The sequence below is a fragment of the Vulpes lagopus genome, chromosome 2 (assembly GCF_018345385.1).
Source record: "Vulpes lagopus strain Blue_001 chromosome 2, ASM1834538v1, whole genome shotgun sequence".
Lineage (NCBI taxonomy): Eukaryota > Metazoa > Chordata > Mammalia > Carnivora > Canidae > Vulpes > Vulpes lagopus.
The window spans coordinates 159,008,957-159,278,017 of NC_054825.1; the positions used below are offsets into that span (position 1 = coordinate 159,008,957).

General features: G+C 54.1%; 22 protein-coding genes and 1 pseudogene across 40 annotated transcripts; 5 read left to right on the forward strand and 18 right to left on the reverse strand.

Annotated features, from left to right (window-relative positions):
• Nucleotides 1-2,327: 2,327 nt before the first annotated feature.
• On the reverse strand, nucleotides 2,328-15,084 carry RDH13 (retinol dehydrogenase 13). Its single transcript, XM_041729293.1, has 7 exons — nucleotides 14,820-15,084; nucleotides 12,420-12,538; nucleotides 10,533-10,688; nucleotides 7,994-8,098; nucleotides 6,913-7,125; nucleotides 5,990-6,091; nucleotides 2,328-4,309 (listed from the first exon to the last, which is right to left on the reverse strand). The coding sequence occupies exons 1-7, from the start codon at nucleotides 14,882-14,884 to the stop codon at nucleotides 4,065-4,067; spliced, it is 1,005 nt and encodes a 334-aa protein (XP_041585227.1). The 5' UTR covers nucleotides 14,885-15,084; the 3' UTR covers nucleotides 2,328-4,064.
• Nucleotides 15,085-25,368: 10,284 nt separating this feature from the next.
• On the forward strand, nucleotides 25,369-36,257 carry EPS8L1 (EPS8 like 1). 2 transcript variants are annotated; one of them, XM_041745052.1, is made up of 20 exons: nucleotides 25,462-25,705; nucleotides 26,277-26,331; nucleotides 27,756-27,796; nucleotides 28,063-28,121; nucleotides 28,705-28,866; nucleotides 29,173-29,322; nucleotides 29,838-29,920; nucleotides 30,332-30,587; nucleotides 30,917-31,043; nucleotides 31,232-31,320; nucleotides 31,421-31,495; nucleotides 31,600-31,748; nucleotides 32,276-32,417; nucleotides 32,532-32,560; nucleotides 34,416-34,536; nucleotides 34,626-34,757; nucleotides 34,937-35,042; nucleotides 35,215-35,389; nucleotides 35,725-35,857; nucleotides 35,931-36,257. In XM_041745052.1, the coding sequence occupies exons 2-20, from the start codon at nucleotides 26,315-26,317 to the stop codon at nucleotides 36,015-36,017; spliced, it is 2,133 nt and encodes a 710-aa protein (XP_041600986.1). In that variant the 5' UTR covers nucleotides 25,462-25,705; nucleotides 26,277-26,314; the 3' UTR covers nucleotides 36,018-36,257. The 2 variants fall into 2 exon arrangements, with proteins under 2 accessions (XP_041600987.1, XP_041600986.1); XM_041745053.1 differs by lacking the exons at nucleotides 35,725-35,857; nucleotides 35,931-36,257 and having other exon boundaries at nucleotides 25,369-25,705; nucleotides 35,129-35,219.
• A 1,877-nt stretch (nucleotides 36,258-38,134) lies between these two features.
• PPP1R12C (protein phosphatase 1 regulatory subunit 12C) lies at nucleotides 38,135-58,939 on the reverse strand. Of its 2 annotated transcripts, none has more exons than XM_041745050.1 (22): nucleotides 58,534-58,939; nucleotides 54,223-54,353; nucleotides 54,016-54,134; nucleotides 48,297-48,456; nucleotides 44,423-44,567; nucleotides 44,248-44,322; nucleotides 42,891-42,964; nucleotides 42,687-42,814; nucleotides 42,164-42,222; nucleotides 41,753-41,911; nucleotides 41,609-41,676; nucleotides 40,922-41,056; nucleotides 40,607-40,697; nucleotides 40,325-40,408; nucleotides 40,178-40,238; nucleotides 39,939-40,024; nucleotides 39,786-39,826; nucleotides 39,622-39,703; nucleotides 39,354-39,458; nucleotides 39,075-39,125; nucleotides 38,849-38,899; nucleotides 38,135-38,769 (listed from the first exon to the last, which is right to left on the reverse strand). In XM_041745050.1, exons 1-22 carry the CDS (start codon nucleotides 58,852-58,854, stop codon nucleotides 38,683-38,685), a joined length of 2,313 nt encoding a protein of 770 aa, XP_041600984.1. In that variant the 5' UTR covers nucleotides 58,855-58,939; the 3' UTR covers nucleotides 38,135-38,682. The 2 variants fall into 2 exon arrangements, with proteins under 2 accessions (XP_041600984.1, XP_041600985.1); XM_041745051.1 differs by having other exon boundaries at nucleotides 39,939-40,021; nucleotides 58,534-58,938.
• A 4,320-nt stretch (nucleotides 58,940-63,259) lies between these two features.
• TNNT1 (troponin T1, slow skeletal type) lies at nucleotides 63,260-74,699 on the reverse strand. Of its 3 annotated transcripts, none has more exons than XM_041744697.1 (14): nucleotides 74,679-74,699; nucleotides 72,944-72,985; nucleotides 72,826-72,839; nucleotides 72,622-72,648; nucleotides 72,326-72,358; nucleotides 71,596-71,617; nucleotides 69,286-69,346; nucleotides 68,873-68,989; nucleotides 68,561-68,638; nucleotides 67,292-67,405; nucleotides 66,915-67,024; nucleotides 64,311-64,401; nucleotides 64,160-64,200; nucleotides 63,260-63,388 (listed from the first exon to the last, which is right to left on the reverse strand). In XM_041744697.1, exons 2-14 carry the CDS (start codon nucleotides 72,973-72,975, stop codon nucleotides 63,343-63,345), a joined length of 786 nt encoding a protein of 261 aa, XP_041600631.1. In that variant the 5' UTR covers nucleotides 72,976-72,985; nucleotides 74,679-74,699; the 3' UTR covers nucleotides 63,260-63,342. The 3 variants fall into 3 exon arrangements, with proteins under 3 accessions (XP_041600631.1, XP_041600630.1, XP_041600633.1); XM_041744696.1 differs by lacking the exon at nucleotides 74,679-74,699 and adding an exon at nucleotides 74,280-74,326; XM_041744699.1 differs by lacking the exons at nucleotides 72,326-72,358; nucleotides 74,679-74,699 and adding an exon at nucleotides 74,280-74,310.
• A 965-nt stretch (nucleotides 74,700-75,664) lies between these two features.
• On the reverse strand, nucleotides 75,665-78,846 carry TNNI3 (troponin I3, cardiac type). The gene is made up of 8 exons (XM_041744700.1): nucleotides 78,700-78,846; nucleotides 78,440-78,452; nucleotides 78,214-78,300; nucleotides 77,813-77,854; nucleotides 77,378-77,509; nucleotides 76,913-77,002; nucleotides 76,240-76,416; nucleotides 75,665-75,811 (listed from the first exon to the last, which is right to left on the reverse strand). The coding sequence occupies exons 1-8, from the start codon at nucleotides 78,708-78,710 to the stop codon at nucleotides 75,728-75,730; spliced, it is 636 nt and encodes a 211-aa protein (XP_041600634.1). The 5' UTR covers nucleotides 78,711-78,846; the 3' UTR covers nucleotides 75,665-75,727.
• A 149-nt stretch (nucleotides 78,847-78,995) lies between these two features.
• Nucleotides 78,996-85,159, reverse strand: DNAAF3 (dynein axonemal assembly factor 3). The gene is made up of 12 exons (XM_041744695.1): nucleotides 85,109-85,159; nucleotides 84,908-84,996; nucleotides 84,500-84,642; nucleotides 84,047-84,140; nucleotides 82,370-82,527; nucleotides 81,906-82,088; nucleotides 81,670-81,795; nucleotides 81,453-81,575; nucleotides 81,129-81,285; nucleotides 80,404-80,518; nucleotides 80,168-80,242; nucleotides 78,996-80,077 (listed from the first exon to the last, which is right to left on the reverse strand). The coding sequence occupies exons 2-12, from the start codon at nucleotides 84,990-84,992 to the stop codon at nucleotides 79,711-79,713; spliced, it is 1,626 nt and encodes a 541-aa protein (XP_041600629.1). The 5' UTR covers nucleotides 84,993-84,996; nucleotides 85,109-85,159; the 3' UTR covers nucleotides 78,996-79,710.
• Nucleotides 85,160-86,277: 1,118 nt separating this feature from the next.
• On the reverse strand, nucleotides 86,278-86,714 carry LOC121485236 (annotated as a pseudogene).
• A 686-nt stretch (nucleotides 86,715-87,400) lies between these two features.
• On the reverse strand, nucleotides 87,401-87,978 carry LOC121485103 (39S ribosomal protein L42, mitochondrial-like). The gene has a single exon (XM_041745133.1). The coding sequence runs from the start codon at nucleotides 87,863-87,865 to the stop codon at nucleotides 87,437-87,439; it is 429 nt and encodes a 142-aa protein (XP_041601067.1). The 5' UTR covers nucleotides 87,866-87,978; the 3' UTR covers nucleotides 87,401-87,436.
• Nucleotides 87,979-90,621: 2,643 nt separating this feature from the next.
• Nucleotides 90,622-97,496, reverse strand: SYT5 (synaptotagmin 5). The gene is made up of 9 exons (XM_041737766.1): nucleotides 97,316-97,496; nucleotides 96,087-96,210; nucleotides 95,364-95,536; nucleotides 93,696-93,815; nucleotides 93,415-93,582; nucleotides 92,698-92,865; nucleotides 92,316-92,433; nucleotides 91,920-92,053; nucleotides 90,622-91,202 (listed from the first exon to the last, which is right to left on the reverse strand). The coding sequence occupies exons 2-9, from the start codon at nucleotides 96,163-96,165 to the stop codon at nucleotides 91,002-91,004; spliced, it is 1,161 nt and encodes a 386-aa protein (XP_041593700.1). The 5' UTR covers nucleotides 96,166-96,210; nucleotides 97,316-97,496; the 3' UTR covers nucleotides 90,622-91,001.
• Nucleotides 97,497-98,077: 581 nt separating this feature from the next.
• On the reverse strand, nucleotides 98,078-114,103 carry PTPRH (protein tyrosine phosphatase receptor type H). The gene is made up of 18 exons (XM_041737725.1): nucleotides 114,018-114,103; nucleotides 113,469-113,502; nucleotides 112,995-113,249; nucleotides 112,230-112,484; nucleotides 111,657-111,911; nucleotides 110,436-110,705; nucleotides 109,456-109,755; nucleotides 108,841-109,101; nucleotides 106,516-106,594; nucleotides 106,354-106,401; nucleotides 102,141-102,231; nucleotides 101,643-101,733; nucleotides 101,357-101,433; nucleotides 101,129-101,263; nucleotides 100,711-100,833; nucleotides 100,351-100,511; nucleotides 98,757-98,892; nucleotides 98,078-98,663 (listed from the first exon to the last, which is right to left on the reverse strand). The coding sequence occupies exons 1-18, from the start codon at nucleotides 114,066-114,068 to the stop codon at nucleotides 98,553-98,555; spliced, it is 2,733 nt and encodes a 910-aa protein (XP_041593659.1). The 5' UTR covers nucleotides 114,069-114,103; the 3' UTR covers nucleotides 98,078-98,552.
• A 12,582-nt stretch (nucleotides 114,104-126,685) lies between these two features.
• On the reverse strand, nucleotides 126,686-128,767 carry TMEM86B (transmembrane protein 86B). Of its 2 annotated transcripts, none has more exons than XM_041744672.1 (3): nucleotides 128,397-128,767; nucleotides 127,886-128,132; nucleotides 126,686-127,350 (listed from the first exon to the last, which is right to left on the reverse strand). In XM_041744672.1, the coding sequence occupies exons 1-3, from the start codon at nucleotides 128,445-128,447 to the stop codon at nucleotides 126,968-126,970; spliced, it is 681 nt and encodes a 226-aa protein (XP_041600606.1). In that variant the 5' UTR covers nucleotides 128,448-128,767; the 3' UTR covers nucleotides 126,686-126,967. The 2 variants fall into 2 exon arrangements, with proteins under 2 accessions (XP_041600606.1, XP_041600608.1); XM_041744674.1 differs by having other exon boundaries at nucleotides 127,886-128,129; nucleotides 128,397-128,752.
• A 935-nt stretch (nucleotides 128,768-129,702) lies between these two features.
• On the reverse strand, nucleotides 129,703-150,107 carry PPP6R1 (protein phosphatase 6 regulatory subunit 1). 6 transcript variants are annotated; one of them, XM_041744670.1, is made up of 24 exons: nucleotides 149,971-150,107; nucleotides 141,713-141,945; nucleotides 141,194-141,380; nucleotides 140,952-141,089; nucleotides 140,804-140,869; nucleotides 139,414-139,526; nucleotides 139,196-139,309; nucleotides 138,434-138,560; nucleotides 138,196-138,348; nucleotides 137,922-138,056; nucleotides 137,492-137,556; nucleotides 137,287-137,402; nucleotides 137,105-137,190; nucleotides 136,909-136,998; nucleotides 136,740-136,837; nucleotides 134,219-134,276; nucleotides 133,957-134,129; nucleotides 131,947-132,107; nucleotides 131,676-131,856; nucleotides 131,510-131,580; nucleotides 131,294-131,375; nucleotides 130,861-130,971; nucleotides 130,708-130,779; nucleotides 129,703-130,608 (listed from the first exon to the last, which is right to left on the reverse strand). In XM_041744670.1, the coding sequence occupies exons 2-24, from the start codon at nucleotides 141,937-141,939 to the stop codon at nucleotides 130,605-130,607; spliced, it is 2,628 nt and encodes an 875-aa protein (XP_041600604.1). In that variant the 5' UTR covers nucleotides 141,940-141,945; nucleotides 149,971-150,107; the 3' UTR covers nucleotides 129,703-130,604. The 6 variants fall into 6 exon arrangements, with proteins under 6 accessions (XP_041600604.1, XP_041600603.1, XP_041600601.1 ...); XM_041744669.1 differs by having other exon boundaries at nucleotides 138,434-138,563; XM_041744667.1 differs by having other exon boundaries at nucleotides 131,947-132,077; nucleotides 138,434-138,596.
• A 4,049-nt stretch (nucleotides 150,108-154,156) lies between these two features.
• Nucleotides 154,157-167,177, reverse strand: HSPBP1 (HSPA (Hsp70) binding protein 1). 4 transcript variants are annotated; one of them, XM_041729270.1, is made up of 8 exons: nucleotides 167,082-167,177; nucleotides 166,294-166,588; nucleotides 163,807-164,011; nucleotides 161,571-161,795; nucleotides 158,330-158,485; nucleotides 158,121-158,217; nucleotides 157,487-157,598; nucleotides 154,157-154,457 (listed from the first exon to the last, which is right to left on the reverse strand). In XM_041729270.1, exons 2-8 carry the CDS (start codon nucleotides 166,495-166,497, stop codon nucleotides 154,383-154,385), a joined length of 1,074 nt encoding a protein of 357 aa, XP_041585204.1. In that variant the 5' UTR covers nucleotides 166,498-166,588; nucleotides 167,082-167,177; the 3' UTR covers nucleotides 154,157-154,382. The 4 variants fall into 4 exon arrangements, with proteins under 4 accessions (XP_041585204.1, XP_041585210.1, XP_041585186.1 ...); XM_041729276.1 differs by having other exon boundaries at nucleotides 166,294-166,591; nucleotides 167,082-167,099; XM_041729252.1 differs by lacking the exon at nucleotides 167,082-167,177 and adding an exon at nucleotides 166,934-167,071.
• A 4,170-nt stretch (nucleotides 167,178-171,347) lies between these two features.
• On the forward strand, nucleotides 171,348-189,121 carry BRSK1 (BR serine/threonine kinase 1). 2 transcript variants are annotated; one of them, XM_041745653.1, is made up of 19 exons: nucleotides 171,348-171,688; nucleotides 173,429-173,523; nucleotides 173,618-173,703; nucleotides 175,477-175,617; nucleotides 178,515-178,631; nucleotides 178,712-178,745; nucleotides 178,829-178,897; nucleotides 181,672-181,818; nucleotides 182,162-182,193; nucleotides 182,456-182,626; nucleotides 183,171-183,268; nucleotides 183,479-183,638; nucleotides 183,814-183,874; nucleotides 184,317-184,686; nucleotides 185,125-185,173; nucleotides 185,278-185,401; nucleotides 186,341-186,539; nucleotides 187,662-187,751; nucleotides 188,527-189,121. In XM_041745653.1, the coding sequence occupies exons 1-19, from the start codon at nucleotides 171,553-171,555 to the stop codon at nucleotides 188,682-188,684; spliced, it is 2,337 nt and encodes a 778-aa protein (XP_041601587.1). In that variant the 5' UTR covers nucleotides 171,348-171,552; the 3' UTR covers nucleotides 188,685-189,121. The 2 variants fall into 2 exon arrangements, with proteins under 2 accessions (XP_041601587.1, XP_041601588.1); XM_041745654.1 differs by lacking the exons at nucleotides 171,348-171,688; nucleotides 173,429-173,523 and having other exon boundaries at nucleotides 173,618-173,707.
• TMEM150B (transmembrane protein 150B) lies at nucleotides 187,241-196,071 on the reverse strand. Of its 2 annotated transcripts, XR_005986262.1 has the most exons (8): nucleotides 195,709-196,071; nucleotides 194,878-194,953; nucleotides 194,583-194,642; nucleotides 194,412-194,479; nucleotides 194,018-194,145; nucleotides 192,344-192,527; nucleotides 189,076-189,505; nucleotides 187,241-187,799 (listed from the first exon to the last, which is right to left on the reverse strand). XR_005986262.1 is itself a non-coding variant. In XM_041745655.1 (7 exons), exons 2-7 carry the CDS (start codon nucleotides 194,943-194,945, stop codon nucleotides 189,309-189,311), a joined length of 705 nt encoding a protein of 234 aa, XP_041601589.1. In that variant the 5' UTR covers nucleotides 194,946-194,953; nucleotides 195,279-195,663; the 3' UTR covers nucleotides 189,263-189,308. The 2 variants fall into 2 exon arrangements, 1 of the variants encoding a protein (XP_041601589.1); XM_041745655.1 differs by lacking the exons at nucleotides 187,241-187,799; nucleotides 195,709-196,071 and adding an exon at nucleotides 195,279-195,663 and having other exon boundaries at nucleotides 189,263-189,505.
• Nucleotides 196,072-213,427: 17,356 nt separating this feature from the next.
• KMT5C (lysine methyltransferase 5C) lies at nucleotides 213,428-220,863 on the forward strand. 3 transcript variants are annotated; one of them, XM_041746657.1, is made up of 9 exons: nucleotides 213,428-213,553; nucleotides 215,148-215,388; nucleotides 215,510-215,675; nucleotides 216,096-216,205; nucleotides 216,979-217,142; nucleotides 217,252-217,271; nucleotides 219,057-219,193; nucleotides 219,346-219,530; nucleotides 219,736-220,863. In XM_041746657.1, exons 2-9 carry the CDS (start codon nucleotides 215,279-215,281, stop codon nucleotides 220,137-220,139), a joined length of 1,296 nt encoding a protein of 431 aa, XP_041602591.1. In that variant the 5' UTR covers nucleotides 213,428-213,553; nucleotides 215,148-215,278; the 3' UTR covers nucleotides 220,140-220,863. The 3 variants fall into 3 exon arrangements, with proteins under 3 accessions (XP_041602591.1, XP_041602589.1, XP_041602590.1); XM_041746655.1 differs by having other exon boundaries at nucleotides 213,429-213,553; nucleotides 219,668-220,863; XM_041746656.1 differs by lacking the exon at nucleotides 213,428-213,553 and adding an exon at nucleotides 213,571-214,355 and having other exon boundaries at nucleotides 219,668-220,863.
• A 5,225-nt stretch (nucleotides 220,864-226,088) lies between these two features.
• On the reverse strand, nucleotides 226,089-227,736 carry LOC121485052 (cytochrome c oxidase subunit 6B2). Of its 2 annotated transcripts, XM_041745066.1 has the most exons (4): nucleotides 227,417-227,736; nucleotides 227,173-227,302; nucleotides 226,376-226,476; nucleotides 226,089-226,267 (listed from the first exon to the last, which is right to left on the reverse strand). In XM_041745066.1, the coding sequence occupies exons 2-4, from the start codon at nucleotides 227,282-227,284 to the stop codon at nucleotides 226,214-226,216; spliced, it is 267 nt and encodes an 88-aa protein (XP_041601000.1). In that variant the 5' UTR covers nucleotides 227,285-227,302; nucleotides 227,417-227,736; the 3' UTR covers nucleotides 226,089-226,213. The 2 variants fall into 2 exon arrangements, with proteins under 2 accessions (XP_041601000.1, XP_041600999.1); XM_041745065.1 differs by having other exon boundaries at nucleotides 226,089-226,476.
• A 2,368-nt stretch (nucleotides 227,737-230,104) lies between these two features.
• Nucleotides 230,105-234,417, reverse strand: FAM71E2 (family with sequence similarity 71 member E2). Its single transcript, XM_041733932.1, has 9 exons — nucleotides 234,268-234,417; nucleotides 233,916-234,070; nucleotides 233,574-233,832; nucleotides 233,218-233,242; nucleotides 232,995-233,059; nucleotides 232,803-232,903; nucleotides 232,657-232,709; nucleotides 232,496-232,572; nucleotides 230,105-232,270 (listed from the first exon to the last, which is right to left on the reverse strand). The coding sequence occupies exons 1-9, from the start codon at nucleotides 234,415-234,417 to the stop codon at nucleotides 230,105-230,107; spliced, it is 3,051 nt and encodes a 1,016-aa protein (XP_041589866.1).
• A 1,266-nt stretch (nucleotides 234,418-235,683) lies between these two features.
• IL11 (interleukin 11) lies at nucleotides 235,684-238,608 on the reverse strand. Its single transcript, XM_041745488.1, has 4 exons — nucleotides 238,027-238,608; nucleotides 237,769-237,855; nucleotides 237,482-237,643; nucleotides 235,684-236,724 (listed from the first exon to the last, which is right to left on the reverse strand). The coding sequence occupies exons 2-4, from the start codon at nucleotides 237,796-237,798 to the stop codon at nucleotides 236,554-236,556; spliced, it is 363 nt and encodes a 120-aa protein (XP_041601422.1). The 5' UTR covers nucleotides 237,799-237,855; nucleotides 238,027-238,608; the 3' UTR covers nucleotides 235,684-236,553.
• A 4,938-nt stretch (nucleotides 238,609-243,546) lies between these two features.
• TMEM190 (transmembrane protein 190) lies at nucleotides 243,547-244,763 on the forward strand. Its single transcript, XM_041745486.1, has 5 exons — nucleotides 243,547-243,604; nucleotides 243,698-243,733; nucleotides 244,101-244,226; nucleotides 244,307-244,391; nucleotides 244,479-244,763. Exons 1-5 carry the CDS (start codon nucleotides 243,547-243,549, stop codon nucleotides 244,717-244,719), a joined length of 546 nt encoding a protein of 181 aa, XP_041601420.1. The 3' UTR covers nucleotides 244,720-244,763.
• Nucleotides 244,764-245,747: 984 nt separating this feature from the next.
• On the reverse strand, nucleotides 245,748-248,744 carry TMEM238 (transmembrane protein 238). Its single transcript, XM_041745487.1, has 2 exons — nucleotides 248,017-248,744; nucleotides 245,748-245,872 (listed from the first exon to the last, which is right to left on the reverse strand). The coding sequence occupies exon 1, from the start codon at nucleotides 248,549-248,551 to the stop codon at nucleotides 248,024-248,026; it is 528 nt and encodes a 175-aa protein (XP_041601421.1). The 5' UTR covers nucleotides 248,552-248,744; the 3' UTR covers nucleotides 245,748-245,872; nucleotides 248,017-248,023.
• Nucleotides 248,745-250,136: 1,392 nt separating this feature from the next.
• RPL28 (ribosomal protein L28) lies at nucleotides 250,137-253,024 on the forward strand. The gene is made up of 5 exons (XM_041745489.1): nucleotides 250,137-250,281; nucleotides 250,492-250,580; nucleotides 250,674-250,797; nucleotides 252,683-252,801; nucleotides 252,890-253,024. Exons 2-5 carry the CDS (start codon nucleotides 250,500-250,502, stop codon nucleotides 252,977-252,979), a joined length of 414 nt encoding a protein of 137 aa, XP_041601423.1. The 5' UTR covers nucleotides 250,137-250,281; nucleotides 250,492-250,499; the 3' UTR covers nucleotides 252,980-253,024.
• A 10,324-nt stretch (nucleotides 253,025-263,348) lies between these two features.
• Nucleotides 263,349-267,809, reverse strand: UBE2S (ubiquitin conjugating enzyme E2 S). Its single transcript, XM_041735748.1, has 4 exons — nucleotides 267,470-267,809; nucleotides 266,782-266,929; nucleotides 265,538-265,728; nucleotides 263,349-263,824 (listed from the first exon to the last, which is right to left on the reverse strand). The coding sequence occupies exons 1-4, from the start codon at nucleotides 267,470-267,472 to the stop codon at nucleotides 263,495-263,497; spliced, it is 672 nt and encodes a 223-aa protein (XP_041591682.1). The 5' UTR covers nucleotides 267,473-267,809; the 3' UTR covers nucleotides 263,349-263,494.
• Between the last annotated feature and the right edge of the window lie 1,252 nt (nucleotides 267,810-269,061).

Here is a 269,061-nt window from a genome sequence, read left to right on the forward strand (position 1 = left end):
ACAGCTTTCTCCTTCTGGTGTTGGTTTTCACCCAATTTACTACCTACCAACAGCACTGGCCTCTCTCTTTTGCATCCATGTGGCATCCATGTGATACATCCAGACAGAATTCCCAAAGTCCAAAAAGCAATATGAAGGGTCTGACAGCGCCTTGGGTTTCTTTTTGGGGAAAAACAAAACAAAAAAACAAAAAAAGAACCCCACCCCTGAAGCATCATCTTTTCACATTTGGTTCTTTGGTCCACTTATTGGTTCGCCACGATGCTCTCTCTGGACTTCTGTCGGTTTGGGGTTGTTGGGGTTTTTTTTAAGGCCCATTTTTATTATCTTTCATCTCTCTGGGGGCTCTATTCAGGGCTGTGAGTCACCTCAAAGCCTCCAGGAGAGTAAGCATGGGTTACGTGGCTTGTGAGTCAACGTTTGCGGTCCTTGGGGTTTCTCAGTTCCAGAAAGGAAGTGGATGCTGGTTGTGAGGGTTTGTGGCTAGACTTAACCCCAAGCCACGTTGTATTTGTCTATGCAAAAGATAAGTCCCTGTGAGAACAGCCACCCCAGTCAGCTAGGCTTCACATTCCTGCCATCCAGGGCCGTATCCCCCACAAATAGGGGCTTCCAAATCAGACTGGATCCCAGATCTTCTTGCTAAGACCCCAGAGTTTGTTTGGCTTTTGTTTTTAAGTGAACTCCATGCCCAAAGTGGGGCTCACATTCAATCCCGAGATCAAGGGTCACATGCTCCTCCAACTGAGCCAGGCAGGTGCCTCCCCAAGTCTTTTCTTTTTTTAAAGATTCATTTACTAATTTGAGAGAGAAGGAGATTGAGTATGAGTGGAGGGGAGAGACAAGGAGAGGCAGGCTCCCTGCTATTCAGAGATCCTAACACAGGACCCGATCCTAGGACCCTGAGATCATGAACTGAGCCAAAGGCAGATGCTTAACCAACTGAACCACTCAGGCACCCTCACCCACTCCACAACCAGGACTTTTTAAAAAGAAAATAGTGGGGAGTTAGTGGTAACATCCACTCACTTCATTTGACTTGCCTGAAGCAAAGCAACCCCAGTGACGCTGATTCTGCTTCATAGAAGCGGCAAGGAATTGATGAAAGATATCCCGGGCAGTTCACACCCAAGAAAAGCTAAGGAAGCAGGTTTTGAAGAGGATGGTGTAGTAGGCAGAACAGTGGCTGCCCCAAAGAGGTCCACGTCCTAATTCCCAGACCCTATTACTTTGCATGGCAAAGGGGAATTAAGGTAGCCGATGGGATTCAGTGGCTCACCAGCTGATGTAGAGGGGAGAGGTGATCTTGGATCACCAGACAAGCCAAATGGCATTACCAGGGTCCTTAAAAGAGGGGAAGAGGGAGAAAGATGGCAGTGTGAGGACTTGGTCCAAGGTGGCTGGCCCTGCAGACAGAGGAAGGGCCAGGAGGTTAGGGATGTGGCGCCCACTGGAGCGGGTCGAGACAGGAAGCATTCTCCCCATTGAGAATCCAGAAGCAACACAGCCCTGGCTGACACTTGACATTCGCCCTAGGACCTAGGCTTCTGATGTCCTGAACGTGAAGAGAGTAAGTGTGCATTGTTGAAGCCACCCAGTTTATGGCCATCTATTACAGCAGCCCTGAAAAGCTTGAACACACAGAAGCCCACAGACATATTTGGAACAAAAGTTACTGGTCTTGGTGTAAGCCCCACCAAGATGCAAAATGAAGAAGGTCTGGTTGGTCTTGCTTGAATCACATCCACGTGCCCACTCCCCAGATATGCAGACACGGGACCCTGATTGAGAGACCCACCCAAACTGTGGACGACAGGCGAGCAGAGAGCCCATGCAGGAGCTCCCGGCTGGGTGAGCAGGTGGAGGAGCAGGGAGCCACGTGCCCAGGGGCAGCAAGGCTCTGTGCCCTGTGTGCCTCTGCCAGCCCAAGGCTGTCATTACTGATGTCACCGATGATGGGATGTCTCCTGACGACATAAGGCATCTTGAAGGACCCAGCATCACTCCTGTGGTATTACCAAAAACACGTAGCCTAAATTAATCATGAAGTCACAGGCAAACCCAAATTGAAGCACTTTCTATAAAACACCTGGCCAGGACTCTTCAGAAGTATCCAACTCATGAAAGAGAAAGACCGTTCAATTTAAAGCAGGTTATGGAGACATGCCAACTAACACAAAGTGTGATTCCAGGTTGGATAATGGCTCAGAAAATAATTTTGTGGGGTTTGGCAGGGGGTGGGGGGGTTGCTATAAAAGACATTGCCATTGATAAAATTTCAATGTCTATAGATTAATATCAGACATTAGCACCATTATTATTTTCTTGATTTTGATCATTGTATTTTTGTTATGTAGTAAATACCATGACCTCCAGACAATCTTTTTCTTTTTTTTTAGATTTTATTTATCTATTCATGAGAGATACACAGAGAGAGGCAAAGACATAGGCAGAGGGAGAAGCAGGCTCCTCACAGGGAGCCTGATGTGGGACTCGATCTCAGGGTCCTGGGCAGACGTTCAACCACTGAGCCACCCAGGTGTCCCTCCAGATGAATCCTATACATATTTAGAGAACCAGAGGTTTCGAGGTTACTCTCAGACTACCGTACTATCAGTAGAAGTATTTCTTAAACTAGTTTTTCCCTGATCCCACAGTAAGAAATGCACACACTGTATAAGGATATGCACATGCATGTGATCTATGTATGTGTGCTGTGCATGTATGTGTATCCCTGTGGTGGACAGGCTCCAGGGGTTCCCACCTCGTGGCTGCCCCAGCTCTCGGGCCCCCCAGAGGGTGGCTCACAGCACTATTGCAACAAGGCAGTACATGCTAGCAGTACAGATGCCCGGCAGTAACCTAATCCCAGAATCAGACATTCCGTCAGCTTCACTCTGTTCTTTTCACTGGAAGTGAGTGGTTGGGTCCTGCCCACAGTTGGAGGTCAGAAGGCATGGAGAGGGGGAGGTGGGGATCGTTGGGCTCCAGGCTGGAAGGTGCCCACCCGAGTCCGTTCATCCCAAACGTATCCTTTGGCTGTTGTGGTCTGATGTGGTAGCAAAAAGAAAACTGTATTTATAAAGCTTTGAGCCGTCTTCAACTCCCCTTCCTCGGCACTTTTGGCATTTGGGGAAGGGCCATTTTGGGGAAGGGCCATTTGCTGCTGAACTGCATATCCTAGGACATGGAACAGTATCCCTGGCGTCCACAAGTATCTCAAATGGTACGGGTTTTTTAATGCTAAAGTATTTGTATCCTGATTACTGAGCTTTTTGGCAGGCCCGCCCCAGGTCTGTGCAGGAGCTGAGTGCCAGCCCCGTTTCTGTCACCCAAGCCGCACAGCTGTCCCGAGCAGGACTGGCATCTGTGCGGGCCTGTCCTCAGGGCTGTCCCGGCAGCTTGGCCAGGGTATGGCACATGTAAGTGAACATTCAGCGGCAAGGAACGCACAGCTGCCACTGACCCAGCCAGGCGACAACTCATTCATCACCATGCTGTCCTGTGAGGTAGTCAGGTTATTCTGCACATTCACAGTGGGAGAAACCGAGGCTCAGAGAGGCGACTGAGGGTGTGCACGGTCCCACAGGGAACCACGAACCTGACTGGGTCTGGCAGACAACTTTCCCAATGGCCACACAGGTCTGCACCGTGGCCACCAGTGGCCCTCCAGACACAGCCACACCGGAGGGAGCGGCCTCCTCCCTCAGCGATTCCCTGTTATACGCTCAAGGCAGGTGTCTGACGGCCAGATGCGCACCTGCCACTGCCTGAGAAGAAAAGGGCAGCTACTGATCCGTACCAGCGTGACGTGGGCATGGCAACCAGCGTTCTTTGGGCAATACTGCCTCCTAGAGGGACCCTCTGGGCATGACAGCAGTAGTCTTGAGGCTCGCACGAACAACACTGCCACCTAGAGGGTGACGTGGGCATTTCGGTCAGCGTTCCGTGGGCAACACTGCCACCCAGAGGACGCTGCAGACAGAGCAGCCAGCTTGGGCTGGCCTTGCGGCTCCATCCTGGTACTCCGCCTCCCACGTGGTTCTCACACCTGCTCCCTGAGATTATTTAGGGAGGGGCTGCCCCCTCACTGAGGAAACACCTGACTTCTCCAAGCCCACCAAGCGGGCACTTTCAGCCCAAAGCCTCTGGGCTACCTCTTCATCCTCAGCTTCGGGGGCTGGAGCCTTCTCTTTGAGTCCATCAAAGTACTTTCCAGAAACACCCTCCAATTCCTCTGCCACGGCCAGGTACGTGCTGGGCTGGGCTGCCAGCTGGGGGCTCTTGACCAACAGCCAGAAGATGGGCCCTGCAATCAGCCCACAGAGCATTCAGTCCACACACGTTCAGGGAGGAGGACATGAACACCCCACTCTCCCCCTAACACCCCCACCCCCACCCCAGGGTTGCCTGGGGCCCAGAGGCCAGAGGTGACACTGCAGTCCCACACAGCCCACCTCCAGGCCTGTGCCTCTGAGGTTCCCTCCACCAGGAGCTCCTTTCCCTGGCACTGCCCAGCCAAATCCCTCCAGACATAGAGACCAGCCCAAATGGCGCCTCTTCCAGCAAGCCTCCCCGGCTTTTCCCCAGGCAAATGGAGGCTCAGTCATCTCTGAGTCCTTACCCTATGCCACCTTGCTTTAAAACAGCTTTTATTTATTAAATGTCTCTGGGGCCAGGCTCAGCTTAAAATCCTTGCTATCTGGCACCCACCCAGTAAATGATTTTCAGGATTACAAATACTAGTTCTAAAGTTCTAATTAATGTTGACAAATTGAACACCAATAAAAAATAAATTTATATAAAAAATAAAATAAAAAATAAAGCTCTAATTATTTATTCAGTTTAAAGCTGGTCAGGTGGGGCAGCCCGGGTGGCTCAGCGCTCAGCGGTTTAGCGCCACCTTCGGTCCAGGGTGTGATCCTGGAGACCCAGGATCGAGTCCCACGTCAGGCTTCCTGCATGGAGGCTGCTTCTCCCTCTGCCTGTGTCTCTGCCTGTCTCTCATGAATGAATAATTTTTTTTTATATTAAAAAAAAAAAAAGCTGGTCAGGCCCTGAGCTGGCCATTTTAAGGCCCGTCTCATCCTCCCAGTAAGTGTGAGGAGGGCACTAGGATGGCCCTCCTGTGTAGTTAAGGCAACTAAGGACCTAAGTGGTGAGGCTGCTTCCCCAGGTGGCACAGTTTGTTTGGGGTGAAGGTGGGGTCACCCCAAGCACAACCAGGAAGCAGCTCCATAATCCCCTCCTCTGGGACTCAATTTCTTATCAAACAGCATCTAGCCTATTTCCTGGGGCTATTCTGAGGCCACCAGGCTGGATACACATGTAGACTCATGCTTGGCATCCCAGGAGATACGGGGGGCGGGGCAGAGCGAAGCTGCTCATGTAGTCTCTGAGTGTGATATTAGTTTTGTATCAATTTGACTGAGCCAAGGGGAGCCAAAAAGCTGGCAAAGCCTTCCTCTGGGGCGTGTCCGTGAGGATGTGACCAGAAGAGATTAGTGTTGGAATCAGTAGACCGAGGAAAGAGATCTGCTTTCACCAATATGGGCAGCCACCATGCTCTTAGCTGAGGGTGAGACCAGAAAAAAAGGCGGAGGAATAGCGAATTCCCCCTCTTTCTGCTCAAGCTGAAACATCCATCTCCTGCCCTCGGATATCAGTGCTCCTGGCCTTCGGGCTGGGACCTACACCATCACTCCCCTGGTTTGCAAGCCTTTGGGTTTCGACTGGGATACCAGTTTGGCCTGGGACAGCAACACCATCTTCTCAGGCCTCCAGCATGCAGATGGCAGATCATGGGACTTCTCAGCCTCCATAAATGCATGAGCCAATCCCTCATGACAAATCCCTCCAAGCATCTATATACAGCCTATTTGTTCTGTTTCTCTGTAGAACCCTGACTAATATACTGAAGAGAGTCCTAGGCCCTGAGCTGAGAGGGCAGGGGCTCAGCTAAGGGACCGCAGGCCAGGAGGGTTCTTACCGAGTGTGAAACTGGAGAAGGCAGAGCTGTGCATGCCTGTGTGTCTGCCCAGCTCTGTCCTGGCCACGCCAGGGTGCAGAGCATTGACAGTCACGCCTGTGCCTGGGGAGAGAAGAGGAGGGATGAGGGAGTGGGCAAACATCAGGTTCACACCCCACCTGGAAGGCTGACGTTGCCCATTCTCAGCTCTAGGGCTACCCAGTACTGTGCCATGTCCTACCTTTGAACCCACAGCACCCTCTTGCTCTGAAACTTCCACAATGAGGGGTTTCATCTTGCATTGCAGCTCTGTTGCACGACTGCCCAGAGCAGAGCCTCCCAAACCTGAGCGTATGTAAAAATCACCCGGAGCACTTGAGACACCCAAACCGCTAGGTTACACCCACCCCCAGGGAATCTGAAGCAGTGGGTCGGGGTGGGGTCTGAGATGTTGCAGTGGTGACAAGCTCCCAGCCCAGCTGACGTTGCGGGTCCACGGATGCTCTCTGAGGAACAGGGCAAAGGGTTCCTTTCAACTCCAGCTCTGTGCACACTGAGGTCAGATCATTCTTGATCCTGCTGAGCAGCTAGCTGCCAGTAGCAACACCCACCCCACCTCCACTCCCTGAAGCGAGCAAGGACCACAACTATCTTCAGATACTGCCAAATGTCCCCGGGGCATCCATATCACCCATGGTTGAGAATCACCAGCCTAGAGCACCAATGACTTAGATGCCTGTGTGGGATGAGCAGGGAAGGATGCCACGACTGATGAGTGATGTCTGCTTTAGGCACCACCGAACATGGTGGTATGTGTTTCACACATCCACCTGCTCTGTTCTGGGACCGATGCTTGACCTCCCATCGGTCCAGGGTCATAGCAGGACTGTCCCAGGCTCAGAGCTAGAGGAAGAGGAAGGCCAGCGAGGCTCACACAAACATACCCTGCAGCCGCCGGCTCAGCTCCTTGGTAAAGAGGATGACGGCCAGCTTACTCTGGCAATAAGCCGCTTTGGTGTCATACTTCCTCTTCTCCCAGTTCAAGTCATCAAAGTCTATGTGTCCTGCAACGTGGGCCAAGGACGAGAGGTTGATGATCCGTGAAGGGGCTGAGGCTTTCAGTTTGTCCAGCAGCAAGTTTGTCAAGAGAAAGTGACCTGGGTGAAGGACAACAAAAAAAGAAAATTGTCACTGAATTCTTACCTGGTGCAGAGGATCGTACTGAGAACATTACCTTCTTTGACCCTCCCAATAACCCAAGGCTCTCAACAGGGGCCAGTTCTTTCCCCCAGGGGACATCTGGCAATGTCTAGAGTTTTGGTCATCATAACTGCAGAGAGAGGAGGGGGTGTTCCTGGCATCCAGGGAGGCAGCTAGGGATGCTGCTAAACATCCTACAGCACTCAGAATAGCCCCGCAGCAAAGAGTGACCCAACCCCAGAGGTAAGGCCCTCTTAGAACCCTGTGAGGTCAGCTAGGGGACGGTCTGCCTCCCTTTCTCCTTCAACAGAATGTTTGGCTGTGTACAGGACTGCCCAGTGAAAGACTATGTCTCCCAGACTCCCTTGCAGCTCCATCAGGTCATGTGCATTATGACCTTCCAGGACCTCAGCATGTGGCCGTATCTGGAGAGAGGTCTTTATAGTGAAAATGAAGTCATGAGGGTGGGCCCTGATCCAGTGATTGGCACCCACCTAATATCTGTCCCCACCCCGCCCCGCACCCTTACTAACAGAACTCCAGTTACATGTAGGGTGACAACAGGTATACAGAGTAATTGACAGGCAGACAGACTACAGGACAGACGAAGGGTCAAGAGACCAAGAGATGGACGGAGGAGCCAAAGAACTAATGGAGCATCCAGCAATGAGGAGGCAATTCCCTGAACTGCCAGGTGGCCCCACACCTGGCCACCTAGCTGCCCTGGAGAGTGGAGGAGGACCCCAGTGTGCCTGGCCCACTGGGGACCCTGCCTACATCCCAGGCCCATACAGACACCACGTAGCCCTCAGCCTGTGGCCTCACCCAAGTGGTTAACACCAAACTGCATCTCAAAGCCGTCCTTGGTGGTCCAGTGGGGGCACCGCATCACGGCCGCGTTGTTGACCAGGATATGAACTTGCTCCTCCTCTAGGAGACAGGGGTGAGGGCAGGTATGTCAGTCGCATGCCTGCCTGGAGCACCAGCGCAATTGGTGTAAAACAACTCAGTGCACTGAGCTGAACTGTCCTAAAACATTCAGGCCCACCCAGAGCCTGGGAACGCAACCTGTTTTTGGAAACAGTCCTTGAAAAAAGTAAACAAGTTAAGATAAGGTCACAGCGTAGGCCCTAATGCAGCAGGACAGGGACTGAGGACCATGGGGAAACAGAGGCCATGATGCATCGATGAGCCAAGGATCACTGAGGACCAACGGCCACCGCCAGAAGCTGAAAGAAGCAGAAAGGATCTCCTGGTCCCTTCCTGAGACTGTGATCTTGGACTTCTGGCCTCCAAAACTGAACAAAACAGATCCCTATCTAAAGCCAGCACCACCCCCCATCCCAGACCCTGGCCGCTTCACAGGCAAAGCGACCGTCCCTCTCCGAGCTTCCCTTTCCTTGTCAGTAAAATGGGATGAAAAACAGCACCTTCCTCCCCGTATCAGTTAGCCAGGGCTGCCATAACAAACTATCACATGACAGGCCACTTGAACCTGTTGTGTCCCAGTTCTGGAGGCAGGAAGTGCAGGGTCAAGTGTCTCAGGGCTGTTTCTTCCCAAGGATCAAGGAGTGAGGGAAGAATCTGTGCCAGGCTCTCTCCTGGGCTCACAGGTGACTGGCCACCATCTTCTGGCCTCTTCCTTCGCATCTGCCTGCGTCCTGATTTCCCCATTCTCTGAGGACACCAGTCATTGGATGAGGGCCCACCCCGATGACCCCATTTCCACTTCATCACCTCCGTACAGACCCTCTCTTCCAATCAGGTCTCGCGTAGAGTCCCGGGGGTTAGGACTCCAACACATCTTCTGAGGGAACACAGTGGAACCTGTGACACTCTCACAGTGGTTTTTGGGAACAGCGGGGATAACACACTAGTTATCTAGCACCTAGTAAACAGAGCCTCTGGCTTTATTTGATGGTGGAGGGAGTCACACAGCCATCAGGAAACCAAGCTCTAGAATTGTCCAGACGACAGTTCAAACCCCCAGCTCTATCCTGAGCAGCGTAGGACCCTGGTCAAGTCACACAGCTTCTCTGTGACTCAGTTTCCCCCTCTGGATAAAAGATAACACTAGAATTTGCTGGCAGAGTAGGAGAGAAAAAGCACCACAGCACCACACATGCAATAGGCTCTGGTTGTATAAAAAAGCCAAGGAAGGGGCGCCTGGGTGACTCAGTCGGTTAAGCCTCCGACTCTTGGTTTTGACTCAGGTCATGATCTCAGGATCATGAGATGGAGTCCCACACTGGGCTGTGCTGGGCATGGAGCCTACTTAAGGTTCTTGTGCGCTGTCTCTCTCTCTCCCCCTCCACCTCCCCCCCCGACCCCCCACCCACCCCCCCCCCCCGCCTCCCCTTCCACTTCTGCTCACTCGCTCTAAATAAATAAATAAATAAGCAAGCAAGCCAAGGGAAGGTATATAGGTACATACACCTGCTTGCTTTATAAATGCACAAACCATGTCCAAAAGGACACACAAGGGCACTGGACACATCTAAGGAAAGCATCTGGTAGCTAGCGGCAGGGAGGTGTTTGGTTGAATCACCATTTGTCCTTTCTGAATGTTTAATCCTGTAATGTTATTCCTGTTCGAAAACATAAAGACGTGAGCCAGTTCTGAAAACATCTGGTGGGACATGAAATGAAAGTGAGTCACCTGTGTGACGAAGTGCAGAAAAAGGTCTGTCTAATCCCTGGATCAGCAAAAAGAAACACCCAACAAGGTCAGTGGGAGTTCCAGGTACTCTGTGCTATGCCACATCGTATCCCCCACCGGACTGGGTGCAGAACCTGACTCTGACTCCTCTCTGTGTCCCGGGAATCACCCATCACCCACGAGAGCCAGGACACTTCGGAACTGCTGGCTAAGTCAGCACTGCCGCCGCCTTCACCCAGCTAACTCACCCTCCAGCTGCCTGCACATCTGGCCTCACCTGGGCCTCTGCATCCTGTAGGAGCTAATGCCGAAGGAGTGCGTCTTCCTACAGAGCAGGGGTCCCACAGAGCAAACTTCTCCTATAAAGGACCAGACTAGATTTTTTTGGCTTTGCAGGTCATACAGCCTGTCCCTCTGAACTCTGCTGTCGCCGGTGTTTATTTACAGATGCTGATATTTGAATTCCATACAGTATTCACATATCCAGAAATACTCTTTTAATTTCTTTCAACCGTTTACGTAAATGGTTGAAACGTAATATATGTTCACATGAGAAGGTCAGAAAATATAAGAATGTATAATCGTCACCTGTAGAAATCTGCACCCGTCCACAAACATGGCCCATGGTCTACCAGCACCACACTCTAGGACTTGTGTCCGCCCAGGACCTACCTCGCCCCACAAGGCCAGCATCCTCCCTCCTACCTTCAATGATCTTCGCTGCAAACTCTCGGATGGATTTGAGAGAGGCCAAGTCCAGGTGCCAGGCACTGACACGGTGATTAAGGGTTTCCCCACGAATCTCCTTTGCCGCTGCCTCACACTTCTCCATATCTCGACAGGCCAGAATGATGTTGCCTCCTGGAAGCCCGGGATAGGAAAAAACTAATTTTTCAATCCTCACCCCAGTACAGAGAACAAACACAAATGAAAACACAGGTCTGCTCAAGAGTGTGTACACGGGGATCCCTGGGTGGCGCAGCAGTTTGGCGCCTGCCTTTGGCCCAGGGCGCGATCCTGGAGACCCGGGATTGAATCCCACGTCGGGCTCCCGGTGCATGGAGCCTGTTTCTCCCTCTGCCTATGTCTCTGCCTCTCTCTCTGTGTGTGTGACTATCATAAATAAATAAAAATTTAAAAAAAAAGTGTGTACACACGAGCCCCCAGCTGCGCTGTTCACAGCAGCCGAAAGATGGAAACCACCCCTGTGTCCATCAGCTGCTGAGCAGAGATGCACAAGGTGTTATATCCAGAGCCTGGAATGCTACTCGGCCACGGAATGGAACAAAACACTGACACATGGTATAACATAGGTGGACCTCATAAATGTGCTCATAAAATGTGCCAGTCACAAAAGATATGTGGTGCAGGATTTCGTGTTTATGAAATACCTGGAACAGGCTGATCCACAGGAGGTCCCTGGGAGGGGTGGGAACCAGGGTGACCTCTCAGAGGACCAAGCTGTCCTTTTGATGAAAACATTTTCATCAAAAACGATTGGCAACGTTCATACAACTCTAGTAATACATTAAATGCCACTAGAGTGTGCACTTTACATGGGCGAATTATGTGATGTGTACATTAAATTCTAATATGGCCATAAAAGAAAAACTTTAAAAAAAAAAAAAAAAAGAAAAACTTTAAAAAAAATTAGAGAAGTGAGAAGAACCAGGGATTGGAGGAGGACAGGCAGCCACAACACTGACCACATGGACCCATGTGGCTTGCCTGCCTACCACTGGGCCCAGCTGCCTCCTACACACCCCACTGCCCTTCACACGGTCCACAAGGGAACTCATCTGACCCCAGATCTGTTCATCCTCAGTTGCTACCCGGCCCCCAGGACAGCGGAGCACGTGCCCCTTCCTTGGGGAAAGCCCACGGGGTGGTGGATTGTCGATCATCACAGCCCCCACCGCTCTGACCTGAGGGGTGGATGGGCTGCTCTGGCTCAGCCCATCAGGACCAATTCCTTAGGCCACCCCAAACTGTCAAGCCCAAAGAACATTTCCCACCTCCCCCAGCTCCTGCACCTGCCCTGCCACGGCCATCCCGCCCCAGCTGGTGGCAGCTCTAGTCTCCTTGCTGCTCAAACCGAAATCCTTGACTTCTTGTCTGATGCCTGATCCAACAGGTAATCCACTGATTCCAACTTTGAAGGAGATCTTAGTGTGCCTAGAAGGGCACCCTTCCTCCTCTTCCATGGACTTCCTCCATAACCCCAGTCCCACTTTGAGAAAAACACTGAATGAACCCAAATTAAAGGGCCTTCAACAAAACACCTGAGTAGTAAGCCTGGAAGAGACTGAAACCTGATTCTGTTCCACAATCTCTAACCCCAGCCCTAGCCCCGCCATCAGGAGGGCCAACACTGAGAGAAAAATCAACACCAACAACCGCTGAGTGTCCGCAGCCCCCTATGAGACCCAGAGTCTCCCCTGCCTCTTTCAGGGACACCAGCCTTTCTGGCGCAGGCTGGCATAAATCTGGCTCCTGCCCTGTGCAGCCCAAACTGGGGCAACCTTAATATCCCCCAGGAAACCAAACCTTCCACCCCAAACCTCACACGCCAAGCCTCAGCGGAAAAAGCACCTCTTCTGGCCAGCTCCAAGGCCGTCTGCTTCCCAATGCCTGTATTGGCGCCAGTCACAATGACGGTCTTCCCAGGAATGGTGGCCTTGCTGGGACAGGCCCCGCCCGCAATGTAGTCTCTGAAAATAAGAAACAATCATCAGCTCTGTCTGCACCCCCACCACACATGCCCCTGTTAATGATCTTGAGCAAATGACCCCACTGAGCTTGTGTTCCCCCAAAGGACAGATGAGAAGGACATCTCATAACTCCGTGGGGGCCAGTGTGATGGTACAGGCAAAGGCTCAGCACAGCCCTGTGCGGGGAGGTGCCACAACATGACAATCATTACTTTGTAAAGACCCACTGTATTGGTCTCCTATGGCTGCTGTAACAAATTACCACAAGCTGGGTGGGCAAAAACCACGTGCGGGTAGTCAATAGCTCTGCAGGCAGGAGTCCAAAACAAGTCTCACTAGGATAAGGCCAGGGTCTTGGCAGGACCATGCTCCTCCTGGAGGCTCTAGGGGAGAGGCCGGTCCGTGAACTTTCCAGCTCCTAGAGGCGCCCACAATCCCTGGCTCATGGCCCCTCCTCCTCCATCTCCAGAGTCAGCAGGGCCTTCAGGTCACTGACTCTAAAGACCAAGGTGATCATGCTGGGTTCCCATCTGGACAAACCAGGATCACCTCCCCATCTCGGGTCCTTAACTGAATGGCACCTGCAAAATCCCCTGTAACAGGTAAGGGAAGACCTTCACAGTTTCTAGCACTAGGACATGCACATCTTTGGGGGGGGGGGGGCTCTTACCCTTTACCCACATTCCCCAGAGGCCAAATACTGGAAACAAGAGAATGTCACCAGTAGGGGACTGACCAAGTAGGCAATGCCACTTCCATATGACAGAAGGGCCCTGTGCAACATAGAAACCGCCAGCCTTCCAGGGCCAATTTTTTTACTTTAAATTATTTAAAAATAAAAATAAAATAAAAATAAATAAATAAATAAATTATTTAAAAATAAATAGCCATACTTTTTCTCCAGGACATTCAGCTACCTTTCATTCTGCCTATCCCATGCTGTCACTTTCTTATTGTTACTATTTTCAGCTTTGTCAGCCCTGAAAGTCAATGATGAATAAAAGTCAAGTATGATGATGATGAAATGATGATGATTTCAATGATGATGAAAGTCAAGTATGAATAACGATAAACCAAACCTGATGAATTTTATTATAAGGGAAAATTATTTCCATCTGCAAAAGAATTACCTCCATTTTCTAGAACTTTCAAAAACACCTAGTTACTATTACAGAACTGGAGTGTAATGAATTATAAATAACAAGATATGGGCCAACCCCGTGAAAAAGACTTTATCAGATCAGGAGCAACAAGTTCGCAATGAAGCCTCATCACAGGGCAGGCAAAGGTAATTATTCAGAGATGACAGTCTATGCTTCATGCCCTAAAAAAAAAAAAAAAAAAAAAAAAAAAAAAAAGAGGGACACCTGGGTGGCTCAGTGGTTCAGCATCTGCCTTTGGCTTAGGTTGTGATCCCAGTGTCCTGGGATCTAGTCCCGCCTCGGGCTCCCTAGAAGAAGCCTGCTTCTCCCTCTGCCTGTGTCTCTCATGAATAAATAAATAAAATCTTAAAAAAAAAAAAAAAGAGTATTTCAATATTCCAATTACTTTCAGGCCTCCCAGCCTATCTCTTGTATTGTGTAACTATAATAAAATTACATATGTAATAAAATTACATATTTTTCTTTTACTGCTGTAAGAACACTTAACACGAGCTCCACCCTCTTAAGTTTTTAAGTGCACAGTACAATACAATATTGTTAACTGTGGGCCTCATACAGCAGCTTGGAGCGCTCAGTGGCCACAGGCGATGGCTATCATAATGGACAGCACAAATGTGAAACACTTCCATCAGCGCCGAAGGTCCTGCGGTCCTGCCGCAGAAGGTCCAGCATTCAGTGCTGCTACAGAATATTGGGGAGCTGGGTTTTCTGTGGGGTTTTTTGCGGGGGGAATCAGCCTAGGAAAGACATGAATTATGCACATATCCCATGCAATACAATCCTTTCTTCAGAGTTGGGCTATTCGGTTTGCATCTCTGCGGATTAACGAGAGCTTGGGTGGGTTGCGTTTTCCTTGCACCAGGGCCACATGTGACGTATGGGGCCTGCCCCTTACAAGTCTGCAGGACGTACTCGGTCACACTGACAAGCGCGGAAGTCTGGACCAGCAGACTTGCAAGGGCCCGGGCCCGCCCCTGCCCTCGGGGTGACCTTGGGCCGTGACCTGCCCTCTCGGCCCTTCCTCGGTGTGCCCCCCACGCTGCCTGGACCAGCCCTAGGCTGGCGACCACCGGGGCGGCCTCTCTCCCGCCCTCCGCCCACCCGCGGCGCGCACTCACCGGAGCAGCACGGCGCCACCCACCGCCGTGCCGAGCACAGACAGCGGTAGGAGGTAGCGGTTCATGCCGGGCAGGAGCGGGGTCCGCCGCCGAGCCCACCGGAGACCTGCCGCCCGGTCGCTCCGAGGAGCTCACGGCCGGCTACCCACGTGGGGAAGGACCAGCTCTGCTCCGAGCCGAGGCTTCCGAGGGGGGCGGGGCCTTGACGGCCGGGAGCGGGGCCCATGAGGGCGGGCCTCGGCGCCGCGGCGGCCCGGAACGCGAGTTTCCGTGGTCGTGGGCGGGGCCGCGCCCTGCAGGCGGGGCAGGGGCCGAGCCTGCGCACTGTTCCAATGACGTCAGGTTCCCGCAGCTCTCGGCGTTCGCCTGGGTTAGAGACCTGCTGCTTCCGCCGCCCACTGCGCTGCGGCTGGCAGGCTGCGCTCCTCTCCGCGCATCTCAGGTTTATCAGCCGTTCCCACCTGACGTGCGTGCTCACCAGTAGTACCTTCCTCATAGGCTATAGGAGAACTTGAGAATTTCGACACTCGGAAGCCAGGACCTAGTGGCCTCGGGATTCCCAAACTCCTGGGGTCCTGAAGGAGGAAATTAGGGCGTTAGACTCCTGGGTCTGAGGGAGGAGGGCCTGGGGGCCTGGACTCCTCGATAGGATATTATAAATTCATAGAATGAGTCATTATTTAATTTTGAAGAAGTGAAATGCTGGCAGTTTTGACAACCTGGATGAGTAGCTAAAGCATCATTCTGAGTGAAAGAAGCCAGACACAGAAGTACAAGAAGGACAAGTATGACTCCAGTTATATGACATTCTAGGAAAGCAAGCCAGTAGTGAAAGAATGAAGATCGGTAGTTGTCAGGGCAGAGAGGGTGGAGGAAGTGATTGCCAGAGAGGTAACTTCTTCAGGTTTTGAAATCGTCTCTGTGGTAATCCTACTGGCAGTTACATGCGTGACTACATATATTTGTAACATGCTATCAGCATGTTCTCTTAAAAATAGTGAATTTTGTTGCATGTAAATTTTCCTACAATAAAGTTGACTCAAAAGAACTGAAATTTTTTTATACTTTTGTTTTGGAAATCATTCGACCACAACTAACTGTTGATTTATGATTCGATCAGGTTTGTCTGCAATCAACAGACATATTTGAGAATTCTTATGAGGTAAGAAATATCTGCCTGATAAGTTATTTCCAAATTCCCCACGAGGTTTTTGAATATTGGATTAGACAACAAATTTGATGTGATGTTTTGTAGACATAGAATGAAATGTGCTCACTTTGGGTCTGCAGCTTTTGCAGTTTGGAGCTAAATTTTTTCTCTTGGACAGATGTTGCCTGTTTCCATAATGCTGTGAAAACTGTGAGTTCTGTGTGCCCTCCCAGACACAGGGCACCCAAAGTGAACACAACAGCCATGGGTCCAGGGTCTGAGATTGGAGACTCAGCCTAGGAGTGAGGAGAAGGGTCCCAGAGCAAGGGATATGTAAATAGGGTTTTGAAGGATGAGTAGGAGTTCTTCAAGTGGAACAAGTGGAGAGGGACAACTAGACAAGTGTGACAGCATATTTAAAGGCTCGGAGTCATGGGGCAAGTTGCTTGAGGAGTGACACAAGTTTGGGATGGTAGGAGGTTGGCTTGCATGGGAAGGTGGCTAGCAAGAGATATGGCTAAAGGGAAATTTTATTTTTTTAAAGATTTTATTTATTCATTCATGAGAGACACACAGAGAGACAGAGACACAGGCAGAGGGAGAAGCAGGCTCCAGGCAGGGAGCCCAAAGTGGGACTTGATCCTGGGACAGCGGGATCACGACCTGAGCTGAAGGCAGATGCTCAACCACTGAGCCACCCAGGCATCCCTAAAGGGAAATTTTAAAAAGAAAAAACAGGAATGCATGGGTGGCTCCATCGGTTAATCATATGCCTTTGGCTCAGGTGATGATCCTGGAGTCCTGAGATGGAGCCCTGTGTTGGGGGGGGAGGGGGTCCCTGCCCAGCGGGGAGCCTGCTTTTCCCTCTCCCTCTGTCCCTCCCCCTGCTCATTCTCTATCTCTCTCTCTCTCTAATAAAATCTTTAAAAAACAACAACAAATCTCTAATAAGGAGAGCATAGGCAAATGGTATAATGGACAATTTGCAAAGAAGTAGACAACACACACATGAAACTATTTGGCCTACTAGGAATCAAAGAAATGCTCATTAGGATAATTACCTGGTAATATTTTTCACCTATGAGATTGGCAAGGTCACAACAATGCTAACATCCAGTGTTGGCAAGGATGTGGTAACATAGGTACTCGTACCTCCTGGTGGAATTAGTACAACCCTCCTAAAAGGCCGTTCAGCAATTCATGGCAAAACCATTTGTGCATATTTCCAACCCACCATTCCCACCATTGTAAGAATTTATGCTAAGAGAGTAATTAGTCATTCGGAAAGAAAGATACTTAGGAAAATGTTCCTCAAAATACCAGAAGCAGGTACACCTGGGTGGCTCAGCTGTTGAGCATCTGCCTTCAGCTCAGGGCATGATTCAGGGATCTGGGGATCGAGTCCTGCATTGGGCTCCCTGTGAGAAGCCTGCTTTTCCCTCTGCCTATGTCTCTGCCTCTCTTTCTGTGACTCTCATGAGTCACAGAAATTCTGTTGTACAGAATTTCAGTTTTGCAAGATGAAAAGAGCTCTGGACATGGATGGTGGTGTTAGTTGCACAACAGTGTGAATGTGCTTAATGCCACTGAACTGTACACTTAAAAATGATTAAGAGAGTAAATTTTATGTCTTGTGCATTTTACCATAATCAAAAATAAAGAAGGATGGGACGCCTGGGTGGCTCAGCGGTTGGGTGTCTGCCTTTGGCTCGGGGCATGATCCCGGAGTCCCAAGATCAAGCCCCGGGATTGAGTCCCGCATCGGGCTCCCTGCATGGAGCCTGCTTCTCCCTCTGCCTGTGTCTCTGCCTCTGTGTGTGTGTCTCTCATGAATAAATAAATAAATAAATAATATATAAAAATATAAATAAATAAAAAATAAAAATAAGGAGAAGGTCTGAAGAGGAGAGAAAACATGGGCACTGTATATTCAGATTGTGGTTCTCACAGCTTTGAATAAAGCATTTCCTCTCAGCCTTTGTCTTCTAATATCATCTACCTCAAGGGTAGGGTTTTCTGCAAAGGACAGGATAGTAAATAATTTCGTCCTCGTGGGCCATATGGTCCCTACTGCAACTATTCTGCCATTATAGCAGGAAAGCCACCATAGACAAGATGCACACAAATGAGCATTAGCTGTGTTCTAATAAAACTTTATTTACAAAAAATAAGCAATGGGCCATAGTTTGCCAGCTCACTGTAAAGTCTGGAAGGTTGACAAGAAGGACCTAATACAGTAAGTACCAGAACATTGCTGGCTGCTAAAGTAGTTATTATACAGGAAATAATGTATGCAAATTCCTTTCTCTGAGGACCTCCCACCTGGTTCCCAGACACACCCAAGGTGTTAAGAAACACTCTTTGGACTCCAGGTAGGCTATGCTCCTCTTTATCACTGTTGATGTTCCTGAATTCTTGATAACCATCGGGTGCTGTCCCAGGTGCTGAGAGACTTCTCCCACAAAGCCCTCTGCTTTCCCTATCAGGGGCTTACAGCCCAAAATCATTCTCTGTCTCAATCTCCATCTATCTGACTGCTGTTATTAGGAAATACATTTAAAGTTCTTTTTTTATATTATTTATTCTTGAGAGACAGAGAGGCAGAGGGAGAAGCAGACTCCATGCAGGGAGCCCGACGTGGGACTTGATCCTGGGTCTCCAGGATCACACCCTGGGCTGAAGGTGGCGCTAAACTGCTGAGCCACCGGGCTGCCCTAAAGTACTTAGGAGTATAGGGATATCAGGTCTGCAAGTGACTCTTAAATAGTTCAGAAAAAAAAAAACAAAAAAAAAAAACAAAAAAAAAAAAACAAAAAAAAACACACCTGTGTGTGAGAGACAAAGAGAAATAGAGAGAAAGGATAATATGGTGTTTATATTCACCGTTAACCTCTGGGGATTCTGGGTGTAATTTAGAGAGTTCTCTGTATCCTTTTGCAGCTTTTCTTTACGTCTGCAATTATTCCAACATTTGATCAATACATGTATGAACCTCCAAACCACCGTGAGGTCATGCAGTGTATGATTGCATTTGTATGAAATGTCCAGATGGGACAATCCACAAGTTCAGAGAGAGAGGAATGGGAAGTAGCTGCTAATAAGTATGGGGCTTTATTTTGGGGTGATAAAATGTTTTGGAACTAGATGGAGGTGAATAGTGGCACAGTACTGAGAATGCACTAAATGTATTGTCACTTTAAGACAGTTAATTATATGTCAATTTTTTTTAAATATATTGACCAACTTCTATAGCCCTCTCTGTCTCTCTAATCCTGACAGTTACCCTGGGAACCCACAATCTGCTCTCATGATCTCTCTGACTTCATGTTCCACCCCTCTGCCCTCAACCCCTGTGCTCCAAATGTGCTAGCCTTGCTGTGTGTACACTAGACAAGCTCCCCTCTCAGGACCTTTACACTGGCTGTTGCCCCTGCCTAGAAATCCTTCCCCAGGTGTCCCCACAGCTCACTCCCTCCAGGTCTTCCCTCAATATCACCCCAACCACACTATGAATTTTCAGGAGAACCCCCAAAACACCCGCTGGACCCTCCCTGGACCCCTTCTCTGCCTTATTTTCCTCCATGGCACTGTCACCATCAGACATTCTAAACAGTTTACTTTTTACGATTTCTCTTTATTGAGAGAGAGAGAGAGAGTGAGGAGAGAGAGTGAGGAGAGAGAGCACACTCACGAGCAGGGGCAGAGGAAGAGGGAGAAGCAATCCCCACTGAGCAGGCATCCTGACTCAGAGTTTGATCCCAGAACCCTGGGATCATGACCTGAGCTGAAGGCAGATGCTTAGCCTACTGAGCCACCCAGGCTCCCCTAAACAGTTTACTTTTTTAAATTTTGTTTTCCACCAGAATATAAACTCCACAAGGGCACGCTTGGGGCTGTTGCATTCCCTGGTCCCTAGAACAGTGCCTGCTGTGGAGTAGACACTTAATAACCATTGGATGGATGAATGAATGGCCGTCTCCGTCTCCAATAAGCGATGGTCCTTGGACACCAGGACTGGGGGAACAGTTGTGTTCAGAGCTACCCCTTGTTCCTCAGGTGTCGCTCCATCATTTATCTCCTGGTTCATTGCTCTATTTATTTTTCATGGAGGCTGAGCTGTGAACCCATTCTAAGCACCTTTCGTGTCTTTCCGCACCTGTCTCCCCACTGGCCCTATGGCAGGTGCTAGGACTTAGGTTTGTTTTAGAGGAAGAGACCCAAATAAACTGAATCACCTGGTCCGACCCAAGGCCTAAACTCCAGTCTCTGAGTCCCTTCCACTCGCTGCCTACCCCCTTCCCGGCCCCCAGGCCCAGCCCCCTCCCACCAGCCCCAGGGCCAGGCTCCCCCAGTTTCAGGAAATTGATCCACCCTCCACCTCTCTCAGAGAACAAACAGCCTCGCTCTCAGCCTCCCTACCCACCCCCTTCTGCCCCTCCCCCGCCAGGCACCTGGAGGGTTCTCAGACCCGCCCTCCTTGGGTCACAGTGCCTGCTCTGGGGCAGGCGGGCCCATCCCCAGATCTTCGGGGAAACACCTCACCCACCCTTCCTCTGGGCTTCCCCACAGCCCATTCAGGGCAGCCTTGAGTTTGTGACACCTCCCCAGCCAGACTCAGGCTCAGGATGACCCCATCCACCCACGCTGGAGTTTGGCCACCCTCTTGTTTGCTATTGCCATAGTTGTCACCGTGACAGTCCTGGTAGCCAGTCTCCAGCCTGACATGCTCTGGCCAGACACAACCCTACAGGCCTCACCTGCCAGCCTCCCCAAGGTATTCCCTCTGCCCAAAACCCTCTCTGCATTCCTGACTCATTCTTGAAATTCAGGTCAAAGCTCAGATGCCACCTCCTCACTGAGGCCAGCCCTGACTACCCCTCTGAAGTGACTATACCTGCTTGCACTCAGTAGCCCCATCTCTTCACCTTGGTTTTTTTTGTCCTCCATGGCACCACAAGTCTTCCTCATGGATGTGCCTACCTGTTTACCTTCTGTCTCCCATCACACCCGCCAGGGCAACAATAACACAAGGGCAGGGCTTTTGTCTGTCCAGTGCTCAGAACGTGCTTGGAACAAAGTCGGCATGTATTTGCTACTATGTGACTTTGGGACTTTGCAAATGCTACTATCAATGCTTAGACTGTCATCCCTTGCTGCATTGTCCTTGGGAAACTCCTATTTATCCTTCAGAACCCCCTCCAGTTATCACTCAACTGGATATCCAATTAGATTTCCCCAATTAGGGGAATCTGGGTGGCTCAGTGGTTGAGCGTCTGCCTCTGGCTCAGGTTGTGATCCCAGGGTCTTAGGATCAAAGTCCTGCATCGGGCTCCCCACGGGGAGCCTGCTTCTCCCTCTGCCTATGTCTCTGCTTCTCTGTGTCTCTCATGAATAAATAATTTTTTAATCTTAAAAAAGGACTTCCCCAATTTTTTTTAAGATTTTACTTATTCATGAGAGACACAGAGAGAGAGAGAGAGAGTCAGAGACATAGGCAGAGAGAAAAGCAGGCTCCAAGCAGGGAGCCCGATGTGGGACCTGATCCCAGGACTCTAGGATCTGAGCCGAAGGCAGACACTTGACTGCTGAGCCACTCAGGCATCCCGACTTCCCCAATTAGACTCTCTTCTTGAGGGCAAAGAGTGGGACACACATGGGGTCTCAGGAACCATTACTTGAATGACTAAGTTAATTAACACAGATGTAAATAAGTATATCTTCCTGAGACCCAGCTCCCACCTTATTTATATCTGCCCCCAAACTGCCATATCTCCTATTTCCTGTGCCTGTGACTGTCCACCCCCTAAGCCCCATCCTAGGAATTCATCAGCAAACCCTACAATTGGGGAGTCGGGCTGAGCTGTGTGTTTGGCAAGGAGGAGAAGGAAAGAGGGGGGTGCTTTTAGAGATGACATATGGGGAATCTGAGCTGATCAGGCTCCAGTGGGGAATTGTGTGTGCTGCTGGGGCCCCTCCAACCCAGAGAATAAACAATCCAATCGCCAATGACAAAGCTATCCGAGTTTTGGGACAGAAGCAGACTCAGACCCACAGAGTCCTAAAGCTCACTTAATGAAAGGCATTGACTATGTTGGCAGACAAGGGGTTGAAAAGGATTCTCAGGTGGCTGGTTCCCCTGGTGAGTCTCCAAGACCAGGGTTCACTGCCTCCACCCGGGATGTACTGAGTCACACTGTACAGGGGTGGGAGCCTCCACTGGTATTTGGGAGCCATTTGCTATAGTTTGAAGAAAGGGAGGGCCTCCTTTGTGGCCAGAGAAGGAGGAAGGAGGCCGTGGGCCTAGAACTAGGGCGGAGGCTCTGGTTTCGATCTCACCTTCTCACCTGCTGCTTCAGACCTCAGAGCACCTGAAGGCAGGGACTGGGGCACCTGTCCTCCTCCCTCAGACTCTGCAGATCCTGGTCCACCAGCACCTCCTCCCTCAGACCCTGGAGTCCTGGCCCCCAGCACCTCCTCCCTCAGACCTGGGAGTCCAGGTCCCTGACTCCTATGGAACGCCTATATGAGGACATTTGCACATGAAGAAGAGGCCTGGTCTTTGTCAGATCTGCATTTGTGTCACCTGGCCCAGGTCCACTGTGACCTTGGGCTAGTGGCCTCCCCACTCTGAGCCTCTGTCTTCTGTGCCCGTGGGCACCAATCCCAGCACTGCCTGCCTCACAGAGAGTAAGGGGTCTGCTCCTCTCTGCAGACCCCAACCCAGGCAGGACCAAGCTCAGAAGGTACTTGTGGCATGGATGGGATAAGGACCCAGCATGGCAAAAGTTGGACCCTCATGCCTCTCCCTGCAGCTCCCTGGAGAACCACCTGGGATGTGCCCAGCAGTACATGGCCTGGCCAGCTGCCCCTCCCCTCCGAGGCTCAGGCAGTTATGTGGCCTGGAACACTCCTCCCTCATCCTTCAGGCCACCTCAGGCTGCCAAACTTGCTGGTCTGGTTCAGCTCCAGCTGCCCCTCCTCCTCCAGGAAGCCTGCCCTGACCTCAGCAGCCCCCCCTGGGCTTCTGCAGCACCCTTTGCATCCCCCATCACACCACACTATGTACGGAAGGAAAGCCCACCATCTCCACTGCTGTTGCCAACACTCAACCTAGCATCTCCTCATTGCCAGGAACTGTGCAGAGAGCTCTCCATAACGTCATTTAATCCTCCCAATGTTGTGATCCCATTTTACAGCTGGGGACTGGGGCACAGAAAGGTTCAGTGATTTGCCTAGGGTCACACTGCTAGAAAGGGGCACAGTCAGGAGGTAGCAGTGTACGGAAGCTCCAAAGGATGTGGGGTCAGTCGTATGGCCTGGGTTCATCCATCCCCACCATGTATCAGCCAAGTGATTATAGGCAAATTCCTTAACGTGTATTTCTCCCCTTCCTCGTGTGTAAAGGGGGATAATGGAATCTGTTTCATAGGATGCTGTGAGGATTAGATGTGTGCACAGACAAGCAGAGTGTACTCAGAAGAAGACAGAAGCACACCCACAGTAGGTATTGAGTAATGAGTATTATCAACACTGTTTAATGGCAGTCAGAACCCGAACCCACACCCACCTGGGCTCTTTGCCATCATACCACACCATATGATCGTCTCTCTTTCCCTCTACTCTTTCATCCCTGTCAGCCCAGGACAAAGGTGTGCTTTCTCTGGTTTCCAGCCTCCTTCGGCATAGACTATGGGGTTAACGTGTGGTGAACAAAACAATGGAGCATAATACATATGAATACACCAAGAGCAAATATCATTCCAGCACTTACTGTAATGTGCAGCAGAGTGCAGGGCTGAACGCACAGATGTCTTTGTCTTTCGTGAAACTTACATTCTAGCGGGGGAGACATAAAATAATCAAAATGAACAGATAATACAGTATGTTTAAAGGTGGTAAACGTTCTGAAGGATAATTAAGGAGCAGGGAGAGACTATGAGGAGCGGGAGGATAAGAGGAGCTGCGATTTTAAATAGAGCGGTCAGCCAGGCCTCTCAGAGAAGGAATCCAAGCAAAGGCCGGAAGGAGGTGAGGGAACAGTCCAGGAGGATATCTGAGGGAATAAGCATTCCAGGCAGAGGGAATAGCAAGTGCAAAGACCCTGAGGCAGGATGGGCTTTGAGGAGCAGCAAGTAGGGGGTGCACTGAAATGGGGTGATGGAGGCAGAGAGGAGGTTAGAGTAGTGTCCCTTAAGGCCTTGCAGAGAAATGGGAAGCCCCTGAAGAAACGGGAGCAGGGAGCTGACCCAGGTTTGTTCGACCTCCCTGCACTGAGAGGGAAGGAAGGGAGCAGGGGCCAGCTAGGAGGCTCTACAGGTTCAGGTATGAGCAGATGAGGCCAGGAAGCAGATGGAGATCATCGATAAAGCGAAAGGCTGAAAGGGGCATGCCCACCCCTCCTCTGGCTCTCTCAGGTCAAGGCGAGCTTGGGGTCTGTGGGCTGTGCTCATCTACTCCCTCCCTGCGACTGTAACCTCAGGCAAATCTCTTCACCCCCATGGGGCTCAGTTTCTTCATCTGTCAAACAGAGACCCCCAACACTCACCTGGCTGGGTTTCGGGAAGAAATGGCATGTATAATGTGGTCAGCAAGGACCAGGGCACAGGGGAAGTTCTCGAAAGAAGATGCCAAGCCTGAGGAGCTCATTAACGTGTGAGAAGTGCTTGGAGCTGTGTGGGGCTCCATCATCAGAGGCGTTTACTGGGGGGAATTTCAGGAGGAAGAGGCAAGGGCAGGGGTAGAGGCAGGAACAACAGATGGGAGGTGTGCACAGGGAGGGACAGACCCCGGCCCAGAGACAGAAAGGCAGGCCCGGGGGATCAAATCCCACCCTTTCCACATTGACCACTGCCTCTTAAATGGCAAACAGGTACAAGTCAAACCTCTGACCTCCCAGAGGCATAAGTCCACTTGGAAGAGGGTATTTGATATAAACATCAGGGTGCAGGTGTCCCGGCATTTCATTGCTTCTGTATCTTTGGGGTAAATCCCCAACAGTGCAATTGCTGGGTGGTAGGGCAGGTCTATTTTTAACTCTTTGAGAAAGGGAGACAGAGCATAAAGACTCCTAACTCTGGGAAACGAACTAAGGGTGGTGGAAGGGGAGGAGGGCGGGGGGTGGGGGTGAATGGGTGACGAGCACTGAGGGGGGCACTTGATGGGATGAGCACTGGGTGTTATTCTGTATGTTGGCAAATTGAACACTAATAAAGAATAAATTTATTATTAAAAAAAAAATAAATCAGAATTGGGCAGCCTGGGTGGCTCAGCAGTAAAAAAAAAAAAAAAAAAAAGGAAGAGGGTATTTGAGGCAGAGCTGTTGGCGCTGAGAACAAGTGTGACATCAGATGACTTGTCCTTGAGCTGATGTTGTTATGACAGAGACAATCACAGTTTGTAGCTCCCCCGCACCCCAGCCCGGATGTCTGTGCCAGCCCCGCCCAGGGCCACTGCTGCTGGGCTGTGCCAGGTGAGTTCTCAGGTATGCGGAGGCAGAGGCGGGGTGGCCTGGAGGGAGCAGGAAGGAGGGGCCCGCATTCCGCATTCTAGACTCAGGGGACAGCAGAGAGCTGGGCCTCTCCGTGCCACCGCCACCAGACAGAGCCTGACGGTGGCAGGTGAGGAAGGGGCTAGCCAGGAGGGGCTGGAGGTCCGAGTCCCAAGGAGCAGGCGGCCAGGACTCTGGGGTCCAGACACCAGGAAGGCTGGCAGACATAAACCCTTGAGTCCTAAAGAGGTAAGGGCTGGGAGATTGGCCCCATACTGAGGTCACAGTGTCTGAGGAATTGGATGAATGACTCTCTGAGGGGACTTGGAGTCTTTGGGTCCAGAAGCTCTGAGCCTGAATTCCCGGGCCCTCGAGGAGATGAGGCTGGGACACAGGATCACTGGAGAAAGGAAGCAAAGTGGGGTACACATAGATTAGGGAGTCAAATGCATTGATCCCTGAGAGATTTGGGAGGGCAGCATACTAGGTGAGGGAAGAGGGGCTGGGGGCCCAGACTCCTGGGTCTGAGGGAGGAGGGGCTGGGGTCTGGACTCCTAGGTCTGAGGGAGGAGGGGCTAGGGGCCTGGACTCCACAGTTTGAGGGAGAAGGGGCTGGGGGTCTGGACTACTGGTCAGAGGGAGGAGGGGCTGGGGGCCTGGATTCCTAGGTCTGAGGGAGGAGGGGCTGGGGGCCTGGACTCTTGGTCTGAGGGAGGAAGGGGCTGGGGACTGGACTCCTGGTCAGAGGGAGGAGGAGCAGGGGCCAAAATCACAGATACCTCAGGCCAGGTCAGTCCCTCACCTCTTTGATGGTTTCCAGGGCACCTCCAGGTGGCAGGAGCTCCCATTCTCCACACCATGAGCACTAGCACCGGGTAAGTGTCCCCTGTCCCCTCCCCCCCCAGGCTGCCCTGTCACCTCTGCTAGCCTTGTCCCTGCACCCACAACTGACATTTACAGCAGCCCAGCTCTGGACACTGAGAAGGAAGCCTGAGCTGCTCCTGCCCTGCCGGTCTATGTTAGAGCTACTGCTCCAGCGCAAGACACCTGGGTCCAAACCCAGACACTAACACTCAGGGTGGTGTGACTCTAACCAACAACCTGAGCCTGAGCCCCTCCTCTGTGAAAGAGGGACAATATGAGAGCCTGACAGGATAATGAAGGTACAAGGCTTATCTGACTCACAGCAGGTACTCCGCTCACAGGAACTGCCACTGCGGCTGTTAGCGTGTTATTAAATATTGACTCTTTGCAGGCAAATCTGGGCTGCTTTATTTTTTTTAAGATTTATCAATTTCAGAGAGAAAAAGCAAGAGCACAGGGGAAAGAGGCAGAGGGAGAGAGTATTTTAAGCAGACTCCACACTGAGCCTGGAGCCCTATGTGGGGCTCGATCTCATGACCCTGAGATCATGACCTGAACCAAAACCAGGAGTCCTATGCTTAACCAGCTGCACCACCCAGGTGCCTCTGGGCTGTTTCTAATAAAGTTCAAGTCTCCTGGGGTGAGCAAGGAGAAGCCCAAACGGAGGCCCATGGGAATAGCTGCATGTAAGTTCCCCAGCACAGCGGTAATCAAACTGTGTGGAGATCTGACTGGCAGGAGAAGGATGAGGAGCAGAGATTTGATTCAAAGTATTTCTTGTCCCTCATACCTGATCCTACCTGAGCTCTGAATTTCCATCATTTCTGTGGAATTCTTGGAGAAGTTGACTTAGAAGGAGAGGCCAGGAGCAGGAGATGGAGAAGGATTTGGCTGGGAAGAGCCTGGCCCACGGGAGTAGGAGGGGGAGATAAGTCTCTGTCTACACCAAATACTAATGCTGTTGTAAAAAAAAAAACCCCATTTACTGAGCACCTACTGTGTGCTACCCTTTGCATTGTAGCACTGACAGTTAAGTTATTGAGGCTGTGAACCCTCTCAACTCTCCATGAATCCACCAACAGCTCTACCAGATGGAGGCTATTGGATAATTAACACCTATCTCAGAGAAAAGGAAACCAAGGCGGGAGATATTCAGTCTCCTCCCCAGGGTCTTATGGCAAGACAGTATTGACAGAGGATGCCAAGCCAGGTCTGTGGGCGGAGGGGCTCCCAATACTGGAACCACACACTCTACCACCACCCGGTACCAGAGTTACCTGTGTGAAAATCCAGCTCTGGACCGGCCCTCCCCTGCTCAGAACCCTCCATGGTTCCCCACTGCCCTTACGATGAAGTCTTTGCTGCTCTGCTTGGCATTCAAGATCCCCATGATCTCCCAATTCCCAAGGTCTCTCACTCTTTTTTCCTTATCCAGCCCAGAAGCTGCCCCCAAACCAAGTGCCAAGTCAATCTATGGTGAGTTTCAGAGCAAGAGAACTCCAGGCTGAAACTGGGTCTGAGGGAGGAGGGGCTGAGGGCCTGCACCCCAGGACTGACCTGGTGAAGGGCGAGACTAAGGGCCCGGGGGCCCTGGACTCCTGGGTCTGAGAGGGGAGGTCCCAGGGCAAGGGGGAACCATGGTCCGGATTCCTAAGTCTGAGGGAGGAGGGGCTGGGGTCTGACTCCTGGGTCTGAGGCAGTAGGGGCTGAGTCTTCTGGATTATTCTCCTTCTCCCCCACAGAGCAGAGGAAACGTTATTCCACTGTGGTTATGGCAGATGTTTCGCAGTATCTAGTCAATGTGAGTTGGGGTCTGCGTGGCCACAGGGAGTCTTGTGGGAGGAAAGGCAGACAGGCCTGAGAAGATGGAAGTGTTGAAAGCAGTTGGGTCTCCAAGCAGAAAGAAGCTAGGAACTGAGTTTGGTCATATGCAAGATGGGCTTCTGCCTTTGCTCAGAAGTGGGTATTGAGTAGAAGTCAACTCCACTTGAATCCAAGTTTTCCTCCAGACCAGCTCTTGTGCTGGACAGTCAGGCCATGGGGACAATGTTACATATCCTCATACGAGTACAGGTCAAAGGGTGCCAGGTGCTCTAATGGAGGCAGAGGTGCTTAGAAGGGACTAGATATAACCAATGCCTTCAAGGAGCCTCCAGTCGTGCTGGGAGGACAGGCCCCAGTGCTAGTCACTCCGATGAAAGCAAAACAAAGGAAACTCAGGGGCCCCATAGGTGGAGCAGGTGCCCCATAAGTGGAGCAGGTGATAAGGAAGGCTTTCCCAAGGAAGTGTGTTTAGTCTCAGGCTGGAAGGCTGATGCCAGGGGATGCTGAGCCCAGCTGACATTAATCTGGGACTCACTGCTTTCTCGGCACCACCATGCCAGCACCTGGTGACATTCTGCCTGGGTGAAGAGGATGGCGTGCACACTGTGGAGGATGCCTCCCGGAAGCTGGCCGTCATGGACAATCAGGGCCGCGTCTGGGCCCAAGAGATGCTGCTGCGCGTGTCTCCGGACCATGTCACACTGCTTGACCCCATCTCCAAGGTGCCAGGGGACACATGGGTGGAAAGCGCATCTGGCCTGAGCGAGCGGGGGCATGGAGAGCTTGACCCTCGGGACGTCTAAGTGTGAATATTGGCCTCTGCATGTCCTTCCTTTGGGAACTTTGGCAAGAGATCTCCACCCCCTTTTAGAGTATTATTAGTCTCCCCTATTAAACAGGGGTGTTATCCTTAACCCCCTAACCTCGCAGGGTTGCCTGTGCAGTGCCAGCATACGAGCTGTCACTGCTGTCACCATTTTAGTACCACTGGTTCCAGGCCTCAATTTACCCGCCATCCCACCCTGCAGGAGGAGTTGGAGTCGTACCCGCTGGGGGCCATCGTGCGCTGCGACGTGGTGATGCTGCCGGGCCGGAGCCGCTCGCTGCTGCTGCTCGTGTGCCAGGAGCCTGAGCGCACGCAGCCGGACGTGCACTTCTTCCAGGGCTTGCGTCTGGGGGTGAGCGGGCCTGGTCAGGGGAGCCACCGGGGACTGGGCTGAGACCCTGTGGGTTCCCCAAGCGAAGCTAGAGCTAGGCGGGGCCTCTGGGGCTGGGGGCGGGGCCTGGGGCAGAGGCGGGTCTGGTCACCGGAGGAGGCGGGGCCTGAAGAGAAGTTCGGAAAGGGAAAGGGGTTTTGAGGTCAGGACTGACCTGGTGAAGGGCGAGACTAAGGGCCCGGGCGGGACGTAACAGCACATGGGGCAGAGGGTCTGGGAGCAGCCACAACCAGAGGCGAGTATGGTCTAGGGGCAAGGCCACATCAGGACCCGGCCTCTGGGCATGGGGTCGAGGCCCAGGGCAGGGGCAGAAGTAGGGTGAGGGTGTGAGTTCAGAGAGTGGAGGTGCATGGGCACCGTGAGCCTGAGCGCGGACTGGAGGGGTTCTGGCGCCCAGCCCAGAAATCGATCCTTGGGGGGACCGTGGCCAGAGGTAGGTGGGGAGTGGGGGCCTGGCCTAATGGCATGATTGGCAGGCGGAGCTGATCCGAGAAGACGTCCAGGGGGCTCTGCACGACTACCGGTCTGGCCGCGGGGAGCGCAGGCCCGCAGCGCTCAGGTAAGGGCGCTGGGCTGGAAGCAGAGGAGAAGAGAGGCTGGGTGGGGTGTCTGGGAGGCCAGCCTCCCCTCTCTGGGCCTCCGTCCCCTCTCCTTCGGACAATGAGCTGATGCCCCTACCCTAGAACAGCACAAGTTTTGAAGCCCGTCAAACAGCCTGGTTCGAGTCCTGCCGTACCCCCAGACATCTGCACCCGATCTCCAAGACCACTTTTCCTAATTCTGGTCCTCGGTTTCTCCTCCTTCGGGCCTCAGTTTCCCTCTGGAGAGGTGTTCCCCTTCCCCATATCTCCGTTTTTTTCCTCCCCTGGGTCTGACTCCGCTGGGCCGCAGTGTCTGCGTTTTAAGACCGACTTTATCCCCTGCCCTGTCCCCCGGTGGACTCAAGCTGTCCCCCTTTGTCCCACCACAGGGCCACGCAAGAGGAGTTGCAGCGCCACCCCTCACCGGCGGCCGAGACCCCTCCGCTGCAGCGCAGCCCTTCGGTCCGCGCCGTCATCAGCATAGGGGAGGCGGGCCGGGGGCGACCCCGGGCGGGGCCCATCCCCGAGGTGGAGGAGCCCCAGAGACCCGGGCAGGAGGGGACCTCAGGGAACGCCAACCCAGCCTCCCCGGACCTGGGCCCCCGGGGGCCGGACCTGGCCAGTCTGCAGGCGGAGCGGGACGTGGTGAGGGGGGCGGGGCCAGGGCATGGAGGCGGGGCCGGCGGTGGGGAGTCCCAGCTTCAGGGGGTGGGGCTTGATGGGGTGTGGGAGCGTCAGACTTCTGGGGGTGTGGCTGGCGGTGACTGGAATTTGAGGACCCGGCCGGCAGCAGAGGGAATGGCCTGGCCTGGGAAGATATCAGGGCCCTTGGCTGCGGGTTTTGGGGGTGATGCGGGGCCAGGACTCCACATCCCTGAGTCCCCCTGCTCTGATCCGTGCTCTGTCCTCCGGTTCTGTCCTCTGGCTCCGTCCCCCACACTGTCCCCCACGCTGTCCCTCGCTCTGACCCCCAGGACATCCTGAACCACGTGTTCGACGATGTGGAGAGTTTTGTCTCGAAGCTGCAGAAGTCAGCAGAGGCAGCCCGGGTGCTGGAGCACCGGGAGCGTGGCCGCAGGACCCGGCGCCGGGCAGCTGGGGGTGAGAGGCTCCCGAGGGGGATCCTGAACATCCAGTCCCTCCCAAATATCCTCGCTCTCCCCTAGGGTCCCCCCACACACCCCCTTGCCAGCTCTGACTCCCTATCCCTGGGGACCTTACTGGGCCTCTGTCTGTCTGACTGGCGCTCTCTGTGTCCCCGACACTGCAACTGCGTCCCTTACCTGCAGAGGGTCTCCTGACCCTGCGGGCCAAGCCGCCCTCAGAGGCCGAGTATACTGACGTGCTTCAGAAAATCAAGTACGCCTTCAGCCTGCTGGTGAGAATGCGTGGGGTGGGGCCAGCGTGGGGCGGGGGCGTAGCAAGCCTGACCCATCGTCCATGCACTCAGTAAGGCCAGCACCTCCCCGGCTCCACAGGCCAGACTGCGTGGAAACATCGCCAACCCTTCCTCCCCAGAGCTGCTGCATTTCCTGTTCGGACCTCTGCAATTGGTGAGCCACCCCTCCCTCAGCCCTCCGGTGGCCCCTGCAGTAGGAGGAATTGAGGTTTGACCTTGGGGGGCTTGATGAGGTGTCCACTCCTGCACCCCTGGCAGATTGTGGACACATCGGGTGGCCCGCGATTTGCAAGTGATGTGCGGCGGCCGCACCTGACGTCTGAGGCGGTGGCACTGCTACGAGACAACCTCACCCCCCGTGAAAATGCTCTCTGGACCTCGCTGGGGGACTCATGGACCCGCCCGGGGTGAGGGGCTGGCAGGCAGAGAAGGGTAGCCACTGGGCTTCGCTAGAGGGTACAACGCCAAGCAATTGAAGAAGCTAGGGTGACTGCTAGGATGCCACTGAGAGACGAGTAGATGGTGTGGAGGAGAGGTTTCAGACTGGAAAGAAAGGCTGGCCTTAGAAAAGGGGGTGCTCAGAAAAAAAAAAAAAGAAAAGGGGGTGCAGCCTAGGAAAAGACTGGCTGTGGATTGGGGAAGGGGGTGGAGATACGCTTGCAGGCTGTGAGCCTCCAGGGATATGAGCGGAGCCAGACTTAGCAGAAGGAGGCAGGATGGGTGTGGAAGAATCAGAGGTGATTCAGAGGCTGGACACAGCATTAGAGCAAAATCAGTATATTTACAAATATAGTTGATGTCGGGGTGGAACTTAGAGGGGCTTGGCAAAAAGCAGAGAGGTCAGAAGCACCTAGCCTAGGGCCTGGGGAAGTGAAGGTGGTACTGGGGCCTGGGGCAGACTGGCATCCCTGAGCCCTCGGCCCCTCGGCTGCAGACTGGAGCTGTCCCCCAAGGAGGGACCTCCATACAGCCCTGAGTTCTCCAGCGGCTGGGAGCCCCCGGCCACCGACCCACACGGCCGCGCCTGGGAGGACCCGGTAGAGAAACAGCTACAGCATGAGCGGCAACGCCAGCAGGTGAGGCTAGAGCTTCTCTTCCCCGGGAGGAACAAACTCCTCCCCCAGGTAACACAGTGGGGCTGGGACCAGGAAGTCTGGCCCTGCCTGAGCTGCTGCTCTCATCTCCTGCAGCAAAGTGCCCCCCAGGTCGCTGTCAATGGGTAAGTGTCGGGGCCCCAGGTGGGACAGGTGGGGTCGAGGAGGGGGTGCGTCCTGGGGGCTCCTGGCGCTGACTCCACTCCTTTTTTCTGTCTTTCCTTCTGGCTTCCCGGCTCTTCCCAGGTGGGTGAGGTGGTGACCAGTGAGGGCTGGGGGCTGGGAGAGGGGGGAGGGGGGGGGGAGGGGGCAGGACCCAGACTTGGGGGTCTGAGGGAGGAAGGGGCTGGGAGTGGGTAAAGTCTGAGAGGCTGGGAGAAGGCAGTTTGAGTTCCCATGGCCAGGAAAGCTCCCTGTGTGGGTCTTTAAGAGGACAGAGCCCCAGAAGTTAGAGGGAAGAGACTGGGGGCTTGGGCATTTAGGTTTTGAGGTAGAGCTCAAGTTGGTGCTTTGGGGCCTTACTGAGCCTTCAAGAGCCAAGGGACAAGTTTCTGGGAAAGTTGGGAAGAGATAGTATTTTTGGGCCCCTGAAAGAGGTAACGACTGGGAGGCTGGACCCTTACTATCCCAAGACTCTAAAGCAACTGTCTCAATTCCTGCTGAGTGTGATACTGATAGCCTTCAGAGGTTAAAGGTTTGGGAAATGATGGCTTGAGACCTGGAATCCTGAGTTCATGACACCAAAAAGCAATGGGGGCATGGACTCTTGGGGTCCTGGGGAAGGGGCATGGAAACACCAGGACACTAGGGTCCTTGAGCAAGTTGAGGGCAGATGTGAGGGAAGCTCCATGGGGTAAGAGGAAAACAAAGCAGCCAAGCTGGAGGAACAGAAGGGGGTCTGAGTGAGGGCCCCGGGAAGAGAGTCTCAGCAGGGACAGCATGCTGGGAGCTGCCAGCCCCACACAGGGGGCGCTGCGGCCCTGAAGAGCCCCCCTCTCCTTTGCACAGGTAGGCCTGATCCGGGCTGAGGTCCCTCTTATCAGGGGACCAGAGCCAAAATCTTGCTCCCCTTCCCTTCAGCTGCCTGGTCTTGCAGAACCCACCCTCCAAGCTTCTGATTCTTGGGCTTGACATCCCCAGCTTTTAACTTCCCTTCTCTGAGCCTCCAGTTCTTTGCAGAGACATTGAGAATAACAATAATCCCCTCTTGGAAGAGTTAGAAGTCTGAGGTTCTACAGGCGAGCAGTTAAGAGCTGCCATGGTAGAGCTCAGGTTCACATCCAGCGCCGGGCACCATAGACCAGATTACTCAGGACATGGTCTCTGGCGCCAGCCCGCCTGGGTCTCAGTCTGGCCATGCCTCTTTCTTGCTCTGTGAACTTTACGTCATCATGCCGTGTAATATCCCTGTTCTTCCACTTCCTCACCTGTAAAATAGAAAATAATAGATTCGGGAATGAATCAGGAAAGGACAGGAGTGGGGATGGGAGTCCAAACTCATGGTTATACCAAGGGTTGTGGCAAAAATCAGATTAGCCAATATGTGTAAGTCTGTGAACGGGGGCTGGCACCTACTACATGCTATATAAGGTAACTATACGTTAACTGTTGTTTATGCTGTAACTATGGGTTTTCTAAGCCTGAACCCAGTATACAGTAGATGCTCAATAAATAGCTGCCTCTGGCTATATGATCTGGAACAAGTGATTTTCTGTCTCTGAGCCTTATAAATGTTCTCATCTATAAGATGGAAGTGATGTTAGTACTCCTATCATGTGCTTAAAGCATGGTGCCAGGTACATAAGGAACAAAATGCATTCAAGTTGTTATTCTGATTTCAAGTCTCTATTAACATTATTAACCTGGGCCCCCCTGCCTTGACCCCTGCTTTGCTCTAACTCCAGCTCACACCAGTACCCTACTGTCCAGAGCAGTGAGCCCGGCTGCCTCCTTATCCCCAACCCTCATTCTCCTCCACAGTCACCAACAGCCAGAGGCTGAGCCCCAGCAGGAGCCGGAGGGGAAGTGGGTACTGTGTAATTATGACTTCCAGGCCCGCAACAGCAGCGAGCTATCAGTCAAGCAGCGGGATGTGTTGGAGGTTAGAGGGGTGGAGGGCCAAGGGGCTACAGGGACCCAGCCCTAGCTGCAGACACAGGCTGTGAACCCTCCTCTCCCTCCCTCCCTCAGGTCCTGGATGACAGGCGCAAGTGGTGGAAGGTTCGAGACCAGCAAGGGCAGGAAGGATATGTTCCCTATAATATCCTGACTCCCCACCCAGGGCTTCGGGGAAGCTGCAGCCAAAGCACCTCCTGCAGCCTGGTGAGCCAGGACAGACTCCTGTCTTAGGGAAGGAGGGCGGTGAGAGTCAGGTGCCAAGGGCAAGGGCACTGACAGAGGGGGTGGGGGGGTGGGGGGCTCAGGAACTGACCTCTGGAAGGGCGAGGGGCAGGGACTCCATCCTCTCTCTAACCCGGGTGCTCCTCTGACTCCCCTACTAGGAGGATGGCGCTCCTCCTCCCCCACCAGCACCGGCCCCAGGACCGGGCTCCTCTCGGCCCCCCTGGGACAGTTGTGATAGCCTCAACATGGACCCCAGAGAGAAGGGTGAGTGGTGGGGGCAGCCCCTTGAGGGAGCCGTCCTTGTCCAGTCAGGGGAACCAAGGCTCAAAGAGAGTAAATGGACTCCCCAGCCATCGTGAAGACGCTGGAGACGCTGGTGATCTGTTCGTCCTGAATCCGCGCTCCCTCCCGGTCCCTCCTCCCTCCGCCCCTGCAGAGAAATTCTCCCAGATGCTGTTTGTCAACGAGGAGCTGCAGGCGCGCTTAGCCCAGGGCCGCCCGGGCCCCAGCCGCGCAGCCCCAGGTCCCCGCGCCCCGGAGCCGCAGCTCAGCCCGCACTCGGACACCTCGGAGGTCCGCACCTGGCTGCAGGCCAAAGGATTCAGCTTGGGGTGCGTGCCGGGCGGGCAGGGAGATGTGGATGTGGTCTGACTGGAACCTGGGGGACCCGGGCTGGCCTACAGAGACGGTCTACCTGGTTGCAGTGCCTGGCACGTGTGTCCAGGCGGAGTCTTCGTGAGAAAGCAGGGCGCACACACCCCGCCTCCTCCCGTGGCGCACTGGGGAGGGGGGGAGGGGGAGGGGGAGGGGCGGGGGAGGGATTCCCGCGCCTTCCCCGGAGCCCTTCCCCGGAGCGCCAGAGTGCCGCTCTGATTAGGCAGACGGTTAGGCAGCAGTGATGTAATTGGCTCGGGGACCTGATGCGCCCCCACCCCACATCCCGCAGGACGGTGGAGGCGCTGGGCGTGCTGACTGGCGCGCAGCTTTTCTCGCTGCAGAAGGAGGAGCTGCGGGCAGTGAGCCCCGAGGAGGGGGCACGCGTGTACAGCCAGGTCACAGTGCAGCGAGCACTGCTGGAGGTGAGCCGGGCCTGGGCCTGGGAGGGCGCGCCGGGGCAGAGGCCAGACTTCTCATTTCCACTCGGCCCTCCAGGACAAAGAGAAAGTGTCAGAGTTGGAGGCGGTGATGGAGAAGCAAAAGAAGAAGGTGGAAGGTGACCTGGAAACAGAGGTTATTTGACCTCCCTGGCTGCTTTGCTGGATGTTTCAAGGCAGCCTGTAGGAGAACCGACTCTGCGAACTGCCCCCACCCACGGAAGTAGACCCCTCGTGAAGCTGCGGAAGTGTTCCGGCTCCGGTCTCCCCTGTCTCTGTAGAGTCTCCTGAGTGAGAGAACTGGCCCTGAGTGGGAGGAAGGGCCGCATGCGGGTGCCCTGTGCATTGTGATCCGCTGCCCAGTCTATAAACAGCCTCCTCAGTCTATACAGAGCCTCCTCTTAGCAGGCTTGTCAACTGCTGTCCCTTCTCTACTGGGCCACCAGGGAGCCCAGGAACCTGCCCTTCGCCCCCACTAGAGCCTCAGGAGGAAAAGGAGTCTATATGTCCCAACCTTTTTTGGTGTCTTTCCCTAAATCCTCCTCTCCTCCCCAGGGCCCCATCTCCAGCTTCCACCACCCTACCCCACCCCACCCCACCCCCCAGCCAGCAGTCTGTCTTCCAGTCCATTCCAGTCTCCTTCCCTGGCTCCCCAGGGCCCCCAGAGCCCCAATCTCCTCCCCTCCCCCAACTCCATGCAAACCCCCCCAAACCCCCTCAACCATTGGGGTTTTGGTGTTTTCTGCTGGCTGGAACAGTGACTTTCTACCTGGCAAAGCCTACCCTCATCCCCTACCAGCTGCCAGGAGTCCAACCACAAAGTAGCTGCCCCCTGAATGTGCCACAGGCTTCCTAGCCATTCCTCTCCTGCCAGGTGCCTGCCTAAAGGAAGTTTCCCAGCTAGAGAACAGCCAGCTCCTTTTCCCATTGTCCAGAGAGGGAGCGAGGCTGGTTCAGGACTGGTTTCTCTAGATCTTGCCCTCAGACTGGATGCCACCTGACCACAGGAAGAAGGCCCTTTTACTATCTATGTAAGCCACCCCATGATGCTCTCCACCATCAGATGAGATCAGCCAGCCATGGGCAGGCCGGAGTTCTGACTCAGCCTCCTGTGCCCCCTTATACCTCTCCTGCCTCCCCATGACCTCCCCATGACCCACCAGTTAAAGTCTAGGCTCCAAGCTTGAAGGCAGGCCCAAGCCCTACTGCACCACAGTCCAGCCTATCAGGACGTGCAGGCTACTGTCCCCTCCAATATTCCCAGAATCTCAGTCTCACCATCGCGAGCTGCCATCACTTCTTGCTGAGATGATGGCAGCTGGCCTCGCCCTTCCTGTCCTGCACTGTCCTCCCTGGACTGCTGTCAATGCAGCAGCCAAAGGGACCCGTTAAGACCCAGGACCCACCTCACCATTCAAGTCCTTACAGCTGGCTGTCACCTCTCCAGCCTCATCCCCGCTCTCTTTCTGGCCTCACAAGCTTCTCCGTGCGCCTCCACACTTCAGGTACCCCTCTGCCCTATGGACCTCATCCCTGCTATTCTATCCAGAAAACTCTCCCCTTAAACATTTCCATGGCTCATTCCATGACACCTGCAAGTATCAGCCTGTGCCAGCTTCCCCACCGGGGCTGACTGACCAGCCTGTACAGACTACACCTAGGGTCAGGCTCCCAGCTCCCGCTGCAGTGCCTCCTGCTGTTTCTCCACAACACCACCACCTGACACCTTTCATGGCAGCATGCCAAGGGCCTCTCCTCAAACATATCAGATCTTTACCATTCCCTTTACTACTTATCACCACCAGGTAGGGCGGGGCCTGAAAGGAGAACATGACCAGGAATGAAAGAATGCCCCATCCTCCTCCTCAGCCCCAGCTACCTGTTATTATGCTGGACTCAACCACTCCTACTATCACATTCCTATTTTTCCAGAAAAATCAAAAATTCTAAGGTTTTTAATATGCATTACCCCAAATTTTAAATGCTGCCAATTGGCTCAAAGTTGTTGCAAAAGCACTGATGTAAGACACCAGCTCCCAGCCTGACACAAACCCTGCCCTGCACTAGGCTACCTGGAGACCATGTCAGCACTGGTTTGGGGCCACAGTTCCAGCTAGACACTCATCCTGAAACCTGGACCCACCCAGTGAGCACGCACCTACCCACCCCTCAGCACCACCCACCTGAGCCTACAGTGTGGCCACTGAGGAGTGCAGATGAGCACAGAAGCACAGCCCCACCTCCAGTCGGGGACACAGTCACTGAGTGGCAACTTCACGACTTTTATTTGTGGTGCCTGTGCTTTGTCTCGAAAATATCTTCTCCCCCTGCCCCTGACAGTGGGCAAGAAGGGGGCAGCAAAAAATAGAGACATCCCTCCCTATTGCACACAGATGGCCCAGGCTGGCGGGACTCTTGGCACATTCTCGGATCCCTGTTCAGGAACAGGAGGGGTGACTGGGGTGGCATCACACGTGAGTGGGGGACCTCCGGTGGCCACTCTGGCCCTGGCTACTGGTCCTGGCACTTCCTGGTCCTCGGTTCCTCCCTGGTCCCACCTCCAGCCCCAGGGCACTCTCACCAGTGTCCCCCTACCTGGTTTGGCCTCTCGCCTCCATCCTGGCTTTAGGGGGGCCCCCCTTGGCTCCTGGGACTCTGTACTCCCCTCACAGTCTGGAGGCCCAGAAGGGAGGCTATGGCTTCTCAGAGACCCCCTGGGAGCCCTGTCACTCGTGCTCACACAGGGGAAGGGATGCGTGTGGCAGAAGCAGCTGTATAAATACGGGTACAGGGAAGGTTCTCCTCCAGAGTCACTTAGAGAGTTTGCTGATAACACGGATCAGGGCTGCGTTCTCATCCTTGAGCCTCTGGTTGTCAGCCCGGAGGTCGGACAGGGCCTGTGGGATGGGATGGGTCACAGCAGGGTGGCCCTGGGCCAGTGGAACCCACTGTGCACAGCACCCCCTAAGTCCTCACCTTTAGCTCCTCCTCAAGCTCGGCTGCCTTTCTCTCCAGGGCCCTGCGTTCCTGGAATAAATAGGAGAGGTGAAGCCCAGGGTCTGGGGTTCAGGGAGGGCCAGCGGTCAAAATAGGATGAGAAGGGCAGGGAGAGGTCAGAGGGTCACCATGCCCTCCTTCAGACCCACATGGGTTTGTAAGGCTGGTGACACATCTGGCCCCCACCCCAGCTGCCTCCACTCACGAATCTCTCCAGCTCCAGAAGGGCCGGTCTCTCTGCAAAGCGCTCCTGCCTCTGGTGAGAACAGAGAAAGCACAAGGCTCAGACATCCCAACCACAAAGACCAGGAGGGGAAATCAGCATGGGAGAGGGACAGCAGTCCAGGCTCCTGATCCCAAGGGTCCCAGCCCTGCCCCCACAGCCCACCTCCCCCATCCCCCCTTGCTCTTGCTCCCCTGGGCATCCCTCATCATTCAGCCCCACCCCACCACCCTGCCCACCTCCAAGACCTCAGCACCTCACCTGCGTGGCTCGCTCTAGCTCCACCTTGAGCTGTGCCAGGCGCAGCGTAGTCTCAGTCAGAGCCTCACGAAGCCTCTCATTCTCACTGCGCAGCTCTGAGTACAGCTGAAGGACCAGCAGGAGGGGGACAGGGTCAGGCCTGCCAGTCCCACACAGCTCAGCGAGGCCGCTGGATGGCAGGGTGCAGGGAGGTGGCAGGCTAAGCCGCAAAGAAAGGGCAGTAGGGCAGGTGGACAGAGGCTGACAGTTGGGGCAGGGGACTACAAACCTTTCTGAAGCCTCCATCAGGCTCTTCCGATTCTGGCTCGGGGTCCTGCACCCTGCGAGGTGAGGGGCCGCCCTCGGAAGTGCTGGGTGGAGGCGGGCAGGGCATCAATGGGGCTCCCTGCGGCCCTACAGACAAACCCAAACCCTTCCCTGCCCACCCTGTACCTGGACTCTGGGCTGCGGTCGGCCGGCTCCGCCTCCTCCCCCTGCGGGCGGAGGTGGGGTTCAGCCTGATGCCGGGAGGGGAGTCTGGCCCACCACCCTGCCGCCAAGGCCCACCCATAGCCCAGCTCGCCCCACCTGGGCCTTCCCGCTCACCTCTGCAGGCCCCCTCCACTCCTTGCCGAATTTGCGGTGCTCCCTGGCGGCCTGTGGTCCCTGACCCTGCCCATCAGGCACCTCTGCTGGGGGGAGGGGCAGGAATCAGCCCTGAAACCTGTGGAGGGGCCCCTCCCTGCCCTGTCAGGGTCCCTAGCCTGACCCCCCAAGAAAACAGCACAGCAGGATAGATGGGGAGGGGAGCGGGCAGGAGCCACCTCCCAGAGACCAGACCTCACCTCTCCGGGCAGGGCCTTCAGAATTCTCCACCCCAGGGATGCGGGGACGACGAGATGGGTCCTAGGGGACAGGGGCATGGAGGTCAGAATGGTCAGAGGACATGGGGTCTTGTACCACCCACTACCTGCTCATCTGACCCCTCTCACCAGGCTCTGCAGGCATGACTTCTCTGGCTCTGGGGCCTTCCCTGCTACCTTCTCGGCTTCCTTCAGGTCAGTCAGAGTCACACCCTGGCAGAGTGGGAGCAGTCAGGGGTCCTCGAGCTCAGGGCTAGCCCCTTAGGACCCAAGTCCAGGCCCCCAGGTCCTCCTCCCTTAGACCAGGGAGTCCTGGTCCCCAGCCCCTCCTTCCCAAGACCCACAAGAATTCAGGCCCCCAACCCCCTTTCTCAGGACCCAGGAGCCCAGTGCCCCAGCCCACCCCCACACCTGTGTGGACCTCCGAGACTGGCGCATGAGGCGGGAGCGAGCTTTCCGCTGGGATTCAGACTCCTCATCCCGCACAGGCATCTGGTAGGACCTGAGTGAAAGGTCCCAACTTCAGGGAGGGTTCCTTTGCAGCCCGTTCCCGTCCCACCCACGCTGACACCCTTCAGGGAAGGTAAGTTCTGTCAGAGGACTTCCAACTCACAGCAACCCTGGGACAAACCCCCTAGGGAGCCCGAGACCCTGGGGACACAGCCCTGGGCCAGCTAGGTTTTCCCAGCGGGCACGAAAGAGGCTTCCCACCCCCTGCCTCTTCACCTCCGCCTATCCTGGGAATCAGCTGGGGGCGCTATGGAGGCTACAGGGACATTTGGCTTCACTGGGGATTCAGACTCCGGAATCCTGGAGGGAGGAGTGGAGTGATCCAGAGGAGGACGCCTGGAGATCTCAAACCTGTGTGAATTCGTTCATCCAGCAAATATTATTACTCAAGCTTCAGTTACATGGCAGGTGCTAGAGATACAGACAGCAGTGAGCAAAAGATGAAAATCATCTCTGCCCCAATGAGTCAAACATGAACAGAAAAGAGGCAGAACAAACAATAAGCATATGTCATCTGACATGCCAGAAGGCCAAAGTACTTTGAAGCAAGGAAACAGAAGGGGTGGGAGGTGGGAGAGTATGTGTGTGCAGACACTGCAGTAGCATGAGCAGGTGGTCAGAGTGGGCCTCACAAGGACCTGAGCAGGGAGTGGAAGCAAGCTGGGGGGTTGCAGAGCAAAGGCCCTGGGGCAGGAGTCAGAAAGGGATGGGGTGAGAGACACAGACAACAGGAGGTCATGTCACTGTGACCCTGGAAGCTTAACTCTGAGCTTTTACTTGATGTACCAGAAGGACAACTGAGGCAAAGAGCAGCCAAGGGCAGAGATCCCAGAGAGCAAAGGGACTTGCTCAGGTTCATACAGCCCCTACCCCGACAGGCCCAGGCCCTTCCTTGGCACTCACAGGGCAGAGGATTCCAGCACCTTACGGGAGGGTGTAGGCATGATTCTGGCAAGACGGGGCTCCTTGGCCTGTGTAAAGAGAGAACGGAGAGAACATTCTCCTCGAACAGGGAGGGCTTGGTCCCCTGCCCCTCACTCCACTCACCTGAATGGAGGTCCCTTCCAGCCAAGAGGAGGAAGCTGAGCGCTGTAGCCCCACCCCAGGGGTGCCCTCGGCCTCCCGTCTGTCTGTGGGACCCAGGGTACTAGAGCTCCCCATCTTCTGGAGGCCAAAGCGCCTGGCAAAGGGAGCCTCCTCTGAGGGCTGTGGAAGAGCAAGGTCTTGGCTATAGAGAAAAGATCTTTCCAGAGGCTTCCCATGTTACCCCAGAAGGACCACAAAAACCACAATTCCCACCAGCCTCTGGAGGGTGGAGCCAGAAAAAAACAGTCAATGGGTCTGGGAGACTCTAGAAACTAACCTTGACCCTACATGCCCTGAGAAGAGGGTTGCACAGTTGATGGTATCAACTCCCCCTCCCAAAACAGCATGACCATCCAGAACATCCAGACTCACCTTGGGGCTCTGAGGGCTAGAGGGTGGCGGGGAAGACACTCCATTGAGAGTTCTGGATTCTGGAGAGGGTGGCTTGGTGTAAGAAAATTGAGATGCCAGCTGCCTCTCAGAACCAGCCCCTCCTCCCTCAGACCAGGAGTCCAGGCCCCAGCCCCTCCTCCCTCTGACTCAGAAATCCAGGCCCCCTAGCCCCTCCCCCCTCAGACCCAGGAGTCCAGGCCCCAAGCCCCTCCTTCCTCCCTCAGACCCTGGAGTCCAGGCTCCAGCTTTCTTTTTTTTTTTTTTTTTTTTTTTTAATATTTATTTATTTATGATAGTCACAGAGAGATAGAGAGAGAGGCAGAGACACAGGCAGAGGGAGAAGCAGGCTCCATGCACCGGGAGCCTGACGTGGGATTCGATCCCGGGTCTCCAGGATCGCGCCCTGAGCCAAAGGCAGGCGCCAAACCGCTGCGCCACCCAGGGATCCCGAGGCTCCAGCTTTCTATTCCTAGATTCAGAAACCCAGACCCTGGCCCCTCACCTGTGAGGCCTTCTTCTCCCTCATCCTCATCCTGTATCGGCGGCCCCCCTGTACCCCCAGGCCGGCGTTCCTTGGACAGGTCCTGAAGGGAGATCTTTTCTCGGCTGCTCAGACGACACACAGAGCTCCTGGTGGGAGGGGGAGGGTATTGGGGTCCAAGTCCTGGGGGACTCCAACCCACCCACCCAGGCACCTACCCACTACCTTCGGTGTTTGCTGCTGGAAGGCACCTGGGGTTCCTGGCTCTTGCTCTGGGAGGCCTCCTTCTGGTTCCGCAGCTGCAAAGGGGGAAAGCAGGCTGCTGGGAGGGCCCCACAGCCCCAGTATCCAGGGCCAGTGTGCAGGGCTATGCTGCATGGCTGTGCTGGTCTGAGCTCAAGGATGCTCCAGGGGTGGGCATGGAGGGTCTGTGGGCTCATCCGAGTGTCTTGCAGATGCTGTGCAGCATCTGGGTCCCTTGAGTTCTCACAGCCACCTCCTGGCTTCCCCACCTCCGGTCTCATCCCCAGAAGGATCTCTCTACTTCCCAAGGTGCCCTGCTCAACAGGGACACTAGCATAGTGCTCAGAACCAGGAGCCCCTGCCTCCTCTCTATGGCTCCCTGGGCACTGGCCCAGCCTCCACACAACAGTTCCTGCCCCAGGACAGCCAGTAACCCCCGGCCCAACCGGCAAGCCCCATGTACAGGAGGACTCTCCTCTAGGCTGGATACAGGCATACAGATTGTGCTCTCCCTCGCCAAGAGTTGACCCTGCCTCAACCTCTACAAACCCTGCTATGGCCCCATCATCTCCACTCTCAGCCTCATGCTACCCTCTGGCTGGCATTCAAGGCCCTTCAGGGCATACCCCTGTCCCAGGCCTCTCCTACCTCATGCTCCCACCCACTAGCCTTGGCACATGCTGTCCCCTCAAATCTGAGCACATGCCCTGGATGTGAGAAGCTATCTACCAAGGCAGAGCTACAACCAGCCTTTAAACAGAGGGATCTGTGTCCAGGTAGATGGTATACCTGCCCCTGGCTGGAAGCTCCAGGCAGAGGGCCTGGCCCCCTGAAGATGCTGCTTGCTACCAACAGGATTTACTATCTGCCAAGCAACATTCTAAATGTTCTTCTTGGGTAACGGATATATTCCTTGTAGAATAACATATACTCCACATAATTCCTCATAAAGGTACACACACCATTACCCCATTTTACAGGTGAGGAAACAGAAGCCCAGAGGGGTTAAGTGACCAGCCCGAGCTCACACAGCAAATCCATGGCAGAGCTGGGATTCAGAGCCCAAAGTCCACACCAGTCATCCTTCACTCTGCATTTTTCCAGCAGCAGGCCCTGGCTCCGTGCTGGTTGACAGCATCCCAGGGCACCAGGGCAGATGAGGCCCAGCCTGAGCCTGGGATGGATTAACCTCATCTGTATCCCAAGGTATGACTGGGCCCCAGACTCTGCCTCCTCCCTTAACTCTTCTTCCTGACTCCATTACCAGCTGGGGAGGAGCTAGGCCACCAGGGAGGCCTTCCTCAGCCTGCTGAAAGGAGGGAGGGAGCCCAAGACTCACATCCTCCTGCTTCCGGGCCAGTTCCTCCAACAGACTCAGCACCTCTTCATCAGCCAGGTCACAGGGACGTTGCCCCTGGTGGAGGGAGAAGAAGGGGAGGGGTGGAGCATGACGGAGGTAAGGGAGGCCCTCCCCACCTTCACCTCCACCAGACCGCCAGCAGCCCGGCCCTCACCGCGTGGGTCAGCGAATCCATGCCCCCACCGTGCTCAGCCAGCAGGCGGCAAGCATCCTCCACACCCCAGTGGGCCGCTGCGTGTAGGGGGGTCCAGCCATCCCCATCCCGGAGCTCCGGGTCGTAGCCAGCCTGAAGGAGCAGCCTGGGGACCAGGAAGGCTTAGAATCAAGAACCAAGATAGGGGTTCTGCACCGATGGCTGACATCAGCTGGCTGTGCCATGACCCAGACATGACAGCTCTGAAATGACCCCGGGCAGGTGGTGAAAAGCCACTGCGCAGAGACCCACCCATCAGGTGGCCGTCGGAATCTTGCTCCTTGTACCTGAAGGGGGTCAACTCTCTTGATTTTTCATCCCTGGGTGTGGGACAGACAGCCCCAGAGCCTATGAAAAGGTGGAGACCCCAGAAGGGGCAGCCTTGGGGGTGTTAGGGTTCTCAGAAACCACCGGCTTAGTGTGGCAGTTCCCAGTCAAGGCGACACTGCCCACTGGAGGACACCTGGCAGTGTCTGGAGACATTTCTGGTGGTAACAACCTTGGAGTGGGTGCCAGAGATACTACTGACATCCTACAGTGAGAAGGCAGGCCCCACAGCAAAGACTGATCTAGTGGCCAGCCTGAGGAACCCTGACTTAGAAGTCTCTATTAGATGGGATGCCTGGGTAACTCAGTGGTTGAGCGACTGCCTTTGGTTCAGGTCATGGTCCCTGGGTCCTGGGATGGAGTCCCGCATCACGCTTCCTGCAGGGAGTCTGCTTCTCCCTCTGCCTATATCTCTGCCTCTCTGTGTCTCTCATGAATAAATAAATAAAAATCTTAATAAAAAAAAAAGACCATTAGACCACAGGATTTGGGGGAAGACAATCCTGCCCACAGCTTGCAACTGCCTCTGGAGAATGGGCATCAGGCTCTGTGTCAGTGGAAAGAGCTAATACAAGGTGGGAGGATGGAGAGGAGATATTTAATAAGGAGGCTTTTCAAATGAAAGGGTCCCTGTGTGGTCCTGCTGACCTCACCACTCACCTTCTAGAGATCCCAAGCTCCCGCCACGTGCCCAGTGTGTGTGGCCACGGGCGGGGGGGAGGGGGGTACCCCACAGCACATGCTGATCCCTCTGCCTGGGATGGGAGTTCACGTGGTCACCAGCTGTCCCCAGGCCAGAGGTCCTGCAGGCCCTGCCCACCACCCTGTTTATCCTTCTATCTGGAGGTTCTCAACCAGGGACAGCATTGGCCCCCCAGGGGCACCTGGCAATGCCCAGGCATGTTTGGTTGTCATGACTGTGGTGGGGGTGTTCCTGGCACCCAGTGTAGAGCCCCAGGATGCTGCTCAACATCTTAAGATGAACAGGGCACAGTGCACCCTGTTGTCATCCAGCCCTAGGTCATGAGCATGGAGGCTGGCAGGCCCTTCATGCACTCAGGGCCTCCAATGTGGCCTGCTTCTATGCTCACCTGGCTCCCCAGCAGACCTGCCCCATTTGCCCGTGTATCCCCAGTCCTAAAAGATGGCCTGGCATACAGTGGGTGCTCAGTAAGTCAGTCTTGAGTCAATGGCATCAAATAATTGCACACCTCTCATCTCTATGAGAACATCAGTTACACTGTCTTAAAAACGCAGTCAATGGATCTGGTTGTAAAGAGAAGCCATTCAGAGGGGCAGTAATGAAATGAGATTCATAGATAATGTCTGCATCTGAAGCACTTGAGTTCTGGGGCAGGAAATGAGGCTGCCCCCAAATACGAACTCTCCGCCTGTTGGTAACAGCACCGGCTCTCGGCTAGACACACTGTCATGGGCCAAAGCAAAATGTCCCAGTCTCCCTGGCAGCTGTGAATGACCAGGTGAGTAACTGGGATGATGGTAATGCCAAGTAAATGCCAGGTAGTCTGCCAAATGGGATGTCAGCATTAAGTGTGTATGTCACTTCTGGATTGTTCTTCTAAAAGGACATCGACATTTGCTCTCTTTGCCCTTGCCTCCTTCCTCCTGCCTGGGATACAGATGCAATTGCAGCTAGTCCATCAGCCACCTGAGACTCAGGGGTGGAAGCCACAGCCAGAAGAGAGCAGGGCTGGGTGCATGACTGGGCCCAACCATTTACAGTATCCCATCCCTCTTGCCACAGGGATTGGCTTCAGGATGGGCAGGTATCCAAGGTGGCCCAGTGAGGATCAGACCAGGTCTTTTGCTGCAAGTACAGAGGACAAAGCATTCTATGCTCTCACAGTAGGTAAGCAACTAGGACATGAGCCTGGAGCTATTAGGGGTCATCTTAAGTACCTCACGGGAAAACCTCCCTAAAAGCACAACACAGAGGTGGGCAGAGATGAGGGATTCATCTCTACTCTACTTTCTGACTAAAAATAAAATATAAATCACAAGGGAGGGGTAAGAACTGGAGCCAACCACCTCAATAGAAAGGGGTGAGGAGGGGCAACTGTGTGGCTCAGTGGTTGAGCATCTGCCTTCGGCTCAGGTCATGATCCCAGGGTCCTGGGATAGAGTACCCCATCAGGCTCCCTGCACAGAGCCTACTTCTGCCTCTGCCTATGTCTCTGCCTCTCTCTCTGTGTGTCTCTCATGAATACATAAATAAAATCTTTTAAAAAAAGGGGTGAGGGGGTGAGGCAGCCAAACACAGATGAGGCCCAGGTGAGGACAGTAGCAAGAGAACATGCGCTGTTTGAATACATGTAATGTAAAATACATATGCGCCAGATAACCTGGTCTTTGAAATACAGAAATAAAGACTGCTAGAACTACAAGGACGAACAAGCAAAATTCATAAGCATAATAGGAAATTTTAGGGGACACCCGACTGGTTCAATTGGTGGAGCATGTGACTCTTGATCTCAGAGTTGTAAATTTGAGCCCCATGCTGGGTGTAGAGATTACTTAAAAATAAAATCTTTAAAAAAAAGGGACGCCTGGGTGGCTCAGTGGCTGAGCATCTGCCTTCAGCTCAGGTCATGATCCTGGGGTCCTGGGATTGAGTCCCACATCGGGCTCCCTACAGGGAGCCTGCTTCTCCCTCTGCCTATGTCTTTGCCTCTCTCCCTGTGTCTCTCATGAATGAAAAACAAATAAATAAAATCTTTTTAAAAAATCTTTAAAAAGGGCAGCCCCGTTGTCTCAGCGGTTTAGCGCCGCTGTCAGCCCAGGGCATGATCCTGGAGTCCTGGGATCGAGTCCCACGTCGGGCTCCCTGCGTAGAGCCTGCTTCTCCCTCTGCCTGTGTCTCTGCCTCTCTCTCTCTGTGTCTCTCATGAATAAATGGATAAAATCTTTAAAAATAATAATAAAATAAAAAATCTTTAAAAAAATTTCTTTCTACACCTCTCACAGGAACTGCCAGAGTAGGCAGATGGAAAGAAAAATCACTAAGAACATAAAGGATTTAAATAGCACAACTATAAAGCTGACCTAATAACCTATATACAACGCTGCACTTGATAGCATGGCTCTTTTCCTGCTTACACATACTCAGGTATAAAGCAAACCTCAGAGGATTTGAGAAACCTGGAATCACATAGAACCCACTGTCTGACCATGGTACGATCAAGCCAAGAAACGGGTAAAGAAATGATGACGAGAAAATCTCATGCATCTGAAATTAAGGACATACTTCTAATAATCCAGGGGTCACAGAAGAAAGACTATAAATTGGAAAATGTTTTCAACTGAATAACAAGGAAGAACCTACACATCAGGACTTGTAGAGACAGCTAAGGCTGTATGTACACAGAAATACATACTCAGCCTGCATCCATAACTTAAAAATTCCACAGGAAGGTATAGACTGTGTAAGGAACAGACAGGCCCAAGGCAAGGAGCAGGCCAAAAGGAGGACTACACCAGCCCAGCTCACCTCATCACTTCGATGTAGCCTTTAGCGGCGGCCACATGCAGGGCAGAGGCCCCCGTCCGGGGGTGCCGGGCCTCTGGCATGGCACCCCCGTTCAGCCAGCATCTGGTGTCATGAAGCAGCAATTCCTCCTCAGCCCGTTTGGCCGCCTCCACATCCACACCTGAAAGGACGAGAAGGGGCAGCAGGTGAGAATCACACTTCGAGCTCCAGGTGGCACAGGGCTGCAGCCCTGCCAGGTCCCTCCTGTGGGACTTGGAGGACCTGGGCTTCCCCACTGGGTCTCCATGTCGCTGCTGGGAAGCAGAGGGACCAAGGATCACAGGCCTTCTCTTGTTTCAACTGAAATGTCAGCTTTTTGCGATTTCTGAGCATAAAACCTCAAGTTTACGGAGCAAACCCAATGTTTGATGACATCTGACTCTCAGTAGCACCACCAGTAAAATCCTTAGCCCCGCATCTTCACACACTTTGTCATGAGTATTTCTGTCACCCGGGAATAGGATAAACAAAGTAAAGAGCCACCAAATAAAGTGTTGTGTCACTGGGGCAACAGCTCTGTCCTATCCACGGGCTAATTCCGGTTCACAGCTGTGCCATCACCTAGCACAATCAAGTGAGAGGCCAGCATGCTTCTTGGTCGGTCAGTTTCACCATTTCCCTCGGTTTCATGGAAAAGCTATACTGTATTTATGGATGTAAAAGGCAAGTTATGACTTTAAATGTTAGTGGATTTTGGATCAAAACAGGCAGCCTTGTTGACGCTGGAATAGTATGTTGACCATCACTAAGAATCTGCACTTTGATTGGTATAAACCTTCGGGACAGGAGTCAAAAATGGTCTTTTCCAGAGAATATTCAATCTTTCTCCTTTACGGCTTTTTCAACTGTGAGGCTTCTCACGCTTATTGAAGTGCTGTGTGGAGCTGAGCCGTCCTCATGTGCAGCTACTGAGCACTTGAACCGTAGCTAGTCCAAACTCACATGGGTTATGAATGTAAAATATACACTGGATTTCGATGTGTGGAGAGAAAAAGCATGCAGCAACCCACAAATAGATTTTTTTTTTTTTTTTTTTTGGTTAGAGCGAGGAGAGCGTGGCATGGGGGGACAAGGGGAGAGGAAGAGAGAGAATCTCAAGCAGGCTCCATGCCCAGTGCAGAGCCCGACAACCTCACGACCCCGAAATCCTGACCTGAACTGATATCAAGAGTTAGATGCATAACTGACTGAGCCACCCTGAGGTGGGGGGCTTAATGGAGGTTAAATAAAATATATCACTAAAATTAATTTCACCTGTATCCTTTTACATTTTGTAACTGCACCTACTTAAAAATTTTCAATTACACTTGTGGCTTATGCTGGCTTTCCATTGGACAGCACTGGCAAAGAACCACTTGGGTTCTTTAAACATTTAAATATGACAGAGAAAACAGACACCCCCTATGCGCCCCTCACACATCTCATCTGTTCCCTGTGGCCCCAGAGGTAACCACCATCACAAACTTGCTTCCATGCACTTTATTTTATCCTTACTACATATTCTGTAAACTTCTGTCCTAGGTCTACACGTAGAATCCCAGAGTGCACTCCCCACTGCGACACGGAAGCTACCCTGAGCCGATTGTACATTTGCGCCACCTGGCGGTACCTGGGCACTCAGGCCTGACCCCTAGTAGGATCACCTGGGGTCTCTGGTTTGGCACTGACTCGGCAGCTGTCCAAGGAAGGTTTGGTTGCTGAGGGCCTACCTGGAGGTCCCAGGCTGGGGTGGAAAGGCCAGGTGAGTGCTGAGGACTCAGGGACACTCCCCATCCCACAACTTCCTTAAAGGGAATCACCTTCAATCCTATTAGAGATGCCTATGCCTTTCTTGGGCAGGGAGGGGTGGGGTTGGCTGACCTTTTATTCAACCTCCATCAGTATCCTTTGACGTGTTCATACACATCCTTCTGCAATTTGGTTTTGCTGAGATCTGACTGTGTTTATTGATGGAGCTCTTGATTGGGGTTGGCAAACCTGTTTGGTTTTTCAGTTTTGTTGTTGTGGTGATGGTAAGACAAAGGTAACATAACGTGTCAATTTTGCTATTTTAAACTGTGCAGTTCTGCAGCATTTGGACGTTCACAATGTGCAACCATGGGCCCCCATCCATGTCCAGAACTTCCCCATTATCCCAAAAGGAAACCTCCCATAAAGCAGTCATTCTCTGTAGCCCACTCCCCCAGCCCCTGGCAACCACCAATTTACTTCCTGTCACTAAGACTGCCTATTCTGGAAGGCATCTGTGTTTGTAAATAAAGTTTTATTGGAACACAGGCCCATCATTTACATTTTGCCCCTGCCTGTAGTGGGGAAAGCAGCCACAGGGGACAGTTGCAACATGACAGCGCCTCCCACAAAGTCTAAAATATTTACAGTATAGTCTTTCAGAGAAAAAGCTTGCCAGCCCTGCTTAGATCATTATTTACAGATTAGTGATTTATCCATGCTTCTTTTGGTGTAGGCCCTCGCCTTTCATGCCTGCTAACACCCAGATGAAGATTCTTGTCCGAGGGTGGGAGGGCCTGTCAGGTGGCTCCCTTCCTGCCCAGTGCTGCATCCTTGTGGGCAAAGTGGCCAAAGGGTGCTGTCTATACAGGACACGGTGGCTGGGCTGGGGGCAGCATCTGCTGCAGGGCTCCTGCTGGCCTTGCTGCCATCTATGCTACCTATACTTATCTATACGTTACCTATACTAACGTCTTCCCTATACTACCCTGCGTTCAACCCACACAGCTCCAGCATGACTGCACCCAAGGCAGGGCTCCATGGGTGGCCACGTCACCAGGCTTAACCACCCTCCCCTCTTGCCCTAGAGACTAGCTTGGTGCGGGCTCAGACTGAGGGTGGCGGCTTAGACAACTGAGGAAGCCTAGTCCTGGTTCAGCTGGAGTATCAGTCTGAACTGTTAGAAACTGTGAGAGAGGAGCAGCCCGGGTGGCTCAGCAGTTTAGCACCCTTCAGCCCAGAGCGTGATCCTGGAGACCCAGGATCGAGTACCACATCGGGCATCCGGTGTGGAGCCTGCTTCTCCCTCTGCCTGTGTCTCTGCCTCTCTCTCTCTCTCTGTCTCTCATGAATAAATAAATAAAATCCTTTAAAAAAAAAAAAGAAAAAAGAAAGAAACTGAGAGAATCTGCCTAAGAACAAGGTCAATGCAGAGTTCAGTACAGTGATGGTTTTCTTTGTATGCCTGAAGTCTGTCCAATTCCTAGACTTCAGTTACATAGCCCAAAAATTGTATTTTTTTTTAACCTGTGGAAAAATATACATAAAGTTTACCACCTTAACCCCTTTTTAAATGTGCAGGTCAGGGGCATCTGGGTGACTCAGTTGGTTAGGCATCTGCCTTCAGCTCGGGGCATGATCTTAGGGTCCTGGGATCAACCCCACATTGGGCTCCCTGCTCAGCGGGGAGCCTGCTTCTCCCTCTTACTCTGCCATTCCCCCTGCTCATGCTCTCTCTTGCGCTCTTAAATAAAATCTGTAAAAAAATTTAAAAAAAATAAAATAAAATAAAAGTATAATCACACTGTTGTGCAACCACTACTGACATCCTTCTCCAGAACACTCTTATCTAGCAAAACTGAAACTTGGTACTGATTAAACAGCAACTCTCCATCTCCCCACTCTGCCAGCCCTCAACACCTACGATTCCACTCTCTGTCTACGGATTTGACCACTTTGGTCACATTCCTCACGAGAATGGAATCATACAGCACTTGTCCTTTTTATGCCTGACTTATCTCACGGAGTATAATGTCCTCAAGGCTTGTTCACGTTGCAGCAGTTGTCAGAATCTCTTGCCTTTTTAAGGCTGAATAATATTCCATTGTGTGCACATACCATATCTTGTTTATGCATCTGTCCGCTGACGGACACTTGGGCCGTATCCACCTTTTGGCTGCTGTGAACATAGCTGTACAAACCGCCTCTTCGGCCTGAGCCAGGCTGCAGTGGGTTCCCACAGCGGCAGCATCCAAGCACCATCCTGCACGCTACTTTGAATCACAAAGGAAGATGCCTCCACAGTAGAGCCACCTGGCCAGTGCCCTTCAATGAGGTTCAAGGCTAGCATCAACAGCAACAGGGCAGACACATGGGGCCTGTCTCCCGCAGCAACGTGCTAAGAAGCTCCTGCCAAAAATGCAGAACTGAATCTCCTGGTGAAGCAGAGGCCAGGTCCAGGCTGAGGGACACGTCATGTGAGGAAAGCAAGGGGAAGCTAGGACACAGGAGGATAATGAGCAGGCAGGGCATGGTCCCAGAAGGATCCAGGAGGGGAGGCCACAAGTTACAGTAGCATCAAGGTCCCCGCGCCCACAGCAAAGTAGCAATGTGACAGCCCGTGTCCTTGTTCCAGGAGATACTGGCTCCCATGACGGACGGGGTTACATTGTCTGCAGCACGTTCTCGAGAAGGCTGGGAACAGAGAGGGAGGCAGCCAGGAAAGGAAGAGAGAAGGGAAGGGAGAGGGAAGGTGGGGAGCTATTTATGTATGGTGGGGGGTGGGGGAGAGGCAGGGCAACTGCAGATGTGCCAGAACGGGACAACTGATCAACCTCTAGCATGTTATTCCACTAGAACAAGACATCCAAAATGGGCAAGTGCACGGGGACAGAGAGCTGAGTGGTCTCCTAGGGCCAGGTGGTAACGGGGTGATCGAACCCTCTGAAACAACATGCTGATAGATGCACCATACCAAAAGCGCTAATAAAACAGTGGGCTGCACACACTTTCAAAGAGAATTGTGTGAGCTTGGAACCACATCTCCACTTAGCCGCTCAAACCCGGGCAGAGCTCAGGGAGGTCACATGGGTGCTCCCCAGAAGACCGTCCTAGCCTTTCTCCAAACAGGAAGTTTCTCAAGGTAAAAAGTCAAAGGAGAGGAGGGAGCTCAGCTCTGCCTTACCTCACTGCCCCTTTTAAGCAGGGCAGGGGGTGCCCTGACCCAGATGCCCACCTGCCCACCTCCCCGTGGCTCTCCAGCAGACACCAGAAGTCATCCTGCCCCAGCTGGGAATCTAGGGATCCAGGCATCTGGGCATCACCCTCAGCGCCTGCTCTTCAGAGCCTCCCTGAACCCTCCACGAGGCCCTCCAGACTCCCAGCCCTGCGTACACACCTCAGCGGCCGCCTCACTGCACCTGGACCAGCACCCCCAGCCCTGTGTCCTCTGCTTCCAGGCCAGTCAGCCCACAGCCTTCCCCACACACCCCATTCATCAACTGGTCCTACACGGCTGTGCAGGGCAGGGGTGGGGTGGATATGGTTGGTCATAAGGTCCTCTGAGAACTTGCTGGAAACAACACACATTCTGTCTAGAAACATGAACTTGGTAATACACAGAGTTGCAGAGGATCCTGGGTCCCACATTAACGACCACCAGGGTGCAGTGACCCGGTGCACAGGAGGACCAATCCCCCAGGACCCCTGCCCGAAAAGACAATTCCACTTAAGAGACCCTCACCTCCTCTTCTGCGTGTCCAGCAGTGGCTCAAGCACTCTTTACTATCACTCCCCATGCCAAGCAACCCAAAGGATCAGTACTCACACTCCCACTTCACAGGAAAGGAAACCAAAGCACAGAGAGTCAGAGAATCCTAGAATATGCAGGGGCTGACCTCTGCGCCCTGGCAGTCTTCCCCCTTGTGCCCACAGTCAGCACCCAGGGGCCCACCTCGGTAGGCAATCTCCGCCTTCAGCAGCCCCTCCATGGCATCTGACTCAGCCAAGTCCAGGGGCAGGTCCCCATCGCTGTTGACAGCGGCAATGTTGGCCCCGTGGCTCAGGAGGTACCTGGAGGCAGGTAGGGGCAGGAAGGTCAGGGCTGAGGGGACTGAGCTCCAGCCCCCAGGGGGACCCCACTTACCCTCCCCCACCTCACCTGGCGATGTCCAGATAACCACAGGAGGCAGCCACATGCAGAGGCGTCCAGCCCTCATTGTCGGCCTGGTTCACCGTGGCACCCTGCTCCACCAGGAAGCGTACCACCTCCAGGTTCTCATCGATACAGGCCTGGAGCACAGAGGACACAACTGTCAGCCCTCACCTGACCCAGACACCACACACCCAGAAAGGTAAGACCCCTGCAGAGGCCGTGACACAGATCCAGGCAACAAGCAGTTGTGACATTCAAGGGAGAGACCCTGATGTCCCTAGGACAGATCCTGGAAGGCGCCAACACTATCCCTGGAGGACCCATCAGTACCCAGCTATTTAGGACACCCCTGGCTTCCCAAAGGTTAGGTCTGCTGGGCATTTGGAGTTCAGTGGAGACCATGACAGCAGGACACCCAGACCCCTGCAAGCAGGAATTGGATAAAGAGAGGTGGCTTTTCTCCAAGTGTAGAAATCCTGAATGGTACTTTGTGAGATATGATGCACCCCAGTCACCACCAACAGCACAGGGCTTCCAGTGACGGACAACTCCTCCCTCAGACCAAGAGTCCAGGCCCCCAGCCCCTCCTCCCACAGACCCAGGAGTCCAAGTTCCCAGCCCCTCCTCCCTCAGACCCAAAAGTCCAGGTTCCCAGCCCCTCCTCCCTCAGACTGTGGAGTCCAGGCCCCCAGCCCCTCCTCCCACAGACCCAGGAGTCCAGGTTCCCAGCCCATCCTCCCTCAGACCCAGGGGTCCAGGCCCCTAGGCCCTTCCTCCCTCAGACACAGGAGTCCAGGCCCCCAGCCCCTCCTCCCTCAGACCCAGGAATCCAGGCCCCCAGGCCCCTCCTCCCTCAGACCCAGGAGTCCAGGCCCCCAGGCCCCTCCTCCCTCAGACCCAGGAGTCCAGGCCCCCAGCCCCTCCTCCCTCAGACACAGGAGTCCAGGCCTCCAGCCCCTCTTCCCTCACACCCAGGAATCCAGGCTCCCAGACCCTCCTCCCAGACCCAGGAATACAGGGCCCCCAGACCCTCCTCCCACAGACCAGGAGTCAGGTCCCCCAGCCCCTCCTCCCTCAGACCCAACGGATACACTCCAGGAACTGACCATGGCCCTGACTTGTACCCTGAGGAGAGACTCCTGGCCCCTGGGGCCCAAGGCTCTGCAGAGCTGGTCAAATCATTAAGTCCCTGGAAACAGGGCAGAATTATGGTCCTGGACAAGACCCCTAAAGGAGTAGGGATGGCTGTGTTAGCATGTGCCCAGAGCCTGGGGCCCAAGACGCAGCTCCCACGCACGGAGGGCCAACTATGTACAGACTATTGTGCCAAGGGGTCTACACTTGGGTAGATCCTCTCTCATCTTCCTGCTGTCAGGGCTCTTGTACTGCAGAGGAAGAAATCACTCTCAGGGAGACAAGAGCCCCAGCCTGAGTAGGCACAGCAAGTGGGAACAGGGCAGGGTTTTATAGCCCAGGGCACACACAAACACCCGGTGGGCACTGGAACCTGCCCTGGGTCAAGGAAATGGGTGGACCTGAAATCCTGGGTTCTCAGGGTAAATTAACCCCCCAACTCCCTCACCTCTCCAAAACCGCCCATCTGGAGAAGGGGGGAGGAGGCCATGAGGGCCAAGAGCATGAAGTCATGGAAACTCAGGCCGTGAAAGGGGGGCCACACGTGCCCTGGGAACGGGATGAACTCGGCTTCGTTTATTTCCACCCGGTTGTCATGGTGATGGGGGGGTGTCGAGGAGGGAGATGGGCCTTTCCCTTTCAAGGACCTGGCTAGGCACAGGAATCCATGTGAAAGATGCCCAAGGCCTGGGCACCAGGGATTCAAGAACCCAGACGACAGCCACCACCCTCTCCCCAGACCCAGGAGCCCAAGCTCCTCCCCACCACCCAGAACCAGAAGTCCAAAAGCCTCCCTGCCCCCAAACCCAGGAGTTTGCCCCTCTCCCCCAGACCCAAGAGTCCAAGACCTTCCCCAACCCAGACCCAGGAGTCCCAGCTTCCATCCTCCCTATTCAGACCTAAGAACCGTGGCTCCCGATCCCTTCTATTCCAGACCAGACCTAACCATTAGGCAATTTTGGGGAAAGGGGAGAGGAAACTGGCTTTATCAAGTGGTTAACGGACCCATCTGAAGCAGGCACTGGGATCTGAGAACTCTGGGCACACGACCAGGGCAGGGGGCTGATGCCTGGGGACCCACTCCAGGAAGAATTCAGAAAGGAAACCACAGCCCCAGGACTCACCCAGACGAGGCAGCCAACTGTCCCAGGCTGTCTGGGACTTTCACTGCTAAAACCAGGCCAGTCTCATGCAAACCAGCACTAGTTGGTCACCCCACAGCAGATCTGACCCAACCCCAGCTCGCCCGGTTGCTGGCCACGTGACCTGAGGCAAGAACTTCCCCTTTCTGAACCCCCAAAGCCCTAACCGTTCAGGCCACCTGCAAAGTGAGTTTACCAACTGCTTGCCTGGAGAAGGGGAAAGATTGCACCTGAAAGGGCAGCCTGACAGGCCAGGTCAGACTTGCCTTTTGCAAGGATCTAGGCCCAGGAGGGTGACAGAGGAGGGCTCAGCCTGAAGAACAGGACCAAGAGTGCCTGAGGGAAAGTCCAGCAGAGCTAAGGTGTGGATGGTGGAAGAGGAAGGGGGATACAGGAGCCTCAGGCCCCTCTCTTGGGCTTGCAAGTACCCTACAAGGCCTCAAGGAAGCAGGACCCTCCTCTGGGTGGAAGACAATTTCCCAGACAGCACTAAAGACTCTGGATGGGACAGGCCTAGGAGTTGGAAAGGAGAAAGAGGGGAGGGGGTAGCACTCAGACCAGGTGGCACAACTCCCCAGCGGAATGCCTCTGCTGCTTCTGAAGGGATTTCCACACAGGCCACCTCCCTCCTTCACCAGAGCCCTGCCAAGAAGGGCTGCCCGCTAGTCCTGCTGCACAGGTGACACTGAGGCACAGAACGGACAGTAACTTTTGTAACCACAAGGCTGAGGAACTGAGACTAGAATTTAGGACTTAGACAATTCTGCTTTCCCTCAACTGCTCCTCTCTTCATGGGGACCTGAGAAGTGGGCCTCCTCAAATATCCCTGCCTCCCCCACCAGCCTTTCCTTCCCAGGGTCTTCTCTGGCTCCATCAATTACCAAACTCCACGGATTCTGGCAGGCAGGAGAGGGCTGAGGACTCATCCAGGAAGGGCATGGTCTCAGGGATGAGACAGGGGGTGGGGGCTCTTCCATGGCCAGTCCTGTCCCTGATGCTCCCACTGTAGGGGGAGCAGATAAATGCATCTAGAACCAGAGAGAGTCCTGGGGCGTAAGGTGGCCCTCGTTTTGGGAAACAGAAACACTGGAGGCAACAATCAGGGAGTCTTGGAAAGGCATAGGGGCCATGCTGTGGAGAGAACAGCATGGGTTCTAGAACCCCTCGTGGAGGTGGTATGACAAGAACCAGAGAGACCACAGAGTCTACAGGAGAGAAGCTGCCCAAATGCACAGGAGAAAGCAAGATGACCCAGAATAGAGCATCGGGTGCTTTGAGGTTCCCTCAAAAAAGGGCAAGAATACAGGCCTAGACAAGGGGAAGGGGCAAGAGACCAGGAGGTACCTGGAAGACACATCCCTGACACAAGGCCTACTGTGAGAGACCAGAGGTGGCACAGCCTCCAGAAAGAGAACGCAGCCAGTATCTGGGTGGACATAGGATGAGGTGATCCAGACCTAGAAGAAAGTGGCTCAAGCAAGAGCATCCTCACACAGCAACAGATGGCACTGCCCAAGGGTGAGAAGGAATAGGGAGGAGGACGCATTGTGCAGCAGCACCATGGAAGATCTGGGCCTAGCCAAAGATGTAGCACAGGCCGGGCACCAGGGGAGGAAGCTCCTTAGGCGCCAGAGAGGAGGTTGCTGCGCAGTGAGGGTGGTACCCGCCTGGAAAGGTGAACAGCGGGGTACAGGGGATTTAAGTACTACCGTCGGTGTACCGTCGGGACACCGATGAGGCTGGTAAGGGGCGCTCAGGGTCGGGAGGCGGCGGCGCCAAGTGACCACCACCAAGACCAGGGGCATGCACCAGACTGAAGCTGTCAGCAGTGGCTCGGGTCCAGGGAGAGGGCGGCGCAGGGTGGCAGAGACCAGGGCCGGCTGAGGAGGAGGCTCAAGGCTGCAAGCGGGGAGCTCGAGGTGGGCGGGAGCGGAGAGCGGAGCGCAGGCCAGGCCTGGCGACCGTGACTCAGGCTGGGAGGATGCTCGAGGAGCCTCGGACCCAGGGCGGACCAGGTCCCGGAAGGGGCCGGGGCGCTGACCTGGTGCAGGGCGCTGATGCCGTCGGCGTTGGTGGAGTCGAGCACTGCGCGGGCGGGCGGCGGGGCGGCGGGGTCGAGCTCGGTGCCGGGGCTGGGGTCCGCCGCGCGCAGCATGAGGCGCGCCTCGTCCAGGTCGCCGCCCGCGCAGGCCGCCAGAAACTCGGCGGCGCGCTCGAAGCGCACGGTGCGGACGCGCCGCTCCCCGGGGCCTGGCTCGGCGCCCCCCCGAGCCCCCCATTGCCGCAGCTGCTCCTGCCGCCGCTCGCGAGCCGCGGCCGCCGCGGCCCCCGGTCCCGCCCCCGGACCGTCCTCGCCCGACATCGCGCCGCCCGCCCGCCCGGAGAGCGAGCGAGCGAGCGTACGCCGAGCCCCGAGGAGGAGCCGCCGCCGCCGCCGCCCGCCCGGGCCACTGGGAACTGCCGCTGGCCCAGCGCCGCCCGAGGATCAGTCTGCCCCCGCCTGGAGCGCCGACGTCAGCACGCCTCCGCGGGGTGCGCTGGGAAATGGAGTCCGCAAGCGGAAGTTGCTAATGGCAACCTCCCTGCCTCGCTCCGCCCCGAGGCGCACCGGGAAGTCCGCCGCTCCAGGCGACCGGTGGACGGTTGGAGTGGGGGTGGGAGTGAGAGTGGGGGCGGGGGCGCCCCGGGAAATGCACTGCTAGGTTCCACGGGGCCGGGAGCCGTGAAGGACATAATGCTCATTTTCCCACATAATTCATTAATTGTGGGTTCTTTGGTCAGCTCCCTTCAGCTAGAAATAAGCGGCCGGAGGGCAAGGACGTTTGTCTTCTCTGCGCGCTACTTATCCCCAGGACCCAGAATGGAGCTTAAAATTGCGCTACCTAAGTTAATTTCTGCACGAATTAATTAATGGATCCCCGAGGTCAGGGGAAACACCAGGGCACCCCGCAACCCGGTGACCCTTCAGGGCAATCCCAAACCCCAGCTTTCCGGAGTGGCCACCCAGGTCATGCTGGGAGATACAGTGGGTAGTCAGAGTTCATGGCCATCGGCCCACAGCGCCAGCGCACGCCGGGAAATGTAGTCCTCAGGGCCACGCCCCTGGAAACACAGTACGTCCTAGGCAGAATCCCAAGCCCCCCAAAAAGCCAGGCCCAAGGGCAGGAGAAGTCCAAAGTCCCTCATGGTGACCCCTGGATCACATCCAGTCAAGGGGCCCAAGGGGCGGGGTCCACAAGGACAGCGCCCCCAGAACCTTCATTCATCCGCTCTTCTTCCGGGGGCCCCCTGCAACGCGGAGCACGCTGGAAAATGTAGTCTAGGCTCTACATGCTCGCAAGCCATGCTGGGAATTGTAGTCCTGGGTGAGGGGCTCCACGTAGCACTTTAAAACACGTAATAATCCTCACTTTAAGTGTCCTGCGCCTAAATCCTGGCTAGGAGAGATAGAGGCACTTTGAGGTCGGTTCCAAGACCCGTAAAAATCGCACAGAAAGGCGCTGAAATTTGGATAGCGGCAACAGCCTTTTTTCTTAAGGGATGTTGGAGTTGCCCACCCACTCCGAAGTAGCGGGGCCTGTAGAAAGAAATAAACTACAAATCCCATGAGGCCTGGGGAAAGCTGGCCATAGATATAAAGGGAATGGCAGTCCCGGTGGTTCTTGGGATGTGTAGTCTCTGAACCCCACGCTTCCCACGCGTGGGAAGTGAACCCCACCTCCTTTGCCAGGAAGCTTGAAAGGCAGTTAGTAGGTCGCCTGTAGGTTATGTGCGGTTGTGGTTGTGTGTGTTTCAGTGTGCGTGCATACCCGTGACACCTTATAACTGTGTGCCTACGGTCTTGTGTGTGCCTGGGTGTGTGCTATTCATAGGGATTCATGTTTATCAAGCCTGTAAGTGTTCATGGAAATATGTCTGTGTGTTTTTGTGACTGTGATTGTTTATCTGGGGTGTCTGCCCAACCCACACGACAAAGTGTGAGACGTGTTCCCACCATCAGCTCAATTGGCAATCTTTACACTGCCTGCAGAATTTAGACTTTAGCCTCTATTTTAAAACCTGCACTGCTGCAATTGTGAAGAATTCCAGGTCCCATGTAGGCAGTGGTAGGTCTGACGCTTGTTTCTGCCCACTTCCTCGCTCTAAAGCCTAGGGCTAATCTCTGTCTCATGGAGTTGTCCAGAGCGTCCATAAGGTGTCTGATAGGTACCAGGTGTTGGCTGGTACAGACATGTTCATATCCCACTCTTTAAAATTATCTTCTTCCCTTTGCTTTTCCATGGAGAAAGTGTTTTCACTGTTTCCTCTCCGTGCTAACACTGGAATTGCAATGCCTAACCTTAGAACTGCAAGCCCTCCTCACTCAGCTGGTGAAAATAACCTCCTTGAGATAAGAAGATGTTCCCTCTTCCCCTGCGACCACAGAGAAACAGACGCCCGTCCATGTCATAAAGATGATCCAGATAAAGGAATGAACTAAAGCATCAAGTTTACTCTCTTGTCCAGTGTGAAAACAAGACTAGGCAGATTATAGGTCAGTTCTGATTTCTGATGTTTTTAAAACTGTTCTTGGCAGAGTTACTTACACAAAGGAAAGTTTTAAATTTAAGGGACAATGTACTATGAAAGACACCCCATGGCTGACCATCTAGTGACTATCCACATACAAACACATCCCCTGGGTCCTCACACTCACACCAACAGGAAGGAGGCTTTGAATTTGTTAACCACGCCAAGAACAGTATTCTCCCAAATATCACTCTCAGATATGAGCATGGAAAGACACCCTCCACTTACATGTAGTGTTGAGCCAGAATGATTACAGAAGAGGGGTTTTATCCCGACGTGTAGAGCCACATTTTCTGGGTCTGTTAACATATGTCTGTTCCTATCCTGTGACGTCCTTCTTCTTCCCTTTCTACTCTATTTCCTGTGAAAAGGTTTGTCTGAACTGTTATTCTTACAATTCCCTGCATCTTAGCCACTGTGGATTTGTTAGGGTGTGCGTTTATAAGATGCCAAACCAGTGGGAGGCACACCCAAGCCTGACTGGCAGGGCTGGTATGACCCCAAGAACCTGGGCTCTTGTCCCTAGGCAGCAGGTGAATGACCCGTGTACAGGATCTATATGTGTAGCTTGGGTAGCCAAAGGACGGAAGTGCATCCGAGACTGCTAATTGTCTGCCTGTAACTAGTGCTTCCCTCATCAAAAATAGAACCCTGGTTTTATTTGAAGTGGCAAAACACCCAGCTCGCTCAAGAGTGGGCCAGAGACCTAATCTCCTTTGCCATTAGGCGTGGCCAACAAGATGGGAATGAACTTGGGTGGGCGGGGCTTCCAGAAAGGCTCTCTTAGGGGTTGAATTCAGTTGCAAGGTGTACATTTCTGGCCTTGCCTTCTGCTGTCTTCCATTCCTGCAAGCGGAAGTGATGGCTGGAGCCCCAGAAAGCATATGGTGACCACTGCATGACCTTGTGGGTGGAAGCAGAGCAAAAAAAGCAGGAGTCTCAATTCCTGATGGCTCTTTAGACCTGCCTTTTCTGCCCAGGATTGCCTACTACCTCTTTCTTTTAGGTTCTGTGTGAGAAAACAAACCCCCAATTCACCAAAACCATTGTTATTTTGGGTCTTCCTTCCTAGGAGCCAAGCATAACTCCTAAATGACATTGTTGGCTAGTGTTGGCATTATAATGGGAAGGGACCCGAGTCAAGCTACTGAAACATGAAGAGGCATTCACAGGATGTGATCACAGAAGGTCAACAAAATTCTGGGAGCACAAGATTAGGCTGAAATGCATGAAAGAAAACCATATATGTCCCTCCTTAGAAAGAAAAGTGTGAGAGACCACATGGAGAGAGGTCCCAGCCATCCCAAACACGGCCACCCTAAACCAACCAGTCCCACTGAGCCACAGGAATCCCCAACCGTGGATGCACAAGCAAGCCCAGCCCAGCCCAGATCAGCCATGCCCAGAAGAACCCCCCTGCTGAGCCCAGCACAAACTAGCAACTGACCCACAAATCATAAACTAAAGAAAATGCTACTATGGGAAGCCAGTTACACGCGAGGTGGTTGGCTATGGAACACAAGTCATCTGATACAGCTGGGTAGCTTTGGAGGAAAAAAAAGTATGCAGTTCAGTGATTTTTTATATTCACGAGGTTGTGCATCCTAGCATCATGACTAATTCCAAGTATTTTCGGCAGCCCGGCAAAAATCAGCATTCCCCACCCAACCCTCCCCCAGCCCCTGGAAGCCACCCACCTCCTCCCTGCTTCCATGGATTCGCCCTCTAGACAATTCACACATGTGAAGTCACACAATCTGGGACCTTCTGTGTCTGGCTTCTTTCACCAAGTACCATGTTTTTGAGACAATACAGTGTGTGTCAGGGCTCTGTTCCTTTTTATTGCTGAGTAATACCTCCTCACATCCATTCATCAGTTGGTGGACATTAGGAGTGTTTCCACCCTTTGGGCCGTAGAGCACAGTGGGCATGTGGATGAACATGTGTTTTCATTTCTCTCAGGTAGACACTGGGAGTAGAATTACTGGGCCATAGAGTAACTGTGTGCCTAGCTGGGTGAGGAAGCACCATACTGGTTTCCGAAGTGGCCGCCCCATGTTGCATTCCCAGCAGGTGCATAAGGGCTCAATTTGACCTACCGCTATAGTGACAAGCAGGGTTCTCCAGGCACTAAGTCAAAGGAAGCAGGGAAGCTGGCCACAAGCAGTGCAGTAATGACAACCACAGAACTCAGCAGGTGGCCTGCAGGGGGCGTGTTTATTTCAACCACAGATGGGATCCATGCCCCAAAGGCTCTGGCTCAGGCTCTGGCTCCGGGGCCTCACTTCCAGCGACCTCCAACTCGGCCCTTCCCTGCCCCCTTCCGGCTGTAGGAGAAGAGGGAAGGGGTGTCAGGAAGAAGGGGCTCCCCCAGCCTCTGAGATTGGCCCTGCCCTCAACTCAGGGAGTCCACAAGCCCCACCCCTCAAATTCCCGCTGTCCCTGTCAAGAGGACAGGGCAGGCAAATGCGTTCTCTGTTCGCTGATGGGGCAGTGTGGTTGATGGTCTGAGGGTTTGCTGACTGGGGCGTATGGTTGATGGTCTGGGGCCGGGTTCCACCCACCCGCTTGCAGGAACCGAGGTCAGTATGTTCCTGGGATGGGCTGGGGGAATGGAGGGATGGGTGACAGAGAGCGGGTGGCAAAGAAGAGGGCCCAAGGCTGGGGTGAAAGAGAGAATGTGGGACATGGGGATAGATGAACAGAGAGCAAGAGAAAGAGAGCTGGGGAGGCAGAGCAAGGCACAGAAGTCACGGTGGGGTTCTCATCCTGTTGACCGTTGGGGCACCCTGGACCCTGCAGGGTGCTGAGCAGCCTCCCCGGTCTCCCCACTTGGACGCTAGGAGCACCTCCAGCTGTGACAGCCACTTGTGTTCCAGCCCCTGTCCAATGCCCTGGGGGGGCAAGACCGCCCACCCCACCTTGAGAGTCCTGACTTTGAGGGACACAGAAACAGGGATGGAGACCCAAGAAGAGGGACCCAGGGCAGATGCCAAGAGGGGGCAAGGGACCAAAGCTCACAGAGAGAGGGAGGGACAGACCCCAGCGTCAGAGCGAGGGGTGGGTGGCACAGGGCTCAGTGCCCGAGACACACTTACAACTTCTGGGCATGGCTGATGCGGTTGTACAGCACGTTGATCTGTGCGGGAAAGAGAGACGGGCTGGGGGGACAGCCTGGGAGACGCGTCTGCCCGCCCCTGCCCTGCACAGCGCCGACATCCTCCTTGGGATACCTCCTTGGGGCCTTACCTCATACTTCTGCTGCTTCAGCTTCTCCATCAGGTCAAACTTCTCAGACTCCAGCTGGTGGATCCAGTCCGACAACTCCTGGGCCTTCTCCCTGGGAGGACAGAAGGGTGGCTGTGGCGCCATCCCATGCCCCCAGCCCACAGAGAAGTGCCCAGAGCCACCCCACGAGACTCTGAATTGGGCAGCACTGTTGCCATTCTGCTAATATCTGAGGCCAAACTATTCAAAGTGAATGGAAGAAAAAGGGTTTCCAGTGTCTGCCCACTGTCTCCACATCCAAAATCCATATTTCCCTAAGGAAGAATGATGTCATGGTTAAGGACCCAGGTTCTGGAGTCCAGAAGCCGATTCAAGTCCCAACTTTGCCATTCTCCTGTTTGTGACTTTTGCCAAGTAACCTCCCCTAGGATCCCATTTCCCTCTCTGTAAAATCATGGCTACCTCCTCTATACCTCTTCTCCCATTCTTCCTTAGAAACAACCTTTTGCAATAGGCCTAGTTAAAAAGCCACTCTCCCAAATCTCCTGTGTAAGTAGGGGTGGCCAATGGGGATGAAAACAGGTCCCTGGATAGGGCTCCCAGGAAAGCCTTTGGTTAATTCATTCTGTGCAACTTCTTCCTGCTGCTTGGATGTGCTGGCTGGAGCCCCAGCTGCCACTTTGGACCATGAGGTGATTTTGAGGATGGAAATATCAGGCTAAATGTGGTAGAGCAGAAAAACAGAAGTCTGGGTCTTCAGTCATTTTCTAGAGTTTTATACCAACTGTGGACCACCTAGTCTCAGAATTCTCCCATGTGAGAAAATAAGCCTCTGTATTTTAGGCTGCTATGGACAGGTGACTTTACTAGAAGCCAAGCTTATTCTTAACTGATAAAAAATCTATTGCACAGAACTGTTATAGGATGTGTAATGCCTGACACGTAGTAAACACTCAATAAAGTCAATGTTACTGTTCATTTTATTATTATTTACATTGCTTGTTTTGTCTTGCTAGCTACCAGCTTTCCACTGCACTCTCCTCTGGGGCACATTTTTATTTGAAAAATGTTGTAAGACCCTTATATTAGACCCTTTATCTAATGAATAAAATTGAGGTAACTGGATCTAAATATTAGTGGACCCAAGTTATGAGTGAGTGTGTGGTGGAGGGCAGAGAAATAAGAAAAGGGGGAAAAGGGGGTGGGGGGATGAGCAGCCACATATTACTTTATGACGGGCTCTATGAAAATGTGCTCAGAAGGGGGAGTGCAAAGCGATCAGTGGGCTGGAGCCATGTAAACACCTCCAAGAGCTGACCCTGTGAGTCTTTTTTTATGCACAGTATCCTCACACTGGTAGTTTGAAATCCACATGGTGGACATCATGGAAATAGGCAAAAGCTACGATTGGGACCTTTTGCTTCTGGAGAGCTGGCAGTTTAACATCTACCATCATACTACTTTATAATGCAGTGAGTACAGGCTGCTGCACCAGACGGCCTGGGGCTCATTCCTAGCGCTTACACTTGCAAGCTGTGCAACCCTAGAGAGGTTACTTAACCTCTCTGTGCCTCAGGAACCTCATCTAAGAGGAGGATACTCATAGTATCTACGTCACAGGGTTGTAAGCCCTCCATGGGGCATGGCTGCTGCAGCGATCACCATCATCACCACCACCGCCACTGCCATCATCATTGCCATCACCATCATCATCATCATCACCTCACTGACCTTTCACAGGTGTATGAAGTAGACTTTGTTATCCTGGCCTTATTTTGCCAATAAGGAAAGTGAGGCTCAGAGAAATTGCTTGCCATGCCTAGGATCACACAGCTGGTAAGTGGTAGAGCCACCACTGAGCTCCAGCCCCCATTGCTGTGCTGCCTCTAGGGTTGTGGGGGTTTCTGACTTTATGGGTCATACCCCAGGTCAGAGAACATCAGGCTATGGATGAGGCCCCAGGAGAAGCACTCTGCAGTCTTCCCTCCGGTGCTTATCACAAGATGGGGGCTGTCCTGTGAATGGGAGGTAGAGGAGCAGATGGAGTCCCATGGGGCAGACACTTGGCTGGAAAGGTCTCACTGACATGTCTGGCTTTAATTCACATAAAGATGGGGCTTCCTGGGCAGCCCGGGTGGCTCAGCAGTTTAGCGCCGCCTTCAGCCCAGGGTGTGATCCTGGAGACTGGGGATCGAGTCCCATGTCAGGCTCCCTGCATGAAGCCTGCTTCTCCCTCTGCCTGTGTCTCTGCCTCTCTCTCTCTCTCTCATGAATAAACAGATAAAATCTACAAAAAAAAAAAAAAAAAGATGGGGCTTCCTGAGTTTCCACAGGACCTCAATAAGTCAACAAAATCTCCTAACTTTTGGTGAGCCATCTTATCTGGCTTCCCCTCATATGTCCCCCCGGACTCTACATGTCATGGTAGCCACAAAAAGTGAATCAGTGACATATTTCACTGGAAATACAAGGGAGTCCAGAGAGGGGGACACACTACCTCAAAGTCACACAGCACCAGGGCTCAGACCTGGGCTTCTGCTCTCCCAGAGCTGGGTAAGGATCCCCTTATGTCACCGTCTTACAGCCAGCCCCCTCCCACCCTGAGCCCCCATCCCACCGGTATACCGGAGCTGGTCTTCTCCCATGTGGTCGATGTTCAGAGGCTTTTTACGCTCAGACAGGATACGTAGTTTCATCTCCCGACCTGTCTGGCGCTTACCACGCTTTTGTTCTGCCTGAGAGTAGAGAAACGGACACACTGAAGTGTGGGATGGATCAGAACCCATGGAGCTGAGCTCCTCACCACCTTGTCCCTACACCCAGGAGTCCAGGCCCCCAGCCCCTCCTCCCTCAGGCCCAGGAGTCCAGGCCCCCAGCCCCTCCTCCCTCAGACCCAAGAGTCTAGGCCCCCAGCCTCCACCTTCATGGGGAACCAGAACTCTAAGCCCTCTGTTACCTCTTCCCTGGAAACATAGACCTTAGGTCCAGAGGAGTGAACTCACCTTGACCAGGTAACCCCCAAAATGGGCTCCCATATTGGACAGAACCTTCTTCTTTTTAGCGTCATCCTCAGCTCGCTTCTTGGCCTCTTCCTCCTCCTTCCGCATCTTCTCCTCCTGAGGGAAGAAAGGGGTTAGCCCTAAGGCCTTGCCCACCCACTTCAGGGAAAAGGTCTGGGATGGGGAGCTGGGAGGGAATCTCACTGGTGAGCTAAGTGAAGCAGGACCAACCAGACACAGTGCATGAGGCAAAGTCAGTGTCAGAACAGGCAAAAATGCAGACATTCTGGGGGTGCCTAGGGGGCGCAGTTGGTTAAATGTCTGCCCTCGGCTCAGGTCCTGACAGGAGGTCCTGGGATGGAGTCCCACATCCAGCTCCCAGCAGAGACCCTGCTTCTCCCTCTGCCTGCGTCTCTGCCTCTCTCTGTGTCTCTCATGAATAAATAAATAAAATCTTTTTAAAAAATTAATCACACCTGCAAAGTCCCTTTTGCCATTCAAGGTATCATATTCATAGACTCTGGGCATTAGGATGTGAGCATCTTTGGGAGACCAGTACTTTGCCTACCATGTCACTACTCCTAATCTTTAAAAGTGCTTCCAGGAGTCCTTGATGTCAAGGCAGATCACATATCCAGAGCCTACGCCAATGGGAATATCCTAACCAGTCTCCTACAACTAGCTAGCAATTTGCTCCAAGTTGGACAGGTGACCAACCTGCACTCATCCCAGAATCATGCAGAAGACAGATAAAAGATAAAAGATAAAATTATAGCCAGAGTTGCTGATGGTCACTTGCCATCCCTGCCTGAGAACGGGATGTCCAGTAGGGTGACCAACCATCTGGTTTCCCTGGGACTGATGGGATACAGGATTTTCAAGGCCCAGGCCAGGAAAGTCCCAGGCACACCCATGATGACCTCATCACCCCAGGGTCCACAGAAAAATGGGCCCAGGGATAGGAAGACAAAAGCTGAGTCTTTGTGAGCTTGAGTTTCTTGATCCAGCCATGCCTGAAGCAAGTCACACTCCACTTTTCTTTTGGTTATATGAGCCAATAAAATTCTCTTTCTGCTGAATCCGGTTTGGGTTGGGGTTTCTGTCCCTTCCAACGGAAAGATCCTTGAATAATACAGCACAAGGACTTTCTCAGGAAGGCAGAAAATATGACAAATGGGAAACAGAGTAACAGCTGTTACTGTTGAAGTAACATTTGGTCTCCCTTCCAGGGCAGGGCTGGGCAGGGCAGGGAAGGGCAGGGGAGGCACCCACCGCCAGCTTAGCCTGACGCTCACGCTCCTTCTCCGTTCGGAAGCGCTGCTGCTCAGCTCTCTCAGCTCTGCGCCGCTCCTGGGGCAGAAGGGGGGTGTTGGGGGGAGAGAAGAATGAGGGGGTGCAGGGACACTGCCTCCCCAAGGAGGTCAAGAGCAGAGATGAGCTAGTTTGAGTGTGGCCATGGACTTGCACCAGTTGCCAGTTCCCACAAGATTCAGCCTCGGGCCTGCACTGTCTGGGAACCATTCCCAGCCCAGCCCCTCACAGGGTGAGGGAGGAACTAGCAGAACCCCACCTCCCTCCACTCACAATGCGCTCTTTCAATGCAATGAGCTCCTCTTCCTCTTTCTTCCGCTGTTCAAAATGCACGTCGATGAGCGTCTGCAGCTCCAGCAGATCTTTCTCCATGCGCTTGCGGTGGATGTCCTGCAGGCCGGAGGGGGGGCGGGGAGCGTGTCATCCCCAGGCAGTGTGGGGGACCCGCACCCACCTGTGCGCACCTCGGAGGAAAGTCAGGGCAGGGCCCTTGGCGGGGCGGGTGGGGGGGGGCAGATGGACTGGGACAGTTTAGGGAGTCGGGGGCCGCTGTTCGGGATGCTTGCAGAAGGTGGCACTAGCGACCCACTAGGTCCATTTTAGGGGATTCCCGAAAGAAGGGAGAAGCCAGGGGCACCTCTTCCTAATTTGCACAGACACCTGGAGACTGGATGTCCCTTACTTACATCGAAGTCCACACGTTCCCCTTCTGGGATCTTGGGGGGGATCAGTGGAGGGACCACAGGCCTGATGGGTGGAGAAGGGGAATAAATGAGCAGCCTGAGCTCCCTGATGGAGCTCCCCAGCTGCTGCTGCTGCTGCACTGTTTACCCTGACAGCCACCAGCCACATGTGGTTGGGGCACCTGACAGCTGGCTGGTCTGACTTGAGATTCCATGTGCCATCTGTGAAACACACTGGATTTTGAAAACTTGGTTCAAAGAAATGTAAAATATTTCACTAATGATGCCGCTTATCAATTGATTACATCTTGAAATGATAAAATTTCAGATATAGTGGATTGAATGGGAAAATGCTATGAAGATTAATTTTATCTGTTTTGTTTTACTTTTTAAAATGCTGCTTGTAATATATATTTTTATACATAAATTATATACATAGATTATACGTGGCTTGCATTATATTCGTATTGGGTGGTGCTGCCCTGAGGGGGGGTCCGCCCTCCATCCATGCCTTCATTAGAATTCTCTCTTCTCTGCTTTTTAAGACAGAAACTTCACCTGATTTCCTTCCTACTCCTCTCGCTGTCACATCTGTCTCCTGGTCCCCAGAGAGCCCTTTAAAGAGTTTCACCGCTGGGTGGCTCAGTGGTTGGGCACCTGCCTTTGGCCCAGGGCATGATCCTGGCATCCCATGTCAGGCTCCCTGCATGGAGCCTGCTTTTCCCTCTGCCTGTCTCTCTCTCTGTCTCTCTGTCTCTCTGTCTCTCTGTCTCTGTCTTTCTGTCTCTCATGAATAAATAAAATCTTTTTAAAAAAAAAGTTTTGCCCTTTTATTCGTTCACAGGACACTCCCACAAGACATGTCATTCATTCGAGTGACTTCGATTATCATCAGTTACCAAGGATTCACCAACTCTGTCTCCAGCCCAGATTCTCTTTGACGTTCCAGACTCAGGTTGACAGGTGCGTCCTGACATTTCCTGCCTTCTCACAAACCATGCTGCCTCTGAGCTCACCAACTTCCCCCAGACTGAGTGGCGGCCATATGGCCCAGACCCCTGGCAGCAGTGCTCACATTCTCCCTCCCTTTGCCCCAGTGGCAAGTCTGGCCTCTTTGCCTGGGCATCTCCCCAGTCTGTTCCCCAGTTTCCACCCCATGCTCCCCGCCCTAGCTCAGGCCTCGGCCCCTCTCCTGTGAACCTTCATGCCAGCCTCCTCCTGGCCCCCCGCCACCTCTGGCTGTTCACCTTCAGTTCATCTTCCTTCATGACTTTAGAGCAGTGTTTCTAGCACCCAGAGCTCATCCTTAAGACAAAGTCCAAGCAACCCAGCATTCAAAGTCCTTCTCTATCTGGCCCATCAGATCCTCCAGCAACTTCTCTCCTCCTTCCCAGACACACACATTTCATGGTTCCCTGGCTATGACATGTGCCTTTGCACCCCTGGGCCTTTGCATATGCTGTTCCCTCTGCATGCAATGCCCTTCCCCTTCCTGCTGCATCCCCTGAGGCCTTCCCTTCTCCAACAAGCTTTCCCAGATCCCAAAGCACACCTGTGCCCCCCTGATCCCCTTTGCTGACTCACTGAGGTCTGACCCCTCTACTCAAAACCTTCCATGCCTCCTCTACTCAAAACCCCCCATGGCTCCACAGGGCCCAGGCTTTCACAGCCCCATGCCTTCTTGCACTCTGCACTCCAGCCATAATGAAATTGGCACCACTGCCCACACCAACCCAGAACTTTCCTTCTTGTGCTCAGATCGCAGCCTCCTTGCATCTCCAAGCTTTGGCCCCAATGTCACCTCCTCCAAGACCCTCCGCCCCCACAAGATCTCATGGTCTCCACAGATCTGCTTATTTTAGGACTCTCATCATCAGAATGACCTGTGTCTCTGTCTGTTCCCTGAAAGCCTGGCCTGAATCCAACCACTGCACCATTCATGCACCCTGTGAAGCTTTCTCCTTTACAATATCCCTCCCACCTCCTTCAGCTACTGAACTCTTCATCCCTCAGGACTCTAGCATCACCTCCTCCCCTGGGAAGCCTTCCTTGACTGCCTAGGGCAAACATAGTGCCTTCTTGTGTGCTACCCTCACTGTATCTGGGTCTGTTTCACCAACAGAGCAGATGGGTTCTGATATACCAAACACCAAGGGAAGTTCTCTGGACAATTGGCTGACAGAACAAATCCCTGCCCTTTCCTGCTTCAAGGGCCCCACTCTCCTTTTCTGCTTTTCTTACACCCTGTCTCTGGGGGTGGGGGGGACATATTCAGGAGGATGTGATTGGGATGCTTAGCCCCTAGGATCTCACCTTGGTTTGGGGCGCTCCTCTTCTAGTGGGGAGATACAAAGAGATAATTAGCAAGAGTTCATGGGGGTGGGCCTGATACACCCAGAGGAGGGAACTCCCCTCCAAGCCATAGACCCCAGGAGCAGCTCTGGGGGAGAGGCATGAGTAGGGGGGGAGAGGAGGGAACAAGGGAAATCAGGAAGAGGAGGATCACACGCATCAGATATACATTCAGAACTGGTGTGGGGTCCCCCTCCCACTTCTCTGGGAACCCAGGGCTCCAACCCCCCCAGACCTTCCTCTTACATACCAAAGCTCCTGCTCTTCTGCATTTACACCTAGCACTTCAGGGTGCCCCCAGCCCCTCCCCTCTGGGGACACAGGAATCCAGACGCCTAGGGAGAGCCCTTTCTGCAACTCACACCCCAACCTTTGAATGTATATGAAGGAGAAACGTGACAGGGTCGGGGACTTAGATGGGGGTGGGGGGGGTGTCTGTCCGCAAACATCCAACCCTTCTACAAGAATTCCTCCAGGCTGGGGAAGAAGGCTTGGGTGTCGGTCCCTTTAAGAAGGAAGGGAATGGATTAAAGCCTCGGCGAGGCCGTTTCCCTTCGTGGACACCAGAGGGCGCGCGAGCTCTCCGGGGCTTAAAGGACCGGGCCTGGGCGGGTTATGCGGGCGCAGGGGTCCTCGCAGGGCTCGGGGGCCCGAGGAAATCCGTCTCGGGAAGCGAAGCAGCCGCGGTTACCTCGCTCTGCCACGGGCTCCGGCTCCTCGGCGGCTGGGGACGGGGAGGCAGGGGGAGAAGCGAGGAGGGGGTAGCGAGGGGGAGCGGCCACGCCGGGGTGCGGGGCGGGGGGGGGGGGGGGGGGGGGGGGGGGGGGGGCAGGGAGGAAAGAAAGGGTAGAGGCTGTTAAAGGACCTGAAGCCGGGGCGGTCGGGAGCCCCGTGCCCGCCGGCCCCGCCACGCCCAGCGCCCCCTCCCCACCCGTCCCCGGCCCCGCGGGGCTGCCTGGGCGGCAGACCTGCGGGTCCAGGCCTCACCTTCCTCCTCCAACGCAGCCTCCTCTTCTGGAAGGGCAGGGGGGCAGAAAAGGCAGGGTTAGAACCCCACAAGAGAGCACGCCCAGGGTGCTGCGACCCCGAGGGTGGCCGCCCCGGGTGGCCGGGGGCAATGGGCGACCCCTGTCCTCGGGCCTCCCGCGCGCGTGTCCCCAGGCCACCGAGGGCCACCCACTCCCCACTCACCTTCGGGCTGCTCCCTGAGGACAGAGGAAGAAGGACAGAGAGAGGCAGGGTTAGCGTGTTGGAGGTGGGAGAGGGTCCCACCTCTCCATACCCCAGCCCTCCCACCAGCGCCACTCACTCTTCATACTCCTGCTCCTCGGTGTCCGACATCCTGTGTCACCTAAGGACCAAAGAACATGCGACTGAGGTGGGGTCCCGATGGAGGAGGGGCTGGGGGCCAGAGTCCTGGGTCTGAGGGAGGAGGGAATGGGGGCCTGAAGTCCTGGGTCTGAGGGAGGAGGGCCTGGGGGCCTTGACCCCTGGGTCTGAGGGAGGAGGGGCTGGGGGCCTGGACTCCCCAGTCTCAGGAAGGAGGGGCTGGGAGCCCTGACAGGGAAAGGGCTCTGGGAGGTGTGGGGGGAGCACAGCCCCAAAGCTGCAGCTCCTGCCCCTCCACCACCACAGCTGTCCTCCTTTGTCTTATGACATGTCCATGGGAACCTGATCTGAGTGGAGATTAGGAGAAGGTATTTGGGAAAGGACTGTGGCCTGAAGACAATAGCTGCCCCACCCCCCAAAGGCTATTTTGGGGGGATGTCGTAGATGGTGAAACAGAGGACATTTCCTAAGAAGGGATTCAAGGGGGGAGGCTCCTGGGAGAATTAGTCACACAGGCTCCCTCTCCACCCTTCCCCCTCCCCCTTTCTGGTTATCTTCCCACCTGGCCCCTCCTGGCCCCCTACCCACAGCCTTGAAGGAAGCAGGACTCATCAAGAGCAGTGAAATCCACACATCTCACCCTGACTCCTATATAGACACCACATCATCTTTGGGATTCCCCCAGGACTAACAGTATCCAGGTTAAGAGCACCCCCAAATCCTGAGACCCACAGATCCTGAGACCCTCCAACTGATGATACCCCTGGTTTCTGGGGACAAGCAAGGCCTCATGTCTCCAGATTCTGAGAACCCCATTCTTGAGATTCCAGCATCTGGGCTCAGACATCCCCAGATCTTGACGCCCTAGGTCTCGACACCTACATTCTGAAGCCTCAACATCTTGAGACCCCGAAATCTAGATGCCCAAGCTCAGAGGTACAATTCATGTTGCCCCAAAATTTGGTACCTCCAATCATATGGCTTCAGACCTGGAGACCTCAATTCTCAAATCCCCAGAGTCTGAGGCTCCCAGTCCTGACACCCAGCCCATAAATGTCCAAGCCCAGATATCCCCAATTTCTGAGATTCCCTCTGAGCTCCTAGGTCTGAAGGTGTTATATTCTGGGACACGCCAATCTTGGCACCCCCAGACTCCATAACTCCCAAATCCTAATACCTCTGTCCTCAGGCCTCATAAAGCCTGAACTTCCCAGGAATTCCCAAGCCTGAAGTTTGTACCACCTCCACCTCCATAGCCACCCCTCCTGTCGTCTCCCCCCATCTCCCCCCAGTACGAAGCTCCTGGAGACTATTACCTAAGGCTGAGTCTGCAGAGTTGGTGAGCAAATGGGCAGGGCAGATCTGTTGCTGACCCAGCAAGTGGAAGCACCCCTGGTTTATAGTGGAGTCTCAGCCCCGCCCCCCAGGGGAGAGGGAGGGCCTGAGAATTCCTCTCTCAGACCCAGAGTCCAGCTCAGAGGCTGCCCTGCCCCCCACCCCCACCACCCCCCCCCCCCGCCCCCCGGCTGCATATTCAGGATCCTGGCACCTCCTGGGGGTCTAGGGACCCCTTCACCCCATCAGCATGGCCTCGCACCTAGACTGGGTCAGGTGACCTCCAACCTCCCGGCTCCCCACCTCCCTTACAGCACGCTGAACCCGATGCTTTGAAGTCCCTGGGCTTGGCACACAGTAGGTCCTCAGAGAATACTTACTGACAAAAAGAGCACAAGGGGTGCTTCCTCTTATAAGGCTCTTGTCCCGGTTTCTTTGTCTCTTCGGGCCTCTCTGCATCTCTGATACTGTCCATCTCTCCTTTGTCTCTGGGACCCTCCACCTGTGTGTCTCTGTCTCTCTCTGTCAACCCCCTCCCACCCCCACCCCTTTGTCTGCCACCAGGATTCCATCCTGGTGACAACAGGCGCTAAAGCCGGGAAGCAGGTGTGGGTCGGGGGAGGGGAGAGGGTGTGGTGTCAGGCCGGCGACCTCACACTCCCCCACCTTCATCTGACACTGAGCTGTTGGGTATTCCTGCCCCCCTTCCCCTTACCCACAGCCGGCCACGACCTTGAACCCTAAGGGAGCCAGCCGCCCCTCCTGCCTCTCAGTGTCTCTGTCTCTCCCTGCCTATCATCTCTGTTTCTCTTTCTGGGCATTTCTCCAGGGGCTGTCTCTCTGGGTCTCTCCCGAGTCTGTGTTTTCACTCCCTGTGTCTCCCCATGCATTTTTGTCTCTGCATTTCCGGGGGTGAATCTGTCAATTTCTGTGAATCTGTCTACTGGCATATGAATGTGTGTGACCTCATTTACGTCTTTCTTTGGCTCTGCATCCGTGTCTTCCTCCATGTCTCTGCATTGTCCCTCTTTCAGTCCCTATTTCTGCCTTGTTTGGTGGTCTCTGATGTGCTTTGTGCACATCGGCCTCTCCATTTCCCCTTTCTTTGCAGGTCTTTCTAGGAATCTCTGTCTTTTCTCCCTCTCTCTGGGTCTCTGGTTGTCTCTGCGTGTGTGCATGTCTCTCTCCTTGGACCTCGGTCTGGGCATCTCTGCACACCCTGCGTGTGAGGCATAAGAGCTGGGAACACCCCCTACTGCAGACCCAGCTCAGCTCCTGCTGTGTGGTGTGGCTTTGGGGGACTCTCCCCTCAGTCTTCTCATCTCCCTCACACCGGACCCCCAGGTAGCAGACTTGCAGCCACTTCTAGCTCAGAGAGAAACTTTATTCCTCAAGGACACCTTCAGGGCCAGGGCAGGGGGCAGCCAGCTCAGCCTTCAAACTTTTTCTTGCGGCCCTCCATTCCACTCAGCGCATCGATGTTCTTACGCCAGTCTCCCACCTCCCGGTTTTCCTGGAGGAATGGGGCCAGGAGTGAGGGCTTCTCTCCCATCTACACTCTCTCAAATAGCCTCCCCCCAATCTTTGGCCTGCTGGGCCACTCTGCTTTGGATGTCCATCTTGAGATCTGCTTCTGGAAGGCTTCTCATCCCCTCAGGCGATCCCATCAAAGTTGCCCCCATGCACATCCTATCTCCCTCATGCACTTCTGGCCTCCTTGCTACTTCCTTTCTCCCTAATGTACTTCCTGGCTTCCCCTTCTACTTTCTGGCTTCCCCTTGCACTTCCTATGCCCCTCCTATACTTCCTATTGGGGACCTCTTACCAGATTCTTCTCCCCATAACTCCAAGTAGCATCTGCCATGAGCTTAGGCCCAATGACTGTTATGTCCCACACCCTCTCCTCTGAGCACCCCCTTTCCTGGCTCTAGCCACACTCACCTTCTCTGTGTCCTCCTTCTTCACCTGCTTGAGGTGGGCCCGCAGGTCTAAGGACTCCTTAGCCCTGGTGCCCAGCAGCGCCTGCATCATGGCATCTGCAGAGATCCTCACCCTCCGCAGGGTGGGCCGCTTAAATTTGCCCCGAAGGTCAAAGATCTTCTGGGTCAGATCTGCTATCTGGGGGCAGCCATAAGGGAAGGTGGATACCTCCCCCAGACCCACTCTTCCACCCTACACTTCCCTCTGCTCTCTCTCCAGGCCTATGGAGGTCTCATCCAGGCTCCTCATCCAGTAACTGTAAGCCCTCCCGACAGGCCCAGCCTCCTCTCTGAAAAACACTGATACCTCCTGGTCCTGCTGCATGCATTCCACAATTCCCCGACCCATGCCTGAGCTCACCTATCAACAACACCTGATGCTCCAGCTACACATTTCCACAAAAACAGCTTCTGCGTTCCCAACTCCTGGCTTTTGTGTGCTATTGTCCCCTCTGCCTGGAACAGCCTTCCCTAACCACTTTATACTCATTCTTCTGCCCCATCCCTGCTAGGCCCAGCTGTCCTGGGTCTCCTGGTGTCTGCAGTCAACAGCAGCTGCAAGGGCGTGGACTGAGACCACAGCCCCAGGCACCAGACTCTACCTGAGGGGACCAAGACTGCCCAGGGCCCCCCACCTCTGTGATGTTCTTGGTGACTTTCGCCTCCACATCGTATCTCTCTTCATCCACTTTGTCCACTCGGGCGTGGAGTTGTCGGCACAAGTCCTGGTCAAGAATGTGGTATGTGTGGTTGGGGGACGGAGGTACCCTGACTCCTGAGTCTGAGGGAGGAGAGCCTGGGGGCCTGGACATCTAGTCCTAGAGGACTCTGGGGCAGCTGGAATAAAGGGTGCTGGGAGCCAGGAGTCCTGAGAATCTGACAGAATTGGGGCTGGAAAGCCTAATCTCTGGGTTTTGAGACTGTAGGCAGCTGCAGGCCATATTTCTGAACTCCTGAGGGTAAGGATTAGGAGACTGGATCACAAGGTCCAGAGCAGAGGTAGGGGACAGTGACTAGACCGGTGAGTCCAAACAGTGCAGGAGCGGACACTAGGTACCTCGGATCCCCAGCTGGGCAGGAGTCCCTGATGAGAACGGTACCTGCAGCTCCGCGAAGCCCAGCCCGGCTAACTCCAGCGGCTGGCACCGCGTGCTCAGAGCGCGCCCTTTCTCTCCGCGCCGCTCCTCCGCCTCCCTCTCCAGCTCTTGCTTCGCGATCTGCAGCATCAGGGTCTGCAGAGGCGAGGCCGGGGACCGCAGCCCACCCGGGGAGGCGGATGAGGGCTGCGCGGCATCCGCACCGGGGAAGCCGCCCTGGCCAGGACAGCCCCCCAGTTCCAGGCAGGGTCCGCGGTCTTCCAGAGACGCTCCCCTTCAATCCGAGGCTCCGCCCCCGTGGCGGGGAGGGGGGTGGGTGCTGCTCACCACAAGCCACGCTCACTCCCCACTGAGGCCTCGTCCTACCCCCTCCCGCACCCGACCCTCCAGCTCCACCCCCTGAGGACACCTAGGCGCCCCCTCCAGGCCCACCAGCACCTTCAGCTGCAGTTTCCTCGAGGCGGAGATCTTGGACTTTTTCTGCCGGGGTGACATGGAGCAAGGAATAATCAGGGCGGGGAGTAGGAGACAGATGGGGGCATGGGTAGGTTCCAGATTTGGACTCGCTTCCCGCTGAAGCCAAGCCCCTCAGCCCCATCCACCAATCCGGACCCCTGACTGCTTAGGCAGTTCCCACGGGCAACGAACTCCGCCCATAGGCAGGCCACACCAATCCGAGCCCTCCCTCCGCAAAACCCCGCCCCTAGGGTGCAGCTTCCTCCTAGGCTCCGCCCACAACCAAAGCCCCGCCCCAGCCAAGGCTCTGGCACCGCCCCTCCACCCCTGGGTCCCGCCCCCTCTGCGGGAGGGGAACCTAGCCCCGCCAGCCCCGCGCTCACCTTGGCGTGCGGCTCCGTGGCGTACGCGCGGTAGTTGGCGGAAGACTGGCGTCGGATCGGCGCCGGAGCGGGGGGCGGGCACCCCGCCTGGGGTTGGGGGGATGGAGCCACGTCACTGCGGGCCCCCCCCAGCGCCCCTCTACGGGTGGAGCTGCCACCTCCCGCCCCAGGCCCCACCCTGCGGCTCCCTCCCCTGCCGTGGACCCCGGCCCGCGCCTCCTCTCACCGCATCGCCGCTCCTGAAGGAAGAGACCGGGAAGGGGGGGTTAATGGTGGGCCTGTGTCCCGTCCAGTCTAAGGGACCCCAGGGGCCGCCCACCAGCTGCCCAGTGCTCGGGTTCCAGGGAGTCTGGTTCCCAAACCTTCCTTCGTGCCGATAGCCAGGAGTCTGTCCCCACCTCCCTCCTCAGGCCGTGTGTCCAGCCTCACAGGCCCACGTCCCACAGCCTCGGGCCCTGCAGGTCCGAGTTCCCTAGATGCACTCACTCATCCGCCATACGCAGACTCAGGCCAAGGCTTGCAGGAGGCAGAGAAGGGCAAGGGGCGATTAGAAGGTCAGTGAGGGGGCATCCGGGATGACCTTGAAGGCCCCCAGAGCTTCAGTCTGTCTGCACTGCTCAAGCTTCACTGAGGACACTGAGATAAGGGGCGTGGACTGAGACTAAATATACTGCTGCCACCTCCTCCCCCTGCCCAGGATGTGAGATAACCGGGGCGCGTGAGGGGTGGGGTGGGCCGTGCTCCAGCTGGATCACCCTTCCACCTTGGAGGCCTGGAACCCAGCCCCTCCTCCCTCAGACCCAGGGGTTCAGGCCCCCATTGCCCTCCTCCAGCAGACACAGGAGTTCAGGCCCCCAGCCCTTCCTCCCTCAGATGCAGGAGTTCAGGCCCCCAGCTCCTTGGTTCTTCAGACCCAGAAGTCTGGGGCTCATCCCCACACTAAACAGTGATCTCCATGAGAGCTATGATCAGTTTCTGTGTCCCAAACCTGTTAGCCACTCAATAAATTTTGTTGATTTATGTGATGATCCAGGTATGGTCCAGACTCTCAGGCAATAACAGCCCAGAGAAATCCACTTGGAACTAGGTCTCCTCTCTTAACCACCCTAGCCCCTTCCCTGTCCCAGCCCTGGAGACAAGAGTGAAGACAAAGACACAAGGGCACATGAAGAAGAGGACACCACTCTTTTTATCTGGACTATGTGGGTGTGGACCAACCCTGGAAAGCAGATTCCCCCAACCCCCAGGTAAAATAGGACCTCTGAGGACAAGAAAACCACATAGAGGGCCTGAGACTCAGGGCCAGATCTCTAGAGTCTCAAGAATGGAATGTGGAACCCTGAAAGAATACTCTAGAATTCTAGGAACAGAATATAGAATCCCAGGAAGGTAATCTGAAATTCTAGGGACACCTCTGGAGCTGTTGGAGAAAATTGAGAGTATACCTGAGTGAATATTCTAGAGGCAAGCTCTACTTCCAGGACCTGACCTTAGAGGTCAGAGATGGGGGACTGGATATCTGGGAATGGGGTCAGACTCTCTGTGGGTGGAGCCAGAACCTTGGGGAGTGGAGCTGGAGTTTGAGGGGTTCTGAGCACAGTTTGAGGGGCTAAGAGGGTGGGGTCCGCCTTTGAGAGGCTGACTCTGGTTCTCAAGGGCCAGAGCCAGGGTGTCAGGGGGCGGAGTCATGGATTCCAAAGCTGAGTCAGTGTGCTGGCCAGCAGAGTCTAAGGCTTTGCAGAAGCGTGCAAAGGTCTCGGAGGGCCTGGCCTGGGGTGGGGGCGTGAATCCAGCCGCCTGAGCTAACTCTCCAACCCGGGCAGCAAAGCCCTGCAATTGCTCCTGCCTCAAGTCCACCAGGTACCTGAAACAAGGAAGCGGTGTGTTAGGGGGTCCCTGGCTGTGAGCCCAGGGCTGGATGTTCCCTGCGCTGTGCTCCCACTGGCTGGCTCACCGGGCCAATTCCACCACCAAGCGTCCTCCGGGGGCCACACAGGCCCCGAGATCGGGGCTGAGAAGATGCACCATCCTGAGTAGAGAAAAGTGAGGGCTGAGGGCTGAGGGCTGAGACTTAGACTTTCGGGTCCTGAGGGAGTAGTGGGGCCGGGGAATCTGGGTGCTGATTGAGGAGGGGCTGAGGGCCAGGATTCCTGGGTGTGAGGGCAGAGGAGCCAGAGACCTCTTTCTTACCCACAGGCCACATAGAGCAGCTGGAACCGTCCCTTGTAGCAGCTCTTGTGGTGAAGGGTTTCTGCAGAGCCGATAGGCAGGAAGCGCACAGTGAAGAATCCCGGGGCAGAGGCAGCTGGGGATGAACCCGCAGTTAGGTAGGCACACCAAGCTTGGAGATAATGCTCCTTGCCTACCTGTCTTGAAGCCCTTTCTCATCCTCTCTCCTTAGATGGATTCCTGGAAAGTTCTAGGAAGGTCAGCCCAGCAAGCAGAGATCCATTTTACAGACTAGGCAACTGAGGCTCAAGAGAGGGAAAGAGCGGGTGGCCCATGGCCATACGGGTCATCCAGACACTTGGGAAGAGCCAGGTTAGGTGATGGTTACCAGGGCGCAGGACCAGAATCAGGGCAGGGGAAGGGTCTCTCCACGGGTGGGCTGGGCCCCAGCACCCTGTTAGAATACTCTAGCCGCAGGTAGGATTAGAATTCTGTTGGAATTCAGAATGATACAATGGCGTCAAGATTGAGGAAAGGGAAAGAAATACAAAAAAAAAAAAGACATCAGGAACAGGAGATCACTTGTCCAGTCGTTGGAAACCATATCGTTAAGCACTCGGAGCTGAAAGACCTGGAACCTAACGCCCAGGATGGGGGTCCAGGTCCCACTCTTTCCCTGGGGGATGATGTGACCCCTTTACCACCCAATTCGCATTTCAAGGAGGTCAGCGAACCAGGACGCTTACTACGCTCTGGGCTTGCACTCTCGCGGTCCTCGCGATCCCCGCGATCCTCGCCGTGGCACATCTGCTCGGGGGTTCCCTGGGTGTTTCTCGGGCGCCCCCAGGCGGCCATCTCTCGGAATAGCTCTGTCACGTTGTGCTGAGTGATCTCCCCAGCAGTCTGGGGAGAGAAGGGGCGCAGCCAGGATGACACGGCTGGGCCTAGAGTACACCATCCCTGCCCGGAACGCCCAGTGCGAGGTGTGTGCTGGCGAGGGGAGCGGTTAAAGTACAGAGAGGCGAGGCCTCGAAAGCCCTCCCTCAGCCCCAGCACCTGCAGTCACACACCTTGACCGGCTGTCCGTTGCTGGTCCGCAGGAGGCTCTCATCGTCTGTTTCGATGCCAAAGGCCACGAATGGCCCCGTGGCGATGTCCCCCCAGTAACCGCGCGCTGCGATACGCTCCCCGTGCTGGAGAGAAAAGGCACGTGAGGTCAATGTTGGAGACCCCGGTTCCCGTGTCACTGAAAAGAAGCACTGGCCTGGGCAGGGAGAGGACACGTACATGGCTCAGGAAGCGACCCGACGCAAGGGTCCGGTTTGGCACATGATAGGCGCTGGAGTCTCTGAGTTCAAAGGCGACACCTGTGTCCCTCCAACGCCGGAACTCGCGAGTGTGGATGACTCGGGCCTGGATAGGAGGCCCGAACGAACAGGTCTAAGCAAATCTGGTATATGGGGCCCCAGTCCCACCTCCCTCGGACCCCGGAGTCCGGGCCCCCAGCCTCCCAGCCCCCTCACCCCGCGATCGTGCAGCTTCATGTGCAAGTCCCAGTCGCTGACACCGTGCCGGGCGTCGTAACGGGAGCCCAAGTAGTGACGCAGCCTGGAGTCCCAGAGGCGACTCATGGGGAAGGCCTCGGGCTCCTTCTCCCCGCCGGCCCAGAAGCGGAACACAGCCTCCAGGGCGTCGCGCTCACGGAACTGCATGGCCATGGCCGGCACGCGGGAGGTTGGGGGGCGGGGAGAGAGTAAGGGGGAGGAAGCTGCAGGGAGAGCCGGATCTTCTGCTTTACCCTCCCTCCCACCCCAGGGCGCGAGGAGGATTCTCCCATTTCTCAAAAGAAACTGCAGTTCCGAGAGTAGAAGCCACCACCTAGGTCACATCCCCCAGTGAGAGCTGGGGGGCTGGGGTTCGAACGCCATCAACGAAAACCCATTTCCATTCTTCCCGTGGCCATCGGGATCCTGGGCAGTGGCGGCACCTTGAGGGCGCCTAGGCTGAGCCAGGGCAGCTGCTCCTCCAAGCGGTCGGGCTCCGGGACCAGGTGCGCCAGGCGGTCGGCTTGCGCGCGCACGAAGGCGGCCACCTGGGGGCGCAGCAGCGCGTTCCCCCACACCTCCAGGAAGGTCTCGCTTCTCTCTGGGGTAGGGGTAAGGGGGCGGGAAGAAGGAGGGAGGGTTAGTGGACAGAGCAGACGAGTGAACCCAGAAATGAGACCCGTGTGGCTGACGCACACACTCTTTAATCTTATTATGTCATAGTCATGTGAGCATAAGGGACACTGGCCAAATCCCCATCCATCCCCCAGACTCTAAGAGTCACCTACACCCAACCTAAGTCTCCTCCTAGTCTTCCCCACCCACCAGATGAGCCCAGTCCTGCAGCTCATGATTGAATTTTCCTCACCTTATAAAAGAAAAAGTTATGTATAGATGGAGATGGAAATGGAGATTTATGCATGTTAAAATATTATAGTGTTAAATTGTTCCTTTTTAGTTAGGAATCTTACCAGAGAACTATTCATCTTTAGTTGTATATAGGTTTATATCTATATCAATGTATCTCTATCAATATGTAAATTGTTTCATTTAGTGGTTTAAGAATCCTGTAATAGAGAACTATATACCTTTAGTTAGATAGCTAGGCTCAGAGCCTTTTATGAGGTACACTGTGACATGTGTGCAGTGTATTCTGAATGCTCTGAGCTATTAACAACTACCCTCCAAGGTCGTGAAAACAATGATGATCAGTAAGCCAGGAGCTATGCATTGTTTTTGTTTTTGTTTTTTTCTAATTGAATCCTCACAAGAACTCTATGGGGAAAGAACTTTTAGGATCTCCCTTTTATCAATGTAGAAACAATGTGGGCCCAGAAAGGGACAGATAGTAGCCCCAGGTCACTCAGCAAGCAGAGCCAGAATTTGAACAGACTGTCTAAAGTCCAGACTTGGCTGCAGACACTGGGCCAAAATCATTGTCATCATGAGATCATGATTCCTGCCACCCTGTCCCTTTTCTTCGTCCTCCTCCTCCCAGGGCTGCGTCTTCAAGGCAGACTCCCTGAGATTCATGCCTCCACCTGAGGACATTCAGACCTGTAGGAAGGCTCTGGAAAGGACTGAGCTCAGTTCTGCCAAACCTTCCCCACCTCTGGGGGACCCACTACCTCTTAAGAAGTCCTTTGATTTCTTTTGGTCCTCTCCTGTGCTAGGAGCTTTTGAATGCTTACCCTGTGTCATGCATTGTGCTGACAGCTTATGTGCATTTTCTCCTGGAATCCTCTCTCTCTTTTTTTTTTTAAGATTTTATTTACTTATTTATTCATGAGAGACACACAGAGAGAGGCAGAGGGATAAGCAGACTACCTGTGGGGGAGCCCCATGTGGGACTCGATCCCCGGACCCCAAGATCACAAGCTGAGCCAAAGGCAAATGCTCAACCACTGAGCCATCCAGGCATCCCTGGAATCCTCTCAATGGCTCTAGGAGGTATATTTAGCCCCATTGTACAGGTGGGAAGAGTTGAGGCCCTAAGCCTGACAAACTAGTGAACAAGTGATGCAGTAGGTAGCTTAAATGTTTACACATTGATATGCCAGAACCCCTGCAGGCAGGGGGAAGAGGCTGCGGGCCAGAATGTCTGGGTCCTTGCAACTGACCTTGCAACCCCATCTTCTCAGGTTCCTCTAAAGCTAGGCTGAAGATCAGCATGTGTCGGGCCACAGCTTCCAGATTATTCTCTAGCACATAGAACTGGAAGATAGATAGGGCAAAATGACTCTGAGATCTGTATCGCTGGCTCCTTGGAGACCCAGGGATGGAAGACTTCAGCCTCCTGCCTCCAGAGGACCCAGGCATCCTGTACACTGGCCCCTTTCCTTCAAACACAGGAGTCTGGGCACTCAAACCCTCCTCCCCACCATTATTCAGGGACGGCGAGTCCTTAGGCTCTTCCTCTCACGGGACCCAAGTCCCCAACCCTGAAGTCTAGGTCCCCAGCTTCTACCTCCCTCAGACCTAGCAGTCCAGGCCTCCAGCTCTCTTTCCCTTCAAGGACTCAGGAATCTGGGCTCTCATCTTCATCCTCCTCCCTCCCCAGAATCCCAGCTCACGTGTAACCTCCTGCGAGGCCACAGCGCCGCCCGGGCCAGGGTCCGAAGCAGGTGCCGCCCATCCACGGAGCCCACGAGCAGTACATCTAACTCGGGGGTCCTGGACTCGGTATTGTCCCGCAAGTCTGAGTCCACAGGAGGACCTGGCAAGATGACAGGGGCTGGAGTCTGTGGCCTGGAGAGTGCCCCAGAACGGTGGACTACAACTCCCAGTAGGACTCGCACGCCTGGCCTACGTTCCCAAGGGAGCTGTGCCTCTAAGCATTCTGGGACTTGTAGTCCGCAGAGGCCACGGGCTGCCCAGTGAGGGGCGGCGGCGCCATTGGAGCCTCGGAGAACGTTAGGGCGCCGCCTGCCAGGCTGGGAAGGCAGCCGCCTTGTCAGATATGGTCCAGCGTGGGGACTCACTCTCAGCCTGCAGGTCCAGCGCCGGGGACAGGCCCCACCAGGATACGGAGCCGAAGCCTGCGCCGGAGCCCGCCGGCGTGGTCATCGCCCTGCAGAACAGACATCCTGGGAGTCCCCAGACATGATCCCTGCGTCGCCCCGCATGCCCCTCTCACCGCCCCTCACGTCTCGGCCCTCTCCTCCAAGTGACACCCCCCTCACCTCTACCCCAAAGACTCCCTCCCTGCTCGGTGCTGCGCTCGGTTCCGCACCGCGTACACACACTGCCTACCCCCCCCTTCCTTCTCGACCAATCAGCCAATGGGAGTACGCGGGTTGACACCGGTGCGATCAACTGACCAATGGGAGCGAGCGAGGCACGCCTGCTATGAACTTTTGGCCAATGGGAGAGCTCGTGGGCGTGGAGGCGTGTGGACGCGGTTGTCATGACGATGGCGCGGGCGAAGAAAAGAGCGGGGCGGGAGGAGGCTAGGGCGGGGCCTGGGGAAGTCCACATCTCTGAGATGGGGAAGGTAGGGGCCGATTCAAATTGATATAGAACTGAAAAAAAAAAAAAAAAAAGAACTGAACAGAATATTGATTAATTCAAACTAAAGTGAGGCTGCCTGGACCACCTCTGTGTCCCCTTCGACCCCACACCGTGATCCTACCACCCAGGCGGGAAATGCAGCAAGGTGCTGGTGCTAGCTAGCACTGGCCCCTGGCTGTTCAATTGTCAGGAATTTTGCAACCTGGCTGTTACCCATAGTCGTTGCTAAAAATTAAACTGACTTACTAATTCCTAAAATTAAACTCAAATTAATTGCATTATATTAAAATAAGGCACTACAGGGATCCCTGGGTGGCTCAGCCATTTAGCTCCTGCCTTCGGGCCAGAGCATGATCCTGGAGTCGGGGATGAGGGATCGAGTCCCACATTGGGCTCCCTGCATGGAGCCTGCTTCTCCCTCTGCCTGTGTCTCTGCCTGTGTGTGTGTGTCTCTCATGAATACATAAACAAAATCTTTAAAAATAAATAAATTTTAAAAATAAAATAAAGGCAATACATACTCAAACTCATCACTTCTTATTTTACTATATTTTCCTATTGCTGGTGGTCTTAAGGTTTTTTTACATCAATTGTATTCAAATGAAGGAAATAATATTTTAACGCAATCGTTTAAAAAATCAAATTGGCAAACTACGACCACTGGCTGCCTATTTTTCTAAATAAAATTTTATGAGAACCAGGGCCAGGAGTAGTATGAAGAGGAGTGGTCCAAGTGCACGGTCGGTCAGACCCTGTCTTTGAAATTTTTATATTTTATCCATCGTTGATTTCTTTCTTTTTTTCATTTTAATAGTTTTTATTTAAAGTCACTTAAGTTACTTTACTCCTGCATCTTCTCAATGGTTTCTTCCTTATATTTGCCCTTTTCCTTTCCTACTTGGCGAGATTTGGCTTTACGCTCAAGGATCTTTTTGTGGTCTTTGTCCAGTTTTAATCTAGTGATAACCACTTTGCTAGGGTGAATGCCCACGTGGACAGTTGTGCCATTTGCCTTCTCTGCTGTACTTGTTCAATGTAGATGAAGTAATTCTTCCTGTAAACCTGAACTATTTTGCTGATTTGCTGACCTTTGTAGTGTCCTCGCACAACCTGCACTTCATCATCCTTCCGGATGGGCATGGACCGCACGTTGTACTTCTGCCTTGGCTCTTTGGAAAGCGGGGAAGACATGATCTTCCTGCGAATGTGGGAAGGCGCATTGAAATGCCGCTTACGATTTTTGCTCCGGTCAGAAGTCACGAACGGATTGAACTTCATATTGGCCGCTGGCGCCTCGGCGATGGCCGCCCATCGTTTATTTCTTTTTCCTTTTTTTGCGTTTTTTTTTTTAATTTTAAAAATATTGTATTAAAATTCTATTTATCTTGATGAATGGTGTTGTTTTTCTTTTTTTAAAGAGTCCACGCGGGACTCCATCTCAGGACCCTGGGATCAAGTCCTGAGCCAAAGGCAGACACTTAACCACTGAGCCACCCAGGTGCCCACCACTGAGCCATGCAGGTGCCCCTGAATGGTGGTTTTGTTTTGTTTCCTCGGCTTTGCCTTAAAATTTGGAACCTTTATCTTGACCCTGGGAAATACTGTTACTGTATGATAGTATACTAATAGACATCACCTCTGGACTTTATATTCAGTGACTTCATTTAGACAAATCAGTCACTTTTTCTGTGCCTCAGTTTTCTGCTCTGTAAATTATGAATGGTAACATGCAGCTGGCAGTGATGTGATGCATTGAAAGGGGTCCATCTGAGGACAGAGGACACTCTGAGGACAGTTCTGGGCACTGGGAAGTGAAGCTGAGGTCTCTGCACACCATGCAGGACTCACTGGCCTTCTGGCTCTTTTTTTTTAACATATGAAAAGACATTTTATTATCATTTTGCTATATAACATATTAATGAACGCAATACTCAATTGTGTTTCTCAAATGGCAAATAAGACACAAGATAACATCTTTTTGATTCCTGAAAACCTCAGTATCATCTGTCTTTTGGAGGATCCAGTTTCCTACGACGTCTATGATACTGTCCACGAGGATACCAACGGTGCTTAGTAGTAAAGAACATTTTGCTAAGTTGTTCTATCATGAGTCCTTGCTCAAAGTGTTCATTTTTTTCTTCTAGTCTGGTTTTCAGCACTTGGTCGTGTGTTTCTTCATTATTATACACAGGATCTGGCCGAGGGATAGGTTTTGTATGCTCATATGGAATGTCCACAGAAGGGTGGTAGCATACTATCGTCCTGCCGTCAGATGTCAAAGCAAGCTCTACTTTGCAATTATAGTCATCTGGTAGAGGAGAATACGTAGATTTATGACAAAAACAATATAAAGCTCCATTTTGAATTGGAAATAAATGTTTCCAGACAGTTCTGTTTGATATTGCCCATTTTACTGCTGCCAACACCATGGTGAATCAAGATGCTATTGGGTGGTGTGAAAGATGATTTGAAGAGACAGATTTTAAATTCTGCTTCCACGCATAACTATTTTCATCCCTGTGTCAGCGGCACCACGAGCCCGCCATTTGTCCCTTCTGGCTCTTTTGAGAACACACCAAGCCTGTTCCTGCCCCAAGGCCTTTGCAATTTAGGGTTCCTTCTGCCTGGAATTCTTTTTGCCTTCATCTTTTCTTATTTTTATTGTGGTAAAATACATGCAACATAAAACTTTTTTAAAGATTTTTTTTTATTTATTCATGAGAGATACACAGAGAGAGAGGCAGAGAGAGAGGCAGAGACACAGGCAGAGGGAGAAGCAGGCTTCCTGCAAGGAGCCTGATGTGGGACTCGATCCCAGATTCTGGGATCACGCCCTGAGCCGAAGGCAGATACTCAACCACTGAGCCACCCAGGCATTCCATGCAACATAAAGTTTAGTGACATTTAGTATATTGACAATATTGTGCAACAACACCACCATCTACTTACAGAACTTTCTCATCATTCCATAAGGAAGTCCTGTATTCATTAATCAGTCACTTCCCACTTCTCCCTCTCCCTAGTGCAGCAAACCACAAACCTATATTTTTCTCTCTGTGGATTTGCTTATTCTGAATATTTCATACAAATGTAATCATATAATATGTGGCCTTTTATTTCTGACTTTTTTTGCTTACAATCAAGCTTCATTTTGCTGTAGCATGAAATTGGTACAAACATTCCTTTTTCTGACTGAATAATATTCCATTGTATTCCCCTCTTATCTTTGCAAGCCTCGTTGCTTCTTGTCATTCAAAGCACAGCTCAAACATTACCTCTTTAGGAAAGTTGTCCCTGATTGCTCTTTCTAAATTATCTCAGCTCTCACTAGTTTACTTCCCAATACAGTCCACTATTTGTAATGATTTTATTTTTCTCACTTGTCTGCTCTCTTGAGACACAATACCAGGGCCCCCAATGTCATCATTTAACTCAGAACATATTTGATCCCAAGATTTAGAGACAGATTTCCTGGCTGTATGAGCCTAGGCAGGTCCTGTTACTTCTCTGAGGCAATGTCTTCGTTTGTCAACTGGGAATAATAATCATGTCTATTTCATGGGGTGGTTGGGAAGATTATTATTAGCAGGAGTAGCAGTAATAGTAACAATAGTAATACCTCATGTTGTTTTCATAAAGATGTCCCCTCATTCACTCATACATGAGAAATTACCACATCTGGGATGCCTGGGTGGCTTAATGGTTGAGTGTCTGTCCCTGGCTCAGTGTGATCCTGGGATCCTGGGATCAAGTCCTGCATCTGGCTTCCTGCAGGGAGCCTGCTTCTCCCTCAGCCTACGTTTCTGCCTTTCTCTTTCTGTCTCTCATGAATGGATGGATAAATAGACAGATGATAGATAGATAGATAGATAGATAGATAGATAGATAGATAGATGATAGATAGATAGATAGATAATCACTGCACCCCCTTGAAGAAATTTGTTAAATCGCATGGACATCACAATCTGTAACTGACCAGATTTCCCTTTTCCCTGATGGTTGGCCATCAGGGAGCTCAGTGCAAATTAATACTTTGCCCTTCCTTTAGTACATGAGGCAAACTTTTGTCTCATTTCCACTTAACCTGCTGGTCCAAGAGCTCTCTTGCCAAATTTCATGGACCTTTATCTACCACCTGAAAACCTGTCTGAGATGAGAGGAGGGAGAGGCCAAGGAAATGACTGTCTTTCCTAGACACAGGTTAGGAAGCAGAATTTGTTGAAGGAAGGAAGAGGTGGAACCGTTGGCTTTCCCTGCATAGTTCTGTTATTTCTCCCAGTCTCTGGGTATTCCCAGACTCTGCATATCTACTTTGTCTGGGTGATGAGAGTACATCGCTTGGAGGTCAAGTCCAGATCTACATCAACTCGGGGTTTCCAGCATCTAACAGAAGCTGCCACAGTGAAGATCTCAGGGAAAACAGAATGGATGAATGATGGAAGAAAGAAGGGAAGAGAGGAAAATATGAGTATGAAAATCTTTTTTTGGGCAGCCCGGGTGGCCCAGCAGTTTACCGCCACCTTCAGCCCAGGGCATGATCCTGGGGCCCCTGGATCGAGTCCCACATCAGGCTCCCTGCATGGAGGCTGCTTCTCCTCCCTCTGCCTGTGTCTCTGCTTCTCTCTCTCTCTCTCTGTGTCGCTCGTGAATAAAAATTTAAAAAAAAAAGAAAAGAAAAAGAAATTCTTTTAAAGATTTTATTTATTTATTCACGAGCGATAGAGAGAGAGAGGCAGAGACACAGGCAGAGGGAGGAGAAGCAGCCTCCATGCAGGGAGCCCGATGTGGGACTTGATCCCAGAACTCCAGGATCAGGCCCTGAGCCAAAAGCAGACGCTCAACCGCTGAGCCACCCCGGCGTCCAATGAGTATGAAAATCTACGTAAGTTAAAGGTGTGGGAGTGGATTAAATTTGTGAGCAGTAAGTGATTCTCATGGACTCCTCATAACAAACATAGAGGAGGTATTGTTACAACTACTATTTTTTCACCGGAGGAAACCCAGGCTCCGAGGGATGCTTGAACGAATAAATGAATACATGGATGATGGGTGGGCAGGCCAGGTTCCCTCAGTATGTTTCCAAGATGGGCAGCCCATCCTTGCCCTTGGGGGATCCCACTCTCTTGTTCCCCTGGCCCCTGCCCTGCCCCCTCCACCCCATCAGTAAGCACCAGGCCAGGCCACCAAAGTTGCTGAGTATTTATTTGGTCCCAGGAATGGTGTAGGAATCTGACTAGGGATGGGAGCGGGTGATCCAATGCAGGAAGAGGGGCACTGGGAACAAAGGGGGTAGTAGGCTGGGTCACTGATTGTCAAAGCAAAGAGGTGGGGGCAGGCCAGACTGTTCCCCTCCCCCAGGGGTCCCTGGGGCTTCTGAGTATGTGCTTGGTGGGAGAGTTGGCAAGTCACCGCGACTGGTACAAAGGGGAATGGGAAGGCAGGAATGGGGCAGGTTGGGCTGGTCAGCGGTCAGAGAAGGCTTCAAGGTAGACCTGGGTGTGGCTCTGGCCAGGAGTCTGAGATCAGGGGCTCAGTCCAGGCTTGGCAAGGGGCTTGAGGTGGGGATCAGGGTGCAGGCAGCGGCCTCACTCGGTCAGGGGGCCGCAGAGAGTGCCACTGGGCAATGGGCCGCCGGGGGTTGGCCAGCATGTCTGCCCAGTGCCGCAGGCCAGCTCCCCCAGCCGCCGCCCCAACAGCCACCCTCCCAATGGCCTCGTTCTTGCCCAGCTTGTCATAGTCCAGCACAGTCAGCTCCACCTGGACCTTCTGGAGACAGGAAAAGACAGGGTTTGGGAAGAAGGCATGGCAGAGAGGGGCTCAGGTATCATTGCCAAGGAGACCCTGTCCCTAACAATCTGAGGTCTTAGGGGACTTGTTAGCACCCTGAGCTAAGGCCTGTCAGGGGACTCTAATGGTGGAGGGGATGGGAGGTGAAAGGAGGGACAGCCTCTATTACAGGGATGCTCTGGAGTCTTTCTTCCTCTGCCATGAGACTTCAAAGCAGCTAAACCCTCAGGACCCCATTGGTAAGGGGTTGTTAGGAGCCTTAGGGAACAGCCTCCTAAGGGGGGTAAACCTTCAGAATTCTGAAATATGTGCAGTGGCCAGGCCTGGGTCCTGGCTAGGCCCTGTTCCTGAACAGTTGTGGGGAAATCTTTTCCTTAGTACCCATAACTCTTGAGGGGGGTGCCCTTGGGGTATAAGGCATTCTGGTCTCGCTCGGGGTCAGGGCATCCTGGTTTTACTTGGAGGTGGGGCATCCTGGTCTTACTCAGGGGCGGGGCAACCTGATCTTGCTTGGGGGTGGGGAGCCCTGGTCCTCTGAAGAGGAAACTGACTTCAGAAACACAACCTCAGGCTCCCAGGACCTGGTTTTAACGGTTGTTAAGGAGTGTCTCTTTCCTAGCAACAAGGGTTTTTAAGGGCCTGGGGCTCTGGGAGAAGGGCTGCTCTTCCAGGGGCTTTGGGTAGGTCTGAGCTCACCTGCACCTGGTCACAGGGCACTTCGAAACTGAAAGCTTCATTGTAATAGGGGTTCAGAGTGTTCTTCTTGATGGTGGTTTTCTTCTTACGCACCTTTTTGCCCCCCTGCAGCAGATGGACCTTGACATACGGATCTAGGCAGAAAAAGGAGTCTTATAGTCCCCCAGCTACAGAGTCCCTGGGATCATATTGAGGAGGATGCATGAGACTCTGCTTTGGAACAACACAGAGACAGTCTGTGCACCCCTCAGCTCTCTCTTACTGTGTCCAAAGCCAATCCATATCCTCCAGGGCAGTCTTGGACTCTCTCCACCAAGGGACTCCCAGGACCCAGAAGCTGCCAGAACCTTTGCTACAGAGCTCCCCATTACCACCATTTCCTTGCTTCCCACACACCTGAGAGCCCTCCTACGTCCATCTTCTTCAGGTTCTTAGCCTCCAGGACAATGACGGTAAGCTTACCGGCCGTAGGGACGTAGCGGAGGGAGAAGCAAATGTCACCTAGTTTCTCCTGCTAAAAGACAGAGAGGGACCCATCGCTGGAGCCCTGCTTCATGTCCATCCCCTCTCGGACCTTCCTTCCCTCCCCCTTGCCTTAGAATGGTGTGGTCCAGTGAAGACCACAGTGGTACAATCCACGGAGAAGTGGAGATGGTGACCTACCAGGACAGGCCCTGAGACTACCATCTGCATCAGGTGTAATGACTGGAGCCCTGAGAGGCCTCTGATCTGATTGGCTGGGCTGACAGTGGGCTGGCTCATGGCCACACGTGCTCACCTCCTCCCGCGGAGCAGCCTGCAGCTCGCGCCAGGCCAGCACTGGCCGCCCCAAGTCCACCGAACTCATGGGGACCCGCACCTCCCCAATGGCATCGTTGCGGGAGAAGCGATCGAAGTCGTACACTGCCATGACGAGTACCCTGCCCCCCAGTTCCACGTAGGGGACCTAGATAAGGGGGCCACAGAGAAGAGAGCACAGGTGAAGAATAGGAAGTAAGAGGGACAGGAAGCCGGGCACAGCACATCCAGGCAGAAGGTGGCAAGTTGCGCAACAAGGGTTCAAGAGAACAGTTGGGCAGAAATCTGTGGAACCCAAATGGGACAAAGGAACAGCGTGGGGGTCAGTAGTGCCCCAAGGGGACAACCCAGGGTCCTGTGTAAAAGTTCTCAGAGCTTGGGCAGCCCAGGTGGCTCAGCGGTTTAGTGCCGCCTTCAGCCCAGGGCATGATCCTGGAGACCAGGGATGGAGTCCCATGTCAGGCTTCCCCGCATGGAGCCTGCTTCTCCCTCTGCCTGTGTCTTGCCTCTCTCTGTGTGTGCGTGTGTCTCTCATAAATAAATAAACAAAATCTTAAAAAAAAAAAAAAGTCCTCAGAGCTGGTAGCTGCTATCTGAGCTGTGGCTGCCTCCAGAAAAAGCTGAAGGGTTCGCTCCCCAGTATCTCAGGGACTGGGAGCAGGTTGCCAAGCCTGGAGCACAGAGGCCAGGAGCTCACCTTGAAGGCAAAGTTCTCCCCAAAGTGTGGGTTCAGTGTCTGCCGATGCACCTTGGTCTCATGCCGCCTCCGCTTGTCTGGGAGCAGGTAGACCCTCACGTAGGGGTCGGAGGAGCCACCCAGGTCCAAGGCAGCCAATCCCTCAGCTTGTACAATGCCCACCAGCAGCTGAAAGGTGATGAGGGGACTTTAGTCTCGGCTTCCTTTCTGGAGCCTCCTCTAAAAGGGAGTTAGAACTCTCCGACCCTCCCTTCCACACCATCTCCCTCCTCCACACCCACCTGGCCACTCTGGAAATCATAATCAAGTGAGTACTGCAGCCGTCCTAGCTCATGCTTCTCTGCTGCCTGCGACCCTGGCCCAGATGGTGCTGGCTCCAGCTCCTCCACTTCTGGCTGCACCTTAAGGAGCCAGGAGCAAGAGCAGGTGAACTCTTCCCTTGATAGTGGTATCCTCCAGGCCCAGAAGCCAAGGGAGACTCACTGATCCCTCAAGCTACTGCTGAACCCTTGCAGGCTAAGCAGAGCCAGTGTTGATTAATGATGTCTGCCACAGGCAGGGCCTAGTCATAGTAACATGGATGCAGTACTTAGTCAAAGTTTGATGAATGACATCTGCTATGGGGGAGAACAGATACAGTGACACGTATTCAGTGTGTTTGTCATGCCTAGACTAGAAAAACAAGTACCAATCACACCTTGTTGCGTACAAGAAGGATGCAGAAGATTTTATTTCACATGCTAATGGATGTACTAGGGTTGTTGTCCAAGTTGACATGTTGATTAATGATCTTGTCACAGAAAAACATGAAGGAGAAATGGTATATTTACCCTGTATTTGCCATTCTTTTTTTTTTTTTTTTTTGTATTTGCCATTCGAAGCTAGAACAAGACTTCTCCTTAACCTAAGCCACCAATTTTCAAAATTCAAGTGAATCAGAATTTCCCTGAGAAATGTGGTAAAATGCCTTCACTTGAGAGATTCTGATGCGGTAGGTCTGGAGCAAGACCCAGAATTTGTGTTTCCACAAGAACCTGAGGTGAGTCTAGCAGGTGGTCTTTGGACATCACTGGCTTGAGGGACAGGGATGGAGGCTGGACACCAGGACCCTAAAGGGTGATATTTACAACAGCCTTATGGGGTTATAATTACAATAGCTATTTGTTATGAAGGGAAGAGGGGAGGTACTGGTTACAGACCATGAATGTGAGGCTCAGAGAAGGATAGTGAATTCCCCTAGGTCACAAAGCTGGGGGAGTGGTTTTTCTGGGTTGGAAACGTAGGATTGCCTGGTTCTATGCTCAGACTCTTATATCTGTAACCTCTAATTTTCCATTCCAGTGGTTTCTTCCAACTCATGTTTCTTTCATTCTCTTGGGGCTGCCACACTAGCCTCTTCCCTGGCCTCCTTGCCCCAAATCTGGGTTCCAGAGGATTCATTCCAACACAAATTTTCTATGGTTCCCAATTGCCCTCCTGACATGGGACCACTGAGCTCTTCAGACATCTATTCTAGGGTGCAGTATATTTATATTCTTTGCTCCAGCTATTGTGAGATGCCTCAACATCTAAATTCCAGGCCTTGACTCATGTTCTTCCCTCGAGCTACGATGTCCTTTCTGTTCTTGGCTATCTGTGTGTATTCCTTGGGTCTCAACACAGGAAATACCTCTTTTGGAAGCATTCTTGGACTCTCTAGGCTATCAGGTGGTTTCTCTGCACGCCGATATGCTCTGAGCTATCCCTAATGTGGCACATAGCACACCGAATTGTGAGTGTCTGGCTTCCCCATCAGACTGGTTCTCACGAGAAGTGACTAGATGCAGCCCAGCTACAGAACCCCAGGGTCCAGGTCAGGGCTAAACACCTGGGGAGATGAGTGAATGAGGTGGGCATAGGAGGGAAGAGTGCAGGACAGGGCAGGGCTGAGGGGCCAGGCCAGGCCACACCTTGTCTATGTAACTCCGGCCCAGTTCTTTCACTTCCTGAAGGTGGACCTGGGCTTGGGTCTGGCTCTTCTTGCCCAACCGCCTCCGACAACGCTTCCGGTAGAGACAGAAACAGCAGCCAAAGAGGAGGAGGCCTGAGACCAGAAGGATGGCAGCCAGGGCCCAGGGTGGTACTGCAGAGGGCATGGAGACAACACTCATTGAAGCCCTAGGAAGCAAGCTGACTGATTCAGTCCGAATTACACGTGGAAGCTGGAATCCTGGCCTTGCTTCCCCTCCAGCCATTTCCAGTCCGTTATATTCTCATGTTTTCCTTCCCACTGCTCTCACCTCTAAAGCGATTTGATACCCTATTCTTGGCTGACACTATCCAGATGTTTTTGCCTGTTACCGGCACCTCCCCTTGCACCCCCATTCTAATTTCTACTCCACCCCTGACGCTTTTAAAAGCCATGCCCCTCCCCTTGCCTCAGTTTCTCTATCTCTAAAAGAAAGCAAAAGTGGCCCTTCCAATTCACAGTTCAAGATCCCATTCCATTACACACTCTGATTTGGTGCTCGATTTCCTTGCAAACCTGTTCCTTTCTACTTGACTTAGAGTCAAGTCCAGGATTCCGACGGCAATGCCACTCGGATTTTCCCCGCCCGCCAGCGGAGTCCGAATCCCGCCTCCGAGAATCCCAGCCGGGCTTTCCCTCCGCTCTGGCCCGGAAACTCGCTCACCTGGGCCGTGGCGGATGCGACTGGAGTCAGGAGGCGTGTCGGGCGCTGGAAGCCCCGGGGTTGGGGGCTCCGAGATCATGGCGGCGGGGTCCTACGGTCCCTTCTGCGGAGGCACCCAAGAGCCCTAGCCCCCCACGCCCACCCCGTGCATTCATTGAAGCCGAACTGCGTTCGGAACAACGCAGGACTCCAATTCCCATCAGCCCCCTGGGCGACTGGCCGCCTGGGAGTCAGCCAGCAGCCGCGAGGCATGCTGAGGGTTGTAGTATCAGCCTTCCCGCGGCGGAGGGCGGGCGCGGGGGGCAGGTTCCAGGACCTCGTTCCATCCCACAGGGACGCCCCCGCCCTGCCAGCCCCCCAGGAGTCCCGCCGACTTCTACCGCTTCCATTCCCTTCCACTGGCCTGAACCGGAAGTGGGCGAAGGCAGGCGTGGGAACCGGGGCCCTGGGTCGCCCCGAGCAACGGGTGGCTGATTCGGGCGGGGCCGGAGCTAGGATGGTTGCCCTGGCTGTTGCCAAGACAACGGGCGGGGCTGACGTACAGATGCAGAGTCCAGGCGCCGCAGGCTCGCTCCTCTCGCGGTCCGGACCCCAGCCCCGGACCCCGCGCGGAGCGAGCGTGGGGAGGGGGCAACCTCGGCCGTCTGTCCACCGGCCCATGGCTGGCTCCTCCCCGCACATCTGGCCCTGCGGGCGGAGCCTCGGGCTCCCCGGCCTCTCGGGCTCTGCGGAGGGCTCCCTGCCGCCGCTGCCCCGGCGGGGGGTGCGGTGGGGGGTGCATGGTGGGGGACGCGCATCCTTCCCGGCCTGCTGTCTCTCCCGCGCATCCCAAGCTCGGTTTTCACACCTGTCCTCGTGACCGCCTCGGCGCCCACCCCTCTCTCTCCATTCCCTATTTATGTCCATTCCCCCACCCGCCTCTCGCCGCGCCCCTGTCTCTGTCTCCCTTGCTCTCTGCCTGTGGTCCGGGCTGTGTCTCCAGGGGTGTACCACTCTCGCCCCCTGCCTGCGCCCCCTTCCCCTCTGCTCATTGTCTCCACACACCTGTCCCTAAATCCCCATCTTCCCGTTGCAGTCTCCAGCCCTCCCACGCCCTCTGTCGGCCCCTCCCTAGTGTCCCCCACCTCGCGCGCACACACACACACACACACACACACACACTCACGCCTCGTCTCTCCAGGGATGGGGATGAGGAAGGGGCTTTGGGAGGGGGTCCCCAAGACTCCTACCTGCTCCGCGGCTGGACCGGACCTTCTCTGGAGACACTCCCGCGCCAGCCCCGCCCGGACCCCGCCTCCGCACGTGGGCGGATGGCGCTGTCCTGGGTGCTGATCGCTGAACTCGGTGGGGCGGGGGCGCGGCAGAGCGGAGCCAGCCCGGGAGTGGTGGGTGGGTGTGTGTGTGCGCGCGCGCGCGTGCGTGCGTGCTAGGACTCGGGTACTGGGAGAGCCCCGGCCCGCCCCTCGGCCCGCCCCCAGCCAGGAACCACTAGGGCGTCCACGGATATTTATCCTGGTCCCCGAGGATTTTCTGCTTTCTGATCCAGCTGTCTGGCATCCAGGCCCCATCTGCGCACCTCCACCCTCACCCCCGCCAGAATACCTGGTCCTAGGACCCCGGACACTCTCTCCTAGGACCCAAGGAGTCAGATATCCACACAAGACTGAGACACAAGACTCAGCGTGAAAGCCTCCAGTGAGTCTACCCCAGACCTCACTCCACACAAGGCCCAGGAAGCAAGCCCCCTATGTTCCTACTCAGGAAACGGCGTCCACACTGCCCAGACCCGGGACACAAGCGTGGACCTCCAACCCTCTCTGGAAGACTCAACCATCCAAACACATTTTTGGGGGGTGCAAAACTGTGGGTCCCTGTAGCTATCCCCTAGGACATTTACCTCAGTTCCTGAACATTGGGAATCCAGCCCCACTCCCACCCCAGTATTATTTCTAGACCCAGAAATCCACTATAGCAAGCATCTGTAGGGAGAATAGTGATTTAATAAATTATGGGATAGAAGAAAAGATATGTACAGGCAGTGGGGTGCAGGGAAATCTCTGATCCTAGAAGACTGATATGGTTTCTGGAGTAAAACATGGCATGGATCCTGCCTGCCCTTGGTCCTGGGGGTAGCTAGCATTCCAGACTCTAGTTTCTTCTTTCTTCAGGATGCAGCTTACATCTCTATGACCCTATAACCTAGACCCCAGCCTCCTTCTCTCTCAAAGAATGAGGAAATCCTAGCTCCCATCCCTCCTTCCTTTGAGGAGTCAGGAATCCAGGATACCTGCTTCCACCTGCCCTCTCTCCTCTAGGGAAACAGTTGAGGCTATTCTCTACCCTCAGGACCCAGGAGTTTGGGAACCCAGCTGTCTGCTCTGCTATCCCAGAGCTCCAGGAATCTGGGCTGAAGTGGGGATCCAGAGTTTAAGTTTAGCTGGGCTGGGGTCTCAGCCTTCCCGAGGCTCAGATATTCTTATACAGTGGGTTCTCATATGCGGCCCCATTTTCTGTCAGGGTTTGGTCTGGCTGCTGGAGAAATCGTAGGATGCACTGGTGCAAGAAGACATACTGGGCCTGGGGAAGGACACGGGGTAGGGGGTGAGCCTTGGCCTGCTTTCCCCCAGGGCTCCCTCACCACCCGCACTGTGCCCTCAGAAGCCCCATCACCTCGGTCTGCACCATTAGAGGCCGGCTTTCCCTCATCTTCCTCACGTAGTTGAAGGGCGTCACACATCGATCACGCTCCAGCTGCCGCAGCAGGACATCCAGGGCAATGAGAGTGCCCGTGCGGCCCACGCCAGCACTAGGCAGGAACAAGAAGGGGTCAGGCCCCAGGAAGGGGGAGTCTTGGCTGTGTTTGGAGCTCCCAGAATCAGGGTATTGCTCAGCAAAGTAGCATTCTGGGGGATACTGTGTGAGTGGAGGTTATTTAACCGAGCGAAAACCACTGTGTATGACTGTGCCTTGAGTTCCTTCTGCCTGCTCAGTCTGGCCTCAAGTGCCCTAAATGCCCTTTTCATTTTCCTTGAGAAGTACGAGCTGCCAGCACGACCATTCTACAGACAGGAAATGGGGGCTGAGTGACAGGAAGTCACTTCTCTGTCCTGGGTCAGTCAGACAGTAAACCACAGAGTTGGAGTTCACACATGAGAAAAAGAACTCCCAAGCTGATCATTCACAAAAAAAAAAAAAAAAATGTTTAAACATGTTAAAGAAAACAATTCTGTGGCATTTAGGATATTCACATTGTTGTGTGACCACCAGGTCTAATTAATTCCCAGAAGCTCCCATCTCCCCAGAAGGAGACCCTGTACCCATTAAGCACTTGGCTCCCCCTGCACAGCTGTCCCCATCCCCTGGTGACCATCAACCTGTTTTTTTGCTCTGTGTGGATTTACCTATTCTGGACATCTCATGCAAATGGGATCCTACTATGTGTGACTGTTCATGTCTGGCTTCTTTCACCTAGCATCAAAGTTCCTCCACATCACGGAGTGAATCAGTATTTCATTCCCTTTTAACGGTTCAAATTAATCCTCTCAACCATTCTGCAACATCCCTTCTGTGCTTGGGGGGGTTGGGGTGGGGGAAGGATGACCCCCTGCTGGGGACACCTCCAGAGGGCACTCTGGGGACAGGGATGGTGTTAGGACACACTTCAGCAGAGAGTTTAAGAGTGCCACCACGGGCCACTTCCTATCAGCCTCGAACCCAAGACGAGCGTCCTGACTGGGTTTTCCCAGCCCTGCTGTGGGGAGGACCCTTTTGGTCATGAGGGTGCCCTGAGGACCAGGAAGACTGAGGCTGGCACGTGGTATGTGTTGCAGAAGTGCTGGCTATCATGGCAGCCAAGACCCCATTGCAGAGTCTGTCCGCCACTCCGGAGCAGGTCCCTTCCATTCCCCCCATAACCTCATCCACAGAGGCTGCAGGGTCAGTATCAGGAGAATGGCTGATGGGGTGAAGTCCTGGGCCTGCATTGGAGGTGCTTCAAATGTTCCTCTAAACCTCTGGCTGCTTGTTCCTCCTGCTCTTCACCCCCACCTCCTGCACCCCATTGCCGCATTCCTCTCCTTGACCTTTCCATCTGGCTTTCTTGTCTTGTCACCCGTCCTCATTTCCCTCTGCATTGCTGCCCCTTGGCCTTCTGCCTCTACCTCCTCCATCCTCCTTCCATCTCCTGTAGAAATGCCCAAGGACCCACAGAACCCCGGTTCCTGGGTCCCACGGAGGGGTGCTCTCCCAGCGAGGAGGTCCTCACCTGCAGTGAATAATGGGGGGACCTCCCCCCACAGTCTGGTCCAGCCACTGCCGGAGCATCTTCCAGAAGGCCAGTATGGGGTCTGGGGAGTAGGGGACGCCGTGGTCGGGCCAGGTCATGTAATGGAACTGACGTATGGGTAGCATCTTCTGCTCTTGCATCTGGAAGGAGAATGGGTTGGGGAGGGAGAGCTCAGGACCCCAGAGAGGGCTGGTTTTAAACCAGCGGGGGCATCCCTGGGCACATTGTGGTCCCCTGGGAGAATGACAGAAGGCTCGGCTTCACCAGGGTTTCTGAGGAGCAGAATTAGGGGGAGGAATTGAAGATCAGGACAGGGCTGGCAGAGAACAGCAGACTCACGTGCCAGAGCTTCAGGTCCCGGACTGTCCAGTTCTCCAGCACCTCCTCACCTTCCAGGGTCACTTGGAGATGCCCATATGTGCAGGGCTTGGTGTCTAGAGGCCAGTAATGCTCACACTTCACCTGAGGGGCAACTGGGAGGTCAGGAGTCCCCAGAGAGCCCATCCCGGTACCCATCTGCACTGTGACCTTTGCATTCAGTGCCTGGTGATAAGGCAAGACCTTCGGGAAGCCAGGTTAGATTCACCCCAGCCAGGAGGACCCCTCCTTCTCAAAGCCATTGGGGCATATGGACCAATGGATGGGCTTGGGGGTCAGATAGGACGGAATCAGCAAGATCTAGGTCAGGGTCGACAGTGGGATCAGTTTCAGGATTGGAGCTCTGGGGTCACCCGCAAGACCCCTGCAAGTCTCTCACCTGGCCGGATTCCACACAGTTGGTCAGCATGACCAGGGTGTGGCTCTGCTGCTCCCACACCAGGCGCCAGAAGTCACCCACCGTCTGGGGCAGGGGGCCCTGAGCAGCAATGAACTCTTGGGGATTCTCGAGACCCTTGTGGAGGGAAACAAGCAAGTCGTGACCCCCTCCAGCTCCTCCCTTGTCAGCATCACTCAGCACCCTCCTGGCTCCCAATAGCAATCTTACAGGCATGAAGCTGGCGTTGATGTAGTCAGAGCCTGGCTCATCCTGGAGGGGCTTCAAGGACACACGGGACCAGTCATCTAGGGGAAGAGGCCAGCATTTGTGAAGCGGGGCAGGGGGGTGGAGACCCAGGGACAGAAGTCATGCTGAGGGCAAACAGGCATTGCGAGCTCTGAGAAGGGCCAAAGGACCTCATCTGGGAGGACTGGGTCGCGGGAGCAAGAGTTTTGTGTCTCACAGGGGATGGGGATGGGGTCGGGGATTAAGTCAGCAGAGGCTTAAAACTCACAGGGCAGCACGTTTCTGTAACGGTTCTTGGCACCATTTTCAGGAGCTGAGGCCACCGTTTGAGACTGGTTGTGGCTCTCCAGATACAATTGCTGGGGGCAGAGACAGAGGGGGTGGACAGGCATTACATTTTCTCCACCTTCCTCCAAGGATACCTCCCCTCAGCACACCCAAATCACCCCCCACACCCTGGAATTCTGCAACACCCACAAAAATAGATCATATGGACTACCCTCACCGTAGGGCACTTGGGAGGATTTGGAGGACAGCGGGGACTGGGGAGGTAGTGAGAGAAGAGGCATCAGGGGAAAACCAAGATGTTTCTTTAACTGACCCAAGGGCCCATCATAGTGTAAGATTTCCATGAGGCAAAAAAGAGAATCTCTCATTGCATAAGCATAAAAATAGATGGGGCTGCTCTTGTAGAATTCCAAAAAGGTGTGGCGGGATCTGGGGTGGGCATGTGGGGCTCAGCTCAGCCCCTTTGCTTCTCACCCACCTGGTATTCCTTTTCGAAGCCATAATTGCTGTCCATCTCATTTTTCCTGATGTGGTCAGCAAAGTCTTCTGCTAGGATGTCCTTTGAGAGGCTGTAGGAAAGGGGCAGAATTAAACTTCCACCAATCCTGTGATCTTGGAGTAAAAGAAAAGCCTGTTTCCCTCCCTGGTTGTTGTTAACCACCCCAGAACCTATATGCAGCTTTTAACTGGAAGTTTGCACCTTCTGAGCCCCTTTGCCCAAGTCACCAGCCCTCCACCCTCTGCCTCTGCCAACCAACATCTATTTTCAGTTTCTATGAACTCAGGGTTTGTTTGTTTGTTTTTAACTTCAAGTATAAGTGATGTCATGCAGTATTTCTCTTTCCCTGTGTGACTTATCTCACTTAACATCATGTCCTCCAAATCTGCACATTTTGTCACAAATGTCAGTATTTTCTTCTTCTTCTTTTTAAGACTGCATAAATACAGGGATCCCTGGGTGGCTCAGCAGTTTGGCGCCTGCCTTTGGTCCAGGGTATGATCCTGGAGTCCCGGGATCAAGTCCCACATCAGGCTCCATGCATGGAGCCTGCTTCTCCCTCTGCCTGTGTCTCTGCCTCTCTCTCTCTCTCAGTCTGTGTCTCTCATGAATAAATAAATAAAATATTTTTTAAAGGACTGCATAAATACTCCATATATATACACCACATTTGCTTTATGCACTCACCCATCAGTGGCTACCTAGGTGCCTCCGAGTTTTGGCTCTTATGCTTGATGCTGCATCGAACGTGGGGATTGCTATCATTGAGATAGTGATCTCATTTCCTGAACATAAATACTCAGAATGGGGGCACCTGGGTGGCTTAGTGGTTGAGCACCTGCCGTCGGCTCAGGTCATGATCCCGGGAGCCTGGGATCAAGTCCCCGCATTGAGCTCCCAGCAGGGACCCTACTTCTCCCTCTGTCTGTGTCTCTGCCTCTGTCTCTCATGAATAAATAAATAAAATATTTTAAATAAATAAATAAGTTCTAAGAAGTGCACTTGCTGGATCAAAGCGGTGTTTTTTATTTACCAGTTCCATTCCTGAACAGAAAGCCGGGTCTCAAAGAGACAAGGGTGCCCCCATGTTTGCAACAGCATTATTCAAAGAGCAAAGGTGGAAGCAGCCCAGTGTCTACCACCCTTCATCCACCGCTCACTCACTCATCACTTCGTTTGTCAGTGGAGGCACTGATGGACAAAATGCGGTCTGTACAATGAAATATTACCCTACCTTAAAAAGGAAGGATGTTCCAACATAGGCTACACCACGGATGAACGTGGAGGACATTATGCTGGGTGAGACAAGCCAGTCACAAAAGGACAAATACTATAGGAGTCACTTCTCTGAGGTCCCTGGAGGAGTCAGATTCATAGAGACAGAAGGTATAGTGGCACCAGGGGCTGGGGAAAGGGGAAGGGAAAGGACATTTACTGGAGACAGAGTTTCAGTTCTGCAAGATGGGAGAAGTTCTGGAAACGGATGGTGCTCATGGTTGCATGAGTGTGAATATGCTTAACACCACTGAACTGCACACCTAGAATCAGGTAAGATGGCCAAATTTATGTTATATGTTTTCTACCACAATTAAAGTGGTTTAATTTTTAAATGATAAAAAGGAAAAAGGTGCTTCTTCTCCCATTTCAGGCCACTCCCAGGCTCTGATTCCTTCCACCCTCCTCAGCATCCAATCCTCCTTCTCATCCTCCTTCTCGTCTGCATATCTACCCTGTCCTCTTCCCTTTAGCTGGTCAACATGCTAATCTCGCTTCTATATTAAAATAAAAAAGGCTTTTGACCTCATATAGCTCCAGCTCCAACTCCTTGTCACTCCTCTCCTTGTAAGAGAGCTTTATGAACACTGTCTTGACCCAGTTTTGAGGCCAGATGAGAGGCCAATCTGTCCCCCTCCTTGAGCAGTGGTTGAACCCACACACCCACCAGCTCCTTCATGGGGGCCTCACGCTCTCCCCCATGGGGACTAGGCGCCTGACAACCGAGGGTAGCCTCTGTACTCCAGAGCTCACCAAAGTGAGTTACACTAAGCCCAATTGCCTGGTGTTGCCCATTCCCTCTCACAGAATCCACAATCGAGTCCCTTGCCCACATTTCCCTCACCTCCCCTACCTCCAGACTGAGCCCACCCCTTCCTTCTCTGTGTAGCCCTCTCTTGGGATCTGCCAGTATAATAGACTATGTTTTCAGTGGCAGTCATGAAAGTGGCTGCCATGTCTCACTGGCTCCATCATATCTACACAACAACAAACCCTGTTAAACACCTATACACATTCAAACTTCTGCAGGCCAGGTTCCTCTGCTGCATTTATGCACTTCACCAAGGCCTGCTGTCTGCAGCATTAATCCACGTAGTAAGGACATTTTTCCTCAGAGCCCCCGATTTTATCTGACTCCTTCTCTCCAATTCCAAGGGTCACCTCTCAGTCCATTGGCGTGACTGCTCGGCAACATTTAGCTCCACAAACTGCTCCTCCCTTCTTCCTGGACCCTCTCCCCTGTGTGTCACCACCACCATGCCCCTGGCCGCGACTTCTCCATCTCCATGGGCCCTTCTTTCTGCATCCACAAGATAAGGTGGATGCTCCCAAGAGTCCGAGTCTGTCTCCAAGCCCGTTTTCTCACTGCACTCACACTTCTCATGGGGTTTCATCCATTCCCATGGCTTTACTTTCAAGCTCTACACTTGGGATTACAAATTCCATCATTAGTTCCCACTGCTCACTCTTTTGAGCTTCCGATCAACGTGCCCGCCTGCTGCCTGGAACCTGCTCCTGACATCCCAGCGGATTATCGCTAGGACATCCGGACACACCTATGGAAGTTGCAGATGGCAAAGCGCTCAACATAGAGACAGTGCCAGGTTTGGAATCCAATGAATGGAGTGGTTTGTTGCAGATGCCAAATAGGGCAGGTAAGGTGGGAAGAAGTCAACTTTATGAATGGTGGGACGCTGGCCAGAACAGGTTCTATGGCAAAGGAGAAACTGGACCTCACCTTTCCCCACACCTCATGTATATGCTTCTGATGACACGTCTTTTTGTGGACAGGCTGTCACAGCTGTTCTCCCAGCTTCCTATCTCTCCTCTCCTCTGTCAATCCCTGGGGATCATTCTAACCTAGAGATTCGATGATTGTTGACCTGACCCAAACAAGACACAGTACAATAAAGACATTTGCACAGAGCTTCTCTTCAACTGTTCATTCACCTGCTCCATCAGGAGTGTCTCTGCGTAGATGTCCCATAAGTACCCCCAAATTAATGTGTCTATAACTGAGGGGCTGATACTTTCCCCCAAATCTGCCCCCCCCCAGAGTCATTACATCTCAAGCAATGGTGATTCCAGTCTTCCTGCTGCTCAGGATGAATTCCTTGGGCTCATTCTTGAGCCCTCTTTGACTCCCAAACTACATGCCCATTCTTTAGCCAGATCTGTTGTTTAAAGACTCAAACCATATCTAGAATATTGACTACCTCTAGCCATTTTCAGGTCCAAAACAATAATCTCTTGTTTGAATTTTTATATACCTCTTCCTCCGTCTCTCTGCTCTTGCCTTTGCTTCTTAAAAAGGTTAGATTGGATCACCAAGTCTATTCAAAAGCCTCCAAAATCTTCCATCTCCAAAGGAAATCAAACTCCTTACTTGTATCTGGAAGGCCCTACCTGACCTGGTCCCACCTCAGGGACCTCATTTCCTGCCCTACCCTCCTTCATTTATTCTGCTCAGTCTCAGAGATACCAACATTCTCCAAGCATGCCCCTGCCTCAGGGCCTTGCATTTGCTGGTCCCTCTGCCTAGAATACCCTTTCCCAAGACATGCACAAATGAATTCCTCTTAGTTGTCTTAATCTTCCTTTTCCTGGACACCTGTCTACAATTTTCTCTAATTTTAACACCCAATCTAAAATACCCTTCTATTCTTCCTGTGCCTGACACTGCTCAGTGAATATTTTGTAGGATGCATAAAGTCCCAGAGCTGGAACTGGGATTGACTCCAAAGCCACTGGCTCAAGTTATGGAAAACAATGGAACACTTGTGATCCCTTGGGCAGAAGGCATTGTGTGGGTGGGTTCACTGAGCCCACCCTCTGACCTACCCAGTGACCAGCAAACACACCTTGATTTGACCTGACAGCTATTCTTCTAGATGCTCCCCCAACATGTACTGTTTACCTGAAAACGAGACCCCTGGGTGCTGGTTCCCTCTGGCTCTTATTGTGCCTGGAAAAAAGATATTGCAATGGAAGGCTCAGGGAGTCGGACTGGAGCCAGGGATCCTCACACCCCCCCTGGCCCCCACTCCACGTGGTCAGTCAGTGCCATGCGGAGTCCCACCTCTTCTTCAGGAAGAAAATCAGCAGACCCACCAGGATGAGAAACAGAATGACACCAAAAATGGCTCCAGCAATCACCCCTGGAGAAGAAGGCATGGGGACCAGTTAGAATCAGCCTCATCCACTGGCAACTTGTCTCTCCTACCTCTGTCCTTGCTTAGACTGTGACAAGAGAGCCTACAGGGCTGATGTGAGGGCAGAGACAGAGAGGATAAAGCCTCTGGATACAGCCCTACCTCCCACTCAACCTTCCCAGGAGCCCGGTCCAGACATCATTTGTTCAAGTAGCCTGGATGCCAGAGTGACTCTACCACTCCTTGGACTAGACTAATGGTTCTCAGCAAGGGCAATTTTGACCCTCAGGGCACAATGCCAATGTCTGGAGACATTTTGGGTTGTCACAAAGGGAGTGGTGGTGCACTGGCTTCCAGCAGATGGAGGCCAGGGGTACTGCTTCACATCCTACAATGTACAGGACAGCCCTCACAGCAAGAATGATCCATCCCCAAATGTCAATAGTGCCAAGATTGAGAAGCCACTATCTGACATTGATGGCATTGATAGCATTGATGGTTCACCTCAGAATGGAGGCTCATCTTCTCAAAGTCCTGTTTGCTAACAGAAGGGCTCTTCTGCAGCAATGGTGCCAAAGATCTTGGCCTCAGGCTCTAATGGGCACAGATTTCCCAGGATCTATCCTTAGATGCCTGGTCTTGGGGCAGACTCCAGCCCACAGCCTACCTCCATCTGATGTGGTAGCCCCAGCTTCCCGACAGTCTTGATTACTAGGACCTGTCAACAGGCTCTGGTAGAGTCTTACACAGCCTGGTGGGGTGGCCCATTCTCCTCATGGACCTGGTCCCACACAATTAGACAAGAGGATCTTTCCTCCCAGGGACCTTGCTTTCTAAGCAACACACACTCCTGGGCACTAAGATCCAGAGAAGCCCAGTTGGGAGTAGAATCCATTTATCGTTGCCTCAACTGGCAGCCTCTCTCCAGATCAGAGATCTTTTTTTTCTTTAAGATTTATTTATTTATTTATTCATGAGAGACATACAGAGAGAGAGAGAGAGAGAGAGGCAGAGACATAGGCAGAGGGAGAAGCAGGCTCTCCTCAGGGAGCCCGATATAGGATTCAATCCCGGATCCCGGGATCATGACCTGAGCTGAAGGCAGCCGCCCAACCACTGAGCCACCCAGGCGTCCAACAGATCAGATATCTAATCTTTTAAGAGGTCCTGATTTGTAGGAAGTGACTGAGGGGGCCCAATGAAGCCTATGACCACAGTCAAAGGTATATGATCAGAGATTTCCCAAGTGTGAAGCTCAAACTTCTCTGAAATACCCCAATGATGAGTGGAAAATGGTGTAGCTACATTGGAAAAAAGTTTGGCAGTGCTTCAAAGGACAAACACAGAGTTGCCCATTTGATCCCTCAATGCCACTACTGTATATATACCCAAGAGAAATAAAAATGTATGTCTGCACAGAAATGTGTACATGAATGTTCATAGCAGCATTACTCACAATAGCCAAGATATGGAAATCACCAACTGATCCCTCCGCAGACAATGGATAAATGGATAAACAAAACATGGTCTCTCCATGCAATGGAATATTATTTGGCAATAAAAAGGAACAAAACACTGACACATGTTACAACATCAATGAACCTTAGAAACGTTATACCAACTGGGAGAAACCAGCCACAGAAGACCACATATTGTTTGATTGTATTTTTAGGAAATGTCCAAAATAGGCAAATCTTTAGGGAACAAAAGGTGAATTTGAGATTCCCTAGCCAGGTTGGTGGGAAGTGGAAAAATTAGGGGGTGATGGCTTAAAGGACCAATCTTTCTTTCGTGGGTAAGGAAAATGTTCGATGTGAAGGTGACAGGGTGGCATAGTGCTGTGGATATACTGGAGACATTAGCTGTATACTTTAAGTGGGTGCATTGTACGATATGTGAATTGTATCTCAAACTGTTTCAAAGAAAGCAAAAAACAGGGACGCCTGGGTGGCTCAGCAGTTGGATCTGCCTTTGGCCCAGGGCGTGATCCTGGAGTCTCAGGATCAAGTCCTACATCAGGCTCCCTGCAGGAAGCCTGCTTCTCTCTCTGCCTCTCTCTCTCTCTCTCTCTCTCTCTCTCTCTCTGTCTCTTTCTCTGTGTCTCTCATGAATAAATAAATAAAATCTTTTTTAAAAAAAGAAAGCAGAAAACAAAGCAGACAAACATACAGGACCCTTTGGATGGGTAAGATTGCCTCACAACAGAGCCTAATGGGGTCTCCGTAGCTCTATCCCTGCAGGGCTCTGCTCACCTGCATTGTCGGTGTGGCAGGTCACAGAGACAGACGGGGCCCTCATTCCATCCCAGATGGTCGTGACGGTGGCTGGGTAAGACTGGGCCGGCCTGAGATCTGAAACAGACACGCTCCTCCCACACGAGGACCTGTTCTGGGAGTCCCCCTGTCCACCAACCTGCCACTCAAAGGCCTCGTAGCCTCCCTGGGGACAGGACCAGGTCAAGATGACCCCATAGCCTCCAGAGGTGCTGATGCAGGACATGATGGTGACCGGGGCTCGGGGCTGGGTGGAGGGGATAGGAGGACTCAGTAGGAGCCATACAGGGTGGCTTTCCATCCCCCCCACCGACCCCCACTTCCCACCTGTGCTGCCAATACTCTGAGAACTCATCCATCCTTTCCTTTCCAACACCAGAACACCACTTCATGTCTCATATTCTGTCCTCCCCAAATAGACATACAACAGACCCCCCCTTCGAACTACAACTCCCATGAGCCCTTGGATGCTCTGCATCACTATAGCTTATAAGGCCATGACACCATGACCTCATGGGATTTGGAGTCCACTCACCTCCCACTGCCCCCAGGTCTGACCTAAGCTCCTACCTGCTGGAAGGGGGCCCATCTCACCTGTGGATGCAAGGAGGCTCTGTGCCCAACTGGCCGCATTGTTCCTCTCTGCCCATACGCTGAGGTTGTACAGGGTCCCGGGTTCCAGAGCCTGTACCTCATAGCGAGTCTCATTGGTTCTGCCTATCTGGCTGGCCTGATGTTCTCGGGGGTCTTGCTTTCCCTGGGGATGTCCCCCAGGGGCCCACTGGACCCAGTATGTGTAGGTCTGAGAGTGGGAGTCTGTGGGGGCCTTCCACCCCAGAGTGATGGAGCTGTTGGTCTGAGTTTCGTTGTGCAGATCTGTGACCCTGTTGGGAGCTGACAAGTGGAGATAGAAGCTCAAGGAGGTGTACCCTCAAGGACCCTTGAACCCGGGCCTGCTCACCTCCCCTGATTCCTTGGTCACCAGATGTGTCTACTTCCTAGGGCCAGGTGCAGACCAGGCTTGCCTGGGCCCTCTCTGTCTTGAGTCTGTAGTACTGGGTCCCACACATCACTTTTCTCTACACTATCTCCCGCATGAGCTAGCTTGAAGCAGGGTTCTTCTTTACTTCTGGACACTTCTTTCTAGACAGAGCTGCTGACTTCAGTCTTCTTAGCCCAAGTGGCCAAAAACTAATGAGCTCCAAGTTCTCTCCACCCACAGAGAACCTAGTTCCTGGGATCATTTTGGTTCCTGTCACACTTGGGACCCTTCATATAGAGGATGAGAAGAGGGCCCCTTTGGTTCAGCAAGTACACTGGGTTGAGCTGTACACTTCTGGCTTTGGCTTTGTTGGTTCCTAAGGGGTGGTGCTGGGCAGTCAGGGACTCTCTTCATACCCAAAGACAGCCTCATGATTGGAAAGCCCTGGCTGCTGAAGACAGATTCTTCCTAGGAAGCAGATCTACAAGCTCAAGGTCTAATAAGGCTGGATGGGGTCACCAAAGTTTCTCCAGCCCTCTCCTTCACCCATGTCAATAGTACTGAGTCTGTCTAGAACTAGCCCAAGTCTCACCAGTGGCTTCAGTGAGTGTCCTGCTGTCACTGCTGACTCCATTCCTCTCTGCCCAGACAGTGAAGGTATACAAGCTCCCAGCTTCCAGTTCCTTCAGTGTGATGCTGGTATCTGGGGTGTCCTGGGTGTTAATGGCAATAATGCCCTCCTTGACCCATGAGACCCAGTAGGTGTAGGGAGGTTGATCTGGGCCCAGGGGAGCTGTCCAGCTCAAGGTGATGGAGCTATTGGTCTGGTCCTGTGTCCCAAGACTTGTCACTGCATTGGGGACTGGCAGAAGGAGCAGAGAGTTAGAGTTTCCAATCCCTGATCCACAAGAGTCCAGAACACAGCCTTCCTGTGCAGCCAGACTTATAAAGGAACACTTCCTAGAGATGGGGCCTCAAGAGGCCTGGGTGCCTGCAGCCCTAAGTTCAGCAGGAGATTTCTGGACAGGTCTGTCCCCAGGAATGGCCACAACTTCCTGCAGACTCAGCATTTGGGTCGGGCTGAGGTCATAGAGACAATGGCTGGAACCCAGAGCCCAGAGGAGGTGCCATCTTGGCCAATTTTTAACCTCTCACCAAAACAGAGAATAGGCATTGATGCTTATCCTCTGTGGAGTTGCTGAGGTTCTGACTGGAGACAGGTACTTCATTCTTTTTGCCCACACTGTTATTTTGTACAAGATCCCAGTTTTGGGCCCCTCTGCTAGGAAATTAAGGTTGGCTGAGTGTCGGGTCTCAATTCTGTCTCCCTCTCTAGTCCACTGGAATCAACACACATGGTCCAGAAAGCCAAGGCCCAGGGACACCACCCAGTTCAGGGTGAGGTAGCTGATAGTCTGAGCTTCCATCCTCAAGAATGTGGCTTGGGGACTAGGAGAAGACTCAGGAAATTGGAATCCTGAGGGGCTCCACACATTCCACACCCCTCATCCCCCCAGAGCTGAGACAACATGACTTTGCTCCCTACATAACCCTGGTTGCTAAGGAGAGTCACCCTCTAGGCTTATGGTCTGTATTCTAAAGGGTCCTAGGGCCTGACAATCCCAACTCAGAACCTGTGGTGTTCTTTCTTCATCTCCTCCTCAACATGACCCATGATCCAAGGATACTGTGAGTTAGAAAGTCTGCTCCATTGTCCTGGCAATTCTCCACCACCACCTATCATCTCTCATTTAGAAGAAAAAAAGAGAGAGAGAGAGAGAGAGAGAGAACAAGAGTGGCAGCTGCCTCTCACCTGTGGTGGCGTTGCAAGTCTTGTTGGGGCTGCTGACTCCATTCTTCTCTACCCACACGACAAATTCATACAAGGACCCGGGTTGCAGTCCATCCACTATGACACTGGTGCCGGTTGTGCTTTTGGTCTCATTACCAGTCCACTGGATCCAGTAGGTGTAGTTACTAGGGTCAGGGCCGGCCGGCTCTGTCCAGCTCAGGGTGACAGAGCTGGTGGTCTGGGCCTCCACGCTCAGGTTTCTGACAGGGTTGGGAGCTGAGAATCGGGAAGGAGGGCCCAGTGTGAGCAGGGGAGCAGCCAGTGCTGTCTCTTCCACTACAGCTAGTCTTATGGTCTCCTGCTAAGGAGAGTCACCCCCTAGTTCTATGGGCTGTACTCTAAGGGTCCTAGACCCTGACTGATCCCAACTCAGAATCTATTATGTTCTTTCTTCATCTCCTGCTCAACGTGACCCAAGGAGACTGTGAGCTATAGAGGCTGCTGCATTGTTCTGGCAATTCTCCACCACCACCTATCATCTCTCATTTAGAAGAAAAAAAAGGAGAAAGAACAGGAGTGGCAGCTGCCTCTCACCTGTGGTGGCGTTGCAAGTCTTGTTGGAGCTGCTGACTCCATTCTTCTCTACCCACACGACAAATTCATACAAGGACCCGGGTTGCAGTCCATCCACTATGACACTGGTGCTGGTTGTGCTTTTGGTCTCATTACCAGTCCACTGGATCCAGTAGGTGTAGTTACTAGGGTCAGGGCCGGCCGGCTCTGTCCAGCTCAGGGTGACAGAGCTGGTGGTCTGGGCCTCCACGCTCAGGTTTCTGACAGGGTTGGGAGCTGAGAATCGGGAAGGAGGGCCCAGTGTGAGCAGGGGAGCAGCCAGTGCTGTCTCTTCCACTACAGCTAGTCTTATGGTCTCCTGCTAAGGAGAGTCACCCCCTAGTTCTATGGGCTGTACTCTAAGGGTCCTAGACCCTGACTGATCCCAACTCAGAATCTATTATGTTCTTTCTTCATCTCCTGCTCAACGTGACCCAAGGAGACTGTGAGCTATAGAGGTTCTGGCAATTCTCCACCACCACCTATCATCTCTCATTTAGAAGAAAAAAAAGGGGATCCCTGGGTGGCGCAGCGGTTTGGCGCCTGCCTTTGGCCCAGGGCGCGATCCTGGAGACCCGGGATCGAATCCCACATCAGGCTCCCGGTGCATGGAGCCTGCTTCTCCCTCCGCCTGTGTCTCTGCCTCTCTCTCTCTCTCTGTGACTATCATAAATAAATAAAAAATTAAAAAAAAAAAAAGAAGAAGAAAAAAAAGGAGAAAGAACAGGAGTGGCAGCTGCCTCTCACCTGTGGTGGCGTTGCAAGTCTTGTTGGGGCTGCTGACTCCATTCTTCTCTACCCACACGACAAATTCATACAAGGACCCGGGTTGCAGTCCATCCACTATGACACTGGTGCTGGTTGTGCTTTTGGTCTCATTACCAGTCCACTGGATCCAGTAGGTGTAGTTACTAGGGTCAGGGCCGGCCGGCTCTGTCCAGCTCAGGGTGACAGAGCTGGTGGTCTGGGCCTCCACGCTCAGGTTTCTGACAGGGTTGGGAGCTGAGAATCGGGAAGGAGGGCCCAGTGTGAGCAGGGGAGCAGCCAGTGCTGTCCCTTCCACTTCCTCCGACTCTTGCCCGAGTCCAGAAAGGACCACCTCCATCAGTGCCAACTACGGATCACCCTGCCCTCCATGGGGCCACCCCTGCACCAGAGCTCATGAGGGTTGAGTGCACCCTCTCCTCTGTGTAGGGTGTCAACTCGGCAGGGGTCACTCACCAGCCACCCTTACTCCTGTCCAGCTGCACAGGCCCTGGGGAGAACCCAGAGGGAAGAGTCAGATCCTTAGCCTCATCTTCCTTGACTCAGGGGAGACAATGGGGTTGGGAGGGGCTGACCAGTGACCCTCTTGTGCTCTGCCCCCACCTTGCAAGTCTCTGGGGCCTGAAGGAGAAGAGGGACAGGTGGAGTTGTCTCGTCCCCCAGACTGGGCTCTAAACAAAAGTCACCCCAATGTCCCTCTTTCTTCTTTTCTGGGTATGTATGTGTTGAGGGGGAGGAGGGGGAAGTGTGGCAGGAGCCTGGCTGCGTTCCCAAAGGAGGGGCTGGGGCCTGGACTCCCCAGTCTGAGGGAGGAGGGGGCTGGAGAACTGCACTTCTGGGTGAGCCCAGCTGTGTCTTGCCAGAAACCAGAGTTCACTCAGAGTGGATGGCCTTATCTGAGAGCTCAGGTGTGACTGGCTGATAACCCAGGAGCCTGCTTACTAGTCCAGAAGATCATCAGCCCCTCAGGACCCTAGCTCCCTGCCCCTGTCTGGGAGCACTCACCAGCAGCACCAGGTTCCCCCAGGTCCTGAGGTCCCCTCTGGTCCCCTTCATGTCTCCAGACACTGCAGATGGACCCAGGTGTCCAACCCGACCTTTCGCCTGCTGGACTTTAAACGCAAGAATTTCCACTTTCTGAGCTGCACAGTGAGGCCACCGGCCAGGGCGGGAAGGGAGGAGGAGGAAGTAGAGGCTCCCAGCCCCACCCCAGCCCTCAGCCCTGGTTCTGGTCTCTGGAAACCCCTGCTCCACCCCTCCTCAGGCCATGGGGTCTCCTCTCCAGCTCCTGGCTCGCCTTACACTATTCCACCAAAACCACCTGGATAAGAGGCTGTTTCCCTGCTGCTGCGTGGATGGGCGGCACAGGTCCTGGATGGTCAGAGCTGGAGGCAGCCCTGGGGGAGAGATGCCTTGGGCCCTGTCTCTCAAGGGGACCAGGCTGAGTGTAAACCCCTGTGCTACAGTGGGCTCTGCCCATTGACCCAGGTCCTGTCACCTCTCCCTGTCTCCACAAGACTAGAGGCCCCCCCCCCAGCAGGAGCCCAGGTCACTCCTACCTGCCTGTCTGCCTTTGCATACGCAGACTCCCCACCAGGTGCACCATCCTTTCCCTCAACCCCCCCTGCAATCTCATTCCCACTCCTCCCTCCGGATGCAGCCCCAGATGGATCACGCTGCATCCCACACCTTCTTAGCCCCATCAGGACCCTAGGCTGTATCTGTCACACATGCCAGACAGTCAGTATTTGCTTATTCACCTTGTCCGTTCTACATGCGACCTTGAGCAAAGTGCCTTAAACTCACAGTGACTCAGATTCATCAGCTATTAAAAAAAAATGGATACAACCCCTTATCAACATCATGTGAGTAATAAATGAGTCCATACATAAAATCTGAGAACAGTGCCTGGCTCTTTTAAAACCCTCGACAGATTGTAGCCGCATGTATTTTGGTTCATCCCTAAGACCTCCTGCGCCCAGAAGGGCTTCGCAGGGTATTTTAGGGACTTACTAGTTATATGCACATGTGGCTGCCTTCACCTCACAGGCAGCATGAAAGCAAGAACAAGTCTTGGAGTCACATGTCTGCATTCCTACCACTACCCACCTATGTGACCATACATGGCATCCAGCCTCCCTGCATCTCTGTCTTCTTGGTTTTTTTTTTTTAATTTTTTTTTAATTTTTATTTATTTATGATAGTCACACAGAGAGAGAGAGAGGCAGAGACATAGGTAGAGGGAGAAGCAGGCTCCATGTACCAGGAGCCCGACGTGGGATTCGATCCTGGGTCTCCAGGATCGCGCCCTGGGCCAAAGGCAGGCGCTAAACCGCTGCGCCACCCAGTGTTCCCTGTCTTCTTGGTTTTGAGATGGAATCAAAGACACTGTCTACCGCAGATCTGGAGCAGCTGTCTGCTTCTGGCCAGTTCTGGGCCCCAGGCATCCCCAGGTCTTCTCTTTGAGAAAAGGTTGTCTCTTCTCTGTCTCAGAGATAAATACTACCTATGTCAAAAAGCCATTGTTATAGTGAGCTGACACGTCTGTATGAGCTACCTACTGCTGTGTCACAAATCACTCCAAGACTTGGTGGCACAGATGACGGTGAACACATCCCATCTCTTGAGTTCTGCATGCCAGGAATTCAGGAGTTTCCTGGCTGTGTGGTTGTGGCTCATATTTTCTCCTGAGGATGACACCAAGATGTTGATGGGGGCTGCATTATCTGAAGGTTTTTGACCATGGCAGGAGACTAACTTTCAGGAGGGTTCACTGGCATGGCTGTTGGCAGGAGACATCATGTCATGGCATGTCCTGGGTGTCCTCACAGCATGCTACCAGCTTCCCCCAGAGTGAGTGGTCTGAGAGAGAGCAAGACAGAAGTCACAATATGTTTGCCGACCTTGCCCCCAAAGGCATACATCATCATTTCTGGCACATCCCACTCATTATGCTGGTCAGCCTCTTTCGTGTGGGGGGACCCCACAAGAATGTGAGAGCTGGGAAGAGTGGACCATTGGGGTCATCTCAAATGCAGGCAGCAACCCTATCCTGTGAGCACATAGTGATCATCTAGTAGACATGGCTGTGTTTACTACCTTCTTTCTACACAGGACAAAGTGGGAAGGAGGAACATGCCACTAGCACTCTATTGCTCGCTCTGGAAGCATCTGGGGGCTTTGACACCTTCCCCACCACAGAGGAGGAAGAGGGGACTCTGTGCTGAGTCCCCAGCATCTTGTCAGACTGTTTCTTCTACAATGAGACTTCCTTAAAGATGTCCCCAGAGGACCCAGGGTATTTGTACCTTCCCCATTTTTAGTGACCATGGCCTTGACAGTGAAGTTCAGCTAGCTGTTCATTCCAGGTTCCTGTCCCATGGGGCTCTGCTCATCTGCATTGTCGGTGTGGCAGGTCACAGAGACAGACGGGGCCCTCATTCCATCCCAGATGGTCATGATGGTGGCTGGGTAGGACTGGGCCGGCCTGAGATCTGAAACAGACACGCTCCTCCCACACGAGGACCTGTTCTGGGAGTCCCCCTGTCCACCCACCTACCACTCAAAGGCCTTGTAGCCTCCCTGGGGACAGAACCAGGTCAAGATGACCCCATAGCCTCCAGAGGTGCTGATGCAGGACATGATGGTGACCGGGCTCGGGGCTGGGTGGAGGGGATAGGAGGACTCAGTAGGAGCCATACAGGGTGGCTTTCCATCCCCCCCACCGACCCCCACTTCCCACCTGTGCTGCCAATACTCTGAGAACTCATCCATCCTTTCCTTTCCAACACCAGAACACCACTTCATGTCTCATATTCTGTCCTCCCCAAATAGACATACAACAGACCCCCCTTCGAACTACAACTCCCATGAGCCCTTGGATGCTCTGCATCACTATAGCTTATAAGGCCATGACACCATGACCTCATGGGATTTGGAGTCCACTCACCTCCCACTGCCCCCAGGTCTGACTTAAGCTCCTACCTGCTGGAAGGGGGCCCATCTCACCTGTGGATGCAAGGAGGCTCTGTGCCCAACTGGCCGCATTGTTCCTCTCTGCCCATACGCTGAGGTTGTACAGGGTCCCGGGTTCCAGAGCCTGTACCTCATAGCGAGTCTCATTGGTTCTGCCTATCTGGCTGGCCTGATGTTCTCGGGGGTCTTGCTTTCCCTGGGGATGTCCCCCAGGGGCCCACTGGACCCAGTACGTGTAGGTCTGAGAGTGGGAGTCAGTGGGGGCCTTCCACCCCAGGGTGATGAGCTGTTGGTCTGAGTTTCATTGTGCAGATCCGTGACTCTGTTGGGAGCTGACAAGTAAGGAGGGGATATTGGAAACACACTCCACACCTGCTCTGCCCCAGAGCACCTGTAGGCATCCACACTTGGTGATGGAGGACAGTGTCTCCTGCATCTCAAGGGCTCTGTCTTCTAGTGCAATGTCCATGATGTTGGATCTTCCGAACATGTCACATCCTCCCAGCCCACTGGACCCAGTCATGGAGGATGAGGCCAAAATATGGAGCTGGCCAACTGAGTCTGGAGACCAGAAACCTGGACTCCGATACTTTAGGGTATTTCTTGACTTCTGAAGCTCTAACTCTCAGAGATAGATCAGGAAAATGTGATGATTGTACATCCTTGTTGCTAAGGAGAGACACTCCCTAGCACCAGGGCTCCTCCCCTTGAGATCAAATGGACACTCCAGTTCCTAGGGAAGATGTCAGAGGCCAGATCAGCCCCTTCCTACAACCCCAGAAGTGCCAAATCCTAAACAGGTATGAGTCTCGTCTGTGGGCATGTCAAAGACTTGGATATTGCTGCTGGCTTCATTCCTTCTCGCCAGGACGGCAAAGGTGTGTAGGGCCCCACTTCCCAGTCTCTCTTCCATGACCCATGTCCCTGAGCTGCTCAGGGTCTCACTGGTGAAATCTGGCTCCCACCACTGGATTCAGTAGGTGTCAGGTGGATGGTCTGAGCCCAGGAAAGCTGTCTGGGTCAAGGTGGCAGAGCTCATGCTGTAGTTCTAAATCTCCAGGTTTGTCTCTAGATCAGAGATAGAGGGAGCAGAGTGGGCATTTCCACATCCCTAAGCAGATGCACCACACCTGGACAGACCTGGTTGCTAAGAAGGGTGTTACCTAGAAATAGGGCCTGGAAGGCAGAAGTCTGATGGGGTGTCAGTCTGGGGCCCAGCATTCCTGGATCTTTGAGCCAAGGGCCCCATGGACATCATTTCCTCTCCTCTTCCTTAGATTCAGCTTCAGGGGTGACCACATCTCACCTCTGGATCCTGTCTGTCTGTCTCAACAAGGCCATGGGAGTGTGGGCTTCCACCATACTCTACTGGAGCCATGTCTTTACTTTTTTTTCTTTTTAAGATTTTTATTCATTTTTTCTTTTCTTTTTTTTAAAGATTTTATTCATTTATTCATGAGAGACAGACGGGGGGGGGGGCAGGGACACATGCAGAGGGAGAAGCAGGCTCCATGCAAGGAGCCTGATGTAGGACTCGATCCCAGGACTCCAGGATCACCCCCTGGGCTGAAGGCAGGCGCCAAACCGCTGAGCCACCCAGGGATCCTCTGTATTCATTTTTTCATGAGAGACGAACACATACAGCAAGAGGCAGAGACATAGGCAGAGGGAAAAGCAGGCTCCATGCAGGGAGCCCAATGTGGGACTCGATCCCAAACCCCAGGATCATGCCCTGAGCCAAAGGCAGATGCTCAACCGCTGAGCCACCCAGATGAAACGAGCCATGTCTTTACTAACCAGCTCCTACCATTGCCTCGAAGCTGGCAGTGGTTTTGGCTATTCCTCACTCAGTGACTGCTGCGTTGCCTCTCTCAAAGAGATAATGTCCACATCCTAACCCCCCAGTGCCTGTGAATGCAACCATGATAGGAGATAGGGTCTTTGCAGATGTAATCAAGTGAAGGTGAGTTTACATTGAGGAGAATGAGCCCTAAATCCAATGACTGGTTTCCTCAGAAGGAGAGAGAAATTTGGACAGGAAGAATGCCATGAAAAGCTAGAGGCAGAGATTGGCGTGATGAGTCTTCAACCAATGAATGCCAGAGATTGCCAGCAATCACCAGAAGCTAGAAGAGACTAGAAAAGATTCTTGAGGCTCTGAAGAGTGCGTGACAAAACCTCCATTTTGGAATTCCAGCCTCCAGAGCTGTGAGACAACATGTTTCTGTTGGTTTATGCTCCTCAGTTGGCGGTACTTTAGGGCAGCCTCAGGAATCAAATGCAATGACCTTTGTCTTTCTCTTTGGTAAGGCCATCCATAGGGAGGGAGGGTCATTTGTCACTTGTAGACATGCAGAGGGTCTCCCTGAAGCTACTCATTGTCCTGTTGAGCCCACACTAAGAATTCAATGGGTTGGGGTTCAAGCGCATCCACCACAATCCAGGTGTCTGAGGTGCTGTGAGTACCACTGGGGATGCTCTCCCTAGACCACTGGATCCCACAGAAGTACAGCTGAGGACCTGGATCCCCAGGGGCCTCCTTCCCAGGATGATGGAATGGATGATCTGAGCCTCCATCCTCAGGCTTCTGTTTGGGTTGGAGGCTGGAAGGGGGAAGATAGGCCTGTTAGGGACAGGACATCAGACAGTGCCCTGCTCCTTCATCCACCCCAAGCTCATTCACAAATCCTAGAATGTTCCCATCAGCTCTGCAAGGAACCCAAAGAGTCCTCCATAAGGAACCCCTAGGAGGCTCAAGGGGAGAGCAATCCAGGCTCCCTTGTCAGTAGTGTGGTGGAGGAGTTGGGGGCCATCAGTGAGCTTTGGGACAACTCTCCAACTGCTCAATTTTCTACTGTACATGTGTATACAAAATATTCCACATTTTTATTCACTCATGAATCAATGGACATTTGAGTGGCTCCCACTTCTTGGATACTGTGAATAACACTGCTTTGAACAAATTTCTCTTCAGAACCCTGCTTTCAATTATTCCGGGTATATATCCAGAACTGGAATTGATTGATCATGCGGTAATTCTATGTTTATTTTAGGAACCACCATGCTGTTTTCCCCAGCAGCTACACCATTATGCATCCCCACCAACAGTGCCCAAGGGATCTTATTTCTCCCATACTCGCCAAAACTTCTCATTTGTTTTAAGGATTTTATTTATTCATGAGAGACTCACAGAGAGAGGCAGAGACATAGGCAGAGGGAGAAGCAGGCTCCCTGAGAGGATCCTGATGCAGGACTTGATCCCAGGCCCCCGGGATCAAGACCTGAGCCAAAGGCAGAGGCTCAACCACTGAGCCACCCAGGCGCACTTTTTTCTTTTTGATCCTCGTCATCCTAATGGGTGTGAGGTGGTATCTTGTGGTTTTGATTTGCATTTCCTTAATTACCAATGATATTGAGTATCCTTCACGTGTAGCTCGTTCACTTTTTCTCTCTGTATTAACTCCTTTCTCTGATAGGGTACATCCAGCTTGCATAGACTTAGTAAGCATATTTCTATGAGCAGGCCTCCTGTTTGTGATCTGTTGTTACCTTCTCTGCCACCCACTCCTCACCGTGTGGAGACCTTCTCATCTGCTCAATCTCTCTGACTCTGCACCGGGGCCAACCACTGTGTAAACACCTTCCCCCCCCGCTGCCTGAACCTGTACTGCACGATGAACCACTGTTCCCACCACCACTAACATGAATACCTATGTGGCTCCTTCCCACCCAAGGGCTTTACAACTGAAATATCTCAAAAGGAACAGAAGAGGGAAAGAAAGAAGGAAAAGAAATACCTCACCTTTGGTGAGTTTTGTTTTGTTCTGTTTTGGTATTTGATGAACAAAGTTCTACATTTTTTTAAACCTTTTACATCGAAATTATTAGACACTCTCAGGAAGTTGTAAAAAAATAGTACAAGAGGCCCCATGTGAGCCTTGTTCACCTTTCCTACATGGTAACATCTCACACACATATAACACAATATGAAAAGCAGGAAGTCGGCAGTGGTACAATACTGTTAACTGGACTCCAGACCTCATTCCTCAGGTTGCACTGGTTTTTGTTTTTGTTTATTTTTAAATTTTTATTTATTTATTCATGAGAGAGAGAGAGAGGCAGAGACACAGGCAGAGGGAGAAGCAGGCTCCATGCAGGGAGCCCAACGTGGGACTTGATTCCGGGTCCCCAGGATCACGCCCTGGGCTGAAGGCAGTGCTAAACCGCTGAGCCACCCGGGCTGCCCTGTTTTGTTTTTTTAACAAGCATTTGTGTGTGGCATGCTTGTGTGTGTATGCAGTGCTGTGCAATTTTAATCCATATACAGAATAGTGTAGTCACCACTACAGTCAAGATAGACCTCTGCCCTGTCACCAAGGAACTACTTACTCCCTTTTATATTTGACTATTCTCGATCTTTATCTCCTGACAAGCACATCCTCTTTTTTGTTGTTGTTAAGATTTTTTTTAAGATTTTTTTTTTCTAATTTATTTAACAGAGAGAGAGAGAGAGAGAGATAGGAAGAGAGCACAAGCAGGGAAGCAGGGGGAGGGACAGAGACAGAGGAAGCCTGACACGGAACTGAATCCCAGGACCCCAGGATCATGACCTGAGCTGAAGGCACTCAACCACTGAGCCACCCAGGTGCCCTTATTTATTTATTTTTTAGAGAGAGAGAGAGCACAAGCTGGGTGGAGGAGCAGAAGGAGAGAGAGAATCTCAAGCAGACTCCACGCTGAGCTCAGAGCCCGACAGGGGCTCGATCTCACAACCCTGAGCTCATGACCTGAGCCTGTCAAGAGTTGGATGCTCAACTGACAGGACCACCAGGTGCCCCATGTCTGCCGTTTCAAGACCGTGATACACATGGAGTCTCAGAGCAGGAACCATGGCCACTGACACCTGATCTGGGAATCTGGCTTCAGAACCAGGAAACCTGAGTAGAATGGCATTGAAGGCGCTCAGCGTGCAGTCCAGTGGCTGCTCTTGCCGACCAAGACACACTTCTCCTCACTGGCATGACAGACGCTGAGGGCAGTCACTAATGTTATATTAAGGGCTGCATCATTAAGAACTTAATCAAAATGTGTTTTCCCTTGTGCTAAGCACCCACAGAATATCCTTGGGGTCGCCTCTAAGCCCACAACGTGGTGGTTACTCATCTGGCCCCAGACAGGAAACGTTGGCAGGCCTGCGATCCGGTTCCTTTTATGGGAACTTCTGGCTTCACAGCTAACGTGAGCAGCAGGCACAGAGGTTTGCCTGGCACGCCTGTCCCCTGCCTCCACCTGGCCTGGCCTCTCTCCCGCTACCACAGTCCCACCATAGCCTGCACTAACTCGTCATCATCACCCCAAACCCAGACTTCATTCCTGTTTATGGTTCAATAATATTCCACCCTATGGACAGGCCAATTTCTTTATCCGTTTGCCAGATGATGTGCATTTAGGCTTGCTCCTTTGGCTGCTTGAATATTCCCATTACAGACCTTGTGCGGATGCCCGTAGGGTGGCCGGGCTGTCTTTCTACAGCCTCCCTCGGCCACCCCTTCGCCGGCCCCCTCCAGACGCCAACTCCGTCCCCTTCCATCACCAGCCCCTGACCCCTTCCCTCTCTGCAGACTTTCTCACCAGTTTTATTGTTTTATGGCTCTCAGACCCTCTGCTCCATGCGTACCCCTCCCTGGAAGGCTCCTTCAGCAACTAAAGCCACCTCCGTTCACCATCTCCAACCAGTCCCCTTGTTATTTAGGGTGCCGTGCTGCAGAGACGGCCAGGGGAGGGCCCCCTCGTGAGATGGACCGTGCCTTGGCCTGGCAGTGCTGGGCACTGCGGAGATGTCTGACGCTCTACAGGACGTGCCCCACGGCTGAGTCTCAATACAAGATCAGGACTTGGTGAGGGGAGGAGTGCGCTGGGAAGGCAGCAGGGGCAGAGGGAGAGAAGAGCCAGGGGTGAACTGGGACAACTCAAGAGACCTGAACGGGGTTTGGTGTGGCCAGAGTTCTGCATGGAAAGGGGATGTGAGGGGGTGAGCTGGAACTGGGGGGCAGGTTTGCAGGGCCCCAGCCTAGTCTCGACTAGTCAGCGTGGGCTGGGCCTGGGAACGCCTGGCAGTTCAGGGAGAGAGCATGCGAGCCCCATGTGCTTTCTCCCGAGCCTGGCCGCGAGCATCTCTTCCATCTGGCAGCTGTTCTGAGTTACATCCTTTGTCCTAAGCCCGCAATCTGGTGAGGGAAAGGTTTTCCCAGTTCTGTGAGCCACTCTGCTGCATTAATCAAACCCAAGGAGGGGGTCGTGGGGACCTCTCATCTGTATTCTGTGGGGTCAGAAGCCCTGGTGACGCGTGGACGTGGACTGGCCTGGGGGAGAAAGTCCTGTGATGCAGAATCGTCACCTGTGAAATGTGACACTGCTCCAGGGAGCTAGTGCCAGAACTGACTTGAATTGTAGGACCCCAGCTGGGGTGGGAGAACTGCCTGGTCTTGTGGAGGAGCCCCCACATGGGAATGGAGTAGAATCCTAATTATGTATCCTTGTGAAATACTGAAAGCAACCCAAATCCCAAAAGATTGGTAACACATTTATTTATTTATTTATTTATTTATTTATGATAGTCAGAGAGAGAGAGAGAGAGGCAGAGACATAGGCAGAGGGAGAAGCAGGCTCCATGCACCAGGAGCCCGACGTGGGATTCGATCCCGGGTCTCCAGGATTGCGCCCTGGGCCAAAGGCAGGCGCTAAACCGCTGCAGCACCCAGGGATCCCCTGGTAACACATTTATTTTTTTTTTATTTTTAATTATTTATGAGAGGCACACAGTGAGAGAGAGAGAGAGAGGCAGAGACATAGGCAGAGGGAGAAACAGGCTCCATGCACCGGGAGCCCGACGTGGGATTCGATCCCGGGTCTCCAGGATCGCGCCCTGGGCCAAAGGCAGGCGCCAAACCGCTGCGCCACCCAGGGATCCCCCTGGTAACACATTTAAAGACGAATTATGCTGGTGGTTGCCCTGGCCTGGAGGGGATGAATGGTCCGGGGTGGAGGGTGAGGCTGGAAGGCACACAGTCTCTTTTTGGGGTGAAGGCTCTTTGAGTGTGGTTTAGTTGAGTGTGGTGATAGTTGCACAATTCTGTGAACATACCTTAAACCACAAACATCCACACTTTTTTTTTAAGTAAGCTCCAAGCCCAACGCAGGGCTTGAACTCAACACCCTGAGGCCACGGGCTGAGGGTTCCACCCAGCCAATCAGGCACCCTGTCCTGCATACACCTTAAGTGGACGGTTGTGTGGAATTTGAAGAGTATCTCAACAAAGCCATGACCAGGATAGTTTTTTTCTGGACTCAAATAGAAACAACCTCCAACAAAACATGGTCACAGCGTAGCACTGATGGTCAACAATACTGTATTATAAGGCTCGCAGTGGTTAGGGGACCAGATCTACTTGTTCTACTGCACACACAAAGGTAAAGAGATAATGGGATGCAGGCGTCAGTGAACGCTGTGCGGGCCATCACGTTACAACACATAAGTATGTCAAATCAACATGCCTACACCTCAAACTCACACAGCGCTATATGTCTAGCACCTCTCAATTAAAAAAAAAAAAAATGAAGATGTTCTTTAGACAGATGGAAGCAGGAAATGTCCCTCCTTAGTTCTTTCCACAGGGGTGGAGGGTTGTTGGCGGGGGGGGGGGGGGGGGGCGCTCTTCAGGGGAGGAGGGAAGATGCTCACCTCATCCCCCCCAGTTAGTTGTTCTGAGCCTCTGCTGCTGACGGCTGGCAGGGCCATCAGGACCCCTACGTGGGCTCAAGGCAGGGGCACGCGCCTGGCCTCTGCGGTTATGTGGAGCAAGGCATAGCTCCTAGAACACTCACTTCTGTCTGGGTTGTGCATGCACGCCTCATGTGGCCCAAAGCCTTCAGGTACGGTGGCCCGAAGGCGGGGTGGGGATTGAAAAGCAGGGGTGGCCTCCAAGAACACAAAAGTACAGATTCAAAAGGGCACATGCTCCCTGATGTTTACAGCGCGGCAACATAGCCCAATATGGAGATGGCCCACAGGTCCTCTGACTGATGAGTAAAGATGTGAGATACATGCACAATGGAGTATTACTCAACCATCACAAAGGAGATCATGGGTGCTCAGGTGGCTCAGTCGGTGAAGCGTCCGGCTTCAGCTTAGGTCATGATCCCGGGGTCCTGGCTCGAGTCCCGGGTCAGGCTCCCTGCTCAAGCGGGGAGTCTGCTTCTCCCTCTCCTCTCCCTCTGCTGCTCCCCTTGCTTGTGCTCACTCCCTCCAATAAATAAATAAAATCTTAAAAAAAAAAAATGAGGGGATCCCTGAGTGGCTAAGTGGTTTAGCACCTGCCTTGGGCCCAGGGCATGATCCTGGAGTCCGGGGAGGTGCCTGTCCTGAGGAGCACGGGTGACATCTGGAAATGCTAAATTACTATATCCTACACCTGAAACTAACATTACACTGTATATTAACTAAGTGAAATTAAAATTAAAACTTAAAAAATCAGCAGTGGGCTGTGGTCCCTAAAAGCACCACATGGATGTAGAAGTCCCCCTCTGCTTTGAGAGTCCCTAAACGCAGAGATGCCTGGGTGGCTCGGCAGTTGAGCGTCTGCCTTTGGTTTAGGATATGATCCTGGGGTCTCAGGATCGAGTCCCGCATTGGGCTTCCTGCATGGAGCCTGCTTCTCCCTCTCCCTCTGCCGGTGTCTCTCTCTCTCTTTCTGTGTCTCTCATGAATAAATAAAATCTTAAAAAAAAAAAAAGAGTCCCTAAACGCAAAAAAGGTGGGCATAAGCGTCATTAGCATAATGTGCGTGTGTACAGACATGTCTCCTACGTGCTCGTGGGCAACCTCATGCTTGCTTAGCACGCACAGAATGGTGACTCCACTTCTTGATATTCCTCCAAACCCTAAAACTCACCCCTTTCGGGCCGCCTGTGAAAGATGACCTTGTTAGGCACCTCTCCTGCTGTCATTGCTGTGTAGAGGTCACTGCTGGGGGTGGAGGATGGGGTGGACCCACTTTGACCTGGGGACGCTGGGGGAATTCCACCTTTCTTAAGCCCAGGGTGCCAGGCCTGCCCATGGTCAGCAACTCTATTCTGTACATGTGGTGTTATGAGGGTCCAGCTCACAGTGTTTCTATCAGGGGAATGATCATAAAAACACATTCAGTGCACAGCACAGTGAATGTACTTACCTGATGGCACTGAATCATACATTTAAAAATGGCTAAAATGATGCTCCGTTGCTTAACAAAAAGGGGGGGAGCACCTGGGTGGCTCTGTCAGTTGGGCATTCGACTTTTGATTTCAGCTCAGGGTGTGATCTCAGGGTCCTTGGAACAAGCATCAGTGTTGGCTCCACACTCTGTGGGGAGTTGGCTTGAGGATTCTCTCTCCTCCCTCTCCCTCTGCCCCTCCCCACTGCTCTAAATAAATAATCTTTTTTAAAAATTAAAAGAACAGGGTCACCTGGGTGGCTCAGTGGTTGACCATTTGCCTTTGGCTCAGGGCATGATCCCGGGGTCCTGGGATTGAGTCCCACATCGGGTTCCCTGCAGGGAACCTGCTTCTCCCTCTGCCTGTGTCTCTGCGTCTCTCTCTGTCTCTCATGAATAAATAATAAAAACTTTAAAAAATAACGATAATAAAAAAATACAAAAACAAAGAAAAAAATAACATTTACTGGTATTGTTAGCACTCCTCCCCCACATAACAGAGATGTGACTGTTTTAGTGTCCACTTTACTTGGGCACAAAATAGATCAGGGCCGAGGAGAGGAGGGCAGGTGGAGGCGGGTGAGAGGCTGTGGGGTAGGGTCTGGAATCCAGAGTCAGAACAGAGGGAAGGTGGCAGGGCCTTGGCAACAGATGTGGATTTCCACAGACGGTTCTCACCGTGTCAAGTGGTGGGGCCGGTCTGGGAGCCCCAGGGTGTTGCCACCCCAGTCAGGTGGTCTTGAGCCTGCGGCTCTGGAAGGCTGACAGGGTGATGAGGAGCTGGGCAGCATAGTAGGTGGTCATGACCACCTGGCGGGCGTGGGGCAGTGGCTGGACGAAGGTATCCCAGGCTAGCACTGAATCAGAGATCGTGAAGAGCAGGGCACCCCAGCAGACAGTCCCACCTCTGGCCAGGCCGCGCCACAGCATGGAGGCCAGGACCAAGGAATAGGCCGCCAGGGCTGGGATCATGCTGGCTGGGAGGTGGAGCAGCAGGAGGCCGTAATACAGGACGGAGACCAGGGCGACGGGCAGCAGGAGGCCTGGCCGCAGGGGAGTGAGGCCAAAGGCCCAGAGGTAGAGCAGGTGGGCCATGGTGAAGGCAGCCACACCTGGAGGAGACAGGACCGGTTGCTTGCTCCCACGTGGCCACCTTGCAGCTCAGAGCCTGAGGGAAGGACTGCCCCTCACAGCAGCATGCACCCTGGCCACACCATCCCCATCTGCTGGGATGGTACCAGGCCCCATGATGCAGAGCTCTCCTCTCCTTACAATGCATACTGCATCCCATCCTCACTCTGCTTACAACTGTCCCTTTGTTCTGCTCCCCACTCGGCTCTCCCCACCCACCTGTTCTGACCTGCCAGCAGTCCCACACCAGAGCCTTTGCACTTGCCAGTCCCTCTGCCCAGACCATCCTTCCTCAGGTGGTTCCTGCACTCTTGAGACATTACCTCCTTGGTGAGGCCATCCTTGACCAGCTACTCAAGACTGCTACACCTGAAGCCCCTCCTTGCTGTCCCTTCCACACCACTCCCACCTTCTAAGGCACTGCTGCTTCCTGATACCCTAGGGGAACAAGGGCTCTGTGAGAGCAGGGGTTCGTGTCCAGGTGGAGTCCAGAAACCATAGTGCGGCCCCACTCACCATAGAGAAAGGCCTCAGGCCAGATGAGGCAGGCATCCCCCACAGCTGAGGACAGGAGGGCCCCCTGCAGGCGTGTGTGGTAGCCCCTGCCCCCTCGCACAGCCTGCAGGGACACCGCCAGGCAGAGCACAGGCAGGCACTTGACGAGGGCGCTGACCCAGGATACCTGGTCTTCAGGGATCCAGAGGAGGAAGTAGACAGCACAGGTGAGGAAGAAGGGGCTCAACCACCAGCACAGGCGTGGCTGCTTTGAGAGACAAGGGGGTCATGGAGTCCCTAGAGCCCAGCCAGCTCCCGGCCCCTGGGGGGCAGGCCCCCATGGCCAGGACTAGGTGGTGGGGCCCCACTGCACCCTAACCCAGGAACCAGAGTCATGCTGTCTGTTGCGGGGAGCTTCTGCTCAGGGACCAGGATGTGTAGCCTCCAGAGAGGGCAGGGCCCCCTGATTCCCACAGGCTGCTCAGGTTCCCCAGAACCCAGGCCTAACCCCCTCCCACACCCGGCATCTCACTTGGACTAAGAAGCAAGGCTTTCCCGGCAGACCCTCTTCCCAGGCGTCCATGTCGGTCTATGACTCCCCAGAGTAGCGCGTGTGTGGGCACGGGTGGCTTTGGGGGTGGAGGGGACAGTGTGTGGTTACACGTTAACCCGAGGAGCGTCCTGTGGACTCTGGGACCGATAACAGGCCCGAGGAGATGCTGCCCCCGCCCTGGGGATGGCCCCACCTGGCACCGCTGATAAGGCGTCCACGGGGGACCCAGGGGTCCCTCCTCCCCCACAGTACCCTGACCCTGCCCACCAGACCTGGCTTCCTCCCTGGCTGCCTGGCGGTGGCAGGAGGGCAAGGGAGGCACAGGTGCGTGGCCATCAATGCCCTCCCCTGCACCTGGGGTCCCCTGAGCAGGGCAGAGCCATCATCCCTGGTCTCAGGTGGCAGGACCACTCTGCCTGGAGGTGCAGGATGAAAACTTCCTAGGCCCCTGCCCACCGTCCCCCAGAAGGTTGCCCGGGGGCCACACCCCACACTACCCTCAGCTCTGGCCTCAGGCCCCCAGAATCTGTCCACAGACAATCCAGAGGGATCAAATGCCAAGTGCTGGGTTGTATAGTCATCGCTCCATGCTGGCTTGAGTTGCATGTCATCCCAACAGACTTTTGTGCAAACCTGCAAGTGCGCTGGGCCTGTGCTCAACTTCTGGTTTAGAAGGAATGGATTTACTGGGTACCCACCTATCTCGATGGGTTGGCCACCCACAGGCACCCACTGCTCCACAACAGGGGACAAGGTTCAGAACATCACTGCTGCAAAGTCGCCCAGCCATGTCACCCCCACCAAGGCTGGAGGCTGGTCTGCCACCTCCTGGAGGTGTGTATGGACCCGGGATACACAGGGCTGGGGGGGCATGGAGGGACTCCAAAAACAGCTTGTGGGGATGAGGCAGGCTCTGTTCCTCCTCCCGGGACACCCTTTCCTGGTCTGAGCATAAGTGACCCCACCCTCAGCAAATCATGAAGGTCCAGGAGCCAAACTGCACTCTGAGGGCCATACCCAGGGGCTGAGGGAAGGCCTGGGGTCCTGACCGCAGGGTGCAAGGGCAGCTCAGAACCCCCAACCCCAGATCCCAGAACTCAAGGCCGGGGCCAGAGTACAAGAACGGCTCAGGCCCCCACCCCTGACCCCAGATCCCAGAACTCAAGGCCCGAGGCCAGAGTGCAAGGGCAGCTCAGGCCCCCACCCCAGATCCCAGAACTCAAAGCCCGAGGCCAGGGTGCAAGGGCAGCTCAGGACACCCAACTCCAGATTCCAGAACTCATGGTCTGAGCAGGAATTTAAACTGTCTTTATTTATATTTGCAATATGAAATAGAAGCTCAGCACGAACACACGCACACTCACGCCAGCCTGGGGAGAGGGAGCTGGGACAAGGTCACTTGGCAGCTGGGCTGGACCCCAGACCCTTGGGCATAGGAAGGGGACCCCAGCCAGACCCCCGCCAACTCCCCACCCCCGGGGTCCATGGGAGGTGCAAGAGGGGGCTCTCAGTGAGTGCATCAGGGCCCCATGGGAATGTCACCAGAGAAACCCCCTGGACGGGGACTGCCAGCTCCCACAGAGCCAGCAGGGTCAGGTGGGTCCTTTATCTCCCAGCCAGGGTCAAAGTGCAGGGTCCAGGGCAAGGGTTTGGGCAAAGGCACGGCCCCCACTCGGGCCCTCCCCGAGGTGGACCTGACCAAGTGTGGGTGTGGACATCTGCACCGGAGGCTGGGGGCATGGTGGAAGGGGAGAGTGGGCAACGGCCCCAGGACCCTACACAGCCCCCCCCACTCCCCACCCCACCGGGATGGGAAGCAGGTCCTACCAGCTGCCCTGCCTGGCCGGGCCTGCTCCTGGCTCTCCATCCACCCACTCTCTCTCTGTATATAATATATAATATAGGTCTCTCTCTCTCTCTCTCTCTTCTTTCTCTCTACTCAACTCTGTTTCTTTATTCTAGGAGACAAAACTCCATAATTTCTTTTCTCAGTGCAAATGGGGGTGGGTAGGGGCCTGTCTCCCTGGCACCGGGCTCCTGGGAGTCTAAAGGAGAGAATGTGGGGGCAGAGAGGGTAGGGACAGGGTGATGGGGCAACAGGGCCACCATGGGCCCCACCCTGCCCCCACTCGGGCAGGGTCCACGTGGAGTACAGAGGATTTAGCCGCCACCACCGGGACCGGGCAGTTACCTGGGAACCAAGAGATACCCATATGAGAAGCCCGCTATCCCCCAAGCACCCACCTGTGCAGACCCAGCCCACCTGCTACCCATGGCCCTTGCCACTCACTGGGAACCCAGGGATGCTGGCCCTCCGGGGGCAGAGCCATTGGGCATTGGAGGTGGCTCAAGGGCCTGGGCACTGTCAGGAGATAGAGACACAGAAAGGTCAGTGCCTCCCCCCACAGGACACCAGCTACCCTGGAGGCTGCACGGCACTCACCTCTGGCTATGAGGGAGCCCTGAGGGCTCTGGGCTCTTCTCCCCCTCTGTGGTCTGGGGGTGCTGGCAGGCCCCGGAGGCTGGAACAGAGGTAGCAGGGTCTCTGGTTGCACTGTTGAGAGTGGGGTGGGCTGGGTATCAGTAAGGTTACCATCACTGACATTCCGCTAGACCCTCCTATCAGAGACCCCTGGGAGCCACCCCAGGCAGGAGGAGCTCAGGGTTGGATGAGACGCAGGCTAAACACACTCTCTATCCCCTTCTGGAAGCCATCTTGCCCCCGGGGGCTGACTGGGGAGACCCAGGCACCCATATGTGGGTATGGGCACAGCACAGGACCCTCAGCTGCCCGGAGGCCCTGAGTGGTGCAGAGACAACCCAGGGGCCAAGCTCCACCTGCCTCCCCCTAAAGCAGCTGCTCCCTAGTCAGTCACCTGTCCAAGGAGCTGGGGGTGGAGCATGTCCCTCTGAGTGTGGCCTGGAGGTCCCCGATGCTGACCAAGGACTGGCAGGGGGCTGTGAAGAGAAAGGCCAGGGAACACAAGGCTCAGTAAGCGTGATGTTACTCTTGCACTTCGCCCCAGTGTGCCAAGTGTACACCAGCCTGGGGGACAATGGGAGCGCAGGTGGGGCTAGGCGGCAGCGCTCACCCGAAGGCTCTGCTACTTTGCTGCCATCTGTGGCTTCCTGAGGTGCTGAGGGGGACACGGGGTCCTGAGACCTGGGGGGCAAGAAAAGCAGCCCGAGGGCCAGCCGGGGTCAGCACTCCAGCCTCAGTGAACTGGGACCTGGGCACCCGTCTGCCTGAAGCCTCACCTGAGCTGCAGGGTGGTGCAGGCCACAGGGCCGGCCAGGCTCAAGGCAGGGAGGTCCCGGGGTATGCTGTGGGACCCCTGTGGGGCAAAGAGCCCAGAGCTCGGCTCCTTCTCCCCAGAGTCTCGGGGGCCGGTCAGGGCATCTGTAGGCACTGAGTCAAAGGTGGCTGTCCAGCTGGGGCCTGGGGGGAGGGAATGGAGGGGCGGGGTGAGCACCAGAGGCAGACACGCCATGGGCACCCCATTGCATCCCGCCCTGTGCTTTCACCCACCCGGAGGCTGGGGGCCGGGGCTAGGATAAGAGGGGGGCCCGGCGCCCCCACCAGCCACACGGCCGTCACCGTCGTCCTCGTCCTCCTCGTCGTCATCCTCCTCTTCCTCGCTGTCTGTGCTGCCCCCACTCCTGCCCAGAAACCACCTGTCAGCGGCTGTGCTGCCAGAAGGGATGGAGGAGGGTGGATGGCTGGGAAGCCACAGGACAGACAGATCATGGCCTACCAGGGCCCAAGGTATGGCAGGCAGGTGGGCGCCCTGAGTGCCCTACGGAGGCGCTGAGGGCCGACCTGACACCCTCCCTCCACCTGGGAGCTTGGGCAGACTGAGAACAATATCTAGCCGCTCCAAAATTATGGTCTAGGTGTTGACCAATGCTCGACCCGAGCCCCTGGGGAAAGTCCGACTGGCCTACATGGCCACTAACTGCGAAACAGCTAAACAAATCACAAGGTTCCCAGGACGCCAGATGCCCCCTAGAGCTGGTGGGAACTGTTTTTACAGTTGCTGACAGGAAAGGAACCCGTGTGCAAACAGGTGAACACAGTTGAAGACAAATGAAGATACCCACCAAACAGGAGAGAAGGGGCATCTCCCAAAGCCACAACCAACACCACGCTCAGTGCTGGAGGACCAGCTGTCCCCCCGGGGTCAGGAGCAAACAGATGCCTATTCCCCACTCTGTTCAGGACCATACTGCAGCCCAGAGAAGCGAGAATATGAAAAGAAAAACATCCAGACCAGAAAAGAGAGTAAAACCCAATATACAGATAGCCAGGCCATATAGAGAAGACCCCAAGGAACCCATTAAAACTGTCACAGTGTGTATGAGTGCCGCAAGCTGCAGGACACATCTCATCCACACGTCCACTGCATTTCCACGCTCGGGACAATCTCAAAATCCCGCTTACATAAAATACTCAAAAAAAAAAAAAAAAAAAAAAAAGGAAGCACAAAACTTACACTCTAAAAAAGACCTAAGTAAACGGAAAGACATTCCAAGCTCACAGACCGGGTGACGGGATACGGTTCCTAGGTCGTGAGGTAACCCACAGGTTCAGGGCAAGCCCTCTCACCCAGCCAGCGTCCTTGTTGAAATGAACTGGCTGACCTTACAAGTCCCACCAGTCCTTCAAAAGCAATGCTAGAGGACTCACTTCCTACTTTCAACCCTTCCTACAATGGTCATGGAGATAGGGAGGTCCTGCCATGAAGACTAGCAGCCCCAGAGTTGCCAGAAACCAACTCACACAGGGATAGCTAAGTGCACCCAGTGTCTCCCACGAGAGGTGCAGGAGGCGCCGGACCCCCACCTCACAATACACAAACTGAGCTCAAAACAGGATCGAATGGGGAAACGCAAGAGCTAGCACCATCACACTCCTACAAGAGCACATGGGGTGAACCATGACCTTGGGGTTATCGGCTTGGCCACCCAGCAGATGGAGCAAGGCACAAACACAGCTACTGGGACGGTGGACCTCACAAGTGCAGTAAGTCAGGCCAGTGCCAGCCTAGGGACACACAGGGGCTGTCTAGGCACACTGTCTTGGGCACACTATCTGAGCACACTGAGACCCTCAAGCCAGAGACCACAGGGGCAGAGGCTCTGAGATGCTGTTCACAAGGCACAAGCCCACCGAGTCAGGGACCGTGGGGCCAGCCAGCACCACAGGCATCTAGGAGCTGGCCACAGCTTACCCACACTCAGCCCATCTCTCCCACTACCAGGAAGAAGAGTCAGAGCTGGTGGGAAGCTCTAAGTACGAGCTAACCTAGAGGAGCAGAGGGGAGCACCGGAGACACGCCTGGGCCAGGCCGCAGGTCTAGGACTCACCGAATTCCCAGCCCCACACAGGCTGGTACACTCCTGCCTTGGCAGCTGAGCTACCCTGAGCTGGGGAGGCACCCCACCTAACACACACATTCCCTTCTTTCTTTCCTCCTCTACTCCAGCTGATGAAAACTAGGTCTCATGGACTGCACAGCCCCACTGCTGGGGAACTCACCGCACACCCGGGGGCTGGCCGCGGCGGGCTCCTCTGGCCAGCTGGCTGCCCTGCCAGGCGCCATCCTCTTCATCAGACTCCCCGGAGCCCTGGCCCTCCTCCTCATCCTCATCCTCGTCGTCAAATTGCTGGATGCGGTCCTTGTAGCATATCTCCAGCAGGTTGGCATTGGGCTGCAGGGTGCAGGGTGGGAGGGTGGGGTGGGTGGTGTGGGTGGCACTTTCTGCAGCCCCCCCACAACCAGGGATAGAGCACCACTCACGTTCTCGTCGTCAGCATTGAGGGAGAAGGTAATGTTAGCTGTCTTGTCAAAAGGCGCACTAGGAGAGAAGCACAGGGGCAGTGAGGAGTGGTGGGTGAGACCACAGCCCTCAGGAAAGGGGTCAGCCAGGTTTCTCCCACATCCACTCAACACACTCTCACTGCTCAAGGTCCCATATCTGCACATCCACCCACTAGCCAAAATTTAACTGTAGCCTCAAATCAATGCCCGTGACCTGTTGCAGTCATCTGTGGAGTGGCCCAACAGGCACCTTGGCAGCTGATGTCCAACACGGACATGCTCTGCCCTCCCATCTCAGCCTTTCCACAAAGACACCCCCAGGGGACAGAGCCTCAGCTCTAAGTGGTGGCAGGGCAGCCCTAGGCAGGCCACAGAGCACTTCTCATCTCAACCTCCTCCTCTCCATCCTAAGACAGAGATAGGATCTCCCTGCACACAAGTCACTGTGAGGACTTCAGGCTGCCATCAGGGTGAGTTCCTCACATAGAGGTGCCCCCTTCCCCTGGGAGCGAGGGTTCAGTGTTTGCGGGGACTTCACCCATCATGGCGGTAGTCAGGAAGCGAGCCAAAACCATGTGCGGCTCATCAGTCTGTTCCCAACTCTGTCCCGACTCTGTTCAGGAGCAACAGGCAACTGAAGCACAAGTCCAAGACACCACGGTGAAGGAGGCCACTTCATGGCCATGACCGAGCAAGCTGTAGCTGTCACCCTGACCGTCTCCAGGGGGAGCCCGGGCTCCCCAAGTGCCCAGACACTGCTTGCTGGTGGGTGAACACGTCTCCATCAAGTGCAGGCCACAACACACACAGCTTGCCGGTCTGCAGCTGGGATTCTGAACTCGAGGCCCCAAAGTGACCGGCAGGGTGGCCCCGTCTTCCATCGAGGCCGAGCACACCCGGCACCCTCTGTTCCATCCTCTTTTGGAAAGCCTCATGGGAGCACAAAACCCATGCTCAGAAATTCAATCCATGGGTTTTAACTATGGACACAAAGTGCCAATGAGAACCTGGCTTCCACTCCACCAGAACACACAATCTTCCCACAGTCTCTGACTCATGTTCCCTAGAGCTGTCATCCGTCTGTGGGGGATAGGGGGTGGGGTCCCACTCTGCCCTGTGTTCATCTGTCTAGTTCAGGAAATACATGGCCAGCAAGCTCCATGGACAAATGGGACCAACCACCCAAGTGCCGCCTCAGCGTCGGACACCGCACAGACACACTCACACAGCCTGCTCTCTTCCTGAAACTTGCAGAGCCCAGCACTCAGGTCAGGCTGGGGCAGTCCAGGAGCCACATGAGCCCTGTAGGGCAGCATATTCAGCATGAAAGTTATAAAAATATTCATGTATTTTTCATTTTAGAAAGCTTCATGGCTTTCCAAAGTTTCAAGTTTTTAACCACACTGCAAATTATCTGATGGAGAAGACAACACGATCCATGGAACAGTCAGTCTGTCCTCCTGTGGGAGGGGCTTCTCCAGGGCCCCAGGCCCCCGACACATGGCCAGCACTGCCCGGCCTTCCATGCAATGGGCACTGGGCTGCGCAGAGCAGCAGCACACACAGGTCTCTGTTCCCAAGGCAACCTCTGTCTGGCATGAGAAAGGCCAGCAGCTGAGCACAGCCCATCATGGTGCCTTCACCCTGAGCCACACAGGGGCGATCCTGCTCCCACACCGACCAGCATGTGTCTCAGTTGCCCCAGAGGCTCCGAGCCCAGAGCCAAGGATGATGGTAGACACACAATAGGAAGACCCCCCGAGATGTACCCAACACACAGGGGATGAAGCTGATGGGGACCCCAAGGGGCAGCTGAGGCCCCTCCTGCCTGTCCCTGGACCCCACCCCTTGGCTATCCCCTGCCCGCCCTCCAGTGGTCCCTCTACTTTCCCTCAAGGCATTACCAACTCCTCAAAACTTTCCTCAAAGTCACCCCTTCTACTCCAACTACACTTCCTCCAGGGACCTTACAGAGGATGGGCTCCCTCCCAGACCACTGCCTGGCCAACCTCGCTCCCACCCCGACCCAAGCTCCCCTCCCGCTTTGCTGCCATAAACTTGCTCATCAATTTGCAAAATGGCAGAAAACTCTTTTTTTTTTTCTGACTACAAAAAGAACAGATGCCTGTGGTGGAAAACTTGGTAACTAAAGAAGAAAGCTGATGACTGCAACACCAAGTTAAATTGCTATTGCTCAACAAAGCAGCTGTAGAAGTCACCGAAAGCTCAAGTTCTCCTGTCAGCCCAGGGCCTGGTGGAGGGCTGGGGGCTGCTCTGGCATCAAGGGGTCATCCCACCAGCTACACACGCAGCTGACTCCCCAAGGAGGGGACAGAGGAGCCCCCAGCTGGCCGCTCCCCATGCTGAGCCCAAGTGCCAGGACTGGTGGGACCAAGGAGGACGCAGGAAGCCTGGCAGAAAGTGCCACAGGGCCAGTGAGTACTCGTGCTCCCACCTGCTGTGTTCTCACCCCTGCTCGCCTACAGAAGAGCACACTCACTTCACGCTTTCTTCCTGCTCCCCAAACTCCTCATCATTGAAGCCAAAGTGGTCGATGAAGGCTGAGGTCATGCGCTGCATCTGGAAGTCCATGAAGGCCTGTGGAGGAGCAGTGGTCAGGGATGGGTGGGGCCAGGCAGAAAGGGGCAGGCCCCTGGCCCCCAGCCCACCTGCTGCAGTACTGCCTCCTCGGGGAAGTTGAACTCCTTGAGCCGGTCGTCCTCATCATCACTGGAGGAGTGCAGGTGGTGCGTGCTCACCTGGGGCATGGGGGCAGGCAAGGGGTGAGAGCCAGGATGGCAGGGTGCAGCCTCAGGGAGGTACAGGTGGAGAACAGAACCACGGCAGAGAGCTGCGGCGCCTTACCAGGTCCACCATGTTCTTCTTGTTCGTCTCGGCCAGGGGTCCGGCCACAAAGGCCTCCCACCGCTCCTGCTGCTCACCCGGCAGTTCTGTTCAGCGCAGAGGAGACAGGACGTGAGGGCCCCCCCCCCTACAGCCAGCAGCCCTGCCCCCAGCCCTGGGGCGACACCCTCCCGGACCCTCACCCTTCAGCAGCTGCCCCAGCTGCTCAGCATTGGGCCCCTTCTCCGTGTTCTGCACCAGGGCGTTGGCCAGTCTCGTCAGGTGGCCCATGTAGCCTTTGCGGGGGCCCCCGGTAGACCTGGGCAAGATCGGAGGCCGCAGCTGGACATGGGCCCATGCGCCCCCGCCCCGCCCTCCCCAAGGGCAAGAAGTCCAGGGGCCGCTCACTGCACAAGGTCGTTCTCTTCCCAGGATGTCAGGATGCGCTCCACCAGGCGGCACTGCTGCAGGAGCTGTGAGGGCAGTGGAGACAGTGGGGGCACCGGGGACATGGGGGCAGGGCCAGGACGTGCCCCTCCCAGCACCAAGGGGGATTTGCGGGGGAATGGGAGGGGGGGTGGGGGCCGTGTCCAAGGCCTGAGGCTATAACCCGGGAAGTACCTCCCCTAGAGTAGCATCTGTCACCCCAGAGGACACTGCTGCCCCCTGAGGGCTCCCGTCTGCACCCGCCTGCACATCATCCTCCATTTCTCCCAGACAGACCTAAGGACAAGGCTGAGCCCCTGGCCCCCAGCATGTGAGGCCACCTAGAGAAGGCAGAGGAATACAGTGGGTGACCCACAGGAACAGAGTGGGGTACCCGGGAACCCCAGCTTACATGTTTCACAACGGGATTTGGGACAGGCATCTCAAGGCTGCTGTCGGAAGGAGGCCCAGCACTGAGCATGGCACTCACACAGAACTCGACTTGGGCATGCAGGAAGTTGTTGAACATGTAGTGGAAGAAGAGGTCCTGGGGGGCGGGCAGTGGAGGCTGGCATGGAAAGGCCCCTCATCCACCCCTGCCCAGGGCCCCTCCACCCCCTCATCCCCATCCCGCACTTCCCCACCCTGCCCGGGCCCTCCACCCCACCCCACCCCCTTCTCCGCACCAGCATGGTGTTGGGCACATCCAGTGCCAGGAGCTCCTGCGTCAGGGCTGGGTCATTGGCGCTCAGAGCACTGGCCAGCAGCTTGACCACATGCAGCCGAGTATTGCCCAGAGGCGGGGCCAGGTTGCCCCAGGTAGTACGCAGTGGTTCCAGCTACAGGCACATGGAAGGCTCAGTGCCACCTAGAACCGTGGGGCTGCCCTCCCTGCCACCCTACATCCTTGGACTCCCAGCCTACCTCAGGGGGCTCAAGCAGAAGCTGGTGGAAACGGCTGAGCCGTGGGCGCAGGGCGTGCAGGGCGCCCACACTGGACATGCTGCTATCCAGGGTCGCTTGGGCCAGAAGCTCCAGCTGCCCATCCACACTGCTAAAGAAGTTGTTCACGGTCACAGACTCGGACCTGCAGGGGGGACAGGATGCAGGGCCTGTGTGCACGCATATGCATGTGTATGGCACATGTGGAAGGGAGAGACAAGCTGCTTCCTGTGGAAGTATAGCGTGCATGGGGCGGGGGGGGGGGGGGGGGGGGGCAGGGATCATGGGCCTATAGGGCCCTGGACTCGGCCAGTCAGCTCAAAGCTACAGGTGGTTTACATGGCCTCAGACAGGAACTGAGAACTCCTCTCCCAAGACCCTAAGTGGTGGGATGCCTGGGTGGCCCAGCAGTTGAGCATCTGCCCGACTTGGGGTGTGATCCCAGAGTCCAGGATTGAGTCCCACATTGGACATCGGGCTCCTGCGGACAGCCTGCTTCTCCCTCTACTTGTGTCTCTGCCTCTCTTTCTCTCTCTCTGTCTCATGAATAAATAAAATATTTTTAAAAATACAAATAAAAAATTTTAAAAAAAACAACAGATTCTTTAAAAAAAGACCCTAAGTGGCCACCAAGAAGGGGATGCTGCTTGTAGATGACAAGTCCCCACAACCTTCACCCCTAAAAAGAAGGAGAGGGTCTCGGGGGGATGGCAATAGCTGCCTGGGGAGGCAGGGCCCCCTCACCTTGGCCTTCGGGGTTCCAGCAGGGTCAGGAGCACCTGGATCCCGCTCACAATGACAGACTGGCTCTGCTCTCCCTCCAGCATGTTGCTCAGGAGCTGTTCAATCGTCTCCTGCCTGGAGCAGGGTCAGGACAGGGGATGAGGGTGGGGTCAGGGTGGGGGTCATGGTGAAGGGCCCCGGACATCTTCCCGCCCTAGGCCTTGGAACCACAAACCCACTTCTCCAGGGTGGTCAACAGCTGGTCGGGCTCTAGGCTGTCTTGGACCTGGATCATCTGCTCCCGGCTCAGGCGGATGATGTCGCACAGGGACTGGGATGCATTGGAATGTTGCTGGGGAGGCAAAGAGAGAGCTGAGAATGCCAGCCCAGCACCTGTGCCCTTCATGTCCTGGAGCTGACCGCCCCACCCTTAGGAAGAGGAGTGGAGGATCACACAGGGAGACACAAGTGCCAAGGCAAGGAACACAAGGCATCAAATATCAGGAGAGAAGACGGTGAGAACCTGGGAAACCAGGAAAGTTTCCACACCATTTGCCGTAGCCAAAGGAGGGAACAACCACGAGGTCTACCAACTGGTGAGCAGACAAGCTACTGTGACTCGTCCATGCACCAGCACTCCACTGCATGGATATACACGGAACACCCGGTGCTGACGCAGGGGCCACACAGCAAGACCAGGCACCATGTGATTGCATTCACATAACAAGTCCAGCAGAGGCAAACCCCAAGGCAAAATGCAGCCTGGGAGTGGCGGGCCCATGAGGGGAAGGGGCAGCTAAGGAGCAGAGGCTTTCCTTCCTGGAGTAAGGAAAAATTATTCCCAGATCCACAAGGTGATAACCAGACAATTTTGTGAACACATTAAATGCTGCTCTACGTTCTTTATTTTAAACATGTGACCCATATGGTACATAACCCTCTACCTGGGTGAAGATGTTACGGGAAAAAAACAGAAAAGAACCATGAGCAGAACTCCCAAGTCTAACCCTATACACAGCTACCAGGGCCCACCTGCACAGACCCCAGAACCCTCCAGGCCATGGGCCACACTTCAGAGCCCCTCCCAGGGCCCCTGATCCCTCTGCCCCTGGGGGCCTGCCTGGGACAGGCAATGGGTCTGCCTGGGACCCACACCTGTGGACCTCTGTTCTGTAAGCCAGCAGCACGGGAAGATAAGGCGAGGGCCCCTGCGCTGCAGTGAGGATGTGGGGCCTCTGAATGGATTCTCTGAAGGACTAGCAAGATGTACCAAGGCAGAAGAGACACGAAAACCTGCCAGATCACAGTCAGCAGGGGAGTGGGGAAGGGTCTCCTAGGAAAGCTGGCATTGAGGGGGTGGAGCCTGAAGCTGCTGGCCAGACCTCTGACCTGTCAAGAGACGCTGGGCCAAGCTCCCGTCTCAAGAGACACGTTCCCTGCGGGCAGTGCCCCTTTGCTACTCACAGCAGGTGCCCTGTCAGTGAGCGGCTGCAAGGGCCAGCACCCACACAGCATCTCCTCAGTTCACCTTTTAGGAAGGGAGGACGGGGCGAGGCTGGCGTGAGGAGCAGATGTGAGGGGAAGAGACGGGGCCACAGGTGTGACAGCAGGCGAGGAAAGGACACTCACATTGTCATCCTTTGACGGGTGGATCTGTTCTATGAGCCGCTGCACAATCTTCTCCTCGTTGAGCCACTGGGGGTGAGAAGGTGGGCCTCTGCTCACTGCCTCCTCCCTCCCCCAGTCCCCACCCCCCTCCCCAAGCCCCCACACTCACGTTGACCACATCCTGCCTCAGCTGTGGCCGCTCCACGCAGGTGAGGAGACGCAGCAGGAGGTCCATGATGGCTGAGGTGCCAATGTGCTGTAGCAGCAGGTCAACGAAGTCATCCTTCTTCCGCAGGAAGGACACAAGCTGGGGACAGGAGGGACAGCACATGTCACATGGCAGGACCAGGGCCTGTGCCCACCAGCGCGCCCACCCGCCTCCCCGCCCTGACCCCAGGTTGGCAACGGTACCTGGTCTGTCTTGCGGTTAATGAGGATGCCCATGACCTTGCTGAAGAAGCTGGCCAACAGTGGGTTGAGGCTGCCGCTGCTCTGTAGGAAGCCATAGAGCCGGTTCAGGAGGGACTCGTCAGCACCCAGCGCATCATTGATCTGGGGCACATCTGAGGTCAGGATCTCACAGGCCACACTGGGGTACCTGGGGAGAGGGGGGAAAATGCCAGGGAAGCTGGCTGGGTCCTCCTCGCTACCACCCTCCATGCCCTCCTTATAGAACCCACTCGTGGCTCCCACTGCCCCTGAGGCTCCAGCCCACCTCCTGAGCTTGGGCCCCACCCTCACCTCCTCCCAGACTCCAATCCCTTCTAGTCTGGCCAGGCCCATCAGACTGGCCAGGTGACCTTCTCTAAAATCCAACTTCAACCCTCACCTCCGTGTCCCCCACCTGCACGGGGCCCAACACCCACATCAGAGGTGGCAGTACCAATAAGTCGGGGCAGCGGTGGGGGGACAGAGTGGGTAAGGGCTCACTTGTAGCGCAGTCGCTCCTCGCCACTGGCTGGCGGCTCCTGGGTGACCCAGGCCACCATGGCCTGCAAGTGCGGTGGCTGCGACAAGAAGTCTAGTAACTTGCGGTTGACGACCTTGCACTCCTGTAGCACGTCCTCCTCGTCCAGTAGCTCAAGCAGGCTCAGGTCCTCCCGCTCCAGCAGCGTGTCAAGGTGTGAGCTCGTGTGTAAGTCAAACTTCCAAAACATGGCGCCCTGAGGGCAGGGGTCTGTCACATGGCAGGCTGTGCTGGGACTGCCCTACTCTCTCCTCCACCTTGGCCACCCATCACCCAGATGACCGTGAAAGCCTGCGAGGAGGTCACTTCACACCAGAGGCCAATCACCCTGACCACCTCCTGGCCCCCAGGTCCCGGTTAAGCCTTGGGTGGGGGGCGAGAGGCAGGGCACACACCAGGCCCACAAGGAGACCCCTAAGGCTGCACACGGAGCCATGGGGATCCTGTCCCCTCCAGGGCCTGCGTCTTCCGTCCCACATCTGGGCAGGGACCCCCAGGGGTGGAACTGTGCTCATACTGAAACCTCTGGCACTGGACTCACTTCACTCTATTTACTGAACAAATTCAAATGGCCAGTACGCAGCTGCCAGCCAGCCCAGCAAATCACCATGCCACGTGCAGGGTGTGGGGCAGTGGCAGAGGGAAGTCTGAGATGTCCCCAGGCTGTGGCTGTTGCCTGGATGCTACGTACACACACACAAACACACCCAACCCCTCCACCACCACCCAGCGCCCAGACAAGGAAGAGGAAAAGTGGGGGAGGGGGAGTCTTTCAGAAGAGCCACTGATTGGGGCCCAAAGGAACAGGATAGTCACTGACTCAGTGGGGAGGAGGACAAGGCTGTCTCCCACCACCTGAAGGATGGCGCCCTTCATCCCCACCAGCACCGAGACCCTGTGTGCCCGGCTGTAGTGCCACCCTGACCCACCCCAGCACAGGTAGCTAGCTGCCATCAGGAGCACCATGCCAGGAGCACTCACTAGGCGCCAAGTGGGTCTGAGCCCCCGATGCGCACACACTCAGCTGCTCCTCTGAAGACACCTACAGGCTCCCAGTCTGATCACCTGGTAGGCCTGCCCTGTACTTGCCGTCAGGCTCCCAGGCCCTGTATTCCCCACTCTGTCCACTGCATAGAGCACCCACATCCCCCTCCGAGGGGCTGTCGCCACCCCTCTGCAAGGGAAGGTGGGGGCTCCCCGGCAACCACACAGGCGCCAACCACAGCTCCATGCTTTGTGAAGACCACCTGAGGCAGAGGCCCCTCTCAGACCCACAGAGGCTGGTCCCCCTCCTATGTGCTCACCCTCACCTTCTCTGCCCCATTACCACCTTGACCACGGAAAACCTATCAGCCACAGATGGAGCACCAGCCCAAAGCAGAAAGCAGCTCTGACTCAACTCTCGAAGCAGCCAGGGCTTCAAGCCAGGGCAGAGCAGAGGCACATGTGGCCTCAAGCAGGACTGGCCTTCTGAGCCTGGGTGCTGGGCTCAGGACCAGTATCCCCTCAAGACATGGCCCCCAGCACCCAGCCCTCCTTTCCGGCCTCCACAGGAGACCACTCACCCCCCAGCATCCTCCCCACCCTCCGTGACCAGAATAAGTGGCTTTAAATCTGCAATAACTGGGATTTTGTCCCAAGATGACTACAGGTGGAGTGGAAGACAGACGATCATGGAAGACAGCAGCGGACGCCAGGCCCCAGCTGGGGCGGCAAGGGCATCCTTACCGGCCTCCAGGCCCTGTCCTACAGCACACACCGACTCGCCCCTTAGCCCTACATCCTTCACCCCACGTTGGCCACTTTTCTGAAACACAAACTTGAGTGCCTGATGTTCACTCCTGGCCAGAAGCCCAAAAGGGATTCTTGGGCCTCCACATTCGAGACCCCACAGGCCCCACCAGCCTTCCAGCACTGCTCTGGCCAAGCCCAGCTTCTACCTGGGACCTCTAGCTCCGGTCATATGCTTGCCTGCTGCCCAGTCTGCACACCTGGCTCTCTCGCACCTGCCCCACACCTGCCCAACCACTCAGAACCCCCCCCCCCCAAAGCAAGCTACAGCCAGGCTCCTCATAAGTTGACCTGTGACTGCCACTGTGGGGCATGCCTCCCTCAGCCTTTGGCTCTCCTGAGGAGCTCCCTGCATGATATTACCACCCCACCACCAGGCCGGACATCTAGGCCTCCTGGCACCATGCTGGTGACATCAACAAACCACGCTGGCTGTGGTGCTGACAGTGCTCTCAGGATTGTCTTATCTCAACCTACTCTCACAGCCACCCCCAAGGACCAGATGACCTGTAGTCATCTTGGGACAAAATCCCAGTTATTGCAGATTTAAATCTGCAATAGGCGCTAGGGCTCTATTTTATGGGTGAGGAAGCTGAGGCACACCACAGCAACTGCCCACCCAGGCCCCTGGAAAGTAAAGTGTCAGGGCGTCAGGTCCCACCATAAACACAGAATGGACAGGCACAGGACCCAGTTTGTGCAGGGCTCCGGCCATCCTCCCCCAGGCTCTGACCTGCCAACACCTCAGGTAGCTGAAGGCCAGGTCCTTCCTGGTCCTCTTCAGTGAGCAGACACCTCTGAATTCAGAGAGGAAGGCTAGACCTGGGCTCCTCACAGCCCTGCTGTACCAGCACACCTGCCCATCACTCAGCCACTGGAGGGGGGAGCTGAACCAGAAATCTAGGGGATTCTCTCAATTTGCATGACCCTTTCTCCGACCAGGCCATCACCTCTCCAGACCTGCCCTGTGTCTCTCCGCGTAACACTCCATAGGCACCCAGACAGAGCTGGCGGAAATGGAACCTGACCACGTATGGTCTGTGCTCAGGCACCCAGGGCTTCCTCCACTCTCAAATACCTCTAAATCCTGACTTGGCCGTTCCTCATCTACACTGGACACACTGGCCTTTCTGTTTGCAGAACACACCAAACCTGGGCTCTTCTTAGCCAACTTTGCTCTTGCTGCCTTGCCTGCCTGGGATGTCCCAGGAACTGGCTCCTCCTTATCCTTGGGGTCTCCTACCAAGCACCTACCCCCAGAGGGGCTGAAGCAGTCCTCTGGCCCCACCTCTATCCACCAGCCCAGGACAGGCACCCTGACCTGCAAGATGAGTACTCCATCACACAGTACACATGCCCGGACCAGATGATGGTCCACACAGCAGAACCCTCCTTACTGGGCAGCCAGGAGTGCCCGGGACAGCACTTAGCACAGACCCTGGTATGCAGTTCTTGCCCAGCAACCTTCCTGGGCACACTGGCAATTCCTTCCCCTTGCCCAGATCCTGATATTCCAAAGGAACTTTTCCATACCTGATGGATGTCCTCCCTCATTTGATGACAAGGCCACGACGGGGCAGCATCACAGGTGAGGAAACTAAAGCCAGCAAGGGGCCTCCCCAACCCCAAGGCACTGGTGGGCAGCGTGGGCATGCTTCCTGAGCTGGCAAAGCCAGGACCAGAACCACCTCGAGCGGCAAACAGCTCCATGGGGTGAGCACACAATCTCTTCCCACACCAGACACTCTCATGCCTGATGAGGAGACCAGAGAGTTCAAATGCTACATACAGAGTGAATGAAGCCAGTCACCAAGGACCACGTGTTGTGGGCTCCATTTATGTGAAATGTCTGGAAGAGGTGGACAAAAGCAGCTGGGAGAGACTGGGGATGGGGGCAGGGAGTACCTGCTAACAAGTATGGGACTTTCTTCTGGAAAAAGTATGTTTAAAAAAAAAAAAAACACCAGTTCTGAAATTGTACGCAATTTTGTCAATTATACCTCAGTGACAAAACCCCACTACAATGATGGCTGCACGGTTCTGAATACACCAGAAACCACTGACTTGTGCATCTTAAATAGATGAATCACACAACGTATGAATTACATCTCAACAAAAACCATTAGCAAAAACAAAACCAGAGTTGCCCAAGGCTGCGGTGACAGAGCCGGCTCAGACCCTGCTCCAAGTCCAAGTCACCCGGAGCTGACAAGATAGCAGCTGCCAGAAGAGCTGAGGCACAGAAAGCCTGCCCAGGTTCCCCTTCCCAACTGTCAATGTCCCCAAAGGGGCAGGGTAGGGATAGGGCCTAGCCCCCATCTTCTGAAAACCTGTGCAGCCGCATGGGCACCCCGTCTCAGCACCAAGACAAGGAGGTGAAGCTTGGCCATGGTTCCCATTTGACAGATGGGACACTGTGGCCGAGACGAAGAACCAGAACTCTGCCTGCCCTGCTCTCCTCACTACAGTTGGAAATTCTCAAAGTGGAGACGTGCCCACTTCTGAAGCACCTACTTAAGAGGGCACGGGCTATGGGAACCACCCCAACTGCCCCTCAGATGGTCCACTTGGGCTGGCAGACAGGGCTTCCTTCCCCACGCAGCCTTTCCAGAGAACTGTTATGGGGTGGGAATGGGTGAGGCCACCCATGATAAGACAAGAGGGTGCTGGGTGGTGCAGGCACAGGCCCCAGGGGCCTAAGACCCAGGTGGCCCCTCACACTCTCCCTCAGGTCGCTCCTCCAAAAATCAGAGGAAGTTGCAAGGATCAGATGCAAGCAAGTGGTGCTGGGTACCGTACAAACAACCCTTCACAAGCCATACACAAAACAGAGCTGCAGATATGGCAGCTAAGAGTTCATGGCCAACCCCATCTTCCCAGGTATAACTTGCTGGAAGCCCCACGAGTCTGACGGACAAGAGAGGGAGGCTCCATTCACACTCTCTAATGGGGTGAACCTGGGCCAGGCACTTGGCATCCTCGTCTGTGAAATGGGGCCACGCTATTGGGACAGCTAGCTAAGGCAGGTGCTCCACAGGTGCAGGGCCCTTCCTGCGTGCCCCTGGCCACATGGAAGCCCTGACACCCCTAGCAGAAGGGAAGGAGCTGGCCACTCACCCAGGAGTGACAACTCTAAACACAGAACCCAAAGAAAGACTGCTGGGCAACCCAGGTCATTCAAACACTCTGGCAGGCACCACACACACCCCCACCCCCACCTCATGCAACTTTTAGCAACCTTCAAGAAAGCGGAAGTGACTAGCAGTGGCTCTCAGTGTCAGTTTGAAAACCATGACTCTGGTTGCAAACGGAAGAAGGGGAAACCATAAGCAAGAAAGGAAGCCATTAAACACGAGAACCACCTTTCCCTCTGCCAGCCTGGCACCATCACCTCGGGTTTCTTGCTCTACTGGATCGCTCTTAGGCTCTGACACCAGCTGCCCTCTCAAGAGTATGCCAGCCCTTGCCCGGGCTCCGAAAGGGCCTGGCTACAGCTCCCACAGTGCCGCTGCTGCCTCATCATCTAGGTCTATCCAGACACCGCTCTGCCTGCCAGGGAGCCTTTAGGCAGAGCCTTCATCTTCCACCCCTTCCTCGCCTGCCCTGGCCCCAAAGCACCCAGAAGTGGAGGTCAAGGGTGCAGAGGCCTCTGGGAGGGCCTCCAGGGTGGCCACCTGAGCTGCCACCTCAGCTATCACAGGCCCACAGGCTGCTGTAAGAGACCCAGGCTAGGTGAACCTACAAGGGGACAGAACCCACTACCAAGGGCACCTGGGTGGTTCAGTGATTGAGCGTCTGCCTTTGGCTCAGGTCATGATCCCGGGGTCCTGGGACTGAGTCCCCCACTGGGCTCCCCACAGGGAGCCTGCTTCTCCCTCTGCTTATGTCTCTGCCTCTTTCTGTGTGTTTCTCATGAATAAAATACATAAAGTGTTAAAAAAAAAAAAAAAAACACACTACCAAAACGCCAGCCCCAGTCCCTTGCAGGGCTCAGCAGGCCCAAGGATGGGGAGACCACCTCCCTCAATTCATCCCAGGTCTCCAAATCCGGAAAAAGGTAGAGGACTGCCATTCTAAGGACGGGGTAACAGTAATGGCAACCCCATGGCCTCTGGGGACCCAACGTGTGTGCTGGCTGCAGAACCCAGCACACACCTAGCCAAGGAGGCAGCAAGATATCCGTTAAGGACAAAGGACCACTGAGGCCAGACCCACAGTGGATGATGAGCTGGGACTTTCCCATGGCTTGGAAAAGCCTGGGAAGGGTCCCCAGTTAGAGGAGATCCCAAAGCACACTCTCCCAGGGGAGGTGGCTGTTCTGGTCCACCCTTGGGGAGGGACTAATTAGGAAACACAGACACTACAGACCCCAGGCCCAGGACCGAGGGGCCAGAAAGCTCACACTCAGGACCGTCTCCTGGATCAGTTATGGGTTCCAAGGAGGAAAGGAAGGCACTAACAGACTCTGGAACATAGAGGAGCAGACTTGCTGTTCCAGGCTAATCCAAAATCAGAAGAGCCTGGGTTCCAATCCTGCCTCTCCAAATTTAATCCCTGTGGCCTTGGATCAGTTTGGGGTCCCACCAGCACTGAGCCTCAGTCTTCTCACTTGGGAGACACCTCATGGTGACTGTAGGACCACACCTCCCTCAGGAAGACCTATAAAACAGTGTTCAAAGAGAAAACCGTGCTTTGGCCTGGAAAGGAGGGCGTGTCCCCACCCCCCATGTGCTGAGCCTGCCCCAGAGCGCTGGTGAGCCAGGGATGCCAGGAAGGCCTCTCTCACCAGAACTCCCAGGTCTCTCACCTCATCTCTTGCTGCAACCCGCATGGCGCTCAACACTCCCTCCACACCTGACTGCTCATAGGCACCCTCCCCTCTGCCCTGGCTGGCTGCTCCCTTTGCCTCCCCTCCAGCTCTTTGAGCCTGACTAGCTCCTCCTGGGTCCTTCAGGCTTCAGCATAGACACCACTTCCTCCAGGAAGCCTCCCCTGACTGTGTTAGGGGCCTGCTCCACGCTTCCACAGCTTCCGTGGTCACCCTGTGACAGCATCTGAGCGCTCTGTGACAGGATTCACTTGTACTGTCACCTCTGCATAAGACCAGGCTGACAGCTAGAAATAAATACGTGTTCAATTAATCAAAAACTCAAGTCCAGAGAGGAAAAAGGAATTGCTAAAGTCATTTCCCACAGATCCTGAGAAAAAGTGTTGGTGGTGGAGAGGTGGGGGTGAGAGGGAAGCCAGCAGGTTCTCCTCTGACGCAGAAAAACGTAGATGACCCAACAAAAACGACAGAAAACACGAAAGTAAATCAAAATACGCCACACAGCCACTCATGGGTGGCAACAGAGCAGATGAGACCAAACCATCTACGACACCCAAGCAAGAGAGCAGGGCTTCTCCACCACAGCACTACTGACATTTGGGGCTGGAAAATACTGGAGGCGGGGGGCCACCCTGAGCTATGCACTGTGCCATGGCAGCAGCATCCCTGGCCCCTACCCACCGGGCACCTGGAGTACCCTGTCATGTAACAACTGCTGTCTCCTGCCATTGCCAAATGTCCCCTGGGGGACACAGCCCCCCTGAGGACCGCTGCAATAGGTAACCCCAAACCTAGTAATGGTCCTGGAGCCCTTCCTGTGCCTTCCACAGCCTAGTGAGTCCCCCGAGCCACTGGAGGGGAAGAGCACTACCCTCAACACCGCCTTACACCTCGCTCAAGTTTCTTTACAACTCAGAACTCCGCACCACACCTGATACATCTCCCTTTCCAGAAACATCCTGCCTCTAGGGCTGGGGTTCATGTGCTGTCTGTGGCCTCCGGCCCGCAAAGAGGTGTGAAGGAGCCAGGGAGACCCTGAGCAGGAAGTCCGCCGAGAAGGAGTCCTCCGCCGCCCCCAACGTCCGCCCGCAGACCAGCCCCAGAGCCCCACCTTCACAGACTTGCACGTGCTGTTCCTCCCACCCGGAAGGCCCTTCCTCCCACTCTCCATCTGTCAAGCCGACACTATCCCTCGCGGACAGAAAGCGCCTCCGCCGAGCCAGTCCCCCCGGCGCCCCCTCTGCCGCCGCACGCCCTAAGCCATCTCCATCACGACACCGCTAATTGTGACCGTCGGGCGGGGACTTTGTGCCCTCCCTCCCCCGCCGCCTACCCCCACGGCGACGGGGCCGCTCCCCAAGACCCCCGCACACGCCACGCCGGGGATGGGGAGCTCCGGGGCGGGGGGGTGGCAGGAGGAAACGGCGGACACGTCCCAGGACGGGGATGGAGGGGCTCGGTCCGCGGAGGGGAAGTTGGACAAGAGGAGACTGGGGAGGGCCTGCGGCGGGGAGTCTAGGAACTAGGGGCGGGAGGGGGTTGTCCGGGAGGCAAGGGGAGCAGGCATGGGCGGGGAATCCTCCCCCAGCGGGGGCCGCTCACCTGCGCTGGGGGGCGGCGGCTCCTCGCACTCGGGGCTCATCCGGGCGCCCCCCCCGCCCCGCCGCCAGCGGCTCGGGCCCCTGCTGTGGAGCCCGGTTTGAGGGGGCGGGGGGCGGCGGCGGGGACTCGCACACGCGCCTTCGGGCCTCGGGGCGGGAGGGTCCTGGCGCGCCGAGCCGCGGGGTGGCTGCGAGCGGACGGACGCGGGGGTCCGGGGCCCGCCGGCAGCCGGGGGGCGCGGGGAGGTCAGCGCGGTCTCTAGGCCGGCGGAGGCCCTCAGCGGGGAAGTCACCCCGGCTGGCCCGGCCCAGCGCCGCGCGGGAAAGCAAAGGCCGGTCAGGGAAGACGTCTCCTTCCGCAGTCCCGGCAGGCCGCAGGGCTGAGCAGCGGCCGTCGGAAGCCGAAGCCCACTTCCTCGGCCGCCCCCTTCCTCGCACGGGCTGGGTTTTCGGACTCCGCAGTCTTCTTGGGGCCTCCGCCGCCCGGCTCCGTCCACCACTATCCCACAATCCCCTAGCGCAGGGGCACGCAGGAAGCCCCGCCCACCCGCCGCCCGCCTGGTGCGCGGAGGCCGCCCGCCCAGGACCGGCAGTGCGCGTGCGCTTGGGGGCCCAGCCGCTCCCCACCCGCCCAACCAGCCCACGGCCCCAGATGCGCTTGCGCTGGTTTGGTCCAACGATCTCTCCCCGAATAAACCCAGACAACCTAATGCGCAGGCGCCGTGTTCATCTACGACTCCGTTCCAATGTCCAGAGAAAATTCTGCTCCAGGATTTCTCTACCCGCTTGCTCCTGGAAATCTGTTCGCTACTCCGTCTCGTCAGATTATAATCCTGCTTCGGCTGGGGTCCATCTCCTGGGGAATCCATAGCAGGTTTTCTCCCCAGCCGAAGTTGCGCGGTCCGCTCCCGCGCAGTTCTCGACCTTGTGTGCTGCACGCGCTTACCCAGGCTTTGTTTTCCTGTTGCCTCAGTTTCCCCAGCTTTCATGCCCCCCCCCGCCCATGTTACAAGCCACTGTAAGGATCAGACGACTGAGTGTGTGTACTGACAACTTTCATTTTTTTAACCTGCTCACACTTATTTCAGAGACATTTTATTGAATCGTATGCTTAAGTGCATTTTCCTGTTCTACTTGTTCTCTATTTCAAGGATGCCAGTTATGCATTTGTCCTTCACATCTCTTAATTTCTCTCTGGTTGCTTTAATCTTTGTCATTTCCACCTGTATGTACTTATTATCACATGTCTCTTCTGGGACCTTGCTATTTCCAGGGTACGGGATTCACGGGATGTTTTTTGATCCTTATCAGCCACCGACTGCCGTGTGACAGTCACCACCTCGGCAGCACGTGTCAGGTTCGCAGCCTGGAGCTGCCGTTGTAAAGGGTGGCAAGGCTCGTTCTTACCATGTCTCTTATATTCTGGCACCACAGGCTACCTAGAGCACCATCTCATACGGAAAGGCAGAAGCATCTCAGTCAAGCCTATCTGTTAGCACGTTGCACAGCCTAGGTTGCCTCTTACCTGCCACCATCCGTTGGTCAAAGCAAGTCACATGATCAATACCAAAATCATGGGGCAGGAATTGACTCTCCACAGCCCACGGGTTGGGACAGTACTCTTCCGGAGGTGGAATGGGAGGGAGCAAATATTTTCCTGAGCGAGCCACCACAGCCCTCTGTTTCCTTAGTTTGCCTATTTTACCTTTTCATCTTTGAGGTGTTTTTTTTTTTTTTTTTTAGATTTTATTATTTATTTATTCATGAGAGACACACAGAGAGGCAGAGATATAGGCAGAGGGAGTAGGCACAGAGAGCCCTATGCAGGACTCGATCCTGGATCCTGGATCCTGGAATCACGCCCCCTTAGCTAAAGGCAGACTCTCAACCGCTGAGCCACCTAGGTATCCTGAGGTTTTGTCTTAAAATGGACTCAAGCTCCTATTGTTACTCAGCTTGAAACAATGGTGAGGCATTTCCTTCTCTTCCTTGAGTCTTTTCCTCTGTCACCTTCTTTCGTCTTCTACTCAGCATTTTGCTTCTTTCCCAGTATGCTTGCACAGCTGCCATATTATTTTAACATAGAGCTCAGGAACTGAGGGACATGGAGTAGCCATATTCAACCACCAAGTGAAACCTGAGATATTGACATGGTCAGTCTGGATGCTGCAGGGGCTCTAAGAAATGAAACCTGTGTCTCCACCCTCTCAGAACTCACAGGTTGGCCATACTGTGTGGGACCGAGGACATTTAACAAAAATCCCCTACCCCTGGACAAGCAGAGCAGGACTGACTCCATTTTGTGCTGCAACCGCCTTGTGCTGACCTGCTTATTGCTTAGGGCGCTGCCCTACCCTAGTCAAACTGCAGGGCACACCCTAATCTGAAATCGGCTCAGTGATAGGCCAGTTCAAATGGATACTTTAGAGTAAAATGTAATTCAATCAGCCACCTGCATGTGGACACCATGACTGTGCAACTTTCTGCATATCCCATTGGCCACTGGTCCCTATAAAGCTGCTACGCCTCTTAGTCTTGGGGTCCAAATCCCTGCTCTGCTGTGTTGGGTGTACTTGGACCCAAGCTCAAGCTTGTAAATAAACCCTCATGTGTTTGCATCGATGTCGGCTCCTCAGTGGTTTCTCGGATTCACAATATCGGGCACAACAACTGGTATGTGTATTAGAAATGGAAGGGGTGGGGTACGTAGGTGGCTCAGTCAGGTAAGTGTAGGACTCTTGGTTCTGGCTCAGGTCATGATCTTATGGGTCATGGGATTGACCCCAGCCAGCTTTGTGCTCAGTGGGAACTCTGCTTGAAATTCTCTCCCTCCCTCTCCCTCTGCCCCTCCGTCACTTGCACGTGCATGTATGCACATACACGCTCTCTAATAAATCTTTAAAAAATTGGAAGAGGGACGCTTGGGTGGCTCAGTGGTTTAGTGCCTGCCTTAGGCCCAGGCCGTGATCCTGGACTCCCAGGTTTGAGTCCCACATCGGACTCCCTACAGGGAGCCTGCTTCTCCCTCTGCCTGTGTCTCTGCCTCTCTGTGTCTCTCATGAATAAATAAAATTTAAAAAAAAGATTGGAAGGGACTTCTTAAAGTGTCTGGTGGGAACACCCATTCCCCATTGTCCACATTTCCATGTAAAGGAACTTCAACCATTTAGTGTGTCTTCTTCTGGCTTCTCCACCCCTTCCAGGGGCTGAGGAACAATGTGCCAGGTTGGATGGGCATCGTGGCTCACCCCCGCTCCACCTCTCATAGCCAGCCTGCCCAGGGTCTGGCCTGCTGCACCCAGAGGAAGGCCTGTGCGTATCCAGTGCTGCCTGTGACCAGAGAGGTAACCCTGTGTAATGCAAGACTAAAGCCATTTCTTCTGATCCCTAATGGTAATAAAGGTGATACTTTATCTTCAATTCTCAAATCCTGTACCTACCTCTTGATTTATGCTGAATTTGGGAAGAAGGGTGAAAATAACTGATCCCTCCCAAATCCCTGGAGTACAAGTAAATTACACATGAGAGGAATTCATCCACATCAAATGCAGCTAGGAAACCAGAATACGGGAGGAAGTGCACAGCTTTGCCTGAAACATGGGTTTGTGAACTTTTGCCCACAGTTCAACCACCCTGGGCTGATTCCTCGTCTGAAGATCAGCAGCGGCTGCAAATGATGAAACCACCTTCAGCTAACTGACAAGGAATTCATGAAAGGAGCTGAGGCGTGTCTCACCACCCTAATCTCTGAGAAGGTGTGGTGCTTTGCAGTTGGTCGAAAGGAGGCCCAAGCTCCTGGCACACACACACCCTGGGTGCACAGGCTCCCACCACCACTGCCCAGAAGCCTGCGCTGAGCTCTAATTGGCTGAGCTGAGGTCACATAATGCACCTCCGCATGGGATGCTGGGAAATAACGTGGCTTCCGCCTCAAGGCAGGCTGCCTGTGTGCTAAATTTGAGGGTTCTTCAAACGGAGAAGCAGGGATGGATGAGTGAACCGGAAGGAAGGAGGGCAGCCCCCCACCCTCCCTGTCAGGAGAGACTGCGCAGGTGAGCGACGGTGGCTCTGGATTTGAGAGCAGTGCGTTCATGTTCAAGTTTGGGCACCCCAGGCCCCCTAAGATGGCGCACCTTCCCAGGTGGGGCGCCCTCCAGGGGAGATGACGAAGGCCGCAGCGAAGGAGCTGGAGGAGAACACCTTTATTAGAGAACAGGGTGGACACGGAAGGGGGAACCGGGAACGCAGTGCGGAAGGGGAAAGTGCTAGCGTGAGGGGTGGAGCCCAGGGGCCGGCACCTTCTTTAGCGAACCGGATGGGCTGCCCTGGCTGCGCACCAACAAGGCTCTGCTCTCCCCTGGGAGACAGGACGCCTGGGGTTTCCACAGAGAGGGGGTGCTGAGCCACCGGGGTTCACCGATCCATGCTGTCGTCCGTCGGGCTGGAGAAACAGGTCTGTAGCAGCTTTTCGCAGAACTCCAGCTCCTCCTGGATCGGGGGGCAAAAACAGGAGCCCTCAGTGCACAGGCTGGGCGGCTTCCAACATGCTCGACACCGAGATAGCCTCTCTGTCCTCCCCAGTGCTAGCCCCAGAAGCCTCCAGGGGTTCTCTGACTCAAGCCGAGATCCACGGCTCACTGTTTTCTCATCTGTACCTGGATTACTGAACCAGAACGAGGGCCTCCCAGCGTCTCTGACACCCCACTGGTCTGTCCTCACCTCAGCCCCTTGGGCTCTTCATTTCCCCAGGTATGACCGACCCCTACTAATCCCCACTTAAAATTAGAACCTTCCACAGGTACAAATCCCGGAAACCAAGAAAGAAGCACTCCTAGGTTGGGCCACATGAACATAAAACGTTTCTGCATGGCAAAAAGAAGCCAAAAACAAAAATAAAAGAAAAACAATTTGAAAAATATTTGCAACTTGTCAGAAAAGGCTAACATATTTAATACTTCAAGAACTTTAATATATTGATTGAAAAAAAAAAAAAACTCACCACCCAGTAGATACATGGGCAAAGGATATGAACAATTCACAGGAAAGGAAAGCTCTCCAACTTTCCTCCAGGGAGAAACACAAATATAAACTGATTAGAATACCACTTTTCACCAATCAGCTTGGAAAAAAAGGTCAAATGGCTTAAGGTACTTTTGAGCACCTTCATAGTTGGAGAGTCAAACTGGTTCAGCCTTTACAGAGAGCAACCAGGCAATAGCTAGCAAAAATGGCCCTAAGCTGTATAACTTCATCCTTAACCTACCTTAATCCAGCTTTTCCCCTTTTGCAAACTATTCTATAGACATACTCACACATCTAAAGAAATCTATGTAAAGGTTTATTCTTTCGGCAGAGTTGGTAGCAGCAGAGAGGGGTCATGACACGAAAACAGCAACCTACCTTGCAGCCATGGCTGCCCACACTCAACACACTCCTTCTGCACTCTTCCCTGAGATATTATGAAAGGGAACGAGGCAAGGAGCGACAAAGTGGTCAGGACAAGTAGATTTTACACGGAAGGAAGGTAGAAAGGAAGAATATATACACACATTTGCTTATGTGCACAGACTATCTTAGGAAGGCCACACACAGAAGTGGGGAAGGTACGGGGTGATTAGGGTCAGGGGCAGCAGGGAGACTTCTCACTTTTGACCCTCCTATGCATTTGGAATTTTGAACCACATGACCACAGGACCTTTTCATGAGAAGGCATTCATGAAATTTAACACTTCAATTTACCTACAAAAATACTTACAAAAGCGTTAGAAAAAAGAACTAAGTCACGATAGAATCACCTTACAGAATACCATCCCAATTGCATTGTTCAGTTATGCTAGAATTAAAGCAGACCTCTACTTAAGTATCTGGAAAGATTTCCAAGACACAGACACATAGGAAAGAAGGCCATATGAAGAGACTGGAGTGGCATATCACTAAGCCAGGGAATGCCAAGGATTGCCAGCAACTACTGGCAGTTGGAAGAGGAAGGATTCTTCCCTAGAACCTTCAGAGGGAGCATGGCCCTGCAGACACTTTGACTTCAGACTCCTAGTCCCAAGAACTGCAAGAGAATGCATTTCTGTGCTAAGCCACCTGGTCTATAGTAGTGTTACAGCAGCCATCAGTACCGAAAATATCACTGCCCAGCCTTCTCTGTTCCCTCACAGGTTGTTTCCTTCACTGTAGTTATAACTTCCTGCTGTCAAACTATACAAAACAATCTTAAATTACACAGATACAAATATTGCATGTACTATACATGCATACACACACACACATACACATACTAGGTATTTGTAAATACATGCTTCTGTTTATTTGTCTACATGTTTCTCTATCACCCCTGGAAGCCCTGAGAACCAAGACTGTATCTTTTTTGCTCCTCATCAAATCCCCCAGTGCCCATATCCAGGCCTGGCACATGGGTAAGCTGCCCCTGACGAATGGAGGGATGGAAGGATGAGGTTTTCACAGGTGTATTCTTATGTCTAAACTTTTCACATGGCACACTTCCAAGAACTGGAATTTATTATATGATAGTTATACCCCAATAAAGTTGCTAAAGTTTTTTTTGGAAGAAAAAAAAGGAGTGCTAGTCACTTTGCAGGAGGTGTCCCTCAACAGTGGGCCCTGGCATCACCTGCCCAGGGTCTGGCATGCCAGTGGCGCAGAGAATGAATGTCCCAAAACAGCAACAATTGACGTGCTCCCCAGCTGAAAGCCCAGGCTAGGCCAGGCTTAACCGGTGGGCACAACCCACGGGCATGTTTTCCACGTGTCCTTGTGATGCGGTTGGGGCAGGCACCTGGGGTTGAGCAGTGTGCCTCTCCAGGCCCTCCCTGCTCCTCAATCCTGGCACCTCTCTGGAAATGCTCGACAGGGTCACAGAGGAATGGACTCAGTAGAACAGAAGTCCTGGGAGGGTAGCACGTCTGCCATGCTCAGCTTTGCTAAAGCACCAACATCTGGGTACTACTTAATCATCAGTTAGCTAAATCACTTCATTGTTTAGATAACTAAACAACTATATGAATATTCAATCAGTTGCTCTTTATCACTAATTTGTTACTAATTACCTAATTATCTGAATTATCACTTGTTACTGATCTATTTAAATACCTAATGAGCTATTTATTACTTGTTATTTGTTATCTAATTAAATATCTGAGTTGTTTATCTATTTGCTACTCATTATCTACTTAATTACTTACTTTTTATTTAATCAAATATTAAATTGGTTACCTTTTATTATTGATTTATCAGTCTAATAAAAATAATTATTAAGTATCTGATAGGATGTAAACACTTATAAAGTTTAGCTAATAAATAACTTCATTAACCCCTTAAAACACTCCAATTCATCATTCTCCCGCTGGCCTGTGGTGTTCACACAGCATGAGGCACAGGGGAGGGGGCAGTAAATGTCTGCTGGATGGATGGCAGAAGAAACACAGGAACGAAGAGACAGGGAGACAAACGTATGGATGCACAGACCACAGAGGCCCCGTGGGCAGTACCTGATACTCCTCGTGCTGCTGCAGCAGCTGGCAGCGGTGGCGGAGGAGCTCCTCCAGGCCCAGCTCAGGCTCCCGGCACTCCCGCACACCCTGGGGGAAGTCTGTCACCAGGCTGTAGGAACAAAAGAGCAATCCTCAGGACCTTCCTCTGCGAAGATGCGCCCTTGCACTGCTCCCACAGGAGCCCCGGGCAAGACAGTTCCCCACCTTAGTTTCCCCATCTGCAATACAAACTTCACAGGGTCCCCACCCATATCAGGGCCCACAGTGAGATGCGTACAAAACAAGGCACCTAGCACAGAGCCTGGCCTGGAGCCCACTCCACACACCAGAGCTGCCACCTGCTCAATTGTGTCTGTCATCTTTTCCAGACGCTAATCTGCTAGTTCTGGGTGCAGGGGAGGCGGGGTCAGAAAGACTCTCCCTCTCCTCCCAGGCTATTGTGTCAGCCCCCTACACACGAGGAAACTTATGCCCAGGGAGCACCAGCACTCAGTCCTGCCCCCTTCGTGGGAAAGGCCTGAACTCCTGAATCCTAGAAGGGAGGAGGCTGGAGGGCTGGAGCCCAGTGATGTCAGCCTAAAAAATGGGAGCACCTGCCCCAGGCCTCGTCCTCTCAGAGGCCCCAGCATACCTGCACAGGGCTCCAAGCACATGCTCATGGAAGGGGCTGTGTTCTGTCCGGATCAGGGCCACCAGCTGCTGGACCATCCCCATGGAGCACAGAGTCCCTGGGGGAAGGGGCTTGGGGGTCAGAGGGGTGGTCCACACCCCTCCCCAGGCACACCCCTCCCCCACCCTTCCTTGGGCATTGTCCTGGGCCCCCTGCCCTGGCCGCCCCACCTTTGTGTTCAGGGTGGCCCACCAGCAGGTTCTGCAGCAGGAATGCCGACTTGACCTTGAGCTTTTGCACCTGCTGCTGCATGGCCCGCATCAACACAGAGAAGCCATCCAGGCGAAGGAACTGCAGCAGCCCCACCTCCTGCTCCCGGACCAGGCCTGACAGGAAGGGGGAGAGAGAGAGGCCTCAAGGTCACCATTGTCACCACGAGCCTCACCACTATCACTTTCAACTACTATGGGCCTGGGTTTCATAAGCACAATATTTTTTTAAAGCATTGTTTTACTGAGATATAATTAACATAGACTATTAGAAGAAAATTTTGCCCCGTCCCTCCCCAATCCTGCTCTGGCTCTTGGTATGTCTGGGGAACTGAGGCTGTCTACCCTTTGTGGCCAAGCCTCCCAAGGTCTGTCTGTCCACCTATCTCCTCAGTTTTGGACATGATCTTCCTGATGCCACCTGCTCCAGGACTCTTTCTCTCACCTTTACTAGAGTTCCTTCTCAGCTTCCCTGTTCTTTTTCCCAGGGCCAAACTGTGACATAAATATATATCTGGTCTTTGCCCCCATTCCTGACACTAAGCTCTTCAAACCTGCGGAGCTTCCTGGGTGATAAGAGCATCTTTTGTTCCAGTGAGGTGACTCCAGGTGGGCTCCTGGACAGGGTTTACTTCTCAGAAATACCAAGCCATGATTAGAAACTTGGAACCTCCAGCCCCACCTCCCAACCTCCAGAAAGGAGAGGGACGAGAGTGGAATTAATGATCCATATGTGCACAAGAGGAAGCCTCCACAAGATTCCCTAAACCATGGGGTTCACAGACCTTCTGGGTTAGTGAACATGTCCTTGTACCAGAAGGATGGCACACCCCAACTCAGGGACAGATGTTCCTGTGCTCGGGACCCTTTTAGACCTCATCCTATACACTGCTTCATCTGGCTGTTCATATCTTTTTTTTTTTTTTTTTAAGATTTATTTAGGGGATCCCTGGGTGGCTCAGGGGTTTAGCGCCGCCTTCAGCCCAGGGCGTGATCCTGGAGACCCAGGATCGAGTCCCACGTCAGGCTCCCTGCATGGAGCCTGCTTCTCCCTCTGCCTGTGTCTCTGCCTCTCTCTCTCTTCCTGTCTCTCATGAATAAATAAATAAAAATCTTTAAAAAAAAATATTTATTTATTCATGAGAGAGAGAGAGAGAGAGAGAGGCAGAGACATATGCTGAGGAAGAAGCAGTCTCCTCACAGGGAGCCCGATGCGGGGCTCAATCCCAGATCCCGGGATCACCACCTGAGCCAAAGGCAGGCATCTAACAGCTAAGCCACCCAGGTGTCCCTATTCATATCTTTTATAGTAAGCCACTAAACATAGATATTCCTCTGAGTTCTGTGAGCTATTCTAGCAAAGTATCAAACCTGAAAAGGGGATCATGGCAATGCCCAATATATAGCCAGTAGCTAATAAGTACAGGAAGCTCTAATTTCTTTGAAACTCCAGCTCCAACATGGGGCTCCAACTCCCAACGCTGAGATCAAAAGTTGCATGCTCCATGACTGAGCCAGCCAGGAGCCCCCAGAAGGCCCAAACTTTCCACTGGTGTCTGCAGGAGGGACCGTCTCTTAGAACTGAGTCCTTAACCTGTGGAGGTGTGCCAACTCTGAGTAGTCAGTGTCAGAATGGAACTGCAGAATGCCCAGTTGGTGTCCAGAGAATTGGAAAACTGACTTATGTAAACTCTTGCACACACATTTGGTGTCACAAATGTCATGAGTGGAAGAAACAGGTTTTCCTCCAACTTGAAACAGATGACACAGGGCTGCCATAGGACCCAGCAATTCCAACCGCAGGTGTGTACACCCAGAAGACAGGAAAACACACGTCCATGCAAAAACTTGTCCACGTGGTTCACAGCAGCACAATTCTCACAGCCAGAGGTAGAAACCACTTGATGCCGAACCAATCAACTGATGAATGGATAAACAAAATGTGGTCCCTTTATAAGTGACATATTACTCAGCCATAGAAAGGCATGAGGCAAAAAAAAAAAAAAAAAGAAAGGCATGAGGCATTGGCACAGGTTATAAATGCAGATGAAGCTGGAAAACATGATGCTCAGTAAAAGAAGCCAGACACACACAAAAGGCCACATGGTGGACACATCCAGAGCAGGCAAATCTGTGGAGATGATAAGCAGACTGGTGGCTGCCTGCAAGGGCTGGAGGGAGGGGGTGAGGCAGGACTCCTAACAGGAATGCAGCTTCTTTTGGGAGTGGGGGAAATGCTCTGGAGTTAAGACAGTGGTCATGGCCACCACACAACCTACTGAATATGCTAAATTATACATGTTAAAAAGATAAACTCTATAGCCTGTGCATTCTATCTCCATAAAGCTTATTTAAAAAGGAAACAGTATCAAAAAAAAAGAAGAAAACGGTCCAGTGGGGGCCTCCAGGATGGCACACACAGACAGGAGCCCAACCCACGGTTAAAAACATTCCCTGGGGGGGATCCCTGGGTGGCGCAGCGGTTTGGCGCCTGCCTTTGGCCCAGGGCGCGATCCTGGAGACCCGGGATCGAATCCCACGTCAGGCTCCCGGTGCATGGAGCCTGCTTCTCCCTCTGCCTGTGTCTCTGCCTCTCTCTCTGTGTGTCTGACTATCATAAATAAATAAAAATTAAAAAAAAAAAAAAAAGAACATTCCCTGGGCTCAAACCCCACATCTGCATGTCCTTGCAGGGTGCCCCAGGCTGTCACCCGGTCCCTCCTCTAGGTGGATTTGGTCTCCCTACCTCAGAGGCTGTGCATATGAACTAAACAAGTTAACACTCTCGCAGGGCCTGGCATGGGGCCTGGCATAGAGTGCCCCACAGGCACTGGAATCATCCTCGTCCTGGCACCTGTTGCCCAGGAGGCAGCCACTAGTATCTCTAACAGGTAGAGAGGCTGGGGTGCCACTTAACACCCCATTACACACAAGCTGGCCCCCTCCTTACCACGAGTGTCAACAGCACTGAGGCCAAGAACCCTAATGCACATGAAGCACATAAGCTGAGTGGTGCACCTATGTCATCAGAATCTGGCTCTCTGACAAGCGAGGGGTTGGCTGGCTCACCACCCTGTCCCCAGTCTCCAGCACAGTCTTAACTGGCTATGAGAATAAATAAACAATTATGGCTCCCCTCCATCTGCCCCTGAGCAGATGCCAGCAGAGCCCCTGCCCCTCCCTGGCTGCCCCAGACACTCACAGGAGATGGCAAAGAGGGCCTTCACGCGCACCAAGTCACAGGGGTCCCGGTCAAGCAGCCTCAGCAACTTGCGCAGGGCACCCAGGCCCAGCACTTGCTCCTGGATGGCTGCCACATTCTGGCTGCACGTGCCGATGAGCTGTGCTGCTCGCCACCTCAGCCCTGCAGGCCCTGCCTCCAGGTAGCGGCCCACCAGCAGGTGCATGCCTGACAGCTGGCAGAAGTCTGTGCAGAGAGAGGAGAGATGAGAGTCCAGGTGGAATGGGCTGACTTATGTACCAACCCCCACCCAAAATCCACATGTTGAAGCCCCAACCCCCAAGTGTCTCAGAATGTGACTATATTTGAAGACAGTCCTTGTAAGAGATCATCCAGGTAAAGTGAGGTCATCGGGATAGGTACTAATCCTCGCAGTAAGACTGATGTCCTCATAAGAAAAGATCAGGACACAGACACACAGGGAAAACCGTGTGAAGACACAGGGAGAGGGCAGCCATCTGCAGGCTAAGGAGAGAGCACAGGAGAAACCAGCCCTGCCCACACCTGGGTCTCAGAACCCTGAGAAAATACATTGTGTTTCGACCCCCGAGGCAGTCAGCCCTCACAAGTGAACACAGCAAGTGAGGCCAGAGGGGTGGGCTGGCTCCCAGAGCCTGCCTCAGTGCAGGATCCGTCAAGCACCAAACCAGAGGTCCCTCCAGGGCCAGCAAGCCTCAAAAACACCAGCATTCAGGGGGTTAGGGTTCCAGAATCCAGCGCACTACATCCCAGTACCAACCCCCAATCTTTCTGACAATCAGAACACACCTATGGGAGAACAGTACACTAGACCAGGGCTCGGCAAACTACAACCCACCACTTGTTTCTGTCAATAAGGTGGTAACCAGCGAACTTGGCAGTTCCTCGAAAAGTTAAACACAGTTATAATGGGTCCACTCCTACATAAATATCTCAAACCACAGAAAGCAGAGACTCCAATAGACACTTGTACCAACATTCAAAGCAGCATTATTCTCAATAACCAAAGGGGGAAAGGACCCAAATGCCCATCAGTTGCAAACAGATAAAAAAAACATGAGGTCAGGGCAGCCCCGGTGGCTCAGCGGTTTAAGCGCCACCTTCAGTCCAGGGCGTGATCCTGGAGACCCAGGATCATGTCCCACATCAGGCTCCCTGCATGGAGCCTGCTTCTCCCTCTGCCTGTGTCTCTGCCTCTCTCTCTCTCTCTCTCTCTCTCTCTCTGTCTCTGATGAATAAATAAATAAAAATCTTAAAAAAAAAAAAAAAAAAAACATGAGGTCAATCCACACGATGGAGGACTAGCCATTCAGAAGAATAAAGCTACAATACAGGCTACAATGTGAGAGAACCTTGAAGATGTCACACTGAGGGAAGCCAGTCACAAGAGATCACGTACTCCACGATTCCATTTATGTGAAACATCCAGAAAAGACATGTCCACACCCTCCACAGCTACATCATGACCCTCCAAAAGAAATGGAGGATGCTAAAAAAATAAAATAAAAATAAAAAATAAAAAGGAAAAAGAAATGGGGGATGCTGACCTTCTATCAGCTCCTCGGCATTTAGGACAAAACCCACAGCACCTACTTCAGCCTGCAAGGCCTTGCACACCCAGCAGCACCTCCTACCTCTTGCCCCTCCCTCACTGCATTCTGTCATGCTGGCCTTACTGCTGTTCCTGCACATACAAGGCATGTATGTGTACCTCAGGGCCTTTGTATTGGCCTATTCCCTCTGCCTGTTATGTTTTTCTCATGGCTGTTCCCATAACCTGCTCATTCACTCCAGGTCTCTAATCAAATGGCACCCCTTGGGGAGGCCTTCCCTGACCATGCTGCCCAGAACCACCTCCTCATTCATATTCTAGGCAGTGACAGTGCAGTCCCAAGAGACAAGGGAGAAATGACCAGTTTTGGAAAATGTCATGAAGGTAGACCTGATACCAGCCAGGCTGGTGGGGTAAGTGAAAGTCCCTTCCTGGTGGCAAGGGGACCAACCAGGAAGAGATAGGACAGTCCCATCTGGGGCCTGAGTTGGAGCCAGACAGGAGAGGGAGAGGCTGGAGGCTGGAGGCTGGAAGGGTGGGGAAGAGTCCGATGGTGTGGTCCCCAAGAGAAAAGACAAGGGCTGAGCCACAGCAGGACATGGGGCTGAGAAGGAGGAAAGAGCCAGAGGCTGTTGAGGGGCAGCCGTGGGTAGGGCCCAGGTATACCTGCAGCATTGTCCATGTTTTCACACAGGTCGGCCAGCAGCTCCAGAGCCCCCTCGCGTTCCTGCTGGTCAGTGGCCAGTTCAGCCTCAACAGCCAAGGAGGGTATAGGCTGGGACAGCACTCGAAGACAGTTCTTCATCTGCTCGACTTCCTCCCGCTGGCCCCGGAAGGCTGCTGACACAGCCTCCTGCAGCCACTGACGCCTCTGTCAGGGCAGGAGAGTGGGGGAAAGAACCAAACCTCCATCAGTGATGAAATCATAAATAACAGTTGTTACTAATAACAGCCAACATCTGAGAGCTGACCTATCATTCCTTCAACAGCTACCCACTGGGTATCTCTTCCACTGAAAATTTTCTAGATACCAGACTTATAGAGAGACTGGGGCTATGGGGTGTGAAAGAAGGCACTCTCAGATTTCTGTCCTGAGCAACCAGAAGGAGATGAGGACAATGGTAGGAGAAGCAGGTATGGAGCAGGAGTAGTAAAGATGAGAACTCATTTTCTACCATGTTAAGTTCAAGGGCTCTATTATGCGCACAAGGTAAAATAGTGAGTAGGCTGCCTGAAGCTCAGGGAGGGGGCCCAGCTTAGACTTGGCTTTCTCAACCCTGGCTCTACTGACCCTCGGAGCTGGAGAGTTTAGGGGTAGTGGGGGGAAGGGCAGTCCCATTTTCCTGCATGTTACAGAATGTTGAGAAGCATCCCTGGTCTCTACTCACTAGATGCCAGTAGCCCCCACCCCACCCCAAGTGGAACAACGAAACATGTTTCCATGCATTGCCAAATGTCCTGAGGTGGATGAAATCAGAACCAGTGGTCTAGAGATGTAAACGGGAGAGTCATCAGGGTAAATAAAGTCTCAACACATGAGATCACCAAGGAAGTGAGCAGAGGTAGGTACAAGGAGAGCCCTGGGGTGTGCCATCATTCAGAGGCTGGGGAATGAGGAAGAGTCAACTGAGGAAAACAGGAAGGGAGAGCCAGTGAGTAAGGATGAAAACCAGGACAGTGCTCTAGAAACCAAATGAAGAAAGAAGGATGCCTGGGGGGCTCTGCATTGGAGTGTCTGCCTTCAGTTCAAGTCATGATCCCAGGATCCTGGGATCGAGTTCTGCATCAGGCTCCCTGTGAGGAGCCTGCTTCACCCTTTGCTGATGTCTGCTTCTCTGTGTCTCTCATGAATAAATAAATTTTTTAAATCTTAATTTTTTTTTATTTATTTATGATAGGCACACAGTGAGAGAGAGAGAGAGAGAGGCAGAGACACAGGCAGAGGGAGAAGAAGGCTCCATGCACCGGGAGCCCGATGTGGGATTCGATCCCGGGTCTCCAGGATCGCGCCCTGGGCCAAAGACAGGCGCTAAGCCGCTGCGCCACCCAGGGATCCCAAATTTTTAAAATCTTAAAAAAAAAAAAAGAAAGAAACCAAATGAAGAAAGAGATCCATTGTCCAGGTGGCCAGTAAATCAAATGCTGCCTATTAGGTCAAGTAAGATGACAGTTCAGAGCTGGCCACTAAATTTTATTTTCCCATCGGGCCTGTTAGTGCTCATATGTGGGCTCTATAGTCACAGTCCTGAACAAATTTGGGCAAGACATTCATCTTTCTGTGCCTGTTCCCATTTCATTAACCTAAAGGTTCGATGACATCATGGATGTCACTGGATTAGTACGGCATTTTGTACACTGGAAACACCATCGCCAGCTAATCACATATAACAGATGTTGCTACTCATCTCCAAGACAACCTTTCAAGTGTTACTGTCAACCCCACTTCACAGATGAGAAAACTGAGGCCCAGAAAGGTTGTGACACACAAAGGTCACACCGCTGGCCATCCACAAAGCCCTAAGTCACACCTAAATGGTCTGTCCACAGAGCCTGCACTCTTCATGAGAACAGCCTGGTGCTTGCAGGAGCCCGGCCTCTGTGACGGTGTGCCCTGAGTCCTGTGTATCTTCAGAAATATCTGGTGAAGGGCAGCCCTGGTGGCTCAGCGGTTTAGTGTCGCCTTCAGCCCAGGGTGTGATCCTGGACACCGGGGATCGAGTCCCACATCAGCTCTGTGCATGGAGCCTGCTTCTCCTTCTGCCTGTGTCTCTGCCTCTGTCTCTCATGAATAAATAAATAAAATCTTAAAAAAAAAATCTGGTGAAGTACATGTTACTAGTCTTATTGTCATCATCAGTTTGCAAATAAAGACCTTGCCATTCAGAAAGATGAAACAATATACCCAAGGTCACACAGCTGGATATTGCTGGAACCAGGATGGCAGGGGTCTGAGAATCCTCCCTCCTTCTTTACTTGCGAAGCTACTCTGCATCCCAGTGCCGTATCTGCCTTCCCAGACACTCGTGAGACCCGACCTTCAATCTACAATGACCCAGCTAGGACAAATACAGCCTACTACTCTGCCTTCACACCTAGGCGCTGCCTCTGCCCACGGCACTCTCCCCCCAATTCGTCGGGTCCCTTCATCTTTACCTCCTCACTCATGGGTTCTGGAGGGGGGTCTGGTTCCTCAGAACCCGCCGTGATAGCCATCTGCAGCAGGCCTTGAAGGTTTCGAGGGGGCAGAGGATGGCCCGAGTTCCCGGCAGAGGAGCCGCCGCCCCCGGATGAGCAGCCCTGGGAGGCTGGGGGCAGCGCCAGAGGGAGGCGGCTGCCCCCCGAGCCCTGGTCCGCCATGGGCCGTTTCTGAAGGGAAGACTGTGTTTGGGGTAGGAGGTGGTCACCGCTGAGGTAGTTCTGGCGTCCGGATGGGTCGACTCCTGGGGGTCTGCTGAGAAGGTGACGTTTTAGGAGAGCTCCGCGCCCGCCCCATGACCCCAAACCACTGTACCCGCACCCACCTTAACCACAGCCCCGCTTTCCTTCCTTCATACCAACAGGACCCTTCCCCAAAGTCTCAGTCCCTCCTTCCTCCCTCGCAACAAGCCCCACCCACTCCACCTACCAACCCCCTCCCCCATCTCCACTAAATGCGTTCCTGTCTCTTAGCAACCCCACTGCCCTGCCTCCATAGCAACAAGCCCTCCCTTTGGACGTCTTAGCAACAAGTCTCCTCCTTCCTCTCCAAAGAGGGGAGTCAGAGAGAGGTGGACCTCACTTCCCCGGGCCTCACCTCCCCCGGGCCTCAAGTCGCCGCCGCTACTAAAGATAGAGTCCCTGCCACCTGACTCTGGTGGGCGCCGCCATTTTGACCGGAAATGCGCCAGGTCTCGCCCGGAAGTTTCCGGCGCCCCTCCCAGCCTCCCAACCTGGGGCCGTACCTGAGGCTGAGACCGCGTGCCTGTCTCTTAAGCCCTTCCCACCTGGCCGGATACTGCGCTCGGCCCCGCCCCCCGTTCACGCTCAGCCTAAGCTCCGCCCCCGACCCGGATCCCGCCCCCCAGCGAGCTCCGCCCCCTCGACTTCCCTTCAAGCTCCACCCTCGCCCCGCCCCCAGTCAGCTTCGCTTCGGCCAGGCCCCGCCCACACCTATGTTCCCGCCTCCCCTGCTACCTCAAGCTCCGCCCCTATTCTAGGCCTTTCGGCCTCTCCCAGCTTAGCCCCGCCCCTGACCTAAGCCCCGCCCCGTGCTGGTGCCCGGTAGGCCCCACCCCCTCCTTGCGGGTAGTGCAGGCCCCTCACCTAGTCCCCTACCCACCTTTTCCTGGAGCCCTGGCTTGTCACCTCTAACATCTGATGTAAACACCCTTGGCCCACCTCACCCCTCTCTTGGCTTCAGTTTCCCTAGTCGTCAAAGGGGGCTACCTGGTCCTTGCTGCAGCTCCTGTGCAGACACCTGTTACCACCCAGGCTCTCGCTCTTGGAATCCTCCCTGAGACCTGCCAGATGCATGGGAGGGGATTCTTGAAAGACGAACCTGAAGCAAAATGCCCAAACAAGGTGCTCTGGGAGGCGAGCCCACTGTGTTCTCCGCTTTTGGGGTTCAGCTCTGGGAATACGCCTGGCCTGAGAGGTGTTTGCCTTGAGCTGGGCTTAGAGAAAGCCGGGTCCCAGTCTCCCATTAGAGGTCCCGCCCCGTCAGGAGAAGGCTGTACTCCCCCTCCGGTGCTGGTGTTCACTGCCAGGCCTGGTGTGTTCCAGGTTATATTTGGGGCAGAAATAGGAAGACAACATAAAAGCCACACGCACAGTGGGCAGTGTTTGTAGCACTGAACAGAATAGCTCTCATCTGGGCTCCCACCCCCAACCCCTGTACCCTACTATATTAGTTTTCTGTTGCTGCCTTTAAATTATAAAAAATGTGGTGGCATGGGGACACCTGGGTAGCTCAGCGGTAGAGCTTCTGCCTTCAGCTCAGGGCATAGTCCCCTGTCCCAGTATCTCGAGTCCTGCATCAGGCTTCCTGCGAGGAGCCTACTTCTCCCTCTGTCTATGTCTCTGCCTCTCTCTCTCTCTCTCTGTGTCTGTGTCGGTCATGAATAAATAAAATCTTTAAAAATGTTTTTGGTGGCTTAAAACAACAGATTTATTATCCTATATCCTATATCTCTGCCTCTCTCTCTCTCTGTGACTATCATAAATTAAAAAAAAAATTTTTTGGTGGCTTAAAACAACAGATTTATTATCCTATAGTTCTGCTGGTTAGAAGTCCAAAGTGGTTCTTACTGGGTTTGAACCAGGGTGTCGGCAGAGCTGTGTTCCTTCTGGAAGCTCTAGGAGAGAATCTGCTTCCTGCCTCTTCTGGCGTCTGGAGGACACCCACACGCCTGGGGTTGTGACTGCATTGCTTTGGCTTCTGCTTCCACCATCATCCCATCTCTTTCTCTGACTCTGCTGCCTGCCCCTCAGAAGGACCCTTGTGATTACATTTAGGGTGCACCGCAATAACCAGGATCATCTTCCCATCTCAATATCTTCAACTCAATCACATCTGCAAAGTCCCTTTGGCTCTATAAGGTGATACATGCACAGGTTCTGGGAATTAGAATGTGGGCATCTCTGGGGACTGTTATTTACCCTCCCAAACTTCTATATACCTAGGTACAAGTCAGTTTATATTATTTACAACATGTAAATGTTGCCTTTACTTCTGCCACTCCCCCTGCTTGTGCTCTCTCTCTCAAATAAATAAATGAAATCTTTTTTTTTTTTTTAGATTTTATTTATTTGAGAAAGAGATACCAAGTGAGAGCAGAAGCGAGGAGGAGAGGGAGAAGCACGCTCCCCGTGGAGCAGGGAGCCAAATGTGGGGCTCAATCCCAGGACCCCAGGATCATGACCTGAACCCAAGGCAGATACTTAACCAACTGACCCACCCATGGGCCCCTAAATTTAAAAAAAAATAATAATAACTAAAAAAAAACAATTACAAAAAAAAAAAAAACAATTACAGAATACCAGGCATATGGTTACCCTGCTTCTTTTTTTTTTAAATATTTTATTTATTTATGAGAGAGAGAGAGAGAGGCACAGGGGATCCCTGGGTGGCTCAGCGGTTTAGCGTCTGCCTTCGGCCCAGGGCGCGATCCTGGAGTCCCGGGATCTAGTCCCACATCGGGCTCCCAGCATGAAGCCTGCTTCTCCCTCCGCCTGTGTCTCTGCCTCTCTCTCTCTCTCCTTTTTTTTTTTTTTTTTAAGATTTATTTATTTATGATACACATAGAGAGAGAGAGAGAGGCAGGGACACAGGCGGAGGGAGAAGCAGGCTCCATGCAGAGAGCCTGACATGGGACTTGACCCCGGGTCTCCAGGACCACACCCTGGGCTGAAGGCGGCACTAAACCGCCGAGCCACTGGGGCTGCCCAGTTACCCTGCTTCTAAGGCCCTATATGATCTGTCTCTTCACCTCATTTTCTCTCTCTCTTCCCCTCACTTGCTCCCCTCTGGCCACACAGGGCCTTCAATGTTCCCACAACACACCAGGAACACTCCCACCACAGGGCCTTTGCATTTGCTATCCCCTACATGGAAGGTACTTTGTCCACACAGCTCAGACCCTCATTTTCCTTCAACATCCCATCCCCACACTGGAGGAGTCTTTCTTGGCACCATATCAAAAATCATACTCCACTCAATGAATACTTCCTGTCCCCCTCCCTGCTTTAATCTGCTCTTTAGCACTGGTCTCCACTGTCAAACACACCAAATATTTTGCTCATCTTGCTTATCACTCGCCTCACCCACTGCAGTGGGAGCTCCACAGGGCAGGGATCTTGATTGATTGGGATAGTTGCCGTCCCCTCAGCATATGGATAGTGCCAGCTCAGATTTACCACTCAGTAAAGGTTCATGGAATGAAGGTGGTTGACTTAGAGAATAGAAGCTCTTGGATCCACATTCTAGGGGACTTAGGGATCAAAGGGGTGCCTAACACCTTTGGGTACTTGATATGGGGGAGTCCTGGATTATGTGGATATCTATGTGATGTGCCATGGTGGGGGGTGTATAATTATATGAAGGCCCATATAAAGATTGAGGAGACCCTCTTGTGGGCACAGAGAATATTCAGGGGTCTAAACACACAGGGACCTAAGGGGGTTCTGGAAGGTTCTCAACGGGAGCATTGAGAATCCTAAATGGAGTGGATGGGTCCCCTAGTGCTGGTGGGGAAAGGAGGCCTGGGGGTGGGGGGCAGGCTTAGAGACCTGGAGAAGCAAGGATGAGTCTTAGTTGGGCAACTCCCAAATTATTTCCCTCTTAGTCTGCCCCTGCAGTGTGTCCCTGTGTTCCCCAGCATGTGCCCTGCACCTGTGCACCTGTGGACCGGTGCCAACACCACTGTGGGTTTAAGGTTCTCCTCGCCATCGCTCTCCCTTTCCACCTGTCCATTCCTCTTCCTGACCCCCATCCCTTTCCACCTCTCTTCCACTCTTCTCTCTGACTCTCCATCCTTCTGTCTTTCTTCCACATTGTTCCCGCCTTGTCCCTGTCTCTCTGTCTCCCCACCCGGTTCTCTCGGTATCGCTGTCTCTCCCCGTCCCCATCACATCTCTTCCATCTCCCTGTCTCTGTCTCTCCTGCTCTTCCTCCCTGCCTGCTCTTCCGTCTCAGCCCACCGCTGCAAGGTCCCTTGCCTGCGCCAGCGCTGTCGCCGAGTGTCCCCGTCTCTATTTCAGACTCCCTCTCCCTTTGTGCGGCTCCATCCCTGCCCTGGTCTCTTGGCTCCGCATCTCGGTCCCTTGCCTCTCCTCCATCCTCTCTCCTCCTGCATCCCTCCATCCTCCCTGCACCCTCCCACCTCTTCTCCATCCCTCCGGCGCCCAGGCCCGCCCCCTGCCCCGGCTCCCCCTCCCCCCTCCGAAAGGGTTAACTTTGGGGAAGGGCCCGGAGTCCCCGGATGGTGATGTCAGCGTGCCGGAGAGAAAGGACGAGGTGGCGGGGGGAGGAGGAGAGGAGGAGGAGGCGGAGGAGAGAGGGCGCGTGGGGGGGTGGGGGGGACCTCGGCCTGCAGCATCCGCCGGCCCGCACCTCAGACCCCCCCGGCGGGGGGAGGCGCAGGAAGGGGGGGGCCGGCCAGGGACGGGCTGGGGAGGGGGGGCCGTGCAGCCCCCCCGGGCCATGCTGACTCCCGGGGCCTGACCCCCCCTCCCCCGGGCCAGCCCCCCCTCCCCCAGCTCCGCGGCCCGCCGACGGGGGGGGGCGCCCAGCCCAGCCCCCTGGGGACCCCCGGAGAGGTGGGAAGCAGCCGGGGGGGCCGGGACGGAGCTGTCGCCGGCCCCCACCGGAGGGACGGGGCGACCTGCCGCAGGGGGGGCGGCCGGGGGGCCGGTCGGGCCGGGACCAAGGGCACCATGTCGTCCGGGGCCAAGGAGGGGGGCGGGGGTTCCCCCGCCTACCACCTCCCGCACCCACACCCACACCCACCCCAGCATGCCCAATATGTGGGCCCCTATCGCCTGGAGAAGACGCTGGGAAAAGGACAGACAGGTGAGCCCGGGGAGGGGACACCTGGGGCGGGGGCTGGAGAGCTGGGGGCAGAGGGCGGGACTCATGGGTATTCAAAGGGCAGGGGCCGAATGCCCAGACCCAGGGGTCCCTCACAGGGAGGGGACTTGGGGTCCAGTGCGCTGGGTCCCGAGGTTGGAGGGGGCTGGGGGCTTGAACTCCTGGAGGGAGGTGCTGAGGCCCAAAGGCTCCCACCTCATGGGGGGCAGAAGTTGGAAGGGCTCCAGGGCCGCGGTGGGGAAGGGAGGCCGGCCTGCAGCAAGGGATCATCAGCCTGCACCGGGAGCTGAGGTGCTTGCTGCAGTACGCCGCGGGATGGGGGTGCACCCCGGGGCAGCCGCTTCTCTCTGCACTGCTCTCTGGCTGAGGAGGGCCTCAGGCTCTCCTGGCAGGCTGTCTGGGTGACCAGCAGTGAGGCTCCGGTGATGGGGTCTGCAGCATTCTCCCCTCTCCAGCATGCTGGCTCAGTGTGGGGAACAGAAATGGACAGGGAAAGTCAAATCTCCCAGGAGTGCTTGTGGAATCAGGGGTCATCCTTTGCTGTTGCTAAAGGCTGGCTCCAGTCGGGGCATCTTTCTTGCCAGGTGGAGGGTGGGTGGGTGTGAAGCAGGAGCTGCACACCCGTGTCCTAGGCAGGAGGCCCAGGGGTGGGCCCTCAATCTCTTGTGAAGCTGAGGTTCCAGGGCAACAGGGAAGAGAAAGGCTCAGACCTCAGGATCCTAGTGGTAAGGGTGTGAAGGTGTCACTGACCTGAATTCCTGAGTTATGGAAGAGGAAGGGGCCATGGGCTTGGACTCCTGGGTCTGAAGGAGGAGAAGCAGAGGGACTGGGGGCCTGGGCTTCTTGGTCTGAGGGAGGAGGGGGCTGGGGGCCTGGACTCCTGGGTCTGAGGGAGGAGGGGCTGAGGGACTGGGGGCCCAGGCTCCTGGGTGAGGGGGACTGAGGGAGGAGGGCTGGGGGCCTGGACTCCAGGATCTGTGGCTTTGAGCCTTACCCTTGGGAAGTAGGCATACTCTTGGGGTTTGCATGCTCCCAGCTACAGCTGCTACTAAAAGCAGATTAAAGGAGGGGATTAAAAGGTCAGGGTTTAGGAGGAGGTGGAGAAGGATGGTCTGGGAAGGGGACAAATGTGAAAGCATATTCCTTGGGAGACATGGAGTCTCCAGAAGATTGAAGAGCAGAGAATTTAAGGAAGTGATGGGTTGAGAGAGGGAGAGAGAGAGAGGGTGAATCAGGCAGGCAGGGAGACAAAATTCTGGAGACACAGTGAGGAAAGATTCTGTGGAGAGATGGATTTGAAGGGGTACATGAGGACAGAGAATCAGGGTGAGAATCAGGGGTGGCTATGGAGGTGATGGCAGGCAGAGAGGGACAGACAACCAGAAGGGACAGAACAGGGGCATCTGGCTGTTGCAGTCAGTGGAGCCTGCAGCTCTTGGTTCTTGGTCTCGGGGTTATGAGTTTGAGACCCACGTGGGTGTAGAGATTATCTAAAGGAGGGGGGGTGGGCAAAACAGAATGTCTATGTCTACAGGCAACAGCAAGAAGAGAATGTGTTTTGTGGGAATGGTAGCTGTCAGAGCCCTGGGAGCCCAGGTCAGGGTGATTCAGGCCAGCAGGGAAAGGAGGAGGAAAGGGGGTCATAATGGAGACTCAGGAGCCAGAGGCTGGGTGAGGGCTCTGGGACCACCCCCCCCCCCAGTTTAAGTCCTGCTTCCCCAGGGCTGGTTAAACTCGGGGTGCACTGCATCACGGGCCAGAAGGTCGCCATCAAGATCGTGAACCGGGAGAAGCTGTCAGAGTCAGTGCTGATGAAGGTGTGTGTGCACTGGAGGAGGAGATCCCTTTGGGGCTGAGGGGAGGGATGGGGGCCATGCTGACCTCCATTCCCATGTCCCGTGCTCCCCCCAGGTGGAGCGGGAGATCGCCATCCTGAAGCTCATTGAACACCCACATGTCCTCAAGCTGCACGATGTCTACGAGAACAAGAAATATTTGTAGGTATTTATAGACACCCAGCCCCCCATTCACCCCCCACCCCAAGTTCCTAAGGTGGGACCTTTCTGGAAACAAGTCCTGGAGGGGCCTGGAGAGACTTAAGGTCTCCTGACTAGAGTCACGGAAGGGCCAGTCTGTCCCTTTGCTACTGCACAGAGGCCCTCCCACACATACATACACACACACACACATCATCCTTGCTCCCACACCGACTGGCCTAGACTGATGCGAAGGGCCAAATGTGCCCTAGCAACAGGACAGCCGCATCAGCCATCCTGAATGGGGGACAGAGATCCATCCTGGCCCTTCTTCCCAGCCTCAGGCCCCCACCACACTGGACTACAGGGAACATTCTCTGCTAGATAATCCAGATGCCCTCAACCAGATCCAGCTTGCTAAGGGCAGATCCCCACCTCACTCCTCTTCACTGAGGCAATGGGAGTTTAGCAAAGCCTGAGGCTCAGTGAATCCTCCTTCCTAAACCACCCCTCTCCTGCTCCCTCATAACCATGGGTGCTGTGATGGACACCCCAAAAATGGCCTGCTTAGGAGTTCCGAGTCTGTGTTTCAAAGTTGATTACCCTCCAGGAAGATGGGAGTGGAGTCCAGCTGCCTACGGTACAGACAATAGGCCTTTGTCTGACTCTGGTGACCCAAGGGACAGCTGGGCTAGGCAGCGGGTGAGGGGCCAGATTCCTGCCCCCACCACAGAGTCCCCAGGATGAACTGACTCCATCCAATACCCATCAGACGCTGGGCAGGGTTTCCCCAGGCAGGAAGCGGCCCGGCCCCAGGGGCTCATGGGAATTGGAGTCCTCAGGCTGCCCCAGGTGTGGCAGCAGGGAGGGGCTTTGTCACCAACTGCTGGAGCTATCACTCCCACTCCACCTAGGTAGATAGAGGGGGCCCCATGGGAGTTTGGGTTTCACAGAGGACTATCAGCCTTCAAGGAGCTCATATAAATTGAACTCTTGTTCCCAGGGGCTGGTGGGAATCAGAGTTTAGCCTCCCGGAGCCTGATGGGATTTGGAGTCTTAGGGATCCAGGTGCTGATGGAAAAAATTAAGAGCCCATGTCCCAGAAGCTTCTGAGAGTTGGGAATTTTTAAACCTCTCAAGAGCTAATGGGACTTGTAGTCTTTTACCTTATGGTCGTTGACTTAGATTGGCGCACACTGCAGTCGTTATTTACCAGGAATTAATGAGAATTCGAGTTTCTACGTCCCAGAGGCTTACAGAAATGAGAGGCTTGGCTTTCCAGAAGCTGATGGGAGTGGAGGATGGGGGTGTCTTTATGTCCCAGCGTCCTGTGAGAATTGAGGTGTTTCTATCCTCCAGGTGCTAACGGAGTTGTCGTTATCTCCTGAAATAACTAGTAGGAGTCAAAGTACTGATACTCCTAAAATTGCCATGGGAGTTGGCTGCCTAGAGCTGGGGGGAATTGAGTTTTCGTTTCCCAGAGGCTTGATGGGAATTGGAGTCTCTTTTGTTGAGGGACTCATGGGAATTGGTGTCTTCTTCTTCCCCCTCCTCCCAGAGACTCATGGGAACTGGAGTCTCCTCCTCCCGGGGAATCATGGGAACTGGAGTCTCCCCCCACCCCCACCCCCACCCCCACTCCCACCCGGTCCCGGGTCTCATGAGACGGGATTCTTTGCTTACAGTGGGATGGAGGTCTTGTGCTGCGGTCCAAGGGCTTTTGAAAGAGGGAGACCAGGCTCTTTGGTCCTCCACATGCCCCTTCCAGCCCTCTGGCCCCTCCACGTCCCCCAGGTACCTGGTTCTGGAACATGTCTCTGGAGGTGAGCTGTTTGACTACCTGGTAAAGAAGGGGAGACTGACACCCAAGGAGGCCCGGAAGTTCTTCCGCCAGATCGTATCGGCGCTGGACTTCTGCCACAGCTACTCCATCTGGTGAGGGGGCAGCGGAGGGGAGGCTGGGATGAGCGCTGCCCACAAGGCTGACTGGAAGCCAGTGTGGTGCAGCCCCAAAATAAATCTTTATTCCTTTTTAAAAATTGAGATATAACTCATGTATCATAAAATTCACCCTTTTAAAGTATAAGATTCAGTGGGTTTTGGTGGACCTAGTGTTGTGCATTGCTGCTATGTAATTTTAGAAGATTTTCCTCACCCCCAAAATCATCACCTTGTACCCATTAAGCAGTCACACACACACACCCCCCCCAGCCTCCGACGACCACCAATCTGCTTTTTGTCTCCATGAGTTTGCCAATTCTGGACATTTCCTATAAATGAAACCATAGTATATGTGGTCTGTGTCTGGCTTCTTTCACTCAGCAAAATGTTTTCAGCGTTCATCCATGTGGTAGCATGTGTCAGTACTTCCTTCCTTTTCATGGCTGAACAGTATTCCATTGTGCAGATATGCCATATCTTGTTTATCCATTCCCCAGCTGATGGACACTTTAGTTGTTTCTGATTTTTGGCTGTTGTAAATAACATGAATATGGGAACATTCAAGTACAGATCTTAGTGCATACCTGTGTTTTCAATTTTCAGGTACATCTCTGGGGGTGGAGTAGTCAGGTCATGTAGGAACTCTGCTTAGCCTTTTGAGGAAGTGCCAGATCATTCTCCAAAGCGACTGTACCCTTCACCATCCCCGCCAGCAGTGCATGAGGGTTCCAATCTCTGTATGTCCTTGCCAACACTTGCTATCATGTCATGTGACTTTTTAAAAAAAAAGATTTTGGGACACCAGGGTGGCTCAGCAGTTAAAGTGTCTGCCTTTGGCTCAGAGCATGATCCTGGAGTCCCGGGATCAAGCCCCACATCGGTCTCCCTGCATGGAGCCTGCTTCTTCCTCTACCTGTGTCTCTGCCTCTCTCTCTGTGTGTGTGTCTCTCATGAATAAATAAATAAAATCTTTTTTAAAATAAATAAATAAATAAAAATTTAAAAATATATTTTATTTATTTATTCATGAAAGACACAGAGAGAGAGGCAGAGACATAGGCAGAGGGAGAAGCAGGCTCCCCGCAGGGAGTCTGATGCAAAACTCGATCCTAGGACCACAGGATCAGGACCTGAGCCAAAGACAGATGCTCAACCACTGAGCCACCCAGATGCCCCCACATGACTTTTTGATAGCCATCCTAGCGGGTATGAAGTGGTACCTCATTGTGGTTTTGATTTGTATTTCCCTGATGACTAATGATGTAGAACATCTTTCCATGTGCTTATTGGCCATTCATTTATCTTCCTTGAAAAAAATGTCCGTTCAGATCCTTTCCCCATTTTTTATTGAGTTGTCTTTTTATTACTGAGTTGTAAGAATTCTTTATTCTGAGAAGAGATAGGTCTAGGAGTTACTCCTAAGGGTTCTTTATTCTAAGAACAAATATTTTATTAACTGTATTTCTCAAGTTTTTTCTCCCAGTCTGTGACATGCTTTTCAGTTTTAATTTTTTTTTAATTTAAAATTTTTTAAACAACTTTTAAAAATTCTTTAAGTAATCTCTACATCCAATGTGGGGCTTGAACTTAGGACCCCAAGATCAAGAGTTGTGCGCTTGGGGCACCTGGGTGGCTCAGTCAGTTAAGCATCTGACTGCAGCTCAGGTCATGATCTTATGGTCCTGGGATCACCCCATGCTCAGCGGGGAATCTCCTTGTCCCTCTGCGCCACCCCCCTGCCGTGCTCTGTCTCAAATAAATAAATAACCACCCCCCAACAAAAAGAGAAAAAAAGTCACACACTGTTCCAAACGAACTAGCCAGGCACGCCACTTTTGTGTTTTTGTAGGAATGTTTTTTGAAAAGCAAGTTTTAAATTCTGATAAACTCAAGTTGGTCAATATTTTTTGTACAGTTTATGCTTTTTCTGCCCAGTCTATAGATCCTTGCCCAGCTCAAGGTCCCTAAGGCTTCCTCTTACAATTGCTTCTGGAAGTTATATAGTTTTAGCTCTTGCATTTAGGCCCATGATACGTTTCAAATTAATATTTGTCTGTGATGTGAGGTAAGGGTTGAAGTTTGTTTTTCTGGCATGTGAATGTCCATAGGAAAATATCATCTTTTTCTCGGTGAATGGCCTTGAGCTTGTCTTTTCAGCCTTATTTGTTTGCACTCCTTCAGTCTCTGGGATGGAGATTGGGGTGGGTGTCGGGGCAGAGGGGCTCAGAGTTCGGCAGGGAGTAAAGATTGGTAATGGAAAAGCATCCCATTTAAATTGTCAACACCTCCCTATGGACAAGACCCTGTCAAAATCCTGACATTAAAAACACTGACCTCTAGGGGGCAATAGTCAACATGTTTAACAACAGGTATGACCCAGTTACTGACCACTTCCAACAGAAACTAGAATCCTCAGCGCTCCCCCACCAAGATATCAACCCTTAAAACTTAAGGAATTTTGCTCCAGGGGAGAGGGCAGGTGTCTCCAGGAAGGGACAAGTGACTGGCTTGGGGTGACCTTATTATTATTATTCAGTATGGAAGTAGCTCAACATTAGCCCTCTTAACTCAGAATATCTCACTTAGTACCTATTCAAATATTTGTGGATAAAATCATATACTATCTGGGGTCTCCTATTAAATAATCCAGTGGAGGAAAGAGAGTATGTATGGGTGTAGATAAGGCCTGAGTTGGTAACAGATTTGCCCTGAGTTGGTAACAGATGAGGCTGGGGGATGGGCACATGGGGCTTCCTTATATTCTTCTATTTGGGAGCATGTTTGAAATTGTCCATAATAGTTTCCAGAAGGGCCCACCTCTGAGATATAGTAACCAGGGCCTCGGCCTCTGGGAGGAGACCAGAGGCCTGAGCCCCACCTGCCTGCCTCAGCCACAGAGACCTGAAGCCTGAGAACCTGCTTTTGGATGAGAAAAACAACATCCGCATCGCAGACTTTGGCATGGCATCCCTGCAGGTGGGGGACAGCCTCCTGGAGACCAGCTGTGGGTGAGTGGGGGCCTGGCCTCCGTCGTCCCGGGGAGGGAGTGAGAAGCCGGCCAGAAGCTCACACCACCTCTCTCCCTCAGGTCCCCCCACTATGCATGTCCAGAGGTGATTAAGGTGAGTGAGCAGGTGGAGAGGAGGGAGGCATGGCAGGAGTGTGGTGGACAGACTCAGTCATGGCAGGGCCTTCTCTTTTCCAGGGGGAGAAGTATGACGGCCGCCGGGCAGATATGTGGAGCTGCGGAGTCATCCTCTTTGCCCTGCTTGTGGTAAGGTGCCCTTCACCTCTCCTGCTCCGTCTTCTAGAACAATCCTGCCTGGTGGGAGCATAGAACATGAAGTTCCATCCTCCCCTTGGGGGTTGTCTTCCAAATATTTAACTGGTAACAGGAAGGTGGGAGGTATTAGCCATCAGACCAAGATCCTGGAGCAACCCCCCATACCCCATCTCTGTGCCCAGAGCTAGCCAGTCAAAAAACCGTGAGCCAATCCAGGGTGTTCCAGAAAGGGATGCGGCCACCAGCAGCCCTGGAGGGTTTGGGGACAATGGCTATTCTCAGGTGTTTGTTGCAATATGGTAATAACTAGTATAACCAGACCAGGCTTGTCAGCCTGACCCTTCCCCCAGGGCCTTTGCACCTACTCTTCTCGGCCTAGAATGCTCTTCCATCCCTACTAGTCCCATTGCCAATCACACCTAGACTGTTCTTCACCCTCAGTTCAATATTCATTTCTTAAGGAAGCCTCCCTTGTCCACCCCAACCCCTCATGAGGTCAGGCCCTCTGGGGGAGGCTCTGTCCTTCCTGGCAACTCTCAGAGTTGGCCATTGTGTGTTGAGCTATGCAGTTCCTTGTACGGTGTCTCCTTTTCTTTCTAAATCATCAGCTCCCAGAAGTCAGGGCTTTTGTCTTTGTGTGTTTTGTTCCATTGGCTCAACATGGTGACCTGGATTGGCACAGTCAGCCCTCATGAACTTACATGGGACAAATAAATTGGCAGCTTACTCTGTGCCAGGCACTGTTCCTCGTGTACTTGTCTCAAAAGCCCTAACGAGAAGTGACTGGCCCATGGGCACATGCTTACCAGTAGCAGGGCTGGGATCTGTGTTCGCTCTCATCACCACTAGCCTGTGTGACAGAGGGGACTGAAGCTGAACAGGCATGCCCGGGGCTCCCAGCTCCCCCTCTCCAGGAAGGGGGGGGGATGCCTGAGAGGTGGGTGCAAACGCTACAGGCTGCAGCCCTCCTGCAGCTGGCGACTCTGGAGCCCACCCAATTGAGTTCCAACCCCTGCTCCACCACCTTGAGCAAGCAAGTCAGTCTCCCTCTCTAGGCCTATTGCCTCATCTACCCACTGGGGGTACCTATGGTACCTGGAGTCACCAGCATTTCCATAGACTGTTCTACAGTCAGCCCTCTGAGCAGCGCTCAATTATTAGTTGTCATACTTCATTACTATTATTATTACAGCTGATCCTTATAATTTCTGGATTATGATCCTCCATATTTGCAAAGTTGCATGCTCACTGCAGTTTACATCCTCAAAATCATCACTGCTCTTGGTGTTTTCAAGGTCATCCTCAGACGTGCACAGGGTGGAAAAAAATTTGAGTCCCTGTCGCATGTGTTCCTGCCGAGGTGGCACAGGGCGACCCTTAGCTTTTTTTTCCCCCTTATTTCAGTTAATCTTGTGCACAGGTGTGTTTTTTGCGGTCTACTGAGTGCCGAGACCTTTTTTCACTTTTTTGCGCTTTTTTAAAAAAGATTTTATTTATTCATGAGAAACACAGAGAGGCAGAGACAGGCAGAGGGAGAAGCAGGCTCCCTGCGAGGAGCCTGATGCAGGACTCAATCCCAGGATCCCAGTGCAGACTCACACTGTCACCCCTGCAAGTCTATGTCCAGCATCTTCTCACCCTCCCCAACTTCATTGCAAAACCCGGCTCCCCTCTCACACTGCCTGCTTGCTTGGCCCTGTACTTCCTCATCACATGCACTCCCAGCTGTCTCATTCCACGTGTCCATTTGTTGTTTGTCCTCCCCACTACTCCTTCAACAACCATTGCCTATTTTTTTAAAATTTTTTTATTTATTGAGAGAGAGACCAAGCATGAGCAGGGGGCAGAGGCAGAAGGAGAAGCAGACTCCCCACTGAGCAGGGAGCCTGACACAAGACTTGATCCCAGGACCCCAGGATCCTGACCTGAGCCAAAGGCAGATGCTTAACTGACTGAGCCACCCAGGCCCCCCTCAACCATCATTTATCAATTCGTGTGTGCCAGGCAATATTCTAGACAAAGCTCTTTGGGTACAGGGACCTGGTGTGTCCCCTGCTCCATCCCTCTCAGCCAGATCAGAACCTGAGAGACAGCAAGTGTGCCCTCATGACATAGCTCCTAAAGTTCATTTACTCACCAGGGTCTCTAGGATGTGAGCTCTAGGAGGGCAAGAGCTTGTTTTGTCCATCATGAGATCCCTGACCCCAAATGGATGCTCATTTTTGTTGAATGAATGCATGAGGATTACCCCTTCTGAAAGTGGTCTGGGGAGAAAACTTTTTAAGATGCAGCCTCCGAGATCCCTGGGTGGTGCAGCGGTTTAGCGCCTGCCTTTGGCCCAGGGTGCGATCCTGGAGACCCAGGATCGAATCCCACGTCGGGCTCCCGGTGCATGGAGCCTGCTTCTCCCTCTGCCTGTGTCTCTGCCTCTTTCTCTCTCTGTGTGACTATCATAAATAAATAAATAAATAAATAAATAAATAAATAAAATGCAGCCTCCAAGCCACAACCCCAGCCTCTTAAGCACTGGGGCCTAACTTGTCCATTGCCAAGTCCCTGCTCTGTCACTCACCAACTCAGAGGCCTTGGGCAAATTGCTGGATCTCTGCATGCCTCAGTTTCCCCATCTGTAAAGTAGGATAATTATAGTCCCCTCCGTCCTAGTGCTTGTGGTAAGGACTTGACATGTCGGTTTGCCAAGCGCTTAGGCTTTCACCTGATACATCCTAAGCTCTATGTGAGGGGTCCTGTTATTTCTCACTCAGGGGGCTCTGCCCTTTGATGATGACAATCTCCGCCAGCTGCTGGAGAAGGTGAAACGGGGCGTCTTCCACATGCCCCACTTCATCCCTCCAGACTGCCAGAGCCTCCTGCGAGGGATGATTGAAGTGGAGCCTGAGAAAAGGCTCAGTGTGAGTTGGAATGAGCGGTGGGTCCTGAGGACAGAATCCCTAGGGGGCGGATGAGGATGGATTTCCAGGGTCTGCAAAACTATCCACTCCAAACTGGAGAGGACCCCCTTGGCAGGAGGGATGCCACCGTGCATGTGGGCCTTGTCCTCCCAGTGCTATCTGCAATAGTGGTAGGTTGAGGTGCTCAGTCTCCACTAGGGGAAGACCTAAGCTATCATCCTGCCCCTGGTGGAGAGGAGGGGGCACTGCCACGGACCCCCAATGCCGCCTCATCAACTTTCCTTGAGGCCTACTGTATTCATACCACCTCACTTCTGCTTCTCTACACCCACCCTCCGTACAGCTGGAGCAAATTCAGAAACATCCCTGGTACCTGTGAGTACGGGGACCTGGGTACCTGGTTCCCTGGGGGAGGAAGGGACGGGGCCCAAATTTCAAGGGACCCCAGCAGGAGAACCAGCCAGAGGCTGCGATGCCAAAGTTCCTCAATGAGGAAGGGCTAGGGACTCGGGTTTCTGGGTCCTGGGGGAAAAGGACACAGGCGGAGCAGGTTGGGGCCCAGAATACCTGCATCTTGGGTGGAGAGGGCTCGAATCCCGGAAGCCCGGTCCCCTGTAACGTTTCTCCCTCTCCCCAGGGGTGGGAAACACGAGCCAGACCCCTGCCTGGAGCCAGCCCCAGGCCGCCGGGTGGCCATGCGGAGCCTGCCATCCAATGGAGAGCTGGACCCCGACGTCCTGGAGAGCATGGCTTCGCTGGGCTGTTTCAGGGACCGTGAGCGGCTGCACCGCGAGCTGCGCAGCGAGGAGTAAGGCCCCCTGCCCTCAGCATACACCTGCTGCCCAGGTGCCCTCGTCCGGCGAGCAGCGGCAGCGCCCCAGATGGCCAGCAGACGGCGCGCCCAGGCCCCGCGCACGCGCAGACTCCCTGAGGCGTGGCACTCAGGCTGCTAGACAGGGAGGGCGTAGCCTAAAGCTCCCAGATGGTGCTGTTCCCGGAGGAACCACGAGGGGGCTGAAGGGCCAGTGGAAAAAAGGCAGACCAGATGCTGAGATGTATCAATAGGTGCTCAGACAGACTTAGTGTCCCACTGAGCGCTTACAAATAGTAAGTGTGGAGTTATTAGGTATTATTATTATTCCTACTACTGCTATTATTGTTAAGGAAGAGTCAGATGGTACCCCGACACAAAAAACTCACCATATTGATACCTAGGAAGATGGAACCATGGACAGAGATACTAGGTGTACCAAGCCCTCCAGGAGCCACAGCTGCAAGGAGGGGGTGAGACCTCTGGAACCCGACCCCTGACCCCAATCCTCTCCTACCCCCTTATTCCCCTTCCCCGTCAGGGAGAACCAGGAAAAGATGATATATTATCTGCTTTTGGATCGGAAGGAGCGGTATCCCAGCTGTGAGGACCAGGACTTGCCTCCCCGGAATGATGTTGGTGAGGAGACAGAGCTGGAAGTACAGACCCCAAATTCCAGGGGGAGGAAGGAGCTGCAAGCCCTTAGCTTCTGGGTTTAGAGCCCCTGACTTGCTCTGTGACCTTGACACAACTCTCCGTCCTGGGCCTCTGTTTCCCTGTGTGTATGAGTGCCATGTACAGCTGGACAAAGACATCTTCTGATAGAGTTAAAACTCTCTTTGCCCTCAGATCCTCCTCGGAAACGTGTGGATTCCCCCATGCTGAGCCGTCATGGGAAGCGGAGGCCAGAGCGGAAGTCCATGGAAGTTCTGAGCATCACAGATGCTGGGGGCGGTGGCTCCCCGGTGCCCACCCGACGGGCCCTGGAGATGGCCCAGCACAGTCAGAGGTGGGAGCCCTTGTTTCTCCAGTGGATCCAGAGTTCTAGCCCCAATTCCACCTCAGTGGTCCCTCTCTAGGCCTCAGGTCCTCATCTCAAAGGCACGAGAAAGGGAGAGGACATCTGAGCCTCGTGAAACCCATACACCTGTTTGTTTGTTTTTTTAAAACTCTCCTGGAAACAGATCACGTAGTGTCAGTGGAGCATCCACCGGTCTGTCCTCCAGCCCTCTCAGCAGCCCAAGGGTAAGGCCAGCTCCCCAATTAAGAAGGAGCAAGGGGGTGAAGACACTGGAGCAAAGATTGTGCAGCAGAAACTATCATTCCCATGATGTCTTGAGGCATTGCCTCTTTGTCCCTATAGGGCCCCAATCCCAAAGCCGCATGAGTAGTTGGGCATTTCCACCTCCTGTAGGATTGGGTTTTTAGTGTATGTCGTGGGTTCATTTATTCACTTAACAAAAGCTAACTGAGCGCCTCCTTTGTACCAGTCACTGTGCTAGGTCTATAGCAGTGAGCATGGTAGAAAAAGTCTCTCAACCTAACACTGTGGGTTGGGAGGGGAAAATAATTGGACTACAAGTTCCAACAGGCATCAGGACCCACCTCCCTAAGTATGTGCGAATGAGGCTCTAGAGCCTCCTGGGAGTTGTAGTCCGCCATCTCACCCATCTCCACTCTTCCACAGAGTCCTGTCTTTTCCTTCTCACCTGAGCCCGGGGCTGGCGATGAGGCTCGGGGCGGGGTCTCCCCAACTTCCAAAACGCAGACGCTGCCTTCTCGAGGCCCCAGGGGTGGGGGCGCCGGAGAGCAGCCCCCGCCCCCCAGTGCCCGCTCCACGCCCCTGCCTGGCCCCCCAGGCTCCCCGCGCTCCTCTGGGGGCACCCCCTTGCATTCGCCCCTGCATACGCCCCGGGCCAGCCCCACCGGGACGCCAGGAACAACACCACCCCCAAGCCCCGGCGGTGGCGTCGGGGGAGCCGCCTGGAGAAGTCGTCTCAACTCCATCCGCAACAGCTTCCTGGGCTCCCCTCGCTTTCACCGGCGCAAGATGCAGGGTACGGAGTCCCTGAGGGTGCAGGGGCTGGGGGCATGGACTCCTGAATCCTAAGATGGGGAGAGAGCTGTGGGCCTGGAGTGGGAACTTCCTGTGAGCAAATGGGGTTGGAGTAGAGATTCAGGCTTTGGGGAGAGGGGCGTGGCTTCTAGCTCTGGAGGAGGAGCCTCTCAGGGACACACCCCTTCAGGCCTGGCTCATCTTCCCATTGGCTTATAGCTAGCAAATTCTACCCCTCAGGAGGCGTGGCTTAACAGATGGGCCCGCATCCCTGGAAGGACCACCAGTCAGCATGCCATTTGGGGTTTAGCTACTGGGAGATGAATGGGCCCTGGGATCTGAAACCTCTGGTTGGAGGGTACCGCTGGCCCGCGTGCTGGACCCCAGGATGATGTGCAAGTGTTGACCATATTCTCCCCTCCCTCACCGCCCCCGCCAGTCCCCACTGCCGAGGAGATGTCCAGTTTGACGCCAGAGTCCTCTCCAGAGTGAGTCTGACAGGGAAGGGAAGTGAGAGGATGGAGGGAGGTGTTTATTCCCTGAGCCCCTGACCCCCCTGCTGACCTGCCTCCAAACATTCCCTTTTACTCAGGTTGGCAAAACGTTCCTGGTTTGGGAACTTCATCTCCTTGGACAAAGAAGAACAAATATTCCTTGTGCTAAAGGACAAACCTCTCAGCAGCATCAAAGCGGACATTGTCCATGCCTTCCTGTCGGTGAGGGGACCTGGGTCTTTCCTGTGTCCTGGCCCTCACAGGACTACAAATCCCAGCAGCCCCTGGGGTCCACCACCATCGCTCTGGCCTGGCTTCCTCCTGAGGCTCATAGGATCTGTAGTTTACCATTCAGAGTTGGGTTTGGTCACTGTCAGGGCAGGGAGGTGGGAGAGGTGCCCTGGGGCCTGGAGGTGATGGCATGGGACAAGTCTCTAGAGTATTGATCAGTTGCCATTCCATGACCACCACGTCTGAGATTAGCAGAAGGAACCACTTTTCCCACTGGGTCCTCTGGTTCTTTGCTCTAGGAGCTAGTAGGACTTACAGGGGTTTTTTTGTTTTGTTTTGTTTTTAAGATTATTTATTTATTTATTCATGAGAGACACAGAGAGAGAAGCAGAGACGTAGGCAGAGGGAGAAGCAGGCTCCACACATGGACTCTGATGTGGGATTCCATCTCGGATCCCGGGATCATGCCCTGAGCCAAAGGCAGACACTCAACCGCTAAGCCACCCAGGCATCCCAAGACTTACTGGGTTTTTTGTTTTGTTTTGGTTTTTTTTTTTTTTGACTTTTTTTTTTTTTTTTTTGACTTTTTTTTGACTTACTGGTTTTGAGGCTGATATGGCAATGCCTGTGGAGACAGAGAAGTTTGTGTCGTGTGATTCTGGAGCCTAGGGCTGATACCTAGAAGCAAGAGTCCCTGTTACATGGGAATTCAGTTGTTCAGCCATTCCTGAGATACCTTTAGAGTTGGACAAGAAAACTACTAGTCCCAGCAGGCAGTGGGGTCTCCCAGTATCTCCTCGGTTATTTTTTCCCCCAGTGGCTGATGGAACTTTTAGTTCCTTGGGCAGATGTAGTTGTGGGGATGGTTAACCATTCTCTGGAATCAGGTCACTGGAATCACCCCCTGCTTCTGTCCCCCACCTGTCTCAGATCCCCAGCCTGAGTCACAGTGTGCTGTCACAGACCAGCTTCAGGGCCGAATACAAGGCCAGTGGCGGCCCATCCGTCTTCCAGAAGCCTGTCCGATTCCAGGTGGATATCAGCTCCTCAGAGGGTCCAGAGCCTTCCCCACGACGGGATGGGAGTGGCAGTGGTGGTATTTACTCAGTCACCTTTACGCTCATCTCTGGTAAGTTTCCCTCAGCAAGGCTGCCTACAGCCTAGTGTTTGGGACACTCAAGACAACTGAGTTAGGATAGTGGCCAAGGTAGCAAGAGGGAGGAAGAGGTGGTGCCCAGCTACTGCTGACTACGTGAGCCCCCTCCTCACTCAGACCCCTACATTCTGTCTACCCTTTTTCTCATTGACATTTCATGGACATTTGTGATGTTCCCAGTGCTTTACATACACTGTTGTATTGAAGCTTCCCAGCAGCCTTTGAGGTATTAGTGATCACCCACCTTACAGAGGAGAAAACAGAGTCCTATAGAGGTAAATTGACTTGAGAGAGTCAGGCTGCAAACCACGACAGAGCTGGGCTCAGCCTAGCCCTGCTGACCTCGAAGTGCAGAGCTCCTTTCCTACTTCCTTAAGACCATACAGCAGACAGGCAAAGACATGGCTCACTGAGATCCAATGTCATTCCTGCACCCAGAGCAGACATCACCAGCCAATCACCGCACTTCATCCTGCTGAGCTCAGCAGCAGCCTCAGAAATCGCAGGCAGCCATGACAATCAGGAGTTGGCACCAGAGATGAAAACCGCAGAAAAGCCTTCCTTCCCATTCAGCTTAGTTTCTGAGCCCTGATGACAAGGGTTTGAGTAACAAGGGATGCTTCTGTTCACTACCCTTGTTAGCAGTCTTAATATGTCACAGTTGGGAGATGAGCTTGCTCCCAAGTTTCTATACCAGCCTGCCACAATGTTACATCACTAAGATGAATTATGATGCATTTTTTCCCCTTTCCCTTAAAGACTGATATGCAGGACTTTCTCGATTTTAAGGGGTTTTTTTTGTTTTTTGTTTTTTGTTTTACTTTCCATTTATTTTTCTTATGTTTCTGGCTCTTCAAGGCCTCAACTAGAAACTAGCAAGTAGTACAGTTTCTTTCAACAGAAAACCACACCCATCATTATTTCAATGCCAATCTTTCTCAGCCCCAGCTGCAAAGTGTAGGTTTATGCCTGGCCCCACAAAGGGTGAGAAATTGAGACCAAGAGGAAGAGAGTCCTTTGCTGGGTTCCACAGGGTGGGAGTGTCTTCAGTATCTCTGTCCTCAAGTTCCATGTCCATGTCCGTCTCCCCTCCAGGTCCCAGCCGTCGGTTCAAGCGAGTTGTAGAGACCATCCAGGCACAGCTGCTGAGCACTCATGACCAGCCCTCCGTGCAGGCCCTGGCAGGTGGGAGGCAGGGGCCGGAGGCGATGTCTGCTTCTTTTATCCTGTGGGCTGGAGGGAAGACCTCCTGCTGAGCAGGTGCCCCAGGGCTTCAGTTTGTGGGCAAGGATCACAGGTTCTCAGAGAGGCTGGGTCCTGAGCTCCATCCAGGGAACCAGGCCATCCCAACCTGAGACGGCCTTGTGGCTAGGGAGGGGCACCTCCAGGGATCCCTAAGAGGATGACTGGTTTCTGTGTCGGGGATGTGGGATTTTCTGCTAACAAAAATTCTGAAACTGTGTTCTGGAGAAGAGTAATCAACCATCCAGGTCTGTTCAAACCCCTCCGCCCCCGCAAAGCAACCCACTATAGGCTCCCCTGGGCCCTGTTGCCAGGGAACGTTTCCTGTGCTACCCCCACAACCAGGGTAGCAGAAGGAAAGGGGACCAATCCTTCTGGCTGTAATCTAGGGATGTGAATCTGATTAGCTGCTGTGACAAGCTGTCTCTTAGCGCATGGTGTCATAGCCAAAGTCTATGAGAATGCCCCCTAAAGGTGGGCCTCTGGGACTGACTTGGCCCAGTTTCCAAAGCCACAGAGGTTGGGGGGCCCAGGATGCATGACCTGCCATCCTGAGGCTGCCAGGTCTGGCTGCAGATGTGAGTCCTCCTGGCAGCCATCTCTGCAGGCTTCTAGTCCCATGATGGGGGCCCTGGTCTCACCATGCTGTTGCTGGAACATATTCTTTGGGGTTGGCAGCCTGGAGGTTACTGAAACCACACTGCTTCTTCCTCCGCAGATGAGAAAAACGGGACCCAGACTCGGCCTGCTGGCACCCCACCCAGAAGCCTGCAGCCCCCACCCAGCCGCCCAGACCCAGAGCTGACCAGTTCTCCCCGCCGAGGCCCTGCTAAGGACAAGAAGCTCCTGGCCACCAATGGGACCCCTCTGCCCTGACCCCAGGGGGCCAGGGAAGGAGGGAAACCCCCTCAACCCCCCTTCCCTGCCCCCTAACTGTGAATCTGTAAATAGGGCCCAAGGAGTATATAGGGAGGGGAGAGACACAACAAACCCAGCCTCACCCTGCAGGGATGGGGCTCAGGGGGCCGTGCCCAATGGGGGGTGGTTCTGGGGGGGAACTGAGGGCGGGGGAGCTGTTTCTATTTTATTTATTGATTAATTTATTATTTTATTTATTGATCAATCTCTCAGTGGGGTGGGGGGAGGGACGGGGGCTGGTTGGGGTGGCTTAGCAGATCCGGACGGAGAGGGCCATCTGTCCTTGTGTCCCCAACTCCTCCTTCCCAGGCACCCCCCCCCTTCCCCAGCTCTCCCCTCCCTTCAAAACCTTCTGTACGGATTTGCTCTCCGGAAGGAATTCTGGTTTCGCGTGACCCTGCCTGCGTCCGTGTCTCTGATTCCGCCGGCGGCAAAACAAAACAAAAACAAAAAAATTAATAATAATAATAATAATAATAATAAATAGCCTTGAGCAGGGATGGTTGGCTGGCCTTGGCCTCTCACTTCCCAGGTGGCCCTGATCGCAGCACTGGCGCCAAACCACACCAATCGGACTGCCATTCACAGGGGGACCTGCAGGGAGATGGGGGAGGCCGGTGGGGGGCTGAGGCTGGGGCCCGGCTGGAGACACAGGGTGCAGCCGTCCAGGCAGGAAAAATCCACCGCAAACAGGCCGAAGAGCATGAACAGCAGCATGGCGATGGCCCACTCGCAGGCAGCGGAGGCCGAGCGCAGCGGCCAGTGGTGGAGGATGACCACTTTACACCAGGGTCAAGGGCCACAGCAAGCAGGAAGGGTCCGGGAACCTGCTGGGTCACTGTTGCTGGGTGTCCTACACTGGTGGAATGGCCTCCAGCCGGCCACCCAGCTCCCAGACACTTACAGGGATGCCTTCCGACCCGTCCAAGGCCGTTTCCCAGATGTTCCACTGGCATGTTCCTCCCGCTCCTATGGTATTTCCAACATCCCAAAACAAGGTTTTTGTCTTACCCTCAATCCTCCCTGACCCCATCAGGGCTCCACCATCACCATCTCCCACTTGCCTTGTTAGACAAGCAGCTGCAACTGCTTCTTCCATCAAATATTCAGGGTTTCCTAAAGACACCGACCAGGGCGCTGGCCTTGGGCTCTGTTGGCAACTTTCATCCCCCACCTGTGGCACACTGGCCACTCCCACTCACCCCCTAAAATATTCTCCTCTTCCTGGTGTTCCCATCTGATGACAGTTCTGCCAGCCACTCACCCCCTCCCCTTCCTCATCCCCATGGCCAGCTGGTTGCCCAAGGTTTATCCCATTGGCCTAGCTCATCTCTTTCTGGTCTGCCCTGTCTCATCTCCAGTCCTCAATCCCCTGCACCTGAAAACTTCCTTTTCTTTATCTTTTTCTTTTCTTTTTCTTCTTCCTTTCTTTAAGTAAACTCGGCACCCAAAGTATGATTTGAACTCATAACCTCAAGATCAAGAATCACATGCTTTGCTGACTGAGCCTGCCAGGTGCTCCCTGAAAACCTTTTCAACCACCAGCACACACACACTCCAACCTCAGACTATCAGAGAGGTCCCTGATTTTCTGGGGCCCCCTCACTGCAACAACCTTTCTGTTTATCAACCTAGCTAGCTCCCACCCACTCCTAGATCAGTTTAGACATTTCATTCATTCAAGGATTTTTAGGCAGTGAATAAGGCCAACATCACCCCGACCCCATGAATCCTAGAGCAAAGGAGACATGAGAGCACCTACACACAAGGTGGTTACCCCCAGAAATGGCCTTATTCCTCCCCTGCTCATATGCTTTCCATGGTTCCCTATTGAGCCATGCAGAAATGAGAGCCTTTAAAACCTCACCTGAGCACTGGAGATGCTTGTCTCAGGCCCTGCCAGCAGCTTCATCTCCAAGCTGGTTCTCCCACCCTCAGCATGCACCTGTAGTGTCTCCCCAACCTCCCAATGCAGGCAAAAAGCTGGTTCTGCAAGACCAGTTCAGAATCTGCCAGTTCGCAGACCCATCCTTGCAGACCCCCTGCTCCTATCACACAATGCTGGCCATCTTCAACTAGTAATGATCGAGCCTCAATTAAACCTCAATGGCTGCGATACTGCCACAGCACAAAGCTTGCTGGCTGTCTTTATGGTCGGTCCATCTCCCTGCTCCAGGGCCAAGGGATACTTGAGCCCCACAGAATAAGAACCCTGCAGCCTAACTGATTATCAACCCAACTGGGGTTTTAAAAGGAGCCAGCAAGGAGTACCTGAGCCATTCAGTTAAGTCACCAACTCTTGGTCTCAGCTTGGGTCATGGTCTCAGGATCCTGGGATGGAGCCTCATGTCAGGATCTGTGCTCAGCTCCTCTTCCTGTTCTCTCTCTCTCACTCACTCTCTTTAAATAAATAAATAAATAAATAAATAAATAAATAAATAAATAAATCTTTTTAAAAACAAAAGTATAATAAAATAAAAGGGGCCAGCTGGATCTTATCACCAACAGGGCCTCTGCAGAGGAGAGATGTTGCTCATATGGCTGGAGTAGCTAAAGGCTTAGCTGAGGGGTCAGCCCGTCTCACCTATTCCATGGGATTCAGTTTGCTGCTCTGGGAGATGGGACTGCCAGCTCCATTTGTAGGGATAACTCCAAATAAGCAGATGTCCTCGTGCAGAGAGCACAGGACCTCAGCTTGCTTCCCTCTAGCCTCTTCTGAACACCAGTAGCTTTCTGGTCGCCCTTCCACCCTGCCCTAGTAGGATATCAGTCAGGGAGACTGAGTTTGCCTCCAGGCCTCTCATCTCTCAGGGCACTTCACCTGTCAGTAATCAAAACAACTCCATTTTATAGATACGGAAACTAAAACACAGACAGTGATTTGAGCCACCCAGAGGCGTGTCGTGTCGTGCTATGGAGACTAAGAACTGGGCTGGGTGGAGTCTTTCCCCAGAAGTAGGCATGATGGTAAATGGTTAACTACCAGCTCTGATTTGCAGCGTTGGCCAATTTCTATGTTGTGAAGACTCTCACCAAGGTCAGTGGTAGCACCAAACATGGAGTTGGGAAGAGATACGAACTGGTCTCAAGAGCTGGTGCAAGCTGCCTTCCGCCTACCACAAGTTCCACCATTGGACTTCATGATGGGTCTTGGCCAAGAGACTCCCTGCTATCTGAACCTCAGTTTAGGCCTCAGTCTTAGCCAACATGATGCCTGGCACAGGGCAGGTACCCCAAACAGACCACTACCACTGGTTTTACCATCCTCCCAGAATTTCTTGGTTGCTCACTATGCTGGAAACCCATCTAAGCACCTCACAGGTATTACTTCCTTCATTCTTTACAACTCGGGGTGGGAGAGCAGCCCTATTATTAGCCACATTTGACAGCTGAAGGAGCACAGGGAATGAGAAGTTCAGCCAATGGAGCCCCCCACACACACACACAAGCTGGTACTAGGGGAGGTGGAATCCAACCCAGGCTGCCTAACCCCAGGGTTGATGCTTTCCATTACTCTATCATACTAAGGAGGCTGAGACGGAGAATGGACAGGGCACTGCATATTGCAGGTAGCCAACCCATCCCAATGACCCTGCCACTGGCCCGGGTAAGGATACTGGCCACCATGAGGATGGTGCAGAGGCTGCAGAGGCCCAGGCGGAGTGGCCTGATCCAGGGGGCCCCAGGTTGGGGCAGGCTCTTCATCCACCAGAAGAGAAAGAGCTGCAGCCAGAAGTACAGGTTGCCCACGAATAAGGCAAAGAAGGCCCCTGTCAGATGTACGGGCAGCTGGTTCTTTTGCTGGAAGGAAAAGGGACCAGAATTGAGAAGAAGATAGATAAATGGGGATGGCAGGGGATGGAGGGTACAAGGGCTGTAATGGGGGGAGGGGTCCTTGACCTACCCAGTGGACTGTGAAAACTGCCATAGCCAGTTGACTGGATTATTGATTAGGTGTATTGGCTAGTGTCAGCTCCAGCAGGGCAGGCATTCTAATCTGTTGCTCACTGCTGTGGCCTCACTCCCTAACACAGGGGCTGGCACATCATAGGCGCTCAGGAAATATTAGTGCAATACATCTTTCATTCTCAACCAGGGTGGGGGGAGGGCTGACACTGGCATCCAGGGGGTAAAAATTGGTTTTCAGAGGGTGAAAAGTTCTTAAATATTACAATGGTTTGTGGCTTACTGATACATCGTACATGTTACTTAATATTTTTTTAAATATTAAAAGTTTAATGAGGAGAAGCGATGACCAGCGGGAAATGGCTTTAAAAGACTCCTTAGGGGAACGATATAATAATTTTAACAAGTCACAGTTGTGGAGTACAGGACTAAACGAATGAGTGAATGAGCGCTATGCAGAGGGAATTTTTATGAACAAGTTGGAGGCAGCCTCTTATCCTGCAGTATACTCAGCAAGGGCGGGGGGCGGGGGCGGCAGGGGTTGGAGAGACCTCACAGTAAAATTAAATAACAAAATAATCAATAAGCTTTCTTCAATTGATCATCCATTCATTTGTTCTACAAATATCAACTGAACTTCAAGGTGAAGAATGTGAGTTCTGGAGTCTATGAATCTGGGTTTATTTCTGACCCCCACAGGCCAGCTGATTAAAAACAAAAACAAAACAAAAAACAAAAATAAAAAGTTCTGTTTGACCAAAAAGGGTCTAGCTAGAGCCCTTGAGGAGATGGATGAAAATTCATACAATGTAAAACCTAAGAATGAGTGGCTCTGAGTAATTTCATTATTAAAAGGGGAAAGGGGCAAAGAACCGCAGTGAATTACCCCAACCTTCTAGTGTTCAGTGGAATCGCTATACCAAGAGCCTCTGGGGCACTCCATCCAGAGAGCCGAGGAGCTCACCTTCTCCCCGGCCCAAAAGCCACAAGAGAAATAGAAGTCCCAGAAGGTATGGGACACCTGGGTGGCTCAGCGCTCAGCGGTTGGCCGTCTGTCGGCCTTTGGCTCAGGGCGTGATACCGGAGTCTCAGGATCGAGTCCTGCATCCAGCTTCCCGCATGGAGCCTGCTTCTCCCTCGGCCTCTGTCTCGGCCTCTCTCTGCCCCCACCCCCTCTCTCATGAATAAATAAATAAAATCTTAAAAAAAAAAAAAAAAAAAGAGAGAGAGAGAGAGAGAGTCCCAGAAGGCCGTTCGCGGAGGAGCCCCCACCCCCACCCCGCCAATAGAGAAGGCGGAGGCCCCGGGGGGTGCTGGGAGCTGTAGTCCCAGACTCGGGCTGGTCCGAACGCCCGGCTGGGCTCCTGGAGTGCACGCCGTCTCACCTGGAAATTGCCCACCACGGAGGTGCCCAGGGCACACAGAAGCCCCGTCCACAGGATCACCTGGTTAAACCATCTTCCGACTCCCCAGTCCCGGAGCTGGTGGTAACGGATGATGCAGATCCAGGCGGCTGGGAGAAGAGGGAAGTGGGCGGGCAAGCCGGGCTCGGACTCCTGGGGCCAGGGTGCAGAGAGATTGGGCGTCTGGGGGTGAGGGCCTAACCCCCACATCTGGGGATGGAGTGCGGAGAGACTGGGCGTCTAGGTATGGGGGCCTAACCCCCACATCTGGGGGATGGGTTGTAGAGAGATTGGGTATCTAGGGGTGGGGGCTAACCCCCACACCTGGGGGCCGGCACTCGGGCCCCCTTGGCCGGGGGGTGCTGAGAATATTTACCCATAGCAGCTCCCATGTTGAGCAGCTGGCTGAAGATGCAACTCTGAGGGGGGTAAGATCCACAGAGGCTGGGGGAGACAAAGGATCGTCCTGTGGCACCTCGGAGCCAGGCCCCCCTCCTCTTTTACCTTGGAACCACCCTCCTACCCCCTCCTCCAGCGCCATAACTACCTGATGTAGGGAAAACCTTCGGTGAGGTTCACAGACCTGTTGGCTACGGCCAGGGCAAAACTGAAGTACAGGGAGACATCAAAGTGGTTTTAAATGACAGCTTTTCTTTCTGTTACCCACAGAAACAAGGACTTCTAGCTCCCTCCTCCCTCAGACCCAAGAGTCCAGGCCCCAGCCCCTCCTCCCTCAGACCCAGGAGTCTAGGCCCCAGCCCCTTCTCTCTCAGACCCTGGAGTCCAGGCCCCCGGCTCCCTCCTCCCTCAGGCCCAGGGGTCATCCTGCCTCTAATACTCACACGGTCCAGACTCCAGTGATAGCCCAGAGGGCCAGGAAAGCAGGCAGCAGGGACAGGTAGCCCCACATACCGGGCTCTGCAGGAGAAGGAAAGGGACCACAAGCCTTTCTCTGTCTGTCTGTCTGCCTCTCTCTCAGGTGAGGAAACTGCCTTAAGAGTCCAGGTGCATTAGAAGGTGGCCTCCTGGCTCTGAGGCCCTCATTGGCTCCTGGGCAGAAGCTGTGGGTGAGGGGTCTGGTCTGATGAAGCCAGATCACAGCCTGGGGCGCTCTCCCTCCTGGAACAACTGTTTCTCCATCCTGACCTCCCAGTTTTTCCAGGCTGGCCTCCCTCTACCCAGCCTCTGAGCCTCTCCCAGCCAGCCCTCCACTGGTGGCCCCTGGGCTTGCCTGTATGCTCACCTGTGCGAACTCTCCCTCTGGCTCTCTCGTCCTAGGCCTGGGGCCGTGGGAGAGGTCGGAAAGGGAGAGGGGACATGGGGTGGGGCCCCGTTGGCGGCAGCGTGGCGGAGCCAAAGTCCGCACGGCAGGACAGCAGGCAGACAGACTGTCCCACTGACTGACCTGCCACCTTCTTTGGGACCTCGCCCCTGAACTGCCACTTCCCCACTCAAAACCTTACCAGCAGCACCTCAGATAGCTTCGCCTGGCCCCAACTTCCTTACTCCAGCTTCAGAAGTTCAACGTCCAAGCACCCAGCCCTTGTCTTCCCCAGGACCCAGAATCTGAGCCTCCAGCTCCCTCTACTCTTCCTCCCTTGGGCCCCAGCCATCCAGACCCCAGTCCCTTCTAGAATTTCTACATTTGCCTGGGCCAACCTCCTAGCTCTTACCTCCTCCAGTGCCCCAGAATCCAGGCCCACAGGCCAGGCTCCTCTCTGGGTACAGTTTCCGTCCTTAGGCTGTTGGGTGTGGGGCCCTGGTGACCCTGCTTCCTCCTCCTCACTTGCTTTCCCCTCTCCCTTCCTCTGGGCAGCAGCTGGAATTCCCCAGTGGGTTGGCTCAGGGTGGGAAGGGAGGCCTTGGTGTCGACATCTCCATCTAATGAGCCTCCCCCCTGAAAGCAATTGCTTCCTCTACTCTGATCCTTCTTTTCTCTGTCCGGCATAGCAATGCTCAACTAACTCTGGTTTCCTCCCCTCTTAAAAATCAGGCCATTGGGCCCCAGCCTCCTCCTGTTTCCCCTGGACCCAAGAGTCCAGGCCCCCAGCCCCTCCTCCCTCAGACCAAGAGTCCAGGCCCCCAGCCCCTCCTCCTTCAGACTCAGAGGCCCAGGCTCCCAGCCCCTCCTCCCTCAGACTCAGAGGCCCAGGCTCCCCCCCACCCTCAGACTCCGGAGTCCAGACCCCCAGCCCCTCCTACCTCAGATCCTGGAGTTCAGACCCCCAGCCCCAATTCCTTCAGACCCTGGAGTCCAGGCTTCCAGCCTCTCCTACCTCAGACTCTGGAGTCCAGACCTCCAGCCCTTCTTCCTCAGACCTGGGAGTCCTGAACCCCCCTCAGACCTAGAAGTTCCAGCTACCTTCTCCCTCAGCCACCTCTTTTTTTTTTCAATTTGTGCTAAAATTCACAAGACATAAAATTAACTATTTTAAAGCAAACAGTTCAGTGACATTTGGTACATTCCTAATGTTGCACAACTGCCATGTTTATCTAGTTCTAGAACTTTCTCATCATCCTGGAAGTAATCCTCTCCCCACCAAGTGTAGGCACTCCCCATTCCCTCCTGTCCCCCATCCCCTGGCCACAACCAGACTGCTTTCTGTGTCTGTGGATTTGTTCATTCTGGACATTTCATATGTGTTTCAGTTTCATCCACATTGTAGAGTGTGTCAATGCTTCATCTCTTTCCACGGCTGAATAGAAGTCCTATGTCTCTGGGGACTTACGAGTCTGAGATCCACCTTTTCTTGGTCATGCTGCCCCAGCAACTAGCACTTTAGGCTGTCAGCTTCCTCAAGAGAGAAGATAAGAAAGTGGAGAAGCAGAGAGATAGACAGTGGACATTCCTTGAGGCAGAGGCAGGCAGCAATCAGCAGAGGCCGAGATCTCATCCCTGCCCACGGTGGCTTCCCAGGCTGGGGGCAGCCTTATTGGAACCCAAAAATTAGAATACAGGTATTATAATGAAGGTGGCACAGGGTAAGGTGGCCCCCAGAAGAGGGAGTGGCTAACTAGCAATCGTGTTTAGTATATTCTAGTTGTGAGGGAAAGCCAGGAAAGCCTCACAAACCATACTTAGAAGGGAGGTTGTGAGGGAGTTTGCAAACTGCAGGAAGTGTTTCTCAGTAGAATCCAGGTGGCCCCTGAAACCTGGCCCATAATGGTCTAGTGCCTTTGTCTGCTGGGTGACAGAGCCAGGCTGCAAAGTTCTCCATTGCCATAAAGGGGTTGGACATTATCCTGAGGATGCTGGGGAGCCATGGAAGGTTCTTGAGCAGAGAAGAGAAGACTGAGGCAGTGGCACTGTGTACAAAGAGGAAGGAGGTATAATGATAATGACCATTAGCATATCTTTAGTGCCAAGCCCTGCCCAGCGACCCCAAGAAAAACACATCTGGAATAATGCGAAGCGTCCCACTTCCAAAAGAGATTCCAGAAGATCCAGAGCTTTCAAATCGGCAAGACTTGAGTTTGAATCCCCTCTCTGCCACTTAAGAGCTGGGTGCCTACATGAGCTTCCCATGGCTGCTGTAGGGCCGCCCAGGTGGCTCAGCAGTTTAGTGATGCCTTCAGCCCAGGGTGCGATCCTGGAGACCTGGGATCGAGTCCCACGTCGGGCTCCCTGCATGGAGCCTGCTTCTCCCTCTGCCTGTGTCTCTGCCTCTCTCTTTCTGTCTCTTATGAATAAATAAATAAAATCTTTAAAAACTAATAATAACTCCCAATGGCTGCTGTAACCAAGTACCAAGTATATCATGGCTTAAGATACATGAATTTTTTTTTTTTTTAAGATTTTATTTATTTATTTTGAAAGACACAGGCAGAGGGAGGGAGAAACAGGCCTCTTGCAGGAGCCTGACATGGGTCTGGATCCTAGGTCTCCAGGATCACACCCTGGGCTGAAGGCAGCGCTAAACTGCTGAGCAACTTGGGCTGCCCAAGGTACACAAATTTAATAGCTCATAATTCTGGAGGTCAGAAGTCCAAATCTCATGGGCTGAAATTGAGGTGTCCGTAGGGCTGGTTCCTATGGAGGCTCCAGGGAGACTTCATTTTCCTGCCTCTGGAGGTAGCGGCATCCCTTGGTGTGTATCTCTTCCTCCATTTGCAGAGCGCCTCATTCTAGCATCTGCTTCTGTCATCACGTCTCCTTCTCTGACTCCAGTAGTGCCCCCTCTGTCAGTTATAAGGACCCGATGACTGCATTGGGCTCATCCAGATAATCCAGAAGTCTCTCAGCTCAAAATCCTTAATTTAATCATATGTGCGAAGTCCTTTTTGCTACATAATGTACTGTAGTCACATGTCCTGGGGATGAAGATGTCAACATTTTGGGGACCACTATGCTGTCTCCCACAGTGTCCCTGGGTAGGGGCTTCAGTTCCTTCCATATGTAAAAATAGACCACGTAAAATCACTCTGGAGACGGCCTTCCTGGTGGTACTAAGAAAACCACAGCCCCCAAATGGTGTCACTTATGGTAAGGGCCCCAGTCAGCAAACCAAGACTTAATACCTAACCTAAGAGTAGTTTCAGCCTCTGCCCCTCCCCCATGGTAACATTTAATTAGGCCACCTGGAATCTCGGGTTAGCAGGAGGAAATGTACTGATAAGACCCTTTCATTCCCCTTAGGGAGGACAACCTTGCCTGAAACAATGCGTTCTTTGCTAATACTTTTCTTTGTTCTGCTCCCTATCTACCTTTAAAAACCCTTTCTTTTGGGTGGCTGGACAGAGCTCCCCTTCCTTGCTAGACAGGATGCTGCCCGATTCATCAATCACCTAATAGAGCCAATTCCAATCTTTAAGAGGTACCTGGCTAGGGGAGCCCTGGGTGGCTCAGTGGTTTAGTGCCTGCCTTGCACCCAGGGCATGATCCTGGGGTCCCGGGATCGAGTCCCGCATCGGGCTCCTTGCATGGAGCCTGCTTTTCCCTCTGCCTGTCTCTCTGTCTCTCTGTCTCTCATGAATAAATAAAAAAGTCTTTTTAAAAAAAAAGAGGTACTCAGTTAAAGTTTTGCTATTTAAGCTTGTGGTTGTCTCCCCAGCTCTGCCTCTTGTGGTTGGTGTGACCGGAAGCAGGTGGCTTTCTCTCTCTGTGCCTTGGTGTCCTCATCTATGAAGTGGGGACACTGAGAGTAAGTACCTCAGGGGCCCGTGGTGGGAACTGAGAGTCCACATAAGGTGCTCAGAACAGCATCTGATGTGTTTGTGTTCCTAAGAGGTAGATGTGGTCAGCATTGCCATTATCTGAGAGTGTGTAAGAATCAAAGGGGGAAAAAAGGCATGATCGGCCTCTGATGAGGGCCTGGCCTATGGTTATTGCTCAGTGCAGGACTGTTTCTCCTAGCAGAGTATGGTTTAACTGCTCCTGGCAGAAGGGGCATCAGAGTTCCTGGGGGTTTTCTTGGTGGTGGTGGTTTTGTGTGCATATGTGTGTGATTGCCATTTAGCAAACACTGATTGAGACCCACTGTGTGCCAGCCACTGTTCCAGACACCAGAGATAGAGCAGTGAACACGCAGACAAAAATCACTCCAGTGGAGTGAAACAAGCAAGTTCCACCCTGCCCCCAGCCCCAAACACCTCTCCTCCCAGTCCCCTCTGGGTTCCAGAGGTAACTGGTAACTGTTACTGTACCAGTTATTGGTAACTGGTAACTGTTCCAGCCAATGGCTCAGCATCTTTCTCCTGAATCCTTCATTCACTCGGGAAACATCCCCCTGACTTCCCTGCGTTCACAGGCATGGATCCGATCTAGCCCCTACCTTCAAGGGGCTCCCTGTGTATCCCGGGGATCTGTTCCTGAAGGAACACAGGACAACCAAATGCTAACTGGTGCCCACTCTGTCCCCGCACCTTACCCCAAACTTGGCTGTGCCTGTCTAATTTCTACTCCTCTCTCGAAGATGCTAACCTTCAGGTGACCCAAGGCAAGACTCTTCCCCCACCTCCCTGTGTTGGCACAGAAGCTAGGTTTACAGGTATCGCTCTGGTGGCTGCATGACATCCTTGGGACATCTGTGAGAGGACTGGTGGGCTACTTTCAATTTGGAAATAGTCCCCTCCCACTGTGTAGGCTGAGGAACTGGATTATTCTGGAACCTTCCAGAAACAGGTGCTTCCTTAGCCAGGCTCAGCCCAGGGCAAGAGGCTGCCTGTGGCCTTCCTCTGGCTAAGATGATACTGCACTTCCGTGTTTAGGAAACTGCTTCTGGTTGGTGGTGAGGACTTTTTTTTTCCACCTGTGCAGTGGTTCTCTGCTTTCTCCTCTGTCAAAGCGAGGATCCTAATGGTGCCCCCATCACATGCTTGTGAGGGTTCAGGAGGGAGCCCGTGGGAGTCCACAACTGCCGCAGTGCCTGGCACTTAGTCAATGCTGTCTACAGTCAGGTATTAACATTGTTGGGTCCTCCGAGTCACATTCAGTATTTCTGAGAACCTGTGTCACTTCGTAGATGCTTGGAGCTCACAGCATCTTGCTGTGTTAAATTGGCCTCCAGAAGCAAATGTTGCGGAGGTGTTAGCAATACAAAAGATTTATTAGGGCCGGTGGGGGGCATGCCAGTGAAAGATAAAGGGGAGGGGATCCCTGGGTGGCGCAGCGGTTTGGCGCCTGCCTTTGGCCCAGGGCGTGATCCTGGAGACCCGGGATCGAATCCCACGTCGGGCTCCCGGTGCATGGAGCCTGCTTCTCCCTCTCCCTCTGCCTATGTCTCTGTCTCTCTCTGTCTCTCTCTCTCTCTCTCTCTCTCTCTCTCTCTCTGTGACTATCATAAAATTTAAAAAATTGAAAAAAAAAAAAAAAGAAAGATAAAGGGGAGAGGGAGCAGGACTTTGCTGGGAAGTGGGTCGACCACCTGTGGCATAAGAGGGGGAAGGGAGGTGTGCATAGGAAGAGCTTAAGATGGTGCAGCTCTGAGGAATCTCAGCCAGCACACAGCGGAGGTGAATTGCAAGAATTTCTTTCTTTTTCTTTTCTTTTTTTTTTTTCAAAATTTTTATTGCAAGAATTTCTTGTCACAGGTGCCTAGAAACAGAAAGTAGACTGGTGGTCTGGAGGGAAGGGTACATGAGGAGTGATTGCTTAATCACTTCTTTTTGGGGGCAATGAAAATATCTAGGAAGCAGATAGAGGTTAGGCAGTTGCACAACAGTGTGATGGTACTAAATGCCACTGGCTTGTATGCCTCAAAATGGTTAAAGTGGTGCATTTTGTGGCATGTGAATTTTACTTCCATTAAAAAATGAAAAGAGGGACGCCTGGGTGGCTCAGTGGGTTAAGCGTCTGCCAAAATTGATTTTGGCTCTGGTCCTGATCTCAGAGTGTTCTGCACTCAGCAGGGAGTCTGCTTCTTTCTCTCTTCCTCTTCCTCTGCCCTTGCCTCCCACTGCTTGCACATGGGCTCACGTGCCTGCACGCTCTCTCTCTCTAAAAATGAATAAAATCTTTGAAAGAAAGGAAGGAAAGAAGAAAAAGAAGAAAGAGAGAGAGAAAGAAAGTTTGCCGTTGGAAGAGCCACATTATTTGGGAATGGCCAGGCCCTAGTACTTCCCCTCCCCTTGCCCTGATGCTTAGTCACGGTTGGGGGCTGCCAGAGAAGAACATGACCTTGATCCAAACAAAATAGTAGTTGTGGGTATTGCACCTGGGGACCGTCCTCCAAAGGCACTCTTCACAGCTGATTAAGTTCTTTCTTCAAGGGAGATCCACCATGGCTACCATGCTGCCCAATATCACTCAGCTACTGAGTGGAGGAGCTGGTGGTGTCAGAGCACAGGTCTGACTGATTCTAAAACGTGGTTCTTAAAAAAATAAAAAAATAAAAATAAATAAAACGTGGTTCTTGGGAACGCCTGGGTGGCTCAGCAGTTGAGCGTCTGCCTTCGGCTCGGGTTGTGATCCTGAAGTCCTCGGATCAAGTCTTGAATTGGGCTCTCTGTGGGAAGCCTGCTTCTCCCTCTGCCTATATCTCTGCCTCTTTCTGTATGTCTCTCATGAATAAATAAATAAATAATTTTTTAAATGTGGTTTTTCCCATTTTTCCATTCTCCTTAAATCTCCCATCCTCTCATCTCTCTTTTCATTCCCAGGCCATGAGCATGTTATGTATCTTCCTGTTTTAGACCTTTGAGGTCTCTCAACAAGGTTTTTACAGATTTTCCTTGAAGACGTTTTGTATATCTTTTGTTAGGTTTATCCCCCCTTGCTGGATATTTATAAATACCCTCTAGCCATATTTATTTAAATTTTTATTTTAGAACTGTTAGTTGTACAGAAAATGGTTAACTTAGCAGATCTGAATCAGCTGTCCCGCTTGCAAGATTTGCCTTTGGCTGGTGTCTGGGGACTTGGCTGTTGAACTATTCTGTGTGGCTCACTGTGCCTGGATTGTTTGTGCAAATCATGTGGTTAATGCTGAATGCCTGCTTTCCTTCTGGGAGTCTGGAATTTTGTTGCACCCTAGTGATCAATCATCAATAAAAAAACCTTGAGAGCTGAGTCTAATGGGCTCCCTTAGGCAAAAAACATCATACACATTTTTCTGCATTAAAAAAAAAAAACAAAAACATTTAGGGGATCCCTGGGTGGCTCAGCAGTTTAGCAACTGCCTTCAGCCAAGGGCATGATCCTGGGGTCCTGGGATCGAGTCCTGTGTCAGGCTCCCTGCATGGAGCCTGCTTCTCCCTCTGCCTGTATCTCTGCCTCTCTCTCTCAGTCTGTGTCTCTTATGAATAAATAAAATCTTTAAAAAAATTTTTATTTTTTTTTATTTTTTATTTTATTTATTTATTTTTTTTTTTTTTTTATGATAGTCACAGAGAGAGAGAGAGAGAGGCAGAGACATAGGCTGAGGAAGAAGCAGGCTCCATGCACCGGGAGCCTGATGTGGGATTCGATCCCGGGTCTCCAGGATCGCGCCCTGGGCCAAAGGCAGGCGCCAAACCGTTGCGCCACCCAGGGATCCCCTTTAAAAAAAATTTTAAACATTTCTTTCTTTATTTTAGAGAAAGATAGAGTGTATGTGAGGGGGGGGGGGACAGAGGGAGAGGGAGAGAATCTCAAGCAGACTCCATGCCCATAGAGGAGCCTGACACAGGGCTCCATCTCGTGACCCTGAGATCATGACCTGAGCTGAAACCAAGAGTCGGATGCTCAACCAACTGAGTCACCCAAGCATCCCATGTTTTGTTACATTTTTGTTTGCGGAAAGAGTGAGCTCTGTGTGATCCTCATGAAGGGAGAGAGCATGAGGAAAACCGCATATGAACCCTCTGGTCTTGGCCTGTGACTTTTGCTGTAATAAAGCTTAGCCATGAATACAACTCTATACTGAGCTCTATGAGTCCTAGTGAATTTCCAAAAATGGGTGGTTTGGGGTGCCCCCAACACACAGGTAAAAAAATAGATAATTGATGTTTATATATTGATTTTGTAACCAGCGCCTTGCTAAATTCCAGCATTGATTTTGACATTTTATCAGGAGCTTCTTTTGAATCTTCTAGGTACATAACCAAATCTGTGATTTTTTTTTTAAAGGATTTTATTTATTTATTCATGAGAGACACAGAGAGAGGGATGCCTAGGTGGCTTGGCGGTTGAACATATGCCTTTGACTTGGGTCATGACCCTGGGGTTCAGGGATTGAGTCCCACGTTGGGCTCCCTCGGGGGATCCTGCTTCTCTCTCTGCCTGTGTCTCTGCCTCTCTCTCTGTCTGTGTCTCTCATGAATGGATGAATAAAATCTCTAAAAAAAAGGGAGACAGAGACACAGGCAGAGAGAGAAGCAGGCCTGATGCGGGACTTGATCCCACAAACCTGGATCATGACCTAAGCCAAAGGCAGACACTCAACCACTGAGCCACCCAGGCCTTCCTCAAATATGTGATTAATAGCAGTTTTGTTTCTGTCTTTTCCATTCTTATACCTTTTTTCCTGTTTCTTGCCTTACTACACTGGCTGTGTCTTCAGAACAGTGCTGAATGTAGTGCTAAGGGGACATCCCTGTCTATTTCCTGATTTCAAGTAAAAAGCTTTCAGTGGGGCAGCCCGGGTGGCTCAGCGGTTTAGCGCCGCCTTCAGCCCAGGTTGTGATCCTGGAGACCCGGGATCAAGTCCCACATTGGGCTCCCTGCATAGAGCCTGCTTCTCCCTCTGCCTGAGTCTCTGCCTCTCTGTGTGTGTGTCTTTCATGAATAAATAAATAAAATCTTAAAAAAAAAAAAAAAGCTTTCAGTGTTTCCCCATTAAATATGAATTTTCTCTAGATTTTTTTAAATTGTGGTAAAATATACATAACATAAATTTTGTCCTTTTAACCAATTTGAAATGTACAGTTCAGTGGCATTAAGTACATTCACACTGTTGTGCAACCATCCCCACCATCCATCTCCAGAACTTCTTCATCACCTCAAACAGAAACTTTATACACATTAACTAATGACTCCCCACTTCCTTCCCGCAGCCTCTGGCAGCCACCACTCCACTTTCTGTCTCCATAAATTTGGTGCTACCAGGTACCTCATGTTAGTAGAATCATACAATATTTTTATATGTGTGTCTGGCTTATTTCATTTAGGAAAGTGTTTTCAAGGTTTATCTGTGCTGTAGCCTATGTCACAATTTCCTTTCCACGTTTTGTTTATTCATTTATCAGTTGATAGATACTTGGGTTAGTTCCACCTTTGGCTACTGTGAATAATGCTGTGATAAACATCCACATACAAGTTAGTTCTTTCTTTTTTTCTCTCTTTTTTAAAGATTTTATTTATTATTTGAACTCCAATAAAACATTTTTAAATATATATATTTTTTATTTATTATTTGAGAGAGAGAGAGAGAAAGCACAAACAGGGGAGAGGGCAGAGGGAGAAGCAGACTCCCTTGGTGAGCAGGGAGCCCGACGTGGGCCTCCATACCAGGACCCTGAGATCATTACCTGAGCCAAAGGCAGATGTTTAACTGACTGAGCCACTCAGGAGCCCCCCCAAACTTTTATTTTTTATTTTTATTTTTATTATTTTTTTTTTTTAAAAAGCTCTTTCCTTTTTTTTTTTTTTTTTTTTTTTTTTTTTTAATTTTTATTTATTTATGATAGTCAGAGAGAGAGGCAGAGGGAGAAGCAGGCTCCATGCACCGGGAGCCCGATGTGGGATTCGATCCCGGGTCTCCAGGATCGCGCCCTGAGCCAAAGGCAGGCGCCAAACCACTGCGCCACCCAGGGATCCCCAAACTTTTATTTTTTAGATTTTAGTTTTAAGTAGTCTCTACAGCCAATCCTGAGATCACAACCTGAAATCAAGAGTTGCACGCTTCACCCACTGAGCCAGCCAAGCACCCCAACTTATAAGTATTCTTTATATATTCTAGATTACAAATCTTTAACCAGATACATGATTTGCAAAAATGTTCTCCCATTCCATGAATAACAATCCTCTTCTGAGGGCCCTCTCTTTCCTTCAGAGTCAAGCTTCTTTCATTGTGATTTGTTTAATCATTCATTAAATCTTCATTAAATGCCAGCGCTGTGCCAGGCACCACCTTTGACATTGAAAACTCAGCTGTGAACAGAACAAGGGCCCCTGCCCTCCTAAAGCTTCTGTTCTAGCTGGGGAGAAGGACAGTGAACAAATAATGTCAGGTAGAGGTTGGTGCTGTGCAATACCGGCTTTGTAGTCGTGTGAGCTATGAAGTGGTGCAGGGCCTAACATTGGTTTAATGCTCTGCTGTTACCATCTTGAAATTCTTAGAAATTTTTGGGGCAGCCCGGGTGGCTCAGCAGTTTAGTGCTGCCTTCAGCCCAGGGCGTGATTCTGGAGACCCCAGATCAAGTCCCATGTTGGGCTCCCTGCATGGAGTCTGCTTCTCCCTCAGCCTCTGTCTCTCTCTCTCTCTGTCACTCATGAATGAATAAATAAATTTTTTTTTAAAGAAATTCTTAGAAATTTTTGAACAAAAGCTTTGAATTTTCATTTTGCTCTGGGACCCACAAATTATGTAGCTGGTCCTGGGGCTCTGAGGCAAGAGAGCAGAGTAAGGGGATAACTGGGGTAGTTCGGCTCTTCCGCCAGACTCTTAGGGAAGGTCACCTTGAGGAAGTGACATCTGAGCAAACACTTAAAGCAGATGAGAGAGTGAGCCCTGCAGATAGTTGTAGGAGGTAGATTTCCTAGCAGAGAGTACAGCAAGGAACGGTCTTACTTCCATCAAGGAGACCAATGGGATAATAATAGGGTGAACAATTCAGAGAATAGTTAATAATTAAGATCAGAGGAATAATGAGGGGATGGGCACCGTAAGGATGTTGGATTTTAATCCAGGTGCATATCTATTAACCATAGTAGCATAAAACAATAAGAATTTGTCATCTCACATAGTTTCTGAGGGTCCAAAATTCAGGACCAATTTAGCTGGCTGGCTCTGGCTTGGGGTTGCTCTTCAGGTTGTAAGCAAGATGTCGACTGGGGAACAGTCTGGAGATAGGAGGATCATTTCCAGGGTGGTTCACTCACATGACACTCAAACTCTTGACAGGAAGCTTCAGTTCCTCTCTGGCTATTAGCACAAACTTGGTTCTTTGCCACATGACCTTCTCCATAAGGTGGACTTGACAGCCTTTCAGCATGGTGCTGAGCTCCCCCAGAGGAGTGATTAAAGAGATGGCAAGGATGGAAGCCATCATGTCCTTAGTGAGCTAGCCTTGGACATACCATTGTGTTTGCAATATCCTTCGCATGGCACCAGCCCAGCCCTATTCAGAGTGGAAGGAGGTGCACAAGGTTTTGAATTCCACTGCGGGTCACTGGAAGTCATCTTGGAAGCTGACTAGGGGTCATCTTGGAGGTCACTGGGGGTCATCTTGGAAATGTGAATACACCAAGGTGTGAATTCATTGCAAAACTTTGAGCATGATCACAATGATATAGGTAGATTGAGTCATGTACGTGTACATATGCATATACATAGGTATATACATGGCATAGATGTTTATGAACTAACATATAGTATATAATACATTTTATTCTATCATTACATACATTCAGTCATTACATAAGTCATACATGAAAACAGAGAGACAACTCCCCCCACAACCCCTTTTTTCCCCAGCTTTATTAGAGTATGATTCACAAAAACTGTATATATTTAAAATATACAGTATAATGGCTCGATATATGTACACACTGTGCAGTGATCACCACAATCAAGCTAATTCACACATCCCTTACCTCCCATCACCAGTTGCCTTTTGCCTGTGTGTGTGTGTGTGTGGGGGGGGGTTATGATCTACCCTCTTAGCAAACTTCAAGTATACAATACAGTACTGTTAACTCATCATTCATTCCTCTCCTAACTGTAAGTTTGTACCCCTTGCTCAACGTCTCTCCTTGCCTCCTCAACCTCTGGTAACCACCTTCCAACCCCTGCTTCTGTGAGTTTGACTTTGTTTAGATTCCACACACATGTGGGATCGTACAGTATTTGCTTTTCTGTCTGTCTTATCTCATTCAGCAGCATGTCCTCCAGTTTCTTCTATTGTGTTGCAGATGGCAGGATTTCAACCTTTCTCACAGCTGAATGATATTCCATTATATATGCACATGCCCTAACTTTTCTTCTGTCATTGATCTATCGACCAGAACTTAGGTGGTTTCCATGTTGAGGCCATTGTCAATAATGCTGCAATTAACATGAGAGTGCAGGTATCTCTTTGCAATAGTGTTCATTTTCTTTGGATATATATCCAGAAATGAGATTGCTGGATGATACCACATCTCTATTTCTAATTTCTTAAGGATTCACAATATCATTTTTCCATAGTGGATACACCTGTTTACATTCCCTTCGACAGCCACAAGGGTCCCCTTTGTTCCACATCCTGGTCCTCAATCATGTAATTTATATACACATATAAATAAATACCCCTTTTCCCTCGAAGTATGGTCATCCTGAATTTACAAAAGTTTTTTGTTTTAAGATTTTACTCATTTATTTGACAGCGAGAGAGTAAGCATGAGTGCAGTGGAGAGAAGGGAGAGCAGAGGGAGAGAGAGAAGCAGACTCCTTGCTGAGCCGGAAGGCCAATGTGGGCCTTGATCCCAGGACTTTGAGATCATGATCTAATCTGAAGACAGACGCCTGACTGACTGAGCCACGCAGCCACCCCTTGAATTTACAGTTTTATAACAAGTTTTCCCCTTAAAATAAGCCATAAGTAACTTGGAAGTTACTAAGGCTACAATGTCCCCCCAGTGTGTTAATGTGTGGTCTGAAGAAGCCACCTATAAAGGCACACTTCTCGGGTTGCCTTGCTGGCTCAGCGGTTGGGCAGCTGCCTTCAGCTCAGGTCGGGATCCTGGAGACCCGGGACCAAGTCCCGCATTGGGCTCCTTCGAAGAGCCTGCTTCTCCCTCTGCCCGTGTCTCTGACTCTCTCTCTTTCTGTGTATCTCATGAATAAATAAATAAATCTTAAAAAAAAAAATAAAGGCACACTTCTCAAACATTCTAGAGCATTCCAATCACTGGTTTGGGTGATTCTGATTTAGGAATTCTGGGATGTGACCCAACATTCTTCATTCCCACCAAGCACCCATGTGATCCTGCCTGATCCTGTGGGTGCACAAGCCACACTTTGGGCACACTGTCCTAAAATGCTTATTAAATACTCAACCCGGCTTTCTGGAGGCTGAGCTTAGAATCTATGTTTTCTTTTTTTTTTTTTAAGATTTTATTTATTTATTCATGAGAGAACAGAGAGAAAGAGGCAAGAGACATAGGCAGAGGGAGAAGCAGGCTCCATGCAGGGACCCCTATGTGGGACTTGATCCCAGGACTCCAGGATCATTGCCCGAGCCAAAGACAGACACTCAACTGCTGAGCCACCCAGGTGTCCTAGAATCTATATTTTCACTATATTTTCTAGTTGATTGTTTCTCTGCCTCCCTCTCTTTGGGTAGTAAAATATGCATAACATCAAATTTACTGTTTTAACCATTTTTTAAAGATTTTATTTATTTTTTTTAAGATTTCATTTATTTATTCATGAGACACACACACACACACACACACACAGAGAGAGAGAGAGGCAGAGACACAGGCAAAGGGAGAAGCAGGCTCCATGCAGGGAGTCCGACGTGGGACTCTATCCCAGGTCTCCAGGATCAGGCCCTGGGCTGAATGCAGTGCTAAACTGCTGAGCTACCTGGGCTGCCGAGATTTTATTTATTTATTCATAAGAGACACAAAGAGAGAGGCAGAGACACAGGCAGAGGGAGAAGCAGGCTCCATGCAAGGAGCCCAATGTGGGACTTCAACTCAGGAATCTGGGATCATGCCCTGAGCCAAAGGCAGGTGCTCAACCGATGAGCCAGCCACCCAGCATCCCACTGTCTTAACCATTTTGAAGTGCACAATTCAATGGTTTTATGTACATGTACGATGTTCTGCAGCATCACCATTCTTTAGTTCCAAAACCTCATCATCCAAAAAGGAAATCCCATACCTATAATTGATCTCTCTCCATTCTTCCCTCCACCTCCCCCGCCCCTGCCCACTCCCTGGCAACCATAAATCTGCTGTGTCTATGGATTTTCCTATTCTGGATATTTCATAGAAATGGGATCATTCCAAGTCACCTGGGGAGCTCAGTGGATTAAGCATCTGACTCTTGATTTCGGCTCAGGTCATGATCTCAGGGTTGTGAGATCGAACCTTGAGTTGGGCTTCCCACTCAGTGTGGGGTTGGCTTGAGATTCTCTCTCTGCCCCCCTCCCACCTTGTGTGCACACACGCATTCCGTCTCTCTAAAATAAATAAATGAATCTTAAAAAAGAAAAAGAAATGGAATCATTCCATATGTGATTTTTTAAATTAATTTTTATTGGTGTTCAATAAACATACAGAGAAACATACAGAGAAACACCCAGTGCTCATCCTGTCAAGTCCATATGTGATTTTTTGTATCTGGCTCCTTTTACCTGGTATGTTTTCAAGGTTGATCTATGTTGTACAGTTTGTCCAAGCTTCATTCCTGCTCTGGGCTGTCTCTTATTATGCCTTTGGAGGTTGAGAACCAGCTGGATGCTTCTGAGCAATATAGCTCAGACTTTGGGAGTAAACCTCTGGTGTCTGATGTTCAGTTAAATCCCCTCTGTCAGCTTCACTTTGCTCATATGTAAAATAGGGGTTAGGGCAGCCTGGGTGGCTCAGCGGTTTAGTGCCTGCCTTGAGCCCAGGGCGTGCTCCTGGAGACCCAGGATCGAGTCCCACGTCGGGCTCCCTACATGGGGCCTGCTTCTCCCTCTGCCTGTGTCTCTGCCTCTCTTTCTCTCTGTGTCTCTCATGAATAAATAAATAAAGTCTTAAAAAAATATTAATAATAAAATAAAATGGGGGTTATAAGAGCCCTCCCCTAGCAGAGCTATTTGCAAAGTTACCAGCCTATACCAAGAGCTCAGTAAACTGTTAGGCGTGGTCATTACTCCATCTGGTGGATTTGTCAAGTGAACTGACCAATCTTCTGTTGTTGGACATTAAGGCTTTTTGTATTTTTCTGGTTTTTTTTTTTTAAGATTTTATTTATTTATTTGAGAGAGATAGCACAAGTAGGAGAAGGGGCAGAAGAAGAGGGAGAAGCAGGCTGTCTGCTGAGCAGGGAGCCAGATCATGCCATCCCAGGACCCTGGGATAATGACTGAGCCAAAGGCAAACACTTAACTGACTGAGCCACCCAGATGCCCTATTTTTCTGTGTTTTATTTTTTTTTTAAGATTTTATTTATTTATTCATGAGAGACACACACAGAGAGAGAGAGAGAGAGAGAGAGAGAGAGAATCAGAGACATAGGCAGAGGGAGAAGCAGGCTCCATGCAGGGAGCCCGATGTTGTGGGACTGGATCCTGGGACTCCAAGATCATGCTATGGAACAAAGGCAGGTGCTCAACTGCTGAGCTACCCAGGCGTCCCTTTTTCTATATTTTAAACAACTCTGCGGCTAACATCTTTCTATATAAATATCTTAACACTTGCTAGTTATTTTCTTTGAATAAAACCCTGGAAGTGAGGGTACCTGGTGGCTCAGTGGTTGAGCGTCTGCCTTCGGCTCAGGTCTTGATCCTCGGGTGCTGGCATGGCATGATCTGGCTTCTTGCTCAGCGGACAGCCTGCTTCTCCCTCTTCTGCCTCTCTTCTGTGTCTCTCATGAATGAATAAAAATCTTTAAAAAATAAATAAATAAATAAATAAATAAAAGGGCAGCCCCGGTGGCGCAAAGGTTTAGCACCACCTGCGGCCCGGGGTGTGATCCTAGAGACCTGGGATCGAGTCCCACGTCGGGCTCCCGGCATGGAGCCTGCTTCTCCCTCTGCCTGTGTCTCTGCCTCTCTCTTTCTCTCTCTCATGAATAAATAAATAAAATATGATATATATAATGCAATCTTTTTTGAGACATAGAAAAACAACAGATAGTGAATATAGTAAACTCATGTTTCCACCTCTGGACTCTACAAAAGGAGGGAAAAAAAAGTACAAATATTAATGTTTGCATGGCTTTCCTGATTGCATTCTTTCTGGCCCACCTGCAAGGGTCACAGATAGGATTTGCCCCTCCTTTTGTCATGCCTATGCACATCTATACACGTGGAAAACACACATCCACATACAATCTCTTTTTTTCTTTCTTTCTTTTTCTTTTTCTTTCTTTCTTTCTTTCCTTCCTTCCTTCCTTCTTTCTTTTCTTTCTTTTTTTTTTTTTTTTTTACAACCCTCGATTCAAGTGTTTTAAAACTGCCCACATTCGACTCTGCAGAGTTCTGCAGCTAGCTAGCATCATGTTTTGGGGTTGTCCAGGTTGGATGTACAGAGTGCAAGCTCACTCCTTTTCACTGCTGTATGGTGCTCCCCTCTATGAATACCTCATGATCCATTTATCTTCATGTGATGGGCATTTAAACCGATTCCAGGTTGTTGTTTTTTACCACTACAAACATTACTCTTAGGGAGCTTATCTTTTTTGTTCCCATTTGCGAGTATTTTTGTAGGTTATGTACACAAGCGAACAGAAAGAAGGGCTGTCCTTGTAAGATCCAGACGTGCTGATAGGACTTTTCCAGAGAGCCAAGTTTGTAGGGTCCTCTCTGCTTGCTGGCTCCTGCTCTCCTCTGGAGCTGTGGCCGTCCTTATTGGAGAGCTGTGGGTATGTGCCTCATTTGAGGGGAGCGGTCTCAGAGCTGGGGGTAGCCCCAGCTGGGGAAGGATCAGCAGGAACAGAGGGGGGTAGGTAGGCTGGAAGCACGGATGGAAGACAATCGGGAGGGTGTCAAGGGGAAACCCTCAGAGAGGGACCAGCGTGGTCCTTGTTCTACAAACGCGAACCTGAGGTCCAGAGAGGGCAAGCCACTTCCCCAGCATCACAGAGCTATGCAAAAACCTTCAGCTTCTCCTCGCCAGCGGGTCATGCACACATTCATTCATCCAGTGCACATGAAGAAAACACCTATTCCGAGCCAGCCATTGTTCTAAACACACAAGATACACGGCAGTGAGTAACACAAAGACGGCCTGCTCCGAGTGCGGAGCTTATTTTTCTGGGCATAATTATGATGAATTGGTAATTATGCATGCCTCCAGGATTGCAGCTGGGGGGGGGGGAGACTGTCCCATGAGAGTTTTCTCCAAGGCCCCGCTTCCCAGGCTCCTCCTGTCCGACCCGTTCATCCACACAGCTACCGCGGGGTTCTCGGGGTTCTCGCAGCCCAGAAGGTGCTCCAGCCACCAGGGAGAGCGAGGTGCCCTTTGTAGCCGGACAGGGCTGTCAAATAAAGTTTTGTCGCCTCGGCAACCGCAGGCCGGGCGGGATCTACCCGGGCGACCGCGCACGCCCACCCGCCCGCCCCAGCGTTCTCCCCGAGGTTCGCGAAGGTTTCGCGGAAGAAAAAGAATGGGCCAGAAGCGACGCCACGGTGACGGGCGGAGGCCCTAGCCTATGGGAGGCCGAGCCGTTCCAAGGCCAGCCAGTCACACGCGGGCTATGGAGCCGGCGAGCCCGCCCCTTTCCACTAGGACCTGAATAACCTGACCCAAACCCGAGTTTCGCCTGGAGCCACGACGCTCTCGGCCAATGAGAGCGTCGACTCCTGGCTGTGGGCGGGGCGTGTCTCCATGGCAGCGGCGGAAGGACAGCGGCGGGAGCCATTAGCCAAAGTCGGCGGCTCTTGGCAGCGGCGCGAGCTGAGCGGGGTTTCGTAGGGGCACGGACCGGAGGGCAGGCGGGGAGGGGCCGAGTGGGTCTCGACCAATGAGAGTGGCGGAAGCGCCGCAGCCGCTGAGAATGGCGGCGGCCTCGACCAATGGGCGCTCCCGCTGGCTGCGGTGAGGCGGGCCCGGCGGCGCAGACTGGAGGCGCGGCGACCGTGTCTGACGAGAGCTGGAGCAGGCAGTGGGAGGAGGTGGTGGCGGCTGCGGCTCTGGTGCCTGAGGAGGAGGAGGAGGAGGAGGAGGAGGAGGAGGAAAAGCGGGTGAGGGGCGGCGCGGGGCCCGACCTCTGAGCCCCCTCTTGGCCCCCAGCCCGCGCTGCCTTGGCTCCCGGTCGCCCCCAGCCCCGCCCGCCCCCCGCCCCGCCCGGCCCCTCCTCAGGTCCAGGCGCCCACGTCTCCCGCCCTTCGGCCTCTGGCTGCTCCGGGCGCCCAGCCTCTCCCCGCACCCTCGGGTCGCCCCGGCACCCCCCCGCTCCCCTCCTTGGCCCTCAGGCTCTTCCCCTGCACTCTCGCTGCCTGCCAGGCCCCTGTCTGCTTCTTGAGTGCCCCCCCTTCTTGCTGGCACCTCAGCCCCGGCTCCTGGACCCCCAGAGCTTGCCCACGTCCCTTCCTGGAGCACAAGCTCTTCCTCCCGGGGTGTGCAGGACCTGCCTCTCCGCTGCTTCTCCACGCCCCGCTCTGCACCCCTAGGCCCCGGTCCTCCTCCTCAGGACCTGCCCTCGACCCCAGCTCTCCACTCTGGCGTTCGTGGGGTCGTCCGTGACCCCCAGGCCTCCGAACCGCGCTCTGTCCAGCAGGCGCCCCCGGCCCTCCTCTGTGCCCCAGATCCCCGCTGTGCAGTGTATTTTGTCTACCCACAAGCTTGTCTGCAGCTTCCGCTCCGTCCCGGCGCCCTCTCGCATCGTCCCCTCTTTATGTATCCCCAGCCTTCCTGTCTTTTCTGGAACCCCTTCCCCACAGCTCTAGCTGCTGGTCCCTCTTCAGCTCCCCTTCCTCGCGGTCCCCCGCGGACTCTCCCTGAAGCACCGTGGCGTGGATGCCCAGCAGGCCTTCTGTAGTCAGGGTCAGGGGTCTTGTTTTGTTTCCTTTTGCTAATTCCCTTCTTTCTCCCCTCTTGATAGACCTGTACTGCCTCTCCATATCAGTCCTTTCCTCTACCCCCTTCCCGGCTTTGTCCTCTGAGCCCCCCCTCCCTCCCCCAGAATCCTTGGAGAGGGAGCAGGTGCTGGGATCCCTCCTCCGCGCTCCCTCCCCACCCCCCTCCAGGCTGCCTGAGGCTTCTCCCATAGCCTCCAGATGATTCCCAAGGGCTGCTGGGGAGGAATGGAGGGGTGGCTGGAGGGAGGTGGAGGCTGAGGCCAAGAAGAGTGGGGGTGGGTGGAGGAACAGGCTGTCCTAGCGGGTGGGAAGCCTTGGATTTTTCCTTGGTGAGGGCTGGAGGTGGAGATGGGCTCCCCCTGACTCCCACCCCTGTAGGGTTAAGCCTTTAGGGTTATCCCTGACTGCCAACTAATCAGCCTTCCCTGAGCCAGTAGGGATGAGTGCGTTTGCGTGTGTGTGTGTGTGTGTGTGTGTGTGTGTGTGTGTGCGCGCGCGAGAGAGAGAGAGAGAGAGAGAGAGAGAGAGAGAGAGAGAGAGAGAGAGAGGCATGAGGGAATCTGCATGTGTGTGGGTGTGCACAGCAGGTGGTCATGGGTGCTTGAAGGATTTGTGTCTGTGCTCCAGAGCATGAAGATACTAATGACGATGACTGGCATTTCTTTAGGGGCTTCCCCACTATCAGAAGTACTTGTTGCATTCTGGCTTCACCGAGAGCCCTGTGAAGTCAGCATTGCTTTTACTCCCTGATTTATAGATGAGACTGGAGACCTTTAAAAGCCTTGCCAAACTCCGCGCAGCTCCTAAGTGGCACTTCTGGGGCACTGCCCCTGCCCCTACCTTGTGCCCTCCACTCCGGGCCAGAGGCAGCATGGTCCGTGGGGCACCATGGGACCGGACAGAGTGACAGCCAGAGAGCTGTGTGAGAATGACGACCTTGCCACCAGCCTGGTCCTGGACCCCTACCTTGGCTTCCGTACCCACAAGATGAACGTCAGGTGAGGCGGCTGGGGACCCCTTCCCTTCCTCCAGGGCCCCTGCAGCCCCAAGAGGGGGTGGGGGCGGGGCCTGGGAAGGCCCGGCCAAGGCCCTGGGACCCAGGCATGCCCTCTCCCCCAGCCCTGTGCCCCCACTGCGGCGACAGCACCACCTGCGCTCAGCGCTGGAGGCCTTCCTGAGGCAGCGGGACCTGGAGGCTGCGTACCGGGCCCTGACGCTGGGAGGCTGGATGGCCCACTACTTCCAGAGCAGGGGCCCGCGGCAGGAGGCTGCCCTCAAGACCCACGTGAGGGCGCCCTTCCCTTCATCTCCACCCTCAGCCCACAGGTCTTCCCTCTCACCTCCGCCACCCTGCCAGACAGAACCTCTGGAGCCCCAGGCTCTGCCCATCTCCACCCCACCTCACCCCCCCACCCCCACCCTCTGCAAATCCCCCACCCCCACAAGACGCCCTAACTTCCTAGCCATTGGGACCATCTGAGACAAGGCTCAGAGAATCCTAGGAGAGGAGAGTTGGGGGCCCTCTGAGATGGAGTACAACCTCTTCATTTGACAGATGAGGAAACTGAGACCCCCAAAGGGGAAGTGAACCCCCCAAGACCACACAGCGAGTCAGTGACAGAGCAGGACTAGGACCCAGGAGAGAGAGGGCCGAGGACGACCCTGCCCCAGCTCCTCACCCCGCCAACCCCCTCACCTCCCCCAGATCTATCGCTACCTCCGAGCCTTCCTGCCTGAAAGCGGCTTTACCATCCTGCCCTGTACACGCTATTCCATGGAGACAAATGGAGCCAAGATTGTGTCTACCAGAGCTTGGTAAGAGGGCAGAGCTCACAGACAAGAGCCCTGGAGGCTGCTGGGAGAGGATACCCCAGCAGACCAGGGCAGAAGCCTCTGGTGCTGAGGCCAGGTCTAGTCCCAGAGACCCTCTTGGCCTTCAACAGCCCTGATGGGGGATGAGAACTCCATGCGACCCTGGGGTTCCAGGGGCTGCTAGGAAAGTACTGACTGTCCCCAGGACTGTGGCAGCCTTGGTGCCAGTGGGGCCTCTGCTGCATAGACCATGCTACTGGGTAAGGGGCAGGGCAGTGAGCAAGGTCGACCCTGCCAGCCACTCACAGTGTAGACAGAAGGCAGGTGTAGCCAAGTAAACACACAGGTACTGACCACAGTTCCTAGGTGCTTCAGGAGCCACTAGGGAATTTTGAATGTTCTTGGGAAGCAGGCCTAGGCAGAGGCCCACCAGAGGGTCTGGTGAAGCATGTGGGGTAGCAGCTTGTGAAGAGTCCAGGCAGAAGGGCAACTTGTGCAAGGCCCAAGGGGTTTTGGGCCTGGAAGAGGAGCCAGAGCAAGAGGACAGTGTGAGTGGTGCCTGGCTTGTAGTGTCCTGTCTGGGCACCATCCTCTCTCCAAGGATGCTGGATCTAGGAAGTACCCCTGGTAGATGCAGTGGTGGGTGGGTTTGAGAAATCGGACCACGGTGGCCAGCAGTGTAATGCAGGAGGCCTGGTCCCCTAGAGCCCCTGTCCATGGAGATAGTGGCTAGAGGTGCTGTGCACAGACCCACCCACTGCCTGGCCTCTTGGCAGGAAGAAGAATGAGAAGCTGGAACTGCTGGTGGGCTGCATCGCAGAGCTGCGGGAGGCCGACGAGGGGCTGCTGAGAGCTGGCGAAAACGACTTTAGTATCATGTACTCCACCCGCAAGCGCATCGCACAGCTGTGGCTGGGCCCGGCAGCCTTCATAAACCATGGTGGGGGCAGGGGCAGGGCGGGGCGGGTGGCAGGGAGGGTGGCCAGCCACCCCTCCACTCACCTTAATCTCTTCTCTCCCTCTCCTTCACCCACTCCTCCATGCTCCAGACTGCAAACCCAATTGCAAGGTAAGACTTGGGGACCTCCACCCAGGAGTGGGCATGGGGTGATGAGGGGGCCCCAGGGAAGGGCATTTGTGTCAGTGACTAGCCCAAAACTGCCCAGAGTCTCCCCATCTGACAGAACTGTCCTCCAGCCCTGGTTTTGTAGCTCCAGAATCATGTTTGTGGCTGCAGCGATCAGAGAGTCAGGGAGGAGGGGGCCTTGGCTAGACTCAGGGCTATGCCACTTAGAGGAGGGAGCGAGCCCCTGGCCTCATGTGGAGATAGATGCCCGCTGGCCACAGCAGAAGGCGAGGTGAGGTGTTGGGGTGGCTGGGGGGCAGGAAGCTGTCAATTCGTGCAAGCCACCTCGGGTAAAGCCAGAGACAGCCCTAGAAGATGAGAGTCGGGGAGGCAGGGCTTCCAGGCAGAGGAGTGAACTGAGGATGCAGCTTTGGGATAGGGGTGTGGGGAGGGGCCACTGTGTCTTCTACATGGTGGAGCATGGGGTGTGTGAACACAGAGCAGTCTCGAGAAGGCCTTGAGTACACATCCTGCTGAATGTTGGGCCCCAAGGTGTGACAGGGGGTCCAGAGCTGGGGCTCCAGAGTTAGAACTGGATCTGAGTCTTTGCCTCACTCACTTCTCTTGCGTGGGAGCCCGTGGGAACTCACCTCCTGCAAGGGAAGTGAAGTGCACACCCTGGTTCCTGTGTTCTGTGACTGCAGACCCGTCCAGTTGTGTGGATTTGGGGGTGAGAAAAATGCTCGGGAGCACAGAAAACCAGGCTCTGGAGTGCAGCAGATGGCAGCTGCCTGAGGGCCCAGGAGTAAGGCCATGCAAAACAGGGAGACTGCACAGAAGTCCCGCCAGAGCTAGCCCTGGAAGGAGGACTAGGATTTTTCTAGGTGTTGAAGGAAAACCGACGTGTCAGGGCATCCCAGATGGGATGGTCCAAAGATTCTGGTCCATGGTCCATGTATCAGATGGATACATCTCAGTGGAGGGCCAAGGAGGCAGGACCAGCCTGGTGACTCTGGCGTCCACATGCCACAAGGAGCTCAAGTCTGCCCTGTGGACGCTCCCACTGGGTGAATAATGGGGCTTGGCTCTGAGACAGCCGTGGCAGCTTATGAGGTAGAGGTTTGGCAGGAAGGGGAAGGACCAGAAGCTGCCCTGTGACCTGGTGTGTGACCTGGTATGTAACTGAGTGAGAGGTTGGCTCCAGCTGGAGTAGGGGATAGGATAAAGACACAAGACCCGGTGCACAGATGCTCCGGCCAGTTGGTCTGGGATAAGGCAGGCAGGTGGTGAGAGCCACCCCCAGATGTGTGTCAGGCTAGAGTGCAGGGACTGATGGGGGTCCCACTCCTCCCAGACTGGTGGGGGGTTGGGAGGCAGAAGGCAGGAGTGGCCGGTGGGCCAGCAATCCCAGACCTGGGCTGCAGAGTGGCCGGACCCTCTGGAAAGGAGCTGGCCACTGGGGTACAAGGTGCGGGGAGTAGGGAGTGGGTTCAGTGTGTCAGAGGGGTGGAGGAAGAGTGCAGGAGGGAGTGGGCCATGCGCATTGCCAACACCACCAGGGTCTAGTTAGACCATCATCATGTGGGGAGGGTAGAAGCCAGCAGAAGGGTGGGAGGTCAGGGAGTGTGTGTGGCAGGCAGGCCCTGGAGGTGAACCCCCCTCCCAGGGCTCTGGGCTCCTGGCCCCTGCCAGTCCCTATCCCAGGCCCCATCCCCAGGAGTGCACTTGGAGTGGACTGGCCAGGTGGGGTGGAGCCTAGGACAGGCTTCTGAGCATCCTGGCCCCCAGTTTGTGCCGGCAGATGGGAATGCAGCCTGTGTGAAGGTGCTTCGGGACATTGAGCCAGGGGATGAGGTGACCTGCTTTTATGGTGAGGGCTTCTTTGGTGAGAAGAATGAGCACTGTGAATGCTACACATGTGAGAGGTGAGGCATCCAGAGAGGCCATAGGATGGCCTGGGGAGGCTGTAGGGAAGCATGTGGGGGCGGAGGTACTGGGGAGGTCATGGGAAAGCTGTGCCTGTGAACCCAGAAGTCCTCCCTCAGGACCTGCTCCCATCTCCCCCCACCCCCACAAGGAAAGGCGAAGGAGCCTTCCGCCTGCGGCCCAGGGAACCCTTGCCCCCTCGGCCCCTGGACAAGTACGAGCTCCGGGAGACCAAACGGAGGCTGCAGCAGGGCCCAGACCGTAGTCGCCGGCAGGGCCCCCTGGGCCCCAGGGCCTGTGCCCACCTGTCCCCGCTGCACCGGGACCCATTCTGTGGTGAGCCCCCCCAGGCCCACCCCCTTGTCTGCTGGCCGCCTGCCCTGCCCCTTCCTGCCCTCTGGCCCCTGGGCACCCTCCTCAAGGCCCCGCTCACCAGCCCCTCGTGTCTCTCCCCCTCCCCCGGGCCTCCACAGCTGCCTGCCAGCCCCTGCGCCCCCTGCCCTGCGGCACTCGCCCTGACGCCTCGCCCCTCTGGCTCCAGTGGCTGCCTCAACCCCAGCTCCGGGCGCGCCCCCGGCGGCGCCGACGCCCCCAGCCCCGGCGGGCCCCTGCGCTCCCTGTCCTCCGTGCAGCCCGCGTCTCCTTGCACCAGTGGGGAGGCTGTGGCCCTCGCTGCTGCCTGCGCGCAGAAGCCCTGGTGGCCCTGGGCCCAGCCCCCCGAGCCCACTGGGCCCCTCAGCAGGACTGGCACTGGGCCCGGCGTTATGGGCTGCCTTACGTGGTGCGCGTGGATCTGAGCCGCGTGGCTGCAGCCCTGCCTGCCACCCCTATTCCCACCCCTGTTGGGACCCCAGGCCCCACCCCCTTCCCGAAGCAGGCCCTCGCCTTTGCCCCCTTCAGCCCACCCAAGCGTCTGAGGCTGGTGGTCAGCCATGGCTCCATTGACTTGGACGTCAACGGTGAGGGGCCATGAGGAGCTGGACAGGGAGGCCACAGGCCAGGAGAGCAAAGGGTCCCTCCTTGTCCTCCATCCTCCCCAAGCCCCAGGTTCTCCAGGACTTACTGACCTCTAGAAGGAGCTGTTGGACCTCTGGGAGGGAGCTGGCCCTTGGCCCCAGCACAGTTCTGACCTGGGCTGAGTGGGTTTGGAGACACCCAGGGATCTGACCCCTGACCTTTTGTGACTGCTGACCCCTGAGCCACCCCCACCCCCAGCAGCGTGTTCTGGTCCTGGCTGCCCTTCCCCAACTCCAGCCTCAGGACTATGGGAGCCGTTCCCTTCCCTACCCACCTCCTGCCCAGGGAGCAAAGCCATAAGGGGTGGGGGCCACCCCATGGCATCTCCCCAGAAGCCCAGGCCTCAGGAGGAGTGAGACTCACCTAGGGGTGGCACTCCCTAGAGACTGTACTCCGGAGGGGAATGGGCTTGCTTTCAGCTCTGCGACTGTCCTGTCCGAGGTGGGGGGCAAGGTGGGGGTTGTCTGGGACATGCCCTCACCACCCTGTGGGTCTCAGGGAGGCCGGATGCGACCTCATCTTTCTCATGGTGCTATCCCTGGTGCTACTGGGGTGTGGGGGTCCCTCCCCTCCCTCACACCAGAATGGGATATGTTGGGGGATTGGAAGCACTTGAACTTTTTATTTTATTAAAACCTTGTTATAAACAGCACCCTTTGTAGCTTTTCATTTTGATTGATGTTTTGAGGGAATGTTTATCAGCAGGGGGAAACCCTCGGCCCTGCTGGGGAAACCAGGTCAGGGGGAGGTGGCCCCAGGCTTTGGGGGCCTACGAGCTTTAGAAGAAAGGTCTGCAGGTTGTCCTAGAGGCCAGAATCACAACTGCACCTGAGCCAGATTTAGGAAGAGTGCCTCAGGCGCTGTCCTCACGAGCTGGGCTCTCTCATCGTTCAGATGAGGTAACAGGTCCAGCAAACAGAGGGACTCGCCCGCAGGTCCTGTTGTCCCTGCATCCTCCTCCATGTTCTGTTGGTCAGCCCAGCTCTACGGGGCCAGGGCGGTGAACCTCAAGCTGCTCAGGATCCAGGTCAGTGGGGACCCTCCCATCCCTCTTCATCCTCACCTCCCTCTGCTCAGTGGCACAGAACAAATGCAAGCAAGGCAGACAGCTAGCCAGGACCAGTGAGTGTGGCCTCACACAGCCTGAGGGTCAGGTGGGGCTGGGGGCTAAGGAGAGGGTGGGGCGGCAGGGAGAGGCCCCTGGGTGGGGCAGAGGAACCGCCTGGGGCTGTAACCTTTTTACTTCAAATTCCTTTCATTTACTGAGAGCTGGTTTCCTTTCAGAACTAGAGGAGACAAAGGGCCTGAGACCCGGTTTCCCTGGGACTCTTATTACCCCTGGTAGTTTTCTCCTTCCTGTTAAAGATGGGGGAGAAGAGAACATAGAGGACCACAGAGGGAGGACTATCCTTAAAGAACTGGGCATCTGCACGGACTGCAGTGCAGGCACCTTCACTGAGGCTTCTAGACAAACAGCACAGCAGAGCCAGGAATCTTCTCCCCCGAAGGCCACTGGGGGTTACAAGAACCTCCAGAGGAGATCCCTGGGTGGCTCAGCAGTTTAGCACCTGCCTTCGGCCCAGGGCATGATGCTGGAGTCCGGGGATCAAGTCCCATGTCGGGCTCCCTGCATGGAGCCTGCTTCTCCCTCTGCCTGTGTCTCTCATCTCTCATGAATAAATAAAATAAAATCTTTAAAAAAAAAAAAAAAAAAAAGAACCTCCAGAAATTCTATTTTAAACATAGTAACTACACGGGGGATCCCTGGGTGGCTCAGCGGTATAGCGCCTGCCTTTGGCCCAGGGCGCAATCCTGGAGTCCCGGGATCGAGTCCCACCTCGGGCTCTAGGCATGGAGCCTGCTTCTCCCTCCTCCTGTGTCTCTGCCTCTCTATGTCTATCATAAATAAATAAATAAATATTTAAAAAATTATAAACATAGTAACTACATATGCATGTGCACTGCCTTCTCAGGGGAGGGAGTTTGGAGCCTTCATCCAACTCTCAAAAGTATCTGGAACCCAAAAAACAGATCAGAAACTGATGGGCAGGGTCTCACCCTTGGCGCTGCCGCCGTCCTGAGCCAGCCCATTCTGTGTTGTAGGATGAGGAGCACCAGGGGTAACAAAAGTGGTTCCAGACAGTGCCAAATGTCCCCCCGGGGCCAGAGCCACCCTGAGAATCACTGGGCTGGGCAACAGGGAAGACCTCCAGGACGAACTGTGGGCAATACCCATGGCTGGGCTGTGTCCTGGTGCCAGCCTTCACGATAGCACTCCCAGATGACCTGTGGACAGTAGGTACATGCACAGAGTCCCCGTTGCTGCCAGTTTCCTCCAGGACCCCCAAGTAGATAGTCCACTACCACCACAGGGAAGTGTAAGGAGTTCAAGATGTATCCAGAGAAGTGTCTCCAGCTGTGCTGGGCCTCCAGAGCTCCCCCTGGTGGCTCAGGGCCTGGTGGGTGGGGTGGGTAGCCGGGGTTATGTGTGCAGGGCCGGGTCAGGAGGAGCCCCATCAGACAAGAGGCAGCCTGGGCTGAGCCAAGCAAGGGCAAAGGGAAGGTGGCGGGAGGTGAAGGAAAGAAGGAGCTGCAGGAATCAGAACAATTGTAGCTCACAGGACGGGCTGCACTCCGCTGCTCCTCCCCCGAGTGCTCTCCTCCCCTCTGGTGGCTGGTTCAGCAGCAGAGCCAAGAGTGCCCTCCAGGCTGGGCACCCCAATCCTGGGCCCACATGTCTCCTCGAGGGCGCTCTTTGATGCTTTTGCATGCCTGCAGTGTTGACCAGCCGCTTCGGGCCCTTGCTGCTGATGGGCCGGCCATCCTGGAGCTGCTGATCCTGGAGCTGCTGATCCCAGAGGGCCGCTGGCAATCTGTCACTCCCACCGTCCAGTGTGGTGTTAGGCACCATCACTGAACCGCCAACACTGATGCTGAGTTCCTCGAATTGCCTCTGTGGACAGAGCCCCCCGCCACACACACACCCTGAGAACACCCAGCTCCACAATCCTGTGACTCAGCATCATCCTCCCCGACAGCCCTATGAAGTGCACGCGTTGTTATCACTGCATTTGGGATGAAAAGACTGTGGTGCTGAAGACTTAGGGGATTTGTCTGGGGCCATTTCTCAGGAGTTCATCGGGCTCTGAGAAGGAGGCAGACACCAGAGAGAGGAGGCTGGAGCTGGGCCCACTGGGAACCAAGGGACCATGAGCTGGGCTGCAGGGCTTCCATGGGGTGGAGGTGGGAGGAGAGGAGAGGGAGAGCAGGGGCCTGGGGTCTCGGGTTCCTGGGGGAAGGGCCACTGAGCAGCTCGGTGGGCCCAGGATTGGGGTGCCCAGCCTGGAGGGCACTCTTGGCTCTGCTGCTGAACCAGCTACCAGAGGGGAGGAGAGCACTGGGGGGAGGAGCAGCGGAGTGCAGACCCCGTCCTGTGAGCTACAATTGTTCCCTTTCCTGCAGCTCCTTTCCTTCACCTCCCACCATCTTCCCTTCTTACAGGGAAGCCCTGGAGCCTGTCTGTAGATAGGGAGGAAGCTGCTGGCTGAGGGTCTGCAGAGATCAGAGAATGATTAGAGAAGGACTGAGGTTGACGGGAAGGGGGCAATAGGGAGAGCAGGGCCGCAGGTTGGAGGCAGGGGCAGGGAACCAGTCGAGTGGCCTTAGTTTGCTTGGATCTGGGAGGCTGCTTCAGAGGGGCTGGTAGAGGAGCAGTGGGACAGATGTTCAGAGTTCAGGGCCTGAGAGTTTGCAGTGTTGTTGGGCGTGGGCATACACAGGACAATGGTGGCAGAGTGGGAAGAATGTTCCAGAAGAGGGGTGCCTGTAGCTCTGTTAAGCACCAGATGTTGGGGGATCTCTGGGTGGCTCAGCGGTTTGGCGCCTGCCTTTGGCCCAGGGCACCATCCCGGGACTCCAGGATAGAGTCCCACATCAGGCTCCCAGCGTGGAGCCTGCTTTTCCCTCCTCCTGTGTCTCTGCCTCTCTCTATCATAATAAATAAATAAATAAATAAATAAATCTTAAAAAAAAAAGCATCGGATGTTGGATTTTCTGACTCTGGATTTTCAGCTCAGGTCATGATCTCAGGATGGTGAGGTCGAGCCCCATATGGGGTTCTGCACTTGGTGGGGAGTCTCTTTGAGATTGTCTCTCCTTCTGCACCGCCCCCCCTCCCCTGCCACCAGCTTGCACACACATACTCTCTCTTTCAAATACATAAAATCTTTAAAAAATAAAATGTTCCAGAAGTGGTGGAGGGATGATGGTGGAGAGGATCCTGGGCCAAAGAAGGAAGGAAGAAGGCTGGGAGTGGCTTCTGGGCAACCGGGTAAAGTGCACTCCAGGCACTGGTGCCCTGGTGAGGTCCAGAGGCTGGCCGGGGCTGCACAGGTGGCAGGCCCCATACCCAGAGACTACCTGGGTGATCTCACCGAGTGTCACCCCATTTGGTGACTCAGAGCTGCCTTGCCTGTGTGGCACCACCACTAGAGCAGGACAGCCCCTCCTGTAGCTCTCCACATACCCCGCATCCTCATTTGCCCTCCTGTCTCTCGGTTGTGGTTGGAGAGACAGAGTCTGGGGTAAGGTATCTGGGTGGACCCATCTCAGTAATGGGACATTTGGGGTGTGCCCTGGGTGGGGTGATGAGGGCAGCATGGAGGGTATCTGTGGGAGTGGTCATCAAGGAGAGTGGGAGGAGGGGATGGAGGCAGTCCTTCCGAGTCCACTCAGCCCCTCCAATCATCCCACCTCCTCCTGGTAATGGGACTCTGCACCATCTTGGTTTACAGCTGGGGAAACTGAGGTGCATGCAGGTCAAGAGACTTGTTCAGGGTCACCCTAAAAGTTGCTGTGATTAGTAATAGTCACCTTTGAACCCCAGGACTGAACAGGCCTCTTGAGACTACTTCTGGCAGAGTCTGGGTCCAGGCTGTCCCAAGAGGCTTCAGGGAGAAACTGGAAAACAATCCTCTCCCTGCCCAGGACTCAGGCCAGGCTAGAATCCTAGGGCTCTGTGCTTGTGATAAGGGTCACTCTTCAGCCTTGGCTGGGGGCAGCGGCTGGCCAGGGGGCGGAGCGATTGGACAGGTGACATTTCAAGGGGCATTTGGAATCAATGAATCTCAGCGTTGCCACCTCTGACCTTGGCTGAAGGCAGGCCCAGTGCCCGATGGGGCAGGAGCAAAGAGTTATCCAGACAGGAGCTTGGAACATCCTGGAGGAGCATTCTGGAGAAAGTGACGGTACACATGTCTGTGGAGAACCACGGAAGAGACTGCTCTGGCTGGGGACAGTGCTGAAAGGACAGGGCCAGGCATGTAGAAGACTGGGGGAAGGGGCTCACAGGATTAGGATGGGCTGTACTTGGAGGGACTTGGAGTTGGGCAGGGGAGTGACGGAGTGAAAAGCTGGGAGAGGGTCCAGCTGGGGTGAGAGCAGGAGAGGGAGGGTTGGGGTCAGCACTGGGGAGCACACAGAACCCCCAGAACTTGGGAATGTAAGTTCCAAAGGAGGCTGGGGAGGTGTCCAGGCAAGAGGGGAAGAGGAGAGGGCGGAGACAGAGGGCGGACTCGTGTGGGGACAGAGAGCCAGGGGCACTCCAGCGGGCAAGCGTCGTCCATAGTCAAACAGGAACCTGGGCTGGGGTCGCTGCCTGCTGCAAGATTGGAGCGGGGGGGGGGGGGGGGGGCAGGGGGGTAGGAGGGGCTGGGTTTGCTCCCGCCCTGGGGATCTCAGACCTCCCTGCATCCCAGCCCCGATGGAGAAGAAGCCTCCCTGTGTCCCCTCTCCCTTCAGAACCAGTAGTGGTAGCTGCAGGGCACTGGATACAGGAAAGGCTTCTCCAGCACCCCCGCCAGATACCAAGAAGAAACATCAGCAGCAACAGAGCTTTATTTGTGGCTTACAGACCGGGGAGTGGATAGCCGGGGCTGTGTCTCCGGGAGACGCGAGGATGGGGGTCAGGGCGCTGACCCTTCCGAGAAGCCGCACTCAGGCCATCAGATTTTGCCCGCGAAGGTCCCTTCCTGGATCTGCTCGGTCCAGCGCTGCACCTGGGGAGGGGCCGGCGGACGGGGAGGCGGAGGGCGCCGGCTCAGCTGCACGGGGCCCTCCACCCTCGCCCCGCCAGCCGGCCGCCGGCGCCCCCTCGGCCTGCTCACCCAGCTCCTGGGGCACAGCGAGTGGAACACGCGGAAGTAATACTCGCAGGGCTGCGCGCTCTTCCCGCGGCGGCTCATTCTCTTGACACAGCGGTGGTAGTCTGCACGGTGGGGCCGGGCGGGCCGGCTCGGTGGCTCTGCGGCCCCGCCCCTCCCGGCCTGGCCCCGCCTCCGTCTCCCGTCCCTCTGCGACTCAGGCACCGCCCCTGGCCAGGAGCTCGCTCCCTCCCTCCCCCGCTCGCGCGCTCTCTCTGGCTCAACCCGACCACACCAGATCAGGTCTCTCTCCCTTCACGGGAAAACCCCTCCTAGCCCTGCCTCGCCCCTCCTCCAGGACTTGGTCCCATCCCCTCCAGGCCCCGCCCCTCCACATCCAGACCCGCCCAGCATGGCCCGCCCACTCCCTCCAGATCAGGCCGCCACCTCCAGGTCTCAGTCTCTGCCCTCCAGGGCAGGCCCCGCCCCTCCACAGACAGGCCCCACCCCACCATTGCCGGCCCACGCCCTCCAGGCCAGGCCCCGCCCCCCAGGGCCGGCCAAATCCCTCCAGGTCTCGGTCCCGGTCCTCCAGAGCAGGCCCCGCCCACTCCCTGCCAGGCCACGCCCCCACGACCGGCCCACCCCCTCTAGGGCTCCGTCCCGCCCACTCCCAGCCAGGCCCCGCCCCTTCGGGCCCTGGTTCCCCCCGCAACGGTCTCACCCGCCAAGGCGGGTCCCCGACCCTCTCCCCGTCTTCAGGTGGGGCGCGCCCTTTCCTGCCTCACCCCCTCTCCCTAGCCCGGCCCGCAAGGTCTCACCCAGGAAGTTCTGGTAGCAGTTTCGGGTCTGGTTCTGGTTGGGGAAGCGCGGGTCAAAGGGCGGTGTTGACCATTTCCCCTTGGGGGGCTTCTGGGAATCAACATCCAACATCCACGGAGGCGGCAGCTCCTGCGGGGGCCGGGGAGATCCGTGGGGCTTAGGGGCGCCCTCTCTCCGACCCGCACCCAGCTCCCGGCCCCCACCCGGAAGCCCAGCCCCTGATCCCACCCGCCCTGCCCTCACCAGACTGATGCCAACGTGTCACTGGGTCGGCGGTGCTTGTGACTCCGTCCAAGGGTGCCCTTCGCTTCTGAGTCTCGGGGGTCCCAGTCCAGAAGAAACACGACCCCTGGCAGGATTGGCTGGGACCCCTGGACCGCAACCAATGGGAGCCGCGGTGCTGCAGGGGACGTTTCCCGACGTGGGCCGGGTCTGCGTGGAACCCGCTGCCTCCTCCTGCCTCCAGGCCCATGCCTGGGGGTTGGGGGGCGCGCACACACAGGCACCCAGGCACTACTTTTGCCGAGTCTCAGACTCAGGCTTTTAATCTCTGCGAAACTGGGCCACCCCGCCGGCTCTCCCCTGCCCCGCCCCCCACCCCCCAATATATAAACGTATAGATAGCTCTGGTCTCTACCGGAGAGGGAGCATCCCCCCGCCTGGCCTTTTCGGCACCCTGCTTCTTACGGTAGAGGTGCAAGCACTCTGGGGGCCTGTGGGGAAGAGGAAAGAGCCAGGGTGGCGTCTGAGCTCCTGGACCCCGGTGCCAGGACTGAGGCAGGGCTGTGGGGTTTCAGCCTACCTGGCCAGGCTGGGCTCCTTTGGACACTTTGGTAACTGAGATGGAGTCCTTGGAATCCTGCTATTGAGGGCTTTCCCAACTGTGCATGCTGGAGAGAGAGAGAAAGCCAAAGGGAGCTTAGGGGTCAGCATCATGCATACTCAGTAAACCCATGCAAATGGAGAGGGAGCTGGAACAGGGTCCCCACGGTCGTCTCCCTGGCCCTGGCGGACTTCCCTGGCTCCTCTCCCTCCTGCCTAGTTGCTATCAAGCTGGGCTGTGGATCCTTCACACCAACATCCAAAGGCACTAATACCTCTCTCCTCTCAAGAAAGGCTCTGGCACACACTTCCTACACCAGCCACCAATCCATGTCCCTTCTCCCCTTCCAGCAAGCTGCTTGCAAAAGCTGGTCTAGGTAGGTAGGCATACAGTGTGGAGAATATACATCACATAAAATTGACCCTTGCAACCATTTTAAAGTGTACAATTCAGTGGCATTAATTACATTCACCACGTTGTGCAACCACAACCACTGAATTCCAGAAGTCTTATCACCCCAAAAGGAGACCCTGTTCCCAGTATGCGTTCCCTCCCCACCCCTCCCAGCTCCCTGGCAAATATCATTCTGCTTGGATTTGCCTGCCTTGCAAGTTTCATACAAAGGGAATCATCCCTATGGGGCCTGTTGCATCTGGCTCCTTTGGCTCAGCATCATGTTTTCAAGGGTTGCAGCAGGTGACTCCATGCTTCCCGCGTTTCCTTAGGCCTGCCCATTCAGGTCTTTGTTACTACCATGCAACAAATAATCCAATCTTTGCTGATAAATCCAGACACCTTTTCTCACTCCCCTTTCCCTGCACCTAGCTGTGGTATTAGACACAGGGGCTCCCTTCCTATGGCATTGGGGATGCCCATCTCTCACCAGTGTGCCCACCATGACTATGGTTTCCCCTTTTCCAAACACCTTGGACTCTCTTGGTCTACGCTCGCTAGTTGCAGACCTCCTCCAGTCTTATAGCTTGCAACAATTATCCATGTGCCGATGATTTCCCATCATTCCTGACACATCTGGCTACCTACCCTGCATCCTCACCAGACATCTCAGAATTAAGATGTCCAGAGTGGAATTTCTGATCCTCTACCTGCCACCTGCTCCATTCACAGCCTCTCTGGCTGCTGCTGATGGCTACGACATCTCCCCAGTGTCCCAGACCCCAAGCCCTACACTTGCCCTTGATGCCACATGGACATGCCCAACCCATGAGCCAATCTGTTGGCTCAGCCATCAGATCATCTCCAGAATCCTGCTTCTTCTCAACACTTTCAACACCTCCCCCTCTTGTCCCAACTGATACCATCTCATGCCTGGATCACTGCAGCTGCCTCCTGCCTGTTCTCCCGCCTTCCATCCTTGCCTCCTTACCTTCTCTATGCTTGGGCCACAGAGAGCCCCTCTAACATCAGTTCCAGTCATTGTTCTCAAAGCCCTCACCCCCACCCCAGCTCACTCAGCATCAAAGCCAAAGTTCTTAAAATGGCCTGCAAGTTCCCACATGATCGCCACCACTTCCATAACTTTTTTTTTTTACTGCATTCCCTACTCTGAGGTCCCCTGGAACTCACTCCTGGTCCAAGGTACTGCACACATATATATCTGTGCCTGATGTGTGAATGGCATCCTCCTTTTTTTCCTTCAGGTCTTTCACACAAGTGACATCAGCTCACTGAGGTCCTCCTGGACCAACCAGCCCAATACTGGAGGCCACCTGCCTTCCCTCCCAGCCCCTCTACTCTGCTGTTTTCCCATGAGGCTATCACCTTGTATCACACCACGTAACTGACTTCGTTTCTATTGTCAGGATTCCCAACTTCAGCCCACCTGTTATTTTGCGTGGATCATTCTTTGCTGGGGATGGGAGCGGGGGAACACCATCCTGTGTGCTGTAGGATGTGGAACAGCTACCCTGGGCTCTACGCACAAGATGGTAGGAGTGTGTACTCCCCAAATTGCTCAGTGCCATACCCTCAGTGCTTAGAGCAAGGCCTGGCACAAGTCCACACTCACTATATCTCAAGTCCATGAGCAAAAGTGAAAAAAGAGGGCATGATCCTCTCTACCTCACAGATAATGGCTTTGACAGAACATGTCAGCTTCGCCCCAAGTACCTGGCTGAAGGACTAAAGGCATCCAATTCATCTGTCTTCTCCCCACTGGTTGCCACGTCTGTCACACTCTCAGCTTCCAAGGGTGAGGGCAAGACCTCTGAGGACAAGTCGGTGATGGTCAGAGGGCTATGGTCTGACATCTCTTTGAGCTCCTGGGGCTCTTGAGATACGATGGACTCTGAGGATATCCCAGGCTCCATCTTTGAGATGGGGCTCAGTGACATGGGCGACTGGGGTGTACTCTCCCACTCTGATGCAGGCAGAGGGATGGGAGGTGGGGAGGCTGTGTCCGTGTTCCGGCTGCTGGATTCCAGCTCACGGAGATAGTACACTTCGGAAGGTCCCATTGAGTCCTGGGATGACCTCTCCACCTTTGCTTCCTGCTCTACCCAGGAATGCTTGCTCTTCTCTGCCCACTCATGCATTTTCCCCTTCACCCAGGGGCTCACCTGGGACTGCTCCCTAGCCGCCCCAGGTGTCCCCTCCGACGAGGGCACCCAGCTTTGTGCCGGGGACTGCTCCTTAGCGGCCACAGATGTGCCCTCCGATGAGGAGACCCAGCTGTCCAACAGGGACTGCTCTTTAGCCACCACAGGTGTCTTCTCTGGCGAGGGCACCCAGCTACACACTGGGGACTGCTCCCTAGCTGCTACAAGTGTCTTCTCTGGTGGGGACACCCAGGTGTGCACTGGGGGCTTCTCCTTAGCCACCACAGGTGTCTTCTCTGGTGGGGGCACCCAGGTGTGCACTGGGGGCTTCTCCTTAGCCACCACAGGTGTCTTCTCTGCTGGGGGCTCTTTATGGGGCTTGGTGGGCACTGTAGTCTCTGTTGGCATGGCAGACACCTGGGTGGCAGAGAGCCAGGAGGGCAGACGGACTACAGGTGGTCTCTGGGGCGGCTCTTTGGAGTTGGCCATGATAATCAGCTTGGCAAGGGTGAGCCCCTCCACCGAGAAGGGCCTGCTCTGCTCTTCCGGTGGTCCCTCAATGGTCAGCTCCTCAGTCTTGAGCCACTTGTGCTGCTGCCTCATCTCCTTGGACTTGAAGCCAGGAATGTCCAGAGCCCTCTCCTCCTTCTTCCTCTGTACTTTGTCTTCCAACCAGCTCCTGCCTTTCAGGCCGTCCACATTGATCTCATGGGCTTTGCTGATCACCACCTCCGATGACTCCCTCTCTGTGGTAGTGAAAGGCAGCTCCAGGGAGGTTTTCTTGGTCCTTGTCTCTACCAGGTCCATCTCATGGGTGCTTATGAACATCATGGGCTCTGGCATCCCTTCTCGCTTGCTTCTCTTAGGCACATTCCTCGTAGAAACTAATCTGGGCAACATGCCCAAATCAACCTCATCCAGGGTCCCCTGGTCCTGAGTGGGAGAGATCAGAGCCCTCTGAGATGGCGTAGGGAGGAACAAAGATTTCCTGTTTCGGACAGGGTGGGTCGCAGCCTTTGGGGGCAGAGCAGGTATGGGTTGAGCCTTCTGAGATAGGACAGGTATGGCTGTAGCCTTCTGTGGAATAGCCAACCCAGGTGGGGCCTTCCGAGATGGGACAGATACAACTGGGGCCTTCCGGGAAATGGCTGGTGCAGGTGGGGCCTTCCGGGCTGAGCCGTGTACTGTGGGGGCCTTCTGGGAAGTAGCCGATGCAGGGGGCACCTTCCGAGACGGGCCCCGTGTGACAGGTGCCTTTTGAGAAGCAACAGGTGCCACTGGGACCCTCCGGGATGGGCCAGCACCAGTTGAGGTCTTCTGGGTTGGAGCATGAGCTGCCGAAACCTTCTTGGACTGGTCAAGGATGAATGGAACCTTCCAAGAGGCAGCACGGATAGACTGGGTCTTCTGGGAGGGTGGCAGCCGCTGCCTCTGCCCAGATCCCGGGACCCGGGGCCTTTCCTTGTGCTTGCGGAAGGAGGAGTAGGGGGCACGGAGGTAGAAGGCCGGAGGGCCTGGGCCTGGGGAAAAGGAGGAAGATGACAGAGTGCTGGAATCAGGGTCTATCAGGTGTTCGATATCCTGCTGCCACAGGTACGGGTCCAAGTTTTCATAGGAGCCCGCCAAGGAAGGACCAGCGCTTTCCTCCGAGATACAGCGTGTGGGGGTCTCAACTAGACCTCCCCGGACCGTGCCCAGGTCAGAGTCAGAAGAGCAAGCCTGGAGATAGGTCGAAGAAAGACGAAGAACCATCAGGACCAGGGGAGGCTCCGAGACCCAGGCCCCAGCCCCTCCTCCTTCAGACCTGGGAGTCCATGCCCCCAGCCCCCTCCTCCCTCAGACCCAGGAGTCCAGGCTCCAGCCCCTCCTCCCTCAGACCCAGGAGTCCAGGCCTCTAGCCCCTCCTCCCTCAGACTAAGAGTTGGGTCCCCAGTAAATAGCTGCCTTGGAAGAGGACTGTGTGTGGTTGATGGTATTGGAAATGATGCTGAAGATGGTACGGATGGTGATGCTGGGCTTCTCTGGGTGGAAAGAAAGCAGTCTGAGCTTTCAGGGGAAGGGCCAGAACCTTGGGGGTCCATACATAGAGGCGGTGGCGTACTTACCGGAAATCTGGATTTGGGTCTGAGATCTGTCAGGGTGGAGGTGTGGTTGGGACCTGTGGGGGCAATGTGATGTGACTCTGATGGCATCTGCACCAGGGTCCTCACCCTTCCCCTGCCTCCCATCGGGAGCGAGACCCTAAGCTTACTTTTCTGCAGATTTCTTTTTAGCTTTAGCATGCTCCATCTGTGACCATATGAGAGGCACAGAGTCACCCACAGCCTGAGACTTGAATTTGCGCTTGAGAGTCTGGCAGTGAGAGGAGAGATATAGGGCAGTCCAGAGGCTCAGCACCTCCAGCCCCCACCCCTCAGCAGCCAGGCCAGCCTGGCCTGCTCACCTTGGCCTTCTTCTGTCTCTGAGATGCCAGCAACTTGTAAGGAAAGGTGGGCTCGACAATCATGACTGCAGAGGAGAGGGGGCTTTGAGTCAGGGTCCTTGACAGGAAGGATGCAGGGAGCTGTGCAAGGGGCTTGGCCAGTGGAGGGGGGGAGGTGTGACCATGCCTAGTGCAGGAGAAGCTGAGAAGCAGGGAGAGCCTGATGGACACTGAGCCTGCTCACCTGAACGTTTGGACTGTGGCTGGGCCTGTGGACAGGGAGGGAGGGCAGTCAGGAGGGCTGGCCTCCTCCTGGTTTCCACATCTCGGTTGCCTACCCAGGCCAGGACTCCAGGATCTCAGCCCAACCCCCTGCCAGGACTCAAGGGTCCTGTCCTCTGCTCCTGCAAACCCTGGAATTTAGTCCCCCAGGCCCCTCCTCCCTTAGACCCAGGAGTCCAGCTCCCAGCCCCTCCTCTGTCATCCAGGAGTCCCAAGGCCACCACCCTTAGTTCTTGGGATTCTGCATTTCAGGCTGTTGGACTTGGCTCTGAATTCTAAAACCATAGCTGCCCCCAGGGGCTGGGGGGCAGTGCCCACCTGAAGGCGCCAGGTGGAGGCAGGAGGTACAACATGGGCCAGGTCCGTGGTGGGTGTATTCAGAGTCCTGGGGGCCCAGGTTGTGGCAGGCTCCTGGAGCAGGTTGATGAGACGGATCCAGCGGTCAAACAGGAAGCCAACCTCTTTATCAGGGGCGTCCAGCTCCAGGTAGTAGTAGCGGCCTGTGACCAAGCGCAGCTTCAGACGCCAGGCAGACAGGTCATGCACGTAGAGGTGGGCCAGGTCCAGCGGGAGCATCCTGGGGCAGGGGGCAGGAGATGGAGATAGTAGAGCAGGAGATGGGACAGGGCAGGGGCAGATTCGTGGGGGGAATGCTGGCACCTGGTGAGGACGAGGTTGGAGCACTCCTTGCCCTCTGGGGGCTGAGCGATCAGCAGGATGTCAGGCAGTACCAGGCCTGGCAGGGAGGCGGCCACACCCATGGTCAGGCGGTTGGTTCTGTGGTGCACGTACACGGGGGCCCCTCGATTGGTCACCTGGGGGGCAGGGAGAGGGGCTGGGACCACTCCTTTCTCCTGTGCTCCTCTGGTATCCCCAGCCCAAGCCCCCTGCCAGCTGAGCCCCCCCCCCACCGCTGCCCTGTGCTTGTCTGGGTTACAATCCCCCCAGCTCTGGGGGGGGTCTCAATCCCCTCCTGCCCCGCTCCTCCCCCAGGGTGCAGGAAGCTGGGGACCTGGACAAAGTTACTCTCGAACATGGGCAGCGGGCGGAGGGGCAAGTACTCGCCCTTCTGGAGGGTCTTCTGCAGCTCGCCCAGAGTGGGGACCCATTTTGAGGGGCCCTGGAATGGCTCCATGCGCCTCATGTTCCGAAAGCGGTTCATGGCATCTGGAGAAAAGGCGAGTCACCACGGACACAGAGTCAGGGGCCCAGGTGCCTGGGTGCATGGCCTGCCCTGTGTCCCCCAGCCCACTGGCTTTGGGCTTCACAGGTGCGGGGAGCTCAGGGGCTGCAGAGGGTGGAGCTTCCCTAGGGCTTGGCCATGGCCCTGCAGGGAGGGGGGGCGGTCAGCCCTGGCCTGGGGGAGGAGCCTTCTGGTGGACAGGCTTTGTGACCTCATCAGACACGTGTAGGACTCTTTCTGGGAACTCTCTGCGGGGCATGCACTCCCTTCTGCTCCAGGTTGTGGCCTAGAGTCTTGAGGGCTGGAGTGTGTGAATCAGAAGTCCCCACTCCGGACCCAAACTAGTGGAAACCCTTGGAGGGGAAGGAGGGGCTGTCTTGGATAATTAACCAGAGTTTCTGACTCTTAAGAAGGGAGGCTCTGAGTACAGCTCCAACTCACCACTGACCTTTCTCTAGTAAGACTTGAGTAAGACCCATATCTTCCACCGGGCCTCAGTTTCCCCAGAGTCACTGATTTGTGTCTGTGGCAACAACTGCTGAAACATGGGTTATAAAGGGGTGTACATGCACTTTGGAATGAGCCAGACCTCCGGCAGAATCACAGAGGTCTCTCCCTAGCCATGTGACCTTAACAAGGGGCACCCCCCGCTCCAGCTTCATCTGTAAAGTGGGGCATAATGGAACATTCAGGGGATCATGTGAGTAAAACCTCACACTTGAGGCACAGCCTAGAGCAGGCACTCAGTGGGCAATGACCTTTCTTCTGAGGGCTTATTTGAGGGGAAGGGGTGGACTGATATTCTGTCATTCTAAAAAGTATATATATATATATATTTTAAGTGTCATGTAAACTAGGTGGTCATGATAGAAATTCTGGATGATACAGACAAGTGCAAATAATAAAAGTCACCCATAACTCCACCCAGCCTTCCACCCTAAAGGGACCACTGTCAACATTTTGGTGCATTTTCTTCTAGGACTTACTATTATTTTTTTTTTAAGATTTGTAATTTTTTTAAAAAAGATTTTATTTATTTATTCATGAGAGACAGAGAGAGAAGCAGGCTCCATGCAGAGAGCCCGATGTGGGACTTGATCCCGGGACTCCAGGATCACAACTTGAGCTGAAGGTGCTGCTAAACTGCTGAACCACCCAGGCTGCCCTTTTTTTTTTTTTTTTTTTTAATAAGTAAACCTCATGCTCAATGTGTGGCTGGAACTCATGACCCTGAGATCAAGAGTCACATGCACTACTGAGCCAGCCAGGTGCCCCATAATCTAGGACTTCTAAAAACATCTATATATCTATCCATCCATCCATCTATCCATCCAAACACAAAATGGGAATCATGCAGTGTTTACTAACTTCCTTTCTCTCTGCCTTAATGGTGCCTCTGTGGCATCCCCTCTGCCTGGCTAATGGTATTCCATCACTTGGACAGGTGTAACTTATTAAACCATCCCTCATTGTTGGACATCTAGGCTGTTACTGATGTGCTGTTGTGAACATTGCCATGATGAACAATGTCAAATTTGCATACATACTTTGTCACGTACAAGTATTGTAGGTCATAGGATGGCCTTCTGGAACCTTCCATTGCTCCAGGAACCCCAGCGTCAAGTACCCTGTTCCAGCCCTCAGAGAAATCACCTCTCAGTGGATGTGTTTGACAAATTTAATTCCCCCTTCTCCATCTTACAAAGGTTTCTCACATTTTTGTACAAAAACCCAGACCTCCTTTCCCTTCCCTCCCCACCCCAACATAAAAAGTAATTGTTTAATAAATAATATAGGTTCTTGCCCAGGCCCAGAGGGTTGAGGGACAAGGAAACACTGTGTGGCCAGACTTCTTAAGAGATTCAAGAATCCAGGACTCCAGTTCCCTGCCCCTTTGGCCCTCAAGTCCACCTGCCTCCCACCCACCCCCTTAAATAAATAAGTATAAATAAGGCACAGATACCCCCCCTACTCTGCCCTGGTCTCCTGGAGTGACTGTCTCTATTTAGGGGGAGAGAAAGAGAGGGTGTCTTCCGGCTGCCATGCCCCCAGTCCCAAAATAAATAAATAAATAAGATGTGGCATTGAAGGACATTGATGGTTCTGGGTGGCAGGTCACAGCCGAGTCTTCAGCAGCAGCAAGCCCCGCACAGCCCAGTCAAGGGTCAGGTGCAGCCCCCCAAGAATGGCATGGGCTGCCCTGATGCCTCCCCAGGCTGAAGCTGGGGGGGCTAGCGGGGGAGCTGGTGGGTCTGGGGGTGCTTGGGGTAAGGCCAGGCGGGACATCTGTTGGGAGAGAACAGAAAGTTAGCAATAGGTCTGGGGTGCATTGGGGGTCCTGGGAAGTGGTGTTTGGAGCCTCTACTGAATGGGGTCTTGGGGAGTCCAGGCTACATCCTCCCGCAGTGTCTCTAGCTTGTGAGGTGTGGTTTCTGAGTGGACAGTTCTCAGCATGTTGCGTTTAGAAAATGAAGGCTGAGGCCAAAAGGTAGGAGTGTCAGAGGTGGAATTCCATGGCCAAGTTCAGGGGGCTGGGGAGTGAGCTCTAGAGAGTCAGGACTGGGATCCTGGTGTTAGGTGAGGGCTAGGGCCTGGGGGCTCAAGTCTGGGGTTGAGTCCAAGATCTCAGGGCTGGGGTCTTAGACGTGGGGTCTCTCCTATCCAAGCTCAGGAATTCATGGGTGAGGGCTAGGGTCTCAGAACTGGGAGCTGGACTTTGAGGTCCAGAACTATCTGAAGTTTTCTGATCTCAGAGTCCTTGGGTCTAGGATTTTAGCAGTCAGGGTTTGGAGGTCCTGAGGGCTAATGACCAGCATCTGAGGTCTTAGGGACTCAGAGCTCAAGGTGTAGGGTCTTCTCATTTGAGACCTCAGGGTCTAGGTTCTTGAGGTCTGGAGATAGCAGAGCCAGGGCCTCCAGGCTGCCTTAGGTCAGGGTCTGGGGGTCTTGGGGCCCACAGGATTTGAGGGACAGGGGCAAGGGTCTCAGAGCAGGTCTCGGGTTTCAAGTCTAGGTGTCAGGTCTGGGAGCTGAGGTGTCCTACCAGGAGCTGCAGCCGGCGCAGCAAGCGGTCAAGCCGGGCCTGCAGGGCACCCAGCTCTGGCTCCAAGGTCCGCAGGGAAGGGCCCCCTGCCCGGCGCAGCCATTGTACATGCCGCAGGTAGGAGAACAGGTCCGCCCGCAGCCGTGTCAGCACACCTGGGAGCTAGGACACAGGGTATGCGGGCATCAGGGAATACCTGCCACTGCCTGGCCCCAATCTCCCATGCACCCCCCCCCCCCCACTGCCCAGATCTCACCTTTGCCCCTATCCAAGCTCCCTTCCCTTACCTGTAGGGCTCCCAGCGCCCCTGCACTCATGGCCAAGGTGGGAAGAGAGTCCAGGTTGTGGTCTCCGTCGGCTGGAAATTTGTCTCTCTGCGGGGGCAAAGAAGCCTTGAGGGGGACCCTGCCCAACTCCAAGGGTCTCTCCATCCTCCAGACAGGCCCCAAACTCCTCCCTCCCCTCCGACTCTGCCACCGTGGTAGCCCAGAAGCCCTCCCCGCTCTTGGTCCCCGTCCCAGCCCGGCCCCTCCAGCCTCTCCTACCAGCTGTGCAGCCAGCTGCCGGGTGTCCGCCAGGAGGGAGCGGGTCAGGAGGACGGCGCTGTCCAGCTCAGCTCGAGGGTCTGGGGAGGCCCGTGGGGGGCCAGGAGGTGGCCCTGGGGCAGCAGCTCTATCTGGCCACAGGCTCAGAGCGACCAGGACCAGGCAGCAAACACCTGGGGGCGGGAGGAGGCCGAGAGCTCAGACCGGACTGGTGGGTCTGAGGCGGGAGGGACTGGGGGTCTAGAGTCCCAAGGTGGAGCGCCCGCGGCAGGTCGCAGGCCCGGGGCGGGCTTCTTTCTCCCTCTCCGGCTCTGGCTGCCCCGCCCGTCGGAGCAGACGCGGCCCGGGGCGGGTAGACGGGCCGGGCGTCTCCCGTCCGCCCCCGGACGCCGGAATCTGGGCCCCGGGGCGGGGCATGAGGGGGGAGGCACAGGCCAGAACCTGCCCCCTCCCCGGGCCTCGGGAGCCCGAGCTGGAGCTAGAGCTGGGGAAGGAGACCCGGACGGGCAGGGGCCCAGACCCTTCCTGGGAGGCACCCCTGCCCCCTAGCGGGCCGCAGGAGGCCCGGCCGAGGTGCCGGGGACGCCCACGGAGCACACCTGGGCGGGGAGAGGCAGCGGCTCGGGCGCCGAGCGGGACCCGGCGGCGGCGCAGGACTTGGGGGCTCCGGCCCGCGCGCTTCTCCCCAGCCCATCCCCCGCCGCCCCGCCCACCCCCGCGCCCGCCAGCCAATCAGCGCCCCCCGGGCCGCCCCGCTCCCGCATCACACCCCCAGCCCGCCCCCCGGGCCCTCCCCCGCCGCTGTCTGCCGGTCGGTCCGCACGGTCTGGCTGTCCCGTTCCTGTCTTGCACCGCGGTCTCTCTTCCTCTCCTCCCCCTGACTGAGGTCGGTGCTCTGGACTTGGCGCTCACCTCCTGGGGCTCTCTGCCTCCGTTTCCCTCCCGGAACCTCTCTGTCGGGAGGAATGGGGGTCCCGGGCCCTTGGGGGTCGGTCACCTCCCGGCCTCTGTCTGTCTGGGGGTCCCCATCTCCCTCGCTCTGCCCTGCGCGCCTCTCGGCGTCAGAGATTCGTCCTCCCGTCTCTTCTCCGGGCCTCTGCTTTCTCGGAATCTCCTTCCTCTCTGTCTCTGCCTCCCCGTGGCTCCCTCTCTGTCCGCTGTGCCAGTCTGCTCCCCACCCTCCTCGCCACGGTCCCTCCCTCCTCCCTTCCTGTCCCCCCCACCCCATGAACTTGAACCAACTTACTGTTCATGTCCCCACAGGGCAAGTGTTCCCCAGGGCAGGGGGCAGGGAGCTGGGGGCCTTTTAACCCTTCCCTGTCCGCTGCCGTTGGGGAGCCCTGGGGGTCAGCTGGGCCTCGGCCTGGGGAGGGGAGGCATGTGCGTGTGAGCAGCGAGGGCCGTGGCAGTGAGGGAGTGTGTACGCCTGGGGGGTTATATAGGGGGCCAGGGCGGGCGGGCGGGGGGCAGGCGGCAGGGGAGGGCGGCCTGACACATCCTGACTCACCCTCCCTGCCTGCCTTTTCCATTCAGACAGAGCCGGCTGCCTCGCAGGGCTCACGCTGCCTCGCTCAGAGGAGGGCACAGAAGGAAAAGTTGGAAAAGTTGAAAAGAGAAAGGGGGGGGGGTGGTCGGAGAGGGGCTGGTGAGGTCATTGGCGTCCCCTCCCTCCACCTCCTGGGCCCAGGCCGCCACAGGGGCAGACACCCGCGGCTGGAGAGCTGGGGCCCGGCTGTGGGCTGTGGGCAGGGGGTCTGCGGTCAGGGGGTTGGCTGGACCGGACAGGCGGAGAGGAGGGGAGGCTGGGGGAGAGCTGGGTACAGGGCCACAGGACACAGGCCTGGGGACATGGATGAGCGAGACAGAGAGACTCCAAGGGACAGAGAAAGCAAGCGGAGGAGAGTGTGAGACCCAAGCAAGAAGACAGAGACGCTTGGAGAGATGAGGGGGACCCTGGGACAGAGACAAGAGTCTGAACTGCAGAGATAGAGATGACACACAGAGAAATGGGCACACCAAGCAGACACATTGCAGGAGCAGAGAGACACCGGGAGAAAAAAGGACAGATTGTTGCAGGCTTAGAGGGGAGGCAGGCAGCAGGTGACAAAGCTGCAGAGGCCCCAGGATATGTAGGCACACAGAGATGGAGGTGCTGAGCCATGGCGGCAGTGATGGGCAGAATCTGCAGTGGGGGGGGGGGGGGTGAACAGCAGAGACAGGGGACTGAGAGAGCATGAGAAGCCCAGATGAGGTGGGACCTTGCACAGGTGCTGTTGCACCCTCTCTGTGCCTCAGTTTCCTTCTCTGTGAAATGGGGATAACCCAGCAGCCGTTCCACCCATCCACACACACACACACACAAACACCTGGGTAAGGATGAGTTCCCTCGTGTAAGGCATAGGGTCAGCTGTCAATATGAACAAATATGAACCATTGCAATTCTCTTCCTTGATTTTTATTAACACATGCAGGGAGACCCAGAGAAGGATGTAGTATCCAGTGTGAGAGCTGGAGATGGTGAATGAGCAGGCATGATAATGAGGGTGACAGACACAAGAAGAGAGCGGCTCGGCCAGGGAGTGGAGACAGGAACAGGGCAGAGGTAGCAGTACACTGCACGGGACACCAGAGCAGGAGAGGGAGACATGCTGACAGCGGGGGTGGGGTGGGGTGGGAGGACAGCATTGCAGACAGAGGCATCGGGATGAGCACCAAGTCCACTGAGCAGAGCCAATGAGGGACCAGGTCCAGAGCCTCATCCCCAGAAGCATCCCCCCTCCTAGTGAAAGACGGGATGGGAGTAAGAAGAAAAAGTGACACAGATTTCTAAGGGTCCCCCTGCAGGCCCCCTCCTGGCCCTCAAAACTGCTGAGCTGGCAGGGGGGCTCCAGGGATGAATGAGGGCTAAAGTCCTCCACCTCCCATTCCCCACCACTGGGGGAGGGTGACTGCTCAAGTCCCTGGGGAGGTGAGGTCACAGCCCCCCCATGGTGGGACATGACCTCATTGCCTCAGGTAAGAGCACGCTCTCTCTCGGTCTGTCATGGCCACCCCTTCCAGGGCCCCCCAGGGGCCCTCCCCAGCTCCTGCTCTACTCCCGCAGGGACCCAGGCCTCTGACCACTGGGTCTCCGCCCCTCAGGGGGCCTGTTTCCGGCTGAGTCAGCGTGGGGGGGCCTGAGGCTGCGTCAGTGAGGGGAGAACTGACGTAGCCCCCCCCCCCAGACCGGCGGGGCCAGCCAAGGTGACTCAGGCCACCAGCCTGGGGGATGGACTGGCCTGAGGGGATGGGGACTGGGCCTGGGGCCAGTCTGAGAGCAACAATAGGGATCATGCAATGGCAGCCCCTTCCACTGGGAATCAGGGGGGCCACCCCAGACCCTGGACCCCCAGCCTCCTCCTCTTTCAGACCTTGATATCAGGTGTCCAGGCCCTAAACCCTGGTTCCCAGGTGGAGAAAAAGGTGTGGCCATTCTGCCGTTTGGGGAATGCTCTACTGGAAAGGTCAGGAGTCTGGGGCCGGGCCAGTGTCCTGGCTGGTGCCTGTCCCCCTGGATCATCTTGCCTTGGCCCGCACCCTGGGGCCGTGGGGTCATCTTTCCCCATCTTCCATCTTTCCTGGCTTCAGGAGGCTGAGGGAGACTGGGTGAGTGCAGGGCAGGAGGTCAGGGATTACGCAGGACCCTGGGTCTTCAAGACAGGGATGCGGCTCAGATTATTTCCTTTGCTAGAAGAGCAAGAAGGGATGGGGGACAGACAATGACAGGCAGGATTGGGGAGTCACAAAAAAGTGGCAAGATGACACCAACGAACGGAAAGGGACCAGAGCACAGATATCCAGTGTGAGAAAAAGACAAGGATGCAAAACAATGTGATCTATAGACACACAAAGAAGCTCAGAGGCTCAGAGACAAGGCTCGGGAGACCCACTGCTGGGGTGGTCACAAACATTGGTAAGAGGCTGCTGGGATACGAGCAGGGGTCCTGGCTCATGTGCTGCCCGTGGGCAAGGGAGGACTGGCTGGTGTGAGGTCAGCAGGTCCGAGGCTGTGTGTGTCCGTCTGTCTGTCCCTGGGGGGTCCTGTCTGGCCTCTAGGGGGTGACGGGGCAGGCAGGCCGCAGAAGCAGCCCAAACCTGTCATTAGCGGTGAGGGCCGTGAGAGCAGGGGGGGGCCCCCCAGTCCCAAGCCGAGGTCCAGGGCCCGGCAGCCCCGCCCCCCACCCCCTCCTTGATCCCTGAGGAATCCCGGGAATTGCGAAGTGGGTCCAGATGATGTTGACACAGGAAATGGTCATCAGCTGCTGGCCTCAGCCTCACAACCCCTATGACCCCCCACCCCCGGCCCCCTGCTGAGCCCCCTCTAACCTGTGTCATCTCTGACGGAGGCAGCCCAGGGCCACTCAGCTCCGACCAGGATGTTTACAAGAGATGCGCAGAGCGGGAGTCAGACTCACAGGGCTTCTTGAGAAATGGGGTCTGGACTCCTGGACAGCTGCCCTCAGACCTGGTCTTTGGCCTCCTCCTCCCTCAGACACAGGGGTCCCAGCCCCAAGTCCTTCCCCACTAAGACCCTGGAGTCCAGACCCCCAGCCTCCTCCTTCAGACCCAGGAGTCCAGGCCCCCAGCTCCCTCCTCAGAAATCCAGCCCCCAAAGCCACACTGCCCCCCTCTTCACTGTACTACAAAGTTGAATGAAGGTTCACCTGAGAGGACTAGGAATCATGGTCCCAACCCAGCCCCTCTGAGGGGAAACAAATGGTGACCTTGAGGGCCTCCACGTGGACCCCTGGACCCCTCTCCCCATTTGTGGGTGGAGTGAAAGGCCTCAGGGAAGGTCTTCCTGCCCATGAGCCACCCTCCCATCTCCATGGGCCCTTACACATCCCCCATCCACTCTCCACTGGGAGGCCTGGAGTGCCTTTGGGACAAGAGGACTCCTGAGCAAGTGCTCTGACCTCTGGCCCAACCCCCACTTCCCCTGTGTCCTCCCAGGCTACCGGGTCATTAGTGGGAGGGCCTTCCTAACAATGGGGCTCAGTGAGCCTCAGGCCCCCCCAACACGCCCTGATTGCTAGGGGGAAGACCCTGGCAATGATGTCTCAGGAGACCCTGAGCCACCCAGAGCTGCCTGCAGGCATCAGGTTACTAAGCAGAGGGATTCTCTGGCAGTAAGGTCTCCCAGGCCCCAGGTCCCCTGGTTGGCAAGCAGGAGGTGCCTTAGACCACCACCTGCTTTCTGCTCAAGCCGATAAGGAGGCTCCTTTGATGCCCAGGCCCCCTCCCCCACCCCCATGGACCTTTCCACCTTGTTGCTAAGGAAGCAACTTCTTAACAACCAGGCATGACCAAGCCAGTGTGACCCCCTCCTTCCTTCTCCCCCACTGCTCAGGTGGCTCCCTAGCAACAGAATTTAGAACCTTGAAAGCTGGGTGGGTAGGTGGGCGGGGCCCCGCTGGTTGCTGGGGTGATGGCCTTCAGGGTCTGTCCCCACAGAGGCCCCAGGGGTCTGGGGGAGGCAACATGGTGGCCTCTGGGATCCCAGCTTTGAGCCTTTTCCTGCTGATGCAGGGCTCAGTAGGTAAGGGGGCTGAAGTGAGGGTCCAAGAGCTGGGCAGGGAGGCTCCTCAGCCTCCATACAGCCTCCTCTAACACCAATCCTTTTTCTTCACAGATGGGAATGGAATCCAGGGATTCTTCTATCCATGGAGTGAGCAATGAATTAAACCTTGGTCCCCCAAGGACAGGGAGCCCAGACTAAACTCTTGGGTCTAAGGGGAATAGGGCCTGGAGGCCAGAACTCCTGGGTCTGAGGGAAAAGGAGGCTAGGGGCCTGGACCCCTGGATCTGAGGAAGGAGGGGCCTGGGGGACTGGATTCCTGGGTCTGAGGGAGGAGGGGCTAGGAGCCTGGACTCTGGGGCCTGAGGGAGGAAGCTCTGGGGGCCTGGACTCCTGGGTCCTGCACAGATTAGTAGGACCAGGCAGGCAGGCCTGGAGTCTGACTTTGGGACCCTAGCATTCTGAGGCCTTCAGGACAGACTCTGTGACATAGCTGCCACTTGTGGTTCGTCCCAAGGCTGTGAGGGAGATGTGTGGGACCGGGAGAGCTGTGGGGGCCAGGCCGCAATCGAGAATCCCAATCTCTGTCTGCGTCTACGCTGCTGCTACCGTGATGGGGTCTGCTACCACCAGCGGCCAGATGGTGAGTGCCTGGAGGTGGGGTCCCCGGGGCAGGACTGGCCGCTGAGACTCCCAGGTCTCAAACCTGCCTCTTTTGTTCAGAAACTATGCGGAGGAAGCATATGTGGGCACTGGGCTGGACATGTGGAGGCCTCCTCTTCCTAATCTCCAGCATCTGCTTGTTCTGGCAAGTGGCGTTGGGGCTTGGGGTGGGCACCCGTACCCCAGGGGAGCAGTCAGCCCGGTTAGGGCTGAGTGTGTACCCTCCTCCCAGGTGGGCCAAGCGCCGGGACATGCTGCACCTTCCAGGGTTCTTAAAGGGCAAATGTGACCTGTCGAGGACCGTCTCTCTGTTATCCAAGGACCGGGGGACTCTGAGTGATAAAAAGACATCTGCGGGCAGCGTGCCAACCTCCCTTCCTACGGAGGGGAACGCGGATGTGTCAGGAGCCACTGAAGGGGAAGGGACGACAGAAGGGGGTGAAGAAACGGAAGGTGGAGAGGACGAAGATTAGGGGCACCCCTGGGGGGACCCCACAATACAGATATAGCATATGGACGTGTGGTGTCTTTTCTCAGAACCATGGGAACAGGAGGGACCTGAGCTCTGGGGCAGGGTGTGTGTGTGTGTGTGTGTGTGAGAGTGTGTGCACGTGCGCAAGTGTGTTGTGTGCAAGCAGGGGCCAGGGAGCTGGGCTGTGATCATGGGGTTCAGGGCCGAGTGAGGTCTGAAAGCAGGGCGTGCTGAGTACATGGGTGGTGGCCTGGACCAGAGTGCATACTGCAGCTATGGGGCCATGACTTGTCCCCTTCCTGCGGGAGCACCATTGCCCGGCAGTCTCTGCCACCTACTCTTGGGATCCCGCTCCCCTCTGCCAGCCTGTGCCTGACCAGCCTGCCTCGCCTCCAATGCCTGACCAGGGGCAGGACTCCCTGCAGGATATGGGCCGCCCCCAGCGGGTTTATTCTCAGACTCTCCAGGGGCTGGGCAGAAATCTTCCTGGAAGCGTGTATAGCACAAGACTTGTCCTGCCCAACCCTCCGGCCTTCCTCAGGTGTCACACCCGTGCCAGCTACCCTCCATCAGCACTTCCTCCCGGGGGCGCCTGGGTGGCTCAGTGGGTGCGGACTCTTGATTTCAACTCAGGGCATGCCCTCAGGGTTGTGACATCGAGGCCCCTGTGGGGCTGTGCGCTGGGCAGGCAGGGAGCCTGCTTGAGATCCTCCCTCTCCCTCCCCCTCAGACCCTTCCCCTCTGAAATAAATCTTTTTTTTTTTTTTTTAATATTTCCTCCCAATAAATATGTTGTAAGTCTAATTTGTCCCCCTGTCTGCTTCTTGGAGGACCCCTGCACCAACAGAGGGGCCTGGGCTGAGGAGGTTTGGACTGGGGGGGTGGGTGGGTATGGGCTCGAGATCCTGGCTGCTTTCTTGTGAGGGACCAGTGTGAGGCTGGGCCCCAAGGTCTCCTAGGGCGTGGGTGGCCCCTTTGTATATGGCCTGGCCCCAGTACTGTCCCCTCTCCCAGAGAGACACACAGAGCTAGGAGGCAGAGCCATTTATCCAGGGAAGGAGAGAGGAGGACAGCTAGGCATCCCGGAGGCCAAGTGATGTGGGGCACAGCTGAACATCGCAGTCCCGTCCTGACACGTGGGGCCGTGTGGTCGTCTGCAGGAGGAAGGGTGGTATTAGTGACTGTTGGGGGCTCAGGATTCATACATTCCTGGGGCCTAGCACCCAGTGGCCTAAGGGGCAGGGGGAGCCCCTCCCACGCTGACTGGCACACCTGCTTGATTGCTCCTCCATCCCTCCATGCCCCCACCTGCCGCAGCTTGTGTGGCCCGCCAGAGTCCAGGGCTAGCTGGAGGAGAGACAGGAATGTCAGGAAACATAGACATGTAAAGGGACAGATGGAGACACAGGGACACACAGAGACAGAGGAAAAAAATGAGGGGATAAAGAATGGCTGCTGCTGGTGGCTCTGTCTACTCAACATATTCTGGTCCCAGAGCCAGAATCTTCAGGTCCCTGTGTTAAAATTGAGGCTCTCTGTCCTCTGTGTGCTGGAAGCACCTCGCCCACTAGGGAGTCCTGTGTTTGAACAGGTCTGTCTTCCTTGGAAGAGGGGCTGCCATTCCAGTCACTTAGGACCATGGTTCTGGCAGGTGGTTCCAGCAGGAGACCCAGCCAGCGACATTAGACTCCTGGGCAAGGTGAAGGATTCTTGCCGCTGGTGAGCGATTCTTTATTATAGGCCAAGTTCTGTGCGAGCTGATGCCTCCTCACCCATGCTTACATCTTTTCTTAGATTCGGCTCCTCCTCTGAACTACAGAACACAGCAGGTGATTGGAGTGACTACATCCTCAGTTCTCACAAAGAAGGGTCTCTAACTAGTACTGTTCTGGATGCACAGAAGAGTTAAGTTCATCACATGCAGAGGTCTAAGCACATCGGGATTTAATTCTTTTGTGGAACTCACCACCCCCACTCTTTTAAAAAAAGATTTTATTTATTCATGAGAGACACACAGAGGCAGAGGGAGAAGCAGAGGTAGCCCGATGCGGAACTCGATCCCAGGACCCCAGGATCATGCCCTGAGCCAAAGGCAGACACTCAACCACTGAGCCACCCAGGTACCCCTGCAGATCTCCCTTCTCAGAAACTGATTCAGTCACTCATCCATTCACTGTTCCACTTCTTTATCCATCCACTGGCCAACCCATCCATTCTCTCATCTTCCTATCTGCCCAAACCAATTCTGGTGAATCCTACCAATTCATCAGTCTAACTATATCCATCTATCCACCAATCCAACCACCCATCAAACCATCCACCCATCTGTCCACGCAGCCACCCACAGACCCAATCACCTGCCTCTGATTTCCTGAGCTTACTTTTTGCTGGGCAATGTTAAGAATGAAGACACCAGAGACACAGGCCTTAGTATCAGGATGCTCCCTGTCAAGCAGGAGACTGTACCAGCACACACTCACAAGACACATCACAAGCAATAACAGGGAACCTCAGACAAAGGAAGACCCAGAGAAAGGCAGCAAAGTTGAGTTGGATCTTAACGGACACACGAGATGTTTTCTGCGTGGAGGACAGACGGCCCCGGGCACTCCTGCTGCAGGGGAGAGCATGCATGGAGGACAACTGACAGGAGAGCCTGGCTGTCCGAGGACTGAGCGATGCCATTATAGCTGCAAAGAAGGGAGATGGGCTGAAACGTGCAGGGCTTGCAGTGAGAGGCTGAGGTTTAAGCAGAAAGCCACAGGGAGAAACAGCAGGTGTCTGAGCAAAGGTGTTTACAAAAGGGGACAGAAGACAGAGGAGAGATAGAAAAAGGAAGGGATGAGCAGCAGAACCCTCTCTGCTTTCACACTCCTGGCATTTGCATTCCCCCTCTCTTTTAGAAGCATCCCAGCTGTGTGCCCTTGGGCAAGAGGTGGCACCTTTCTGGACCTTCCTGTCCTCCACTGGAATGGGGATGGTACCGGCAGTGACTCGGAGACCCAGTTACTCTATGAGGATTAAGTGGGCTGGAGTGCAAGGCAGGGTCTCCTAGTGTGGGGGAGAGCGGATCGTGGCTCTAGGCTTCATCTGGGGGGCAAGGTCTCTCTTCAGAGGCTGCGCTCATGCCTCCTGTCCCGGGCTCTGGCTTTCCCCGCTGCCTCTCCGGCTCTCCCTCTTATCTCTCCAGCTGTCTCCCCTGTCTCTCCGGCTCTCCCCCTGTCTCTCCAGCTGCCCCCGCCGCACCCCGTCCGGTCGTCCAGCTGTCTGCTGCTCTCCCTGCGGCCCCATCCCTCACCTCCGGCTCACTCGGGGCCCGCGCCCGCCGCCCCCGGCCCCGCCTCGAGCGTAGCTAGCTGCAGGCGTACGCGGCGGGAGCCGGCGGCGGGCGGCGGGGGCGCGCGGGCTGCTCGGCGCGTTCCCTGGGAGCCGGGTGCGGCGCGCGGGCCGGAGGCCGGCGCAGACCAGCGGCGGGAGAGCTTGCGCGCCAGGCGGGCCAGCGCCGAGGGCCGCAGGCCATAGTCGCGCTCGAGCTCCTGGCGCGAGATCTCGATGTTGCCGGTGTACCAGAGGATCCAGCCGAGCAGGCTCAGGAAGACGAGCAGCGCGCCAGAGTAGATGAGCAGGTCGCCGAAGTCGCGGCCGCGCACCTGCAGCTGCGCGAACACGCCGGTCAGCAGCGCCGCCATGCCCGCCACGTCCAGCGCCACGGCCATCAGCAGCGCCATCCGGCAGCGGCCCAGACCGGACGCGGGCACCGGCGCGCCAGCCGGTGGGGACTGTGCACCCGGCGGGGACCCCTGCGGGGCGCCCACCGCCGGCGCCGCCGCCATGGCCCTTGCTCCGCCGCGCTGGCTCTCTCGGAGAGCGTTCTGGGGTGCGGCCCGGGGCGGGGTCAAGGGACGGCGCCAGGTGTGCCGGGCGCCCGCCTGGTCACCTGACCACGCTGAGGGGCAGACGGGCCCGACCTGGAGGTGCCCTGACCCTGGTTTCTGGGCACGTCCTGGCCCTCAGAGGCCTATGCTGAGGGCTGCCAGCCTCACTGATCAGGGTGGGAGGGGCCTTATGCACCCGAAGGAGCGCTAAGGAACATGTTCAGAATTCAGGGTGTCCGAATGGAGGTAGCGTGGGGCGTCCAGCAGGAGGCTATCTCTGCCTAGTGCCTTCAGGGGCCCCGTACGCACCAGACCCCACAGAGGGGACAGGTGGGGTCAGAAACAAGAATCCGACGAGGCTCTTGGACCTCAAGAGGTCCGGGGACCCAAAGAATCAGCAGGCAGAGGAAGCATGGGACTCCTGGGAACTAGCCTTCTCCCACTCTTTGCATGTGCCGTAGGGCGGCCCGTGCGCCTGCATGAGAGGCATGGAGTGGATGGTCCTTCCTGCACTGTGCACCACCTCCAGATGTGGGTGCTCTACAGGGGGCAGAGGGCAGTACCCTGCACTTCTCCTAGTGCCTCTGCACGATTGGGGCTCTCTGGGAACGAAGCCAGACGGGGACCCCGACACTACCACAGGTCAAGGTGCACTGGGGGTTGGCGCGGGGGGGCAACATAAAGCCACTGTTCCTTGAGCCCCGTGTTGGCGAGGCCGGAGATCCCGAGGTATGTCAGGCAGGGCTCCCGCCCCCGAAGAGGGCCGCGACCACAGAAGAGAAACTTCCATAAGTTTAAGGGGTGCCACAGCGGGCACACTGGAGGGGGAGGGCCGGAAGAGGCCAACAGATAGGACCCTCTGAAGGAACCAACAGCTTTCCCATGCAAATCTTTTCTGCAAACGACTCGCCCTTAGAGGTAATCTACGCCCTCCCGGGGTGACAGTCGGCGGAAAGATTCCGTCCCGCGGGAATCTCTCTAGATTCTAAAGCGTTTGAGGGCATCGCGGGGAGGGCAACCCCAGAGGTCAGCGGGGATTAGCCACGGAATTCCGAATGTGGCCGATGAGAGCCGAGTGTTTCCGAACAGACCCGAAAGGGCTTGCGCCAATAAGAGAAGGCGGCCAGCCCGCGAAAGAGCCTTTCCGGAGAGTTCCGGAATGCCCGATCGGGCCTCCGTGCCTCCATCGGGAATAGCCGAGAGCTTACGAAGAAGATCGGAAGTATCCAAAGACCCTGGAGCTAGCCTTAAGTAATTAACGGATTCTCACGTTTATTCATAAAACGAATGTTTATTGAGCGCCTATCCTGTGCTCAGCGCTGGTGAGCAATCCTGGAGAGAAACCCTTGTGGAAAGGGACTTCGGGCCTCTCGAACTGGACTCACTCGGAAATCCAGAGCTGGAGTTCCGAAAACACACGAAGGACCCTCGGAACAGTGGCGCTCAGCCTCGGAGAACACGCCCTCGCGTCACCAGCCGAAGAGTTCCGGAGCTCTCCGAACGGTTGGCGACGAGGCGGCGGAAGTGGCCGAACGTTACCGAGCCGCCTCGGAGGCGGAAGGGAGGAGGCGGGGACAGGCGAGGGCAAGCGCGTGCCCACAGAGGAAGCGGAAATGCGTTTGGAATTAAAGGCGTCGCCGGGTCTTCTACTTGCCTCTTTCCGTCTCTCGCTGCCGTAAGGAAAGGAGGTGAGCGCGCGGCCCTCCGTCTTCCCGCGTGGTTGCGACGCTTGCCCGCGGCCCGGGGCCTCTGCCGGCCCTTGCCTGGCCTCTGGCGCTGCGCACCCCCGTTCCCGCCGCCGGAGCTCGCCGCGGCATCTCGTGTTCTCCCCTCGTCCTGGGCCCAGCCCCGGCCCGCGGCTCGCCTCTGACGCCCTCCCCTGCTCTCTCTCCCCGCAGCCGCCGCCATGTCCGCTCACCTGCAGTGGATGGTCGTGCGGAACTGCTCCAGCTTCCTGATCAAGAGGAACAAGCAGACGTACAGCACGGTAAGCGGGGCGCCCGGGCGCGGAGAGGCAACCGCCGCCATCGCCGGGGTCCTTCCCGCCTCACGGCCTCGCCGCGCCCCCTTCCCTTCCCAGGAGCCCAACAACCTGAAAGCTCGCAACTCCTTCCGCTACAACGGTCTGATTCACCGCAAGACTGTGGGCGTGGAGCCGGCGGCCGACGGCAAGGGTGTGGTGGTGGTCCTGAAGCGGAGATCAGGTGAGCCCCCGGCGGGGCGGGGCTGGGATCGGGCGGCGGTCCACCCCAGGGGGAGGGGTGCTCAGCAGCTGGACGGCGCGACCTAGCGCGGCGAAGGGCTTGAAGCAGGCTAGGTATCCGTGCAGCGCTGCAGTAGTCTGACCCCTCAGCCGCCGAGTGCATTCGGGAGACGTCCCGAGCGTCCCACTCCTACTGGACAGGATTTCGTGTGACAGGGTCAGGGGGACTGGAGAGTTTCAGAGGCAGGTGTTGTGTAGACCAGAGGCATCACAATTCCCTCACCTTTGTTCTTTACTGGGTGGTGTTTTGGTTAAAATTTTACGTCATCTATTTTTAAAAGCATTATTCACGAGAGACGGGCAGAGATATAGAAGGAGAAGCAGGCTCCCTGTTGGGGGGCGCCGATGTGGCACTCGATCCCAGGACCCTGGGATCACAACCTGAGCCAAAGGCAAATGTTCATCTAGAGTCAGCCTGGCATCCCTTTGCTGGGGTATTTTAAAAGATGGGAGCAAGGTTTTTCCTGAGCTCTGTTGAGGGCTGTTTTCTGTTTGGGTTTGGAGCCTACTGCCCAGGGCAGGGGCAGCAGTGGCTGTGGCATGCTGGTTCTTGATTGGACTCCTGCCCACCCTGAAGGGGGGTTACTCTTTCTCAGCTCACCAGTGAGCATCCAGGGTTCTTGTTGTGCTCCTGAGAACCCCATGCTGCTGCTTTGTGCCCTGAAGCCCTCACTTCCCTGTCAGGTTGTTGGGTGGTCTCTTCCGGACTATCAGAAACTGGCTAAAGATTTTATGTATTTATTCACGAGACACTGAGAGAGGCAGAGACATAGGCAGAGGGAGAAGCAGGCTCTGTGCAGGGAACCCAGTGCAGGAGTCAATCCCAGGATCACGCTCTGAACCACTGAGCCACCCAGGTGCCCCAGGAACTGGCATTGTTTAAAGTCACTGGTGTGGTGTGAAGGGTCCTTGGTTTCTTGGGCAACACCTTCCACATCTGTTGTTTGGGGCATAGGACACTCCCCAAGACCTCGTTGACTGCTCTACTTTAGATCCTGACAGAGGCCCTCAGCTCTGCACACAAGGAAGGGGTGCTTTCCTCTGAACCACAGGCAGTGGGGTCCAGATTCCACCTGTGGATGGGCAGGCAGGTGCTTGCTGCAGGGCTCTTGCTCACCCTGGCCTCATCTTGTGACTCAGCTTGATTGGAGCTTCAGTCTCACAGGTACTTGCAAACCTGACCAGCGTGGGGTGAGCATCCTCCTGCCCTGGAGTCAGGCAGGCAGGTGGCCTGTGTGCCAGTGACCTTGGACAAGTCTTTTGCTTTCCTCTCCCCCCTCCCTTTTTATTTTTTATTTTTTAAAGATTTTATTTATTCATGATAGACATAGAGAGGGGGAGGGCAGGGACACAGGCCGAAGGAGAAGCAGGCTGCATGCTGGGAGCCCAATGTGGGACTTGATCCTGGGGCTCCAGGATCGTGCCCTGGGCCAAAGGCAGGCGCTAAACCACTGAGCCACCCAGGGATTCCTGCCCCCTCCCTTTTTTTTTAATTTAAATTTTTTTTTTAAGATTTTGTTTGTTTGTTCATGAGAGAGGCAGAGACATAGGTGGAGGGAGAAGCAGGTTTCCCACAGGGAGCCCAATGTGGGATTTGATTCTGAGATTCCAGGATCATGATCTGAACAGAAGGCAGATGCTCCACTGCTGAGCCACCCAGGCTGCTTTGAAGTGACTTTATGAACTTGTGTCAGGGACACAGAAGAGCGAACTCCTGGTACAAGGCTGGGTGGATAGGGCTGGCTGTGGGGCGCTCAGGTCCCCCATGTACCACTGCACCATCACACTGACCTCTGCTGCTGCCACCACCCCATCCCCTGCCCCAGGCCAGCGGAAACCCGCTACCTCCTATGTGCGAACTACCATCAACAAGAATGCCCGGGCCACCCTCAGTAGCATCAGGCACATGATCCGCAAGAATAAGTACCGTCCGGATCTGCGCATGGTAAGCAGGGCTTCTGACCAGTGGGGCTGGAGCTGCTCTCAGGAGGTGGTGTGGGAATGTGTGCTGAGCCTTTTCTTTGTCCTTCCAGGCTGCCATTCGCAGAGCCAGTGCTATCCTGCGCAGTCAGAAGCCTGTGATGGTGAAGAGGAAGCGGGCCCGCCCCACCAAGAGCTCCTGAGCACTTGCCCCTGTACCCAGAGCAATAAAGATGTTAACCATCTGGCTTGGGCCTCCCTTTGCTGTGGCCCTGGGGCTCTGCCCCTATGCATTCATGTGGGTGCTGCCTGTCCCAGCGTGGTCCCCCACCCATGTTACCATAGGATTCACACTGTTGGGGCTGGAGGGGTCAGGTCTAGGTTGGGGGAGCTCTGTCCCAGCATTTCTGCCCCCAGGACTGGGCCTGGTCCACGTTCTTATGTTGAACACGTCAGAGGTAACTGTTCATACAGCAGATTAGTGCATGTGACCAGGTAAAGTCCACTGCAGTCCTCGCAGTCCTCACAGTCCTAGGTCTTCAACAACACTTGACAGCTCAAGAAAGACCATTTAGAGCCTGACACTAAGGGCTGAGGATCCAGGCCAAGGGTCAGCTCACTTCCTGTTGGTGTCAGGGTACCATCTAGGACTTCAAGGCCTGGGCTGTGGGCCCCTGTCGGCAGGAAGCAGGGCAGGAGCATATTCACCTCTCCCTGTGTGAAGTGGGAGCTGTGGGTCTTGGGCATAGATGCAGCTTCAGGGTCCTCACAGTCCCTGGGCTGCCCATGGCTACAAGTGACATTAAACTACCTGTCCCTTGCCAGGAACCTGGGCAGCCACCCATTGCACCCCCTGCTAGACTGAGAGTGTGAGCACCCCTGCTTTTGGCCCCAGTCACACTAGCCCATCAGGATAGGCCTCCCCAGGCTACCCTTGTCTCATCCTAAGGGGCCACAATGAGTTCTCCAGTTCTGCTTGCTTCCCTCCCACTGTTCTAGAACTACTGGTGATGGCTCCTAGGGAAGGACTCATAGACTACCCCCACCCCATCCTGCCCTCGCCTCAGCCTCTAGCTGTTTGCCTATGGGCAAGTAAGGACCTCTGCCTCCTCAAAATTCAGTGGGTTAAGGAAAGCAAAGGCTTTTTTTTTTTTTTTTTTAAGATGTTATTTGTTCATGAGACCCAGCTAGGTGGAGACACAAGCAGGCTCCATGCAGGGAGCTGAGCACCCCCCGGCGTCCCAAAAGCAAAGACTTGAGAAGAGGGCCTGCACATGGCAGGTGCTCAGTGCTGTTCTGTCCTCTAGGAGAGAAGTACTGTGGGAAACCGGACTTAGGCATTATTAAAGATGTTATTAGAACACAAGCAGAGAGGAAGAAGCAGGCTCCCTACAGAACAAGGAACCAGGGCTTGGTTCTGGGTCCCCAAGATCCTGGCCAGAGCAAAAGGCAAATGCTGGACAGCCCCCCCTGGTGCCCTAGAACCTGGACTTTGAATTCAGATCTGTAAGTGCTTAGGTACATACTTGTCATTTCCCTTTCCAGCTACCCCAGATACTTTACAAAGCAGGTGTCCCTCCCACTTTGCAGATGTAGACACTGAGGCTCCTGTTGGAACCCTGCCCTGTTTCCTGTGTACCTACTGTGTGCCATTCTGGAGACCACATCCTGAAACCTCTCCCCATCCCCACTCCAGAGCTCTGGCCAAGAGCATCTTCCAGAGGCCCCATTTCAGGTCAGGAGACTGCCTTTGCATGCCCCAAGACGGAGATATCCAGAGGCTCCTGCCTCCCTCTGCAGCTTTCCTTGGTCCTCAGGTGTGAACGTGACCCTTTCCTGTCAAAACCTCTGTCTTGCTTGGACTCCTGCAGTATCCTCTACCCTTGCCCCACTTGGGTCTGCTCTCAGCCTAAGTGTTACTAAGTCCTAGGGCCTCATCCCTACCAGAGCCCTCCCACAGTTCCCATCCACACCCAGTGAAAGGCCTCTGTCCAAGGCTGCCTCCACATCACCTCCCTCCACTAGGCAGGTCTGCCTTGGGGCATCTGTACTTGAATTCCTCCCCTGGAAGGTGTTTCCCAGCAGTGAGACATGCAGCCTCACCCTGCTCAATGTCCCCTAAAAGTGAGTTCTTTACTGACTGGTCCATTAGAAATTGAAACCCTCCACCCTGGGTTTATTATTATTATTATTATTTTTTTTTTTACCCTGAGATTATTTTTGTCCATAGCACTAATGGCTATCTAGTAAGTGTGCCCTGTGCTGGTGAGCCAGGACTTGGCCTGGGGCCCCGGCATTTGAAGATGCTCAATAAATACTGGTTGTTGAAGACATGAGGTCTGAGGCTCCCACGACTGTGAGCTCTCTTGCTCACCCACTTCTCTGTTCATGGTCAGGTGGCATGTTTCCCCGACCACCTTGGAGCCCTCAGCCCAGGGGGAGCTGTGCTAGTTTCCTGCATCTTCAGGATAAGCATTTGAGTCCTCCCTCCTTGTGTGGCCTCTCCTGACCTCAGTCTCCTGGTCTATGACGTGGGTTTAGGGGTCTCATCAGGGGTGGCTGGGCTGGGAAGGCCACATCAGGGATGTGGATGCTGCTGGGGTAGAACCAGAAGGGAGGAGGTGGGGAGCAGTTCTCTGCCCTGGGTCTCTGCTGTGGGAGCTGTGCTGCTGAGCTGTGCTGTGTGGACTCAGACACAGTACCCTCCCCAGGACTTGGCTTCCCATCTCCCTTCTGAGAAATGAGACAAACTGGGGAGGTGTGATTTGCATGGGGCCCATCTATTCTAACTTTTTTCTCACAAGGGATGTGTGTCCACATGGAAATTGGAAAATAGGTAAACAAAGAAAATAAAAATGAGGTAAAAAGTAAACCTCAGGGGTGTCTAGGTGGCTCAGTCACTTCAGCATCTGACTCCTGATTTTGGCTCCACTTAAGATCTGGGGGTCTTGAGATCGAGCCCCACTCATGTTCCGTGATGGGTGTGGAGCCTGCTTGGGATCCTCTCCCTCTCTACTCCTACCTTCCACTTGCACACTATTCTCTCTCAAAACAAAGTAAACCTCAAGTACCCAGACACATCATAGTAATAATGCTGAAAGCCAAAGACACAGAAAATCTGGAAAGCAGCAAGAGAAAAGTGACTCACATGCAAGGGAACCCCAAGACTGGCAACTGACATCTCAGAAACAGTGGGGTGACAAGCTGAGACAGACCACCCCACTCCCTCATCCTGCCACCTACCTCCCCTGACCAGGCTAGTGACCAGGGCAGCCTTGGGACTCAGGCAGCCTTTGTGTGAAGGCAGCTTGGCCAACTCTCCTAGCTATGGGCATTTGGGTGAGTCACCTAGGCTCTTGGTGCCTCAGTTACCCCATGTGTGAAATGGAATCATTTCAAGGGCTCCATGAAGCAGAGATTGTGGTTTTCTGTGCTGCTGTGCCTCCAGTGGGAATGGTTTCAAAACTGAGTGTAGAACACACACCCTTGGAAGCTGCCACACACAAGGTCACTCAGCACCAGGGACTTGGGGCTGAGACATGCTCTGCTCACGGCAGGGGCTGGCTTGGATTATATTTCCACCTGCAGGCGGTCTCTATATTTAAATAAGCTTGCATGTACCCTCCCTGGCTACACAACTTTCTTGTGCTCTCTTTCCATTGTCTGTGACATGAGCACAGCACAAGACCCAACTTCCTGACCCAACTGAGATGCAGTATGCAGAAATCTGGGGAAAAGGCCCACCATTTCATTGCATGAATGAATGAACAAATAAATTTTTTTTAAAGATTTTATTTATTGGGCAGCCCCGGTGGCGCAGCGGTTTGGCGCCGCCTGCAGCCTGGTGTGTGATCCTGGAGATCCGGGATCGAGTCCCACATGCGGCTCCCTGCATGAAGCCTGCTTCTCCCTCTGTCTGTGTCTCTGCCCCTCTCTCTCTGTGTCTATGAATAAATAATAAAATCTTTAAAAAAAGATTTTATTTATGAGAGACACACACAGAGAGGCAGAGACATAGGCAGAGGGAGAAGCAGGCTCCCCACAAGGAGCCTGATGTGGGAATCGATCCCGGATCCCGGGATCACACCCTGAGCTGAAGGCAGACACTCAACTGCTGAGCCACCCAGGTGTTCCTAAAATGTTATTTTGACCAGATAGACTCAAACCATCAGAAATGTCTTCCCAAGTCTGTAACTCTTTGCCTGTAAGCAAAATGATGCTCCTGTTTTCCAGAGCACTTTGTTTGTTTTTATTTTTTTATTTTTATTTTTTTATGTTTGTTTGTTTTTAATTATTTATTTTTTTATAAGAGACACAGAGATAGAGAGGCAGAAGGAGAAGCAGGCTCCATGCAGGGAGCCCGATGCAGGATTTGATCCCAGGACCCTGGGATCACGCCCTGAGCCAAAGGGAGATGCTTAAACAGCTGAGCCACTCAGGCATCCTGGGAGGAGTGTTAACACCTTATCTTCCAGAGCACTTTGAACATCTATGCTAAATCCATATACCCCAATAAACCCATGGTTTCACGCTTCTGTGAACAGCCTTGGACTGTGTGTGTGTGTGTGTGTGTGTGTGTGTGTGTGTGTGTGATGGCATTCATTCTCTGCAGCATTTCTGATCCAGGCTGACCAGCAATTATGTTGCATTCCTTTTGTTTCTCTTGTCATTTGCTAGAATAAAATCATCTATTCTTTGAAAGTCTTTTGTTATGATGGGACACCTGGGTAGCTCAGCAGCTGAGCATCTGCCTTCCCCCAGGGCGAGTTCCTGGAGGCGTGGGATCAAGTCCCACATTGGGCTCCCTGCATGGAGCCTTCTCTCCCTGCCTATGTCTCTGCTCTCTCCCTGTCTCTCATGAATAAATAAATAAATCTTTAAAAAAAAAAAAAAGAGTAAAGTCTTTTGTTATGAGAATGGCTCGTGCATGAGGTTTGGAGATGTGCAAATGGAAGGAGAGTATCCGGGTGGAGAGGGGCTCCAGGATCCCAGCCCTTAGTTCCGCAACCTATTTTTTGTTTTGTTTTGTTTTATTTTCTTAGAAAAAGACTTTTTTTTTTTTTTAAGATTCTATTTATTTATTCAGAAGAGACACAGACAATAGGCAGAGGGAGAAGCAGGCTCCCCGAGGTAGCGCAATGTGGGACTCGATCCCAGGACTCTGGGATCCTGCCCTGAGCTGAAGGCAGACACTCAACCACTGAGCCACCCAGGTGTCCCTGTTTATCTTTTTCTTGGAAACTGTTCACAAATATCCACCTGCCATGTGTATATGTGGGTTTGAGCAGCGTGCTGACTCAGTCCCTACTGTGTGTTCACCCCTGGCCCTGGGCTCTCTTCCAGCAAAACCAGTATATTTGTTTTAGCATCTATCTACAGTATTTATGGGGAAAAGGCAGTCAGAGGGAATACTGTATTGTCTTCATAATTTTTCCATAAATCCAGAACTGTTCTAAAAAAAATAAAAGCCTGTTATACATTTTTTAAAAAAGACTTTATTTACTTATTTATTTGTTTGAGAGAGAGTGAGCACAAGTCGGGAGGAGGGGCAGAATAAGCAGACTTCCTGCTGAGCAGGGAGCCCCTGAGATCATGACCCAAGCTGAAGGCAGACACTTAATCAACTGAACCACTCAGGCGCCTGCCTATTAAAAAATTCTTTTTTTTTTTTTTAAGATTTTATTTATTTATCATGAGAGACAGAGAGGCAGAGACACAGGCAGAGGGAGAAGCAGGCTCCATGCAGGGAGCCTGACATGGGACTCGATCCCGGGTCTCCAGGATTACACCCTGGGCTGCAGGCAGCGCTAAACCGCTGTGCTACCAGGGCTGCCCCTATTAAAAATTCTAAGAAAGTTTATAACTCTTAGACTGAAAAATGCAAATGTTGGGTAAAATTCGAAGTGCTAGTGAGTGCACAGGCAAATGGGCACACTTGCGTTGCTGACAGGGTAAACTGGTACAAAGCCCATGGGGAACAATTTGGCAACATCTGTACAAATTACAAATGAATTTACTCTTTGGCACAGTAATGTCACTTATAAGATCTGCTCTAAAGATATATTCCCTTATGTGCCACATGGCCAATGTCCAAAGAGTATTAGTTCCAACATTGTTGGTCAATCAGAGCAGGATGTGTGATATAAATTATGGCACACATATAAGATGGAACCCTAGGCATTTAGGAGCAGGGAAGTGCTGCCATGGACAGACTTCCACGATTTCCAGTTTAGTCAAAATAGCAAGGTGCAGGAGCACGTGGGTGGTTCAGTGGTTGAGCATCTGCCTTTGGCTCAGGTCGTGATCCCGGGGTCCTGGGATTGAGTCCCGTATCAAGCTCCCCATAGGGAGCCTGCTTCTCCTTCTGCCTGTGTCTCTGTCTCTCATGAATAAATAAATTAAATCTAAAAAAGGAAAAAAAAAAAAAAAAGCAAGCAAGCAAGCAAGAAAAAGCAAGGTGCTAAGGCACCTGGGTGGGGCTGAGTTGTTTCAGACTTCCAAGACTACTGCTTGGGATTCTCTCTCTCTCTCTCTCTGCCTCTCTCCCTGCTCTTTCTCTCAAAAAGAATCCTAGAAAAACCAAGGAGAAGCATGCTGTGTATAGGACACCGTGTGCTGTGTGAAGATAAAAGGGGATGGGCTTAAAAGAATATATATTTAAATTTGCTTGAATTCATGTAGAATTTCTCTGGAAAAATATACAAGAACCTAGTAACACTGGTTGTTGGTGATAAAGAGAACTGGGTGTTCGGGAGACAGGAATAGTGGTGGGGGAGCTGTTTCTTTGTAGAAACTTTTATCAAAAAAAAAAAAAAGAATTTGCTTTTTAGGGTGCCTGGGTGGCTCAGTATTGGCACTTGGCTCATGTCATTTTCCTAGGGTCCTGGGATGGAGTCCCACGTCAGGCTCCCTGCTCAATGGGGAGTCTGCTTCTCCCTCTCTCCTCCCTGTTTGTGCTCTCTCTCGAATAAATAAATAAAATCTTTAAAAAAAAAAAAAAAAAGGGCAGGCCAGGTGGCTCAGCGATTTACCACCACCTTCGGCCCAGGGCGTGATCCTGGAGACCCGGGATCAAGTCCCATGTCGGGTTCCCTGCATGGAGCCTGCTTCTCCCTCTGCCTGTGTCTCTGCTTCTCTCTTTCTGTGTCTCTCATGAATAAATAAATAAATACTTAAAAAAAAAAAGTACACCTGGGTGGGTCAGTGATAGGGCATCTGCCTTTGGCTCAGGTTGTGATCCCGGGGTCCTGGGATTGAGTCCCACACTGGGCTTTCCGCGGGGAGCCTGCTTCTCCCTCTGTGTATGTCTCTTTCTCTCTGTGTCTCTCATGAATAAATAAATAAAATCTAAAAAAAAAAAGATTTTTTGCTTTTTGAAAGAGTAACACTCACAAGATACCCCAAGCTATCCCGCACAGGTTCCAATGTGACCTTCTAGAGGCATTAAGTTCATATGCAAGTAACACATAACCTATTTTTTTTTAAATTAAAAATTAACAGAGGGGGGCACCTGGGTGGCTCAGTTGGTTAAGCATCCAGCTTTTGGTTTCAGCTTAGGTCATGATCTTATGAGTTGTGGGATCGGGCCTTCCCCCCCACCTCCCTGGGGGACTTGGGGATTCTCTCCCTCTCCACTGCCCCTCTTCACACTCTTTCTCTCAAATAAAATAAAATAAATAAATATATATTTTAAAGATTTATTTATTTATTCATGAGAGAAACAGAGAGGCAGAGACATAGGCAGAGGGAGAAGCAGGCTCCCTGCAAGGAGCCCGATGTGGGACTTGATCCCGGATGCCAGGATCACACCCTGAGCCAAAGGCAGATGCTCAACCACTGAGCACCAGGTGTCCCTAAAATAAAATTTTAAAAATTAACAGAAATGGTAGTATATGCACTGTTTGCATGTTACCTTTTGTTCACTTAATCTAGTTTGGAGATCAGCCCGTTCACATATGAGTTTCTTTAGGTTTTAAAAATTCTGCAGTACATGGGTGCCTGGCTGGCTGGGTCCATGGAGTATGCAACTCTTGATCTTGGGGTTGAGTGTAAACCTCGTGCTGGGTGTAGAGATCACTTAAGCACCAAGAAACAGGACTACCAGCTCCTCAAAAGCCTTCCTGGGTTCCTCCCTGGCCTTAAGTAATCAGAATCTCCAGCTTTATGGAAACAATCCTGCTTTTACATTTTTACTTTTTTTTTTTTTAATTTTTATTTATGATAGTCACACACACAGAGAGAGAGAGAGAGAGAGGCAGAGACACAGGCAGAGGGAGAAGCAGGCTCCATGCACCGGGAGCCCGACGTGGGATTCGATCCCGGGTCTCCAGGATCGTGCCCTGGGCCAAAGGCAGGCGCCAAACCGCTGCGCCACCCAGGGATCCTGCTTTTACATTTTTACAATTCTACCACCTACATAGGTATGTTTAGCAGAACAACTCCTTTTTGCCTACTTTGGAATTGTGCAAACAGGCATCTGAACTGTGGGGAATCTTGTGACTTGCTGGTTTGGCTGATCGTGACATTTGTGATTTCTCCATGCTGCTAGAAGCAGTATTAGTTCCCATTTCTGTTCTGTGCATTGTTTCTTGAATATACAATCATGTTTATACTGCTTGAAGTTGGGACAAATGTTTAAAGCCTGTGGTATATGTGCAAGAAAGCTTAGTATTAAGAAATGTGTGCTTGCTTTCCACCTATGGTTTCTGGGTGTGTTTTGGTATTATGTGCTCCCGCCAGGGGCATATGAGGGGGTCTCTAGTTCTACAACCTCGTCAGCACTTGGTGTTGTCAGACTTTGACAATGTTTCCTGAGAGTGTTGGCTTACACTGAATTTTCTCACCTAACTAGAGAGGAGTATCTTTTTATGTTTGGCAGTCATTTGGATTTCTGCTTTTGTGAAGTGTTTAAGTGCTTTTGCCCACTTTTGTGTTTCTTATTGATTTGTAGGGACTCTATATACATTGGATGAGTGCTTTTTGGTTGTAGGTCTTCTAATTATCTTGTCCCACTGACTTATCTTCCATTCTAGGTAAATGAGTTGACTTTTTAACTTCAGTTCACTGATATAATTTCCACAGAAATACACCCGTTTTCAGTGTAATTTTGCTGAAATTACAAATTTATGCACCCATGTGATCACCGGTATACTCTTAGGATCTAGCGTGTGCTTATCATTCCAGAAAGCTCCCGTGCCTCATCCCAGATAGCCAATGCCAGGCTTTCAGCCCGAGTCACACTGCCTGTTCTGGAATTTCATCTAAGTGGAACCAGGTATTTCGTATACTTCTGTATACAGCTCACTTAGCATAGAATATTTCTGAGATTCATCCATGCCATTTTTGGCATTAATATTTTGAATAGGATTTCCTTCTATGAACTCATGATTTATCTGTGTTAATCTGTTGAGCATTTTGGGCTGTTTGCATTTTTCACCAATTACTAAGGAAGCAACTCTGAAAGTTCATGTACAAGTCTTTATGTAGACATGCTTTCCCTCCTCTTTCCATTAGCATTTTTTGAGAAGACTGTAGTTTTTCTTAGTGGGACAAGTCAATTTAAAGCCAGCTGGCTGGGCAGCCTGGGTGGCTCAGCAGTTCAGTACTGCCTTCAGCTCAGGTTGTGGTCTTGGAGTCCCAGGATCGAGTCCCACATCGGGCTTCCTGCATGGAGCCTGCTTCTCCCTCTATGTCTCTGCCTCTATGTGTGTCTTTCATAAACAAAATCTTTAAAAAAAAAAAAAAAAAAAGCCAGCTGGCTGCCTCTAGTCTGTCCCTTCAGAAAGGTTACAAGGTGCCCAGACCCCATTCCTCCCCTCCTACCACTCAGGTTTTGTGGTCTTCACCTCTGGCCCAACAAAAGTCTGAGACACACTTTCCGTGTACACGAAACTAACCTGCCCCTTCCCTGGTGTGTGTGTGTGGGGGGGGGGGCGGCGGTGGCAGAATCTGTCCATGATCAGGTCACTGGGGGGTTAAACAGGACTACCTGGATGGCCTCACCCAATCAGTGGAGCCTCTCTCAGAAGGACCTGGCCCTCAAGTGGGACACCTGAGGCTGAGAAGGGCCACGGGGGAATGACCCAGGGAGCTTCCAAGAGCTGAGGACAGCTTCTGAGCTCCTCCAAGTGGGTGGGATGGAAACCCACCATGAGCTTGAAGACCTAGGACTTGTGCTTGCTGTGCCCACACTGCAGAGGAGCAGAAGTGACTGGATGGGTGTCATTTCAGGCCTGGGACTTGAGGCTACTTATGCAGACATACACATGGAACGTGCTTTGTCACCCTGAGCTGGATCAGGTGATAGGTGCAACCAGCTAGGTCCACACCTGTCATCTGGCTGTCCTAGGCAGGGACACAGCCAAGCCACACACCAACTTCAGGAAAGAACAAGGACAGGTGTGATCAAGAGCAGGCCCAGCTCCCCAGCTTTCAGGTGGGACATGGGACCCCTCCCTGCAGCGCCGCAGCTGGACAGAGCTGGCTGCAGCCCTGTGCCTAGCTTGAAGGGCAGGGGTGGGGCGGTGCCCCAGTGTGGCAGAGGCAGTGGTCCTGGGATGTCTGCAAGGCAGAGCAGGTGCTTTTCCAACTTTATTTAGAAAAACAAATCCAGGTCCCAGTGCCCCCACACCCTCCCCCACCCCAGCCATAATTTAAATAACTTAGAGACAGAGTTGGGGGTTGGGGTCAGGGGTGGGTAGAACCGCGAGAAAAACCCACTACAGCCGCCGCAGTGCCCGCTTCTTGTCCGTCTTTTTCTTGGCTGCCAGCTTCTTATCCCGCTCACCCGCATGCTTCTTGGCCATGGGGCCATCGGCTCCACCTGGGCCCCCCGGGGCCATGGGGTCAGTGGAGGGGGTGGCACCCCCACTGGCCAGGGCCCTGCCCGCCTCGGTGCTCCCGCTGCTGGACCCGCTGGCACCCCCATGGATCTCTGTGAGCAGGCGGGCGCGGGCGGCATACTCCTCGTAGTTCTCCAAGAGCAGGCGGCCTGCCTCCTCATTGAGGGCCGACTCGGGGTTGGGGTGGATCAGCAGGCACTTGATGGTCTGTGGGGAGATGGGCCAGGTCAGGGCCAGACACCCAGAGTGGCTGTTCCCTGTTCTCAACACCAGTCCCCAAGTAGGCTCTGGCCCAGCCCCCATTTGTGTCCTCCCCTGCACAGGCCACAGAAGGACTGAGGTTGCTCGGGAACAATTTAAGACAATTTAGGACAATGTTGGGCTCTGGAGTCCCAAGACAAACTCAGGGTGGTCACCACTGGATCTACCAGGATCCCAAGTGCACAGCTAGACTCCAGCTGCCTGGATCATAGCCGAGAAAGGCACCAGGATGTCAATAAAGAAGGACTATCCTTGAGGAGCACCCAGAGGGAGGCCAAGGAAGGGAGCCAGTCCCAATACCCTTCATGAGCCCCCTTTAACTGAGGAATAGGCTGAAGCTGCAAGCAGTGACACCCTGCAGGTGGACATGGCCACACCAGCTGTGGCCCCTCCACCAGGGTCACCATGGTGTCCATTCCACCTCTACCTTCAGCCACTGGGAAAAGGAGCCTGTGAAGCCCAAAACACACCTAGCCTCAACCAGGTGACAAGACCTTTGTCACCTGCGATTGAGGCCAGTGAGAGCTGCTCCCCCTTGCTGCTGTGACAAAGCACCAGACCCAGCAAACATCACCAATGGTCACCTAGGACCACAGCCAAATCCTGACCACTGAACCCACAGCCAGAGGCCCCTCTCGCAGCTCACTCCCGGGTGAGCACCAACCCAGGCTCCGTGCTGTGGCTCCCTGGGGTCACCTGGGGACACAGAGTGACTCTGTGAGCTCTACTCCAGGATCCCTGGCAGCCATGGCTGACACTCCAGGGAGATAAAGATGTTTACCTAGGAGCTCAATTCTCCCCAAGTGCCCTGTAGGAAACTCAGTTTCCCCATCCCCCACCATCTGCCCCTGGGGCTCATCAGCAATTCCATTAAAAACAAAATTACTTTTTTTTTTTTTTTAAAGTAAGCTCTCCACCTAACATGGGGTTTGAACTCCCAATCCCAGGCCCCAAGATCAAGGATTGCATACTCTTCCGACTGAGCCTGTCAGGTGCCCCTAAAAAACATCTCTTCAGCTTTAGTGGGGTGGGGAGTGGCCTTTGGGGATCATGGGTATCTCCATCTTGGCTTGGCTGATACTGCTCTGTTGGGGCTGTGGAGCAGCACCCCTGGTTGGCCCCTGCTAGATACAATTACAAACCTCTCCTAACAATGCAAAACGTCCCTGGTGGTACAAATCACTGTTGGTTGAGAAACAGCAGTTTATGAAAATATTCTAGAACTATAGCAGTGACGGTTGCACAAGTTTTGTGATTACTGTATACCCAACAACTGTATACTTTAGAATGTTGAATTTTATATCATAAGTTATAGGTTAGGAAAAAGCCAAACACCCCTAACCAAATGCTTGACTTGTACCATCAGAAAGTATCCTATTAAAAAAAAAAAAAAAAAAAGAAAGTATCCTATTATACAAACCCATTGCTTGTTCTACAGCAAAGGTACCCCAGGTACTGCACCACCTATACAACCATACTTAGTGTCCTGGGTCAAGCACTGCCAATCCTCCCAGAACTTTCCAGCTGGAAATCTGGGTTTTTTATATGGAAACTCCCAACTACTTCAGAGATAGTTTTACTACAAGAAACAATGCACCATGGCTCTGACATCACTGGGACATCCAGGAGGGAGGAGGCCTGGGCCATCTCAGAACTCACCAGCAGGACATGCCGGATGCCCAGCTCAGCTGTCCAGTCCCTCTTGAGCACGTTGACGCAGATCTCACCGTTGGCGCCCACATTGGGGTGAAAAATCTTGGTCAGGAAGTAGCCCTTGGGTGGGGAGGCAGGAAAGTCCTTCCCCAGCAGGAGTTTCATGCGGAATAGGCCTCCCGCATAAGGGGTACCCTCTGGAGGGAGGGAGAGAGGATTCAGTCAGGAGGCTCAGGACTCTCTGTGAGGCCAGTGCCTTGATGCCTCCTCCACCAGAAGCCAGGTTCCCAGGGGCCCCATAGCCACCCCTGGATGCCTCTTCTCTCCCAAGTGTCCTGGTCATGTACCCTTCCCAAGATTCCCACTCACTTGCCTTCCATCTCCTTGGGAGGCCTGTAGGCAAGTGATGGGACTGTTCTGTCACTTCAGGTCTTCCTGCCTGCCCACCTCAGTGAATGGTTCTGGACCATGTTGTTCCTCACGCCCTGGTCCCCCCACAATACCCTGCACCGTGGTAGCCTGGGCAGCTGACCTCCTGGTCTCCTCCTGAACCTGTCCTCCCCTCCTCTCAACTGAACACTGCAGTCATCACCTGTGCTTTAAATCCGCCAATGGCTTCCTTTCTGAACTCCTTCCAGACTCCTGCAAGCCCTAAACGTTCATCGGTCTCTTCTTCCTGTTCCTACCAAGTATCCAGGGCACCTGCCTCAGGCCCTCCCCTATCTGGGAGCAATGACGCCCTCACCACATCCCGCTCCTGACCAGGTTCTCCATCACAAGGTCCTCCACCACATGCTCACACGGCCTCAGCTTACTTTGTAGCAACAGCTCACTACATCCCTGCACGGTTCCACAGTCACGTGCGATCGCTTGGTTATTACTGTTCCCTCCTGTGACACTGCATCTGGCTTGCTTCCCTCCCCTGTCCTGGGGGCCCACCCTCCAGGTCCCAGAGAACCCCTATCTGACAAACCCCAGTAAGGTGCCCATTAAATGCTCTCTCACTCTCTGCAGGAAAAATATACGCAATGCTCTGTTATTTGTGTGTCTCTGTGCAGTCCACCACTGTATCTCCAGCACCTGGCAGAGCCAACTTATAACAGGGGGTTCCTATTCTTGTTCTAGTTCTGCTTTTTAGGTTCCACGTATAAGTGAAACCATACGCTATTTGTCTGCCTTTCTGACCTACTCTTGTACTGATGGGGAGATATCTATAAGCACAGCCATCCTCCTTCCAGTCCCACACTCACCAGGGCCCTCGATGGTGACCTGCAGGTCAGTGAGGTCTTCCTCATTGGGAAAGACCTTGATGCCATCAGGCGGGTCAGCAGTCAGCGTTGTCACCTCCTTATACACCAAGCGAATGATGTGGGGGGGCAGGTTCTCCACATTGGAGTTCTGGACATAGAGAAAAAGGAGTGAGCAACTGGCAGAGCCAGGGCCTCCTGCAGCTAGGATGCTAGGGCCATCCTGGTGTTGACCCGGCAGCCCCAGACACCCCACCCAGTACGCTTCTAGGGTCGTCCCAGGCTGGCCTCTCGCCAAAAATGGGGGCGGTCTTTCAAGGGGCTTGCGGGTGGGTCCGGTACCCCCCCAAAAAAGATCCCGGCTGTGCCCGAGGCCTACCCCGGCCCCCTCCCCTACCTAACCTTGGAGAAACCTCCAGTCAGGGCTGGAGACGGATACCTTGCTCCCGGAACCCCGACGGCCCAGCCACAAAGCCCGAGAGCCCTCTCCGGGGCTCAGCCCGGCCTTCCCCTCGGGGAACCTGCGAGACGCCTAGCCTCCACTCCTGCCCGCCTCCAGGAAGGCCTGTGACCCATCTCAGGCCCGGGACACCCCCCCATACACACGGTCCGCGAGAGGCTCCTGAGACCCCGCCTCCTCCTCCAGCGGGGCCCCCCGACCGCCTAACCCGGGCCTGGCCTCCGCGCTCACCATGACTGTGGCCGGCCGGGGGCGGGTCCCCCCGGCCCCTTTCCTGCTCTCTCCGGGCCGCCGGCTGGGGCGGGGGGCCCAACTGCTGCCGCTGTGGCCCTGGAGAGGCCCCGGCGGCCCCGCTCCGCTCCCGGCTGTCTCCGACGGCCGCCGCGCAGCGCGCCTAGAACTCCGCCTGCCCCGAGTACCCGGCCGCACTGAGCCGGCCGCGCGCGCACCGCCGCCCTTTTATAGCCGCCCGTAGGCCACACCCCCTCACGGTCCCGGAGTGCCGCGCCTTGACCCGTGATGTCACCGCGCACGGCCCTAGGCGTTCGAGGCGCTCGCTCCCTTCCCGTAAGCTGCAAGAAGACTCAGGAGAAGTTGGGGAGGGGGGCACGCGGTGGGCCGGCCAATGGGGACGCGCGGGAATCGTAATGGGGTCCCTGGAGAATGGGGGCAATGCGGCGGGATGATGGAGGAGCAGAAGACGCGAGGGGGAACGCGCCCGCTGATTGGATCGTTTGAATGAGACACCTCCTTGGCCCGGCGTGCGCGCGCGTGCACTGACGCCCAGGAAATCGCGCACGCGGCTAACGGTCGGCCGCGGAGCCGGGGCGGGGCGAGGGTGGGCGGGACTAGGGGGGTTAAACGGATGATGGAAGGCTCCCTGGCCAATAGGGACGCGCAATCGTGGAATGGCGTCACGAGGCTCGTACGCGGCAGACCCTGGCGGAGGAGGCGGAGCCAGGGGACGGGGAGGGGGTGGAGAGCAGCCAATGGGACTCTTCCCAGTGAAGGCCAAGCCGCTCGCAGCCAACGAAATCCGTCAGTTTTGTATATGCAAATGAGGTACGCGCGGCCCCCGGCCGGCTCCTCAGCCAGCTACATTTTTCTGCGCGGCGCCATTTTGTGCGGGTAGTGGTGGGTGACCCGCGTGGTGCGTTCCGGGGCGCGAAAGAGCCGGCTGCGCTGCCGCGAGGGCTGGACCGCTGGTGGCCCGGCAGTCGGGCCGGGCGTCAGTCAGGACGTCGGGTTTCTGTTAACCCCCACGTGGGAGACGGCCCCTGGGGCCCTTCGTGACGTGCAGGAGGGAGGTCGAGGCACGGCCCTGACAGTGGGGGGCGCTGGGCCTCTCCCCTGCAGGCCTGCCCTGGGGATGCAGTGTCCCCGACGGGCCTCAGTCTCCACTCTGCAGGCCTGTGCAGACCCTGATGGGAATGGGAAGACCCCTGGCACCACCAGTACTCTCATGTGTGGGGCCCGATCTCCTGGAACAGGACCCCCACAGTTGTGGAGGATTGGCCAGGCACTGAACGTCAGTCTCAGTGTGCTGGGTACAGGGGACTCTCCCTGCGGAGTTCACAAGGACACCGAAGGAGGGGGTTCTCAGCCCTCCCGTCCCCCGCCCCCCACCACAACCCAGCAGCAGGGACAAGGCTGAGGAGGTAGTCATCGGAAGGCCACGGCAAAGAGGATAACAGTGGTTATTACGTAGCACCTAGAGCTGTGGGACCGACATTGTTCTTTCTCAGCGAGCCTGGTGAGCCCAGTCATGGTCACACTTGCTGTGACAACCCTGTCCAGTGGATAGCAGTAGGATTCCACTCTGG

Excerpts from the sequence above, each read along its gene's own strand:
- RDH13 (XM_041729293.1), bottom strand. The coding sequence starts at position 14,884 with ATGAACCGCTACCTCCTACCGCTGTCTGTGCTCGGCACGGCGGTGGGT. Across the intron at positions 6,092-6,912 it reads GCTGAGCCGGCGGCTGCAGG|GCACAGGCGTGACTGTCAAT; the intron begins GTATGTTTGTGT and ends TTCTCTCCCCAG. Across the intron at positions 4,310-5,989 it reads CTTCTCCAGTTTCACACTCG|GGCCCATCTTCTGGCTGTTG; the intron begins GTAAGAACCCTC and ends GGCTGATTGCAG.
- EPS8L1 (XM_041745052.1), top strand. Across the intron at positions 28,122-28,704 it reads TTTCGCAGTATCTAGTCAAT|CACCTGGTGACATTCTGCCT; the intron begins GTGAGTTGGGGT and ends CCACCATGCCAG. Across the intron at positions 31,044-31,231 it reads CCGGCGCCGGGCAGCTGGGG|AGGGTCTCCTGACCCTGCGG; the intron begins GTGAGAGGCTCC and ends CCTTACCTGCAG.
- PPP1R12C (XM_041745050.1), bottom strand. The coding sequence starts at position 58,854 with ATGTCGGGCGAGGACGGTCCGGGGGCGGGACCGGGGGCCGCGGCGGCC. Across the intron at positions 42,965-44,247 it reads TGGCCCGGAAGCAGGAGGAT|CTGCGGAACCAGAAGGAGGC; the intron begins GTGAGTCTTGGG and ends CCCCCTTTGCAG. Across the intron at positions 39,827-39,938 it reads AGTGGAGGGGGCCTGCAGAG|GGGGAGGAGGCGGAGCCGGC; the intron begins GTGAGCGGGAAG and ends CTCCGCCCGCAG.
- TNNT1 (XM_041744697.1), bottom strand. The coding sequence starts at position 72,975 with ATGTCGGACACCGAGGAGCAGGAGTATGAAGA. Across the intron at positions 69,347-71,595 it reads GAGGAGCGCCCCAAACCAAG|GCCTGTGGTCCCTCCACTGA; the intron begins GTGAGATCCTAG and ends TCCACCCATCAG. Across the intron at positions 67,025-67,291 it reads TTGGGGGTTACCTGGTCAAG|GCAGAACAAAAGCGTGGTAA; the intron begins GTGAGTTCACTC and ends CTCTACTCTCAG.
- TNNI3 (XM_041744700.1), bottom strand. Across the intron at positions 77,855-78,213 it reads CCACGGAGCCGCACGCCAAG|AAAAAGTCCAAGATCTCCGC; the intron begins GTGAGCGCGGGG and ends TCACCCCGGCAG. Across the intron at positions 75,812-76,239 it reads AGAAGGAGGACACAGAGAAG|GAAAACCGGGAGGTGGGAGA; the intron begins GTGAGTGTGGCT and ends CCATTCCTCCAG.
- DNAAF3 (XM_041744695.1), bottom strand. The coding sequence starts at position 84,992 with ATGACCACGCCGGCGGGCTCCGGCGCAGGCTTCGGCTCCGTATCCTGG. Across the intron at positions 82,089-82,369 it reads TCAGCCTAGGCGCCCTCAAG|TTCCGTGAGCGCGACGCCCT; the intron begins GTGCCGCCACTG and ends ATGGCCATGCAG. Across the intron at positions 81,796-81,905 it reads TGAAGCTGCACGATCGCGGG|GCCCGAGTCATCCACACTCG; the intron begins GTGAGGGGGCTG and ends CCTCCTATCCAG.
- LOC121485103 (XM_041745133.1), bottom strand. The coding sequence starts at position 87,865 with ATGGTGTTGGCAGCAGTAAAATGGGCAATATCAAACAGAACTGTCTGG.
- SYT5 (XM_041737766.1), bottom strand. The coding sequence starts at position 96,165 with ATGATCTCGGAGCCCCCAACCCCGGGGCTTCCAGCGCCCGACACGCCT. Across the intron at positions 92,054-92,315 it reads GGACGTAGGAGGGCTCTCAG|ATCCGTATGTCAAGGTCCAT; the intron begins GTGTGTGGGAAG and ends TTTTCTGCCTAG. Across the intron at positions 91,203-91,919 it reads TGCCCTGTGACCAGGTGCAG|AAGGTCCAGGTGGAGCTGAC; the intron begins GTGAGCTCAGAC and ends TCCTGTCTCCAG.
- PTPRH (XM_041737725.1), bottom strand. The coding sequence starts at position 114,068 with ATGAAGGGGACCAGAGGGGACCTCAGGACCTGGGGGAACCTGGTGCTG. Across the intron at positions 110,706-111,656 it reads GACTTGCAACGCCACCACAG|TCCCCAATGCAGTGACAAGT; the intron begins GTGAGAGGCAGC and ends TCCTTCTGCCAG. Across the intron at positions 98,893-100,350 it reads CCCCCCATTATTCACTGCAG|TGCTGGCGTGGGCCGCACGG; the intron begins GTGAGGACCTCC and ends GTTCCTGCCTAG.
- TMEM86B (XM_041744672.1), bottom strand. The coding sequence starts at position 128,447 with ATGGACGCCTGGGAAGAGGGTCTGCCGGGAAAGCCTTGCTTCTTAGTC. Across the intron at positions 128,133-128,396 it reads AGCCTTGCTTCTTAGTCCAA|CAGCCACGCCTGTGCTGGTG; the intron begins GTGAGATGCCGG and ends TGTCTCTCAAAG. Across the intron at positions 127,351-127,885 it reads GCCTGAGGCCTTTCTCTATG|GTGTGGCTGCCTTCACCATG; the intron begins GTGAGTGGGGCC and ends TGTCTCCTCCAG.
- PPP6R1 (XM_041744666.1), bottom strand. The coding sequence starts at position 141,939 with ATGTTTTGGAAGTTTGACTTACACACGAGCTCACACCTTGACACGCTG. Across the intron at positions 139,527-140,803 it reads ACCCGTCAAAGGATGACAAT|CAACATTCCAATGCATCCCA; the intron begins GTGAGTGTCCTT and ends TTGCCTCCCCAG. Across the intron at positions 138,057-138,195 it reads ATGTGCCCAACACCATGCTG|GACCTCTTCTTCCACTACAT; the intron begins GTGCGGAGAAGG and ends CCCGCCCCCCAG.
- HSPBP1 (XM_041729270.1), bottom strand. The coding sequence starts at position 166,497 with ATGGCGGACCAGGGCTCGGGGGGCAGCCGCCTCCCTCTGGCGCTGCCC. Across the intron at positions 158,486-161,570 it reads GGCCCTCTTTGCCATCTCCT|GCCTGGTCCGGGAGCAGGAG; the intron begins GTGAGTGTCTGG and ends CCTTCCTGTCAG. Across the intron at positions 157,599-158,120 it reads GTGCTTGGAGCCCTGTGCAG|CCTGGTGACAGACTTCCCCC; the intron begins GTATGCTGGGGC and ends TTGTTCCTACAG.
- BRSK1 (XM_041745653.1), top strand. The coding sequence starts at position 171,553 with ATGTCGTCCGGGGCCAAGGAGGGGGGCGGGGGTTCCCCCGCCTACCAC. Across the intron at positions 185,402-186,340 it reads TTGTCCATGCCTTCCTGTCG|ATCCCCAGCCTGAGTCACAG; the intron begins GTGAGGGGACCT and ends CACCTGTCTCAG. Across the intron at positions 186,540-187,661 it reads CACCTTTACGCTCATCTCTG|GTCCCAGCCGTCGGTTCAAG; the intron begins GTAAGTTTCCCT and ends TCTCCCCTCCAG.
- TMEM150B (XM_041745655.1), bottom strand. The coding sequence starts at position 194,945 with ATGTGGGGCTACCTGTCCCTGCTGCCTGCTTTCCTGGCCCTCTGGGCT. Across the intron at positions 194,643-194,877 it reads ATCACTGGAGTCTGGACCGT|TTTTGCCCTGGCCGTAGCCA; the intron begins GTGAGTATTAGA and ends CCTGTACTTCAG. Across the intron at positions 194,480-194,582 it reads GAAGGTTTTCCCTACATCAG|CCTCTGTGGATCTTACCCCC; the intron begins GTAGTTATGGCG and ends TGTCTCCCCCAG.
- KMT5C (XM_041746655.1), top strand. The coding sequence starts at position 215,279 with ATGGGACCGGACAGAGTGACAGCCAGAGAGCTGTGTGAGAATGACGAC. Across the intron at positions 215,676-216,095 it reads AGGCTGCCCTCAAGACCCAC|ATCTATCGCTACCTCCGAGC; the intron begins GTGAGGGCGCCC and ends CACCTCCCCCAG. Across the intron at positions 216,206-216,978 it reads ATTGTGTCTACCAGAGCTTG|GAAGAAGAATGAGAAGCTGG; the intron begins GTAAGAGGGCAG and ends GCCTCTTGGCAG.
- LOC121485052 (XM_041745065.1), bottom strand. The coding sequence starts at position 227,284 with ATGTTGGATGTTGATTCCCAGAAGCCCCCCAAGGGGAAATGGTCAACA. Across the intron at positions 226,477-227,172 it reads CTGCTACCAGAACTTCCTGG|ACTACCACCGCTGTGTCAAG; the intron begins GTGAGACCTTGC and ends CCCACCGTGCAG.
- FAM71E2 (XM_041733932.1), bottom strand. The coding sequence starts at position 234,417 with ATGAACCGCTTTCGGAACATGAGGCGCATGGAGCCATTCCAGGGCCCC. Across the intron at positions 234,071-234,267 it reads TCGAGAGTAACTTTGTCCAG|GTGACCAATCGAGGGGCCCC; the intron begins GTCCCCAGCTTC and ends CCTGCCCCCCAG. Across the intron at positions 233,243-233,573 it reads CCTCCACCTGGCGCCTTCAG|GCCCAGCCACAGTCCAAACG; the intron begins GTGGGCACTGCC and ends CCCTGTCCACAG.
- IL11 (XM_041745488.1), bottom strand. The coding sequence starts at position 237,798 with ATGAGTGCAGGGGCGCTGGGAGCCCTACAG. Across the intron at positions 237,644-237,768 it reads GGGCGCTGGGAGCCCTACAG|CTCCCAGGTGTGCTGACACG; the intron begins GTAAGGGAAGGG and ends CCTGTGTCCTAG. Across the intron at positions 236,725-237,481 it reads TGCGCCGGCTGCAGCTCCTG|ATGTCCCGCCTGGCCTTACC; the intron begins GTAGGACACCTC and ends CTCTCCCAACAG.
- TMEM190 (XM_041745486.1), top strand. The coding sequence starts at position 243,547 with ATGGTGGCCTCTGGGATCCCAGCTTTGAGCCTTTTCCTGCTGATGCAG. Across the intron at positions 243,605-243,697 it reads GCTGATGCAGGGCTCAGTAG|ATGGGAATGGAATCCAGGGA; the intron begins GTAAGGGGGCTG and ends TTTTCTTCACAG. Across the intron at positions 244,392-244,478 it reads TCCAGCATCTGCTTGTTCTG|GTGGGCCAAGCGCCGGGACA; the intron begins GCAAGTGGCGTT and ends CCCTCCTCCCAG.
- TMEM238 (XM_041745487.1), bottom strand. The coding sequence starts at position 248,551 with ATGGCGGCGGCGCCGGCGGTGGGCGCCCCGCAGGGGTCCCCGCCGGGT.
- RPL28 (XM_041745489.1), top strand. The coding sequence starts at position 250,500 with ATGTCCGCTCACCTGCAGTGGATGGTCGTGCGGAACTGCTCCAGCTTC. Across the intron at positions 250,798-252,682 it reads GGTCCTGAAGCGGAGATCAG|GCCAGCGGAAACCCGCTACC; the intron begins GTGAGCCCCCGG and ends CCCCTGCCCCAG. Across the intron at positions 252,802-252,889 it reads ACCGTCCGGATCTGCGCATG|GCTGCCATTCGCAGAGCCAG; the intron begins GTAAGCAGGGCT and ends TTGTCCTTCCAG.
- UBE2S (XM_041735748.1), bottom strand. Across the intron at positions 265,729-266,781 it reads GGTCACCATCGAGGGCCCTG|AGGGTACCCCTTATGCGGGA; the intron begins GTGAGTGTGGGA and ends CCCTCCCTCCAG. Across the intron at positions 263,825-265,537 it reads GCATCCGGCATGTCCTGCTG|ACCATCAAGTGCCTGCTGAT; the intron begins GTGAGTTCTGAG and ends ATCTCCCCACAG.